Source organism: Aethalodelphis obliquidens, unplaced genomic scaffold, assembly GCF_003676395.1.
Source record: "Aethalodelphis obliquidens isolate GAN/ISIS:26980383/991018 unplaced genomic scaffold, ASM367639v1 scaffold16, whole genome shotgun sequence".
NCBI lineage: Eukaryota > Metazoa > Chordata > Mammalia > Artiodactyla > Delphinidae > Aethalodelphis > Aethalodelphis obliquidens.
In genome coordinates, this window is record NW_020837960.1 from 16,030,451 (window position 1) to 16,318,808 (window position 288,358).

The 288,358-nt window shown below is 38.5% G+C and overlaps 5 protein-coding genes and 1 pseudogene across 24 annotated transcripts in view; 4 read left to right on the plus strand and 2 right to left on the minus strand.

The window, feature by feature from the left end:
• Positions 1 to 12,499: 12,499 nt before the first annotated feature.
• On the plus strand, positions 12,500 to 168,516 carry FNDC3A (fibronectin type III domain containing 3A). Of its 4 annotated transcripts, XM_027116303.1 has the most exons (26): positions 12,500 to 12,763; positions 36,306 to 36,443; positions 73,705 to 73,780; positions 106,568 to 106,644; positions 116,959 to 117,196; positions 120,801 to 121,070; positions 122,231 to 122,289; positions 126,843 to 127,000; positions 128,938 to 128,997; positions 130,096 to 130,234; positions 131,934 to 131,987; positions 134,049 to 134,173; positions 134,544 to 134,718; positions 136,515 to 136,601; positions 144,326 to 144,464; positions 144,997 to 145,065; positions 145,883 to 146,001; positions 146,927 to 147,032; positions 147,120 to 147,295; positions 148,770 to 148,883; positions 149,606 to 149,755; positions 149,859 to 150,142; positions 150,247 to 150,459; positions 152,814 to 152,980; positions 154,382 to 154,509; positions 166,816 to 168,516. In XM_027116303.1, the coding sequence occupies exons 2-26, from the start codon at positions 36,345 to 36,347 to the stop codon at positions 167,128 to 167,130; spliced, it is 3,597 nt and encodes a 1,198-aa protein (XP_026972104.1). In that variant the 5' UTR covers positions 12,500 to 12,763; positions 36,306 to 36,344; the 3' UTR covers positions 167,131 to 168,516. The 4 variants fall into 4 exon arrangements, 3 of the variants coding, with proteins under 3 accessions (XP_026972104.1, XP_026972106.1, XP_026972105.1); XR_003434750.1 differs by lacking the exon at positions 152,814 to 152,980 and having other exon boundaries at positions 12,583 to 12,763; positions 166,816 to 166,927; XM_027116305.1 differs by lacking the exon at positions 36,306 to 36,443 and having other exon boundaries at positions 12,592 to 12,763.
• A 17,729-nt stretch (positions 168,517 to 186,245) lies between these two features.
• MLNR (motilin receptor) lies at positions 186,246 to 189,241 on the plus strand. Its single transcript, XM_027116330.1, is given in 5 exon segments — positions 186,246 to 186,848; positions 186,850 to 187,073; positions 187,076 to 187,390; positions 188,183 to 188,294; positions 188,296 to 189,241. Coding segments are annotated over 5 exon segments (1,254 nt in total). The 5' UTR covers positions 186,246 to 186,501; the 3' UTR covers positions 188,552 to 189,241.
• A 3,114-nt stretch (positions 189,242 to 192,355) lies between these two features.
• LOC113625548 (glycine cleavage system H protein, mitochondrial-like) lies at positions 192,356 to 194,857 on the plus strand (annotated as a pseudogene).
• Positions 194,858 to 195,838: 981 nt separating this feature from the next.
• On the minus strand, positions 195,839 to 269,268 carry LOC113625625 (uncharacterized). Of its 8 annotated transcripts, none has more exons than XR_003434752.1 (5): positions 268,305 to 269,268; positions 229,339 to 229,611; positions 203,232 to 203,431; positions 202,034 to 202,194; positions 195,839 to 199,598 (listed from the first exon to the last, which is right to left on the minus strand). XR_003434752.1 is itself a non-coding variant. In XM_027116328.1 (4 exons), exons 1-4 carry the CDS (start codon positions 213,791 to 213,793, stop codon positions 199,531 to 199,533), a joined length of 411 nt encoding a protein of 136 aa, XP_026972129.1. In that variant the 5' UTR covers positions 213,794 to 215,074; the 3' UTR covers positions 195,839 to 199,530. The 8 variants fall into 8 exon arrangements, 3 of the variants coding, with proteins under 3 accessions (XP_026972129.1, XP_026972128.1, XP_026972130.1); XR_003434751.1 differs by having other exon boundaries at positions 229,339 to 229,473; positions 268,305 to 269,245; XR_003434755.1 differs by lacking the exon at positions 229,339 to 229,611 and having other exon boundaries at positions 268,305 to 269,246.
• On the plus strand, positions 217,765 to 257,255 carry CDADC1 (cytidine and dCMP deaminase domain containing 1). Of its 3 annotated transcripts, XM_027116314.1 has the most exons (10): positions 217,765 to 217,968; positions 218,702 to 218,799; positions 225,187 to 225,261; positions 228,880 to 229,057; positions 234,422 to 234,991; positions 241,103 to 241,152; positions 244,375 to 244,544; positions 246,237 to 246,426; positions 250,575 to 250,635; positions 256,724 to 257,255. In XM_027116314.1, the coding sequence occupies exons 1-10, from the start codon at positions 217,887 to 217,889 to the stop codon at positions 256,795 to 256,797; spliced, it is 1,548 nt and encodes a 515-aa protein (XP_026972115.1). In that variant the 5' UTR covers positions 217,765 to 217,886; the 3' UTR covers positions 256,798 to 257,255. The 3 variants fall into 3 exon arrangements, with proteins under 3 accessions (XP_026972115.1, XP_026972117.1, XP_026972118.1); XM_027116316.1 differs by lacking the exon at positions 225,187 to 225,261; XM_027116317.1 differs by lacking the exons at positions 217,765 to 217,968; positions 218,702 to 218,799 and adding an exon at positions 226,385 to 226,481.
• A 9,737-nt stretch (positions 269,269 to 279,005) lies between the features above and the next one.
• The window catches only part of CAB39L (calcium binding protein 39 like), a 101,883-nt gene continuing 92,530 nt past the window's right edge, over positions 279,006 to 288,358 (minus strand). For 7 of the 8 annotated variants that reach the window (XM_027116318.1, XM_027116324.1, XM_027116325.1 and 4 more), the window contains one exon: positions 279,573 to 281,037. In XM_027116318.1, coding sequence (XP_026972119.1) covers positions 280,858 to 281,037 — 180 coding nt within the window. In that variant the 3' untranslated portion in view covers positions 279,573 to 280,857. Of the gene's footprint in view, positions 281,038 to 288,358 lie in introns of all 8 variants that reach the window. The other variant, XM_027116321.1, reaches the window with a different exon arrangement.

Below are 288,358 nucleotides of genomic sequence, written 5' to 3' on the forward strand. Positions count from 1 at the left end.
ATGAGTAATCACAATAAATATAAATAGATTATACTCACCTATAAAATGGTAGAGATAATCAGAATGTATAGAAGATACAGCCTCTGGATTCTTATACGAGACACATGTGAAATATGACTTCACAGAAAGATAAAGGGACAGAAAAATGATATATGCTAAATCAGAGAAATAGAAAAATATTTGATAGCAAAAATAAAATGAGCCAAAATAGAATTTAAGGCAAAAGGTATTAATAATATAAAGAGAGATATTGAATAATAAGAAGAAAGAATGATCCACCAAGAAAATGTAGCAATCAACATATATGTCCGTAAAAGCATAGCTCCAAAATATATAAAGCAATATCTTACTAAATTATTAGGAGACATGGACAAACTGACAATCTCCATGGGAGATTTTTAACTGAGAGCTGAAACTCAAAATGACTAATAAGAATATTCAAGAGTTGAACAACGAAACTAACAAGTTTGAGCCAGTTGATATGAATAGACTTTTGCATCAAATAGAAAATATACATTCTTTTCAAATGCACTTTTTTTTTTTTAATGACCACATATTACATCACCAAAGAGAGTTCAACAACTTCAAAGAACAGCTAATGTATAAAACATGTTCTCTGCCCAGGGTAAAAAAGATTAGAATTCCAGAATAAAATGTTTGGAAAGAACTAAAAAGTACTCCTGAATAACTCTGTGGATCATAGAGAAAATCATAATAGAAATTAAAACACTTGTAGAACTGAATGGCTATGAATGCACTACACAAAAGGTCCTCAGGAAGTACTTGTTGAAAGAGTAAACTAGCATCCAAAGTTTTTGACTCCCAGGCTGCTGGCTTTCAGGTGTCATTATGAAAAATACAAAATGAAGTATTTGAAAAGCAATAGGTAAAAATAAAGGACCAGGTAAACTCTAAATAAAGATAACAATTTTCAAACTGTCAGGCTAAGACTTCTAAAGATACTAGGGTATCTAATAGAAAAAAATGTTTCTAGGATCTCACTATAAATGGTATGATCCCTACCACCTATGTGATAAATAGACCAGGAAGAAGTCTGGTTTATAAAAGAAGCAAACAAACAAAAATTCCAAGGGTAAAATAACAAGTGAGCCATCATTAAGAATGCCAACATTCACTAGCTTACCTAACTGATGGAAAACCAGAACTTTTTGTCATATATAGAGTCCCAAACCTATCAGCTATGAATTTAATAAGCTTAAAGAAGTCTTCAATAAAGCACAAGTTGATAGAGAAATATTTCTTATTTTGCTGTATCTATTTCAATTATTCTCTTTCTAAAGAGGAAAAAAGAAATTACTTGAAAGAGTAAAATTAACTGGAAATCCAATCAAATGTTTTATATATGAACAACAAATATTTCATCCTCTTGAAAAGAAACAATTTTTAACACCAAGTTTCATTTATAGGTCTTTGTCTACATCTTTTTGCGTACTGTTCGATGGAAAATTACTGCAATAATCCTTACAAATCTAGTCTAGAAAATTTTCACCTACAGCTTACAAAGGTCATCATTAAGAATAGTTTAAGCAGGCATTTAAAGGTTAATGGAAGCAGTTCTTTTCTTTGAGTTACCTTTGCATTGTAGAGACAAACTGTATGAAAAAAGATAACAAATACTGTCTTCCATTATATAAATACTCAGGGTTTTTTTTTAATTCTTTACTCTTCTTATAGACAAAATGTTTGCTTCCATATAATCAGGCCATTAATGGGAAAAAGTCATTGGATTTGCCTTTCTTCACACCAGGTGGGTTGCTTTGTTAAATCTCCTTTTCCCAAATAAGGTACTGGATTTTGAAAGAAAGATGCTAATTTGAAATCCTCTGATATTCCATAGAGTTAAAGCCCTGTTATAATAGACAATCTACATTCAAAGCACAGGCAGTCCCTAAGTTGCAAGTGAGTTTTATTCCAAAAGTTAATTTGAAAGTCTGCTGTTTAGAACTTGCAAAGGCATTTTGCCATGGAAACCAAGTTATAAATGACAGTTGAATTTGCAGGCTAGCCCACAAAACTCTATCTAACCTATAATGTGTCTGAATCCAATTGCTTCAAGAAGAGGTTTGTAACAGAACATAATAGTCCACTGACAGGCTGATAGGTGGCCCACTTTATTGGTATCTCTCAATTTAGGGTTGTTGACCTGTCATTTTAATATTTTTTCATTTTATCCTCTAAAAATGTATTAGTCAAATAATAATACCTTTCTATAAAAAGTACTTAACATTTCTCATAGCCATGTAGATTAATTTAGGACTTTGATTTATCTCACAGCAAAGGATAAATAAGTATCAATACTCTTTTATTTTCCCTCTGATAAAAACCACGGTTTCTTTCTCTAAAAGCTTTTTTTTTTTTTGCTTGATGTTTGTTTTCTGCTAACCCTGAAATTCATGCAAAGTTAAAATTCCTTTTCTAATCACTTGTTTTGATGGTTAATCCATAAAGGTTTTTCTCGTTTTGTTTTTATTTGTTGGTTATTTTAAAAGCCTTCGATAACAACAGTGGCTTGACAGATATCAGTGATGAAGTCCATTAATCAACAATATCACATAGCTTTTCACTTTTGCCATTTCACTTCTCTGATCCCTGATTAAAAATATATGGTTTCTAAATTCCTCATGTGCCACCCAAGGTCCTTCTTAATCTGGCCCCAACCTACTTTCTCTGCTCAGTGTGATAGCTTCCATCACAAACTTTTACACAGGTTTATTTTTTACCCCCAGGCACACTTGGATTTTTCCAATCTCATGCTTTTGTTAGCTATCAGTCCCATTAAAGTCCCCTCTTCTGACCATTCTATTTGAAGCCTATTCTTCAAGATTCACTTCAAATTTCACCCCTTCTGAGCTAACATGGAATAATGGAAAGGATGCATTAGAGTTACACAGACCTACATATGAATTCCAGCTCTGCTACCTTCTTAGCTGTATGTATGTGAACATATGTTTAGCTTCTCGGAACCAATGTTTCTCATCTATAGAATGAGAACTAATAGTACTTTGATCACAATGTTGAAGATTAAATCCAAAAATTTAATTTAAAAACACGATGCCTGTGTTTGATCAACCCATAGTAAGTGATTGGTTGCCTTTTTGAACCCCAGGAGCAAATTTTATCAGAGCTGTTCATTTCAAATGTTATATTTCTGAATTTTTTCTGCATGAGTAAGTACTATCTCCTTAACCAGATATTTTAAGTCTACCTGGTTAAAATCTACCAGTCAAAGTCCAGGCAGGAAATCAGAAACCATGCTAGGTATTTCAGACAGAGGGATTGAATTCAAGGAATTAGTCACCTGGATATTGAAAAACTGAAAAGGCAACAGGGATGCTGAAGGAAATAGCTAACACCTGCTGGGCTGGGCTGGGGCAGGGCAGAGAACTAAATGATAAAACTTCATTGCTTAGAGGAAGAGTCCTCATATAATTAATGCCTAGATCTCTGAGGGAGGTGCTGTATGGCTGGTTTTTATGCTAATAAGGGAGTACCCATTGACTAGTCCTGGTAGCACTGGAGGGATGTGGCACAGCTGGTGCTAAATATGCCAAAAGACATTGAAGCTATTTTGGAGTTGTTATCTTTTGACAGGAATTGCAAATAGAAAGCAAGTCCAGTCTCTCCTTCGCCAGCCTTCCAATTTCTCTTTAATTACCACAGCCTCCATTGGCCAATCCTAAGAGGAAGGCACCTAGTAAATGAGTCTGGGAAATGTAGTTTCCAGACCTAGCCCCAGCATCCCAGAGCAGGACATAAAAGGGTGGGCTTGGAGATGAGAGCAAAATATAATCAGTACAAAAAGTAAATTTGTTAAGGTCAAGGCATTTGTTCTTTGTACAGAACCTTCAATATAAAAGGTATTCTTCTTCTTTTTTTTTTTTTTCGAATATTTATTTATTTATTTATTTGGTTGTACCAGGTCTTAGTTGCTAAAAGATATTCTTCTTGATTGGTTCTCTCCTTTATGATGGACCTCTCTCTGAAGCATATTTGGATTATCAATTTAAATTAGATTCTTACAAGAAAGGAGTTGCTCTTATTCAATGTTGAGTAAGATGCCTAGTGTAATATCAATGTTCAATAGAGACTGTTTTTAAGAAAACTAATATAGTAAATCATTTCATTAACATCAAAGTCTCTCATCAGAAGTACTTAATTATTTTTGTAGCTGGGGTCACAGCTTGAGTTAAACTGTTGTTTGGTCTAGGATTTGAGCATGTTTGGGCACATTTACAGAGCAGTAGAGCAGTCTATTTATGGAAGAAGGGGAAAAAAACCTCATCCTAACTGAAGAGAAGTACGAAAAGTTCGCTTCAAGGTCAATTGCCCAGTGTTAAGGAAAAGGCTTAGTAGAACATGTTGTCTATTCCATGCACTCATGCCTGAGTCCTAGAGCTACAAATAAATTATATAATTATATGCTTTGCTACGATGTACATGGGGGTTTTGGAGCTGAAGATGAGAGCAGCAGGAGATGGTGCCCATGGAAAACTGTATCTTGGTACAGACATGAGTGCCCTTCAAGTTAGGCGTTGGTAGTTTGGGCACAGATAGAAGTGCAGAGGGAGAGTTTTGTTGGCTTTGGAAACAACAGGAGAAAATACCTCAGTACACCAGGGGAGGGGAGGAGGAAGATGGTAAATGTCATCGAGTTTCTCAGAGGACTAATTCTTGGAGTGTACCTGTGCAAATCCCTGGGGATTCTTAGAATCATCTGAAAGAATTTGAGTGTGGATGGGGGAAGAGTGTGAGACTACTCTGTGAGTTCTACCACAACCCTATTTTTACTCTTAGTCTGATGTAACTTGGGAAAATGGGCTACATTCGAATTCCAATGTTTTAAGTCAGTAGCTTCTCTAATTTTAAGTTGAGTATTTATTTGGTAAAGTCATCTTTCATTATTTTTAAAATGAGTCTCTATTTTAGTAATGGTAATTACTACTACTAATTAATTTTAGCTTTTGTCTTTTCAGTAGGATGGTACTGGGTTTCTATCTTATAAGTACAGTGTAAAGGGAAAATAAGATCAAAGTTCAGTTGTGCCTTGATTTTTAAACATTTTATACATAAATATTGGAAATTAGAAATAAAATTAGTATTTTATTTACCTCATTAAAAGTATTCAATTTAGGGCTTCCCTGGTGGCGCAGTGGTTGAGAGTCCGCCTGCCGATGCAGGGGACACGGGTTCATGCCCCGGTCCGGGAAGATCCCACAAGCCGCGGAGCGGCTGGGCCTGTGAGCCATGGCCGCTGAGCCTGCGCGTCCGGAGCCTGTGCTCTGCAACGGGAGAGGCCACAACAGTGAGAGGCCCACATACCGCAAAAAAAAAAAAAGTATTCAATTTATAAACAATTTCCCTAGTTCTTCTCATTACTATACCTCATTATCCTTATTTAAAAGATGCCTGTTTCTTTGGATGTGTAAAAATTAAAGGCAACTTATTGTATGAAGATATTTGCTCTACTTGCCATGAATAGTCAATTTGCCTGGTAGTTTTAAAATGCAGTTTGGTTTAAATATTTACTTCTGAAATTTGTGGAAGAACTTTAAGTTTGGTGACAATTGCATTTAGATTTTCTGAATTTTCATTTCCTAACTCATTTAAATTTTGTTTTTATTTTTTCTAGATTAAAATCCCATTGTTATCTTGATAAAGTATTGCTCTGGTTTTGAAGTTTGATTTTTTGGAAAAAAAAAAAAGGCAGGTAGTTTGGAGATAGTTTTTTCAAATCCCAAGTCATCTTTGGCCTCATTGTCATTATAGATGCCTATCTCCTTCTTCTGTCTTTAAAATGGACTCATATGTCATCTGGTTATGCTGGATAATGATCGTGGTGTGTTCAACCCCAGGGCTGCTATCAGTGCCTCCTAAAGCTGTGCAAAACATCAAAGAGCTGTTGACAGTCTAAAAGACAGATATAGAAACCTTATTTTTTCAACCTAGAGAAAATCCTTGTAATCTGTCTATTATTGTATAGCCCCTTCAGGTCAGGAACCTATTTAATAAGTCCTGGCCAGTAACCAGATAAGACTTTCCCCTCTTTGGAAGTAAGACTGTCTCCAGTAGCACTGCTTTGAAACCGTATCATTAACACTGACAAATTTGGGCTATTAGGATATCATTTTGTGATTAAGGAATTCCTTAGTCTTTCCTAATTGGTTTCTCTATAAAGAAGAAACAACATAAAAGACTTGAACCATGGATGAGCAGTTTTCTTGAACAATTGAGTCAATCCTAGTTTAACTCCATGTCACAGAGAGAAAAACTATCTTATTTGTGAAAGTTGACCACTGTTTGAGCTGTTCTAAGATGTTCAAAGTATGGCCTATGGACTACCTTCATCAGAAACTCTTGGAGTGCTTATAAAATGCAGATTCCTGAATCCAAACCTTGTTGCGGAGGACACATGGTAGAACCACTATATCTTAAACAAGCACTCCAGGTGTTAAGATTTTTATTCATGCTGAAGTTTAAGAACTACTTTTCTAGGACAGAATTAACTCTTTATCAAAATTCACTGAATCACTGAATGGATCTCCTTGATTTTTGAAAAGAAAATAAGGCTTCCAAGGCTATTCTGGATAAAAATGAGGGCAGAAAACAAAAAGCAAAATTGCTCTGAGTAATAAATTAACAAGAATTTGGGAATTGTCCCAAGACAGATTTTGGGGGGGATCCCAGAAATTTAGAAAAATGTGGGGAAGGTTCTTAGTAGAGTGAGGGTCCAAAGCAACATAGTGGCAGGGTGGGGTCTGAGGAGAATGATGGCCAGTGACAAATTTCCTGTGGTGGGAATGGCCAAGGTTCAATGTCAAGTTGCTTTTTTTTTTTTTTTTGCGGTACACAGGCCTCTCACTGTTGTGGCCTCTCCCGTTGCGGAGCACAGGCTCCGGACGCGCAGGCTCAGCGGCCATGGCTCACTGGTCCAGCCGCTCCGCGGCATGTGGGATCCTCCCGGACCGGGGCACGAACCCGCGTCCCCTGCATCGGCAGGCGGACTCTCAACCACTGCGCCACCAGGGAAGCCCCAAGTTGCTTTTTATTTTATTCCTTGTTTGCTTTTAGGGAAGCAGCTGTTTCATCCATGGAGCAAAGCATGGCTGGGAAAGCATGATGAGTGATGGAGATTGCAACAGGATAAAGAATTTGGAGCAAAAGTTAACTCTGGCCAAGTCCCCTACTGAGTATCTTTGGAAATATTGAGGAAGGTTCTGAACTTTCCCAACCTCACCGGGTCACATTATCCAGGACATCCTAATTATATAGTTATTATTTATTTACTGAGCATCAGGCATGTACCAGGCATTTTCAAGCATTACGCCATTTAATCCTTCAAAGTAGGTATTTTATCTTTAGGAATTGAGGCTCAGGAGGATAACATGCCCAAGATCAATCAATCAGTCAGTAGTAGAGGTGAGATTGGAGCCCAGACTTACCTGACTCCAAAGCCTTTCTCTCCTCCCCCACATTATACCACACCCCTCAGAGACAAACAAAAAGCTTCTGGCTGCTTTAACCGGTGTACCTCCAGATAAACTGCTTTCACCTCCTCTCCTCTTCCAGACTTGCACCAGTTCCCCATCCAAAGAGACGAGCAATGGCAGTTAGTGTTCTCTCTGGTTCCGAGTTACGACCCCCCAGGATTGCTCAGAGGATTCGGCCAGCACAGCCCTCCCACCTCAATCTTCTGTCCCAGCTCTCTTCCTCACCAGACTTTTCCCCCAAACTTCCTAAAAGACAAGTCTCCATTGCCCTTTGACTTTTTCATCTCTTTCTTTCTCTTCAACCCATCGTATCTTGTTAAGAGATGTGAAGGGTCTGAGATTTTATGCTCCTTGCAAGCTAATAACTTAGCCTGCTACAGTTTCTTGGATGCTAGCAGAAGACCTGAGTCTGAACTTCCGTGGTGGTGCAATGGTTAAGAATCCGCCTGCCAATGCGGGGGACACGGGCTCTAGTCCTGGTCCAGGAAGATCCCACATACCACGGAGCAACTAAGCCCGTGCACCACAACTACTGAGCCCGTGTGCCACAATTACTGAAGGTCGCGCGCCTGGAGTCCATGCTCTGCAACAAGAGAAGCCACCACAATGAGAAGCCCATGCACCGCAACGAAGAGCAGCCCTCGCTCACGGCAACTAGAGAATGTGCAGCAACGAAGACCCAACGCAGCCAAAAATAAATAAATTTATTATTTTTTTTTTAAAAAGAGGAACTTTCCTCCAAAAAAAAAAAGGAGACCTGAGTTTTCTGGGTCAAAGGACTGTATTACACATGGCACAGCAAGCAGCACCAGCTTCCTGCTCACAGCAGTTCCTTTGCCTCGCGATCTCACCCAGGGTAACATGTAGTAACCCAGGTGATGCTGTGGGTTTGCATCAGAGCTGAGGAACCCCAAGCTTAGGAAACCTCCAATCTTTCACAATGGGCTATAAGCAAACCTGCTTAACCTTCGCTACAGAAGGAGACGTTATCATAATGCATGGTAAACAAGTGTTCCTTCTACTCCAATAGGAAACACTATCTCTGTATTCTGCCTGCTATACAAACATTTGGAAAAGAGTCTAGAGCAAAAGTTGCTGGTGCCTCTGCTTACTATATGTACTGAAATATGTCAGCTGCGTGAAGAATTGTCTCCCAATGTATTCCTCTATTTCCTCCCACTAACCATACAAAAGATTCCTCTCTCAAAAGTGATCAGTAATCTCCTAATTGTATGATTCAACAACTTTCTAGAATGCTGAAAGGGACCTCAAAGAACAACAGTCAATCATTTAAGAAATATTTATTGGGCAGCTACTAAATGCCAGGCACTGTGTTAGCAAAAATAGGCTCAGTCCTCCTCATGAAGGGGAGCAATAGACACATACCTAGTATTTACACATACCAAATGTTACAAGCTGTGATAAGTCATAGAGGGAAAGGTACATGGTGGTAGGAGGGCTGACATCAACAAATGGTCTTGAACTTGTCTGGGAAGTCAGAAATGTTTTTCCTTACTCAACGTAAAAGGGAAAAGAAGGTCACGTGCAGAGAGCCTATGGCTGTTGGGATTACAGCACGTTTGAGAAAATAAAAGGCAGCCAGGAAGCCTTCCACACAGGAAGCCCGGGGAGAGTGGTGTCAGATCAGACTAGAAAAGGCAAGACCTCACATGTTCTGGTAAGCCACCCTAAGAATGCTAGTCTTATCTTAGAGCAATGAGACCCTGTTTAAGGGTTTTATATGAAAAGTGGCATAATCTTATTTGCTTTTAGAAAAACTGTCTTGGCTGCAAAGTGGAGAATAAAGGCTCAGATTGTATGCAGTGAGACCAGATTAGATTGGTGGCAATCGGAAAGAAGTAGGCCAATTTTAAGATTTTGGAGGTGAAATTGCTAGGACTTGGTGCTGCAACAAATATGGTGAATGAGAGGGAGGGAGATGTCAGGGGAGACTACTGCTTGTTTGATTTGAACAACTGGATAGATGAGGGGAAAGGAAAACAAGAGTTTGTGAACTAAGTCGGACTAAACTTTGTAACTTTGAGACTTTAAGTGAACATGTCAGGGAAGCAGTTGGTATCAGATTTGGAATTTAGGGTAAGGGACTGGGACACTAGAGACACATACATGGAAATCATCAGCATATAGATGATAACTAAAGCCATTGGGGTGGATGATGAGGTTTAGGCCAAGAGATTATAATGAAAACAGAAAAGAACCTAGACTGAATTGTGAGGTACTCCTATATTTAATAGCTAGGGAGAGGAGAAGGAATCTGCAAGGGAATTAGAGAAGTGGTACCCAGAAATGTAGGGAAAAAGCCAAGAGAGTATAGTGCCAGAGGAAGAACTATTCAAGGAAATAAGTGGTCAAAGTGTTGGGTATTATTCAGAGCTCGAAAAAGATGAGGATTTTAAATAACCCTTATTTTATTGATAAGAAAAATGAAGCACTGAGAAGTGACTTGTTCAAAGTCAATGTAAACGCTTGTCCCTCTCTGGATTCCCAGAGAATTCATACTGGTGCCCATGCTAGGATTATTTATGTGTGTGATTCATTCTCTCCACAGAACATAAATTCCCCAGTCCTCGCTTGACTCAACCTTACAGCATTGTACACTGTTGACTAATCTATGTCTACTTCAGTGACATTCTTGAATTGTCTTAGTCTCCTTCAAAATAACTGTTCTTTCTTGTTGTGCCTATACAGGTAGGGATGCCCAAAATATAATTTTTTAAAAATTCCATTTCTCCCACCTCCACACCCAACCCCAAAGGAATCAAAATTTTGAGGGATGGATTACAAGATTCTGTCTTTTTAAAAAGTTTCCAAGTAGGGGGCTTCCCTGGTGGCGCAGTGGTTGAGAATCTGCCTGCTAATGCAGAGAACACGGGTTCGAACCCTGGTCTAGGAGGATCCCACATGCCGCGGAGCAATTAGGCCCGTGAGCCACAACTACTGAGCCTGCGCACGTCTTGGAGCCTGTGCTCCGCAACAAGAGAAGCCGTGATAGTGAGAGGCCCGCGCACCATGATGAAGAGTGGCCCCCGCTTGCCACAACTAGAGAAAGCCCTCGCACAGAAACAAAGACCCAACACAGCAAAAATTAATTAATAAACTCCTACCCCCAACATCTTCTTTAAAAAAAAAAAAGTTTCCAAGTAGGAAGCTTTGGAAATTACTAGCGTAGAGTCAGGTTTGGAAACCACTCCCTTAGTCTCAGACCAAACAGAGCTAGGGCAGCAATACAGAAAAGCCACCCAACTCACCCACGCTCTAATAAATCCTCTTTTTTTTTTTTGCGGTATGCGGGCCTCTCACTGTTTTGGCCTCTCCCATTGCGGAGCACAGGCTCCGGACGCGCAGGCTCAGCGGCCATGGCTCACGGGCCCAGCCGCTCCACGGCATGTGGGATCTTCCCGGACCGGGGCACGAACCCGTATCCCCTGCATCGGCAGGCGGACTCTCAACCACTGCGCCACCAGGGAAGCCCCAAATTCTCATATTTAAAAACGAAATACAGTTGTGCCTCAGTTATCCAGAGACCAGCTTTCCAGTAATTTTGTCTGGAAGAGGGCCAAATCTGCAAGTTAAGAAAAGGAAACCCCTCTGGCAGAAGAAGAAGTTTTTGAGAGTGAACAACAATGAAAATATCTCAGGATACCACTTGACATACAGTCACTGTCCTATTTACTGATGGGAAGAAGAGGAAGAAAAGAAATCTCTCATTGGCTGACTGTGGATATAAACATCTGATCAATCATCACCTGGAGCCACAGAGAAAAGCAGTCAAGAAAGAAAAGAGTAAAAAATAACCAGTAAAGTAGAAAGGATGAGAGGAAGGATCTGAGCGGATCAAGAGGCAGATGAGGAGATGAGAAGCAGTGACAGATATTAGAAAAGGTGATGAGAACATTCCAAAGAGAAAAAAAGAGATCACCTAAGTAGAGATCCTATATACCTCAGCAATCCCCTGGGACTAGCATATGGCCAAGTATGGCGTTTGATGGCTAGTCATCAACAAAGGATTTCATTAACCATTGTATTCCTTAAGCATGTAGGGAATAAGTACATTTTAAAAGGATTTCTGTAAAAAGGTGGGGAAAAAAGCACTGCTATTTTTTTAAGGCAGCACAATTCATAAGCTGAAATAAAGCCAGAACAAGGAGGCTGGGTACGTCGTCATTGTTTCTGAGGGCACAGTTCCTGGGGTTAGACTCCCCGTCCCAAGGACAACCCCCATCCCAAGTCCTCCCGTGGAAACCGCAAAAGGAAGCAGCCCTGACCGGCCCTCAGGCATTATTGCAGCGCCCCCAGTTGCTGGAGGTTCAAGGAAATCTCGGCCGCGTTCCCTTGTTAAGTCTTCGGGCTGTTGCACTAATTAAGGTAATGGGTTTCCACGCGTTTTGACTGGGGAAGAGACCAAGAAGCTAACTCTCACGTTTCCAACTAAAGTAAATATCTAAATATTTTTGTTTGCTTAAGAGCTCCTGGGGTGTAAGCGTTTGGGGTTGAAACCATCCAAGCCCACTTCGGTTGGCTCCCTATTCCTTGGGGGAGTGTCTTTAAAAGCACCTGCCGGCATTAAGTTTTGTGCTTCCTGAAAAAGGCCGACCCGGTGCGCCTCAGAGGGAGCCTTTTACAATCTGGACTGAGAAGTGTGTGAGTGGCCCCAGGAACGTCACCTGGCTCCTCATTTCCCTAGTATCGCTAGCAGCCTGGCCGCGGCGGCGGCTGCGACGACCCAGGCGTAGCCGGGCCTCAGGAGAGAGCCCGGAGCCCCGGGAGGGCGGTGGGCGCCCCGGGAGCGGCGACGGGGATTCTGACGCCCCGCACCGGCGGCTCCGCGGGCGCCTCGCGCTCCCGGTAAAGACCAGCGGGGCAGCCGGCCAGGGCGCGGGGCGGGGACGCGGGGCCCGGGCCGGCCGGGGGCGCCGTCGGCTGGGCTCGCGCAGCCGCACTCGGCGCGCCGACTCCCGGCTCCTCCTCCCGGCTCCGTAGTAAGCATGGCGGCGGCGGCGTTCGTGGTCCCTCGGGTGAAACAGAAAGCGGGAGCTACGCGGAGAGGGAGCGAAGAGCGGGGCTGAGGCGGCACCGTCACTGCCGGGAAACCACCCCAACAGTCAGTGCGCCGGCGGCCGCTGCGGCCCCGAGAGCTGGCTCTGCCGCTGAAGTGGAGCGAGAACGATCAGGAACCCGAAGAAGAGGCGCCGGGGTAGCCGCCTTCCTCCGCCTCAGAGCGGCGTGACTCGGAGGTGAGAGCGCGGGCGCTCCCTTCGGGAAAGGTGGGGGAGACCGAGGCGTCCGGGTACCGTTCCACCCTCCAGCCCCCGCCCCGGGGCAGGCGCCGGGGAAACCGTTAGGCTGGGTGTGAGGGGCCGGGGCGCTAAGCGGGGTTCGGGCCCGTCGAGGGGCCTGGCCCACCCGGTCTTGTGAGCGCGCGCTGGGCGGAGGGGAGTGGGCCGCGGGCGGGACCCGTCCACTCACGGGGCACCTGCTGGGCCCTAGTCTCGCCGGGAGGCGCTCGGCGGGGCGCGGCCGCGACCCCGCCACCAGCCCGCGGAGGCGGCGCGGCGGCGCGGGCGGCCCTCCCTCCGCCCCCCTGGCCCGCGGCCCGCGGTGAGCCGCGCCGCTGACGGCGGCGCTGGGGGGTGGGTTGCGGAGCCCTCCGGAGCGGATCGCCGAGCGGCCGCGGCGCCTTCGGTGTTGGCCGCCGGGCAGCCGCCAAACTTGAATGCTCCTCTGAAGAGAGTTTCCCCCGCTCCTGTTGGGGTTAAAACCTCGAAAACCCGCCCTTGTGTATTTGATCCTGTTTGGCTGGTGCCAGTACCTGGCCGTTCCTCCAGCCGGCGGAGTTAACCACCTGTTCAGTCGGGGGGTGGACTCCGGGCTGCAGTCCTCGCCCTGTTTAACAGCCTGGATCTTTGAACTTCTGACACGGCTGTGAAAGAACGTCATGCGTTAGGTAAAGAAAATGAACACGTAATTTAGCCATAAAATCGGGGACAGGACGGCGGCGGCTTTAATGAATGTAGTCGTTCTTTTATTAAACTGTTAACGTTAAAAGCCTTGGGATAGTTTTCTCTCGGGGGAAGGGGGGTAATGGATAGTGAGGTGCTAGGAATCATAAATACGGGATTTTCTTTTGTGAAATTTCATGTAAGTTCCTTTGGACACCTTCGTGTCTGACCATCTATTAACAAAGAATACCAGGCTGACAAGATTTTTTTTTTAACTGTATAATCCTCATGTATGTGTAGACTGTAGGCTCTTAAAACTGAGCGGCATAATTATTTTGCTTTTTCCCGTGGTCTGTGTTTTTAGCTCTTGGAAGCAAAATTGGTGTGTGTTTTTCTGTATTACAAGAATGAAATAACAAAAGTTGAACTGTTACTATAATGTTTTATCACAATGATAGTACCAGCACCAGTGCTAAACATATGCCACCCGGGAGTTGGAGCCATATGTTAGGCAGAAACTAATTGAGTTTTGTGGCTATGATCTTGTATTTGGGTAAATATTTAGTTTTTGTGTATTTGCTAAATCTGTAGTTCTTGCCATCGTGTAAGTTTTTAAATCACCTAAAAATAGTCCAGAGAAATGAGTCCCCTGCCTGTTTGATATTTTCTTGGTTGGTTTGACTTTTCTCAAGTAATGAGATAAAGTGCCCACTGAGACAGATGGTAGACTTAAAACAGTGATAAAAAGGATTTTACACATCTTTGATAACATAGAACCTAAAATTTTGCTTTCAGCTTCTTAGCCCGCTGATAATTGTTGCTATCACCACTTATACCAGTTATTGGGAAGAAGGGATGATGACTTGACAGGAAAAAGATTTTGTTAAGATTTCTATAAATAGTTTTATGTTTAAGAATTTTAGCACTATCACAAATTTTATGAAATTTTCTTCTTTCCCTTCATAGAACACCTCTCAGTTTTCTTGTGTAGGTTAACTGAAAATTTTTTATCTCAAGCTGGCTGCTTTTAACCACCTGTATGCTTCTGAATGAACTCCCCCTCTTTCCGTTTTGTCTGAACCCTCAAAACTCATTGACTGTTCAGGAAAAATAAACTTCTGGTTAACATTGGCTTCAATCAAACATAATTATAAGGGTAATTTGCTTCTCCCAAATTAATCATATGATTCAAAAAAACAGATTTGGTGTCATCTATGTCATCACTTTCCCCCTTTGTATGAGTAACTGAAAGCTGATTTATCATGCATTTAGTGATTACGTTTTAATTTTTAAAGTTCTACAGTATAATTTTGAGCATGTTTTATTACTAATTATGAAAAAATTTCTCCCTCTTCTCTGACCAGCCAGGCAGAGGTCAGGATTGAGAGGTTATAAAACCCAGAAAAAAGAGAAGCGATGCATGATTAATAATTTTCATCGTCTTTTGTAGCTTTACTTAGGTAAAGAGCATTTAATTTACAATTTGTTTTAGACTTATGAGTAATAATTATGCCTGTTGAAAAATATTTGTATTTTTTTAATGTGCATACATCCAAGGCTTGTGCATCTTCTATTTTGCCTATATTTTTAAGATACAATTTGATGAAGTAACCTAAAGGTTTTGTTTTCTTTCTCTTGTTCTTGGTACATTTTTCTATGAAAATGAGTCTAGGTGATATCTTTGAGCATGATGTAGCGATATGCATGTGATTTCTAATTTTATTAGCCAGGTAATCAAAAGATAAATAATTGGTTTTTTCCCCTAGCAGTCTCTAGCAGACTTCAAATTAATTCACAGTATTGTAAATCCAAAGGTTTAGAATACTGTGCATGCAATTCCATTGAGTCTTTTAGTGCTTCTTTTTATCACATTGCAAAAAGAAAAAGAAAAATGGCCCATATGGATATCAGTGTCGAGCTGCTTGCTAAAAAGAAATTAATGACCAGTAGTGTTGAAAGGCAACTTTTTTTTTTTTACCTGTATTGGGAGCTTTTATAATTTTCTTAATATTTTGGTCTCATTTTATTTCAGAGTGTTATGCTGTGGTCTCTTTAACCCTTGATCTTTATCTCTATCCTCCCACTATTGTAGTTTTGCTTATCTTTCACATACACTTTCTAAGTTTGCGTTGTAGCCTATGGTCTTCCATCAAGTTCCTTTGTAGGTGTCTTCCTTTGATATTGCCAATCACTTGTCACCCATTACCATTCCTCAGGCTGTTTTTTCTCCAAGGTAGAGAGATGTGCTTGGGAGATGACACGTGCTCAGAGGACGATGAGCTACTATTAGAGCGGGGATACAAAAGCAATAGGATGTGTTTCTTTCCTTCAAGTAGTTTACAGACTAGTTGGGGATACTAGACTAACACACAAGAAATCATTAGCAAAAATATGAGACGGCATTATTAAATTGTGTGGCAAGGACTGTAATTTGAAGGAAAGGGAGGCCATTGAGGGCTAGAATGATCCTGGAAGGCATTTAAAGGAAGTCAGACTTGAAGCTTAGGAAGGATTTAGATATCTAGCAAAAGGAAAGACTTTCCAAAAAAGATTGACAGCCAGAGCTGGAAGTAATAGTAAGGAGACCAGTCTGAGAGTGTATAAGGATAAGTATCAAGAGGAAGAAGGAAAGAAGGTTAAAGTCAAGATTTTGGCTAAGCCCTACAGCATGGTCAAGAGAGTAATAGGCAGGGCTGGACAAGTTTGGCTGTATCATAATGAACCCATCACTGAAAGAATGCTGCATCTACTAAGTTATTTATATTAATAACTTAAGCTTTATGTATGAGGAATAGCTTATATGTTTTATATGTGTGTGTTTATTACAGTTTAGATCAGGAATCAGCAGACTTTTTCTTTAGAGTGCCAGATAATATTTTAGGCCTTGTGGGCCACTTACTGTCTCTGTTGAATATCCTTTTTTGTTTGTTTTTTTACAATCGCAGGATTTGGCCAGCGAGCCTGGTTTGCTGACTCTTGGCTAATAATTGGCTAGGTAATTGTCCATATAGCACATAATGTGAGCTGCCTTCATCATTTGTTTACATGGTTGTTTTGTGTTTTGTTATGACTATCATTTATGTTTTTTTCCCTATATTATAGTAAGAATTAAGAGAACATGCAGAAATTAGTATTGTAATTGTTCTTTTGTGGCCAGACTTCTAGCAGCTGCCTAGACTGAGTCTCAGAACTCGGACATAAAAGAAGAAAAGCCTTTGAGCTAGGCCTTAGAGCAGTGAGAATAGCTACACCATGGAATTTATAATCTTGTATAAGGTTAAGTATATCAATTGCCTATTCAGGTTGTACGTATTTTAAACTTCAACTGGCATTTTAGAAGCCTTGGCTAGGATGCTGGTGGCCTATAAGTGACAACTGGGGAGCAGGCAGTAGGAGACCTTGTTTTTAAAAGTAGTCTAGGTTGAGTTAGTGAAGAGACAAACAGTTGGACATCCCTCAATAACTCCAAGAGTCACTGTGTTATAGAATAGTCTAATAATTGAGATTTACATTGATGAGTTTGAGTCATCAAGAAAAGATTGTATCATGTTTAGATTAAGGCAGAGAAAAAAGACCTAGAAATCTCTTTGAAAATATTTTCATTATGATTATTTAAAGATAAGTTACAGTGATGTAAAGGATAAGTATCAGTTATTTTGAAAATTCATTTACATGAAATATCTCTTTGAAGTTGCTAAATTTATAGGTGTGTATTTCTAAAGCAATTCTATTTCCTTCACATTGTGTTTCATGTACCATTACCAGGTAAATAGTGGTGCCTCAGGTTATGGTTGCATGAATAAATTCGCTAGGGTTACCCTATATATATATTTTTTTAATTTATTTTTGACTGTGTTGGGTCCTCGTTTCTGTGCGAGGGCTTTCTCTAGTTGCGGCAAGTGGGGGCCACTCCTCATCGCGGTGCGTGGGCCTCTCACTATCGCGGCCTCTCTTGTTGCGGAGCACAGGCTCCAGACGCGCAGGCTCAGTAATTGTGGCTCATGGGGCCAGCCGCTCCGCGGCATGTGGGATCTTCCCAGACCAGGGCTCGAACCCGTGTCCCCTGCATTGGCAGGCAGACTCTCAACCACTGCGCCACCAGGGAAGCCCGGGTTACTCTATATTTTGTATTATCAAGAAAGTAAGAATATAGCATAAGAGCATTCTTTGATTCAACAGGCATTAGTAAATACATTCTGTGTATCAGAGATAGTATTAGGTGCTGGGAAAAGTAAAGATGTATATGACGGAGAACTGTCTGGATAAAATCAGTGGTGTTTCTTTTTTTCCTCTTAAAAACATTAAAAGCAAACAAACCAACAAAACCCCAAAACTTAAGTTAACTGTTGTCCTTTTGCCTATACTAGCATTTTCCATACTTTTTAAATGTATGTACTGTCTTAAGTTTTAAGGCAGTACAGACCTTTTGAACTAAATTTTAGCCTTCATGGATTGCTACCCAATAAAAGTTTGGCTTTTTAAATTTTGCTTTAAGAAGAAATTAACAATTCACTCTCCCACCCCCCCTTTTGTCAGTACTTGTAACAGCTTCATTATTCCAGCTGTTTCCGTTTCCTAGATAGGAGATAAAGTACCTTGGATCTTAGTTCCAACTTCACCCTTGTTAGCCGTATGATCTCAGATTCGTTTCTTTCAATCTTAGGTTCCCAATTCTTAAAATGGAGAATAATGTCTATCCTGATTTCCCCACAGAAATATTGTGAGCAACCAAAGAGATGTTGGAAACCATGACAATATTAAAGTACCATATGTGTTTACATTAATGCTACTACATTGGAAGCAGTGCAGCCTTTTTTTAGTAAGACCAGAAATCATGAGTTCAAGTTTTATCCTCCAAACTTCTGTAAATATAGTATTCCAAAAAACATTTAGTTTACTCAAAAGTTTTAACTGCCTTCTTGGCAAAGAGAATGCACATTTTAAAAGCTTTCTTTCCATTCTTATTAATCTTTCAGTGTGGTCGGTATCCAGTGCCTCTGTTCTTCTTTGCAAGAGAATACTGATCTTCATTCCAAGGAAATTCAGCTAGTCTTTCCACAGTGGGATAAAAATATGCAGAAGTGAATTCCTTATAGTTTTCTTTTTTTCAAGTAGAAGACTGTTTATCTATAGTAATAAGATCCACTTGAACTCTCATTGGAAACTTGATTGTTTTTTTTTAAATGCCATATAGACTCGCCAGATATGTGGTGGTACTCTCATTTTACAGATGAAACTATTACTTCTGATTGACTTCCATCTCTCTTCCTCCCTCACTTCTTGAGATTGCTTATGTGCTAATTGTTAGAAAGACAGAGTAAGTATGATGTGTACTTTGACATAAACCTTAGTGTAAAGGTTATCTAAATTTGATAATTAGGTTGTGTTAATCAGCCTCTATCAGAAGTGTCTGAAAGTTACTGTTTTCTGTTTTCCTTCTTCAGAATCCACATTTTAATATATTTTTGAACAATAATTTAAACAATTTAAGTGATTTCTTAGTGAAATCCAATTCCCCAGTAAGGAGAAAAAAAATCTTCCTACTTCTCTGGGGGTTCTAAACAGATGTTTAAGTACATTTTAAAGCACAGTTAAGACTTTTCTTTAAAAAGTAATTATATGCTTTCTTTTGCAGAAATAGATGTCATATACAACAACTATGTACTTATGTTGAGGTCTAGCTTGAAGGAGTAGTCATTTCATTTGCTTCAAAATTAGTTTCTCTTAAGATTGGCTTAAATAAAAATAAAAGTGAAAACATAGTTTATAATTTCTGATTTCATTATGTTTACATTTTCTAGATTCTTTTGGTTTGCTTGTAACAGCCATTCTTTTTTGTTTTCCAAAGATGTTTTATTTTATTTTTTTTAACTTTTATTTTATATTGGAGTATAGTTGATTAACAATGTTGTATTAATTTCAGGTGTACAGCAGAGTGATTCAGTTATACATATACATGTATCTACTCTTTTTCAAATTCTTTTCCCATTTGGGTTATTACAGAGTATTGAGCAGAGTTCCCTGTGCTATACATTGGTCCTTGTTGGTTATCTGTTTTAAATACAGCAGTGTGTACATGTCAATCCCAAACTCCCAGTCTATCCCTCCCCCTGCCCTTGCCCCCGTGGTAACCCTAAGTTCATTCTCTAAGACTGTGAGTCTTTTTCCTGACAGCCATTCTCAGTTACAGTTTCATTCTTAAGACTTGATTTTTTTCTATGTAGTATTTTCATTTGCAGTATATACTTTTTCCTTACATTTTAGTTAATGAAATATACTTTTGTTTCTTCCATGTTAGGACTAGCTATTTCCAATACTTCAGATTAGTAGATAAATCATTATTCCTCAAATGCCATAGTATGCTAGCAATTTTATTTTTTTGTCGATTGCTTGAACCTGACCAAAACTGGTCTAATGTGTGTGATAGAGGAGACTTTGGATAAAATGTACAGGCAACTGTTCCTCTAGTTCATCTTCAGGCTGCCTCCAGACTAATATTTTAAAAATATGAATTTATTCAAATCATCGCTCAGTTTTAGAAGTTAAAACCACACTACAGTTCCTGCTGCATCAATTATAATATCTTCTATCTCTATTTTAGAGTTTATACTCTGTTGGTATCCTGTGACTATATCTATTTCCCACCACTTCCCAATTTTGTCGTACAAAGAGCATGTTTTACGTGAGGCAGATAAAGGTTTGTTTGTTGGCTTCTTCCCTTACTGGCTGTATATAAACTTGAGCACATTGCTTTTACCTCAAGGAGCCTTACTTTCTTCACTTTAAAGAGGGGTAATATAGGATCTATCTCCTAGAATTAGCTGCTATAGGAATTAAAAGAAAGAGCCCATTTAACATGGCAAGTAAAATACTTGCCATAGGATATTTATATGTAGAACTTTGAAAGACATTTCTAATCATTGTTACCCAGGTATCTAAATTCTTCCTTTCACCATTCATTTATTTATTCATCTATCATTTGTTAAAAACCTTAAATGTCGTAGATACTTAGAATATGAATGTCACAAAAATGAATGTCATATTCCTTTTCCTCTAGCAATTCACACAGTACGATGAGAGATAAAGACATGTAAACAAATACATATTTTAAAATAATTAAAAGTAAATGAAATACCTCGTCTTTCATCCCTTGTGTGAATCCTTCCTATAGTTTAGTACTGAACTGCCATAGGTTTCCATAATATGCTCATAATATGACTGTGTATATAACATACTGTAGCATATATATGTTTTTACTTGCCTGTCTCATCTATTAGACTGTGAACTCCTCGATTTTGAGCAATACTTCTCGGGTCGGCAGGGGTTTTTTTGGGGGGGTTTTTTTGTTTTTTTTTTTCTGTAAAGGAGCAGATAGCAAATATTTTAAGCTTTGTGGCCATATGGACTCTGTTGCAACTACTTAACTGTGGTGTAGGAGCATAAAAATAACCACAGATAATTATAAACATTGGGTATAACTGTGTTCCCATAAAACTTTATTTATAAAAGCAGGCAGGAGGCCAGATTCAGTGCACGGGTCTTAGTTTGCTGACTCCTGCAATGCCGCATACCTTATGGCTGGCAGATATGAGGCACTCAGTAAATGATAATAATTAACATATATTAAATGCTTTCTATGTTCTGTGTACTATTCTAAACAACTTTTCATGTATGAGTTTACTTAATCCTTAAAACAACTCTCTGAGGTAGCTATTATTGTCATCATTTTAAAGATTAGGAAACTGGAGCACAGAGAAGTTAAATAACACACCTAAAATCATACAACTAGTTAGTGAAAGATTTGGGATTTGAACCTAGGCTTTCTGACTCCAGAGCCTGGCTTTGAATTATTAAATCATACCAGTTCTGATACGTTGAATTCCAGGAGTATAATATTGATTCAGCATTAGGAAGCATATTAATGTAATTCACTATACTAATAGGTTAAAGGGGGAAAACTGTATGTTTATATCTCTTTGGTGCTAAAAACAAAAATCATTTTCTCAAATTCAGTTATCCCTGACAACTCTTCATCAACAAGAAATAATCTTATAAAGGGTCTCTACCAGAAACCTGTATTAAATGTCATAATGAAATGTTAGAGGTACTTTCATTAAAAGATAGGAACGTTGGTCAAAGTCTTAGCCAGTGTGTTAAGAAACAAGAAAAATAATTAACCTCGAAATAATGGGGATTGGAAGTGAGGTGGAATATATCACTGTTACTAGTTGCAGTTGATATGATTATCTACTTAGACAAGACAGGCAACAGAAAATGATTTGAGTCAAAAAGAGATTTCAGTAAACCCACTGGCTATGAGATAAATTTAGAAGATTCATTAGCTTTCTTATACACTAGCAATAACCAACTATGAAAAACAGTAAGAAAAGTAGAAGCCTAAATTATAAAATACTTGAGAAATTTTAAAAATATGCAGCACCATCTGAAGAAAACTACAAGAAATCTGAATGAATGGAGGAATAGTATATTCCTGAATGTGAGAACTTAATACTATAAAATTGGCAGTTCTCACCAAATTAATACAGTCAGTGTAATCCTAATTAGAAATCCAACAGGATTTTTAAAATGAAATTTGACAAATTGATGTTTCAAGTTTTGAGAAGGAAAAATGCACAAGAATGGCCAGATAAATTTCAAAAAGAAGCATAACAAAGGGGAACTTACCCATCAAAGATTAAAACATACTGTACAATTATAATTATTAAACTAATAAGAATTTGGAGTAGGAATGAGCATGTTGATCAAAGGAACAGAATAAGGAATTCAGGAGGAGCACCATGGTTACAGAAGAATTTATTGTATGATTAACAAGTGAGTAATGGAAGAGCTAGTCTATAAGTGATGGGGGACAATTGGCTGTCCAGTTGAGGTAAGGATAATTAGGTACTCACTTTGTGGCACTCTCAAAACTAAGTTCCAGTTGGACTAAATATAAGTAAAACAATAAAATGGCAAAAATTTTGGAAGAAGTGAATGTAAAAAAAGTGTCAGTGTAGTGATAGCCTTTTCAAATAAGACGTCAAACTTAGATGCCATTTAAAAAGGCAAGCAATAGATTGGGATAAAATATTTGACATATAGTAGACAAAGTTAATATTCAGAGTATATAAGGTGTGCCTACAAATTAACCAAGTCAACCTGGTAGAAAATGAGAAAGAATGTACAGAAATTCATAGAAGTAGAAATATAGCCTATAAAGTTTTGAAGAGATGCTCAAACACACCAGTAGTAAGAGATTGAAAACATCGAGATACGATTTTTTTTTTAATCTTTGCTAATAAAATTGGCAAAAATTGGAAAACCTTAGTAGGTGTCAAATTGGAAAGTAGGCACTCATAAACTATTGAACAGAGTATAAACAGCTTCTTCTTTTTAGGGTAAAAGTTTAGCTGTATCTGTCAAAATTTTTTTTAATTAATTTATTTTTGGCTGTGTTGGGTCTTTGCGGCTGCGCACGGGCTTTCTCTAGTTGCTGAGAGCGGGGGCTACTCTTGGTTGCAGTGCGTGGGCTTCTCATTGCGGTGGCTTCTCTTGTTGCAGAGCACCTCTAGGCGCGTGGGCTTCAGTAGCTGTGGCTCGCGGGCTCTAGAGCACAGGCTCAGTAGTTGTGGCACATGGCCTTAGTTGCTCCGTGGCATGTGGGATCTTCCTGGACCAGGGATCGAACCCATGTCCCCTGCATTGGCAGGCGGATTCTTAACCACTGTGCTACCAGAGAAGTCCCTGTTTCTGTCAATTTTGAAAATGCATACTTCTAAGCCAGAAGTTTCATTTCTGTGTATCTATAATACAGAAATACTATCATAGGGTCATAGAGAATATTACATGATTGTTCCTTGTGGAGGGAGAAATATATGAAGAAAAATGAAAGCATTTTGTGTTCATCATTAGAATAAATTATAGTATGCCCTCATAGTAGAGTATTAGACAGCCATGAAAAAGAATGAAGTAGCTACAGATGTACTTCTTTAGGAAACTCTTAAGATATTTTACAGGAAAAAACAAGACACTGACCAGTACACGCAATTTTATTTAAACCACTCCCCTAAACCTCATACATACATAAGTGCAGAGCAAATGTCTGAAAGGGTACATTCCACAGTGGTTGCTCTGGAAATGGGAGTTGGAATGGGGCAGGAGTTAAAAATAATGTCTGTACATATGTTTTTAAGTGTAAACATCCAACTTTCGTGATGTAACAAACAATAAAAGAAAAGATGGTTCGGATTTGGTGATTGTGACTAGTCCTTGTTAGAACCATACCTCCTAGTTGGTCGGCCTTGATTTATGTCTGTTTCCCTGTGTGATTTTTAACAGCACATCCTTTCACTCAAAACCTTCCCAGTTAGTGTCTGAAATCATTGGTGCTTTTAAAGAGAGCAATTTCAGTTTAGTGTTGGGTCTGAAGCTGTGTTACAGCATGTTAAAGAAGTGAGAATTGTAGGCTAGTGATTCTCAACCTTTATATAATCATATCTGCCAACCAGGACAATTTTAGTATACTTTATTTTATGAATTTCTATTATAAAAGCAATTTTCTTTTCCAAATATAAAATTGTAATTTTGATTATAGTTGTTTTCAAGTCTCATATGCCTGGATATTTTGATCTCCCCTTTTAATATTAGAACCTAATATTTTAGGAAAGTTGGTAGTAAATTTCAGGAGAGATGTTAGCTTAAACTGAAGACAAAGTAAAGAAAAGGAAGATTTTTTAAAGATAAGATGAGGAAAGATTAGCATATTTAGGCAATAATTTTTAGCTCAGCCATAGTTGTAGATTTATAAACAAAGAATATGGTTATCTCAGAAAGGACAACATTAAAATACTGGGTTCTACAGACAGATCTTACTTCTCATGGAAAATACAGAAATATTTCTTGATTTTCTTATTACATCTTATGATAAAATTCTCTATTGGGGAGAAACTAATGAAGGAAACGTTAAATATGGTGAAGTTAGTAATACAGCTTTTACAGAGGAATTCAAACCTTTTGGTTGTAAACCTAGATGCTAAGGTGTTACTTTGTTCAGAAAATATTCAGAGGCTGCTGTTTTTTGGTCTTAAACCCAAAGTGATTCTGATAGACATAACCAAGAATCTGAAACTCTGAAAAAGCAAAGTGAATAATCTAAATATATAAGCTAGTATTTTACAAAAGGGCAATAAAATATTTGTAGATGAAAAAAGAATTGTCCCAGATGTAATTACGTTGTGCTCTAAAGGTAACCCAAGTGCTCTGAAAATAGCACTAGACAGCTAGGAGCTGTAAGATGGGATTTAAGAAGTACAGTTGTCACTCAACATCTGCAGAGGATTGGTTCCAGGACCCCCGCAGATGCTCAGGTCTCTTATATTAAATGATGTAGTACAATAGAGTCGAATATCTGCACGATCCGCACCTACAGATACGGAGGGCTGACTGTACTTAAAAAAAAAAAATCTATTGGTCTTATTTATGTGCACATTATCTGTCTTTTAACAGATTGGGGTTGATTTCTTGGAAGAATTCCTGCTCTCTTTTCCCATAGTTTCCTGAGTGGAAGTATCTTTGTGATGTCTTTTTCATCAAGATTGTGTTTGAAGTCTTATTTTAATCAGGTTTCCATGTTAGTATTAAGGTGTGATTTCTTAGTGGGGGGGCTGGAGCTGTATCTCCTGACTGCTTATTAAATTAAGTTATATTTAGTATATCTGACTAAGGAGAATAATGGCAATGGCCCTCAAACTCCCAACCCTTATTTTACACCTCTGTTCAATTAAGAGGGTTAAAAGACTGAGGCCCACCCATCCTACCCACTTTCACCTTTCCTTTCCAGTGAACAAGGAATTGGAGAAGAGTAAGATAAATAAGTTATAGTGAATACGTTGCTGACAATCTATATAAATTGCCATTTACGGTTTAAGAAAATGAGTATATATATTTGATTTTATTAGATTAAACCATATGAAATTGTTATTTTAATGTTTCTGACCTTAAGTGGCAATTTCATGTGGTTCAACCTATTATATTACAGAACCATGCCCTATAATCACTGCTCTCTATATAAAAATATATTGTTGCACTTAGAAAATATGTTGTGGCTTCCCTGGTGGCGCAGTGGTTGAGAGTCCGCCTGCCGATGCAGGGGACACATGTTCGTGCCCCAGTCCGGGAAGATCCCACATGCCGCGGAGCAGCTGGGCCCGTGAGCCATGGCCGCTGAGCCTGCGTGTCCGGAGCCTATGCTCCGCAAAGGGAGAGGCCACAACAGTGAGAGGCCCGCGTACAGCAAAAAAAAAGAGAGAGAAAATATTTTGTAAGCTATTTAATATAAATTCATAAGCAGCACATTGCTTATGAAATGTCACCATATAAGCCAAATTGGCAAGTTTATGAATATACCTACTTTAGCAACAAGGATAAAGTGATAAGCCAAAAATATTGTTAACATATGCACCATTGGACTATAGGGTTAATCAATCAGCCATCTCTGAAAACTAAATTAAATATGAGAATGATAAGATAAACATGTAGTAATTGCTAAATAAAAGCTATTAGATTTAAAACCATGACCAGTTGAAGACACTGCAAAAGCCAGAACTAATTGAAGAGAGCACTGATAATAGATAAACAGATAACAAAGTATCCTTCCCCTAAATTGTGGTAATTCTGTCAGTTGCATGGCAGCCAAATGTCTTAGTAGAATCCTGAATCAGAGGCCCAACTAATCTCCAGAAACATATTAATTTTAGTTTATAGATAACACATTTTTTTAGTAAATAAGAACTCACTCTGTAAGTTGCTGGTAAGTAATACTTAGTCTTATGCAGAAATCTAAGAAAGTGCGTGTCATTTTCCCAAAATATCTGTAAAGAGAATACTGATTTTTCTTTCAATTAAGGGTATATCAAGAGCACGTTGGCTTCCATTGGTGAACCCAGACCATACTTTTTTAAAAAATCTTGCTTTTAAAGCATTGCCATTTGTGTTCTACTTGTGATAAAATTCATTTACCTTTCTACTGCCCATTGCGTACATTAAAAATTAAGAGTAGTGCATTCAGTTCCCTGTCAAGATGGAATAAAAGGGACTAAACTTACTCTTCTGTCTGAAACAACTAAAAAAAAAACCTAGAAAAAAAACCACATGAAACAGTAGCACTCAAGATGTTAGATATCATGCAGCGGAAGAGGGAAAACATGAGCCCTAAGATTGGCTCTGCTTATTGCCTGGAGGAAGTTCCCAGGGCACAGGGAGGGGTGTCCCAAGTAGGTCCCATCTCCCTGAGTTGAGATGAAGCTGGCAGTCCAAAGAGCATAATAGAGTGTACAGATCCAAGTACCAGAGAAGAGAGCACTAAACAAAAAGGACCTCAATGATCTGAAGAAGGTCCCCCTTGAGTATTTAGCACAGTACTGATAAGTGCATACCTGTGAGGAAACTACCCAGGGCTAGAGAAAGAGTCACCTAAAAGGATTATATATTAAATAAAACAGTGTCCAAGCTTATACAAGGCCAGAAATAGTGCCTGTTCCCACCAGCCAGAGTAGAAAGCCTCATAATTCTCAGGGCATTTGGTAGAGTACTCTGGAGGATCTTGGCTCAGTGGTGGGGAAAAATTAACCCTAGACTAAATGTAGCTGTGTTCCTGCCTAATGCAAGAATATAACTTTGTTCTTGCCTAAAGCAAGACCCCAAAGGATCAAACTGTTTCCAAGTCACTTAGCCACATCTCATAGCAAAGCTCAAGAAGAGTTATAGGAATACAGAAATATCCAGCAGCCAAGAAGGGAAAATTTACAGTGACTGACATTCAGTCAAAACTAGTAAGCTTGCAAAGAAGCAGAATAATACAAACCACAACGAGGAGAAAAATCAAGCTACTTGAAACTGGCCGCAAAATGACATTGATGATGAATTAATAGTCAGGAACATTAAAACAGTTACGTTTGTATTCAGTATGTTGGAGAAGCTAGAGGAAAGATTGAACATGTTATGTAGAAGTATCTTCTAGATTATAATTACAGTGTCAGAGACAAGATACATTGGATGGGATTAATGGCATGTTAGACATTGCCAAAGAAAAGATTATTGGATGTGAAGACATAGCAATAGAAACTGTCGAAAATGATACATACAGAGAAAAGAGAATTGTTTGAAAAGGTGAACTGAAAAAATATTTGAAGAAATAGTGGCCAAAATTTTTCTGAATTTGATAAAGACTATAAACTAAGAAGCATGATAAGCACAAGAAAGATAAATGTCTCCAAGGAACATCAATTAAATCACTTAAAACAATGATAAAGAGGAAAAAATCTAAAGCAGCCAACATTAATACAGGACAAAGATAAAAGTAATAGATCGCTCGTCAGGAGCAATGTAAATTAGAAGGTAATGTAGCAATATCTTTAAAACACTAAAAGAAAAACGTGTCAATGTAGGATTCTTTACCCAACAAAAATATCTTTCAAAAGCAAAGTAATGACTTTTCAAACATGCAACAGCTGAAATAGTTTTACCTTCAGTCCTGTACTAAATGACATGTTAAATGGAGTCCTTCAAGCAGAGGAAAATTAAACCATATGGATACCTGGGCCTGAGGAAATGATAACTACATGGGTAAATGTATAAGATTTTAAAACTTATTATTTAGGTAATTTCAAAGGACAGTTGACTGTTTAACATGATAATGATAATGACTGTGGAGTTTGTAACATATGTAAAAGTAAAATATATGATAATAATAGCACAAGGAAGGGGAGAAAGGGCAGATATATTGTTGTTAAGGTTCTGATACTTATACCTGAAGTAGTAAGTTAAACTGCGATAAGTTAGACTGTGAAACATTAGACTGTGATAAGTTAAAGTGCATATTATAAACCCTAAAGCAACCACTAAAGTAATAAAGGATTATAGTCTATAAAGCCAATGGGGATATAAAACGATATAATAAGAAATAATCGAAGACAAAGCAGATAAAGAGGAAAAGGGGAATGAAGAACACATGGGACAAATAGAAAACAAATAGCAAGATGGTAGATTTAAACCCAACTATATCAATACTCATAAACGATCTAAACACTATAATTAAAAGACAGAGATCACTGGATTCAATTTTTTAAAAGTCAATACCCAAGTATATGACACCCACAAGAAACCCACTTTAAATATAAAGACACACGTAAGTTAAAAATAAAAGGTTGGAACATATACCATGCTAACACTATCCAAAAGAAAGCTGGAATGACTGTATTAGATCAGAAGTTAGATTTCAGAGCAAAGATTACCAGGGACAGAAGGGTCATTTTGTAATAATAAAGGAATTAATTCATGAAGAAGACGCAATCCTAAATTTTTATACATGATAAAACTGCAAAGAGAAATATACAAATAAGAAATTTAGCAGAGGTTCTAATACCCCTCTCTCAACAATTGATAGAGCAGATAGAATGTAAAACCTAAAGCTTTAAAATTTCTTGAAGAAAACTTAGGAGAAAATCTTTGTGACCTTTGATTCGACAAGGATCTCACAGATAGAACTCCAAAAGCACCATCCATAAAATAACAAATTAATCTCTTGGATTTGTCATAATTAAAACTTCTCCTCAAAAGACATTGGTAGGAGAATGCAGAGACAAGCCATAGACTGGGAGAAAATATTTGCCAATCACTTAACTTGATAAAGGACTAGTAACCCAAGTATATTAAAGCGCTATCAAAACTGAGTAATAAGAAAAAAACAATGCAGTAACAAAATGAGCAAAAGTATTGACCAGATGCTTAACCAAAAAGCTATACAGAGGGCAAATAAGCACATGAAAACGTGTTGAACATCATTAGTCACTATGGAAATGCAAAGCCTGGGATTTTTAATAGATAGTAGGAAAATTTGGGAGGTGATGGGTAGGTTAATTATCTTGATCATAGTAGTGGTTTCATCAGTGTATTCATGTGTCAGAATTCATCACGTTGTATACTTTAAATGTGTTATTTAATATGTGTCAGTTGGGCTTCCCTGGTGGCACAGTGGTTGAGAGTCCGCCTGCCGATGCAGGGGACACGGGTTTGTGCCCTGGTCTGGGAAGATCCCACATGCTGCGGAGCGGCTAGGCTCGTGAGCCATGGCCGCTGAGCCTGTGTGTCCGGAGGCTGTGCTCTGCAACGGGAGAGGCCACAACAGTGAGAGGTCCGCATACAGGAAAAAAAAAAAAAAAAAAGTGTCAGTTATACCAAAATGAAGCTATTTTTTAAATCTATAGTAGTTAGCACATTATATGTGCTTGATGCCATTTCCTAGGAACATTTGAACGTGTGTGTGTGTGTGTGTGTGTGTGTATGTGTTTTAACCTGTAGGAAATAGCAGTTTCAGTCTGAGAGAAAAATTGATTTGGCTCATAGGCTATTGATTTGGCTGAAATATCCAAAGGCAACTTCAAAGGCCTCATTAAACTTGATTACTTACAAATACTTTCTTCTCTTTAAGGAAACTATTTTTATCTATTTCTAGTTGAAGAACAAGAATGTATTCACATCTGGGTTGGGCCCTTCAAGGATGAAGTATTCTTTACATTGTTATCACCCTGACTCCTTCATTATCAGTTAATACTTAGTGAAAATTAGTTTTACATCTGTAATCTGTATGGTCATGGGACTAGCAGCATCAGCTTAACCTGGGAACTTATTAGAAACGTGAATTGTTGGGCCCTATCCCGCACCTATTGAAACAGACTAGGTGTAGAGCCCAACAGTCTGTTTTAATAAACCCTGCAGGTGATTCTGATACATGCCAAAGTTTGAAAGCTATGGTCTTAGAGCAGCAGTGGGACTTCAGATACTTAGGTACTGATAGTAGTAGAATTCATTTCAAGAAATCTCACAGGCATACTTAAGATTTGTGTATTTCACCATATGTAAATTTTGCCTTCAAAAAAGAGTTAAATACTGAATAGTAGTTACTGAAACATGCCTGAGGTGTTTAGGGGTAAAGTATACTGATGTCTGCAACTTTGAAATGCATTTTTATTTTATTTTTTTATTTTTTTTAAATTTATTTATTTATTTTTGACTGCATTGGGTCTTTGTTGCTGTGCGTGGGCTTTCTCTAGTTGTGAGTGGGGGCTACACTTCCTTGTGCGCGGGCTTCTCGTGGTGGCTTCTCTTGTTGTGGAGCAGGGGCTCTAAGCGTGAGGGCTTCAGTAGTTGTGGCACATGGGCTCAGTAGTTGTGGCTCACGGGCTCTAGAGCACAGGCTCAGTAGTTGCGGCAAGCAGGCTTAGTTGCTCTGTGGCATGTGGGATCTTCCTGGATCAGGTCTCGAACCTGTGACCCCTGCGTTGACAGACAGATTCTTAACCACTGCGCCACCAGGGAAGTCCTATTTCATTTTATTTTTAATATTTATTTTGTTTATTTTTTAAATTTTTTTTGGCTGTGTGGGGTCTTCATTGCAGCACTCAGGGTCTTTGTTGTGGTGCCGGGCTTCTCTCTAGTTGTGGCTCGCGGGGTCCAGAGCACATGGGCTCTGTAGTTTGCGGCACTCGGGGGTCTCTCGTTGAGGCACAAGAGCTCAGTAGTTGTGGCACGCAGGCTTAATTGCCCCGCGGCATGTGGGATCTTAGTTACCCGACCAGGGATCGAATCCGTGTCCCCTGCATTGGAAGGCAGATTCTTTACCACTGGACCACCAGGGAAGTCCCAGATTCTATATGAATTTTAGAATGAATTTTTCTATTTCTAAAAAAAATGCCATTGAGATTTTGATAGGGATTGTATTCAATCTGTAGATTGCTTTGGGTATCATAGAATCATAACAATATTAAGTCTTCCAACTATGAACACAGGATGTCTTTCTATTTATTTGTGTCCTCTTTAATTTCTTTTAGCAATATTTCATGGATTTCAGTATACAAATCTTTGTTTTCTTTGGTTAGATTTATTCCTAAGTATTTTATTCTTTTTAATGCTATTGTAAATGGAACAGATTTCAGATCGTTTCAGTTGGTGTATAGAAATGCAACTGATTTTTGTGCATTGATTTTGTATCATGCATTTTTAGTGAATTTATTAGTTCTAATAGTTTTTTTAAAACCTTTAGGATTTCCTACATGTAAGATCCTGTCATCTGTGAACAAAGATAGTTTTACTTATTTATTCCCAGTTTGTATGCCTTTTATTTCTTTTTCATGCTTAATTGCTCTGCCTATGTCTAATGTCTAATATTGTGTCTATTACTATGTCTAGTACTGTGAATAGATGTGGTGAGAGTGGGCATTCTAGCCTTGTTCGCGATTAGAGGAAAAGCTTTCAGTCTTTCACCACTGAGTATGGTGTTAGCTGTGGGCTTTTCATATGTGGCATTTATTATGTTGAAGTAGTTTCCTTCTATTTCTAGTTTGTTAAGTGTTTTTATCATGAAAGGATGTTGAATCTTGTCAGATGCTGTTTCTGCATCAGTTGGGATGATCGTGTGTTTTTACCTTTAAAAAATTTTATTGAAGTATATGCAGAGAAGTACATACTTAGTGTACAGTTCAGTTTATAATACACTAGTAGTTACCATACAACAGCCTCCCAGGTCAAGACGTAGAACAGTGCCAGCACCCAAAAAATTACCTTCATGCCCCTCCCAGTCCCCATCCTTTCTTCCTTTCCAAAGGCAATCACTACATGATTTTTAATACCACAGACAAGTTTTATTGGTTTTTAAACTTTCTATAAATAAAATTGTGCAGTTTGTACTCTTCTGTGTGTTTTTCACTCACATTGTATTTGTGAAATTTATTTGTATTGTTCTCTATATTACTGCTTCATTAATTTTCATTGCTGTATAGTAGTCCATTGGGTGAATCAGATACAGTTTACCATTTACTGTTGAGGGACATTTAGCTTATTTACAATTGGGGGCTATTAAAGAATAATGCTGCTATACATTATAATAATGCTGCTATACATCCCTTCTTGTACTTATCTTTTGGTGTGCATGTGCATGCATTTCTTTTTGGTATATACCAGGAGTCTAATAGCTGGATCATAATGGGGTCATAGAATATTTATATGTTCAATTTTGGTAGGTAGTATCAAACTGGTTTCCAAAGTGATTTTATGAGTTTTCATTCACATTCCATATGAGTGTGCTAGTTGCTCTGTAGCCTCACTAATACTTGATATTGTCAGTCTTTTCCATTTTTACTATCCTAGTATATGGTGGTATTTCATTATGATTTTAATTAGCTTTTTCCTAATAAATAATGAACTTGAGAATCTTCTTATATGTTTATTGGTCTCTTGAATTTCTGCTTTTGTGAAGAGCACATTCAAGTCTCATCTCATTTTTCTATTTTTTAAAAACTCAATTTGTAGGAGGCCTGTATATATACGAAATATGTCCTCTTTTCCAGTTATATGTGTTGTAAATATTTTTCAGTCTGTGGCTTGCATTTTCATTCTCTTAAAATTTTTTAAATGAATCGTAGTTCTTAATTTTCATGAAGTTCAATATGTCATTCTTTTCCTTTATGATTTAAGAAACATTTATACCCTGTGTAAAAAATCTTGCTCTGTGTCAGTTATGAAGATATTCTTTTGTGTTATCTCTAGAAGCTTTTTTGTCTTACTTTTTGCATTCAGATATGCATACAGTCTACTTGGCATAATTTTTTTAACACTGTTTAATTTGACATTAGTTAGAATTCTGACTAATAGAAAATTTGCAAGAATAGTACAAAGATATCCAGCTATTCTTCACATGGACTCCCCAAATGTTAATATTTTATTGTATTATTACCACATAGATGGTCAAATATTGATATATAGATATAGGTATAAACAGATATGCTGGAGCCATCTTGTACTTGTATACAAAAGTTGATTGCTAAAAATTCAGGCATCTTCAGGTCGATTTTTGGTTTTTTTGGTTTTGTTTTGCGGTACGTGGGCCTCTCACTGTTGTGGCCTCTCCCGTTGCGGAGCACAGGCTCCGGACGCGCAGGCTCAGCGGCCATGGCTCACGGGCCCAGGCGCTCCGCAGCATGTGGGATCCTCCCGCACCGGGGCACGAACCCGCGTCCCCTGCATCGGCAGGCGGACTCTCAACCACTGCGCCACCAGGGAAGCCCTTCAGGTCGATTTGTAAACCATGATGGCTTGAAATGGGGCATGGAGGAATATGTATTCCATGGAAATTAGCAGATGGAACAAATCACTTCTCCCCTGTTTTGCACATATCAAATATTATATTATTAAAAACAAGCAAAAATAGATGCATAACTTAAAACAAGTGGGTATTTGTGGTCACAAGATAAGATGAGAACATAGGAACTTAGTAGTAACAAAATTAGAAGAAATTGATTGAAAGAAGAAGCTGACAGTGTTCTCTATGCAGGAATGAAAGGAATTTTTAGGTTTCTAAATGCAACATTTTAGTTGCATGACTGAAGTTTCCAATTTGCAAGCTGAAATAAAACCAGCTACTTTGCATGTAGTGTGATGAATATGGCCATAAAAGAAGGCAGTTCATAAATGAAACGATGTTATAGCTTTGAAGAGAGTAAAATCAGAGATAACACCTTAAATGGAATGATAATATTAAAACACAGCATATGGCTTCAGATTCATTGTATAATACCACTGGAATTAAAGGGAGATTCAGAAGAAATTTCTATTTTTATTTGTAAAGCTTCCAGTCCACCTCTTGAAACCAAATTATGGTTGTATCTTCAGCATTACATTCTAAAATTTTTGTAATAATGGTGGCTTGCAGTTTTAACTAAGCATATTAAATAAAATATTAGGATACAATGACAAAAGAAAAATTCTCAGTGGTGGTTATTTTTTTAATTTATTAATTTTAAAAGGTAAATTACTTATAAACTTTCTCTGGTTAATCCTGAGTTAGCTTCCTAAAATGTTTCTTCTTGAACTAAATCTTATGACATGCAAGAGGGAAAATACATTGACTCTTTCCCATCTTATATATAATTCTTTGTGTGTTCCACAGAGTGAAATTATTTGACATGATTTAAGGTACTCAGTGATTTTGTTGGACTTTAAGAAATATAGCAATACAGATTAAGCCAGAATTTAGATTTACTCCATTTATATATGTCTATAAAAATGTTTATATACTGTATATATAGAACATACATGTGTTTATATCATATGTATTTATTATATATTTATATATATGTTATGTTTAAATGGCATGCATTTTTATGAGATAGCTAAATAATATAAAATGTTTCATACTATAGTTTTACTTAATCTTGAAGTAGATACCTGTATTGAATATTTGTTTTAATCTTAAAACAGTGTTGGGCTTCCCTGGTGGCGCAGTGGTTGAGAGTCCACCTGCTGATGCAGGGGACACGGGTTCTTGCCCCAGTCCGGGAAGATCCCACATGCCGCGGAGTGGCTGGGCCCGTGAGCCATGGCCACTGAGCCTGCAGGTCCGGAGCCTGTGCTCCGCAACAGAAGAGGCCACAACAGTGAGAGGCCCGCGTACCGCAAAAAAAAAACAAAAAACAAAAAACAAACCCAGTGTTTATATATCTAAATAGAAAACTGTTTTTAGGTTAAATCAACTTATATGAAAGTTTTCTGCAAAGATTCAAGATTTTTAAATAAATAGCATGAATTTAATGTCTTATAAAAGTTAAACATTTTGACACTGCTGAATTGTAGAATGCGGCAAGCATCCAAAAATGTTTGTTATTTTGTCTTTCAGTATAGATTTGATAAAATTTATGATTGAGCTCAGTTGTACTCATTTTGACTTGTAATTTACTGATGTTTTAATGGTTGATGTTATATATGGTAGACTAATATTGCTTATATCAAATCTTTTACTTTTTATATAAGTGATAATGTATATACAGTTAAAGAGTTCTAAGTGTATGTGCTTGTATCACTGAAATGATTTGGCTTATTGTAAAGTATTTAGAAAAAAATAATAAAACCAGAATGACAGAAGACCAAAGCCAGAGCTTAACGCTTAAAACTTGAAGATTCTTTTTCTTATCCTGAGCAAATTTTTCAAATTTTGCTGTTTGAGGAATCAGTGAAAAATTATAATTCTTGTGAGTTCCTAGAGACTGATAGGGTGATGAGGGGAAACTGGGCCTTCACAAACACCTTCTCAGCGCAGATTAAAACATCAGTGATAGAGTTGCCTCATTCAATCATTGCATTTTAGTTCCTATTCCACTGTTTAGCTAAAGTAGTGGTGGTTAAATTAAATAAATATTATATGGAGGTGGAAGGGATAGAGAGACAGACAGATATGGAATTTATTTATTTTTATTTTTGGCTGTGTTGGGTCTTTGTGGCTGCGTACAGGCTTTCTCTAGTTGTGGCGAGCAGGGGCTACTCTTCGTTGTGGTGGGCGGGCTTCTCATTGCGGTGGCTTCTCTTGTTGCGGAGCACAGGCTCTAGGTATGTGGGCTTCAGTAGTTGTGGCTCGAGCTCTAGAGCTCAGGCTCAGTAGTTGTGGCGCATGGGCTCAATTGCTCTGCAGCACATGGGATCTTCCTGGACCACGGCTTGAACCTGTGTCCCCTGCATTGGCAGGCGGATTCTTAACCACTTGCCACCAGGGAAGTCCCCAGACATGGAATTTAAATAGAAGCTCCTGATGTGTATCTTGGTTTGCTGTCTACATTGACAGACAGCTGGTAAATAAGAAATATATTTCCTTAAATGATCCATTGACAGAAAAAAGCTGTCAATGGAGTATTGTAAAATTTCCTTTGACAAGAATATATCTTTATCTTGAATGTATTATATTTTAATATATTTTTAACGATGTACACACAAATGGCTATGTATTTTTGTTTTTCAGAGTTGGAGGGTTATCCGGTATATTAATGTCTTATTGATAATGGCAGAACATCCACCACTACTGGATACCACTCAGATTTTAAGTAGTGATATTTCTCTCCTATCTGCCCCTATTGTAAGTGCAGATGGAACACAACAGGTAAGGAAACTGAAATGTTTATTTTCTTACGTCTAGTACACATGTATTTCTTTCAGAAGAATGCAAAATTTAGAACAGAATGAGGCATCACAACAGTAGGTTCCTGTTAATTCATATTTTAAACTCCAGTTCAAAATGTTGTTTTGGTTTTATAGGACGACGAAATAATGAGACTTTGTGAAGTTGCTTCTAAAATGTCTCACTAATTAATGATTAAATTTCTTGTGTTTATATTTAGTTCCCACTGAAATTTTTTTTGTTTTACTTTAGACAGACAATGTACTAGTCCCTGAGTGTTTTTTAACTAAGTTTAACCTTGTACCTTAATGATTATTATAAATCATTATTTCAAATCATTATGAAGTCATGACTTCATTATGTGATTAAATGACGGCCTGCATTATATTATAATAAAATGTTATCTCTTTTTCTTCTTTTCTCCTCACCGGAATCCCCCCTCCCAAAAGCAAACACACAATTCGTGGTGTGTTTTTCTCCCAACCCAGGGCTTTATAAATAAAGTTATCTTATTTTGTTGAATTTTGCCTCATTCCCCCAATAATCCTAAAGGGATGGGAATGATGGACTTTCATAAGTACCTGTTATGTGCCAAGCAATGTACTTAATTCTCACAACTACCCTGTATGGTAGTGATTTTAATATTGTAAGTGAAGAAACAAAGATTAAGGACATAAGAAGAAGAAGAAGAAAGAACAATTTGAGTTCTCACTATATAAAAAACATGTGCTGAGAACTTTATGATCTTATTTAATTCTTTCAGCAATCCTGTCCCTATTGCAGATGAAACAAAATGAGTTTCAGAAAGGCTCAAGATCACACAAAGCTTTTTTGCTCCATTACTCATACTGTTTCCTTGGGACACTAAAATAATGCAGTCTTATTTTGTTACTTTACAAACTTCGTGTCTATAGTGGACAATTATTATTTGCTTACAAGATAAGGGGCTACTTTGTTAACTTGGCTATTGAAAAATCAAGTGATTAGCTTGTGTTCTAAAGTATATATTGGTTTTGATTTTCACATGTGCTCTGATAGCTTTTAGCAGCAACCTCTTTTCACTAAAGTTGCTTTTTATAGTCAAATTTAAGTCCGTTAAGATTTTTTTCTCCCTTAAAAATAATAGATGTGGCGGATATTCATTTACTTCGAGGCTCTGGGAGTGCTTTCAGTTATCATTGTTGCTTCAGGCAGATCACTGGCTTCAAGTTGTTTATAGTGTAATACAAGAAAGAATCTATTAAGCAGCCAATTACAGTACACTGATATAGTTGCTACAGTGTATAGTCTGTTAAAGGGAAGACAGTAGGCTGAAACAAGACCACAGTGCCCTCTCAAGACTTATTTCTCTCTTTTCCCCCAAAAGGAGGTTCTATTGGCAGAATTTTTCTTGAAATCTTGAGGGCACCATGGCTAGCATATAGTAGTAGTTGTGTAGATGGATATAGAGAAAGGAGCTGGGAATAGAAGAGCACACTAGAGCAAGATTTGAAGGATCAGGCAGAGTCACTAGGTCTAGAGGACCTAATTTTTTTTAGTTAGGGTTTGAAAAATCAGGTGTCAGGAGGTGGAATAAAGCCTTAAATTCTAACTAGCAAAGACAGTGCCTTGTAGTTTGATAGGGAGAGAGAAAAATGAGTGGAAAGAGCATAGGATTTGGTTGATAGACTTAGATTTGATTTGGGTGACTTAAGACAAAGTATTTAACTTCTCTGTGTATGTTTGCTTCTCTATAAGATAGAGGTAGTAATAGCTGCTTAGAGTAGCTGTAGCTTTGAGGGTGAAATGAGCTTGAAGGAGCTCAGTAAATATTTGCTAAATTTGAATTGAAGCACTTAATAAATGTTTAAAAGACTGAAGAAACTATATAGGTGTGTCAGTCAGGACTTAAGTCAACAGAGATAGTTATAGTAAGATAATAGATAATTATGATGGATCCAAACTAAAGTATAAGTATAAGAGAGTGGACCAATAGCTATGGTAGAATGTAAGGAACTGAAGAAAAGTAGATAACAGTAAGTAGATAACAACTGACAACATGCATCTCTTTGTCTTAACTCAGGAACTTACTGGTATGCCAAGCATGGCCAAGTTAGAGCTTGCCTCTGGTGATATGACACTACCCGGTTGGTGCCCAGAGTAAAGAAGCAAGCTAAAGACAGTTCCTGACAGGAGGAACTCTCGGGTACATGCATGATGTTAAAAATTTAGGAAAACAGATAGGTTGTCCCTTGTCTTTACTCTCTTGGAAATATTATTCTATTTCTTGGGAATATGAGATTTCTGTTCCATCCCTTGATATCAGATTAATTTTCTTATGGTTGGCCATCCAGATTATCTATCTCCTCATTAATATTTTCTAATTTTTTATAGCAAACATTTTATACAATGTCACATTATACATAGCGGGTCTTTTGGCTTATGAATTATACTAGAGGGAATCTCTCCTGATATCATTACTGCTAGTGTTGCTTTTAGCGAAGCTATAATAGACATTTATCATTCATTTTGATTGGCAGCACCTGACTATTTTTTGTGTTTGAAGAATTTCATTCCCCTTTTTCCTATTAATAAACTTTATTTTTAGAGCGTTTTAGGTTTACAGAAAAATTGAGCAGAGTGTTTTTCTCATATGCCTCTTTCACACAGTTTCCCCTATTATTAACATCTTAATAGGTACATTTGTTACAATTAATAAACCATTATCGATACATTATTATTAAGTTCCATGGTTTACATCAGGGTTCATTCTTGGTATTGTACAGTTCTATGGGTTTTGACAAATGTGTAATGCTGTATATCACTATTACAGTATTATACAGAACAGTTTAACTGCCTTAAAACTCCACTGTGCTCTATTATCCCTCCCTCACTCCCCACCCCTGAAACTTTGGCAACCACTGATATTTTTACTGTCCCTATAATTTTTGTCTTTTTCCAGAATATCTTATAATCTGATTCTTACAGTATGTAGCTTTTTTAGACCAACTTCTTTCACTTAGCGATATGGTCTGGAAAATTTCTTCTTGTGGCTATTTCAATAGCTCCTTTTTGCTATTGTATAATACTTCATTGTTTGAATGTCCTGGTTTATTCATTCACCTGTTAAAGGACAGCTTGATTGTTTCTAGTTTTTGGTGATTATAAATAAAGCTGCTCTAAACATTTATGTGTAGGTTTTTGGATAGACGTAAGTTTTCAACTCAATTGGAGAAATATCTAGGAACATCAGTGCTAGATTGTTTGGTAAGACTCTGTTTAGCTTTATAAGAAACTAACAAACTGTTTTCCAGAGTGGCTATACCATTTCGCATTCTCAAGCATGTCCTCGATTTGAGATTGTATCCTTTCCTGATAGAGCAGGTAAAGCGTTTATGAGTGCTTGTGCTGCCCTGTTAGAACCCCCAGATATGCTTTAGGGAATTTGAACTTTAAGCACAAGTGGAATGCTCCCAGCTGTATTCACTATTGCTACCATCAAAAGAAAAGTTCAGGTATTTTGGTTTCTTGTGTGGTTCAGTACTTTCCTAATTTAACTTTACCTTCTCTAATTTTTACTCATTTACCTTCCAAAAATATTGAATGCATTTAAACTTTTGGCTAAGATCTTTCAAAACTCAGTGCCTATCTAGCTTCTTTATCAGAATCTTCTCCATTTCATTAATTTTTTAATTATTATTTTGTAACTCTATAATTATTTTCTCACTTGTACCTGCTTGATTTTGATTTATGGAGGTGACTGAGTAATGACATAGACTAATGCCATTGAAGGCAAAAGTAATGACATAGAGAGACGAATGCCATTGAAGGCAAATTACTTACATTTCCTGAAAGAAGGGAGCACACCATGCCATGCTGGGCCACAAGGGAAACATCAGGTTTTGGTCAGGAGGCAGAAGCAGGAACAAGAGGAAAGCCTAGGCCAAAGCCATTAAATTGGTATTTTCTCAGGAAAGGCACAACAGTGTAGAGTAAGTAGCTTAGGATTGGCTATTTAATAATTGTGGCAGGCAAGAAATAACAAGTATTGACTAGGATATGGAGAAAAGGGAACCCTTGTATACTGTTGGTAGGAAGGTATGGATAAATTGGTGCAGGCACTATGGAAAACAGTATGGAGATTCCTCAAAAAATTAAAAATAGAACTACTATACGATCCTGCAGTTTTATTTCTTGGTATTTATCTGAAGGAAGTGAAATCACTGTCTGGAAAAAATGTATCTACATTTTTGTGTTGCAGCATTATTGTGTTGTGTTTGTTGCAGCATTAGTTACAGTAGTGAAGACATGGAAACAACCTATATATCCGTCAGTGGATGAAAAGATAAAGAAGTTGTGGTGTGTGTATATATGTATATGTATGTGTATATGTGTATGCATACACACGATGGAATATTATTCAGTCATGAAAAAGAAGAAAATCTTACCATTTGCCACAACGTGGATGTACCTTGAGGGCATTATGCTGAGTGAAATGTCAGACAGAGAAAGACAATTACTGTATGGTCTCATTTATGTATGGAATATTTTTTTAAATGAACTTATAGATACAGAGAACAAATTGGTAGTTGCCAGAGGTGGGTGGTTATGGGGGGGTGGGCAAAATGGGTGAAGATGGCCAAAAGGTACAAACATCCAGTTATAAGATAAATAAGTCCTAGGAATGTAATACACAGCAAGGTGACTATAGTTAACAACACTGTATTGTATTTGAAAGTTGCTGAGAGAGTGGATCTTAAAAGTTGTCATCACAAGAAAAAACTTGTAACTATGTGTGGTGGTAGGTGTTGACTAAACTTACTGTGGTAATTATTTTGTGATATATTCATATATCAAATCATTACGTTGTACACTTAAAACTAATATAATGTTCTATCAGTTATATCTCAATTTTAATAGTAATCTTTTTATTTATTTATTTTTATATTTATTTTTGGCTGTGTTGGGTCTTCATTTCTGTGCGAGGGCTTTCTCTAGTTGCGGCAAGCGGGGGCCACTCTTCATTGTGGTGCGCAGGCCTCTTCACTATCGCAGCCTCTTGTTGCAGAGCACAGGCTCAGTAGTTGTGGCTCACGGGCCTAGCTGCTCTGCGGCATGTGGGATCTTCCCAGACCAGGGCTCGAACCCGTGTTCCCTGCATTAGCAGGCAGATTCTCAACCACTGTGCCACCAGGGAAGCCCAATTATATCTCAATTTTAAGAAAATAAAAAAAAATAATTCTGGCAGATTTGGGGCTATACAGGTGGTCTTTAGTTTCCTGTTACTTGGCTGTGGGATGGTTTAGGGCAGCGGAAATATTGGCTTGGTGTGTAAGAGTTCAGTAAGGGGGTTAGTTGGAGCTGTAGACTTGAAATTGGTTGGTTTGCATATGAGAGGTGTGCTCCTGGCTGAGCTCTTTACTACCTCGAAGAATTGGTTAGCCCTGGAACAGGCAGTCTCTCCCCAGCCAGCTCAGCCATCAATGCCAAAGCATCAAGAACACAGAAAATAAGAAAATATGGTTAAAATAATTGGCCCTGTGTTGAAAAGATGCCAAATAGACAAATACAGAATGTAAGAAAACATGGAACATCTCCTCAGCTTACTGTTTTCAAAACCTGTTTAAATTGTAAGCTATAACCTGTATATATAGAAAAGTACATAAAACAAATATATAATATAGCACATGATTAAAGAGCATAAATCTTATAACTGCCAGCCAGACTAAGAGGTAGAATACTGCCAACACCCTAGAAATCCCCTGTGTGTTCCTTCTACATCACAATACCCTCTCTAGTTGGAGGTTACCACCATCCTTACTTCTATGGGAATTACTTCCAGACTTTTCTTTATAGTTTTATCTATGCATACATCACTAAGCAATAATTGTTTAGATTTGCCTATTCTTGATCTTTAACTAAAGTAATCTTTACTGTAACTGTTCTTTTGTGTCTTGCTGGGTTTGTACGACATTGTTTTTAAGATTCATTCTTATTGGATGTTGCTGAAATTTGTTCTTTTCATTGTTGTATAGGATTCCATGTATGGATATACAACAGTATATTCATTTATCTCTTCTATTCTTGGTGGACATTTGGACAGTTTCTAGTTTGATACTGTTTTCTCTTTTTGATTTGTCAAAACTCTTGATATATATTCTGGATATAAACCTTTTGTTAGTCACCAATGTGGTGAATGCTTTCTCTTATCCTTGTAACCACACTCTTTAGTGTCTTTTGATGAACAATTCTTAATTGTAATGTGGTCAAATTTATCAGTTCTTTTTATCTAGAGTTAGTGTATTATTTTTTGTTTAATTCTTTCCTACACTGAGGCAATGAAAATATTTTCCTATATTATCTTCTAAAAAGTATAGTTTTGCTTTGAACATTTTATTCAGAAATCCACTGGAGTTGATTTCTGTGAATTGTGTCAAGCATGGGTTCAATTTGATTATTTTTCCATACGTATATTGAATTATCTCACACCATTTATTGAAGTGACTATCATTTTCCTATCACTTTACAGTGATCTTTATGCCATAAGTTAAGTGACCATATATTTGTGGAATTGTTTCTGGATTATTAATTCTATTCCATTGATCTGTTTGATTATTCCTGTGCCAGGAATACACCAATACTTTAAATGGAGTCTTGGTATCTCGTAGGGCAAACCATCTCACTTTGTTGTTCTTTGAGAGTGTCTTGATATTCTTGGCCTTTGCATTTACATATAAATTTTAGAATTAGCTTATCAATATACACATACACAGCCTGCTGAGATTTGGATTTGGAGTACTTTGCATCTATAGATCAAGTTAGGAGAGAATTGACATCTTTATAATATTGAGTCTTTCAGTCCTTGAAGTTGAAGTTGGTATATCTAAGCTATTAGAAATTGTGTGCATGTGTGTGAAATTTCATGTCCTGTTGTTGGTAAATAGAAACACAGTTTATATTGCTTTAATATCTAGCAACCTTGCAGGATAATAATCTCTTATATTACTAGAGAGTGGTACCCCCTCCCATTTCCACCCCTTGATTCTTCGACCTGGACTCGCGAGTCCTGGCTATGAAAGAAACAGCACCATATACTGGATACCAATTTAGGGCATATGCCACCTCCTGGAAAACCTTTCTGCAGCCTTGCAAGGTATTGCCACCTAGCTGTTTCTATAACTTAAAACATTAAATATTTTACAGTATTTTAATGAAATACATATAAGTGTATATATATACACACACACTTAAACCTGTTGTGAAAGACAGAATCACCAGACTGTAAAGGGAACAACATCTTAAGGAAATGAAACATAATGGTCATGGAATTTTGATGGATCCTGGTCTAAAAATAATTGATTTTCTATTAAATTAACTTCTAGATATTCTACAGTTAGAATAATTCCTAATTCTCTAGTTAAGTGACTTTGTAGTTTGTCAAATCCTGTGCCCCAGAATCCTGTAGAAATTGTTGACTTATAAGAAATGTAATTTGGGCTGAAGTGAGGAGGAAATAAAGAATAACTTCGAAGCAGCACTGAATAAATAAGGAAATGCATTCAACTGAAAATTATCCATGGAATACTGAAAATTCTTTAAAGTGAATCTGATTATAAACTTCTGTAATAGGAGATACTAAATGAAAAGGAGGCTTCTTACAAAAATGATTTTTCCATGATCTTTTCTATGTTCTTACATTAGCTTAATACAAAGCAAGATTTTTTTTTGTCAAAAATTATGCAGATGTTTATAGAAATAGAAGTTGAATTCTGCTTTTTCAGCTCTCGTAACATTTCCCTTTCAGTAATAAACCATGGTCATTATATATTCAAAATACTGTTATATATCTTCTTACCACCAGATAGAATGCCCAGAATTCAAAGTCCTGAAATGCATTTGTGTGATTTTTCAGAAAAGAACATTTTGAAAATCAGACAAATATGCACATACATGTAAACACATGACAGAAAGTTATACAAGAAATTATAAGCAGGGACTGACCGCAGAAAAAGTTTACATTTTACTATACAACCTTTTGTACCGTATGAATATTTTTTAATCTTATGGATTTATTACTTTTTCAATTTAAAAACTAACAGTTGAAAAAAGAAAAAAAAAAACGCAGTTCCAAGTGTACATATACACATATATCACAGGAAGAAAAGCTCTGGACACATACATACGCATTTATTAACAGTGGTTCTTCTTTTCAGGAAAGAGAGATTTGTTGGCAAGAGGTGGAAATTTTGCTTTATCCAAACTGTTTTAAGATTTTAGAATGTCTTTATTTAAGCGAACATATGTCAGAAAAGTGCGCAAATCATTTCTGTGCAGCCCAATTAAAAAAATAAAGTGAACATAGCCCCTGTAACCACCCTCAGGTCAAGAAATAGAACTTTACCAGCACCTCCAAGGCACTTCTTGGGAAGGATTAGCCTTGCAACCCTTCCCAAGAAGTAACCCCTCTCTCCCAAACAGTATCCCTTTTTTCCTCCCCAAACCAAGGATAAGTTTTGCCTGATTTGAATTTTACATAAATAGAATTATACTGTATGTATTATTTTGCTCAATATTATATGCATGAGATTTATCCATGTTACCACCTGTAACATAGTATTTGCTGCATAATATTCCATTCTATGAATATACCTTAATCGCTTCAATTTACTTTTTTTTTTAAAAATCTTTATTGGGGTATAATTGCTTTACAATGGTGTGTTAGTTTCTGCTTTATAACAAAGTGAATCAGTTATACATATACATATGTTCCCATATCTCTTCCCTCTTGCGTCTTCCTCCCTCCCACCCTCCCTATCCCACCCCTCCAGGTGGTCACAAAGCACCGAGCTGATCTCCCTGTGCTATGCGGCTGCTTCCCACTAGCTATCTACCTTACGTTTGGTAGTGTATATATGTCCATGCCTCTCTCTCGGTTTGTCACAGCTCACCCTTCCCCCTCCCCATATCCTCCAGTTCGTTCTCTAGTACGTCTGTGTCTTTATTCCTGTCTTACCCCTAGGTTCTTCATGACATTTTTTTTCTTAAATTCCATATATATGTGTTAGCATACAGTATTTGTCTTTCTCTTTCTGACTTACTTCACTCTGTATGACAGACTCTAGGTCTATCCACCTCATTACAAATAGCTCAATTTCGTTTCTTTTTATGGCTGAGTAATATTCCATTGTATATATGTGCCACATCTTCTTTATCCATTCATCCGATGATGGGCACTTAGGTTGTTTCCATCTCCAGACTATTGTAAATAGAGCTGCAATGAACATTTTGGTACATGACTCTTTTTGAATTATGGTTTTCGCAGGGTATATGCCCAGTAGTGGGATTGCTGGGTCATATGGTAGTTCTATTTGTAGGTTTTTAAGGAACCTCCATACTGTTCTCCATAGTGGCTGTACCAATTCACATTCCCACCAGCAGTGCAAGACTGTTCCCTTTTCTCCAGCATTTGTTGTTTCTAGATTTTTTGATGATGGCCATTCTGACTGGTGTGAGATGATATCTCATTGTAGTTTTGATTTGCATTTCTCTAATGATTAATGATGTTGAGCATTCTTTCATGTGTTTGTTGGCAGTCTGTATGTCTTCTTTGGAGAAATGTCTATTTAGGTCTTCTGCCCATTTTTGGATTGGGTTGTTTGTTTTTTTGTTATTGAGCTGCATGAGCTGCTTGTAAAGTTTGGAAATTAATCCTTTGTCAGTTGCTTCATTTGCAAATATTTTCTCCCATTCTGAGGGTTGTCGTTTGGTCTTGTTTATGGTTTCCTTTGCTGTGCAAAAGCTTTGAAGTTTCATTAGGTCCCATTTGTTTATTTTTGTTTTTATTTCCATTTCTCTAGGAGGTGGGTCAAAAAGGATCTTGCTGTGATTTATATCATAGAGTGTTCTGCCTATGTTTTCCTCTAAGAGTTTGATAGTTTCTGGCCTTACATTTAGGTCTTTAATCCATTTTGAGCTTATTTTTGTGTATGGTGTTAGGGAGTGATCTAATCTCATACTTTTACATGTACCTGTCCAGTTTTCCCAGCACCACTTATTGAAGAGACTGTCCTTTCTCCACTGTACATTCCTGTCTCCTTTATCAAAGATAAGGTGACCATATGTGCGTGGGTTTATCTCTGGGCTTTCTATCCTGTTCCATTGATCTATCTTTGTTTTTGTGCCAGTACCATACTGTCTTGATTACTGTAGCTTTGTAGTATAGTCTGAAGTCAGGGAGCCTGATTCCTCCAGCTCCGTTTTTCGTTCTCAAGATTGCTTTGGCTATTCGGGGTCTTTTGTGTTTGCATACAAATTGTGATTTTTTTGTTCTAGTTCTGTGAAAAATGCCAGTGGTAGTTTGATAGGGATTGCATTGAATCTGTAGATTACTTTGGGTGTAGAGTCATTTTCACAATGTTGATTCTTCCAATCCAAGAACATGGTATATCTCTCCATCTATTTGTATCATCTTTAATTTCTTTCATCAGTGTCTTATAATTTTCTGCATACAGGTCTTTTGTCTCCTTAGGTAGGTTCAGTTTACTATTGATGGAAACTTGGGTTGTTTCCAGTTTTTGATTATCACAAGTAGTTCTTCAAAACATTCTTGCACACTACTTTTATACATGTGCATGCTTTTCTTTTGGGTATATACCTAATAGTAGAGTGCATGGATCATAGGGAATATATATGTTCAAATAGTAACTATTACTTTTTGTTGTTGTTTATCTCTACTTATACATCTCAGAATACCTCAAATACAATTGAACTCTCCTCCTATTCCCTCAAACACCAAACTTTTACTACTACTTCTGTCTTATTGTGGAGGGCTATTATTTTCCCCAAATAGCTGCTGCCTCCCTCTAGGGTAAGATTATTTTTTCCCACCCCACTGATGGCAAAGAAAAGGGTTTCCAAAGAGGCTGTACCAGTTTACACTTCCACAGGCAGTATATTGTTGGCAGTTGCTCTACAGTCAAATCATTTGGAATTGTCTGTTTCATTTTATCTATTATCATGATAGGTATGTATACTAGTTGAATTTTAGAGGAAATATCCACATACCTCCTGTGTGAACAAAAATAAATATACTTTCCTCTTGGGGAATATCTGAATAAAATGCCTATTATTTAATTAGTAAACATCAATTCCAGTGTCTTATATGTGTCTGTAAACATAATTGACCACCTAATGGTCTGTATACCTATGTAATATAGAAATTGGCATTTTAAAACTAAAACAGTTGGTAAACTTAACTGGCACATTAGTAAGTGCTTTTTTTTTTAACATCTTTATTGTAGTATAATTGCTTTACAATGGTGTGTTAGTTTCTGCTTTATAACAAAATGAGTCAGCTATACATATACATATATCCTCATAGCTCCTCCCTCTTGCATCTCCCTCCCACCCTCCCTATGCCACCCCTCTAGGTGGTCACAAAGCACCGAGCTGATCTCCCTGTGCTACGCGGCTGCTTCCCACTAGCTATTTTACATTTGGTAGTATATATAAGTCCATGCCACTCTGTCACTTTAGCATTTGTTGTAAAGCTGGTTTGGTGGTGCTGAATTCTCTTAACTTTTGCTTGTGTATAAAGGTTTTAATTTCTTCGTCAAATCTGAATGAGATCCTTGCTGTGTAAAGTAATCTTGGTTTTAGGTTTTGCCCTTTCATCACTTTAAATATGTCCTGCCACTCCCTTCTGGCTTGCAAAGTTTCTGCTGAAAGATCAGCTGTTAACCTTATGGGGATTCCTTTGTATGTTATTTGTTGTTTTTCTCTTGCTGCTTTTAATATTTTTTCTTTGTATTTAATTGTTGATAGTTTTATTAATATGGGTCTTGGCGTGTTTCTCCTTGGATTTATCCTGTATGGGACTCTCTGCACCTGCTGGACTTGATTAACTATTTCCTTTCCCATATTAGAGAACTTTTCAACTATAATCTCTTCAAATATTTTCTCAGTCCCTTTCTTTTTCTCTTCTTCTGGGACCCCCTATAATTCGAATGTTGGTGTGTTTTATGTTGTCCCAGAGGTCTCTGAGACTGTCCTCAATTCTTTTCATTCTTCTTTCTTTATTCTGCTCTGTGGTAGTTATTTCCACTATTTTATCTTCCAGGTCTCTTATCCGTTCTTCTGCCTCAGTTATTGTGCTGTTGAATCCTTCCAGAGAATTTTTGATTTCATTTATTGTGGTGTTCATCATTGCTTGTTTGCTCTTTAGTTCTTCTAGGTCCTTGTGAAACGTTTCTTGTATTTCTCCATTCTGTTTCCAAGATTTTGGATCATCTTTACTTTGGATCAAAATTTACTTTGGTGATGGTTGTACAAATCTGTGTGTATACTAGAAACCACTGAATTGTACTGTTTAAAGGGTAAATTTTATAGTGTATGGATTATATCTCATTAAAAAATATCTTAAAACCCATCTCCATATTTTAGATATGTTTATATATTATAAATGTGATTGCTGGTAATCTAGAAATAAATTATTGTTATAAGACTTGTCAGTCTTTGATAAATTGGCTAAATTTATAGAATCAATTTCAGAATTAAAACATTTCTAAATATATGATGATAAATTGTTTGCATAGTGACACTGTCTACTTCCTTGCATATTTATCTGCATATAGTATTTATAAGCTATAAATATACTGACATACTCCAAGATCAGAGAGCTAAAATAAATAAAATTACTAAAACTGTGGCTTTAAAATGAAATGTATTTGGAAGCAGCATACTATTAAAATTCCAACTTGTTGACTGACATTGTATGATCCAGAAGCAGTTGCTACCACAGCTCTTTGTTGATTTAGTTGTTACAGTGACCTGATAAATTCCTTTCAACAGGAAGCTTATTATTATACATTGGCTGATTTGATTGGAAACAAGGTTTGAGGTAGGTATTGATGAATATACTGATAATCGATAGTACCTTTAACGTCCCACCTCTATCTGTGTTTTCACCCAAGATAGCTATAAAACGCTCTAAGATTCTACTTTGAATGGAGTTTTAAAGGTTGACTTATTAAGCGAAGGACAGTCTGAGGGCCAGTTTGACAATAAAGATTCCCTCAGTATTTGGTGAATGCAACACATTGGAATACTTGGAGAAGAAACTGTTGACTCTTACAGCAGTCTTTGGTAGCTGTAGTAGCAGTAATTGAATGAGGAAATTAAAGAGGTTTCGAGAAAGAATAAGTGCTAAGAGTTTGGAAGTGGCTTTACTGATAAGCATGTTTATGACTGAACATATCACTTATATGTGGAATCTAAAATACAACACAAACGAACATATCTACAAAACAGAAACAGACTTACAGATACAGAGAACAGACTTGTGGTTGCCAAGGGGGAAAAAGAGTGGGGGAGGGAAGGATTGGGATTAGCTGACGCAAACTAGTATGTATAGGATGGAAAAACAACAAGGTCCTATAGTATAGCACAGGGAACTATATTTAATATCTTATGATAAACCATAATGGAAAAGAATATGGAAAAATATATATGTATAACTGAGTCATTTTGCTATACAGCAGAAATTAACACAACATTGTAAATCAACTATACTTCAATAAAATTAAAAAAACAAAAAAACTATTAGAACATCAATATTTTAAATGGGTAAATTATATATAAATGAAGCTATTTTAGCTTATTGCTTACATTTATTGCTAAGATGTGTATTTTAACATTTTACCAGGAAGTTAAAATTTATGGAGTTATTTTTTAATTTTTATTTATTTATTTTACTATTTTATTTTTATTTATTTATTTTTGTAACATCTTTATTGGAGTATAATTGCTTTACAATGGTGTGTTAGTTTCTGCTTTATAACAAAGTGAAGCAGCTATAGATATATATATATCCCCATATCTCTTCCGTCTTGCGTCTCCCTCCCTCCCACCCTCCCTATCCCACCCCTCTAGGTGGTCACAAACCACTGAGCTGATCTCCCTGTGCTATGTGGCTGCTTCCCACTAGCTTTCGATTTTACATTTGGTACTGTGTATATGTCCATGCCACTCTCTCACTTTGTCCCAGTTTAGCCTTCCCCCCACCGTGTCCTCAAGTCCATTCTCTAGTAAGTCTGCGTCTTTATTCCTGTCCTGCCCCTAGGTTCTTCATGACCTTCTTTTTTTTTCTTTTTTTTTTTTTTAGATTCCGTATATATGTGTTAGCATACGGTATTTGTTTTTCTCTCTCTAACTTATTTCACTCTGTATGACAGACACTAGCTCCATCCACCTCACTAAAAATAACTCAATTTTATTTCTTTTTATGGCTGAGTAATATTCCATTGTATACATGTGCCACATCTTCTTTATCCATTCACCTGTTGATGGACACTTAGGTTGTTTCCATGTCCTGGCTATTGTAAATAGAGCTGCAGTGAACATTGCGGTACACGACTCTTTTTGAATTATGGTTTTCTCAGGGTATATACCCAGTAGTGGGATTGCTGGGTCATATGGTAGTTCTGTTTTTAGTTTTTTAAGGAACCTCCATACTGTTCTCCATAGTGGCTGTATCAATTTATGTTCCCACCAACAGTGCAAGAGTGTTCCCTTTTCTCCACACCCTCTCCAGCATTTATTTCTAGATTTTTTGATGATGGCCATTCTGACTGGTGTGAGGTGATACCTCATTGTAGTTTTGATCTGCATTTCTCTAATGATTAATGATGTTGAGCATTCTTTCATGTGTTTGTTGGCAGTCTGTATGTCTTCTTTGGAGAAATGTCTATTTAGGTCTTCTGCCCATTTTTGGATTGGGTTGTTTGTTTTTTTGATATTGAGCTGCATGAGCTGCTTGTAAATTTTGGAGATTAATCCTGTGCCAGTTGCTTCATCTGCAAATATTTTCTCCCATTCTGAGGGTTGTCTTTTCGTCTTGTTTATGGTTTCCTTTGCTGTGCAAAAGCTTTGAAGTTTCATTAGGTCCCATTTGTTTATTTTTGTTTTTATTTCCATTTCTCTAGGACGTGAGTCAAAAAGGATCTTGCTGTGATTTATATCATAGAGTGTTCTGCCTATGTTTTCCTCTAAAAGTTTTACAGTGTCTGGCCTTATATTTAGGTCTTTAATCCATTTTAAGTTTATTTTTATGTATGGTTTTAGGGAGTGTTCTAATTTCATTCTTTTACATGTAGCTGTCCAGTTTTCCCAGCACCACTTATTGAAGAGGCTGTCTTTTCTACATTGTATATTCTTGCCTCCTTTATCAAAAATAAGGTAACCATATGTGCGTGGGTTTATCTCTGGGCTTTCTATCCTGTTCTATTGATCTATATTTCTGTTTTTGTGCCAGTACCATACTGTCTTCATTACTATAGCATTGTAGTATAGTCTGAAGTCAGGGAGCCTGATTCCTCCATCTCTGTTTTTCGTTCTCAAGATTGCTTTGGCTATTCGGGGTCTTTTGTGTTTCCATACATATTGTGAAATTTTTTGTTCTAGTTCTGTGAAAAATGCCATTGGTAGTTTGATAGGGATTGCATTGAATCTGTAGATTGCTTTGGGTAGTATAGTCATTTTCACAATGTTGATTCTTCCAGTCCAAGCGCATGGTATATCTCTCCATCTGTTTGTATCATCTTTAATTTCTTTCATCAGTGTCTTATAGTTTTCTGCATTCAGGTCTTTTGTCTCCTTAAGTAGGTTTATTCTTAGGTATTTTATTGTTTTTGTTGCAATGGAAAATGGAAGTGTTTCCGTAATTTCTCTTTCAGGTTTTTCATCATTAGTGTATAGGAATGCAAGAGATTTCTGTGCACTAATTTTGTATCCTGCTACTTTACCGAATTCATTGATTAGGTCTAGTAGTTTTCTGGTAGCATCTTTAGGATTCTCTATGTAAATTATCATGTTATCTGCAAACAATGACAGCTTTACTTCTTCTTTTCCGATTTTTATTCTTTTTATTTCTTTTTCTTCTCTGATTGCTGTGGCTAAAACTTCCAAAACAATGTTGAATAATAATGATGAGAGTGGGCAACCTAGTCTTGTTCCTGATCTTAGTGGAAATGGTTTCAGTTTTTCACCGTTGAGGACAATGTTGGCTGTGGGTTTGTGATATATGGCCATTATTATGTTGAGGTAAGTTCCCTCTATGCCTACTTTCTGCAGGGTTTTTATCATAAATGGGTGTTGAATTTTGTCAAAAGCTTTTTCTGTATCTGTTGAGATGATCATACGGTTTTTCTCCTTCAATTTGTTAATATGGTGTATCACACTGATTGATGTGCGTATTTTGAAGAATCCTTGCATTCCTGGGATAAACCCCACTTGATCATGGTGTATGATCCTTTTAATGTGCTGTTGGATTCTGTTTGCTAGTATTTTGTTGAGGATTTTTGCATCTATGTTCATCAGTGATATTGGCCTGTAGTTTTCTTTGTGACATCTTTGTCTGGTCTTGGTATCAGGGTGATGGTGGCCTCGTAGAATGAGTTTGGGAGTGTTCCTCCCTCTGCTATATTTTGGAAGAGTTTGAGAAGGATAGGCATTAGCTCCTCTCTAAATGTTTGATAAAATTCGCCCGTGTGGCCATCTGGTCCTGGGCTTTTGTTTGTTGGAAGATTTTTAATCACAGTCTGAATTTCAGTGCTTGTGATTGGTCTGTTTATATTTTCCATTTCTTCCTGGTTCAGTCTAGGAAGGTTGTGCTTTTCTAAGAATTTGTCCATTTCTTCCAGGTTATCCGTTTTATTGGCATAGTAGTTGCTTGTAGTAATCTCTCATGATCCTTTGTATTTCTGCAGTGTCCGTTGTTACTTCTCCTTTTTCATTTCTAATTTTGTTGATTTGCGTCTTCTCCCTTTTTTTCTTGATGAGTCTGGCTAATTATGGAGATTGTATAACTTCTTTTTTTTACTATCTAAAGTCTTTATAATTTGACTGTAGAATTTCAGAGATTATTTAAGAATGATCAGTCCTTTCTACCATTGTCAGTAAATATAAATGTGGAAATTTTAGAAGGTACATTAGGAAAAAGGAAAGCTATGACAGGCTATTGTAAGACACTGGAAAGAAAATAAGTCTTTTCAGGCACTAATTAGCATTCTTTTCTTTTTTTAAAAAAAATTATTATTTATTTTTGGCTGCATTGGATCTTTGTTGCTGCACTTGGGCTTTCTCTAGTTGTGGCGGAGGTGGGGGGCTACTCTTCATTGCGGTGTGCGGGCTTCTCATTGCGGTGGCTTCTCTAGTTGCAGAGCATGGGCTCTAGGCGCGCGGGCTTCAGTAGTTGGGGCACGTGGGCTCAGTTGCTCTGCGGCATGTGGGACCTTCCCAGACCAGGGCTTGAACCTGTGTCCTCTGCGTTGGCAGGAGGATTCTTAACCACTGCACACAGGGGAAGGCCCTAGCATTCATTTTTAAACAGTGTTCTCAGTATACATTTTAGTTAATTTGTTAATATATTTGAAATGATACTATTTCATACATAAACACTTATTATTAGAATAATTTATTGCAAAGTTTAAAATAACCTAATAGTATTTGTCATCCGTATGACTTTTTCGTCATAATACTTTTGAAACTTAGAATTATTTAAGCAACTCTTTTTTACTTGATCCTATCAGGTTGTAAGACATTTAGTCTGAGTATTTCTCATTACTTTAATTCTAAATCTCAATATAAAAACTTGTGTGTTTGAGTTTTAATGAGCATAATGAATTGATTTCAAAATACTGATGCAGTTTATGTAAGAAAACTTTTCTGTGAGGAGACTGTCGGCATATAAACTTTTTGTTTTGCTTTTGAAACATAAAGCAGTGTGGCTTCCCTGGTGGCGCAGTGGTTGAGAGTCCTCCTGCCGATGTAGGGGACGCGGGTTTGTGCCCCGGTCCGGAGGATCCCACATGCCGCGGAGCGGCTAGGCCCGTGAGCCATGGCCGCTGAGCCTGCGGGTCCGGAGCCTGTGCTCCACAACGGGAGAGGCCACAACAGTGAGAGGCCCGGTACCGCAAAAAACAACAACAACAACAAAAAACATAAAGCAGTAATTTTTATTAAAAAGATAAATTAGTTCATTTTCATACTGGGAGTGTTCATGTTCAGGTGGTATATGATATCATTTGAGTATAATCTATATGAACAGTGAATTCACATTTTTAACTCAATCCTAAGATCAACAAAATAAATAAGTGTGCAAATGCTTTGTTAACAGTAAAGTAAAAAACACAGCTTTTAGCTGGTGATGTTGTAATCATCCCCTTGACACACTGAATTTATTTTGAATGTCAGTTTTTAAAGAACAATGGAATGATTAAAAATATATGGACATGCAAACCCAAAAGAATAGAAATTTGAAGTGACAGTGATATGTTAATTATTGCGAAGTCTATATAATTTTCTTTAAACATAATTTCATTTTATTTAAAACAGAAAAATGTAAATATGACCTTTTAGCAGGACTGGCTTTAGAAACTAAAGATTTAATTGTTGCCAACCCTCACATAAATCTTCAATGGAATACAGGGCGCACTTGTGCAGGTATAACCCTTTTTAGTAGAATTCGTAAGAGAATGAAGGACAGATCTTTTCATAAGCCATTCCGAAGTAGGTGAAGATGCAAATCCTTAGTCACATATGTACACACAAAGGCATGGCGTGATGTGCACACAAACAACTGAATGTCACATGTGTACGTACATTGTCTATATATATTTTTGGTGGGGGGGGGGATATTATATCACTTTTCTACCATTGTCAGTAAATGAAGTATTCCACAGAATACATTATTAATTAGGATTCCCTTTTTACTGGATTTAAAGGAAATATTATTTTTGAGGGTCTACTGTATGTTAGGCACTGTGCTGGCATTTTATATATAGTGTTTCCCTTAATCCTTCAAAAACACTGTATTTTAGAAAAGACACTAAAGCTCATGGAGGTAAATTTGTCTAAAAATCACACATTTATTAAGCAATAGAGTAGAGTTTCAATATAGAATTGCCTGATTACAAATTCATATTTTTTCTGTTATAGTACTTTTATTTCTAAAAAGAAATTGTGAAGGCAAATGAGCCTAAAAGAAAAAAAAATTTTTTAAGTATTTTCTAGTTATCACAAATTATACCTTGTATTCTAGCTTAGCATTGTAATTGGCTGTAACTATCTCCCTTACTGATTCATCCTTACGTCCTCAACTCTGCAAAAAGTACCTAACATATAGTATTTGCTTATTAATTATTTGTCAAATAAATAAATGAGTAGATGGTTGACAGATCTCAATTGTTTGTATGCTGGTATCAAGCATGTATTCTTAGCTGAGTTTGAAAGTGATTTTCTTTCATAGGACTAAAAACTAAACTCAAATTCATTAGTTTGATAGTTGTCCTTTTATTTACAATTATTAATCTCTATTTAGACTTCAGCTGAAATATATTACATCAGCCAGCTCATCTACAGATTAACAGGATCTAGTGAAGTACGAAGCATGATTGAAAATTCTTATAGTGAAGTCAGTTTAATATCCCGTTGATGTTTAAATAATTCAGACTTGTTTATGAAATGAATTTCCCAGCTTAATTTCTTAGGAAAATCAGATAATGAGTTCAAATTTAGACATAATAAGGTTGGGCGCCTGCAGTTTATCAAGGTAAATAAATTCAGAAATTAGTTGGAAATATAATTTTGGAGCTTCGGGAATCTAGAGATATACCCTAATATGGTAGCCATTAACTACATGTGGCTATTTAAACTAATTAAATAAGATCAAAGAAGATTAAAGAAGATTAGTTCTTCATTCTTACTAGTCACATTCCAAATGCTCAGTAGCACTTGTGTACATATACAGACCATATATAGCCAAATATAGCTAGAGGCTCTTACCAGCACCAAGATAGAACACTTCCATCATCACAGAAAGTTCTGTCAGCTAGCCCTGTTCTCAGAGCCAGAGGAAAAGATTTAGGAGCTATTCAGAGACTGGACAGTAGTTAATTCAGCAAACATTTGTTTAACTTCTGTAGTCTCTGTAACTGCGTATTAAAATAAATAGACTGAAGTCAAGAAGGGCTCATGTAGTGGAGCTGACAACATGCAAACAAGTGAACACAATCATGTGCTAAATGTTATTATAGAACGATGTACAAAGTGCTGTGGGCTCTAATACAGGAATAATCTAACTCTGCTTTAGGGTGTCAGCATCTTGAAGGATGGGTAGTATTTCTTGAAGAAGGAAATTGTTCCTCATAGGAAAATGTCAGCAAAGTCAAGTGTGAATCAAATATCGTGCTAGAGAATAGGAAATAAATCACAGACCAGGAAATGAAGATGAAAGTATTGACTATGCAACACTAGATTGAAAGGAATAAAGCAGATGGATAGCTGGAAAGCTATAGGGTGGGCAGTACAGGAAAATATGGGAAGTAAGAGGCAGGCAGGTGTCCAGCACCAGTTCAGGAGAAATTTCATAAATATTGTGTCCTGTGTGTGTTCTCTCTGTTTTGTGTAAATTAGTCCATTTCTTCTAAGCTAGAGGGCAAATTCTTACAGCAGCAGATCTGCACTGATAAAAATAGTAATACTAAGAGCTACACATACAGTGCTTACAGTAACAACAGCTAATATACATAAATAGTGCTTACAACATGCCAGTTGCTGTCCTAAGCACTTGACATATGTTAACTCATTTAGTCATCACAGCAACCCCATGAGTATTGAGTTAATTTGAAGGCTTTCAGCCACAGATTGGGAAACTACATTGCTAAAGGTATGTTAACTATTATTTAAGGGTACCAGGCCCATAGGATTTTTCCTTTTATTATTACTCTAAACCTCTTTAAGTTGGTACCCTAGACCAAAAGCATGAAGAAGCAGTTGGATAAGGAAGAGGGAAAAGGATTAGACATTCCAGACAGTTTTGTTCAGGTGTTCTTATAATAAGAGGATTTTAGGACACAGACACACATAGAGGGAAGGACCATGTGAAAACACAGGAAAAATACAGCCATTTACACGCTTAGGAGAGGGGCCTCAGGAGGAAGCAATTTTGAACTTTTAACCTCCAGAACTATGAGAAAACAAATTTTTGTTCAAGTTCCCCAGACTTGGTACTGTGTTATGGCAGCCCTAGCAAACTAATACGATAGCCAAGATAATACATCTGTAAATACTGGAAAGCATGTATATATGTTTTTGATTTCTGGGTTGATTTCTTGTTCTGTCTGCTAAACCCTCTACTGAGTTTCAGAAATAGAGCTGTGAGGTACTTGCTTTGTTCTCCTCAGACCTAACTTAGTGTCAGTCTTAATGTACAGTGAGGAATGCAAGTTGTGTGTCCTTTGACGTACAGAGGAAAAAATTAAATTATATACACAAATTGATGCTGTCCGTAAACATTTTCCTCTTTATTTTTTTCAATGATTATATTTGGTTTTGTAGGTTATTTTTATAAAAATACAGGTGAACATTTTTAGAAATTAATACATCCTTAATGTTTCATAGGTATATATCCCTCAGAATAAACAATTTAAACTGTTAGAGTTTAACAGTAGAAACAAACTTTAAAATGATTTCCTAAATTCAAAAGTTAAATTTTTGTTACCTCCACAGAACAAATTACTTATAATAATTTGGCTTTTTTTTTCTGTTGTTTCCTTTAGAGATTATATATAGAATATTAACACTAACCTTATATCTTTTACTAAATCCTTCAGGATTTAAAGTAGTGGTACTTTCTGGAACAATAAATAATAGCATGGTTTTTCTGATGGCCATCTTAGGAATTTATGAGTAATTACATTAGAAAACTGATTATTTCCATGGGATTCAGGTTAGGGGAAAAACACCGGACTCCTTACCCCCTGGAAATAGACCTAAATATGTACATATTGTTTTGAAAATTTCAGAGTGATTCTAAGAAGTATTCCTTTTCATCTAGTGCACATTTTCTCATCTAATACACTTTATTGGTGCCATGGGTCATATGAAAGATTACTCTTTTTCCTATTCTCGTTTTACATGTAAAGAACTTTAACAACAATTCAGTAAAATTGAAGTACATGGCCAAGGAATTTTGTATTTTTGAAATGCAAAAGAATATTTTCAAAGTTATATTTAGCAATGATTAGTAGCGATTGAAAATTAAATGACAAGGTACAATTTATACCTAGGTGTTTATGTTTTTTAAAAATTGTTCACTCATTGTGTTTCCTTTATAATATACGCAAATATTATTAATAAACGATTATGCCCTGACATTTGAATAAAGTCAATTTTTTGTATAACAAAGTATAAATAAATTAATTTTGGCACTTCTATGTAGTACAGATTCTAAGGTGGTACCTAAGTCCTATATTTTTTATTGTAAATGCTCATTTGAATTTGCCTCATTTAAGTGGTTAGCTGATATAAATTAAGTTTTAAGTCCACTACACTGGGAGTTTTCCATAAGAGAACAGTTGTTTGAATGGTTTTGTAAAATGAAGTAACTTTTTCAATAACACCAATAATCTCTTATTTTACTTTTAAAAAAATAAATCTACATTGGACTAAATGATAGCTCAGGTTTCCTTAGCTCTAACTTTTCCCAGGCTGTATCCCCTGTTTGTTTAGAGGTGTTTATGTCAGGCTTGCTGATTTCTGATATCTGTCTATGCACCTTGGTCCTTCTCTTTCTTTCCTTACTCCAGAGACGTCTTTTTCTGCTATCTTGCTTTTTTTGAAAATTCTTTCTTTCTCTAAGGAAATAATTTTATATTTGAGCCTCTTAAATGTTGTCTGTCTTCTTCCATAACTTCTCCAAGCCACTGTATATTTTTAATTATTTATTAGGGAATACAGGGAGCATTAAATTTTAATTACGTTTTTCTAGATTTTTCTAGTCTTCATTAATGTATATACTAGGCATGGTTATAGCTTTAATCAGTGACATTTTCATTATAGTACTTTTCTGTGTTACTGTTTAATGTAACATTTTGTATAAATATTTCCACGTATCATCATAGCCTACTTGTAAGAATAATTTAAAAATCTACATGGTATGGCATTATTTACAGTCATTGTCAACTTTAATCTGCCGTTTGGTGGTAGCCAGCTTATCCAGGGCTTCCCTGGTGGCGCAGTGGTAGCCATCTTATCCAAAACATATGTTTCAAGCATATGTTTCTCTGTTATTCAAGAAGTAATGTAAATATTAGTAGTACTGAATATTTAAGTTCAGAATACACTTAAAATGTTCAATAGCTCTACGTATCTCTGTTCAGAATGCTAGAAGTTGAACAATTGGCACATATTCAGGCAATTGCTTTTATCAATTGTCTACTCACCCCCTGGTGACACTGTTAATTGAAACCAGGCATTAAAAGCATTTTCACTAAAGAATGACAAAAGAAAACTGCCTGGCTAATCTATCCTGAAAGCTGAGTGAGGTCTTGAGCATGGCACCGTGGATATGGGGATGTAAGAAATGAAAGAAACTGAGTGGAGAAGAGAACATATTTAGTGATTTTATGGAGTGTAATGAAACTGTCAGGTCTGAACTCTGAATTTTTAAAGGGGTTAGGAAATGGAAGATCAGCAGTGCATTTGAGATACATACAAGTATGATCATTTGTTTTTGTGAAATTTGAAGATGTTGAAGAATCTCATTTTCAAAAGTCCAATCAAGTACTTCATAATCATTTTATGATACTGTATTTGTGGAATGTGCTGTGTAATATTTCCCTATGCTAATAGAGACATCAATGATAAGAAACACAAAATGATGGATAATTTGCCAGGGTTCCTCACCTGTCACAATTCTGAGAGTTACTTTGTTTACAAGATTTCTGTGTTCACCAAATTAGATTATATATGTCAAGAAGCTGCACTAATTCATTTATGGCAGTGCTGGAAACAGTTTGGGGGCATATTTTATCTCAGGTAAAATAACTATCATATGTGGTTGTTGTCTTTCTCCTTATCGCATTGTACTATTGTTTATGATGAGATTATGGAAAATTCTACTGCATTTGTGCAGATGAATGTGAAATGGCATAGGAATCCAGATAATTTGAAGGTATGTGAATTCTGCATTTTGAAGCTAGACAAAAATCTCTGTTGATTATTTGCCAGAAACCTATGAGTAGGCTTAGAATTCAGTCAGGCGCCTTTATTACAAAGTAGCCCCAGTTTGATCTGTGATGTTGGCAACAATTAAGTGATTCTTAACCACACATACATACATACACACATACATACATACATACACACATACATACATATGTATGTTTAATTTCTTCTAATCGGTCTACATTTTCTTTAGACCTTTAAAAATAATTATCTCAGTTGGTATTACTCAGTGGCATAACTTGAATCCTATAACTTTCTTTTTCTGCCGTAACATGAAGGCAGATATTTTTGTTCTGTTTTGTTTACTACTGTAGCTCCATTACCTAGAACAGAGCCTTACACTGTAATAAGACCTCAAGAAATGTTTGTTGAATGAATTTCACATACTTCCCAGTCCTCACTGTTCAGCTGTTTATTCATTGAATAAAAGTTTCTTGAAAACCTATTATGAGCCAGGCTTTAGCATATGTTTATAAGAAAAGTCAAGGTAATTGCTTTCAGGGAGCTTTTGTTCTAGTGGAGTGGAAATGGCTCAGTAAACAACTAACCAAATAACTGCACAAAATAATTTCAGATAGTGATAAGTGCTAGCACTTAAAAAATAAAACAGATTGATTTGTTAGAAAATGTGTGAGGGTATATATACCCTAGAATTTGGTGGTCAAGGAAGATCTCTGAGGAGATGACATTTGAGGTACCTGAGTGATAATGAGCCAGCCTTGGAAAGATCTTGGGAGAAGAGCCATAATTTTACTATTCCCTTAAATAAAACCTGTGTAGAGAGGTAAGTTCCTAGAATTTAAAAATGCATTTTATAGTCATCTACTTGCATAAAATCTTCCAAGGTTTGAGAATCTCCTTGGGGGAAAAAAACATCCCCAAGGTGGAAAAGGTGACTATTTTTTCCTCTTGCAATTTTTGTCTTGGTTCACTCTGATTCCTGTTAGAGCTGTTTTCTCATCCTCCAGCATTTCTTTGTTTTCATTGTTTCTGCTCTTTCCTTCCTTTTATTTTCTTTGAATTAGCTCTACCTTTTCTCACTCAGTAGGACAGTTAATATATTAATTTTCAATCTTTTCTAAGTTTTTCTTTGATTTTTTTGAGATATTAATTTTTATTTAAACGTCTGGTTAGTGAAAATTACTCTGGTGAAGGTTAAAGACTACCAATGCAGAATTCTATCAGTATACATTAATTTGAATTTATAACTGCTTTCCTCCACACCTTCCAGAAACCCATATGATAATTTTAATGAAAGTCCCTAATGAAAGTGATGCCATTATATTTTACCTTGAAATTTATACCAAACAAATATTTCAGATTATCTTTAAGTAGAAACATAGCACTTTATGATACATTTCCTATAAAAAGAAAAAATAAGTACTGGTTCTACTGAAGTCAGAAGGTAAATTTTTTTAAATTAATTTATGTATTTATTTTTGGCTGCATTGAGTTTTCGTTGCTGCACACAGGCTTTTTCTAGTTGCGGTGAACAGGAACTACTCTTTGTTGTGCGCAGTCTTCTCATTGTGGTGACTTCTCTTGTTGCAGAGCATGGGCTCTAGGTGCGCGGCCTTCAGTAGTTGTGGCTCACAGGCTGTCAAGTGCAGGCATGGGCTTTGTGGTGCATGGGCTTAGTGGCTCCACAGCATGTTGGATCTTCCTGGAGCAGGGATGGAACCCATGTCCCCTGCATTGGCAGGCGGATTCTTAACCACTGCGCCACCAGGGAAGTACCAGAAAGTAAACTTTAATTCAAGGATTTTTCTTAACAATGAATGGAATTCTTTTTCCTTTTTTTTTGAATATTTATTTATTTATTTTGTCCACGATGGGTCTTAGTTACAGCATGCGGGATCTTCATTGCCGCGTGTAGGATCTGTGTGTGTGTGTGTGTGTATTTGTGTATGTATAACACAACTTCTTTATCCATTCTTATTCGTCAGTGGACACTTAGGCTGTTTCCATGTCTTGGCTATTGTACATAATGCTGCAGTGAAAATATGCAGATTTCTCTTTGACATAGTGTTTTCATTTCCTTCGGATATATACCCCCAAGTGGAATTACTGGATTATATGGTAGTTCTATTTAATTTTTTGAGGAATTTCCATACTGTTTCCCATAGTGGCTGCACTAATTTATATTTCCATCTATAGTGCACAGGGGTTCTCTACATCCTTCCCTGCATTTGTTGTCTCTTGTCTTTTCAATGATGGCCATGTTGACAGGTATGAGAGAATATCATTATGGTTTTGATTTGCATTTCCCTAATGATAAATGATGTTGAGCACCTTTTCATGTACCTGTTGACCATTTGTATATCTTTGGGAAAACGTCTATTCTGGTCCTTGGCTCATTTTTAATTGCATTATTTGTTTTTTGTCTTTTTTTAATAAATTTATTTACTTTTGGCTGCATTGGGTCTTCATTGCTGCACATGGGCATTCTTTAGTTGTAGTGAGTGGGGACTACCCTTCGTTGCGGTGTACAGCCTTCTCATTGCTGTGGCTTCTCTTGTTGCAGAGCTCGGGCTCTAGGCGCGCGGGCTTCAATAGTTGTGGCACGCGGGCTCAGTAGTTGTGGCTCGCAGGCTCTATAGTGCAGGCTCAGTAGTTGTAGTGCACGGGCATAGTTGCTCTGTGGCATGTGGGATCTTCCCGGACCAGGGCTCGAACCCGTGTTCCCTGCATTGGCAGGCGAGTTCTTAACCACTGCGCCACCAGGGAAGTCCCATTATTTGGTTTTTTGCTATTGAGCTGTAGGAGTTATTTATATATTTTGGATATTAACCCCTTATCAGATATATGATTTGCAAATATTTTTTTTCATTCTATCGGGTGTCTTTTAATTTTGTGGATCATTTCTGTTGCCATGTAGAAGCTTTGTAGTTTGATGTACTCCCACTAGTTGTTTTTTTGGTTTTTTTGGTTTTTTTGCGGTACGTGGGCCTCTCACTGTTGTGGCCTCTCCTGTTGCGGGGCACAGGCTCCGGACGCACAGGCTCAGCGGCCGTGGCTCACGGGCCCAACCGCTCCGCGGCATGTGGGATCTTCCCGGACCGGGGCACAAACCTGTGTCCCCTGCATCGGCAGGCGGATTCTCAACCACTGCGCCACCAGGGAAGCCCCACTTGTTTATTTTTGATTTTGTTGTTTGTGCTTTAGATGTCATATCCAAAAACTCATTGCTAAGACCCATGTCAAGGAGCTTTTTTCCTATGTATTCATCTAGGATTTTTATGGTTTCAGGTGTTACATTTAAGTCCTTAATCCATTTCGAGTTAATTTTTGTGAGTGGTGTAAGATAGAGGTCTTAGTTTCATTCTTTTACATGTGACTATCCAATTTTCCTAGCACCACTCATTGAAGAGACTGTGGGTTCTACATTGGGTATATGTGGCTCCCTTGTCAAATGTTAGTTGTCCAGATATGCATGGGTTTGTTTCTGGACTCTTGATTCTGTTCCATTGGTCTGTGTTTCTGTTTTTATGCCAGTACCATACTGTTTGTTACTATATCTTTACACTACAGCTTGAAATCAGGAAGTGTGATGGATCCCACTTCATTCCTCTTTCTCAGAATTGCTTTGGCTATTTGGGGTCTTTTGTGGTTCCATATAAATCTTAGGATTATTTTCTTCTACTATAAAAAAAATGCTATTGGAATCTTCATGGGGATTACAGTGAATCTATTGATAGCTTTGGGTAGCGTGTGCATTTTAACAATATTCTTCTAATCCATGAACACAGGTTACCTTTACATTTATTTGTGTCTTCTTTGATTTCTTTCATAAATGTTTTGTAGTTTTCAGCGTAGAGATCCTTCACCTCCCTGGTTAAGTTTATTCCTAAGTACTTTATTGTTTTTGATGCTATCGTAAATGGGATAGTTTTTTAAATTTTTTCAGATAGTTCACTGTTACTGTATAGAAATGATACTGTTTTTGCATGAGAATTTTGTATCCTGCAACTTCAGTGAGTTTGTTGATTAGACCTAACAGTTTTTTTGGTGGAGTCTTTTAAGATTTTCTGTGTATAAAATTATGTCATCTGCCAAAAGAGACAGTTTTACTTCTTCCTTTCCAATTTTGATGCCTTTTATTACCTTTTCTTTCCTGATTGCTCTGACTTGGACTTCTAGTACTGTGTTGAAAAGGAGTGGTAAACGTGGGCACCCTTGTTTTGTTCCTTATTTTAGAGAAAAAGCTTTCAACTTTTCACCATTGATTGCATGGGCTTGTCATATATGGCTTTTATTATGTTGAGATACTTTCCTTCTATACCTAATTTGTTCAGAGCTTTTATGATGAACAGATGTTGAATTCTGTCAAATGCTTTTTCCTCATCTATTGAGATGATCTTTTTAATTTCATTCTGTCAAGGCGATGTATCACGTGTGTTGATTTGTGTATGGTGAACCATCCTTGTGCCCAGGATCATGATGAATAGTCCTTTTAATGTGCTGCTGACTTTGATTTGTGGTTACCCTGTTTTTCAAGTATGTTAACCCCTTCCTCCATCTGCTTGCTTTAGACTGATAATCATATAGTCTCAAACGCATTCTTAAAAAGAAGAATCTACATTTTCTTACTCTCCTCCTCTATATTTTATGATTTTGATGTCCTCGTTTACATCTTCACGTTTACCCTTTTGCTGTTCCTTGTGTTTATCATTACTTTCACAAATAGATTTTTTTTTCTTTTTGATTTGTATACTGGCTTATTTAAGTGATTTACTTACCAATTGTGATTTCCTCTTTTCTGTATCTTCTTGCTTCTTTTATACTTAGAGAAGACCTTTCAATATTTATTTTAGGGTAGGTTTAGTATTACTGTATTCTTTTAGTTTTTGCTTGTCTGAGAAATTCTTTCTCTCTCCTTCTATTCTAAATGATAATTCTGCTGGGTTGAGTATTACAGGTTGCAGATTTTTCCCTTTCAAGACTTTGAATATATTTCACCACTCCCTTCTGGCCTGCAGCATTTCTGTAGAGGAATCACCTGATAGCCTTATGGGGGGTTCCCTTTTAATTAACTCTTTGTTTTTCTCTTGTTGCCTTTAGAATCCTCTTTTTTTTTAACTTTTGCCATTTTTATTATATGTCTTGGTATAGGTCTGTTTGGGTTCATCTTGTTTGGGACCCTCTGTGCTTCCTGTGTCTGAATATTTGTTTCTTTAAGTTTGGGAAGTTTTCAGCCATAATTTCTTCAAATATATTTTCAATATCCTTTTCTCTGTCTTCTCCTTCTGGAATTCCTATTAATGCATAGATTGGCATGCTTTATATTATCCCGTAGGTCTCTTATATTGCTTTTATTTTTTTTCTAATTTGGCTTTCTGTCTGCTGTTCTGATTGGATGATTTCCATTATTCTATCTTCCAGATCACTTATTCGTTTTTCTGCATTATTCATTCTGCTATTCATTGCCTTTAGCTCAGCTTTCGTCTCGCAAATGAATTTTCCAATGTGCTGCTGAATTTGGTTTGCTAGTATCTTGTGGAGAATTTTTACATCTATATTCATCAGGAATAATGGCCTGTAGTGTGCTTTTCTTGTAGTATCCTTTTCTGGCTTTGGTATCAGGGTAAAGCTGGTCTCATAAAATGAGTTTAGGAGTATTCCCTCCTCTTCAGTGTTTTGGAAGGGGTTGAAAAGGATTGCCATTAGTTCTTCTTAAAATGTTTGGTAAAATTCACCAGTGAAGCCATCTGCTCCTGGGCTTTTCTTCATTGAGAGATTTTTGATTAATGATTTAATCTCCTTACTGGTAACTGGTCTGCTCAGATTTTCTGTTTCTTCCTGACTCAGTCTTGGTAAGGTGTATGTTTCTAGGAATTTTTCTGTTTCTTCTTAGTTGTCCAGTTTGTTGGCATATAGTTGTTCATAGCCTCTTATGATCCTTTGTAATTCTGTGGTATCAGTTGAGTTGTAATGTTTCTTCTTTCATTTATAATTTTGATTTGGGTCCTATCTTTTCCTTGCTTAGTCTAACCAAAGGTCTGTCTGTTTGCAGATGGCATGATCCTTTATGTAGAAAATCCCAGGGGACTTCCCTGGTGGTCCAGTGGTTGAAACTTCACCTTCCAATGCAGGGGGTGCAGTTTCGATCCCTGGTCAGGGAGCTAAGATCCCACATGCCTTGCTGCCAAAAAAAACAAAACAGAAGCAGTATTGTAACAAATTCAATAAAGACTTTAAAAATGGTCCACCTCAAAAAAGAAAAAAAATTTTTTTGAAAAGAAAATCCCAAAGAATCCTTACAAAAATGACTAGAGCTAATAAACACATTCAGCAAAGTTGCAGGGTATAGGATCAACAAAAAAAATGCAGCTATGTTTCTACACATCAGCAGTGAAGAATCTGAAAACGAAGTTAAGAAAATAATTCCATTTACAGTAGCATCCAAGAGAATAAAATACATAGAAATAAATATTCCCAAGTTGGTGAAAGACTTGTATGTGGAAAGCTACAGAAATGTGCTGAAAGAAATTAAAGATGACTTAACTAATTAAAAAGACATCCCATGTTCATGGACTGGAAAACTTAATATTGTAAAGATGGTAACACTGACCAAAGGAAGGTACGGAGTCAATACAATCTTTATTAAAATTCCAGCAGCCTTTTTTGCAGAAATGAAGAAGCTGATCCTTAAATTCATATGGAATTGCAAGGGGCCCCAATAGCCAAAACAGTCTTGAAAAAGAATAACAAAGTTGTTGTTCAACAACTAACACTTCTTGATTTTAAACCTACTATAAAGCTACAGTAGTCAAAATAGTATGGTACTGGCATAAGAATAGATATATATAGGCCAATGGAATAGAATTGAGAGTCCACAAATAAACCCATATCTCTGTGGCCAATTTGTTTCAGACAAGGGTGCCAAAACTGTTCAGTGGGGAAAGAATAGTCTCTTCACAAAATGGTGCTGAGACAACTGGATATCTACACGCAAAAGAATGAAATTACACCACTACTTCACACCATATAGAAAAGGGAACTGAAATGAATCAACAACCTAAATAAGCTAAAACTATAAAACTCTTAGAAGAAAGGAAGAGTTCATCTTCATGACCTTGGACTCTAAGTGGAGTCTTAGATATGACACCAAACTTACAAGCAACAACAAGAGCAAAATGAAATTAGATAAATTGTACTTCATCAAAATTAAAAATGTTTGTACATAAAAGAACATTATGGGGCTTCCCTGGTGGCTTAGTGGTTGAGAATCCGCCTGCTGATGCAGGGGACACAGGTTTGTGCCCTGGTATGGGAAGATCCCACATGCCGTGGAGCGGCTGGGCCCGTGAGCCATGGCCACTGAGCCTGCACATCCGGAGCCTGTGCTCCGCAATTGGAGAGGCCACAATGGTGAGAGGCCCATGTACCCCCCCCCAAAAAAAAAAAGAAAAGAAAAGAACATTATGAAGGAAGTGAAAAGACAACTTCCAGAATGGGATAAAATATTTTCAAATCTTGTATCTGATAAGGGTCTAGTATCCACAGTATATGAAGAGCTTTTACAACTCAACAAAAACAGACAACACAATTTAAACTGGGCAAATGACTTGAATACACATTTCTTCCAAGAAGATATACAGATAGCCAAGAAACACATGATACAATGCTCGACATCATTTGTCAGGGATGTTAGGGAAATGCAAATCAGAATCACAATGAGATATTACTTTATATCCACTGGATATCTATAATCAAAATAACAAGCATTGGCAAGAGTCTAGAGAAATTGGAATCCTTGTATATTGTTACTGGGCGTGTGAAATGATGCAGCTGCATAAGGAGCATGTGGTGGTTCCTCAAACAGTTAAATGTAGCGTTACTATATTACCCAGCAGTTCTACTCCTGGGTACATACCCCCAAAATTGAAAAGAGGAACTCAAATATTTGTACATAAATGTTTACCATAGCACGATTCTCAATAACCAGAAGGTTGAAAACAGTCCAGTTGTTTATCAGGGTCTGAATGGATACATAAATTGTACTATATCCATACAGTAGAATGTTATTTAACCATAAGATGAAGTACTGATACATGCTACAGCCTGGATGAACCTTAAAAATGTTATGCTAAGTGAAAGAAACCAGTCATAAAAAATCACATATTGTATGATTCTATTTATATGATACATAGAAATGGGTAAATCCATAGAGACAGAAGGCAAATTGGTTGTTATCAGGGTCTTAAAGAGGGAAAAAGTAGAGTGATTCCTTAATGGAAGTGGTGTAGTAAAATGTTTTGGAACTAGAAGAGGTGGTGGTTGCACAACATTGTGAATGTACTAAATGCCTAGGATTGTACACTTTAATATTGATTTATAATTAATATGTGAATTTCACCTCACTGAAAATATTAATAGTGACACTAATGGATTATAATAACATTGATTTTTAAAAGAATCCATGAGCCCATACTAAGAAACATGTAAAGTTGGGGTGTAGGATAAGGGGAAGAATTCAGAAAAGAAGTCTCTTCTTAATAGAAGAATGCTAACTAGTAACTACAGAAAGAATGGGGTTTTTTTAATTGCCATTTTACAGCTACCACAATAATGTTTGGTAGTAATTGTTGAAACCATTGGGTGAAAGACTGTTAGGGAATAGAATATTCAGAGAGTCTCAAAGTATCACCAACCATATTGATTGTTTATTACTTTCAAAGGGAAATGGTATCTTTATAATAGAGACATCTAAGAGATAATCACCTAAAACCAAGTGATCAAACTTAACACCACTCAGGTATTCTAAAATGGTATATCAAAAAAAGAGTGACTGTGAGAGTGAGCAAATATGGCAACCCATTAACAATTGGTGAATCTAGGTGAGGGGTATATGGGCATTCGTTGAATCAGTCCTGCAGTTTTTCTGTACATTTGAAATATTACAGAATAAAAGTTGGGGTAAAGATGAAATTTGAATATGACCCTTCCCTGTTTAATAGCCTTGCCTAAAGGTTTAACTCCTTAGCTTTATATTTAAGGATCTTCATGATCTAGCCCCTGCTTATCCTCCCAATTTTATCTCTTTCCATTGCATTTCTCAAACTAGTTTAGACTTTAGCTATGCCATACTTCTTCCCATTTTCAAATTGTCCGTGATCAATTTACAGACCTTCTAGAGAATGGTCTTGAGGATACGGGGAGGGGGAAGGGTAAGCTGGGACAAAGTGGGAGAGTGGCATGGACATATATACAACTACCAAATGTAAAATAGATAGCTAGTGGGAAGCAGCCGCATAGCACAGGGAGATCAGCTTGGTGCTTTGTGACCACCTAGAGGGGTGGGATAGGGAGGGTGGGAGGGAGGGAGACGCAAGGGGGAAGAGATATGGGGACATATGTATAACTGATTCACTTTGTTATAAAGCAGAAACTAACACACCATTGTGAAGCAATTATACTCCAATAAAGATGTTTAAAAAAAATATATATCCGTGATCTCTTTCACCCCCATGACTTCATACATGCTATGTGTGCTCTCTTCTGGAATGTTCTCTCCCCATCTTTAGCTTGTTAATTCTTGGTTGTCCCTCTGAACATTATGTAGCTATCATCTCCTCCAGGAATCTTCCCTCATCATTGTGGGCTGAGTGGAACCTATAGTACATTGTTCATATCTCTGTTACACCTCTTATTACACTGTACAGTTAATTGACTGAGTACTTGCCTGTTTCCCTCACAAGACTGTGTATTCCTTGAGTCCTTGGACTGTGATTTATTTTTATTCTTGATGTCCATAGTGCATATAAGAGTAGGTGCCACACAGTGGGTGTTTAATAAATGATTTTTAGATAAATGAATAAATTTAACCTCCTACCATTTTCCTGAACGTCTTATTATAATTTAAAAGAGTTTATCCTTTTTTACTTAATATCAGGATATATCAGTTGTATGTGTACCATGTTTGGTTTTCTTAGTTTTATTTCTTTTTCCCAACTTTGTAGTGAATGAATTCATCACAGGAATTATTAGTATTTTATAGAATTCCATAGTACAACCAGTACTGATAGAGGATCATAATTAAAAGAGGTAACATACATGTAAAGCAGACAGCATAGTGTGACACAGTAAGCACTACTTTGGGTCTTGAACCGCATTAAGAATTTAGTGAAATCTAATGAAAATAGTGAACCCTTCCGTAGAAAATCGTAATACCTACAGAGAATTTCATATATAATTCTGTGTGGTTCACAAACCCTTTGAATAGATATCTATGGCCCCCAGGTTAAGAACTCCTGTGCTTTAACCCAGTGCTGGCCTCAGGTATCATCCTTTAGTAATTCACTACCTCTACTAAGTTCTAACACTAATAAGGAAAGGAGTGAAAGAAACATAATGGGTTAAAAAAATTTTTAAAGAACCATGGATTTGTTTGAGATTGATAAAAAAAATGTATTGGAAATAAAAACAAACTGAAAATCCTCCAGCCCACTTTCAAAATTGTAAGTTTTCTTTAAAACAACTGTTGGATCACAGAGGGAATGAAGAAGTAAATGGCAGAAAATCTAAAAAACAATAGTGAAAATATTCTCTATGGTTAAACTGAGTAAAATTCATGGTTTTAAGTGCATATATTACTAAAGAAAGAATAAAATAGAGTATTCAACTGAAAAAGTTAGAAAAACAACATGGTAAGCCTAAGGAAAACAGAAGAAAGGAAATAATAAAAGTTGAAAATAGAAATTAATGTATTAAAAGAAGCCTACTTAGATGACTGTTGTAACCTCCTGATGAAGAGTTCTTCCTATATCTGGTTGCTACACTGCAGCCAGGGCGATCCACCATAGTATTACCTGCTTACGTAACTCTTCCTTGCCCTTAGAATGGCTCACAAGACCCTTCTTAACCCAACTCCTGTCTACCTTTCGCCATATTTCTAACCTTTTTCCTCCATCATTTCCCCAACCCTTATCTCCGCCTGCCCCATTCTCCAACCATATAGAACTACAGAACTTCTTTTGGTTCATTGAATTTGATAAACTATTGATGACGTTTCCTTTCCTGGAGCTTTGCATTTGCTCTTCTCTATACCTTAAAGGCCTTCCCACTCTTCTTGCCTAGCTAGTTCCTTCTCAGTCTTCAGGACTCAGCTTAACTTTTACATTCTCTAGAAAGCCATTAAATACACAAACACACACACACGTGCATATACATGTATACACACACATGCTCAGGTAACAGACTAAGTACTTGGTCCTGTGTGCTCTGATAGTGCTTAACTTCTCCTATCGTAGCACTTATCACCAGTCAATGTCAAAGAAATGTTTGAAGAAGAGCAGTAATCGAGGTACACCATCAGAAAACATATTTCTAAGGTTACAGTGTTTAAAATGATTAAAATAAAAACATATTTCCTAAGCTACTTTTGCCAAAGTAGACAGTGTTATGGATGAGACAGGCCAGAAGAGTATATTGTGTGCTAAAGGAGCTATCTTAAATTTAGCAGATTGTATTGGTTAGCTCTCTAAGGAAAAAAAATACTTTTGGATCTTCTCCAGATAAATTTGAGGTGCATTAAAGAACTAAATATAAGCAATTATATAAAACTAGAAGAAAAGAAAAACTAGCATTTTTAATCAAACCTATAGGTCAGCGTTGTCCAATGGAAATATAATGCCAATCACATAAGTAATTTAAAAAATTTTAGTAGCCACATTAAAAAGTAAAAACAGGAAAAATTAATTGTAATAATTTTTATTAACCCAATAGGTCCAGAATATTATTTCAATATGTAATCAATATAAAAATTAACAAGATATTTTACATGGTTGGGTTCTTTTGTGCTAAATCTTTGAAATCCAGTGTGTATTTTACACCTATGGCACATCTCCATATAGACAAAGACAAGCCACATTTCAAGTGCTAGATAGCCAGCCACAAGTTAAATTTAGAAGCAATAGAAGGTGTCACAAAGGAAAAAATAGGTAACATTGGCTACAGGAAAATAAACAATTAAAAAATTTGAGAAGACAAAATGGGAAAATCTTTGCAGCATAATATAGTATATTATTATTATTACTACCATTATTATTCAGAGAATTCATATGAATTGCTAAGAACATTTAAGACCCCAAAAAATAAAGAAAGATGACAGACAACCAGTTTACAAAAGAGCCAGTAGCAAATGTAAAGATAGAATTTAACCTCGTTAATAATCAAAAAAGTGCAAATTAAACGATAGTAATATACTGTTTTCATCTATCAAGGTAGCAAAGATTTTAAAACTATAATTTTTAGGGGTGCAGAGAATGTGATTAAATGGTGTTCTCATAGACTGAGGAGGAATGTGAATTTGTAAAACCCTTTTAAAAAATAGTTTAGCAACAGATAAGGGAATTCTATTTCTGGGAGTATATCATAAGGAAACAATACTAATTATAGAGATGGGAAAACTACATACCAAAATGCTCACTACCTAAATTCTTTAATTAAGAGAATGGTTAAGTAGTTTATGGTATAAACATTCGATGACAGACTTTGAATAATAACATTGGAAAAGTCTTTTTTTAATATTAAACCAAAAAAAGACACAGAATTGGAGGTCTTATTTTTCCCCCTTATATTTAAGGGGGGAAATTAAGCCTATACATAGAGAACAAGACTAAAAAATTTATGAGAATGCTAACAATGTTTATTAGGATGGAGGGACTTCAGTTTTTTTCCAGTTTTTTGTTTTTCTGTTTTTCAGATGTCATAAGATTAGTGTGTATCACCTATAAAATAAAAATAAAACTACTCAAAATTATGGGATTAATTTAACATATTTTTAAATATATTGCTAATTTGAGATGTCATACTAATTCAGGGGTGCCATCTTATTCTCTACCTATCAATTTATACTTTATTTTTAGAAAAACACAATACTTTACAATTGGTGAAGTAGGCATAGATGATCCAAATATTCAGTAGTTTAACTCCATCTTTGTTTCAGAGTGAAATTTATTGACTTTCCAATAAAATTGTGCCACTGTCTTTTTTTATTCCCTTACTTTTGGCTTGAGTCTGACCTCCAGAAAAATGAAGTAATTAATACTTTTCAACAAATGTGTAATCCCCATTTTCCTTCCCAGTTCCATATGATTAAATAGCTCACATCTACTCTCTTACTAGCAACATTTAATATCTTGATATACTGATTTACTCTGTTGCCCCTTTGATTAATACTTCTTCCCCTCATTTTAAGGTTATCCTGGTACAAGTTAACCCAGGGGAAGCATTTACAATAAGAAGAGAAGATGGACAGTTTCAGTGCATTACAGGTAAGAATGGTTATTGTCATTTGAGACAAGACTAAAATTTATGATACATAAAAGTGTATGTGCTTGTAGTTTCTTCCTTTCTTTCTCACTACCACCACAAGGCACAAACTCTGAATACTTTATGGCTTAACTATTACAGTAGCATCTTAATTAGTCTCTTTGCCCTGGTTTCTTGATTAATCCTACTCTAATGTCACTCCCCTGCTCAGAAATCTTCAGTGAATCTAGTTCAGGTTCCTTAGTCTTTTTGAAAGATCATTTCATCTTTTGCTTGCTTCCCACTTTCCTTTCAATACTGTTTCCCTTCAATCTTGCTAAGTTGGTTTATTCACTGTCTCTGAACCTTTCTTGTACTTACTGTATTCTTCTTCTTATCTAGAATTTACCCATATCACCACTACCCCCAGCCTATCCAGATGTTTCCAGACTGAGCTCAGATCTTATCTTTAAAAGGTTTTTTATGAAGTCTTTAGTAAGCATCCCTTCCACACTACTTACTAGCCAACACCCCCCCCCACACACACACACACATTTGTGCCAAACAAAAATGTCTCCAGATATCACCAAATGTTCCCTGGGAGGCAAAATCACCCCTAGCTGAGAACCACCACTCTGTGTGAAGATGAGAGCAATAAAAAGGTCACTAGCTTTGGAATTAGAGAACCTGGTTTTAAACCCCAACTCTGCCACTTAACTGGCTGTATGAACTTTTGCATGTTATTTAACCTCTATCAGGTACGTTTCTCAGTAAAATTCCTATCCCTGTGCATAATAACACACCTCATAGGATAATTGTGAGGGTTGACTAATATGTTTATAAAGCACTCTAAACCAGACCTGGCACATATAAGGCACTGAGTAAGTGGTGATGGTGGGTACTGTAGCGGTGTTTAATAGAAAGTGACCCCATCTCCTGTGAAAGCCCAAAACACCAATTATTGTGCCATTCATTTAGCAAGAATGTACTTTTTTGTAACATTTCTTCCAGTTAGTATTTTGAAAAGCCATTTAAATTTGTGTGTTTAACTTGGAATGTGTATTCAGTCTCTCCGGCTAAGTTTTAATAAGGACTTTATGGGCAGATACCATTTCTTACATTCCTTTGTATTCCCTTCAGTTCTTGGCCTTCCACATATTGGGTACCTATCTAATAGTTACTACTTTCATTTGAAAAGAGCACGTTAGAAGTGGGGAGACCGTATGCTTTATCATCCAAAACAGGATACTTTAAGAGTGAAAGTGGACCCTAGCAATTACTCCACAACAATTAGTGTCAGCCAAGATTGTCCCAGGCAAACCAGGACTCATGATACCTCCCCCCCATTTAACCTGGGCTGTCAAGTCAATGCAAGCAAAGAAGAAATAGATCTAACTCTTTCTAGAGAAGCAGTTAGCTCAATAATTACAATTAAAACTTTTAACCTGCCATTTAAACCTTACATGTCTTAGAGTTAGCACTTTCTCTAAGTTAATTTAAATCCTTTGAGCGGCAGTTATTTGGTAACTTCACAAATAGGAATGGTCCGCATATTATGAGCTTAAAAGAAACCAGGTAGTAGAATTCATAAACAGTATAATAAACTTTGCCTATCTTTACTTGTCAATTAGGTTTTCATAAAAATAACTTCATTTTTATACTGGGTACCTCTTAGAATGTAAGTTTTTAGTAGAGCACACACCTTAGGTTTATTTGTACATCTCTTTTCATATTGTTTTCAATAAATATTGTTTATGATGGAAGCATTTTAACTAATATAACATTGGTCTTTTCAAACACATCTGCAAATGAGGATACTCATTACTGTTTTAGTGTGACTTAAAATGCAAAAACTGATCATTGCAATTGGATAACCAGACTTTGAATTTTAAATATCTTATATTTTAAAAGTCAATTTGTAAGTGTAATTTGTAAACCCCTTCCCTCATAAAATCAATTTAATTGATTTTTTATGTGGCACTTATCCCTTCAATCAGAACCAAAAAAGCGTATCTAGTTTATAATGTGCCTGTAGTGCTAACAGTATCGTAATAATAAGAATTGACTATCATGTGAAGGATTTTTAGGCAGGGACACATTTCTTTGCTTCAGGAGAAAACGGAGACTCTTCTCTCTATACATCAGATTATAAGAGTGGAGACTTTGTTTTAAAATTACTACTGGGCAGAGTTTTAAAAACACAGGAAACTTTAGCGGGAACCATACAGAAAGTAAAAGGCTCTCCTCTCTTTATGTTTTTGTTTGTCCAAAATTAAAAGATGGGATATAGATGAAAGGTAGTAGTGAACAAGAGACTGGGTTGAAGTCTTTGTGAAGACCAGCATGCCCTCAGTCCAAGCAAGAGAAGACAGGCCAAGAAAAGGCTAAGGACTGCTGGGGCTCATCCTCTCCTCCCTTTTTTTGCTCTTTGCCATCACTATTTCTATCACATGGCAGTCATCTTCTTGACCTAGTTCTTGAGCTAGGTAAAAAGTAAGAGTATAGGTAGAAGTGGATGCAATATATGAAAAAGAGAAAGTGTTAAGGGAGGAAAATCATGTGCCAATGAAACTGACAGAAAAATAGGGTGCCTAAGGCCATCAAGTTAGGAAAGCTTTTCTTTTCACAACCACTATACTAAGAAAACCTCTGTAGTAAAACCTAAAGAATTGAGATAGATCCAGTGTAAATTAATAAGCATTTGAATTAAAGGCTGTAAAACTAAGTTAAAGAATCACAGGGAATATTAGAGATCTAAATAATTCCCCTATTTTATTGGAGGTTCAGAATTTGTGAGATACAGCTAGTTATGGGCAGAGCTCAATATACTACCTTTTTCCTACTGTATAGCATACTGCTTAGATAGATAAAACTGCTAATATTTTTTTCATGAATTTACAAAGTCTCTGCTGAGGTATACTGTACCAGCTGCAAGGGATTCAGAGAAGACTATGACACAGTTCCTGCCATTCAGGAACACAGTGTAGTAGGGGAAAGGGGGGAAAATTAACAATTGTACAATATAAAAAGAATCATTAGAAACATGCATAGGGTATTGTGGGAGCATAGGAGGACTAATCACAGAGTGATTATGTCAGGGAAAAAACCCTTCAAAGAAAAAGTGACACGTCCTTGTCTTTCAGGAAAATACCAGTTGGCCAAATGGACAAAAGGGTCTCAAGAAAGTGTTTTAGGCAGAGAGAATAGCGTACAAAAGCAACAGAAGGAAAGAGCAACTTGATTTATTTGAATAACTGCAAAGAGATTGGAATAGCTAAAAACAAAACAAAACAAAAAGTTGTATAAAGGGGATATGGACAGAGATGAATCTGAAAATATAGTCACCTCTTGAAATGGCTTGACTACCATACTAAGAACTTTATTATAAAGGTGAGGAAGAGCCATTGAAGGAGATTATACAATAGAGTTAATATCCAGTTTACAGTTTGGAAGGATCAGTGAAGTCTTCGTTTTCTGTTACCATGTGCTCACCTGTTAATCTGAAAATCTCCCTACTTCAAACACCTAGAAATGTTCAATAAAATGTAACAAGTATTCTTTTAAATGCATTGCATAGCTTCTCTCTCTTGCCTTCACCCCGAAAAAAGAAGAAAGAAAAAAAAAGAAAAGAAAAGAAATTGTTATGGGCCAGAAACAAGGACTTTTCAATATTTGTTTTTTAAAATATGTTTCATATTTATGATGAAAATAATATACTTTGTTTATTTAATGTGATCATTTTTTATTGTTCCATATCATTCTTTCTGATTCTAATACAGGATCTGATGTCTGTCTTAACTTACCTTTTGCCTTATTTCATGTCCTTTTAGACAATGCACAACTCTTAAATATATAAAAGTGTAGCTCCCTGCCTTTTACTACCTTTCAGTTTGCCATTCTGCTCATTGGTTAGATTTATTTATACTACCTGATTCTAACCTATTCCTCATTTTTGCCATCTTAAGTCACTGTTAATGGGTTTTAGCACAAATACCTCATTACTTTTGAAATTGAAGTACTACCTTGAATCTCTTTTTTTTTTTCTATTAAAAGTTATTTTGAAACATCTAACAACTTGATGTTTTTTGGATTTTTTTAGTGATTGGATTGATAGCATGTCAACAAATTGTTTGTTTTATAATGATATTATGGAAATTCATTTTTGCTTGGTAATTGTGCATAGGAATGTAAAAATTTATTATGTGAATAAATCTTAAGGTTTAGTATTAATAGATCTTTGTAACAAGTGCTAAAGACTGCCCTTCTTAGTTTTGTTTTGTGGGGAGGTACACAGAATAGAGAATTAACCGAAGTTTCTGAATTTGGCTTACTGGTGATGTCCTAGAAGCACATTTTGTAGACAGTATGTGGTGAACTCTTAAGATCCCTGTTGTAGAGCTGGCTTTCCTGGCAGTAAATTGGTACCCATCCTTCAGACATTATCTGTTCTGTGAAGTGTTTGCAGACAAGATCTTTCTTCAGTTTCTCGCCTCTTCTGCCCCCGATACACATACAGAAATCATTGAGGGCAGAAATTGTTTGACGTGTTTGTTAATCTCCTGTCTTGCATAGCGCCCAGCACATAGAGAATGCTCAGTAAATGTTTAATTAAGTTGAATGAGAAAGAGAAAAAACTAACCTTTCTTGAGCATTTCCATGTGCCAAGCAAATGGAGTCTATATACACAAAAAATTTTATCTAAAAATCCTGCTTATTGAGAGGCAGGTATGGCTTTCTTTTTTTCCCCTTCTTCCATGACATCTCAAAATGAATAAATAGGACTAAATAATAAGAATTTATTAATTAAATATCTAGTGGTTTTGCATTGTTATGGGACTTCTACTGTGGTATGATTCCATGCTGTCCGTGCAAGATACAAAGTTATCTTTAAAAAAAAAAAAGAATATATAAACCAGCTATGATTGAATAGTTTTTATATGCCCTGGTCCCTTCGAATGATATACTTTAGGAGAGAAAGATATTGATGAATGTTCAATTTTGTTAATCTAATAAGGCAGTAGTTAAGCAAATGCTACCTGGGTTGAGTTTCAGCTCTGCTGCTTACTATTACATCAGTCAGATTACATTAAGCAATTTAGTGATTATTTTTACATCCTGTCTTATGCTTGTTTGTGTAAAGAGAGAGAGTGTGTGTGTGAAAGAGTCTATCCATCAGAGGATTTGGAATATAATTAGTCATAGAGATTATTATTACACCATATCTTTTTGACATATTGTTTATATCTGTGGAATCATAAAAGCCAAAAAGCTACATCAGATATATAAACCCTAATTATGTTGATCATGGATTAACCAGATCTACATTTTGATGATTTGTTTTGCAACGTTGCTTCCACAGTTACATTTCAGCACAAATGAGGACCTCATATTCTTCATCCATTCATTCAGTATTCAGTAAGAGACAAAAGTTGAATAAGCAAACACTCCTTATTTCCTCAAGATTATTTGACAGATTTTCTTATATATCTTTATGGGAAGATAAAACAGAATTTCGTCCCTGGCCCACTGCCAGTCTAAAGCTTTGTCTTATGTTATATTATCCAGGACTTTATTCTTTTTTTTTTTTAAATAGATCTTTATTGGAGTATAATTGCTTCACAATACTATGTTAGTTTCTGTTGTACACTAAAGTGAATCAGCCATATGCGTACATATGTCCCCATATCCCCTCCCCTCCCATCCTCCCTATCCCACCGCTCTAGGTCATTGCAAAGCACTGAGCTGATCTCCCTGTGCTGTGCGGCTGCATCCCACTAGCTATCTATTTTACATTTGGTAGTGTATATATGTCCATGCCACTCTCTCACTTCAGCCAGCTTACGGTTCCCCCTCCCCGTGTTCTCAAGTCCATTCTCTGTGTCTACATCTTTATTCCTGCCCTGCAACTACGTTCATCAGTACCATTTTTTTTTTAGATTCCATATCACTAATCATTAGAGAAATGCAAATCAAAAGTACAGTGAGGTATTACCTCACGCCTGTCAGAATGGACATTATCAAAAAATCTAGAAACAATAAATGCTGGAAAGGGTGTGGTGAAAATGGAACCCTCCTGCACTGTTGGTGGAAATGTGAATTGATACAGCCACTAGGGAAAACAGTATGGAGGTTCCTTAAAAAACTAAAAATAGAACTACCATACGACCCAGCAATCCCACTACTGGGCATATACCCTAAGAAAACCATAATTCAAAAGGAGTCCTGTACCACAATGTTCATTGCAGCATTATTTACAATAGCCAGGACATGGGACCAACCTAAATGTCCATCATCGGATGAATGGATAAAGAAGATGTGACACATATATACAATGGAATATTACTCAGCCATAAAAAGAAATGAAATTGAGTTATTTGTAGTGAGGTGAATGGACCTAGAGTCTGTCATACACAGTGAAGTAAGTCAGAAAGAGGACTTTGTTCTTTAGGGCTCTCTTTCTGTGCACTTTTAATCAATAGCTTTGACAAAAATAAATGACACATTTATAAAGTTACCAGGTATCAGACAGTTACCAAGGACAACTAATAACATTAAGTAAATGCCAAGCTCAAGAAGATCACAATATATTGAAATGATAGGTCAAAACCAATAGGATAAAATTTAATAGGAATAATACAAAGTTATACATTTTGATTTAAAAAATTAATTGCACTGGTACCATATAGATGATGTGTATCAGAGTTCCTTTCTGAAACTGACTCTTGTCAATTAAGCACAAAAGGAGTTTATTACTGTGATACTGAGATCCTCTCCTTTCTTCCCTTTCCTTCCTAGCACTTAAGTCCTAAAGTCATTAGATGGGGCAGAACTATGTAGACACTTGTCTTAGTCCATTAGGGCTGCCATAACAGAATACCATAGACTGGGTGGCTTATAAACAACAGAAATACATTTCTCACAGTTCTGGAGGCTGGCAGTCCAAGATCAGGGTGCCAGCATGGTCAGGTTCTGGTGAGAGCCCTCTTCCCAGTTGCAGACTGCTGACTTTGACTGTAATCTTACATGATAGAAGGGACAAAGGAGCTCTCTGTGTTCTCTTTTATAAGAGCACTAGTCCCATTCATGAGGGCTCCACCCTCATGTCCTCATCACCTCCCAAAAACCCCACCTCTTAATACCATCACACTGGGGTTAGGGTTTCAATAAAGGAATTTTGTGGGAGACACAGACATTCAATCTATGGCAGCACTGCACTGGTGGGAGTTGGGGAGGTGAGCTGCAGTGCCCCAGAGTAGGATGTCAGAGCGGGAGGAGTTCATCACATAGGACAACAGCCTAGTGTAGAGAGTCAGAGCCCAAACAGAGTAAGGAGGAAATTCACACAGCAAGGTGGCCTGCTGTATGGACTCAGAGCCTAAACCGGCTGAGAAGGGTGTCCTCAAGAAGGGGTGGCCTGGTGTGGATCGGAGCCCAAGCAGAGTAAGGAGGTAGTCCACATGGTGGGGTGAGGGGTAGAATGGCCTGGTGTGGGAAGTCAGAGCCCAGATGTGGTGAGAAGAGAATATACACAAAACTGGAGTGGGTAGCCCAGCACAGAGCCTTAGAGCTTGTGCGTGACCACACGGAGCCAAGGAAAGAACATTCACGTGGGAGTGGGGGTTAGGGGGCAGGAAGCTCAACATGGGAAGTCAGAGCCTGAGTGACTTTCTGGGATGACAATATTGAATATCCCTTCTTTCTGGGATAACATCTTGAACTTTCCTTGCCCCAGACCTAGAATCAAAATGTATGATTTTTCTAGTTCAATTGCCACAGGATTTATTCTAGTTTCCTCCCTTTCCACATCTGTAACTCCTTTTCCGCTGTATAAGTCTTATCCCAGAAAGAAAGAAGTGCTGAGAAACGGATGGAGACATGTCAAAAGGATGTAGTAGACAGCTTGAAGGAACTTCCATTAGCAAAATCAGGCACAGTTTGAGCATCAAAATAATGATAGATATGGATTAAAACCCACTGAATACAATAGGAAACAGTGAGTTCACACAAATATAAATGAATAAATTGCAAGTTGATGAAAAATGGACTGTTTACATAGTTTCAAACTATGTCCCCACAAAATACTTACTGATTAAAGGGAAAAAAAAAAAAAAGTAACTTTACAGTGGAGAAACCTGGCAGACACCATCTTGATCGGGTGATCAAATTGTATGTCATCAGTAATGTCAGAAATCAAAATTGTGTGCTACTTGATATGATGCATTAAGAGGAATATGGTGTCACTTCTGTGATATTTCTGCCAAAAATGCATGATCTGAATCTAAACTCAAGGAAATAGTAGACAAACTCAAATCTAGAGACATTCTACAAAATAACTAGCCTTTAATCTTCAAAAGTCAAGGAAAGACCGAGGAACTGTTCAGAATGATAGACTAAAGAGACATCCTAACTAGTTGCAATATGTGATTCTGAACTAGACCCTTTGTCTGGAAAGCACATTATTAGGACAATTGGTGAATCTTGGGTGGGGTTTGAAATTAGGTCGTTTATTAGTTCCTTAGGGCTTCCATAACAAAGCACCACAAACTGGGTGGCTTAAAACAACAGAAATTTAATCTCTCACGTTCTGGAGGCTGGAAGTCCAAGATCAACATGTCAGTAGGATTGGTTCCTTCTGAGGGAGACTTTATGTCTTTTTCCTAGCTGCTAGTGATGGCCAGCAATCCTTGGGGTTTCTTGGTTGTAGATGCATCACTCCAGTCTCTGCCTCCATCTTCACATGTGAATACCCTATGTCTCTGTGCCTTCACATGGCTCTCTTCTTAAAAGGATTCCATATTGGATTAGTACCACACTCTACTCCAGCATGGCCTCATCTTAACTAATTATATCTGCAGTGACCCTATTCCCAAATAAAGTCACACTCTGAAGTACTGGTTCTTAAACATATCTTTTTGTGGGGGGGACACAATTTTACCCATAACAGGTAGTAACAAGGTATCAATCTTAATTTCCTGGTTTTGATGGTTGTGTGGTTATATCGGAGAATACATACTAAATGCACACTAAAGTATTCCATGGGTGATGAGTCATCATGTCAGCATCTTACTTTCAAATGGTTTAGGGAAGAAAGTTCTTGGTGCCAGCTGGACATGCAGCTTTTTTTGTAAATTTGTGATTATTTCGAATTTTTAAAAAAATATTACTTTAAGAAAATGATATTGGATATCTTATAGAATCTTTGGGAGTATTAGAGAACCATACCCAAGGCTAAGCTTAAGGAACAATGCCCTAAAACCATGCTACAGTACTAGTTTGATTAGGAAACCATCATGAATGTCATGATTGTACCCATGCCCTTTCTCCACTAAGAATTCAAGGTCACTTGCTTCCAGCACAGATACCACTTCTGGAACAGGAATCTTGTAGCACCCACCACTGCTTCCTACGTTATCAGCACCTATAGGAGAAATGTTCTTCACCTCACACCAAGGTGACTCCTCCAACACACAAAAGGACTTTAGATCGTATGCATCAAAACGAATGACAGTGTCCACTATAGTGCAGGAGAGGAGAACTTAACTTTATGACTAGAACTTGCTTATTTTAGTAGAACTAGAGCTAAATGTGAGTCACTTATTGAATCTCACAAAAGTAAAAACAAAATCTTGAACTGCAAAAATAGAAATGTATGTTCAAAACAGACGGTGTAGTACTGTGGTTAGATGATATCCTTTTAACATGTTTGAAACAGGTGAGAGAGTCACAGGGAAACAAATTTTGACTCACAGGGAAAAACTGTCCAGCAGTTATGGCTGTATAAAAATGGAGTCATTGCTTGATTATACCAGACTCTCATCATTATGTATGCTTATGTACTGGTTAGATGATATTATAAAAAGTAATTCTTGCACAGTAAAAGAATTTTGGTTGTGCAAGTTCCAGTATTCATTCTATCTAAAGATTCTTTGATTCCAAAATAATCTTTTAATTAAACTGAGATCTCCTTATTTTTGGAAGTGAGTACTCTGAATGAGTCTTAAATTTAACAAGTATATCTGTGCACTGGCACACTTCAGAGAGTAATCGAGCTAGTGAATAGTTATTGCTCCTAATAGACCTATAAATAGCATGCCAACTAGCTAATTTACTAGTCTGAATTCCTAATGAAATAAACACTTGTGAGAGAAGCTTCCACTAAACTTCAAATCTTATAGGGACAGAAACAGTGATGCTGTCTTTAGCTTGGTACATAAAACCTTACTTGACGAAAATGGTCAAGGAATATTAGCTTTCTTCTATTTTGTTTCCTTAACAACAAAAATTGTCCTTTTTTTCTTTGATTCTCTGTGCTAAAATAATGCCTTTTGCTTAGTAGGCGTGCTGTCGATATTTATTAAAATTAACTGCTAAAATATCTTTAAATATATTGGTGTACTTGTTCGCCTTGGTAACTACTATATACTGAAAATATACTTTTATACTTAGGGGTATAATGGATTAAGTATATTAGGTATCCTTAAGTGTTTGATACATTCTGATATTTCACAGTAATTAATAGAAAAAGGTCTTTCCACTTTTGTTGTCATTGCATATGCACAATATTTTAACTACTTTTTAGACCAGGGGTCCCCAACCCCCGGGCTGCAGACTGGTACCAGTCCGCAGCCTGTTAGGAGCTGGGCCGCACAGCAGGAGGTGAGCAGCGGGCAAGCGAGTGAAGCTTCATCTGCCGCTCCGGATCGCTCGCATTACCGCCTGCACCATCCCCCCTCCCCCCATCTGTGGAAAAATTGTCTTTCACGAAACCGGTCCCTGGTGCCAAAAAGGTTGGGGACCGCTGTTTTAGACCATGTCAGTATTTATTTTGTGAGTTTTTATTTATAGCAGAGCCTTACTATCATTTATAAAGTTGAGTCAGGTAATACATTCTGGGTTCTAAATATCCATCTTGCCAATTCACTTTCTAGTAAATTGAGAACTGTCTATATGAAGCAACTTCTTCTTAAGTGAGGAAACCAAAGCTAACGATACTGTAATTTATCAAATCACTCTAACTAGCTATATAAATTGGGGAGGTTTCCACATTAGAGAGCTATACTTTCTAACTAGATTTGATTAAAACTTGTCACAGAAGTCCGTGTGAGCATGTATTACACCTAATTGAGTAGTTTTATGGCCTTTTAAGCAACATTAGTCCCACATTGACTGGGATTCAAATTTCTTTACAGAAGTCTGTCACTTTTCCATATTTATTTCTGTAACTACAAGATTGGCCTTCCTAAAACATGACTTTTTAGGAAGTCATGCTAAAAACTAACCAAAAAGCCTTGCCTTCTTTCATTTCATATAGCATATAACTCTTAGCCTAATTTTCTAGGCACTCCATCACCTCATTCCAATCTTTCTTTCTAGTTTTAATTTCAGGAAACTTCCACTCCAAATATTCCAGGATTAGTAGATACTCTAGTCTCTAAATATTTCTTACAGAGACCCCTCTCATATCTTTGTTCACATTGCTCCTTCACTGAAAAATCACACAAGAGTGTGCACACACATGTGCATGCACATGTGCACACACACGAGAGAGCTTTCTAAATTTTTGCAGTTCTTCAAAACCCAGTACTAATTAGTTCCACCTCTTGAGATTCTCTTTCTGACCACCCCAGGGTTAAAAAGTGTTCCTCAATTTCCTTTTGCACTCGTCTGGCCTATATCTCTAACTTGGCATACGTTATTTTTTGGTTTTTGTCTTTTTTTTTCTGTTTTAGAGTCCACCACTAATAATGTAATTGAGTGTTCATTATCTGCCAGGATCATGCTGTGTGCAGTTAATCTTATTTAAACCTTAAAAGAGTGAGAAACCTAAGGTTCATAAAAGTCTCAAAGCTAGCTATTGGAAGATCTGGGACTCAAATGAAGGTCTTTCTGACTGTAAAGATAATTTTTATCACTACACCAAGGGATTTCAGAATCAACTGGGAAGTTGAAACATGCAGGTGTCTGGACCCACATCAGCCTTTCTCAAGTGATGATGATACAAAACCATATTATATTCTTCTGTGCTAGATCTCCTTTCCCTCCCTATAGCACCTGGACCTTCCCCTTGCATTTATAGAAACTCTAAATGTTTATTGACTTATTTTAGGAATAAGCGATCGAATTGTCTTTATTTCAGCACTTACTCATTTCTAATTGCAATACCAATGCGTTATAGATTCTCAGGTAATGGGAAAAGGGGTAAAAAGTGACTCTAATTTAATTAGCATGTATGATACTGTCTAATGGTTATTGAATAATTACTGCACCAGTTAACTTCTGTAAACATTCTACATGTAATTAATCTATTTGATTCTCCCATCAATGCTGTGAGATAGCTATTACTATCTTCATTTTATGGACAAGGAAACTGAGACATAGGTTAATAACTTGCCCGGAGTTACCAGTTACTGAGTGGCTGAGCTGGGATCTGAGCTCTGGTAGTCTGGTTGCAGAGTCCACACTTCATAGCTACTTCTCAAACATAAAGTACCTAAGATGGCACGCTACTCATAGCTTAACAATAGTTCGTTCCTCTCAACCACATACTTTTTTCTGAAATATTTTCATATACTTACTGCAAGTCATTCAAAATTGTATTCTAGAAATGGGAGTGTCTTATTTCTAAAGATCTGAAACCAAATTACTGTAGACCAAGAACTTTACTTATAAATTCATCTCTGAACCCTAAGACCAACGCTATCAAAAAGTACCACTTAATAGGAACATATGTATATGTATAACTGATTCACTTTGTTATAAAGCAGAAACTAACACACCATTGTAAAACAATTATACGCCAATTAAAAATAAATAAATAAAAAAGACATATACCCCAAAAAGTACCACTTAGCCGTATATACGTTGTACTACATGATGCTAAGGCAAAAAAAAAAAAGTCTCTTTTGCTTTTAATCGCAAAACGTCATTTTTCCTCAGAGCACATCTCAAAGCATGTTTAATTTACTAATCCTCTTCTTTGAAGAGAGAGTCCACCATAAGAATTTTAAGGAGTAAACAATACCAGATTTTATATTAAAAACACTAAGTATTAGAATTTGAAAAGGTTCTTTCCCCATTTATACTTGAGAAAGATCTTAATTTTTATTACCCTAAAAAGATGGGGGAGGGTTAGTATCTTTTGATTCTGCCTTCTCATCTTTTGGGGAAGAAACCTTCATCAGTTGGCTTTAAGATATTTTTGCCAAAGATGATATTATTAGAGTTAATAACTATGGCATAAGGTGTATGCTTTAAACATTGACCTGGGGCAGTGTGTTTTTGTTAAAATACCTTTCTGATTAACTGAAAACCAGAAAAGCTTTTTCCAAATCATATTACTGAAAATGTTTACAAAATAAACACTTATATTTAGCCTTAGTAAACAGAATGTACTGAAAATAATTCAGAATCTGCCAGTGCCCTAAATCATTATAAGCATTAATACTGATTGTATGGTACTAGAGTGTAGATTATTTAGAAGATTGAGTTGAATAAATTGCTGAGTCTAGATTAGAATATTAGGTTTCTTTTAAAACCCATTCTTTTATTTAGCAAATTATTATGAACTTGATATGTGCAGTCGCTCTTCCAAAACTCTGGAGATTTAGTGATGAGTAAGGTAGACCCTATCCCTGCCCTCCACGAAGTTTACAATCTCATAGGGAAGACAGTCAAAAGTATTTAGTAAAGTGAGAAAAGGGCTGTGATTGAAGAGAACAGGAAGGGTGCTATAGAAGCTCTAGCACGAACATCCAAACCAGTCCAGGGACTAGGAGATACTTCCTAGAGGATACTCAAAGGATAAGCTCTATTTTTTACTTTTTACCTCCCCAAAATGGAAGATTAAAAAGATTATTAATTAGTAGTTTTATTTAATCAGGACTTGAATCTTGAAGGCTGTTTATGTGATTATACATTACTAAGGATATCAACAGAATTAGTTCTTTTGTAATAAGGAAAAATATTATTAATGAATATATATGCATCAAAAATAATTTGAGCACATTTCCTTCAAGTGCCTGCCCCTATTTGGTAGGATTACAGTAGTCTTTTTTCTTCTTTATATTTTCTGTATAATTTGATAATTTTGACAAATATTAATTGCTTAAATAACCATATAAATGTTTTAATTCCTTCTAAATTTAGTCCCAATTTTATTTTATAAAATTTATAGTTTTGTTTTTTAAAAGCTGAGACCCTGAGCTTATTAAGGAAAATGGTGGACCATACAATGTATTTTAGTGCAGATAAGTGGATTTTTTAACTAGTAAAAACTTTTAAAAAAAGGACATACCAAGCTTATAATAGTCTGACAATTTTTTAAATCAAGGGGGTGGAAAAAAAGAAATTTGTAAATTTGATACCATAATTTAGAAATGGCTTAAAGAATTCTGACATTCAAGAGGACAGGTAGAACCCAGGGCAATAAACCTTAGATGTTGAGGATTTTGTCGACCCCAAAAAAGTACCAGTATAAGCGAGGCTGTATTTTTGAAAGAAGATGTGTTTGTTTGGATCCTCTCTATTTAACCGAATCATTCTGTGAAGGGATGCTAGGAAAGGAACCAGTATTTACTACAAACCTGTTTTGTGCTTTGCATTCATTTTCTTAACTGTATGTAAGGGTATATAGAAACATCACTTTCCTTATTAAAAATAAAAACCACACTCTCTAAAGTTAGCTTCACTAGAAGGATCTCCTGGTGAGAAGAGCATCTGAATTACTGATACAGAGATTTACCTTATTTTAGCCTTGTAGTAACTGCAGCCACAATTTTAGACTCAGGGAAGTGCTAATTAAGCAGTCTAACCTAGGCATAAACCTTTCTGGTTTTTTCACAGAAGCATAGCTGGGATAAGGCAAGGCTAGGCTCTTCAGTGAGCATTTATATAAAGTCATAAAGAGACTACCATGAATTAATTACATAATCTGATTTACATACGCTTGTACCTATCTGCAGAGATTGTCCCAGGAAAAGAAAAGATCTTTTCTGTTTCCTTTCTTTATATGGCAACATGTTAAATGTGATTTTTAGTACCTACCTAGATATAAAGGGATGGAAAAATCATTCTTTCACAATTCTCATTTTCCTGTGTCACAGCAACTAACACTAGGCATAATTTCATATCTAATAAAGACCCTCCTTATAGTTATAAAAGTATGACTTTGCCCCTGACGGTGGTTATGGTATTATATTAAGGCACATCCAAACATGCTGCCATTAACCTTAAGAGTCAGGCAACAACATAATAAGGGTGGTGGTAGAAGATTTCCTTGCAAGTATGTACTAATTTCTCTAAGGCTCCAAAAGTTAAGTTACTCTCTGCCAGAGTCAATTTTAACATAGGATTCTGATCTCAAAATCTGTGCAATAACATTATTTGAGGATGTTGATTCACTTTTAGAGGGTAAACTTTAATCGAATCCTGTTTCCATTTTGTATGGATCAGCAAAGTTCTCTTGTCTTTGATATACTCTTCTGCTTCATTTTATTATATAATCCCTCAACGTTTTTGGAAAATCCCTTTATCATTACAATGAAAGATCATATTTCAATATTTTAACATTATTTTTAGCCTTAATATGGTGGAATTTCTCACCTTCTTGTACTCAATCTCCCATGCTCAGGGGCTTGCCAGAGCACAGAAAACACAGTAACTAAGTGCATGCATGCTCTTTTCCTGAAAGAGAATTTGCCCAAATCTCTTCTATTCTGAAGGACAGCTCATTCTTGACAGCCATTTAAAAGACTTAGACCCTGCCTCACAGCACAGTCAGGGAGACAGGCAAGTAAACCACAGTTAAAAAAGAAGAGGGTAATAGGTGCTATGATGGAATTAGGTATGCCCAGATATATGTGGGAGGCCAGAGGAGACATACCTTACCCAGCTTGGAATAGTTGTTGCACTGTGCAGGAAAAGGTGATGCTTAAAGAAATAGAAGTTAACTAAGAGGAAAAATAATTGAGAAAATATCTTAGAAGCAGAAGGAATAGCATGTACACAGAGAAGTTAGAGGAGACTGAAAAGGTATGATTAAAGAAATAGACTGGAGAACAGAATACATTGAGGAGTATCAGAAAATGAGACTAAAAATGGAAACATAGGCTGTGTTACAAATACCTTTATATTGCATGCTAAAGAGTTCAGGTGTTATCCTGAAAGGAACAGGGAGCCACTGAAGTATTGATTTTAAACAGGAAAATAAACCCCCCAGAAAAGTAGTAAGGATAAGACCTGGGGGCTCAATTCAGTGGGTAAGAGGAGACTAAGAATGATTTACAGATTTCACAAGTCAGTTGAACATAAAGATAAATGACAGTTTCTTTCTCTTTTCCTCAAAATATAGAAGAAGAAAAAAAAGAATTGGTTTGGGTAGAAGGATGGAAATGATTAATTTATTTCTGAGCACGTTAGGTTCAAAATGCGTTTTGGTTTTATAGCTCTTTCTCATAAGAAAGGCTTGGAATGTGTATTAGGGTTCTCCAGGAAGTCCCACAATTTGTTGACTACAAGCTGGAGAACTCAGAAAGTTGGTGTAATTGAGTTAGAATCCAAAGGCCAGTGGCAGAGAAGCCACCGCAATGAGAAGCCCACGCACTGCAACGAAGAGTAGCCCCTGCTCGCCGCAACTAGAGAAAGGCTGCGCACAGCAACAAAGACCCAATGCAGCCAAAAATAAAAATAAATTAATTAAAAAAAACAAGATTCTTCTTCCCAGTCTGGTAATGTTTGAACCTTTGAAGAGAAAGGGAGACAAGGTCTCTGTTCCTGTCTTTTGTGGAGTTTTTTCCTAACTCTTTGAAGTCTTTAGCATGCGATCAGCACAGTGAGTTTTTAATCTTCTCTTTTCCATTTAAGACTGTGTTAGCTGATACAGACTTGCCCTGAGAAGACTGAAATGAAATGATTAGAGTAAAATAGAAGCTAATAGCAGATGATCAAAATATATAAATCATGATAGAGAAAAATAAGACCTTACAGTTCAGTCTTCTCATGAAGACAGTTGATGTGCAGTGGGAAGTACAGAAGTATTTTCAACTGTGAAATAGCATTTGGTTTCTACTATGGAAAATCTAGATTTAAAGATTACCCCTCAAAAAGAACTATGAAGACAACTGTCTCAGTAATTTTTATGTTTTCAAAATATTTCTTTCAGATGATTAACAGTTAAAAAAAACTAACCAACCTTAGGATGAGGGAGAACCCTTACCTTTCCTTCTTTTTTTTTCAAGCTCTCATAAGAAACACCACTAGTTGAGGAAACAACATGAAAGCAGGTGCCTGAGAGCATGGGAAAGGCATGTTTTCATGTTAGCCTGATTATGTCAGAACATCATTGATAGAATGAAACACCTCCAGCTCTCATCTCCTTTCAGCTTTCCATTTCTCCTGGGAAGTGATAGTCGTTGAGGAGAACATAAGAAACTAGAAGGAAGGGTGATGCTTTAAGTGTAGAGACCCAGTTTCTTTTCAGAAGAAACTGCAACAGGATGTGAATGTTCTGTGGCAAGCCTCCTGTTACGGGAAAGGAAATCTCTAATTCCAGTGGGTACATGTAATTCTAGGAGAAGATATTTTGAAACATTATACATGGTTACTCATAATAAGCCATCTTTTCCAATATATCTGTAATGATAAAAAATTAATATTTTGATGCCAGTAAAACTAAAAACAGTGAAAGCTCAAAGAAGAAGGTGACAGTGGGAAGAAGACTCTGAGGTAGCAGTGAATTAATTGTGAGGCCACAGTGTAGTGCTCCATATCTAAATCTGAATGTTATTTGTCAAGCACAACATGTTATATAAAATGCTTCAAAAGATTTTGAAGGCATGTTCTTCAAAAGATTTGTCTATAAGAACCTGGCTACAGGGAATTCCCTGGTGGCGCAGTGGTTAAAAATCTGCCTGCCAGTGCAGGGGACATGGGTTTGTGCCCTGGTCCAGGAAGATCCCACATGCCGTAGAGCAACTAATCCCATGCGCCACAACTACTGAGCCTGCGCTCTAGAGCCCACGGGCCACAACTGCTGAGCCCGCGTGCCACAACTACTGAAGCCCGCATGCCTAGAGCCCGTGCTCCGCAACAAGAGAAGCCACCGCAATGAGAAGCCCGCGCACCGCAACAAAGAGTAGCTCCCGCTCGCCGCCACTAGAGAAAGCCGGCGTGCAGCAACGAAGGCCCAATGCAGCCTAAATAGATAGATAGATAGATCGATAGATACATAGATAGATACATAGATACATAGGTAGGTAGACACGTAGGTAGGTAGATAGATAGATAGACAGGTAGGTAGGTAGATAGATAGATAGATAGATAGATAGATTAGATAGATAGATAGCCTGGCTACAGAGGCTATTTTCCAAGATAACTTATGTGGCTGGTGGAGCCTTAAGACGTGTTTTAAAAGGTCCAGACCTTAAACCACAGAAGCTGTGAGGAAGCTTAAAGATAGAGTCTGTATGTGGGAAATCTATAATTTAAAAGTTTAGCTATTATATAAAAAGGACCTAACACAACCCTTTTCAACATCAGCACTACTGATTTAATGCAGTCTGTACATGTTGGATGACTGGTCTGCCCTGTCATGCAGGCAGTCTTTTTTTCAACTGCTGTGGCCTGAATGTTTGATCCTGACAGGATTTGCATCATTGATCCATATCACTGCCTGTGTGATGTCAGTGTGTGGGTGTACAGTTACTGAGACATAGTTAATGTGCTGCAGTAAATCCTAAGCACTGTTTCCTACTAGAATAACAAAGAATGATTCATCATTGTTCACATTAGACTGATACTAAAAATAGTAATGTTCACAACCTGCTGCATCCATGCACATTAATATCATAACCTTGTAGCTTTTTAAACAAGTACACTAAAAATAACTCTTGTTTAGAAGCAGGTGCTTGGTAAACACATCTCCTACTTTAAGTTTTCTATCAATATACAGTTTGATTTAGTGCTAGAGGTAGATTCTAACCATAATGTGATAGTCATTCTTCACCCTTTTTCTACTTAGTGTGCTTATCACTGATATATCTAAATGCTTACAAATCTAATTATAAAAATTTTCAATTACCTGTACACAGATAAATGAAGTTACCCATAATTCTGAATCATACTTAGGCCCCTGATTTAAAGTCTACTTTATCCAGCCTTAAAAATGAATAATAAGTTTTCAGGGAAAAGATAGGCCCCTAAAGCAGTGAATAATAATTACCTTGATCTTTTCTCTTTCTTCTGTAACTTCCTGCCTCATTCTATTCCCAAATTATGATCACCAGCTCGTTAAATACCTAGACTCAAGGCCTGTGCTAATTGCCAGCCTCATGTGAATAAATGTTGCCAGGTGTTTTGTAGCCTTAACAAATAAGCATCCCCTATTAACAGGGTGACCTTATATCCCATTTTGTCTAGGACAGTCCCAGTTTATGCCTGTCATCTTGGTATCTAACCGGTTTAACATTTGTTTCAGACGTTTCATTTTTTAACAGTATAATTAGTAGTTCCATTAAAATAAGCTCTAATGTATATGATCAGCCATCATTTTGTATTTCCAGCTTCTGCCATGATCGCATCTAAACAAGCAGTTTGTCCATCTCTTGTTTTTACTTTAACCTGTGATTAAACTTAAAGGCAACTGGAATAAACCATTTCTCTTTCCCTGACCCCTGGCAGAAGCAAGTCAAGGATAACAGTTAAGGTACTTAGCAGTAGAGCAAAGTACTTGTAGATAAAGGAGAGCTAGGGACAGCTAACTCCTTGCAGTCTCGGTGGTGGCGGCTGCAGAAGTATGTAATGCTAATGCCCCTGATGGCCACTTGGTGTCACCAGGCCACCACTTGGAGGGATCAGTGGGATGCATATAGGTTAGATGAATGACAAATAATATGTAGCACATAAAATCTAAATATCCCTGCCTCAGAATATATAAAACATAGTCTGAATAGTTTTGTCATTTATTATATAAACCTGTAACTATTTATTATTGGCAGTGCTTTTTTATTTTGCAATAAACGCTTTCAGCAAAAATAAGCTAAAAAAAAAAACCCCTAAATTTGGTGAAACATTCAAAAGAATCATAAATAAAGAGAACTCAGTGAATTTTGTTTGTAAAAATATTTGAAGGTATTGTAGTACCAGTGAAAATATTTGGACTGAAATATTTACAGAGTTCAATAAGAAAAAAAAACAGAACTGAGAATAACCTCCATTTAGCAGAATTTGTTCCCAGCTTACCAAACATCACCCTCAGAATCATAGTATTTTCTTAATATAAACATTATAGTCTTAAATATTATAGAAAAGAGTCAATTGAAGGTATCAATAGCTTCAAATTTATTAACCATAAAATACAACAGTTGCAGGCAGTTTTATGAAAAAATCAAAAATAAAACTACATTGAAAAAAGGAAAATTTTCAGTTAAATACCAGTGATATGGAATTAGAGACAGATATAGCTAACAAATTGATTAAAATACTTAGATATGTACTAAGAATAATTGTTCTTCTTATACTGCTCTTTAATATTCAGATGTTCAATTTAAAGAAACCTGTAAAATGCTCTTTAGTGTACTTGCATATGTGTTTTAATAAAGCATTTTATTTTTTAATATTTTTAATAGAACTCTTTTTCATGTTCCTCAATATAATAAAAGCAATTTGTCAATCAATAAAGAATAATTCCAAATTATATAATTTTAATGATTTTTTAAGCTACCTCTTTCACTTTCAGAAGTGTCCTAGATTGGATGATGATAATACGATTACCCTACCTCTGTTCTGTTTCCTCCCTCTTCCATCACCAGAGCTAGTCAGCCCTGAGGACAAATTCTTACCTTTGTTACTACTGAGAGTTATTCCGATATTCTTGTTCATAGATCTGGGGAAGTTTCATCAGTCTAGGAAATGCAGAAATAAGGATAATGTAGTAGTCATTAAGCTAAATTTATTTAACTTAAAGACTTTTTTAAATTCTGAAGTTAAATCCCTTCTACTGTTTTGAGCATCTTAATGAAATTATGTGATAATATAGGATAGACTTCCTTCCTTCTGTCCTTCCTTTCCACCTTTTTTCCTTTTAATGTCATTACTTGGTCTCATAAAAAGTTGGTTACCCTAATGAGTCCCCAGAATTGGTTTTGAAATTTTATTGGCATATAAATACAAATACTTGGGAAATACTACATTAGAACACAGACGTCTGAATTGACCATACCCTGACTAGTATCTAGGTTTCTAACCTCCGGCCACCTTCACACCCCAGTCATTTCAAACCGTATCTGGTCTTAGGATGATCCTCACATCTGCTTCCTATTGGCATGCATAATATAGAATAAAACTTTTGTCAAGTTGATTGATACTTTAGTTTAATACAAGTAAAGAGGGAAATTTTAGAGAAAGAAAATGCTGTTGTGTGGCTCAATCTGCAAGGTGACTAAGGCTCCTGAAAGGCGGAAGAGGAAAAACATGGGCAAGCAAATAGACTTAATATAAACAAGGTTTGATCTGTGTCCAAGATAAAGTTATAGATTCCAATCCTTTGCTCCCCTTATCTTCCTGAGGTTATTTGCCTATACTGCTGTCAGCCACTCCCCTGTAATGTACTCCCTCCCATAGAGCACTTGATTAGTTGCAGACTTCATTAACCTTTTCTTGGTCCCTTGACACTATGGACATGCATCAGTTATGGTCTAAGCTGCATAAGCTTAACACATGTTCTTTAGATGCTTTTTCAGAACCTGTACCTTAATACTGCCACAAGAATCAGCGCCACTGTCATCGTCAGAGTCAGTCTTTTGGAGGATTAGATATGTATTTGTAGAGGAGTAGAAGAGGGACATACTTCACATCCCCACTCTTTTTTTTTTTTTTTAAATAAATTTATTTATTTATTTTTCGCTGCATTGGGTCTTTGTTGCTGTGCACGGGCTGTCTCTAGTCGCGGTGAGCACGGGCTACTCTTCTTTGCGGTGCGCAGGCTTCTCATTGCGGTGGCTTCTCTTGTTGTGGAGCACCAGCTCTAGGTATGCGGGCTCAGTAGTTGTGGCTCACAGGCTCTAGAACGCAGGCTCAGTAGTTGTGGCACATGGGCTTAGTTGCTCCATGGCATGTGGGATCTTCCTGGACCAGGGCTCGAACCCGTGTCCCCTGCATTGGCAGGCGGATTCTTAACCACTGTGCCACCAGGGAAGTCCCCCCACTCTTTTAAATTTACATTTTATATGATTTGAAACCACTTTTTGCTAAGGTGAATGAGTCTGCCTCTTAAATTTTCTGACATGCAAATGACCCAGACTTACTATTACAGTCTAAGAGCAGCCTTAATAAACAACTAATCTTATTTATTGCCAGAAGGAATTTTATAAAATCATAGTCAACTCTTCCAGCTTCTCATTTGCTTCACAGATAATAATCCCTTTCTACAAGTCAGCTGATATAGCTGGCTTGCTATTTAGCTATTCATTTTGCAACTAGTAGTTATTTTTGAGGATACATTGCTTAAAAGTTTTACATTTATTGATGCTTTACTAAATTTCATTTATGACCAAAGTCAGCATTACTTTATACCTGCTCTCGTTTTTTTCAAGCCAAATCACTGGGGCCATGCAGTTTGAGATGTACTTGATCTGCAGAAAATGAGGACTAGCTTGACAGTGTGGTCCTTGATATCTCAATCACATTTCAGTTCATACAAACCAGAAAGGTTTTATGGCCCAACTCTAGAAAGGGTATACATAATACCAGCCTCGCTCCTTATTTATATTATTTTTTCTATCTTAATTTTCCCTATGTTAATTTTCCCTTTTCTTCAGTTTGTCATCTGTTTTGTTTTGAGATCTTTTTGTTTGTTTGGTTGGTCGGTTGGTTTTTTAGGGGGTTTTTTAGCTTTTGTTTTTGATGCTGTGTTTGTCTCTTAAATTCCCTTAAATTATCTTTTGGAACAGGTTTCGTTATTAAGTAATTCACTGACTATTTTCCATATGATATCCCTCACTTAGTAGAAATATTTAGGATCTTTCTTCTCAATTTCTTCTTAATTTCAGTGAGATACATTTAGGTACATTTTGCTTTGTTACCATTATATGTAACTAACAGATATTTGGGGTGTATTGTGTGGGATCTTCCATCCAAATGTTCATTGCTTTTCTGTTTGTGGTTTATCTTCAAGTGAATTTTGGTATTATGCTGCAATTTTTCTCATTCATTTTATAATTTGTAATATTTGTTATATCCTAAACAACCGAAGCAGAGTAATGTCATGTTGAAAAGCATGGGTTACAGAGCTAGACCACCTAATTCTATTGCTGGCTTACTAGCTGTGAGACTTTGCAAGTTACTTAACCTCTTTGTATCTTAGTTTCCTCACCTGTAATATGGAAATAATAGTCATACTACTTCACAGGGATATTATGCAGATTAGATGAGTTAATGTCTGTAAAGCACTTAGACCAGTGCCTGGTACCCAATAAGTCCTTATAAACAGTGTCACCCAAGTATAGTGCTACACTGACAAGCCTACCTGAAAATCATTATTTCAGGAATGGTAATAGTTAATGCATTAAAATGTTATCAAGAAATCCATACAATTGCTGACATGTCATACTCCTAATTTAAGAGAGCCTTCTGCAAAATATTTGAGACAGTGTTGAGGAAATAAAAAGCAGTAGCATTTTAAGTTTGTTAAAATTGTCATATAATCAGGTAGAAAGGGAAAATGAATACTCATCACTGCATAATGTTTTCCTGTAATTGTGATATTCTCAGTGCATCCTCTCACTTTATTTCTATGGGAAAAGTGTTTGATGCACATTCTTGAATTAACAAGGTCTTTAGGAAATATAAAATACATTTAACTTATATTTTTGTTATATAACTGAAAGGTCCTTGAAAGTATGGACCCTGTTGCTAATCCTGGGCAATAGAACTCTGTGGCAACTGTGGGGATAGTTGAGGATAGTAAGGGTATAGAGCTAAGTCTTGTTAAGAGGGTACTGACGACAGACCAATAAAGTAAAGACCCCAGTAAGAAATGAAGATCAGATCAAGAGTAGAAGTGGGGAGATAGCTTTGACCTAATGTGAAGGGACAGTGATTCTTCTGAAAATAGAAGAGGTGAGAAAAGTTTGTAAATAACATTAAAAGAGTTCAGTTTCGTGCTGAGATATATAGTTGAGGTCGGGTTGGGGAAGGTCCTTAGAAAGTGGTGAAGATCTCTGATAATCACTGTAGAAAACAGGATATAGGTTCTTAACCAAGGATAACTTCCTGAAAGGATTCCTGAGCAATGCTGATGGCTGAGTTAAGGTTGGATATAACTAAATTTATAAACATGCCAGTCTGAGTACCATTTGATTTCTACAGTTCAGGTCTGTGAGAAGATACTTATTTGATTGATTAAAATTGGGGAATTTTAGTGCAGGGGAAGTAAAAGGAAGATATGAATGGGAAAAAAGATCAGGCCATGAAGACAGTGGTGGATCAGGAGAAACGGGAAATCATTATGAGGAAGACCAGATGTTGTAGAAGAAAGAGAACTGGAGAGATGAAAGATAGATATAGTGGCCAGAGACGGAAACATGAAAGTTTAAGATTTCAAAGATGAAATAGTGGAATTCTAAGTGATAAGTTCCAAGATATGTCTTTGAACATGGGTTACTAAAAACAGAATGGAAGAGGAGAGTTCAGGAAAAGTTGAAGTTAGGTTTTCTTGGACATGAAAGTCATTGTGCTGATGGGCAAGAGCTGGGAAAAACACTGTGAACATGATGCCAAAGTTCTCAAGAAATGAGGACTGAGCATGACAGCAGTGAGAAGGGGTAGAGGGTGGTATGTTCCTATGGCATGATCTCAAGAAAGAAGAAACAGGAAGGACAGTGGTAATGGAAGCAGCCTTGTGGGGTCTGGAGACTGCCGCAGGGGAGAATGGGAAGCCTCTGCTCCCAGTGGCTGCTGGAAAAACTGTCCTGAGGAAGACCAGGTTTCATTTAAAGAAAGCACATGAACAGGTGTGCTGTGAAAAGGTTGAGGATATAGGGGAATTTATACTAGAGAAAAGGTTCTAGTGAGCACAGTGGAAAGAACTGAGACGGAGATCATCATTTAAAGAAAGAGTCAAGAAATGGAAACACAGCTGTGTGAGAACATGAGCCAAAATGAGGAAGTGGGCTGCCGGGGCTTGGTTTTTGTTTAGGGCCTGAAGATCAGAGGCATGATTGGATTTACTGGGAGCCCTGAATCCATCATTTATGAGGAGATACTGTTGAGACCAGGAGACTCTTCGCTATTAAGTCATGCTCTTCAGGGTAGCCTTGCCTTTTAGTAGGAACTTAGAAGGTAACAATTTCCCTTCCCCACTGGTGAGAATGATCCTTTAGTGCAGGGGACCCCAGCCCCAGCCCCACCCCCGCTGGGCTGCACAGCAGGAGGCGAGTGGCTGGCAAGAGCAAAGCTTCATCTGCCGCTCCCCATCACTCCCCATTGCTCACATTACCGCCTGAACCATCCCCTCCCCACCCTCCGCCCTGTCCGAGGAAGAATTGTCTTCCACGAAACCAGTCCCTGGTGCCAAAAAGGTTGGGGACCGCTGCCTTAGTCTCTTATCTCCTCTGGAGTGTCTGGCATGTATTGGGTTGGCCAAAAGTTCGTTCAGTTTTTTCCGTTAGGATGGCTGTAGTAGCACTTAGTTGTCTTTAATTTCATTCAAAACAAGTTTGTTAGATTGTATGTGACAGCTGTTATATCGGCATGCATTTTAAAAAAGGCTTATCAAGGGACTTCCCTGGTGGAGCAGTGGTTAAGAATCCACCTGCCAATGCAGGGGACACGGGTTCGAGCCCTGGTCCGGGAAGATCCCACATGTCTTGAAGCAACTAAGCCCGTGTGCCACAACTGCTGAGCCTGTGCTCTAGAGCCCACGAGCCACAACTACTGAGCCCACGTGCCACAACTACTGACGCCCACGTGCCTAGAGCCTATGTTCCGCAACAAGAGAAGCCACCGCAGTGAGAAGCCCGCGCACCACAACGAAGAGTAGCCCCCACTCGCCACAACTAGAGAAAGCCAGCATGCAGCAACGAAGACCCAACGCAGCCACAAAAAAAAAAAAAAAAAAAAAGCCTGTCAAAACTGGTGAGTTTTTGTGTACCCATTTCAATATTGAAGATGGAAGAAAAAAAGCAACATTTTTGGTATATTATGCTTTATTATTTCAAGAGAGGTAAAAACGCAACTGCAACGCAAGAAAAAGATTTGTGCGGTGTATGGAGAAGGTGCTGTAACTGATCAAACGTGTCAAAAGTAGTCTGAGAAGTTTCGTGCTGGAGATTTCTCGCTGGATGACGCTCCATGGTCGGGTAGACCAGTTGAAGTTGATAGCGATCAAATCGAGACATTCATTGAGAACAGTCAGCATTATACCACGCAAGAGATAGCAGTCATATTCAAAATATCCAAATCAAGCGTTGAAAATCATTTGCACCAACTTGGTTATGTTAATCGCCTTGATGTTTAGGTTCCATGTAAGTTAAGCGGAAAAAAACCTTCTTGATATTTCCGCATGCAATTCTCTATTTAAACATAATGAAAACGTTCTGTTTTTAAAACAAATTGTAACGGGTGATGGAAAGTGGATACTGTACAATAATGTGGAATGGAAGAGATCGTGGGGCAAGTGAAATGAACTACCTCCAACCACACCAGAGGCTGGTCTTCATCCAGAGAAGGTTATGTGTACGTGGTGGTATTGGAAGGGAGTCCTCTGAGTTTCTTCCAGAAAATCAAACGATTAATTCCAAGAAGTACTGCTCCCAGTTAGACCAACTGAAAGCGACACTTGACGAAAAGCCTCCAGAATTAGCCAACAGAAAACACATCATCTTCCATCAGGATAACCAAGGCTGCATGTTTCTTTGACAACCAGGCAAAAACCGTTACAGCTTGGCTGGGAAGTTCTGATTCGTCCACCGTATTCACCAGACATTGCACCTTCGGATTTCCATTTATTTCGGTCTTTACAAAATTCTCTTAATGGAAAAAATTTCAATTCCCTGGAAGACTGAGAAAGGCACCTGGAACAGTTCTTTGCTCAAAAAGAAAAAGTTTTGGGAAGATGGAATTATGAAGTTGCCTGAAAGTGGCAGAAGGTAGTGGAACAAAAGGGTGAATATGTTGTTCAATAAAGTTCGTGGTGAAAATGAAAAGTGTATCTTTTATTTTTACTTAAAAACCGAAGGCACATTTTGGCCAACCCAGTATTTATTGAAATCTATTGCTCCAGGTTATCCCTTGCCAGTTCTTTTCTACCTTTTTGGAAGACTGAGTCTTTCAACATCGTTTACATATTTTTAAAATATTGCCTTATTGTTAGAGTATCCTGGCTTTGCCTCATTGTGTGCCCTCGTCAAGTTACTCAGTTGCATTCTGCTTCAATTTCCTTAACCTATAAATGATGCCTACTTCAATTATTGTGAGGATTAAGTGAGTTAACACTTGTAAAACACTGGATAGTGCCCTGTATATACTCTGCACTATATCATTATTATTTTTAAAAACATATAGTGATACTTATAATAATAACTATATTTATTGAGTGCTGCCAATCGTATTTGGTACTTTAAATTTATCTAATTTGATTCTCTCAACAGTGCTATGAGGTTGATTATTTTAACCTTTTTACAGAAGGAAACAGACTCACAGAAGAGCAGTAAATTGCCTTGCTAATAAATATTGAAGCTGTTATTAAAACTTACATCTTTTGATACCAAAATCCATTTTCTTTCCACTGTGCAACTTGTTACAAATCACAATCATTATCATTACCTGTATATGCGTATTAGCTGTTAATAAATTTCCTTAACTGCATATCACCATAAAGTAATGAAAAGACCCCCAAAAGTTCTCACAGTCTTATTCCCCTCTTTTGTAACTGAACATCTGTAGTCTCTTTCCTGGTCTCCACACATGCTTGAATACAGTGCTCTAAGCCCCAATCATGACCTGTCTTTTCAGATTTCATGGATATGAGTGAGAATGCCATCCACCAAGTATCTGTATTAATGTCTGGGTTAAATCTTTAATAACAACAACAAAAAATCAGAAAAAAAGGAAGTAAAACCAGCAATAAAAGTGGTAGCCTTTATTAGCTTGAGAAGTTAAATGCCAGCCTGAAATAAAAACCCCATGTTTGAGGAACACGTTGATCAAGCCTGTGTTTTACAGACAATTCTTTTGTATACCGTGGGCATTCCTTATGGGTTGAGTATGGAGAGTGGGTCAATTTACACAAGGACATTTCAGAGCGAATCTTGTAAATTAGTTAAGTGTTATATGTATTCCAAAATTTATAAATGAAAAGCAGCCACCTGGGTAATAAAACGAATTAGTAGATAGTGCTCATTATATTATCAGAGGAAGGTAATAACAAAGAGACTTGTTTTACATCAAATATCTATTTCTCCATGTATATTTTGATGAGCTTTTGAGTTGGTTCATAAGGGAGTCCTAAAATGGTCAACTCGAAGGCAGAATCAGTAGAAATCATTTAATCATTTACTGTATCCCAAACACTGCCGGCAGGAACGCTTGGTTGTTTTTTTCCCCCCTTTCCGCGGGTCACTGCGGGTCACGTGATATGCATCACGTGACTCGGTCAAAGGATCTTTTCCTCTCACAGCTTCGCAAAAAAAAAAAAAAAAAAAAAAAACAGAAAGAAGCCGCGGCCGTTCTCCAATTAAAGCTGTTAACGTGTACTACGCTGTTTCCTTGTTGGATTTTCTTCTCTGCTGCTACTGTAAAAACAAAATGAGTGGTAAGATTTGCTGACTGATTTTAAACATTCTGCTTTTATTTTAAAATGTAGAAAGTATTGTATTAATCTGAAGTCATGCCATGTGTTTTTTCAATAGATGCCAGATCTACCGCTGTAAAAATATTTTAAATTGTGGCCATGTAGTTATAAAAAGATTAGACTTTACTTAGAGTTGAGCTGATTTTATATTCCACAGAATATATTTTATATTCCAGAGCCTTTTCTTTACTAGGCTTTTCTTTTTACAACTAAAATCTGTAAATTGGCATCAGATTATTTGGAAGCCATTGTGAAAGCTTGCTTAAAAAGGGAATGTGTGGCACGTCAGCAGCCCGTTGCATTTTAAGAATTTAAACCCAGACAAATTTCTAGTTTCGTTTTTTTTAAATGTTAATGTATACTAATAAAGAAAAAATAAAAAAGAGTTTAAATTATACTAGATGAAATATCGTCCTTATTAAATCATTGATGCCACTTTTTAAGAAATTGAGGCTTCTCAAATTTCTTAAGATAATTGGTGAATAGAGTTGTTTACTCTTATGCACGATTTTGGAAAAGGAAATATGCCCTTAAAAATCAATAGCTGTGTGATTTGGGGTAGATTTTGCTCAAATTATATAGATTATTAAGGAGTTACTAGGTGTATCTACAGTTATACAGATATAGCCACTCTCCTGCCAGATGTGCATTTAATGGTACAATCAGTAACAGATGTACCTTCTTCATTGGGACAAAATCTCCCTCACTGACCTTAATCGGGGTTTAGTAGTTACTAAATTAAAAAGTATTGTTGGAACTAAGGAGGTAATCAAACTTTTGCATCATTAAGTAAGCAAGATTTTAGAGTTTTGCTAGTATATACAGGAAGAGCAACAGAAGTGGTGCTGTAAATACTGTAGTTCTAAACATGAATACTTATATTTATTATGTTTATACAATGGGAGTTTTGTGTTCAGTGTTGCATGTTACTTCACACCAGTATTTTAGATATTAAATAATGATATACATGAATTGTCTTTTTTTTTTTAATCTAAACTTGTACCATTTCTGTCTCAGGTAAGAAAATTCACTTGCTAAAGTGAAATGATTACTTCATAGGGATATGAGTTAATCATTATTCCTGGACTGCAACTAGTAATGGATTTACTGCTGGTCTATTTTAGATTGGGTTTGTTTTGTTCTCTTTTCAGTATCACACTTAAATATAATTAAAGAATAAAGTAGAATTTTATACTACTAAGTTATAAAAGATTTTAGCAGCTTTCAAAGTATAAAATGGTTTGAATTATAACTACTTAGTATTTATGTATTCATATTTTTAGTAAAAGAAGAGCAACCCAAAGCAGTTCTGTAGTCTTACAACTTTAAATGTAATCAGTAATAACTTATTTTTTACCCTGAAGGCTAAAAATCAAACAAAAGCTTGTTCTGGTGACTTGAAGTAGGGATTAAATTTGACCACATACGCAAGCAACCACAGTCTCTGGCATATATAGTAGAAGCTCAACAGAATAATTTCCTTTATTAAGATTATAGATGTGATTTTCAGTGAATTCTCTTTCTGGTCCTCAGCTAAATTTCACATGTTCTGAATAATATCTAAGCCAGCTCTCAGGATTCAGAAAGCTAGTTTTATATAAATTAGCTAATAGAAGTAAACCAGCGTTACTTTAAAACTGCTGTCATTTTCTCTTGAGTCCAGTGTATAGAAATTAAAAGGTGAGTTTTGGATGAAGCCTTTCTTGCCTAGAGATATAGAGCACCTCACAAGTTTTATTTAGTGAATTTATAGGTAATGTTGCTTATATGTAAAAAAATTTTGTTCTTCCTTCTGTCTTGTTTTTCAAGGATATGATGATAAAGAAGGCCTTAATTTTCCTTAGAAGCATCAGAGCATAGTTCTTAAGGCTCAAATTGTATCAGTTGCCAAACTGCATATTTTAGTGTTTACTAAATACATAGTAGAGAGAGATCCTCAGAAATGAAACTCCTTGGTTTTGAATCCTAGTTCTACCACTAGGGCTGTATTAACCTTTCTGCTTCAATTTCTACATCTGGAAATAGGAGTAATAATATTTACCTAATAGAATGATTATGAGGAGAAAAAAAATACATAAAAGGCCTGGCACATAGTAAGTTAGTATTAGGTATTTTAAGATAATATTCTGAACAACTTCATGTATTTGGTGGGCTTGTTTTAGATAGGAAAAGTATTGTTGAAAAGTTATTTTATAGTCATATATAGTATAATTTGGTAGTCTGCTCACATACACATCACTCCTTACTTCCTCTTAACGACTAGAGTCTTTTCCCTACTTTCTTCCTTCTACTACCTGCCTCTTCTTTCTTTCCTTTCCTCCTCCCACATTCTTCCACCCCTTTCCTTCCCCTCCCCTTCACTCCCTCCCTTCCAGCCCTTTTCACTTTCCTCCTGTCTTCTCTTATCTTCCTATTACCTCTCCTCCTTTGCCTCGTCCTCCCTCCCCTCCTGCCTTTATCCTCTCCCCCTCCTCCCTCCCTTCTCCCTCTTCTCTCTTCACCCTTTCCTTACCATTTAGTACTTACCCACCTGCATCCTCCTTTTTCCTACATTCTCTTTTTTCTTTCCTTCCCCACCTCTCACCTTCCTTCCCCTACCTTCACCAGCCTTCACCACTACTTTGTTGTTTGGTCCTCACCCCTCCTCCTTCCGTAGACAGAGGAGAGTGGCTGTAATCTGATTTGCTGTAAACTCCATGCTCTTCATTCTGTTTTTCTGAAATATGTATAATGCTACCAGTGAAATTTCTTTCTTTTCTGTCCTGTGATTTAGCTTTTCCTCCTTGGTTTCTTTTATGAGTGGGATCCATTATATGTACTCTGCAGGTTGAAATCTACATATAAAAGGAACTCTTCCTTCATCAGACTCTTGGGTACCTTTATTTCCCTAGAAATGAGTAAAGCTCTCTGAGAAGGTTTCATTTCAACTTATTAAAAACTAGTGGGTGAGGGGACAGTGCAGTCTAAAGTTACAGGGGAAAAAAAGGATCTGAGGGTAAGATATTCTTTTTTAAAGTCATGTAAAGCAAGTAAGATTTTAGTTCCTAGAAAGAATAAAACACACCTTCCAAGAGTGCCTGGTTAGAGAAGGGAAATGAGATAATATTTTTGAAAGTTGTTTGGAAAGGATATCACTATAAAAACGAAAGGAAATGAAGAATAAGACAAGTTGAGTGTTTTTTAAAGAACTTTTCAGTGTAAGAAACAAAAAAATTTTCTTTGGGTAAATATGCATGTATAGCATTTCTCTAACTTTGTTCTCAAGCCCCCACAGACATGACTTAAATGTTCACAAGAGGTTTTTAACCCTAACAAAGCAAATCCCAAATTTCTAACTATTCTTCCTCTTATTGCTTTTGCCTCTTGACTTTTGATTTTTGCCTTTTGTATTTTTCATTGATTTTATATGCAAAGTTTAGTTTGAGTTTCCTGTAGGTCAGTGTTTCTTAACTTGCACAATTATAAGAATCACCTTGGATATTTGTAAAGTAAATATGCTGATTCAAGACCCCCATTTACTGTAAGCATACTAAACAGCGATCTGTAGGAGAACCTGGAAATCTGTGGGGGGTTTTTTTGTTTTTCGTTTTTTCGGGGTTTTTTGGCCATGCCGCACACAAGTGGGAACCTAGCTCCCTGATCAGGGATCAGACCCACGCCCCTGCAGTGGAAGCGTGAGTCCTAACCACTGGACTGCCAGGGAAGTCCCTGTGTGTTTTAAAAAGCTCCCCAGGTGACTGTTATGATCACTAGGCAAGTTTGAGAAACAACTATAGGTAAAGAGCAATCAGTGCACTTTATAAGTTAAACTTTTCTGTTTTTTAACATCTAAATTTCTTTTCATAGTAATACAGTCACTATTAGTTTGAGTGTTTAGATGAAGAATTCAAAACGTAATTCAGATTGTTTTCAATTTTAGCTTGCTAAGTAATCCTGGATTAATACATCATTTCTGTGACCCATGCAGGTCCTGCTCAGGTTCCAATGATGTCCCCAAATGGTTCTGTGCCTCCTATTTATGTGCCTCCTGGATATGCCCCACAGGTATGTTTTATGTAATTTTCCTTTTTATACCTATATAAAAGTGATCGTAATGTTACTGTTTAATTCAGACAAAAAGTACCATTTAAGTGCTGAAGCTTACCCAGTACAGTATATCTTTGGTAAATCTATTTCAAATATTTTAGTACATTTAGTATACTTGTAAAGGAGGAAAAATTAAGTTAGCAGCACTCATCATTTGTCTTTGGGTGTTGAATTATAATACAGAATTAATTTTAGAGTTTTATCTCCTTGGGTATGTGAGTAATATAAGTAATATCTTAAGATTTAAAGGTACCTAAACTAACTTTTTAAAATTAATCATTTGCTTAAAAGTAATCCAAGACGGTACTTCCAATTTTATTCTTACAGTCATTCACAGACACCCATAATAATTGTATGGCACATTGTGGTCAATAGACGAGAATTTAGACCTATAGACCTGCAGCCATAAGGGCTAAGGGGATCAATATCACCACACACCTGTAGCCCTTTCCTACATACCAGTTGGAAAGCTCTGACTTAAAGAAAAAAATGATAGCTAACTTATTTGCACAGGCAAACTTAATTAAACTGTAGTATCTGTAGGTGTTCAATATCTGCTACTGAGATTCTATGTAGTCGGCACTCATTGCTTCAAAACCTTTTTGGAAATAGCCAGTTTCTTACCTGGCACTGAATTTATACTTGAAATTTTCTTCAGACCCTCTCTTACTTCCTCTCTGATTATGCCAGAATATTGGTGGGATATTGTGGTGGACTCACTGCCCTCTCTGTGAAGCCTACCGCTATATGAATGAGAGCAAAAGAGGACCACGATGCTGGGGAGAATGGAAGCAGTATGAGAATTAGAGTCAAAAAGCTGGATCCATGTCATTTTTAAAACCCTCACTAGCTGCGTGGCCTGGGACAAATCAATTTACTTGAGCCTCAGTGTCCTTACTGTAAGATGAGATGATAACATATTAGAAAATGCTTCGTAAGCTTTTCAGAAGAGTAATCTGCTCACTTTCTACTTTTGTTTAGCACACTGACTCCTTAGCCTGCATTCTGCCTTTATTACCCTACTAAATCTATTCCCTGGTATATACCAAACCAAAGGCCTTTTTCCAGCCTGATCCTCTTTGATCTCTAAACATTTGAGCCTATTCATATGATTTATCCCAGATTATCCCCGATTTCCTTGAAGTAATGCTATCCTGATTCTTCCTACTTCTCTGGTTGTTCCTTCTCAGACCTTTCTCCACCTAAAGAGGATACCCGGTCTTTTCTCTCTAGCACAGTTCACTTTAACAAATGTGTTGAATGGTACCACGTGTCAAGCTCTGCATTGGGTGCCAGTGACATAAAGATGATTAAGACATTCTTTGAAGGCAATTATAGCACATCCTCTTTTCTCAGCTAACAGTATCTTTTATTTTTACGGCAAATTTCTACCCCTCTCCTTTCACTCAGTCATGACCTTCTAGAATTAGCTTTCCTTGAACCTTTTCAGGTGCGTCTCCTTTGGGGTTCTCATGGCACATTATGTATATCCTTCTTTTAATGAATTTTTCACACTGTTTAGTTAATAAATTCTCTTTCCTGAGAAGATTATGAATTTGTACAGTTCCTGTATTCAACAGTGTTCAACAGATATGTATTGAGTGCTCATATATGTCAGGTGCTCTTTTAGGTGCTTGAATAAAAAGAGGCAAGGACCTCCGTACTTCTGTAGTTTACATTCTTGTGGGGAAAAGGAAACAATAAGCATAATAAATGGATAAATTATATAATATATTAGGTGGTGAGTAATAGAAAGGAAATAGAGCTAGTTACATTTTAAAATAGGGTGATCAGACTAGGTATCATTGGAAAGGTGACTTTGAACCAGGTCTTGAAGGACAGTTGGGAGTTAGCAATGCATCTGTTCGTGGAAAGAGGATTCTGGGAACAGAAACAGCCAATGCAAATGGCCTAAGATGAGAACATGCCTGAACAACAAGGAGGCCATCGTGGCTGGACTGAGTCCCTTAAGGCAGAATAATAGTAAGCAATGAGGTCAGAGAGATAATGGGACTAGATCATATAGGATTCATATTCATTGTTATTTCCTCGATGCTGAGTACAATGCCTGTCCTATATTAAGGGCTCAATAAATATTAGTAAATCAATCAAATAATCATCCAAGTTGAGGTTCTATATCTTTTTTTTTTAAAGATTTTTTTTTTGATATGGACCGTTTTCAAAGTCTTTATTGAATTTGTTACAATATTGCTTCTATTTTATGCTTTGGTTTTTTGGCCCCGAGGCATGTGGGAACTTAGCTCCCCAACCAGGGATCGAACCTGCACGCCCTGCATTGAAAGGTGAAGTCTTAACCACTGGACCGCCAGGGAAGTCCCGAGGTTCTATATCTTTAGGCCAAGAGCTACTGAAATAATCTTCCTATATTACTTACTTGATTTTTTTCACTTCTGTGCTTATTATTTGGTTTGCCCACTCAATGAAGTCTGGATTTCTTGATATATAAGGCCTTAACACAGTTCTCTTCTAGTTTGTCTTCGTACCCTTCTCTTGATACATCTAATCACATAATCTGTTTTTGCAGCCAAACATGACTACTCACATGCTCACTTGATGTTTTTCTTTCTCCATGCTTTTGTTAATGCTGTTATTTGGGGAATGTTATTCATTCCCTCATTTCTGCCTTTTGAAATTCTACCCACCCTTGAGAACCTAGATCGAGTTATTTGTACCATTCTTTGGTTATATGTTATATACCACCTGGTATTATAATTGTGTATATATATATTCTTCTTATATGGGATTTTAAGTTTCTTGAGCATAGGGAGGTACCTTTTAATTATTATTTTTGTTCTGTGGTAACTCAAATATAGTAGGTGTTTCATAAATATTTGTCAAATAAGTGAATGAACTTTAACAATAACCTTACTGGAAGGATTATGTGAGGCTAATTATTAATTAACAATTAATCAACCTTCGTTTAAGATTATCTCTAGGAAATGTATCATTTTAAGCACACAGTGGTAATCCAAGGACAAAAATCTAGTTTCATCATTATTGAAATAATTTAAGTACCCACTATGGATTCTAACATTTTAACATCACTGTTGAAGTACATCCCCCATTGCCTGACATACGCAATTTCTGATGTTAGAAAATACTTATAAAGAGCCAAGTTTTAGGCACAACTAAGAGCTTGATAATTGTCCAAAACTTGGCACATAAGCAAACATAATTATATTAGCAAATATAGAAGCTGGGAGTTGAACCAAATGTTAAGACACAGAGATGGCTGTTGTTAAGTACAAGCTATATTTGGCTCAGCAGGAGCCAAGTAGCACACACACTAAATCCATGAATAGCTATCATCTATAGTCTCCTTTTAGACTTTCGTACACTGTTCTCCCCTCAGGGCAGCAGGTTTAATCACCTCCTTCCCAGCCTTAGGTGTATCTCTTATTGAAGGCCAGTGATCTAAGGAGGGTCAAGTAATGTTTTTGCTATATCATCATGTAATTCAATACATGCTAATAGGATTCAGCAAATGTATGTATCCTAAAACGTTTGGTCAGGCAAGCAAGGACTGCAAAAATTAAAATCCAGTGTTGGGACCGTTTAGCTCTACCACTGAGGAAGTAATGATGCTACATATCTAGGAGCATATTGAGGCTGAATAATGAAAGGTTCAAAAGATAGATCTTAATTTAAGATGAAGATTGACATTTAACAAAAATACTTATTAGTAGAAACAAGAAGAAATCATGATTTAGCCAGGATAAATCAACCTTCAAATTTTTGATGTTTTACCAGTGGCATGTCCCCATTAAGTTTGGAAGCACTTCAGGTGTGAACTCATCATTAACTCATATATTTTAACTTAATTTTTGAGAATAACAGACAGGGTATTATACACTGGGTAATTTGGGGATTAATTGGTTCTGTTTTTCTCATTTGTAATTTGCAAAACCCAAACTCGCCATTAAAATTGCCAGTTGTGTTATAGTTCCTTTGCATATCTATTCAAGAGCTCCACAATATTGTTTATTTTATAATATTTGTACCTTATTGCTCTGATACTTTAGCATTCTACTCAGCAGTAATGGGAATAGTCAGACTTAATTTTTCAGTTACATAACTTTTACTGTTGAATCAGAAAAATGGATCTTTTTTAAAAAAAATTTTTATTAACCATGACACTGTGTAAGATACCATCCAATATGATAGGGAAACCTAAAGTTAATTAAAATGATATGCATAAAGCAAAATGTAATTCACCGGAAGCTTAAATATAGTTCAAAATGTAGTTCACTGGAAGCTTAAGTATAAAGGAATATTAATTTTGCAAACAAGCCAATGGGAAATATATTTAGTGATAAAGAACAAATATAGTTGTATATTTTAAAAGTTGTATATTTTTCTGATCATTATTACGTAGAAAACTTAGAAAACATGTAAAAGGGTAGGGAAAAAAATTGCATCGAGTGTTATGATAACCTGGAGACATAACCTTCCCGAACTCTATTATTATAGTTTAACAAGTAAGAAAGGGAGGTTTACGAGAGACTTGACACACTGCATAGAGGCAGAAATATGTGCCAACTGAACTGAGACATCAAATGGAGAAACAAACAGCAACAGTAAAACTCAAAAAACAAAGCAAATGATGACACGGAAAGCAAAAGGTGACAAGTGTAGAAGGAACTTAATTTCCTGGCAAATAATAATAACTTATAGTCGCTAAGGGCATTGCAGCTCAGAACACTTGGTATTTTAAGGATGAAGTTAATGAATTATCAAGAAAATATTATAGATTTACCTGAATGGAACTCCTGAAAGGTAATAGCAAAAGTTCTCTCCTTCTGCCTTTCTTGTAATGAATGGCTCCCCTGTTTTTTATAGAATGCGGGTTGTTATGGTGATGAGAGGGCACCTAACAGGGAGGGGATTGTAGATCTCATAATGTGGGGAAAGGGCCTATGTCAGCTTCATGAAAAGTTTCAGATTACTCCTTTGAGCTGGACTTGGTATTTCACTGTGCCTTTATGTCAGCACGTAATGAGGTCAGTAAATTTTTCAAAGATTCTACAAACCAGTCTGATCTCAGTCTTCCCTGTCTCTCGTGGAGAGAACAGCCAAAAAAAAAAGGGCAGCAGTGTAAGAGACTGGAAGGGGACTTAGAGGATTAGATGAGGACGAAGAGTCACAGTAAGAGCTGAAGAGAAAGGCTGTAGTCGCTTAGTGACATTGATTAGATATATAAAATAAATATCTGTTGGATGAATGGCCAGAAATATCTTTATTATTGTTTAATAGCTTAAAGTTGGAGTAGTTCAGGGTTCAGGGTGAGGCAATAGAAGTAGGTTGCTAAAAGTAGTGAGGAAGCAGAGACTGTAGGCATTGAAGAAGTCACAAAACCCTAGTAGTTTGGTGTTGTTAAGGGGGGAGCAGGGGAGCATTCGAGTAGAACTAATAGAATTTATTTCTGGTCATATCATTCATTAAACAAAAAAATTTTTGAGCATCTGTCATATGCTAGGTGTATTATACCAGATATTGGGAAGAAAACAGTATACAGAACAGATCTGTCATGGAATGTATATTCTGGTGCACAATATAAAATGTCAGACGGTAAACACAACCTCCTTCCTCTGCAGTCCCTCTCAATTACGTCTGTGTTCAATAAAGAAAAGAAAACAGGGCTTTGTCTAATTAGAAATTGCATGGCATATGTGGTTAGGTGGTCAGACTATGCTGATAGTTCCATTTAATTTTATCTCATTGCCTTTAATTTTTTTTAACATAGACTAATTTGGATATTTTACCTTTTTTTTCCTTTTCATGACTTGATTTTATTTTAATCATCACCGTCAGTGTACCCTGTTGATATAAAATTCAATGTCCTGGCTATTTCTTGGCAGCTGGAGACTTAGCAGATAGTTTTGAGGTCTCTGGCCTTACCCTGAAGTTACTGGCTGCTCAGGTGGTTATTGGAAGTGGTGGAGTTCTCCACACACTCTTGGTCCTGCTCTGGCTCTTTTTTTTTTTTTAATCTCTGCATCTTAGCTTTTTTTTTTTTTTTTAAATTGTGGTAAAATACACACTAAAAACTTACCATCATAACTATTTTAAATGTACAGTTCAGTGGTATTAAGTACATTCACACTGTTGTACTACCATACATCCACAAGAACTCTTCACCTTGCAAAGCTGAACTCTGTACCTTATCAATCTTAAAAATAAAACACATAGTTGTTATAGCAGCGAAATGAGGTTATTCAGGAATAGCAGAGGAATTGCAGTTCAGGGCATGCAAACTATAGCAAACCACAAGCAAGTCCCCAAAACAAAGAAGAGGCCTATTCTTTTATAAAGAAAAGAGGGGGGTTGGGAAGGGGTGGTTTTTTGAGCAAAATCCATTGGAGGAAAGAGAGTTCAGGGTTATGGCTGCTTCTCATTAGGCTAGTTGTGGTGGCTTCTCATTGGCTGGGCTGTTGCTGGGCGAGGAGAAAAATCTTCCTTCCTCCAGCTGGGGTATGTAAAGTAAGCTTCTTTTGGATGGGGAATGCAAGGTATGCTTCTTGCTAGTGTCTCCAAGGGGCAGCAAGCAGTAGTAAGTGAGAAGCCTTCAGGGCTTCCCAACTCTTTTTTTAAATGAGGTTTTCTTTTATTCATTTTCACAACCTGTTAATAACTCCCCAATCTCTCTTCCCTCAGTTTATCTTTATATTTGAAATGTTCTTTTTCAGAAGAAAATAAAAACATTTCTTTTGAAATGTTTCTTTTCAAAAGAAAAGTTTTAATTTCAAAAGTAATTTAGCCATTTCTTTTTTAACCGATGAGATCTCACTTGTGTTTGTGAAATTTTTAAAGGCAGTAGAAGGCAGGTGTTTGTGGATTCTATGCCCACAAAATGAATAAGAACATAGAATTGAAGCCAGATTACCTGAGTTCAGTTACTAGCTCCTCCACTTACTACCTGTGTGACCTTGCAAGTTATTTGACATCTCTGTGCCTCAGTTTCCCCATCTGAAAAATGGAGATAATAATACTACCTATTTGTAGCATTGTGTTGAGGATTAAATAGTTAATACATGTCCCTTGAGAAACTTACAGTTAAATTATAGAGTAAGACATATGGATTTGGAAAATTAACAAATACTACAGTGTTATGGATACCAAACAAGTAATAGAGAATAAATGCAATGGAATTGTTAGGAAGCAGAGATCACTGAGATTGTGGTGTCTAGGAAAGGGTCACAGAGAATAATCAAAAGAAACTATCTACCGGCTCCTAACCCCACATCTTTACCAATATCTGGAGTTACATGCTCTACCTTCTCATCTCATCAGTCCATACTTCTTTTTCATCTAGAACAAAGATGCACTTTTCTGCTCCTGTCTAGATCCTGTGCCCCAGCTGGAGCCCTGAATCTCATCTCCTTTTGCCTGCTCAAGGACATTACTCTAGCATTCTCTCTCCTACGTCATCAGTTTCTTACTCTCTGATGGATTGTGCTGATTAGTATATCAGTATGTTGTAATTGCTCTCACTAAAAACAACAAATTTTTTAAGCTGCTTGACTCTACTACTGTCAGTCACCACCCTATTCCCATATTCCTCTCTGCAGGAAAACTTTCCAGAATTGTGCTGTTACCTCTCTAGTTCTCCTCCCCACTTTCTCTCTTAAACCCACTCCAATCAGGCTTTGCCCCTATGATCATACTAAAACTGCTCTCATCGAGGTCACTATGACTTACATATTGCTATATCCAGTGGTCAGTCCTTAGTCTTCATCTTATTGAACCTGTCAGCAGCATTTGACAGAACTGATCTTTCCTCCCTGACACACTTAATGAAACTTCCAGACTCCACATTCTTAAGTTTTCTTCCTGCCTTACCTGGTTGTCCTTTCCCAATCTTTCTGCAGCTGCAGACTACTATTATCTAACTGCCTACTCAACATTTACACTTAAATGTCTTACAGACTTACCAAACTGACATGCGCAAAACCTGAAACTCCAAATCTTCCCTGGCCCCCACCCCCCAAATGACTTGTTCTAACTGCAGCCTTCCCTTTCACTGTTGGTGAAATACCATCCTTCCAAAACTTCTTTTTCACACTTCTCCGTTGGAATTATCAGCTAATCTTGTTGTTCTACCTTTAAAGATACGCAGAATGTGGACCACTTCTTACCACCTCCACTGCTACCACCGTGGTCCAAGCCTCCACCATCTCTTGCCTAGATTTCTGCAGTAGCTTCCTGAATGATTTCACCTTTTTTGCCCTTGCCCTACAATCTGTTCTCAACTCAGGAGCCAGAATAATCCTGTAAGAGTATGTCAGGAGCTTCTCACCCTCAGCACTGTAGACATTTAGGCGTGGTGATCTTTTGTTGTAGGGTTGCCCTGTGTGTTGCAGGGCATTGAGGCAGCATCCCTGACCTCAGCTCGCTGGATGCGAAGTAGTGCTGCCAGCTCCAGGTGTGACAATCAGAAGTGACTCCACGTGTTACCACAGAATCACCCCTGGATGAGAATCACTTGTTTGTATCCCTCTTCTTCATGTTTGTCTGCCCCTGTTAGTGTATGTGCCCGCATAAACACATCACTCTGTATTTTCTTTCCTAAATTAACAATTTCTTTTTGTTCAAAAACAAATCTTTTGTTTTTTTAATGAATGGAGGAGGGTATTGCTAGATTTGGAAGGAGAGATGGGATTTGCATGGTTATGGATTAAGGGGAAGCAAAGTGAAGAGGGTAGATGGCATAAACCAAAGTACAAGATAAAGAAATATGTAGGTTAGGTATAAAGATAGTTTTTTTTAGTATACCAGCCTGGCTGGAATTAAGGGTTCAGGATTTGGTGTGGAAGAAGATACAGCAATAAAGATAGGTGGGAACCAGATGGGATGGTAGGTTTAAGAGTATGTACAGTACAATCCTATCAGAAATGGCGGGATCATTTAAGATTTGTGAGTCAGAGAGTTGAGAAAGATGAAAGTAGTATGTTAATGACAGACACCATGGTTTGGGTCACTCAGAATCCATTTCAGACTTCGTCTAATGTCCGTTCCTATAGGTTAGAGGCTGAAAAAACAACAGTTTCCAGATTATCTTCAGCAAGGCTTCCAGGTATGATTTAGTTTCCACCAGTCAGTCATAGGCACTTGTCTGAGGCTTGAATCCAGAACTGAGTTAAATAGGGAGAGAGGTGGGATATGAAGCATCCATTGTGCTAGAAGCCAGGCATTGTAGTTCTACAGCTAGTGTATAAAAACTGATTCATTTGCTCTTCTGGTCCCATATTACAGACAAGTCATCTCACACTCCAACAGGTAAGGTTAGTTTAATAGGCTATTTAGTAGCAACTATATTCTTTCTAAAGCAGTAATTTATTTGTAATCTAGGCTTACCTTTACCCAAATAAGTGTGTTTTCTAATATTCCTCCCAAGCACATATGTTTATAAACAAAAGTTGCAATTTGTTTAAGCATAGTAAAACGTGTACTTCCTGAAAATATCAGGATTTGCCTTTAAGTTAGCACTTTACATTTTAATCATTTTCTGTTGTTAGCCATTTGTTGTACTACAGTAGTAATCATTTAAGTCTAAAAGATTAAGGACCCTGTTTTAGTAGAAGGATTTCTAATTTTGAGGTTAAATCTTGTATCTTTTTAGGCCTTCCTGTATGTCCTTGTTGCCCAGTGAGGTTCAAAAGGAATAAATCTGGCGTTTTAAAAAATCCTTTGCTACAGTGTGACCCCTATTTAAAAACATGTAATTTCTACGACTCAGAGCCACAGATATTTTTCTTAACTGGGAGTTAATATATTAAGGTGTTTGCCTCCCTTGAAATGATCTTCAGTTATTAAAAGTGTTCTGGTCATGGTCCTAAGAGTTTTATACCTAAATTCAATATATGGTTGATCTTAGGAGTCTGGATCCAGCTTTTTTCCCATATTATGTTCAAACCAAAAGGTCCCTTGAGACTCCCTTCATTTTTACTGTATCACTAAACGCATGTATCACGTAAGATAAATACCAGATGTCATAACTCATTGTTTAAATTATTATTTAGCTTGTCTTCTCAGTGTTTTAAGATTTATACTGCATTGTATAACAAAAACTACTTCATGTTGTTCAGTGCTAATTCATATGTATGTAATGTACTTAATAAAATCTTTTCATGTTGGTTCTGTAAAATTTCTTAATTAACTCCTAATGGTGTAAAAATTCTTACTCTAACATATTTGAAAAAGATTGCTTAACATCCTATGGAAGAAACTTTTAATCTGTTGTTCATTTTGTAGGTTATTGAAGACAATGGCGTTCGAAGAGTTGTTGTGGTTCCTCAGGCACCAGAGTTTCATCCTGGTGGTCACACAGTCATCCATCGTTCTCCACATCCTCCTCTGCCTGGTTTCATTCCTGTACCAACCATGATGCCCCCTCCACCACGCCACATGTACTCACCAGTAACTGGAGCTGGAGACATGGCAACACAGTATATGACACAGTATCAGTCTTCACAAGTATATGGAGATGTAGGTAAGGATCTAAAAATATTCCTGTTTTATGGAGTTGGCTATTTTTTGCTTGGATATAATAGGTACTATTACTATATAAAAGAAACAAAAAATGGGAACAATATCACAATCATTTTCTGTTATTCAAACACTATGTTATGGGAACTCTATTCAATACTCTGTAATGACCTATATGGGAAAAGATTCTAAAAAAGAGTGGATACATGTATATGTATAACTGATTCACTTTGCTGTACACCTGAAACTAACACAACATTGTAAATCAGCTCTACTCCAGTAAAAATTAATTTAAAAACAAAACAAAAAAACACTATGTTAAATGTTTCATCCTCATAATCACCTTTCAAGGCAGATGAGTAAACAGAAAATCAAAGAGGGGAAGTAACTTCTGTCATGCAGCAGTATTTATTTGGGGACACATTCAAACAAGAGGTCTTCTTTGTCCTGCTGCTCTCTAGGCTCTGAGGAAATTTTTTAGCCAGGAATAATCATGCTGCTGTTAAAACCTGAAGCCTCTGATGCCACTAACCAAAGTTGCTAGGTTCTGTAAGATACGGAAAAAAACAGTAAGACATAACATCTGCCCTCAGGGAGTTTAAATTTTGGGAAGGACAGACAACCACACACACACAAAATAATAATCTTATTCTTTCCTATGGCTTTAAATACCGTCTATATACTGACAGTTCTTAAATTTGTATCTTCAGTCAAAACCTCTCCTCTGAGTCACAGACTTTTATTTCTAACTGCTTTTTTTTTCTTTTTTTTTTGACCATGCTATGTGGCTTACGAGATCTCAGTTCCCCAACCAGGGATTGAACCCTGGGCCACAGCAGCGAAAGCCCGGAATCCTAACCACTAGGCCACCAGGGAACTCCCGTAAATGCCTTCTTGATAACTCCACTTAAATTGTCTCATACATCTCAGTTATAGCATTTTAAAACATAAATCTCAATGATGGGACCTGCTTTTCTCTGCCATCTTCATCCCGATAGATGGTACCACTGTCCACTCAGTTTGCTCAAGGGAAAACCAGATGTGGCCACATTTGATTCCTCCTCTTTCAACCCCCACTTCAACTGGCATCTACTTTCAGAAGTTTCCCAAATGAATCTTTTTCTCCACTGCTCCTCAGTTCTAGTCCACCATCAGCTCTTGTCAGGACAGCTGCAACAACAGCCTTCCAGTTGGTTTTCTGCTGTCATTCTTGCCGCCCCCAACCATCCAGGCTCAGCCAGAGTAATCATTTTAAAATATAAATCAGACCATTCTTCTGTTTAATGGATTTCAGTGACTTTCCATTGCACTTAGAATAAAATCCTAAACCCTTCTCCTGGACCAGGATTTCTCAACCTCGGCACTCTAGACCTTTGAGGAAGGATGTCTTTATTGTGGAGGACAGAACTGTGCATTATAGGATATTTAGAAGAATCCCTGCCCTCTACCCACTAGATGCCAGTAGCACACACCTCCAGCCCTCACCCTGACTCGATTGTGACAACTAAAAATATCTCCAGACTTTCCAGATGACTCCTGGGGGCCAGGATTGACGCTGGTTGCAAATGGCTGCCCTGGACAAGATCCTGCCTTGTCCCACTTTTTCCCATGCATGTGCCCCACCTCCAGTTTTTCAGAACCAAGCTCTTTCTTGCCTCAATGCTTCTGCAAATGGTGTTCTCCCTACCAGAAGTGCTCTTCCCCCTTTTCCATGCAAGGCTTTTTTTTCTTTAGATTTCAGCTTTCAGAGAGATCTTCCCTAACCTATCCTTATCAGTCTCCAGCACTGAAACCTTTTGTTTCTTTCACAGAACTTAACACAATTTGATTTTTTTGTTCTTTTCTTGGATGTCTTTCTCCCTTATTTAACTGTAAACCACCTAAGAACTGAATCTGTTTTATTCATCACTGTTTTCCTTGCATTTAATCAGTACTTGTCATTTATGCTTAGTAAATCTGTAGAAGAAATAACTCTAAATACAAAATTTAAATTGTGTAGCACAACTTGTAAGTAGTAGATGTATTATATATATTATGTAATATATTACATTTTTTTCAAACTTATTTCTGTTGCCCAAGTAATGCATATTAATTCCATAGGTCTGAGTGTGGTTTGGTTTTCTGCATTTCTAACAAATTTCCAGGTGAGGCTCATGCAGTGGTCCAATGAACTTAATTTTATTTTATTTTATTTATTTATTTTTTTTTTGCGGTACGCGGGCCTCTCACTGTTGTGGCCTCTCCCGTTGCGGAGCACAGGCTCCGGATGCACAGGCTCAGCGGCCAAGGCTCACGGGCCCAGTCGCTCCGCGGCACGTGTGATCTTCCCGGACCGGGGCACGAACCCGTGTCCCCTGCATTGGCAGGCGGACTTTCAACCACTGCGCCACCAGGGAAGCCCCTTCACCTCTTTTTAATTGGGTTATTTATCTTTTTGTTGAGTTGTAAATGTTTTTATGTATTTTGGATACAAGTCTCTTATCAGATATATGATTTGCAGATATTTTCTCCCATGTTGTCTCTTTACTTTTTTGATGGTATCCTTTGATGCAGAAAAGTTTTTAATGAAGTCCACCTCATTTTCTCTTTGATTGCTTTGTATTTTTGGTGTCATATCTAAGAAATTATTATCAAATCCAAAGTTGTGCAGATATGTGCTTGTTTCCTTCCATAAGTTTTATAGTTTTAGCTCCTACATTTAGGTCTTTGATTCATTTTGAGTTAATTTTTGTGTATAATATGAAGTAAGGCTCTAAACTTACTCTTTTACTTGTATATATCCAAATTCCTGGGGTTTTATTTTAATATTGTGCATATCCTTACAGTATTCAAGAATATTATACTAATTTTCTTAAATCACTGATAAATTAAAACTTTACTGAGATTTTTGAGACTTTTCCTTTGAAAAATATTTTCCTCACTACAGATTTTAAATTTACAATGAAAATGAACTCTGAGGACAACTGATTTAACAATATTCATGAGGGTATTGATTTATATTATGTTGCTCTATGACTTATTAGAATGAATACATTCTAAGTCTCAGCCCTGAGTTTACAGTATCTGAAAATGTAATACTCTGTACCTAGATTCTGTTATTAGTTAACAGTCCCACTCACTTCTTTTTGCTGACTCTTAAAACCTTATTTTTTTAGTGATGATTTGCTTTTTTTGAGTCATAAGGGAATTTAGGTAGGTGGAGATTTTCTGTTTCCTAGTTGATATGTTTGAAGTTGAAAGAGATGCTAAAAGTAATGGCTACAAAAGAGTAAAAGAAGAACTGTACACAGCTCAGTTCAGCTCTTACTCCTCACCTGTAATAGTCACAGCATACCAGCAAGCTGTTTCTATGGAGATTAATAGTTGAGAAAGGAGGAAGGAAAGAAGTGTCTATAAGATTACAGTTATAATCAAGTCACAAAGCTTGGTTCTCTCAGTTGGTGGAGACACAGAAATAGCTTTGTTATGCAAGATTATTCTTTGAAATATTTTATAATACATAAGTTTTATATAATATAGATAGATTTATTTCCTGTTCTTTTCTCATGCCATAAATGGGTTTGGAGACAGTGACCTTTTTAAATGTCTTATTTTTTATTTCTTCTCAGATGCCCACTCTACACATGGAAGGTCCAACTTTAGAGATGAAAGATCTAGTAAGACATATGAACGTTTGCAGAAAAAATTAAAGGATCGCCAAGGAACACAGAAGGATAAAATGAACAGTCCACCATCATCACCCCAGAAATGCCCTTCTCCCATAAATGAACATAATGGGCTTATGAAAGGGCAGAATGCTAGTGGTGTAAACATAGGATCAGCAAAGAACAAGTCAGGAAGGGGGAAAGGTGGTGCACAAATTGATACAGAAATAGAAGGTAACTATTTAAAATACAATATATTCTAATTGTACTTTTTATCATCATTTAACCTACTAAAAGTATATTCTAACCTTTCAGTCATTTCATCATGCTTCACATAAACTGTCGATTAATAGCCTAACACTTCTTAAATGTGACAGGAAAGTTTTAGAACCTAAATTGTTACTAGGGTATTTCTTTTTACATTTTGGGAAAGCTCAATTAATAATTTCACCTATATCTAAACTTTACTAACCAAGAGAAATTTCTCTTTGATAGGAAAACTCAAAGTTCATCCAGATTCCTTTCCTTCTTCTTTCTTTCTTTCTGGACCTAGATAAGGCTATGCTGATTTTTATCAAAACTCTTTAATCCTCCCAGCTTCTTTATACACAAGTCCTTGATAGCAACTAGTTCTGTCATTCACCAATCTATTTATATACTCTGTAGTTAGGATAGAGTATTGTCCGTTTCTTTCTTCAAAAGTTCTTTTGTTTCAAAATCCCCATGTTTCCCTTGGATCCTTCCTTCAACCTGTGACTTTCACCATATGAACTCTGAGCATTACTTCCTTTTCTTTAAAATTTCCATTCCCCATCAACAAATTTAATGCTTTAACAGCCTCTTGGCTTGCCTATTAACGTTTATCAAAATGTTCTCCCATATTTTTGAGACCTTCTGATCATTCTTTTCAGCACTGATGTTTCAGAAGAGTTAAGCTAAAGTTTCAGATACATCAGTGGTGGCTATAAGTTATTGTCAAGTCAATTATAGTCCTATTTTGGGAACCACAGTTAAGGCATGTCATGAAACAAATACTTAGTTAACTTGTCATTAAGAGGTATGAGATTGGCAAATAAGAACTTTCCAGAGAGAGAATATTCTTTACTTTTTTTTTTTAAGTAAAGTATAAAAATATACTTTCCGTAAAACTTATTGACTAGTTCAGATGTATATAGTGGTATTATAATTAGTAATCATGGTTAAAGCAGACATAGAAACTGAGGCAGAAGAACTCTAAAGAGCCACAAGCTGCTGAATATGAACTAAGAGGTAAAAACCAGACAATAAAACTCAAATACCAACCACTTGGTATATGTTTTAGAAGACATATTGGGAAGGGAGTAGGATGATTGCATTTAGGTTCATTTTTTGTTTTGTTTTGTTTTGTTTTTAAGAAAAAGATGAAGAAACTAAAGCTTTTGAAGCACTTCTTTCCAACATTGTCAAACCAGTGGTAAGTATCTTATGTATTTTCTTGACATTTATATTTAGTATATTCATATAGGATTTTGGTATATTCAGGCCTTGTTTAAAACTTAACTATATGTAAGGAATGGGTCAGTAGTGGATCAGTACAGATCTGACATAAGGTGAGATAGGTTAATCAGTGCAGCAGAATACTCAACCAAGAATTTTTAAACAAGGTTTTAATATATGCTCAATGACATTGGAAATGACTGGACCAAGCAGAGATCTAATAAGGAGTGTAGGTACAACTGATTATCATTTTTTTAAAAACCCATTTATATTATTTCCAAATTAAATATATCCAATTAACTCCATATACAAAAAGAGTTAAAATCAAACCATAGAAGAAAGTTAATATTCCCCAGTCCTTTTTTTGTGTAGATGTAATAGAAGAAATCAGAAAATCAGAAAAAGGTATGACAGCAAAACTGGCTACATCTGCATATTTTTAGAATAGCCTAAATAAAGGCTATCATTCTAATAGAAAAAATATTTCCATCAGATAAGAAAAAGATTAAAGTGCTTGTACAAACGGAATTTTTTTTTAATAAATGTATTTATTTATTTTTGGCAGCGTTGGGTCTTCGTTGCTGCACGAGGGCTTTCTCTAGGTGCAGCGAGTGGGGGCTACTCTTTGTTGTGGCGTGCAGGCTTCTCGTTGCAGTGGCTTCTCTTGTTGCAGAGCACAGGCTCTAGGTGCGCAGGCTTCAGTAGTTGTGGCTCGTGGGCTCAGTAGTCATGGCGCACGAGCTCTAGAGTGCAGGCTCAGTAGTTGTGGCGCACAGGGCTTAGTTGCTCCACAGCATGTGGGATCTTCCCGGACCAGGGCTCGAACAGCTTTTTTTCAAGAATGGTTTTGATCACTACCCAACAAAGACCACAAGCTTCCTCAAAAGTTAAAATATACTGTACATAATTCAACCACTTCTATTTTCATGTTTGCCTACTACCATTTAGTCTTTGTCAGTACTCACACGTATTTTTACACGGTCATGTCTATTTTCAGCTACTGTCTAGAAGTGGATTCAGAATGGAAGGATTGTGGGAACTTCCCTGGCAGTCCAGTGGTTAAGACTCCACACTTGCACTGCAGGGAGTGTGCGTTCGATCCCTGGTTGGGGAACTAAAATCCTGCATGCCATGTGGCATGGCCAAAAGATAAAACAATTTTTTTTAATTTTTTAAAATAAAAAATGGAAGCATTGTGTAGCAAAAAAAAGAACTGAATTATTCAGGCCCTAGTCACTAGTTGAGTGACCTCAGACAAGTCACTTAACCTTTCTGAATGTGTTTCATCTATGAAATGAAGATAGTTATGTCTGTTTTGCCTGCTTTAGAGCATAATTATAAGGATCAAGTGAGGTGGATATAAAAGGAAATTTTACTTCTAAAGTAGCATACAAATAGAAGACATATTTCAGATGATTTCTGTATCTGTATTTTTAACCCTCATTATTCACCTCTTTCTCTAGAACCACATTTCCTGAAGCATCCTAAAGAATACCCAAGTTTGTATGTTTTGCCAACAACTAGAACTTCATCTAGAAAACCAAATTCTTCATCATTTTTCCTAAACTATTTTCTCTTCTCCATTGTTCCTCTAAAATAAAATTGGATTAGATCCCTTTAGTTTTCTAATTTCAGTATTTCCATCAATGAACACTTACTCATCCAGATTTCTCTGGCTCACAGTATCAGTATTATCTTAGATTTCTTCTTTACCTTTAATTTTCCCCATGCCAAACTGAATTGCAAGCTTTATCCTTTTTTTCGCTATAAATTTCTAGGATCTACTTTTTCCTGGACACACACACACACACACACACACACACACACACACTCGTCTTTACACAGGAATTTCACAGTACCTTAATGGCAGTCCACTTCTCTTTCTTCTTTACAACTGGTTACATCCTTCTGAAACCAGCACCAGAAAACAGCATTTTTAGGCATTTTTCAGACTACATTCATTCTCCTTGATCTCTCTCCAGTGTTTGACATTGCTGATCATTTCCTTGTTCTCCTATCATCCTTTTAATGGCCCACTATCTCTCTCTCTCTCTCTCTCCCCCTTAGTCTATGGTTTTCATGAACATGAAATTACTAGGTAACCTTTAAAAATACACACTCACACATGTTCCAGCAGCTTACCCATTTCTTTTCTACCGAAATTATATCCCATCCCAAATCCTTCAAAATTCTATTCAAAATTCACTTCTCATGAAGTTTTCCGCAGCAATCCTAGTGTAATATTTTGTGCCTTAACATTTATATGCAAGTAATAAAATATCTTTTTTAAAGAATGAGTTGGGACCAAGAGTTATTCTGTAAAAATAGATTGTCTAGCAGTGTGTCTAATTTTTTTTTTTTAAGCTATACTTGGTAAATTCAACATAGTATCCTGGAAAAGTCTATTTAGTTTAAATTTTAATTGATAGTATTCTACCAGTGTTAATTTCTTAGTTTTGACAGAAATACATCATTATATAAAATGTTAACATTAGAGGAAGCTGGGTAGAAAGTATACAGAACTCTGTATCTATACTATCTTCCCAACTTTTCTGTAAATCTAGATTTATTCCCCAAAAAAAGCCATTTTAAATATACTGTATTTGATTAATTAAGGTAAACAGATCATTTCACTCATTTGTATAGATGACACCTGGAACCTAAAAGGTTGAGAGTTTAGTATCACCAAGCAAATTAGTGACAAGTCTTCTGTCTCCCTGCTTAGTCTTTTCTCTATTGCCTATACTTTTGATGATGTAATCAGTACCCACAAAGCCTAATAAGCTTTATAATGTAGATGCCAGTTAATGCTATTAACTTACCTACCTTCAGAATACTGTTCACTTCCCTGTTCTCACAGTTTTAACACAGTTATGATCATCCCATAAAATCAAGAAACTCTAAAGGGTACAGATATATGTATGTTAACAGTATGTTTGTTTAAAAAGGAAAGAAAACCTTACACAGTTACAGATTAATAGCCAGATGGACACTGGTTAAAACAAGGAATCACTTTTAAGTCCATTGTAAATGCAACATAGTACTGTACTGAGACTTTTTAAAGACAGCATGACAGTAAATATTACATTTCCTGTGACTCAGCAGAAGCAAAATAAATACAGTAACAGTCTTCTAAACTTATTCAAGCTTTGAGAGCTTTGACAAGGAGAGAAAGTTATGCTTGTGTATAGACTGTTTATTCTGCCTAATTGAAGATAGGGGCTTCATCCTAGTAGTTAGTGGTTTTGTTTTGTTTCTGTTTGTTTTATTGTCTTTGACTAAGATAGTCATTAAATGTAGATAATTTTAAAGCAAGCTTTTACATTAATGTCTGGGTATTGATATAATCTGATACCTTTCTTACCAATCTTTAGTTTAAATCAAATCCCTAGACTTTTTTTTCCTCTTTATTAGACTTTTTTTATAAAAGTAATCCAAAATGTAAAAATGCTATTAAGACCTCCTGTTTTTCTCTCATATCTCTCTTCATCCCACCACACATACTCACAAAATCCCCAAAGGTAAGGATTAGTACATTTTTACAGTACATTTTCAGATATTTGTATGCATTTTTTAATTTCTTTAACACAGCTGAAATCATAGCATATATATTGCTTTGCAGCTTCCGTTTTTCCTCTATTACATAGCACCAGTATATTGAGGATCTCTTTAAATGTCAGCACGTACATGTCTACCTCATTATTTGAACACCTGCATAGTAATATGTTAAGAAGCTATACCAATTTCCAGTTTCTTGCCACTATTAAGAGTGCTGCGACGAGTATTCTTAAGGGTGTATATTTATGTACTTATGTAAGTTTACGGAATATTATCATGAAAAAAAATTCCTGGAAGTAGAATTCCTGAATCAAAAAGTAAACACACTTTAAATTTTTATAATGGTTCCCAAGTAGCTCTACATAGGGATTGTACCAATCTATACTCCTATCCTCATTTAAGAGACCACCCATTTCTCCAGACCCTCACCACACTAGATATTAATCCAGTATTTCATCCATTAATTAATTTTAATCTTCCCTAACCCAGTGGATGAAAAGTAATATCTTGTTTTAATTTACATTTATTTAATTATGAATGTAGTTAGATATATTTTATATCTTTTTATTTTAAATATTATTCAGTTATATTTCTTTGGACAGTCCATGTCCTTTGCTCATTTTTCTTTAGGCTTTGGCCTTTTTCTTATTGTTAGACACTTTCTAAAGTGAGGAAATGGAACCCTTTCAAGCATGTTACAAGTGGGTTTTTTCTGCCCTTCTTTTGACTGTATATGATGTTTACACTAATAGTTTTAGACAGCCCCAAATGGTCTTTAAACCTTTGTTGAACCTATCTGCCCTTGCACAGCAAATTGTATCTCATCTACAAAAGGACAGGTTTCTATTTGTGAGCCATTTTATGTAAGTAGATATATTTTATTTAAGCTTGAAACCCCATTAGATTTTTTTTACTGTTTGTTGTACACATTACAGTTGTTTCAGAGAGCTTTCAAATATTATGTTTTTGCAGGCCTCAGACATCCAGGCAAGGACAGTAGTACTTACCTGGTCACCTCCTTCCAGCCTCATTAATGGCGAAACAGATGAGACTACTGTACCAGAGCTCTATGGTTATGAAATTCTGGTCTCAAGTACTGGAAAAGATGGGAAATATAAAAGTGTATATGCGTAGGTATTTGTTACGTTTTACTCCCTGCCATTATATAAGTTAATGGTTTATCAAAAACAGCTTAAAACTAATTATGTGCTATTTTCCCTCTTCATGCTTTTATTTTGACTCTATAAGTTGACCAGTGGTAGTAATTTCAATGTAAATAGTCCAAATGCTGGCTGGTTCACATTTCTGTCTACACTCCCTTGGAATAATCACTTTCATTGCCCACATTCAGCTTTTTTATTTTTCAGTAGGCTCCCTAATAGATATTTCACTATTCACGTATTCCTGAGACATAAATATAAATTGTAGTATGTAGAAGCCAGGACCTGAAATGGAGAACTCTTACACTGTGAACTCATGCAATGTGATATTGCTCCTCTAGGGAGCTGGATTTAATTCTTATATGTACAAGCTCATATCCCATTGTAAAATGAATTTAGTGCCATTGTTCCTCATTTGTGTGTTGGTATGTTAATAATCATACTTTGAAAAAATCATAGTTCTCTTTTCTTGGTTCTAAAGCATATTATATACCAAGAAGCCTTAGGAAGTATCAGTGGCTAAAATTGTGACGTTTATGATTGATGGTTGTAAAATAAATTATTTTTCTCTTCTTATTCATATAGAAATTGCTTATTCTGATGAAAAAGAGTAAAGTCGATTACTAGTTAAAATTTCACCACCAGGAAGATTGTAAAGGATGTGGTTAGCCATTTGAATGATCATTATTAACACACAACACTGGATACATCAGCCTTCTTGGTATCTTTTTTCAAAAAAATAGCTAGTGTGGGGAAGAAAGGAAAGAGAAACTGCTCCAGTGACTGTCATCTAGCAACATAAGGTTATAAAAATGTCCTATCTCCTTCTCTCTTTTGAGACTTCCTTGTGTTTATTCTATTTCTTTTTCTTAAAAGAGACAAAACCTACCTAAGAGGTAAACAGAGGGTAAAGGAGCATCAACGTAAAGGTTTCTTTTTGTGTTAATGGCTGTTCTAGTTTGATATGGCTGCTTTCTAAGAGGAAGGATTTATCTCCATTTGCAGCCTGACCAGAGAGCACAAGAGGGACATTAGTCAACCTTAGTCACCTTTTTTACCCTGCACCAATTAAGGTCTCTTTCTGAGGCTGCTACTACAAGGTGTACTTCTATCAGTGAGACAGGTTTCCTTTCTCATACGATTCACTGGCTTTGATTTGAGAAACAGGATAGCTGTGGAAGGAAAGTGGGAGGGAGGTGGGAGGTTGGAGGAAGAAGTCCATAAAGTGGAAAGGAGAGAAACTTAACTGAAGGAAATGAAACAGAGAACAGTGATTTAAAAGAAAAGGAAGAGAAAACAGGCTAGTTTGTTGGCTACATACCCAAATAATAGTTGTATCAAATGATTATTTAAGAAAATATGTGCCATTATATTTGAAAATTTAATAGTGGCCATAAAAAATGCTTTACCTTAAATTATGATTCAGTTTTTTTTTATCTACTCATTAAACTGTAACATTTTAAATAAAGTTCCATGTTATATTTTAAATAAAATCCAGTAGTGGCAGACTCCTTGTAGAAATTTGGTAGGTTTGATTTCAGTAGTACATGTGTTATTTAGCATTCTAATTATATACCAGTGGATTTTTAAATAATTGAAAATGGTTCTGTTTCTTCAGTAAGCTAAGTATCTTCCCTAACTCCACAGGGGGGGGAAAAAAAAGTCTGGCTTACACAATTGATTTGCTTAGCATACCTTTTTGTTTTAAAGTGGTATTCAGGTACATGCTTAAGTTCGGCATATATCTTAATTACACAAATTGCATATTAGTGCAATCTGAATGTGGTTACAGTTGGAAAAGTAAGAAGCAGTATAATTTCATAAAGTACCACAAACTGTAGTGTACATAATACATATCCTCTGGAATGCTTTATCATACAACGAAATGTTGCCTTTTTTTCCCCCAGAGGAGAAGAAACCAGTGTCACTTTAAATGATCTCAAACCAGCTACAGATTACCATGCAAAGTAAGGAATTCCTATATGTTGCTTTTATATGATATAGCATAGGGTTTGTTTGTTTTTAATGATTTCCTTAAAAGTCTAGAATATAATTTAAATATTAATTTTGGATTAAAAACATGGGTTTTGTGGACTTTGATTTTTCTTGTGGTATAATCATCAACACTTTCCAAAAAAAACAAAAACATTTAACTCAAATGTTATAATGAAGTGGTAAATCACCCTGTTTGTAGGACCTAGGGATTAGAATGAATATACAGATAATATGTATAATATAGCTGTAATATCTAATTCAGCACTGGAAAATTGTCCCAGCTTTTGAAACTTTTACAAAACAGAATCATAAATAATATTTGCTACTTACGTATTTTTACTCCGTCCTATTTTGTACAAGTTTGGGATATTAAAACTCTGAGAATTTCATAACATTTAATTAGGATAACTTAGATACTACTGTTTTGTTCTGCACCGTTCTTCTTTTATAATTTACCGAAATTATTTTATAGACTCTAGGGTCTCCCCAGCTGGGACTCAGTATAACGATTTAGTCAGTCACCTCTTTTTAAAAATAACACTTGTAGTTGGGATTATTCCTATTAAACTATTAAATTAAGTCTTCAATTATACATCCTATGGATAAACCCAAAGTATCATCCAACCTAATATTTTTCAAACTGTGGATTGCAACCATTATTGAATCATAAAATTAATTTTGTGGGTTATATTCAGAATTTTTAAAGTTAAATATCAAATGGAATAGAAAGTATCAGTATATTACCCTAGTTAAGGATATTGTTTCAGGGTACTTGTGCATGCATGCGTGTGTGTGTGTGTGTGTGTGTGTGTATAAATGCATATCTCAGAGACACAGTCACAGTTTAAAATGTATTCTTACTTTCGGCAGTCAGAAAAATATGAAAGCCCCTGGCCTATTCTATTTTTCTTTCTTTTAAGGGTCACCCTTTATTTCTGATATGCATATTTTCTCAATAGAACATTTAGAGGGCATCTTACTGACTTGCCCGTACTTAAAGGTGATGCTATAGAATGGGAGGATACAGTGATTCTATCTGCAGGTTAAAACAATTTATTCTATCACCTTAGAGTCCAGGCAGAATACAATTCTATAAAGGGAACTCCTTCCGAAGCTGAAACCTTTACCACCTTGAGCTGTGAACCTGACATACCTAATCCACCAAGGATAGCCAATCGGACCAAAAATTCACTCACTTTGCAATGGAAGGTAAGAATATTTTCTAGAGTATTTCCAACTGGACATTTGTTTTCCTTTTTTTTCTTCTGTAGTATTAAACTTCATTTGTTTTTGGAGACAAAAAGGTTTAAGCTAAATTGCTCTTGCTCTTCACATGTATTAAATAGGCATTTGTTCCTTATAAAATAACACTCTTATTAGTGTTATTAACACTCATCAGTTTTTCTTACTGATGTATAGCAGAAAAGATTGATTTATAATTAGCAGCCCTTATACTGAATTTGTGATGACACTGCAATGTGTAATTCTCAGGCTCATTACTACTTTCTATAATACTCTGTAATGACACCTTTATATCCTGAATTTTATCCTAAAATGAGATTCATAATAACTAGACTCATAGTTTCTAAAATATTAATATGTCTTAAAGGAGGAATAAAATTATTTTTAATAGAATAATATATTTTTGATATATAAATATTTGTGCCCAGCTACACAAGAAGATGTAATGAGAATTGGTTATTCACACACCACAGACATCATTGTCATTGGTGACATGATTTTCTGAAATGATACCTAGGTCTTGGTAAATTTTTGAATAAAATTAAGTACAAGCTTTCCCAACTTGCATAGTAGTTGCATTTGGGGGAATACAGTAACTGTTAAAACTATACCACAAATACCTTGTAAAATGGAATTAGGGTCTAGGCAGTAATAATTATAAACAGATATTTCACCTGTATGGATGTCCAGAAGCACATTCAGAAGTCCTAGAGGAAAAGAACAATTCTTCATTGTACTGAAATGAAGGTGAAATTCTTTAGTTTTAGAGTGATTAAATACTGGGGAAAAAATGACCAAAAAAGCTGAAATTTTCACCACTGAAAATTAACAGATTGGTGAATTAGCAGTCTTAGGCGGTTGACACGTGGAGTCTAGAAGCAGAGATCCAGACAGTATGCCCTCTTGGAGTTCCTTTCAGAACACTAGTTCTTTCACTTTTTAGTGTATTACACAATATCACTTTCAGATTGTAAGTTGAGTTTTAATGAAAATGACAGGATCTATCCCAGGAGCTTAAAGCTGATAAAACCTTCTGATAAAAGGCAGTTTATTTATTTATTTTTTTAAAGGATTATAGGGCTTCCCTGCTGACTCAGTGGTTAAGGATCTGCCTGCCAATGCAGGGGACATGGGTTCGAGCCCTGGTCTGGGAAGATCCCACATGCCGCGGAGCAACTAAGCCCGTGCGCCGCAAGTACTGAGCCTGTGCTCTAGAGCTCACAAGCCGCAACTACTGAAGCCTGCACGCCTAGAGCCTGTGCTCTGCAACAAGAGAAGCCACCGCAGTGAGAAGTCCGTGCACGGCAACAAAGAGTAGACCCCGCTCGCCGCAGCTAGAGAAAGCCCACACAGCAACAAAGACCCAACACAGCCAAAAATGATAAATTTTTTTTTAAAAATTATAAAAGTTAAGAGATCTTGAGAAAAGAGATTGTTCAGTGTTCATAAAAATTTGAGTAGCATCTTGATTTGTTTTATTTTCTTGAAGTTAAAAGGATTATAGGATACGCATGTATTTCTGTATTCTCTGTGCACATTTTTCCAGGGCTAAATCCCAGAGAACATCTGCAACACACAATAGATGCCTTAGATTGGATCGTCACAATATCTTTTATAAAAGTACTAATTTGTACTCATTTTGTTTGTTTTTTGGTGTTTGTTTTAGGCACCTAGTGACAATGGTTCTAAAATCCAAAGTTTTATTTTAGAATGGGATGAGGTAAGTACATTTAAACTTTTTAAATTAGGCTAAAATGTATGCATATCCTCAGGCAGAAATACCTTTTTGTTTATGAGTCAGCTGATGGTGTTCTTAGAAACCATTACTGACCAGACTTCCCAGTGTTCTAATTGTTTTCAACTAAACCACCATCAAAGCTATCACTTGGTTAATTAACTTGATGGAATATTTTCTTTCACATCAGCCTTAAAGGCAAGCATGTTCATTTACTGTGACTGCTTTAACAAATTACCACAAACTGAGTGGCTTAAAACAACACTTTTATTCTCTTAATAATTCTCGAAACCAGAAATCCAAAATAGCTTTCACTGGGCCAAAATCAAGGTGTCACCACAGCTGTGCTTACTCCAGGGACTCTAGAGCAGAACGCATTTCCTTGCCTTTTCCAGCTCTGGAGGCTGTGCTCATTACTTGGTTCATGGCCACATCAGATTGCCTTTTCTCCCCCTGCTGCCATTATCACATGGCCTTCCTCTTCTGTCTTCAAGTCCTTCTCTGCTTCCCTCTTAAAAAGGACACTTGTAATTCCATTTAGGACCCACCCAGATAATCCAGGATAATCTCTCCACATCTCAAGAGCCTTACCTTAACCACATTTGTACAGTTCCTGCTACCATGTGAGGTAACATTCACAGGTTCCTGGGATTAGGATCTGGGTAACTTCGGGGGCTGTTATTCAGCCTACCACAGCAAACATACTGGGCTTTATTGTTTAGTACTTTGTTTTACTGTCATTTATATATATCATGTTCTCTTTTGCGCTGCTGCTTCACTGCAGCTAAGAGGAGGGGCCAGAGGGAGTAGAAGAAATTCCACTGATAATTTGGGAATTCAAATTGAGGCACAACCCAAGTAAGTTTTATTCCAGAAGGTCTAAGAGAATTCAGAATTAGGAAGTCTATTGCTGTATCATAGTAACTGAGAAGAAAAACCATATCATCTTAATAAATTATGACAGATATTTGATAAAATTTATCACCCATCTCATTTAAAACTCAAAACAAATTAGGAATAGAAAGGTAATTCCTTATTTGACAGTTTTGTATTAAGTGCAGTACTATCACTAAACAATAAAAGCGCTTCTAGTCAAAGCAAATACAAGTCAAAGTTGCCAGTTTTCCCCACCTTTATTTGACATTATTCAGGAAGTTACAGCTAATACAGTATGATTTGGAATCAAAACAAGAGGTAGAGCTATGGTGGCTGGGCTGGGGGAGCAAGATTATCATTTTTTAGAGATGACATGATTTTCTATTTAGATAACTTGATAGAATCAACTATAAACACGATTAAAACTAAAATTAGAGTTCAATAAAGCAACCAGATTCAGACTAAAGATATTCTTTGAAGCAAAGGTCACCCTAACCACCCTTTACCTCTACCACACAATAACGAGAAATGGGTAGAAAATAAAAAATGTGTTGATTTTATGTAGCATCTTAAATTTCTAAAACTCTTCAGTTGTCCTGAACTGCAGACTTTTCTCTCTCCCATCTTAATGTCTGTAATGGGATTTTTCTCTCTGTTTATACTCTTTCAGTATTAAATCTAAGCAGTAGTAGTGCCAAAATCTTTAAGGAAGTTTAGCAGCTATCTAGGTGGTTTGGGGATGGGTAGGGACCTTTTCTTGAAACTGTTTGCATAGAACTTTTCATAGGCTGAGGAAAGCTGCCAGTTATGCATATCAAAGATCAACCTATTTCCACCGCCGCCAGTCCCCCCATAGAGATTGTGGGATCCATACCTGGAAAGAGTTTCTTTTACTAAAAGCCAGAGGTTAAGCATCAGCTATGAAACAGGGTGCTTAGTTCAAGAAGCTATACAGAGATGCCTGCTCTTCAGTTTTTGAATTCTGCGTTAATGAACAGTGAGTATCATATAAAAGATGTGTTATCTTAGACTTCTCTTGAGATTCATGACATGCATGTAACAAAGATGATTTTTAATGTACACTAGCTAATATGTTACTATCAATTAGGAATTAATGTGGATTTCTTCTTACAGTAATGTACAATGATATATAATAACTGTTTCTTTTAGGGAAAAGGAAATGGAGAATTTTGTCAGTGTTACACGGGCTTACAGAAGCAATTTAAAATTACTAAACTGTCACCAGCAATGGGTTGTAAATTTAGACTATCAGCCAAAAATGACTATGGTCCAAGGTAAGATACATTTTAATGTAGATATTTTAGACTATTCATTTGTATAAATTATTCACAGTCCAAATTATCCACTAAAAATTCTGCCTTAGTTATCACTTCGTTGCTATAGTTAAGATGTGTTACTAACCTAGCAAAGCTATGAGAGAATTTGTTAATTACATAAACTGCAGTTTTAAAACAATACTAATTCACTTTTAGGTATCTGACCTGGTTACCATAAAGATATTACCAAATCCAAGATATATTACTGGATTATAATTAGTTATCAAAATTATCATTTGCCCCAAAAATGTCACTTATCAAAATGAGTTCTTTGGCTATAAAAAATAACTATTTTTCATTCCTTCTTAAAAACCATTTGCTTCAACAGTGGTTTTAGTGAAGAAGTCTTATATTACACCTCAGGCTGTGCCCCTTCTATGCCAGCAAGTCCTATATTAATTAAAGCTGGGGTTACTTGGTTATCCTTACAATGGAGTAAACCCTCAGGAACACCATCAGATGAAGGAATTTCTTATATTTTAGAGATGGAGGAAGAAACTTCAGTAAGTATGTATTTTAAATATGGTATTTAAAACATTTCAGTGTGACATTAATCCTGATACAGTAAATATTGCCACAATAGTTAGATCGTTTCCCAGATGCTTTGAAACCTTGGTTGGTTACTGTTTGGGAGGGACTGGAAGTGAGGGACAACTCAGCCTTTTGTTTTCTTGATGTGTTGGAGGGGGTTTTGGTTTTTATGTGTGTTTGGATACATTTTATGCCTGGGAACAACACAGACTACACTTTAAGTATATGTGTTTTGGGGAAAATAAAGAGAGGGAAGGATCACCACAACCTTAGACTAAGCAACTCTAAAAGATAAGAAAAGAGAATGTCTCCCTTCTCCAACTGTGTTCATGCATTGCTTCTCCAAGTGCCACAGAAACTTTGAAGAGCCTCACAGACTATATAGTGCAGCCTGAATCTAGTTACCAGTGTCTCATCTCCTGTAAGCTAGACCTGAGCTAAACAAGAGTTAGGCTGTCTTCTCCTAGTTATATATAGTTCCATAGCTTTTCAGAGTTACTTTGAAGCAATATGAGTCAAAACTGGCTTGGTCCATAGACAACTAATGAGAACATACTGTATAGCACAGGGAACTCCATTTAATGCACTGTGGTGACCTAAATGGGAAGGAAATCCAAAAAAGGGGATATATGTATATGTATAGCTGATTCATTTTGCTGTACAGTAGAAACTAACACAACGTTGTACAGCAACTATACTCCAATAAAAATTAATTAAAAAAATAGCTTGGTCCATTCTAGGTGTATACCCAGAAGAATTGAAAATACATGTTTGTACAAAACTTTGTACACCAATGTTCACAGCAGCATTAATCATAATAGCCAAAATGTGGGAATAACCGAAATGTCCCCATCAACTGATGAATGGATAAACAAAGTGTAATATATCCGTGCAGTAGAATACCATTCAGCCACATAAGGGAATGGAGTACTGACATATGCCACAACATGAATGAGCCTTGAAAACATTATGCTAAATAAAGAACCCAGTCACAGAAAACTGCATATCGTGTGATTCCATTTCTATGGGTATAGGCAAATCCATAGAGGTAGAAAGTATATTGGTGTATAAGAAAAGAGAGAAAGTGACTGCTAACCAGAAAGTAAAGTACAGGCTTTATTCTGGAACTAGGAATTAAACAATGGTTTCACAAGCTTGTGACTATACTATAAACCATTGAACTTTATACTTTAAAAATGGGAATTTTATGGTTTGGGAATTATATCTCAGTCTTTTTAAATTTTAAAAATAACATTGGGAAAGTATAAGCATTGTCCCTGGGGCTATAAATAATGCCAAACTAAATAATGCCAAACATAAGTGACATCACAACCTGCCAGCACAACCAACTATTCATCTATTCACCTAAATACAGTTATGTGTTCAGGGAAAGTTAAATATGTTAAATAGTTATGGTTTTGTTTAGCTCTTGCAACATCTGTCTGGGAAATTCCTGTTAGTTCTAGGGATAAGCTTACTGATGGTGATGTTACCATTGTCTCTCATTTTCCCTCAACACAAAGATCTTCTCTTGGCTACTGTATTTACTGAGAATAAGTGGTCTTCCCCATCCTCCTACAAATGTTCAGTAGCATTTCTGGATCTGTCTACTCAAGATAGAAGCATCAAGGTGAAGATTACCCTCACCCAAGCATTAATCACATTGCACATAACAGAAGATGAAGAGGACCTGAGTCTTTTCACATATTCCTTATTCCCCATATTTCTGCTGTTAGACCTCTAATGAAGACTTATTTTCCCTTTCCAGGGATATGGTTTTAAGCCTAAATATGATGGAGAAGACCTTGCTTACACAGTGAAAAATCTCAGACGTAGTACAAAGTATAAATTTAAGGTAAGCTTTGAAAGCCCTTGAAAGATTTGCTTGTTGTTCTTATTGTTCCTGTTTTAAAGGCAGGTACATGCCTCACTCCTGTGGGATTTTTTGGGTTTTTTTGCGGTACGTGGGCCTCTCACTGTCGTGGCCTCTCCCGTTGCGGTGCACAGGCCCCGGACGCGCAGGCTCAGCGGCCATGGCTCACGGGCCCAGCCGCTCCGCGGCATGTGGGATCTTCCCGGACCGGGGCACGAACCCGTGTCCCCTGCATTGGCAGGCGGACTCTCAACCACTGCGCCACCAGGGAAGCCCATTCCTGTGGATTTATTTATTTATTGATTGATTGATTGATTGATTGATTGATTGATTGATTGCGGTACGCGGGCCTCTCACCGTTGTGGCCTCTCCCGCCATGGAGCACAGGCTCCGGACGTGCAGGCTCAGCGGCCATGGCTCACGGGCCCAGCCGCTCCGCGGCATGTGGGATCCTCCCGGACTGGGGCACAAACCTGCGTCCCTTGCATCGGCAGGCGGACTCCCAACCACTGCGCCACCAGGGAAGCCCCCTGTGGTTTTAAATCTTAAATATTTTGGCCTTTTCAAATGAGCTTTAATAAGTTTTACTTTCTTACTATATAATAATGCTTCTCAAACTTTATTTAAATTCAAAACAGTCTCAATGTTTTACAGGAGGCTTATTTGCAAAACGTGAACAAAACATCTTTTAAAATGTGGATGTCAAAAAAAAATGTGGATATCATTGAACATAGTCAGAATATGCTTTTTTGGCAGGTATATCAGAAAAAAGTAATGATATTTTAATGCTCTATCTAGTGGTGCACAGTTTCAATTGTCCAGTCACTAGTAGTTACTTGATGAAGGTGATATCTACCATGTTTCTTCATTGTAAAGTTGTTCTTTTTCTCTTTGTAATAAGTATTTTGTGAATACTCTGTAGACATCTTGTTCCTCATCAAAGTTTCACCCACTAGTTTTAACACCCATTGATAATTCTTGCCTGAATCAGTTATTCAGTAATCATGATTAATGGTTGCCAAGTGGTGATTTTTTTAATTTTATCATTCCTTCTACATTTATTAATTTGCATTATACTATAAGGAAAAGCTTTCTTTTCTCATTTATATCAGTATGAACTCATGGATTCCTGTTTACTGAGTGGGTTATATTTTGTTGCTATGGCTATCAGTTATGAGGTTCAAATTGTCTTAGATTTGGGAGCTCTTGTCAGGCTGACTTCTGAATTTTTTTGACATGTCCCCACCCCATCATTCTTTGAGCCCACCCTTTCTGGAACATGGTATTTCATTCTCATCTTGTACTTTCTCTTCGTCAACCTTGATATTGGCCATTTCTCAAAGCACCTGGGTCCTTTAAGTGGACAATGGTATTTAGAAGTCAAGATCTGGGTAGTAAGTATACTTAATGCTATAAGGGTATTGGTACTCCTGGGCATCCTCTCAGTGGACAAGGCTAAGAACTAGATGTATGTGTGTTTGTCTTGTGTGTGTGTGTATACACACATACACAATTTACATGCACAAACACATTTATATTCTTATTTCTAGAATATCTATTTTTAAAAATCATGAGTTTGCACCAAAAACCTCCATTTAATCTAGTGCCATGGGTTAATTCTAATTTTCTCCCTTTCCTTATTTCTAACTCCCATCATCATCAGTGAGAAACTTTGCCCCACATATGTTCACAATATTTACTTATTGGATGAAACTCCTCCTCTTTCCTTTATATCCTTCCCTAGAGTCCTATTCAGGGTGCTCAAGTTTCTACTAGGCAGACGCTGCTGCTTCCACCCAACCTACCTCATGTCATTCTTGCTAGCTTGAGGCCTGGAGACTCTACATCTTGCTCACTTGAAGCAGTAGCAAGCTTTGAAAATTCTTCTCCTATGGAGACTCCTGAAAATTCTGTATCTTTCCTAGTATTTCATCCATTCTAGGATATATTTTAACTCTGACTTGGTTGGTGATATGCATTGCTATTTCTTGGTAGACAGTGCTTGAATTAGCTAATATACCAGTTAATATAAGCCAGCCTACATTTTTATGCAGAGGTTTTCCCCAGACTGTAACAGGATGCTTATTAGTTGATAAATTCAACATTTGAATTTTCCTACCATTGCTTGTTTAAACAACTTATTTCAAATAAATGATAAAAGCCATCGTAAATTGTTTTCACTATTAAAAAGCAAAAGATAACTTTTATTACTCCTTGAGAACCTATGAAAGAAAATTTTAATGATAATGGGAAATTCGATTATGCAGTGCATAATGATTATATTTGTCATGCTTTATTTTGTATATTAGCTTCATTTTTAAAACTTCTGATAACACTGGGTCATTTTAATTTTCAAATACAGTTTTTATTATTGACAAGATTTATAAAATACCTAAGAAGTATTATGTACATTTATTCTAGTTTTCCTCTTATGGTGTTGGATTGCATTTTTGCTTTAGGTAATGATTATCATACCAGCAGATCTTCAAAAGAGAAGTTGTTAATGTCTTTATAATCTGCTAAATTTATTTAAAAATTCTGGGGGTAAGGCCTAGCAATCTGTATTTTAGTAGGCTCTTCAAGTGATTCTGATGCTTGTGAAAATTTGAGAACCACTGATCTAGAGGAGGGAAAAAAATATTAGGAAATAGAAAATGGTGACTGTATGAAGTTTTCTAGAAGCTCAAACATTTATTTTGAATCTGCCATGCACTGGGTGCCAGCTGAGGTGGGGTTGAATCATTAAATCCTACTTCTATTGTTTGAGTCTTCCTTTCTAGCTTGACATTTGCAGTCTCCTCTTTCAAGCAAACATATCAAAATAAAATCTTAACACTCTAAAAGAAATCATAGAATACTAAGCAAAAGCAATAAAAATATTATAATGCAGGAAGTAGTGACTAAATAGTATATTATTGTTTGTAAAGAAACAATAAGGATACGATTAACATAAAATTCTAATTTGAGCAAGTTTACCAAATGCCAGAGTTCTAGGTTGTACAGTAAGGACAATCCTAGGACACTCAAAATACTATAACAAAATTAGAACAAAAAAATTTAAAGGACAAAAGAAAAATGAAAATAAAACTTTAAAGCATAAGAGAGCAATGAGAATTCTTAAAATCATTTCAAATTCAGAGTGATAAACAACTGAACAATGCTAATTCCATCCAGTGGTTCACTTGGAAGCTGGGCTAGGACCTAGTGTCCAGATTTTCAAGAAAGAGTTAAAACCGTCAGAGACTAGTGGCCAGTCCCTATGACTCTGGGCCACTAGAAAACTAATGCCTTATTTCCTGAAGTTCCTGAAAAAATATGTTTTCAAGTAGCAAGGCTTCTAAAAGTCAGGGTCTGAGTACCTTGAGCTGAGAACCCTTAGATACCTTTACTTCAGCTTGTTACTTGTTTTTGAGGCCTTCTCACAGGTGAAGAGAAATCAAAACAGTATCTGGGTCCATCAATTTCACTTATCTTCCATCCTTGAAATTTGCTCATACATCAGCATCTATGACAGTACAGAGTCACGTTCCCTCTTCTTTCTCATCTTGTCTGTTGTCATTTTATGATGTCTCCCTTTCTCCTCTGCCCTATCTAAGTGTGGCCCAAGTTTAGTCCTTAGTTCTACCTGGAATATCCCTTTCTGCCTTGGATATATCATCTCTTTGCCTTATGCGAGCTGTCATTTCTGTCCTAAAGAGTACTAAATCTCCAAACCTGTTCTGTATCACTTTCAAGCTAATTGCTCACCTTCTAATCCAAGTTATATTTTATACCTAATCTGTCTGAAACACAGCTTTGCCTCAAAAATATAATTTCCTTAATTTGCTATAAGGTTCTTTATATTCCAACCCATTCAGTTTTTTAACTGCACTGCCTTTCACTTCTTACTTGAACTGGCTCCCTCACCACACTGAATACTCATCCTTCCCTGAGCAGAGCTCACTATTTATTATTCCCTTCTGCTCCTGTACTCACATCTTTCTATTCTCTCTTACCCAATCTTCCCCTTTTCACTGCTGTTGTCTGTGAAAACCCAGTTATCACTTCCATTTGCTTTTTCAGAGCCTTTCTGGACCATTTTAGGCCATAGTAATCTTTCTTCTGTTGCCTAATTCTTTTGATATGCATATTGCCTGTCTGCATAGAATCTGCACAAAGATTCTAAACTCTGAAGGTAAAAAGTGCACCACACCTAGAGTTACAGTGCTCCCTCTGTGGTGGACAATAAATGAATGCTTTGATTATTCGTAAAATTTGGGGGAAAATACGGTTTTATACCTTACTGGCTAACTGAAGTAAAAGGCAGTGCTGACATATATAGCTTTAAAAACATAATTAGTGGACCTTATGGTTTTTATGGAGTCTGCTTTTACTTTAAAAGCTTCCTCAGACTTCCCTGGCGGCTGGGGGGCGCGGGTTTGATCCCTGGTCGGGGAACTAAGAGCCCGCATGCGGCACGGTGCAGCCAAAGATTTTATTAAGTATATAATTTAAAAATAAGAGCTTCCTCTGGAGGGGGCACTGTAGGGGTAGGGGACTAAGAGGTACAAACTACTAGGTATAAAAAAATAAGTATAAAGACATACTGTACAACGCTGCCATATTTAAAATGGATAACCAACAAGGACCTACTGTATAGCACAGGGAACTCTGCTCAATGTTATGTGGCAGACTGGATAGGAGGGGAGTTTGGGGGAGAATGGATACATGTATGTATATATATATGGCTGAGTCGCTTTGCTGTGCACCTGAAACTATCATAACATTGTTAATTGGCTAAACTCCAATATAAAATTAAAAGTTTTTAAAAAAAAGACATTGGGACTTCCCTGGTGGTGCAGCGGTTAAGAATCCACCTGCCAATGCAGAGGACACGGATTCGAGCCCTGGTCCAGGAAGATCCCACATGCCGCAGAGCAACTAAGCCCGTGCGCCGTAACTACTGAGCCTGTGCTCTATAGGCCGTGAGCCACAACTACTGAAGCCTGCACACCTAGAGCCTGTGCTCCGCAACAAAGAAAAGCCACCACAATGAGAAGCCCGTGCACCGCAAGAAAGAGTAGCCCCCATTCGCCACAACTAGAGAAAGCCCGTGCGCAGCAACAAGGACCCAACACAGCCATAAATAAATAAATAAATTTCTTTTTTTAAAAAGACATTGTACAATACAGGGAATATAGAAAATATTTTATAATAACTATAAATGGAGTATAACCTTAAAAAATTGTGAATCACTATACTGTACACCCTGTAACTTATACATCAACTATACTTCAGTTTTTTAAAAAAATCTTCCTCTAGTTGTGAGGTTTAAGTAAACACTGTACTATGTTGAAAGTGTTTTGACCCCCTTTGAAGTCTAATTTGTAAAGCAGCAGAGTGAGAAAACATCCTGAAATTCTATCTGAATATGTGGGAGGACTGATGAGGAAGCCTGAGCAAAACTGAACAACTGCACTAAATTTTACTGAGTTCTCATGGGTTGCATGAGTTATTTGGGGTAATAGATTTTATTTAGATCCTCGTCTGTAGTGTCACGTCATAGTGGTCCCCACCTATGGCTCATTCATTCTGCCAGTAATTATTGAGCATCTGCTCTATGATAAGCACTCTTCTAAACAGTAAGAATTCAACAGTGATCAAAACAGCTAATATCCTAGTGGAAGGAATAGACGACAAACAAGCAAACAAACATTAGATAGTGATAAGTGCTATGCAAGTTAACTAAAATAGGGTGAGTTGACAGAATGACTGGGTAGTCGAGGAAGTTCTGGAAATGACAGTTAAACAGATCTGAATAACAAGAAGGAGGTGGCATGTCAAGATTAAAAAGAACATTCCAGGCAAAGGAAATAACTGCTAACGTAAAAGACTCGAACCTTTCGAGTGGAGGTAGTCAGGGGTGGAATCACATAGGGCTTTGTAGATAAGAATTTAGATTTTATTCTGGTAAAATGAGAAGCCGTGAAGCTGAGAAGTGATAAAGTCCCTCTGGCTGCCATGTAGAGAATAGATGAGGTTAAGGAAAGGAATGGAAGCTGAGAAACTAATTAGTAGTATGTTACAGTCATTCAGCAAACATCAAATAAAGGAGGCTTTAACTAAGGTTGTGGTAGGTATAGAAAACAGAGAAGTGGAGGTAGAGTACAGGATTTACTAATAGATTTGACAAATAAGTTTAGAGAAAGGATCAAAGATCCTTCTAGATTTTTGGCTTGAGTAACTAGGTAAATGGTAGTAGTGCTTATTACTGATGGGGAAGAACAGAGATGGAGCAGGTTTGGAGAAAAAATCATATCAAGTTTGATACTGGACTTGAGGAACTTTAAGTTCAGTAGAAGAGACAGGTAAAAATATAAACATAGGGCTTTCCTGGTGGCTCAGTGGTTAAGAATCCGCCTGCCAATGCAGGGGACATGGGTTCGAGCCCTGCTCTGGGAAGATCCCACATGCCGCGGAGAAGCTAAGTCCATGTGCCACAACTACTGAGCCTGCGCTCTAGAGCCCGTGAGCCACAGCTACTGAGCCCCATGTGCTCTGAGCCCGTGCTCTTCAACTAGAGAAGCCACTGCAATGAGAAGCCTGCGCACCTCAACGAAGTGTAGCCCCCGCTTGCCGCAACTAGAGAAAGCCCATGCGCAGCAACCAAGACCCAATGCGATCAAAAATAAGTAAAATAAATAAGAATTTTAAAATATATATGTAATTAAATTTCTGAAGTGAAAAATATAATTATATTGAATAAGTATAAATTATTATAAATATGAATTATATTTATCTATTGTTGCACAACTTAGCTTGAAAAAATGAACATTTATTTAGCTCACAGTTTCTGTGGGTCAGGAATTCAGGACAAGCCTGGCTGGATGGTTCTGATGCAGGGTTTGTATGAGGTTGCAGTCAAGATGTCATGTGGGGCTACAGTCCTCTGAAGGCTTGACTATGGCTGGAGGATGTGCTTTCAAGTTCACTCAAGTGAACTTTTTGCCAGGAGTCCTCAGCTCCTTGCTGTCTCTTGGTCAGAGGTTTTAGTTCCTCACCACATGGGCTTCTCCATAGGGAAGCTACACATACCATCATTTCTTCTACATTGTTTGTCAGAAGCAAGTCATTAAGTACAGTTCAAGGGAAGAGGAATTAACCTTTATCTTTAAAGAGAGGAAATTCAGAGAATTTGTGGGCATTTTTTTAAACCCCTGAAGAATAATAAAAGAATAAGTTAAAGCAAGCCTAAAGCCCATCAAGTATCACCAGATTATAGCTTGTTCCAGTGATGACTCTTGTTTAGTATCAAAATGTTAGACTTATACTTATATTTTCAAGACTGATTCTAAAAGGGGATTATTTTATACCTGAATTTTCTTCATATATGCTAAGTCCCTTTTTTTTGTTTTTGTTTTTATTTATTTTTTAAATTGGGGTATAGTTGTTTTACAATATTGTGTTAGTTTCTACTGTACAGCAAATTGGTGTTCCCTGTGCTATACAGCAGGTTCTCATTAGTTATCTATTTTATACATATTAGTGTATATAGAGACGTAGATGGATCCCTTTTTGTTTTTAATGCTGAGTCCCTTTTGAAGACAAGCAATTCTCACATAAATCATTTGACTGAGCCTAGTTGTCTCTCATCACTTTTGGTCGTTAAGCCAATATCATTAGGTATCAAACATTAATTATTTTATGTCTTTGTGTTCTCATCATAGGTTATTGCTTATAACTCAGAAGGTAAAAGTAATCCAAGTGAAGTAGTTGAATTTACTACATGCCCTGATAAACCGGGAGTACCTGTAAAGCCCTCAGTTAAAGGAAAGATACATTCACATAGTTTTAAAATAACTTGGGGTAAGATATTATGCATACTTGTATATCATTACCTTTATATTTGATTAAAATGATTTGAATATTTAGATCATTTTTAAGATACTTGAATAAATTTGTTAGCTCAAGTAAGTTCAGTAAGAAATGTGAGACTCATTTACTGTTTTGAGGATGGCTTTGTAGTCACACATACTAAGTTCAGATTTGATGGAGGAAGAACTTGGGGTCCACTGTAGAACTTTGAGCAGGGGCAGCAATGTGTGAAATGAAAGATTACTGAACTTGTAGCTACAGTTTCTTGTCATCCTGGTTTTCACGAGAAATTAAAATCACTTATTCATTTAAAACAAAAATTAATTGAGCACCTGCTTATGTACTACCTTATGCAAAAATGAGAGTAAATGAGATGCTGGAGTTAACTTTTTAAAAAATCATTGCAGGTGATTCTTCTTTCTTTTAGAGCAATCCTGAGTTTGGTATTCTGTCTATTATGAGTTTATGTGATTTTTTTAATTGTGTATACTCTGCCTAATAACACTTTTGCTTCTTTGGATAGACCCACCAAAAGACAATGGAGGGGCAGCCATCAATAAATATGTAGTAGAGATGGCAGAAGGTTCTAATGGTAAGAAAATCTATTAAAAATTGATATTTATACCAGTCTACCTTTACTCTTCATGATTTTAAATTTTGTATAATCTCTTTTTTTTCTCTTGATTTTTTCCTTTGTTTGTAGCATTTAAGATTTTGTCTATTATGACCCACTTTAAGTTGTAATCTCCAGAAATACAGTGACTCAAATGCAAGGCTGCTGTATAGCTATATTATTTTCTTATTTTTTTCCCTCCTTTGTTTGCACTACTCAGTTCCAGTATACCTAAAGTCTTCTGAAGGTTAGCTTACTCAGTTAGATTTATACCCAGATGTATCAGAAAAACCATCTTCTAAAACTTAACTTACATTATACTAGTTTTAGTAATAAATTCTTTGCCTAGTAAAATTTATTCTTGAATCACACATTTAACAATCTTTATTTCTATCAAATGGCCTATTTCCTTGCAAAAAATAAGGATGTCTTTTAATTAAGACTAAACTTCCTATGGTATTGGTTCTTTCTATTCTTTGTGTGTTATAATGTTATTACCGGCCCAGTAAACACATTTAAAATGTTTAATTAAAAGTAAATTATCAATCTAAGCCAAAGTCTGTACAGAGTTACAGAGATATTTCACTTCAACAAAGCCATACAAATTTGTCTAGGAAGCTGCACACATAAAGAAAATTAGATCATTTCCAGGAAACTCAAAACAGGCTTAAATTGTTTCTGACAAATTACATAAACACTTACCTAGTGAATGAAGCTAGGATACCTGCTGTGTCTATGATACCAAAATGTTAAACATTACCTGGTACCTGATTGAACATAATTCTTCACCTTACAGGAAACAAGTGGGATATGATATACAGTGGAGCTACTAGGGAACATCTTTGCGATCGACTGAATCCAGGCTGTTTCTATCGTTTTCGAGTTTACTGCATCAGTGATGGAGGACAGAGTGCGGTAATACTTACATGCAGATTTTTTTTTCCAAGTTTGGTCAAATGAGATGAGATCATCAGATGCCACCTCAATTATTGAAATAAATCATAAATGTATAACGTAGGTGGTTAAATTTATAGTGACCACACTATTCTAATACATATAGTACTTAGCTTATGGTCAAAATTCAGTGAATATCTATTGTCTGGTTGCTGTTTAGCTTTGGGAGAATAAATATATGAAAACATTGCAGACAATTTTATAAAGATAAATTTTAAGATGATGCTCAATAATAACCCTACCTAACAAAAATAGAAACAAAATAATCGTAGGCTTATTTAGTGTACCGTAAGTTATGTGTATCAGGACAAACCATAAAATACCATTTACTGTTTAAATACAAATTCTAAATATCCACTTATTTCAGAAAAGTTTCACAATTATTTCACTTATTAGAGACCCCAAAACCAAAATGGACTTATATGTGCCATTGATTATATATGAGACATTTGTAATGTTCTGGAGAAGTATGTTTTTTAATAGAAGTGATTTTTTTGTTTTTTAATGAATTCAACCAAGAATGTTTCTTGGAGCATTCATAATTGTTATTATTTTTCAAATGGGATTTAATGCAATGAAAGTAGGGTTTTTTAATGAATTATAAGCATTTTGTTGAAAATGAGAGTACTGTGAAACTGAGTTGCAAGTCCTGCCCAACAGGCTTTGGATCCAATTGCTTCATTTTCTTTAATAAGAAAATCTTCCTAGGTTTAAAATAAATGCAAACCCCCACTCCCCTCCCCCTTATTCCTTTTCTGTTGATAGTCAAGTACAGTTTCAAATTATTGGTGCAATCTTTGTGTTTGTCTTATTTTCCTCTAACAAAAGCAGTCTGATTATTTGGCTTGGGGCATTTTCGTTTTGTTTTTGCCTTTTGTTTTGGCAGGTATCTGAATCTTTACTTGTGCAGACTCCAGCTGTGCCTCCTGGCCCATGCCTCCCTCCCAGATTACAGGGTAGACCCAAAGCAAAAGAAATACAGTTACGATGGGGTAATTTTCACTTTGGTAATAAATTATAATTAAGTTAGTATTAAATATATTCCTCTTGCTAAATTGCATGAATCTTTCCACCTTTAGGACCCCCTTTGGTCAATGGTGGATCACCCATTTCTTGCTATGGTGTGGAAATGTCTCCTGTAGAAAGAGATGAACCCAGAGAAGTTTACCAAGGTTCTGAAGTGGAATGTACAGTGAGCAGCCTTCTTCCTGGAAAGACTTACAGCTTCAGACTGCGTGCAGCTAACAAAATGGGGGTACGAAGACGGAGCTGACTGAATTATAATCACAGTGGTATTTCATATGACATACGTCATTGTACCCATTATTTGACCATTTTGCTTTCAACATGCAACTCCAAATTTTACAATTTTTAATAAGCCTCTGTTGATAAATAAGAGAGAAGTCAGTGTATACCATAACTTAATTGTTATAGAATCTCACTCAGTATTTTCAAACCCCACTTACACTATGTGACACTTTGGACTTCAGCTAAGCTAAAGCTTGCCTTTCAGGCAGTGCTAATAGGGTTTACTTTGTGAAAAGAGTAGAAACATGATCATAAGATGAAATACTTAGAGTTATTAAGTGTTTTGAGGCTGGTTAAATGCAGCATTTACTTTCAGTTTGCAACTAGTTGTGATTCATTTTTTGCCTAAAGGAGAAAACTTACATTCTAAGCATTCTGGTTTTGTGTGGGTTTTTTTAAAAAAAATATTATGTATGTACAACTCCATAAAATGGACAAAACAGGTGATGTCTCCATTTTACTGCTGAGGAAGCTGGGGCTCAGAAAAGCTAATAGCTGCCCCAGCAGTCACACAGACGAAGAAGTGGTGGAGGCCAGCCACTTCCTCAGACCCCAGAGCCAGCGCCCTTTCCACCCAACTGTGACACCTACCGTCCCTCTGAATTAAAACTTCTCTAAGGACAAAGCAGTGATTTCTTACTTTAACTGAGTTAGCACTGTGTTTCTTTAAACTACAGTATAAAATTTCATAAAGTTAAACTGACAAGTCTCTCCCCATTATTTCAGATTTTAGTAAACTGTGCTGTTTTATGTCTCATTCTCCAACTGAGTTCATTATATCTGTAAACTTAGTTACTTTTAAATTTCTTACATGCCAGTTTTATACACTTGGTTGGTATTCCTTACGTACGTCATTCCTTCCTTTCTGAAGTCATGATCTTGTCAGCCCCTCAAGGCTGCAGTACACTGGGATTAACATCTTTAGTGCTAGTGTCTTTAACCTATATTTTCAGGTTTGTGATAACCTGTCAAAATCATCTTAAGTAAATATTTGTTCTCTGTATTTCCAGAGAATTTAATTTTTACACCCTACTAAAGCTATTCTAAATTTTAAGGTATAATTTATGCCCATCACCTCTCATGCCTTTAATTGGTATCCATTTCTTCACCCTTCACAGAATTTTTTCTTATTTATTTGACCAACCCAATTGCTGAACGCCCCGCCCTTTTTACAAAAACCAATTCATGAAGTAATAGGGGCAAGTGAAGAAACTATAGTAAATGAAACTTTAAAACACCCCACATATTTACTTCCATGATCATTAATTAAATCTTTACTTTCTGTGATTTCTTTTAGAATTTTATGTCCAATTAGTCTTAAAGGAAAGGGATGATGAATTTGATTTTTTGTGAATATTTATGCAGAGCTGTGCAGTTGGTAGGTGAAAAATGAAAACACTAGTCAATATTTGTTTTTCTAGTTTGGACCATTTTCAGAAAAATGTGATATTACTACAGCCCCTGGACCACCAGATCAGTGCAAGCCCCCTCAAGTTACATGGAGATCTGCAACTTGTGCACAAGTGAATTGGGAGGTATTGTAATTTCCTTGACTTATATTTAAGTAATTGAAACAGTTTATATAAAAGAATAAAGACACTGTGCATTCATCTCCATAAATTATACAAAGAGTAAGTCCTAGTTAAATTCACTTGGTAAAAAGTGAATTCTTTTTTCTCTTTGAAGCATTTAAATAAGGTATATTTACATTACAAGTATTTAGATTCTTGTTTGTGATGTGCTTTGTATTTTATCAAAGGCTTTGTCTCGGTACTGAGATATTTAGCCACGGTGAGCTTAATGTTCAGAGCAAACATTCATAGGAATTACTATAATACTATTTCTCTTATGTTTATTATCTCTAGTATATTTATTGCATATAGTAATAATCAATAATGATAATTACATTTTCATTTTCCTTTGAAATTTAACAAAGAAAATGTCCTTGTACGATTTAACATTTATATTACTTAATAGAGTTGTTTTAAAGTATACTTACATTAAAGTACTCTTTCTAAAGTGTTTCAGTGATATTTCTACTTCTAATTGAAAACAAAGTTATACTTTTGACAAATCTTAAATTCAGGTGGCCTTAATGAATAAAAATGTAATATTAAACAGTTTAAATTCTGTTAAACATTTTTTAAAAATCCAAAAACAATTCAGTTTTTTATATGCTCAGGTAAAGAACATTTTTGCCCAAAAGCTATTTAATCATGTCAGGACTTAAGACCTTTATCCTCTTCTTAATTTAAAGGTCCCTTTGAGTAATGGAACTGATGTCACTGAATATCGATTGGAGTGGGGAGGAGTTGAAGGAAGTATGCAGATATGTTACTGTGGGCCCGGTCTCAGTTATGAATTAAAAGGACTTTCACCAGCAACTACCTATTATTGCAGAGTCCAGGTAAAGGCGGTCAGGGCCTTGTCACTTACTCTATCCAGAGTTTTGCGTCTTGTGAGCATTTTCATGATCGCGTCTTTACCTTTTGGGCTCTGTTAATTTGTAGGCTCTGAGTATTGTGGGTGCAGGCCCTTTCAGTGAAGTAGTAGCCTGTGTGACTCCACCATCAGTTCCTGGTATTGTGACTTGTCTTCAAGAAGTAAGTGATGATGATATAGAAAATCCCAATTATTCACCGTCTACATGCCTTGCAGTAAGCTGGGAAAAGCCTTGTGATCATGGTTCAGAAATCCTTGCCTACAGCATAGACTTTGGAGATAAACAGCCCTTGACTGTGGGAAAGGTTACAAGCTACATTCTAGACAATTTGCAACCAGATACAACATACAGGTACACAGTAAAAACTATGTTAATTTTTGCCTAGACCAGAGGGACACTTTAAATAGAATAATCATAAACTAAACTTTTTCTTTTTTTTTTAATATGGCACTTAGAATACGAATTCAAGCCTTGAATAGCCTTGGAGCTGGTCCTTTCAGCCACATGATAAAATTAAAAACTAAACCCCTCCCTCCTGATCCACCTCGTCTGGAATGTGTTGCCTTCAGCCACCAGAACCTTAAACTGAAGTGGGGAGAAGGAACCCCAAAGACATTGTCAACAGATTCTGTTCAGTACCACCTTCAGATGGAGGATAAGAATGGAAGGTAGGTGTTTCTAATTGCTTCTTTATATAGTTTCTCAGGTCTTAAGTACATAAATTTTTTTAACAATAGAAATAAGTTTTAAAAAACAGAGTTAGAAGTCTCATAAATAATTTTTAAGTATGCCATTTTTGAAACATCAGAAGACATAATGAAGATTTTCTGTTTATAATTGGGAGGGTGATGCAAGAGAGAAAAAATTAGGGGAACTACTATTTGGCTCTCATCTCTAACCCATTTCCTCTCTTCAAGCTAGTAAAAGAAACGTAATCTGTGCTGGAAAATAATCTCTTCAGTGCTTATTTCCAGCAAGAGGCAGTTTTTACAGTAAATCATTGATTGGCTTAAGGCCTTTGAGATCCTTGAAGGCAGGGATTATATCTCACCCTCCTCCACACCCTCACAGGGCCTGCACACTAAGTGAATGCAGTAGTTTACTTCCTCACCATCAGATCTTAGACTCTCTGAATAAATAGTCCAGTCCCCTGGCTACTCAGGTTCTTCTCTGTGCTACCATCCTTTACAGTCTCGTTACATCCATGCCATATTTTACCCCACTAAATCATGCATTTGAATTATAGTGTTACTCAAAATACGTGTGGTGTAAATTATTCAAATTCCAGTCTGGGTAATTTATTGATATTATATCCAAAATAAACAATGCCATATATCTTTCACAGCCGTTACTCTAATCTTTTAAGAATCTGGTGGGTTTTTTTGTTGGTTTTTCTTTTTTATTTGTTTGCTTTTTCACTCAGTTTATTAGAAATAATTTGTATGTCTGATAGATTCAGAGTACCAGGGACAGTATTTCCCAAGATTACTTTGTTTTTTGTGTTGGGTTTGTATCTTAGCCAAGTATTCAATAATGGAATATTCAAGGTACTTGTATATAGTACTCTCTATCAGAAGTACATACACATTTAAAATAGCATACAGAATTAAACATACTGTATCAACAGTAAGAGCATTACACAGAGCAAATAGTATTGATCATTTCCTGAAATCTGTGCCTCTATGAATGTTCGCCTTTGTTCTTGGCAGAATTTTATGTACTGTTTGTAGCCTTATCTCTGGAAGGAAATTCTTTGCCTTGCCACAGGTTTTTGGTATAGCCATTTATCTTTAATATATGTTGTTACTGTTAGGTTAATTAATTCTTTATTTTTATCCCCTTTCTAGCATCTACATTTGGGGTAGTGCAAGAAGGTTTACTGGAAACAGGTTTAATTGGTGTTTGGTTGAAAGATAATAGAACAAAGATTCTATTAAGTATAGATTATATTAGTTTATATTCTTATTTTAGCCGTAATTAATATTTAGCTAGCATCTAGAGAATTGTTGTAGGGTATGGGGTATGGTCTTTGGCTGTGGAAAATAAATAAATTAAAACGTTTTATGATACTGTAAATTTACCATATAAACTTAATGCACTAAATCAATTTAATATCTTTAGTTACTTTCTTTTGACTTTTCACAACTCTTTACACTTGCTGTGGGATCATGTCAGAATGCTACCTCAGCTGTTCCCTGACCACAGGTTTTATCATCGTTCACCTTTTTTCGACAGTGGTTTTGCCACTGGTTGTTTTCCTATCATTAAAAAAAAAAAAAAAAAAAAAAAAATTGGAGATTCAAAAGGCAAGGCTTATCTAATTACTGCTTCTTGGAAATACTCTTACTAAAGATTATTAAATATTTCTTCATTTTTAATCTAACTACAGTTTTCAGACTGTTAGAACTATATGAGTATTCATTATTCATTCCTCAGTTTCCAAAAATTTTTTAAATAGCCAATCAAAAATTTGGGGAACATTCAGCATACGGATAACATATATGATGTTAAACTTTCCATTGAACAGTTCAAGTGGATAATTTATGGGAAATTATATATTATCTCATACTGTTATGTAAATCTTAAGAAAACCTCACCAAATCAATTAAAATTATGCCTGGGAAAGGGAATTCTCTTTTTTATGTGACAAATTGTATGCCTATGACTCTAGTTAGAAATAATTTATATTGAAAATTGTGATGTACTGAGTATCCTTTAAAATGTAAACATTAAAAAACAGCAGTCAGAAACAAAGCTTATACCAGAAGCCTGAAGAGAAAAATTTAGCAATAAATTTTCAGGAAACCATGTCAAATTGGGAAATTTACTAATTCTGTGATTTTCATCATCTGCCGAAAAAACACAGATTTATTGTGTGACAAACCATTCCTGGCATTAAATTCTAGGAGTAACTTATTACTCCTAAATAATGTCTGAACTGTATTTTTTTTTTTAGTGGTTTTTAAACGTTTTTCATAAGGTAGTCAAGGTTTATTTTTCATAGGAGTCATTTCCATTTTAGGTTTATATCCCTGTACAGAGGTCCATGCCATACATACAAAGTACAAAGACTTAATGAGTCAACATCTTATAAATTCTGTATTCAAGCTTGTAATGAAGCAGGGGAAGGTCCTCTTTCCCAAGAATATATTTTCACTACTCCAAAATCTGTCCCAGCTGCCCTGAAAGGTAAGTTATACATCCTCAAGTTATTTTCTTTAATAATAAATTAAATGCACTTTTCATAAAGTACTTTTGTACTATTAAAATTATCATCCAGGGGGCTTCCCTGGTGGCGCAGTGGTTGAGAGTCCACCTGCTGATGCAGGGGACACAGGTTCGTGCCCCGGTCCAGGAAGGTCCCACATGCCGCGGAGCGGCTGGGCCTGTGAGCCATGGCTGCTGAGCCTGCGTGTCTGGAGCCTGTGCTCCACAACAGGAGAGGCCACAACAGTGAGAGGCCCGTGTACCGCAAAAAAAAAAAAAAAGAAAATTATCATCCAGGATGTGTCCAACATTTAAATTATAAAAAGGAAATTAGACAAGCCTACCTACTGGGACTTTCACTTAATAATAAAAGCTATTTTATCTGGCATATTGATAATCAGACAAGTGCTGGTTTTTGTCACTGATCTTTTTAATAAACATAAAAGTACTAAACTGAATAGGTAGGCTCGTTTTCTAATAGGGTTGTTTGCTATTTCCACTATTGTTACTTAAAGAAAAAAAATCACAATTCTGGTTGTTTTGAGTCATTGCTGTTTTCATTCGGATTTCAGGGAGAGAGCCAGGTCATCTGTTTAGCAAAACATAAATAAATACTTAGTTAACTTGAATTTTTAAATCAAATTTACATACATACACACATTTGTGTATATATTATATATTTAAAATTAATTTCAGCAGGGTTCTTACTTTAAAATGACCCTGGAAAGTAAAAAATACTAAAATTCCTCACCCTCTGAGGACAAATTACAAAGATTTCTGGTACAGTGTCCTGGATCATATACTTGAATGTATCATTTGTTAAGCAGATCCATAGTTAGCAAGACTGTTCTTTGAATAGTCTTTCTAATAATGCTGATGGATTTCACTGAGTTATTTTTCTGTTCCCTCATCTGGTTTAGTGTCTCTTTACCTTAAGAAGATTGCTGATTTTAACACCTTTGTACCCCACTATTGAGTGAGGCAGTCATATATGTGGTCAGGCAGCTAGGTGTATTTTTCAACTCATTCTCTTAGAAGATTTCTTAAATTATAAAATTTCATGTTCTAGTTATGCTCTTTGAAGTACCATAAAAGATGTTGTAGAACTGCCATTGGCTTTTTTTAGCTCAGGGAAAATAGTACTTATCTTTACAGATCTTTTAATCAGTCTGGCCATTGGAGTGCTTGTAGATTGTATGGCCTGGAGATGATAAGAGTTAGCCATTGACCGTTTCTCTGAAAATTTCAAAAATTCACTAATATTTATTTCAAGTTTGTAACTATGTTTTAAAGTCTGTTGATTTTGATTGAAACAAGTGTCTGTGTGATGTGCCACGTTAAAAATCAAGGAGAGCAGATGTTATTTATATTTGTTCTCTACAGCCCCCAAAATAGAGAAGGTAAATGATCACGTTTGTGAAATTACATGGGAGTGTTTACAGCCAATGAAAGGTGATCCAGTTATTTACAGTCTTCAAGTTATGGTGGGAAAAGATTCAGAATTCAAACAGGTATGTGCCAAAATATAATTCTATAGATACACACTTTCACCTTTTTCATTTTTATGTATTTTCAATGCAGGATTTGACTACCTTTATCTTCCTAATTCAAAAACATTTGTTCAGTGCTTACTATGTGCCAAAAAATAGTAACTACACAGTATATCAGGATTCAAAATCTTTGGGGTGTGAACTGCACTTAAACAGAGTATTCGTTCATTTGACAGGTATTTATTGAACTCTGTGCCAGGCACTCAGGATACAAGTGAACAAAAAGTCCTTGCCTCCGTGCAGCTTACATTCTAGTAGAAAAAGAGATTCTAAAAGCAGATAAACACATCAGTATATCATATGTTAGATAGTAATAAGCACAATAGAGAAAAAATAAAACTGGATAAAAGGATTAGGGAGTACTAGGGCGAGGGACAGCTAGTGCTATTTTATATAGGGCCGTCAGGTGACATTTGAACAGAGACCCCAAGGAAGTGAATATGGGGAGAAGAGTGTTTCAAGAAGCAGAAACAGTAGGTGCAAAGGCCCTGAGGCAGGAGCATGCTTGTTAAATTTACTGTACAAGACGAAGGCCACTATGGCTGGGGCGGCATGAGCAAAGGGAGGAATAATAAATGAAGTCAGGGCTTTAATGGTAGGGGGTCTGTGAGCGGGCATGGAGATCGTGTAGGGCATTATAGGTCATACTCTGACTTTTACTCCATGTAAAATGAGAAGCCAGTGGAGGATTTTGACCAGAGTAGGCACATGATCAGACACAAGATTATTGTGACCAGAGTAGGATGAGGACAGATGCAGAGACAACATTGAAGAGGCTTTTACAATGTTAGTAATAGTCATAGTTATAATGCAGTGTTGTAAATATGACAATTGACACAGTTATTATGGAAGCCTAGAGGAAGTGTCACCTTCCTGGTAAAATTTCAAAGATAGGTTCCTGGTAAACAGTGAATAGCCGATGAAGTGGGCAGCTGTCAGTGTCATTATGACTTTTATAAAGAAGTTTTTATGCAACTCAAAAGCCTTATTTCTGTAAGCATTTCATCTGCTTCTTCCTTTTTGCTGTTACTCTTCTTGATTTTGAGAGCTTTTAAGCTGGGTTGTTTTCATTTTAGTTTCTTATTTTATATTTTCTTTTCTCACTATTAAAAAATCATTCATCTGTTTTATTTCACTCTTCTGCTATTATAACTATTAATAATAGACTACCTTTCAATAAGGTATAATTTTTTCCTTTCAATTTTGCTAAATATGGAAGCATAATTTCTTAACCAAAATTACAAAAGGCCCCAAAGAGCTGGATTAAATTTGGCATGTGATTGTTTTTCTTTATTAAGCCATCTGCAAATTGACATGATAATTAGACTTGAATATGATTTATAGATAAGTAGGTTTCCTTCCAAGGAGGAAACAAAATTAATATTAAAGAAAATGTAATTTCATTACATATTTAAAGGAAATAGGGACCCCACATTTGAGTAGTGTATGAATTTTAATAAACATATCACTACATGAAACAGCAGTGCTAATTCTAATTTAACTTAAAAGCTAAATTAACCCTATCATCAATTTTACTTTAGATTGTAAGCATACTGTAAAACTTAAAATACTGATTTCCTTAGTTTCCTTAGAACTTCATCATATATATGCTCATCTAAATCTCTTAAATGTTTATAAAATTTTATGATTTATTGGCAAGTTGTATTCCAGAAGTTTAAAGGTCATTTTTTAAGAGTTCAATCTCATTCATGGGATTTTAATATTTTACTTAAAATTGACTTGCTATTCAACACACATGTATTAAATACTACATATGAAGAATTTGAGGGGGCTACATTATTAATAAGTTACTGTTCTGATTTCAAGAAAGTTGTTTATTAGACGTTAGCAAGCAAGCAGAAATTTCATAATCATGACATTCTGTGTAAGCAAATAAAAGATCATGATAAAGATAAAACATACTTTGTTAAAAGGAATGATTTTTTTTTCCAGCTGGACTTTGGAATGTTTTCCAAAAGGATTATCATTAAAGGGAGTCTATTTGGGGAGTTGATGAGCTTAGGAGGAACCATGAACTCTCAAGTATGACTTGAGTAAGGCTCAAGAATGGAGTGTGTACAGTGGGGGAAAGCAGGGGGTATGCTTGTGGGATGAACTGGGAGATTGGGATTGACATATATACACTAATATATATAAAATAGATTACTAATAAAAAATAAAACTAAAAAAAAAAAGATTGGTGTAGTGGAGGAGGCCAAGTCTTAGTGGGTCTTCATTCTACAGCAGTAGGAACTGTTGATGTTTTTAAGAAGAGGATTATTATTTATAAGTTGGTGGTTGAGTTTCTAGGCTAGCCTATTTAAAAACTGTTTAACCTGTAGTGTTGCTGGGTTTGGGGACCTGGAAGCAAATTAGCCTAGCAGCAGCCAGTACTTACGACCCTGGGCCAAACTTAGAAACATATTGATTTCTTTACATTCTTCCCTTGCTTCATCCCTCTTTGATCAGTCAGTGGCTTTCACCAAACTCTTGCTGCCTTCTTGCTGCTCTGTGCCCTGCTCTGCAGCACCTCCCCGAGGCTTGGCCCCGTTCTCTAAAATTACACTCTTCCTCTGACTCTTGCCTCCCTCTCTCACATACATCATAATTCTCATATACACAGTATAACTGACCTTATTGCCATTAGGAAAAAGACTCTTTCCTTGGGAAAATTCATGTCAAAAGTCGAGTGTCTGCTGGCTCTTTAATCTTCCCAGAAGTGTATACATTTTTTAAAGCAAGCACTTTTAAACCAAAAGCAGCATTTCAAGTGGTATAACAGGGTGAAGTGAAAATATTGGGGGACAGTAGAACCACTGTCAAAGCAGATAAGCAACATCTGGGAGTCTGTACCTAAGAGAGTTCTTGTGTCCAAGCTCATTAATGTTACAAATACCAGAAAAATTAATACAAATTGGCTTATAGGAGCTTCCCTGGTGGCCACTAGTTAAGAATCCGCCTGCCAATGCACGGGACACAGGTTCGAGCCCTGGTCCGGGAAGATCCCACATGCCGCAGAGCAACTAAGCCTGTGCGCCACAACTACTGAGCCTGTGCTCTAGAGTCCGTGAGCCACAACTACTGAGCCCACGTGCCACAACTAATGAAGCCCACGCGCCTAGAGCCCATGCTCCGCAACAAGAGAAGCCACCACAATGAGAGGCCTGCGCACTGCAAGGAAGAGTAGCCCCCACTCGCCACAACTAGAAAAAAGAAAGCCTGCATGCAGCAACAAAGACCCAATGCAGCCAAAAATAACTTAAAAAATAAATTAATTTAAAAAAATTTCAAATTGGCTTATAAAGTATAAATCCTCTTAGGGAGAAGCCTGTAGGTAGGTAGGTTGATTGAGGAGCTTAATGAAGTCATCAGGGACATAGTTTCTCTCAGTGTTCAGTGCCTGCCATGGGGAACTTACACTTCCTTATTCACATTCAGGGAAAAGATAGCACTTGGGTTACAAAGTCATCCCTGAAGCAGTGACTGTGCCAGGGCTTAAGCCAGCCAGGGCCCACCTCTGGACTTAAGCCTCGCCAGCTTCTCCTAGTACAGGGGCTGTACTTTGGATACCTCATCCAAAATTAGGGTATTGTTGGCAATGTAGGAGAACGGTTGCTGGGACAGTGGCCTGTTGGATTCTATACAATTTCTTCCATTCTTAAACTTCTGAACTTGAGATTCTCAAAAACAGTTGTTCCTCAGAGTGGCCTGCAGACCAAATAAATCTGAATGTCTAGGAGTGGAACCCACAATTCTGTTTTTCTTTTGCTGGTTTTGTTTCTTTGTTCTTAAGTTCCAAGTGGTGCTTAAGCACCGTAAATTTCAGAATTGCTCTAGAGATAGCCTCATCCACCAGAGGACACACAGCAGAAACAAGAAGAACTACAGTACTGCAGAGCCTATGGAAAAAAAACCACATTCACAGAAAGACAGATGAGATGAAAAGGCAGAGTGGTACATACCACATGAAGGAACATGATAAAACCCCAGTAAAACAACTAAATGAAGTGGAGAGAGGCAACCTTCCAGAAAAAGAATTCAGAATAATGATAGTGAAGATGATCCAGGACCTCGGAAAAAAAATGGAGGCAAAGGTCGAGAAGATGCAAGAAATGTTTAACACAGATCTAGAAGAATTAAAGAACAAACAAAGAGGTAGGTGAACAACACAATAACTGAAATGAAAACTACACTAGAAGGAATCAATAGCAGAATAACTGAGGCAGAAGAACGGATAAGTGACCTGGAAGACCAAATGGTGGATTCACTGCCATGGAACAGAATAAAGAAAAAAGAATGAAAAGAAATGAAGACAGCCTGAGAGACCTCTGGGACAACATTAAACACAACAACATTCGCATTATAGGGGTCCCAGAAGAAGAAGAGAGAGATAAAGGACCAGAGAAAATATTTGAAGACATTATAGTCGAAAACTTCCCTAACATGGGAAAGGAAATAGCCACCCAAGTCCAGGAAGCGCAGCAAGTCCCATACAGGATAAGCAGCAGCAAGGGAAAAATGACAAATAACATACAAGGGAACTCCCATAAGGTTAACAGCTGATTTCTCAGCAGAAACTCTACAAGCCAGAAGGGAGTGGCATGATATACTTAAAGTGATGAAAGAAAGGGAAGAACCTACAACCAAGATTACTCTACCGGGCAAGGATCTCATTCAGATTCGATGGAGAAATCAAAAGCTTTACAGACAAGCAAAAGCTAAGAGAATTCAGCACCACCAAACCAGCTCTACAACGAATGCTAAAGGAACTTCTCTAAGTGGGAAACACAAAAGAAGAAAAGGACCTACAAAAACAAACCCAAAACAATTAAGAAAATGGTAATAGGAACATACATATCAGTAATCACCTTAAACGTGAATGGATTAAATGCTCCAACCAGAGGACACAGGCTTGCTGAATGGATATAAAAACAAGACCCATATATATGCTGTCTACAAGAGACCCACTTCAGACCTAGGGACATATTCACACTGAAAGTGAGGGGATGGAAAAAGATATTCCATGCAAATGGAAATCAAAAGAAAGCTGGAGTAGCAATACTCATATCAGATAAAATAGATTTTAAAATAAAGAATGACACTACATAATGATCAAGGGATCAATCCAAGGAGAAGATATAACAATTATAAATATATATGCGCCCAACATAGGATCACCTGAATACATAAGGCAACTGCTAACAGCCGTAAAAGAGGAAATCGACAGTAACACAATAATAGTGGGGGACTTTAACACCTCACTTATACCAATGGACAGATCATCCAAACAGAAAATAAATAAGGAAACACAAGCTGTAAATGACACGACAGACCAGATAGATTTAATTGATATTTATAGGACATTCCATCCAAAAACAGCAGATTACACTTTCTTCTCAAGTGTGCACGGAACATTCTCCAGGATAGGTCACATCTTGGGTCACAGGTCAAGCCTCAGTAAATTTAAGAAAATTGAAATCATGTCAAGCATCTTTTCTGACCACAACACTATGAGATTAGAAATCAATTACAGGGGGAAAAAACGTAAAACACACACACACATATGGAGGCTAAACAGTACGTTACTAAATGACCAAGAGATCACTGAAGAAATCACAGAGAAAATCAAAAAATACCTAGAGACAAATGACAAAACACATGATCCAAAACCTATGGGATGCAGCAAAAGAAGTTCGAAGAGGGAAATTTATAGCTATACAAGCCTACCTCAAGAAACAAGAAACATCTCAAATAAACAACCTAACCTTACATCTAAAGGAACTAGAGAAAGAAGAACAAACAAAACCCAAAGTTAGCAGAAGGAAGGAAATCATCAGAGCAGAAAATAAATGAAATAGAAACAAAGAAAACAATAGCAAAGATCAATAAAATTAAAAGCTGTTTCTTTGAGAAGATAAACAGAATTGATAAACCATTAACCAGACTCATCAAGAAAAAGAGGGAGAGGACTCAAATCAATAAAATTAGAAATGGAAAATGAGAAGTTACAACAAACACCGCAGAAATACAAAGCATCCTGAGAGACTACTACAAACAACTCTATGCCAATAAAATGGACAACCTGGAAGAAATGGACAAATTCTTAGAAAGGTATAACCTTCCAAGACTGAACCAGGAAGAAATAGAAAATGAACAGACCAGTCACAAGTAATGAATTGAAACTGTGATTAAAATCTTCCAACAAACAAAAATCCAGGCCCAGATGGCTTCACAGGTGAATTCTATCAAACATTCAGAGAAGGGCTAACACCCATCCTTCTCAAACTCTTCCAAAAAATTGCAGAGGAGGGAACACTCCCAGATGCATTCTGTGAGGCCACCGTCACCCTGATACCAAAAGCAGACAAAGATACTACAAAAAAAGAAAATTACAGACCAATATCGCTCATGAATATACACGCAAAATCCTCAACAAACTGCTAGCAAACAGAATCCAACAACACATTAAAAGGATCATACAGCATGATCAAGTGGGATTTATCCCAGGGATGCAAGGATTCTTCAATATACGCAAATCAATCAATGTGATACACCATATTAATAGATGCAGAAAAAGCTTTTGACAGAATTCAATACCCATTCATGATAAAAACTCTCCAGAAGGTGGGCATAGAGGGAACCTATCTCAACATAGTAAAGGCCATATATGACAAACCCACAGCAAACATCATTCTCAATGGTGAAAAACTGAAAGCATTTCCTCTAAGATCAGGAACAAGACAAGGATGTCCACTCTCACCACTGTCATTCAACATAGTTTTGGAAGTCCTAGCCATGGCAATCAGAGAAGAAAAAGAAATAACAGGAATACAAATTGGAAAAGAAGAAGTAAAACTGTCACTGTTTGCAGATGACATGATACTATACATAGAGAATCCTAAAGATGCCACCAGAAAACTACTAGAGCTAATCAATGAATTTGGTAAAGTTGCAGGATACAAAATTAATGCAAAGAAATCTCTTGCATTCCTATACACTGATGATGAAAAATCTGAAAGAGAAATTAAGGAAGCACTCCCATTTACCACTGCAACAAAAAGAATAAAATACCTAGGAATAAACCTACCTAGGGAGGCAAAAGACCTGTATTCAGAAAACTATAAGACACTGTTGAAAGAAATTAAAGATGATACCAGCAGATGGAGAGATATACCATGTTCTTGGATTGGAAGAATCAATATCGTGAAAAAGACTATATTACCCAAAGCAATGTACAGATTCAATGCAATCCCTATCAAATTACCAATGGCACTTTTTACAGAACTAGAACAAAAAATCTTAAAATTTGTATAGAGACACAAAAGACCCCGAATCGCCAAAGCAGTCTTGAGGGAAAAAAATGGAGCTGGAGGAATCAGACTCCCTGACTTCAGACTATACTATGAAGCTGCAGTAATCAAGACAATATTGGTACTGGCACAAAAACAGAAATATAGATCAATGGAACAAGATAGCAAGCCCAGAGATAAACCCACGCACCTATGGTCAACTAATCTATGACTAAGGAGGCAAGGATATACAATGGAGGCAAGGATATACAATGGAGAAAAGACAGTCTCTTCAATAAGTGGTGCTGGGAAAACTGGACAGCTACATGTAAAAGAATGAAATTAGAGCACTCCCTCACACCATACACAGACGTAAACTCAAAATGGATTCGAGACCTGAATGTAAGAATGGACACTATAAAACTCTTAGAGGAAAACATAGGAAGAACACTCTTTGACATAAATCATAGCAAGATATTTTTTGATACACCTCCTAGAGTAATGGAAATTTAAAAATAAACAAATGGGACCTAATGAAACTTCAAAGCTTTTGCACAGCAAAGAAAACCATAAACAAGACGAAAAGACAACCCTCAGAATGGGAGAAATGTTTGCAAATGAATCTTAGGACCAAGGATTAATCTCCAAAATATATAAACAGCTCATGCAGCTCAATATTAAAAAAACAACCCAATCCTAATATGGGCAGAAGACCTAAATGGACGCCTCTCCAAAGAAGGCATACAGATGGCCAAGAAGCACATGAAAAGGTGCTCAACATCACTAATTATTAGAGAAATGCAAATCAAAACTACAATGAGGTATCACCTCACACTGATTAGAATGGGCATCATCAGAAAACCTACAAAGCAAGAAATGCTGGAGAGGGTATGGAGAAAAGGGAACCCTCTTGCACTGTTGGTGGGAATGTAAACTGATACAGCCACTATGGAGAACAGTATGGAGGTTCCTTAAAAAACTAAAAACAGAACTACCATATGACCCAGCAATCCCACTACTGGGCGTATACCCAGAGAAAACCATAGTTCAAAAAGACACATGCACCCCAATGTTCATTGCAGCACTATTTACAATAGCCAGGTCATGGGAGCAACCTAAATGCCCATCGACAGACGAATGGATAAAGATTTGGTACATATATGCAATGGAATATTACTCAGCCATAAAAAGGAACGAAACTGGGTCATTTGTAGAGATGTGGATGAATCTAGAGACTGTCATACAGAATGAAGTAAGTCAGAAAGAGAAAAACAAATATCGTATATTAACGCATATATGTGGAACCTAGAAAAATGGTACAGGTGAACCGGTTTGCAGGGCAGAAGTTGAGACATAGATGTAGAGAACAAACGTATGGACACCAAGGGGGGAAAGCAGTGGCGGGTGGGGATGGTGGTGTTCTGAATTGGGCGATTGGGATTGATATGTATACACTGATGTGTATAAAATTGATGACTAATAAGAACCTGCTGTATAAAAAAAAAATTAAATTCAAAAAAAAGATTGCTCTAAAAGCTCCAAGTTCACTTACAACTCCCTGGACAATAATAGAGGGGAAGAATGGTAGAGACGAATTACGTGGTTATTTGTCCATATTCAGTTGTTTTTGAGGGTTTTTACTGTTCCCTTCATTTATTGATCACTAGGAAATAATTATTTGCAATAATACATTCATAAGTTACAGAAGGATCACATTATGTGACCATATGTGCCAAATTATATGACAACATATGCCTTATTATTTGTCTTAATGAATACAGTTGACCCTTGAACACCACAAGGGTTAGGAGCACTGGTTTTTCCCCAGTGCAGTGGAAAAACTACATAGAACTTTACGGTCAGCCCTCCGTGTTCGCTGTTCCACATTCATGGATTTGGCCAGCCTCTGGTTGTGTAGTACTGTAGATTGTACTTATTGAAAAAAATCTGTGTATAAGTGGACGCTTACAGTTCAAACCCGTGTTGTCCAAGGGTCAACTGTAATTACTTTTAAATGCAGTCAAATCTATAATAAATCTTAGGGAAGTTTTGAGTAAGTCTGCATTCAGTCTAATAGTAATGTATTGCTGAAATCATTGTCTTAACACTAATTTCTATAAATAATACAGACTGTATTATGACTCATTATAAGATAAGACTGTGGATATGTAATGTACACAGAAAGTAGAAATAAACAGAATTTGTTCCTCTATAATGACGCTTCAAAAGTGGTTGTCTTTGGTAGTAAACATGTATACTTGTCCTTAAAAGGTAACAACAAGGACTGTCTTGAATTTTAGTATGGGTACTTGGTAAATTAATCTCACCAACCAAATAGATTTTTAGAATGTAGATATAGAGGTAGATATAAATAGGTAAAATAGTGATTTCAGTCTTATTGGCCCCAATTCCACAGTTGTTATTTTCTCCATGCTGTAAATATATTCACAAAGCTAAAGTAAGGATAAATACCAATTTATGAAACTCGATAAGCTTTCTATAAAGGTTTCCTGTAAATTCTGTTGCAGGTGGTGTACTGTTTCAAAGTTCTTGGCCAGCTAGATATGCACAGACTTTCCAAGCTTAAGTTTTAGTCTGCATTTCTCAGTTAAAATGCAAAGAAAGTGAAAACATTAATGTCTTACCTGCCATCCTCTTAACTACAAATCTGCATTAATTTATATTTGCCACATTCTGCCTAAGTAAATGGATAGTTATTGATAGCAAATATAAAGGGGATATTTTAGTTTTTCTTCTGTTTTAATTGTATGTAATACTATCTGTGAGCAATAGCTATGGACCAAAACATTATGAATTTATTAGAGTTTTTACTTGCCCTCTTGTTTATTAGGGTCACAGAATTTATCTTGTCAATATGAAAGGGGGTGGTGGAAATGGTGTTACTCATTTTAATTCTTATTTCTCATTCTAAGGCCTAACCCAGCTATCTTGAGCTTGAGACTCTTTTTGAATAGCTTCACTTAGATCTATAAAACTTTTAAAATCAGCTCTAGCAGATGTATCTGTTTTCCTCAGTCCTGAGTCTACAGTTACCTATAGGATGTCTCCCTGTTTAGATATCTTCCCAACATCTAAAACAAAATTGAAAATTTGATCTCATCGTCTTCCTTCCCAGTCTCTCCTCTCCAACTTCTTCCTCATTCGTCAGGATCATAAACACTAACATCATTTTGGTCCCCAAGCTTTAAACTCTTGGAAGATTTTTTTTTTGCCTGCCAACTTTTATTAAAATAAAAAATCACTTTTTAAGTGATCCATGAAAATTATACCAGGGCCTCATAATTCAGCAAGAGCCCTTGTCCTGCCCAACTCCCTCAATCCCTCTCAGCCTTATGATCAGGATTCCTTAAACAGTTTAAATATCACACACTACAGTGGCCCCTGTAGAATTAAACTTAAATTTCCAACTAGTGTATTAACATATTCTTCCTTTCAATGTCAAATCTCTTCACCTATCACCCTCATGCCATTTGTTGAGTTTTTTTTCCTGATCACATTACCACGCTCATTTGGAGACAAATGGAAAGTAAAGAAAATTTTAAAGACAAAAATAAGTATCACCCATTATACCCATAAGACAAATACATATTTTTTATTTTTACTAAATTGACTTCATTGTATGTATACTGTTTCACACTGCTTTCTAATACAGTCTTCTGATATACTTAAGTTCATCCTTTTACTGTCGCTGAGACATAAATCATTTCTACATTCTCACTTCCTGAAATGCTCATATGCATCTTCAGAACTAACTCATATTCCGCATTTTTTTAAGATTTGTCTTAAAGCTTACTTTTTCAGTAAAGGTTCATTTATATATCTTCTCAGTATCTTCTGATATACATTTTGATGTATACACAGTACTAATTTAGTGGCCTTTCATTAAGTACCTATTATATGCTATATTCTGGAGACACAAAAATGAGGGAAAGATCTTACCTTTCTCCTTTGGAAGCAAACCAGTATGTAAAAATGTAGATTTACAACACAGATACAACTGAGGCTACTAAAATTGCTTGAGGGAATGCTAGCCCACAGGTTTTGGTTGATCTCTTAATATAACCCACCAACTAGCTGGGGAAACTCAACTGGGAAATCACTGAGTCTTGGTCTTTTCATTTAGAGAATGAGTGAAGGGGTGCAGTAGTGGAAGTGATAGCTTCCATATATTGAGCACTCACTATATGCTGGGCACTGTGCTAAGAAGTGCTTTAACAAGTATTAGTCTATTTCATTCTCATAATTACCATACAAGATAACTATTATGCCCTGGAGGAGTGTGCAGTGGTAGAGCAGAGCTTGGACCCCAGTTCCAGTACATATCCTCTCAATCACTAGCACACTCTCCTGAAAAATCTATGGAATTCCATTCTTGTTATTTCCCTTCTAAGGGATGAGCCAGAGGAGCTGGGTTTTAAAATCCCATTCTTTGATTCTAAGGGATCTCTCCTTTTAAAGTTTATAAAATGATTTGCCATAGACACCTACAGAGACCTCTCCTTTTTCACTTATTGTTTCATTTAGCAGATCTGTTTGAAACTACAGAAACCAGTTATACAAAGATATCATGGGAGAGCAAGGTTAGACACTGTTCCTCCTTTCATGGAAGGATTTCACAGAAGTCTGACTTCTTACATTTGCTGAAACCAGAGAAATGCCCGTGGGCTGATTTTGCTTGTTCTCTAGCTGTTCTGGGGACACATCTTCACTCTTCAGCTGGTCTGTAAGCTCTGTGAGGGTAGATATCACATCCTTACTTATCAGATTTCTCCAGCCATTATACAGCAAACAGTTGAGTTCTTTAATGGATAGGTATTTTTAAAATGTCATTTAAAAGATACAAGCAGTGGCACTCACTAGCTTCCATGTCAAAAATAATTCTAAAACTAGCCAGTTTTAACATAGATTTTCTACCCAGCCTTCCCATATAATTCTTTTTCTAATGTCTTACTATCAGATTTACAAAGGGCCTGACTCTTCATTCCGGTATTCAAGCCTTCAGCTGAACTGTGAATATCGTTTCCGTGTGTGTGCCATTCGCCAGTGCCAAGACCCTGTGGGGCATCAGGACCTCGTAGGCCCCTACAGCACAACAGTGCTCTTCATCTCTCAGAGGACTGAACCACCAGCCAGCACCAACAGAGACACTGTGGAAACCACGAGGACCCGGCGGGCACTCAGTGACGAGCAGTGTGCAGCCGTCATCCTTGTGCTGTTTGCTTTCTTTTCCATTTTGATTGCCTTTATCATTCAGTACTTTGTAATCAAGTGAAAATATAACTTTATTTTTAATATTGTATTACATTTTATTTTGTCATGTACTAAAATTATTTCTGTATTGCTTTTACAAAATCAGTGACATTTAGCACTGGCATTGAGACTATAGTACATCATTTTTGCCATTTTTAATGCTTATATTGTTAGGTAGAGGCTGGCACCTTATTAGAATGCAAGCCACAGAAATAGCACGTTTCGGTTTTTTGTTCGGTTGGGGCTCTTTTTCTTTTTCTTTTCTTTTTTTCTTTTTTTCTTTTTTTGACATGCCTTCTTGTGAAACAAGAATATATATCAATATATAATTGATACTTTGACCAGTCAGCATGAGTGTAACAGTGACAACCTGATCTGTTTGTTTTAATTATTACCTAGTGAAAAATTCAGAATGATTAAAATTTACACTAACATGCTATATAAAAATGTTAAAGTATGATGCTGTGAAAGCAATCTAGTGCTATATTTCTACCTCCTCATTTGTCTTAATTTGGTAAGTGGGATTATGATGAATAACTGGAGGGGCTTAGCAGACAAAAACTGGATGAAAGAATATGCATGGGAAAAAGAAGCTTCTTGTTTGATAAATGTGGAGTTCTTCATTATAAGTATATATTCATGAATTCACAGGTAAGTCACTTGAAAGCACATACAGTTTACTTGGCCTAAAAGTATTTTAATGTTTACTCAAAAACCCATCTTCAGGTCTTGAGAACATGGAAAAGAACAGAGGGCTTTTACATACTTTTTAAAAGTAATCATAATTCTGAACTTCAAACCTATTTAATTTGGTTTTGTGAGCCTTTGAACTATATGTGTGTGTATAAGGACATGCACGTACATATATGGCTTTATATATACCAAGTGTAGAAATATACACACACACACACACACTCACTCACTCTCACTCCATCTATCTGGTACAGGCTAATTTTGAAGAACTCCCATAAGTTTTGCTGCTTCTCCCATAACTACTGCCATCACCATCAGAATTCATAATCAAACCTAACCTTTTGTTTGGGGCACCAAATCCGAAGACAAAATTAATTTGCACCAGTAAACTTCAAGCTGCTTTCTTTCTTGAAAAACTAATGTTTAATGTAATGTCTGTTTGGATACTGTTCCAGTTGTTGATTGCATGTGGTTAATGTTGCATTAGAGCACTTTGCAGTTACATAATTCGTTAATGTTTTGTGAGCTTGCATTTGTGAGTTATTGGGTGATCAGATTGAATTTTGTCAAGTATCACATTGTACATCTTGCATAGATGTCCATGACTGCCAGTAATAATAGTTTGTAATGAAACTATCTAAAATTCTTGTTTTATCACATCTGTTATCTGTGAAACACTTGTAACTAGACTTTTTAATTTATTATTTGAATTTTAGGATAGCGAGTCACTAATTTTTAGTTGCTGAGGTTAGCAGTTTAGTGATTACTAAGCACTTCTGTCAGTCTTTGAAAAAAAGGACGTATGTTTTGTGCTTTGAAGATCTCTGAAGAATTTCTTATATTAGAATGAGCATGTATTGTAATTGTTTTATGTCAAATGATCTGTGCTGTAGAAAAAACATTAACCTTTGTTCAAAAAAGAAATGGATAAACTTGGCCTTCCCAAGTGGTAAGAATGATCTGTCACTATAAAATACTGTATGTTTACATTTTATTTAAATTTAATCTCTTACGTGTAGGCTAACTTCCCCCAAAACAGTGATTGAGATTGTTTTCTAGAAACTTCTTAAAAGTGCCACATTTGGCAGTACAAATGAGTTTGAGTGTAATAGCCCAGAGATTTCTATATAGTTGAATGTCTAAAATTGTAAAATGTGCCACTGTGGCAGTTGCAGTGGCTTATGTTTTTCATAGTAACTCAAATGAACTCCTATTTTTGATAGTAAATGTCATTTAATAGTGTACTTGCCATTTGAGCCTCACTGCAAAATTAGTGCAGAGGAGAAACAATTTTTAATGTAATCTTGATTTTACCTCATATACTGTACATTCCAAAAACTCTAAAAACTTTTTAAAGATTATAGATACACTACCAAACGTATCACCTTGAAATTGTATAAGGTTGAACTTCATACAAATGAAAAAATATAATCTCATAAAAATACATAAACTATGTAGCAAAAGTATCTTTAAATCCATGGAAAATAAAAGTTGTATCATTCTTTTTTGAGATGTGTTTATTGTATTCATAAACATTATTTGCTGCCTCTTTTGGAAAATGAAATGTTAAGGTCTCCCCTCTTGCAGTTGGCTTACAACAGTTTTCTCAAAATATTTAAATCGTCAACATGAGAGGATCCATATTCAAGAAGGTCAAGTTTTATCCTAGTGACCTGATTCTGTTGCACATTATATGTATTCTTTTATATATGTGTGTGTGTGTGTGTGTATATATATATATATATATATATATATATATATATATATATATAAAGGAAACAATATATCTAATGAATAAGGATGGGTCTGAGGTAAACTTCCCATTGGAAAGAAAATCGGACCATGCCTCACCTATCCTGCATTCTTTACCTACTTCTTAGTACCTTCTCTTTCCCACCTACAGGGGCCCAGAACCTTCCTATTACTGGCACTGCAATCTGCCCCCAGGTCTGCTCTCCACCAGAAAGTTCAACGTTCCCATCTACTTAATACCACACCAGAAAGTTCTCACATGCACCAAGACATTCAACATTCCTCCTCAATCTCTTTAAAATTTCCATCCCACAGACCTCATCCAGGGATACACTGCTTTTTAAAATCCAAGTGGGGCTTCCCTGGTGGCACAGTGGTTAAGAATCTGCCTGCCAATGCAGGGGACACAGGTTCGAGCCCTGGTCCGGGAAGATCCCACATGCCACGGAGCAACTGAGCCCGTGCACCACAACTACTGAGCCTGCGCTCTAGAGCCCATGAGCCACAACTACTGAGCCTGTGCTCTAGAGCCCATGCTCTGCAACAAGAGAAGCCCACGCACCACAACGAAGAGTTGCCCCCACTCGCCGCAACTAGGGAAAGCCCACACGCAGCAACGAAGACCCAAAGCAGCCAAAAATGAAAATAAAATTAATTAAACAAAAAAAAATCCAAGTGGATCTCTAATTGCCACAATTGCAGGCACCACAGTAAAGTTTACAGTGTTAGGCTGGGGAAGAGGAGATAAACTTTGGATGTAGGAGCATCACTCCATGGAAGCAACTGAGTTGGAATCCAGCCTTGAGAACAATATGATACTGACTTACCTATCACCTCTTTTCTGTAGATTGGAAATAGGAGTATTACACGTTGTACTTGAGCATTTTGTGGGTTGGTTTCCAACGCAAGTACCTTACCATCATCATCATGAACAGATTCTCTGCAGGAGGATCCCTTGTGTATGGTGGCTCAATTAGGCAAACAGACTGCCAGAGGAAATGGGCCCCCAAATCTAACACCAGTCTTCCTACAATCTAATCACCTACCATCAACATAGGTGATGATAGTGCCTTGTATTTTTTAAACGCTTTTTAAATATACAGTTTTAGGATAATCTATATGCCCTCAAGAGTATCCCTTTATTCATTTGTTATTTTCTCCCTTACATTCTTAAAGGGGAAGTTGAGAGAACAACTAAGATTTTAATAGTTGGGGTCAGCAAACCTACAGTGTATGGAGTGGTGCCTTCAAATGTTTAGATGCTATAAGGACTATTTTTCATCTTATGTGACAGGATGCTATGGGAAATTTGCCAAGAGAAAAGTTTCAAAACTGGATAGATTTTAAAGCCGCATGACCATTCAAATCCTAATAGCGTCTATTGGCCACTCAATGTGTGCTAGGTGTTGTGTTCAGGGCTTTACCTTAGTTATTTCATAATCCTCTTAATTGCTCCATTAAGTATAAACTGAAACATGGAGCAACAAGCATCTGCCAAAGATCACATGGCTAATAGGTGACAGAGCTGAGATTGAGGTTTGAATCCATGTGATTGGTCTAGTGCTCCCACACTTGACCACTACCCTCTACTGTCTCCCAGAATTCTAAGAAGGAAATCAAAATAATAGTTGACTTTAATATTGCATTTATGATAGCATTTACTGAGAGCTTCCTGTATGCCAGGCATTGTGCTGAACACTTCCCCACATCCAAAACAGCCCACAGCCCACTAAGTATTGAACAGAAAGAAAACAGGCTAGGAGACTGGTACAGGCGTATCAGACAGATTAAACACGAAGCTCTAATTTCTTTTCTCTAGAATTTCATCCTTTGCTACGCTGATTCCCATTTTGAGCCTCCACCCTGCCGTAGGAATAACCCATTCTCTTAAATACTCATTCATCCACAAATGAGAGAAGCTAACTTGTCCAAAAAGGGAATATAGCTACAATGTGGATGAAGCTCAAAAACATGCTAAGTGAACAAAACTAGACACAGCCAGTCACATATTGTGTGACTGCATTCATAGGCAATATCAAGACTAAGTAAATCCATAAAGATAGGTTAGTAGTTGCCAAGAGCTGGAAGGAGGGAGAAATGGGGAAAAACTGCGTAATGGGTATGGAGTTGTATTTGGGAAATGTTTTGGAACTTGACAGAAGTAGGTGGGTGTTGCACAACGTTGTGAATGTACTAAAAGCCACTGAAATGCTCACTTTAAGATGGCTGGTTTTCTGTGAATTTTTCACCTCAGTTTTTAGAAGGGATTATAAGACATTCCTAAAGACTGATATACAGAAAGCACACGACTAGAGACTCCTGGACATTGAGTCAATAAAATAAATTCACTTACGTCCATGTTTCTAAGGACACAGACCAACTTCTCACCTCCTTTTCAGACTTCCCAGACCTCCTTGGGCGTTCCTACTCCTTTGAGTCGGTGCGTTGTGCATGGTACAACTGAATCTTTATGGATGTCATTGATAGCTATTAAATGATTTGGCCTGCCCAAGCCTAAGTTATCAGCTCTCTCTGACTTTTCTTTTTTTAATTTTATTTATTTATTTATTTATTATCTTCCGCTGCGCTGGGTCTTTGTTGCTGCGCATGGGGTTTCTCTACTTGCAGTGAGTCGGGGGTTGCAGTGCGCGGGCTTCTCATTGTGGTGGCTTCTCTTGTTGCGGGGCACGGGCTCTAGGTGCGTGGGCTTCATTAGTTGCGACACGCGGGCTCAGCAGTTGTGGCTCACGGGCTCTAGAGCACAGGCTCAGTAGTTGGGGCGCACGGGCTTAGTTGCTCCGCGGCATGTGGGATCTTCCTGGACCAGGGATCGAACCCATGTCCCCTGCATTGGCAGGTGGATTCCTAACCACTGCGCCACCAGGGAAGCCCCTCTCTGACTCTTAATGTTTCTAGGATGACCCGGTGGTCTTGGAGAGGAAATTACGTTTTACAGTTTCAGTTTACCAACAACAGCAGCTGTGTAGTAAGAAATGTTCATATACAGTAATATAAGACCTTTTTCCTCACAGCCTATATTCTGAAAAGCAACCTAAAAAACATTTGAGGAAAATTCATGTATTAATGCTCAAGTAGTAATACTAACAGAATTAATTTGTGATTCTCTAAATTTTGATTCAGACCATTAAAACCAGCATGAAGTCTAGTATCCAGTCATGCTATGAAAAACTTGGAATCTATTCACTGTAAATCTGGCTCAAAATGACCTCAGAGGGGTGAGGAGTGTAAAACTACAAAGGGTCCAGAGAGTACACATTATTCTAGAAAGAGCACACGCAGTTTATAATAATATCATTAATTTTTTTTAACAGGACACCAAATTTTAAAAGATACTATAAATCCACTGTAAATAAATGAGTATAACACTGCCATTCATTGGGGAAAATAAAAATAGACCCTGAAAAAGAGCAATGAGAGGGGATTAGCTGCACTAAATTATAAAGATTTCATAACTGATAATACCAGTACAAAAAAATTAAAGGACAGAATAGAAAGCCGTAGTCCCAAGTACATAGAAGAATTTAATACTTGATAAAGCTGACACCTCAAGTCAATGGAGTAAAAATGATCAAGTCAATAAATGATATTGGTACAACTGGGTAGCAACCTAAAAATTAAAGTTGGATCCGTATCTCACACCTTACACCAGGATGAATGCCAAATGAATTTAAATGTAAACAATGAAACCAAATAAATGAGAAGATGTGGGAATACTCCTTTATAATCCTGGAGTGGTGGTGACCTTTTGTGCCTCAAGATACAAAAGTCACAAAAAGGCTGATCATTTAAATGCCATAAAAATAAAGACTTCTGGGCTTCCCTGGTGGCTCAGTGGTTGAGAGTCCGCCTGCCGATGCAGGGGACACAGGTTCGTGCCCCGGTCCGGGAAGATCCCACATGCCGCGGAGCGGCTGGGCCCGTGAGCCATGGCCGCTGGGCCTGTGCGTCTGGAGCCTGTGCTCCGCAATGGGAGAGGCCACAACAGTGAGAGGCCCGCGTACCGCAAAAAAAAAAAAATAATAAAAAAAAAATAATAAAGACTTCTGCATATGAAAAAAAAAAGTTAAAGCAAATAGCAAACCAGGAAAAAATACTTGCGCACATATCCCAGAAAAGGGCTAATCTAGTCTCTCTAACATAGGAAAATGTAGTAAGTTCTGAAATATGGAGATGAAAGGATTAATAACCCAATATAAAAACAGGCAGTTCACATAAAAGGAAATACAAAGAACTCAATCTCACACACAAAAGGAACACAAACTAAAAACACAGAAAAACCATTTTCACTCTCATTGGCAAAAATGCAAAACTTGAATTACACACTATATTGGTAAGTATAGAAAAACAAGACATCGCCGGTGTAGCTTAAGCTGTACAGTCCCTATGAAGGGAAATTACATATTGTTTATACTCTGAGGAGGCGAATTCACTGACAAATATTCATCTACACCCACATGTGACACATTAGACACCACTATTCATTGCAGACGTGTTTGTAACAGCAAAAGACTGGAAATGACCTAAATGAGCAAAAATGGGAGACTGGTTAAATAAACTGTACATCCAATACAACTGAATACTATGCAGCTATAGCAAAAAGATTACAGTAGCCTTCTATTTACCAATCTGGAAAGAAAGCCAAGATGTATCATTAAATGACAAAGTGCAGAAGGCTGCAGCCTCCTGGGGCAGGTGCCCTAGTCCTCACATCTCCTGGGCCCAGGCCAGCGAGTGAATGAGCTTTCAGATGACGCCAGCCCCCAACTGTCTCCCAGCCTTTGGGGCTTTACAGCTGAGGCCCCAGTCATCATGGGGTAGAGATAAGCCATCCCTCAATTCCTGATCTGCAGAACTGGCACAATAAAATGGTTGTCTGAAGCCACAAAGGAGTCGGAAAATTTTTTACACAGCAATAGTTACTGGAACACATAATTCAAATTCTAAAACACATGGTTCTTGACCAAATATTGATTCTCCTTCAATCAATATCAGGGCACTCCCCACACACCCGCCCCCATAACACTGAAGTTGGGACTGGCCAGGTGACTTTCAGCCAGTGAAGTGTGAGCAGAAAAGACATTCACCCCTGTACTCGTTAGGGTTCAATCAGGAAAACAGATGCCACACTAGGTATTTAACACGGATCATTTAACATTGGGCATTTGGTTAACAAGTGTTAGAAGACTGAAAAAGCAAGCAGGTGGCACTGAGGTAATAGCCGTATTTAAAATCTGCCACTTTGGGGGTTGGGAGCAAAGGAAAGATGTTAAGGGTTTCACGCTTAACAAGTTGGAGGAGGAGCCCCGGGCACCAGGACTGAGACTCCTGAAAGTGGCTGCTGCCTGCTGCTGATGGTAGGGCTTCTGTTTGTGCCCAGAGAAGCTGCAGACTGGAGCCCATGCTGCCGGGAGGGCACGGGGCCGTCGTGGGATGAGCAGACAGGAAGGAGCCAGTGCCTTTTCCCCTCCCCTACCCGCTAGCAGCCCCACTGACAAGCCCAACGATGGGCAAAAGCGGTTCGCAGAATCCAAGAAGGGAGAGTTTGGAGCCCAGAGACAGCAGCTTAAAGCTTCTACTTTCCATTTTATCTCTTCCCCTGCCTCAGAGATTATGGGAGCATCTGCTCTTTACAGAGAGGCCGTGTGATCAAAGCAGCCTTTGAACTGGTGGAACAGTGAGCCATCAAAGAGAGAAGACTGCTCTGGACCGTCCCCCAGATGCGAGGCAGACTCTTGGGAAGCAAGAAACAGATGCGTGGCGTGTTAGGCTGTTGGCTCTGTTACAGAGTCCAAGCTTGTAGTGCTCGCTGCACGACAGGCCAATAAATCAAGAGTTGTTGGGACAAGGAAGAGCGACTTTAGCTGGAAAGCCAGCAGGCCACAAAGATGGTGGACTTGGGCCCCAAAGAACCATCTTGCCTGTGTTAGGATTAAGGTTTATCTTATACTAAAAGGGGAGTAAAGTGAAACATTTCCTGGTTCCAGTCAGCCTCCGGAGAGGATGTGTTCATTTCTTCCTTCCGGTAGTCTTCACAGGTGGGCCAGGTCTGGATGTTTCCTGTGAGCTAAACAAAGGCCTTTACGTTTAATGCTCACTACCTGGGAGTCAGGGCTCCCAGAGATGGGCCATTATGAATAATTTAAACTTACAGGCAACATCCCTTTAGTGATTAACTTGTAATTGAATACAAAGTTTCTTCCCTATTACAATTCCCCACTATCAATGTCCATTCCAGAATCTTGTGGGAAAAGGGATATAAACGGCTCTGGCTACTTCTTGCTGAACAGAGGCAACAAATATTCCTTAGAATCTCTAGTCAATCCTTTTTTTATGTACAACTCTTTGAAGCTGATGAAACCCCGCTTCTTCACAAAATAGCTATAAAGTCATTCAAAAGCCACCGTAAAATAAATAGCAATTGATCATTTCTAACCATTAAAAGGATGCCTTTTTACTTCAGCATCAACCAACAGGGATCACAATGCAGTTGAAAAGAAACTTGGTTACTGCTGTGATACACAACGATTTAAGGTAATTACTAAAATTATGACTGATTACCATTTACCAGGATATACCAGAATTTTAGGAATTTCATGTAATTTCTAAAATGTGTATATTAATAACATTTACCCATATGATACAATCTAAGAAGTTTTATCACCACTTATTTGACCATGCTTCCCATGTAGTTCAACATACTAAATAAGCCTAATTAGTTTGATATTCCTCTCTCTGAGATGGAAAAAATAATTTGAGGTGTTCCAGGGACCCTTTGGAAAACCTCAAAGTTAGCTAGAGGTCAAATGAACTTCATTTAGAATTTGATCTTTGGGAATTTTGTCAAAAATATCAAAAAATTTTAACCAGTAATAAAAGATCTCAATGGTAAGTACAGATCACTTAAAGAAACTCACACTGGTATTTTAAGAAACCTTTGTCCTCTTAGAGAGCCAAATTCAGGTTTAGTACCACTTTACCTTTAAAATTCATTTTCTTAATTAAGTTCAATCGTATCTTAGCCAATCCTGACCATGCACAAAACTCTTTCGCTGTTCCTCCTCCACAATCCTTCCACAATTTTTCTGTACCCATATTAATCTGTCTCTCACTTTCTTTTCCATTCATAAACAACCAGCTCTAGGACAAAACCACCTTCTTCCTTTAATAAAATGCATTTTCATCCCTCATACCTTCTTTGCTGAAAACACACATCCTACATCTTTGTATATTGAAATTTTACCTTATAATTCTTAACCTTAAAACCTTCACCTCTAGTAAAAAAACAAGAAGTAATTGTAAACTGTGTGTCATAACAGCATTTCCTGACTGACAAACTTACATTCTAGTCTTCCTTTCCTAAGAAGGCGAAGGTAGGTAAACTTAGACCTGCCCAGCAATTAATGCTCTAATATTTTATCCTATTTGAAATGACCCAGATATTCAATGAATTCTCTTCGTTTAACTTAGTTTAGTTTCAAGTTACAGAACTCTGGAGAGACTATTTTAGATAGACATTCCCCAAATACAATTATTCCTATCGAGTTTACCTAAAACTCTTACCTCATTTATCTCTATCTTATTTACTTAAAAGCTCTGTCATATGGTTATTTTTCTTGCTGACAAACTTGGTAATAGAAATAACGTCATTTGATTTCTAGTAAACCTAGGTACAATAAAAGTATTATACTTAATGTTGATGACTCTAAAAACATGCCTATATTAATCAAACCAACAAGCTTAAGCCAACTTTAATACCAGATATTAATTCAATACTGAATATTTCCCAGGTCATGTGAACGCAAAATTCATTCTGGCCAGTTTTTTACATCTGAGTATTTATTTAAATGCTTCATCTCCTTTAAGCCAATTAAATAGACCTCTTTTACAAATTCATTTTGACAATGCCGTACATCTCTAACATGTACAAACACACAAACACAGGGACCTCAGAGTTCCCATTCCAAAATTTCAGCCATGAATCAGGTACAATGATCTGATCGGGTAAAACCCCTCAGTTACAAAAGAGGTTCAATTCCAATTGGGTTTCTGGCAGATGGGACCAATCAAGGTCATCTGTCTAGATGGCTAAACCCTTTTTTACTAATATTTATGGAAAAGACACTTCTATTTCTATTCGTAGCTTTTGGTGACTTCAGGAACCAAGTAGAATCTTTCTCTTCTTCCTGGGAATGTCCCCCTCTTGGACAAGAACAGACAGGTTTTGTTTTGTTTCTGTTCCTTTCCTCTATTTGACATTAGTAAAAAAGTTTTAAATATCACAAAACTGATTTGACTGTAAATGGAGAAAGAGTATCAAACAAAATGAAACAAAAAACCCAAAGGACAAACAGAAAATCCTAAACAAACCCTCAAGTTTGGTCTTGGGGTTTTACATATACCAATGACACAGGAGACCCTAAATTACATAATTAACACAACAAGGATCGCAGTACATGGTGCACAGGGCCCCAAGATAACCCTGCCTAAACCCCTTGTGGAGAACCTAACAGGTACTGTGGCTACACATTGTTTCAATATCATCTTCCTTTCACCCAGGGGCTCACAGCTGTAATCAGATCCCTTATCCAAAATGCACCTCAGAGGACTTTCTTTTGCGATAGTTGAAACATTTCCCATTTTTGAAGACAGAAATTCAAGACAAACAAAACAAACTGCACACACAAATGATGGCATCCAAAGAAACAAATGAACCGGTTCACAAATCAGGTAAAGGTCCAACAACTCTTTCCTCTCTCCAGCACGTTACTGTAAGGCCAGCAGGTCCGGGGAAGGGCCCAGGGAGCCAGACGGAACCCCCGCCAAAGTGGCTGATGCAACCGACACCTGACATTGCCACACCACTCGGCCCCGGTCTTCCCGCTCCCCGAGGGGCGGAACCAACGGCTCTGAGGCTGATGCAACCGACACCTGACATTGCCACACCACTCGGCCCTGGTCTTCCCGCTCCCCGAGGGGCCGAACCAACGGCTCTGAGGCTGATGCAACCGACACCTGACATTGACACAACACCCGACAGATTACCAAAAAAGTGCTGCTTCACACAGCAAGCACCTCCCCTGCGTCCACCCCTATAAATTTTGTTCGCGCCCACACCCGGGCGCGACTTCTCTGGCCCCTTTCTCTCGGACCAGTGAACCTCGCCCGGGAGCGTTCCCAGATAAAGCTTGTTTAAGCTCTCCTCCATCTTTGGTGCCGTTCCTTACAGTTACCCCACTCAAATACAAAACAAATTGGCTAATTCTGGAGAAAATGCCCCAAACGGAGCGGAAATAAAGTTCCCGGCTGTACACACCGGAGCGACTTACCCTACTGTAGCCCGTCAGCTCCCAAACGTCGATTCCTTGCTCCAGCTGCCAACCACGGGGGGCAGCCAGGGCCGTTTTGCGGAATTCTGAAGGGAAGACCCTCCAGACAAGTGGTCCCGGCAGCTGCCAGGGCCTTACCCGGAAATTCCCCAAAGCGGACCGGGAGCCACGAGCAGCAAGGCTCCCGGCCGGCTGCACCACAATTCGTCACCAAGTCCAAGCTGGTACTGCTCGCCACACAAAAGGCCAATAGATTGAGCAACTTTATTCAGAACGCCAGCAGAGCAAGATGGTGAACCGTCTTGCCTGAGTTAGAATTCAAGCTTCCTTTTTACTAAAAGGGGAGGGAGTAAAGTCAAACACTTCCGGGTCCCGAGTCAGCCTCCTGAGGGGTCGTGTTCATTTCTTCCTCCCTGCAGTCATTCACAGGTGGACCTGGTTAGGATGTTTCCCGGGAGCTCAGCAAAGGTGTTTTAGCTCAATGCTCATTACCTGGGAGGCAGGGGTCCCAGAGATGGGCCATTATGTATAATTTAAGCTTATAGGCAAGGTCTCTTTAGTGATTACCTTGTAATAGAATACAAAGGTTCTTCCCTATTACAGTTGGGCCGAAGAAGCTCTCCTCTCCTCCAGGCTGATCCTGCACTCCACCTGAGGACCAGGTGGTACTGTGGACCGCCCCCAGGCACCTGTGCAGGTGCAAGAGGCTGCAGCCTAGGGGCAGCTCCCTAGGGAGGTGAAGGTGAGCGGCAAGGGTCTGCTCAGTGATGCCTCAACCCTACATGTCAGGGGTGTCAGGAGGTAACAAGGGCTCCAGGAGCATCAGAGAAGACACTTGCATCCAGATGAGGAGGTGGGGAAACTTGACCTGGAAAGGGTGACATTTTCGGTGCCCTTAAAGGGCAATCGGGATGGGCTCTTGAGAGAGAGAGATGGCGCAAAGGCAGGAGTGAAGACGTAGGGACCAGAAAGCACAAGATTTGGCCAGAGAAAGAACTAGATGGGGGCTAGTTTGGACCCAAGGACAGCCTCATTCTTTTGTTATTATTATGATTAATAAGAACTAATAGTTATAGAGAGCTCACTATGTGCCGGTCGCCGAGCTAAGGACTTTATGTTTTCTTGCTGGTACAATCCAGTGAGGTGGGTCCTGGTATTAGCACCTCTATTTACAGATGAGGAGTAGAGACATTAAGTAACTTGCCCAAGTTCACATACTAAGCGGTAGACCGTGCCCCCTGGGAGCACTTCGGCATCCACACTCTTCATCTCTCCGTTCAGAGTTCCCTGAGGAAAATCCCCACATTGACCCCTGCACGGAAGATTCAGGGATTCCCCAAGGACAAACTTCCTTCAATCTCCATTCCATTCCCCAGAAATGCAGTGAGAACACTCATATTCCTAGTTCCTGAGACAGAAAGTTACACCTATGGGGCCCCCTTAGGAGGTAAAAAAATAATCAACGATAAAAACTCTGTCCACCTAGGAGATGAATATTGGGGTGAGGGTTGCCCAGAAAACTCTCCTTGTTACTTTACGCAACTATTCCTTACTATATGTCCACGGCCACTGTGGTGCTCCGATGGGGCTCTACTGAGCTCTGAAGGGCAGATGGTGTTTTTTTAAACTCGAAAGGAGGGAGGTGGGAGCAGATGACTCAGGGGGAGTACTTGGAGGTGTTTCCAGATGTGCACTTCAAGTCAGTTGCATCATAAACAATGGTTTGAGTGTTCCTTATTTTTATTTTCATCTTTCTGAACATGTTGGGATCTCTGCTACTACAGAGCAGTGAGACTTGTGGCTTCCATCTCCCCGTCTCCTTAATTTGGAGGGCAGCACCACACTTCTAGCAGTGGCGGCTCCACAGCTGTGAGACAGCTGTGTCCCGTGGCTGATGGCTGTGGAAGTCAGTGGAAGATGCCACTGACTCCATCACGGCAGAGAGGGCATGTGAGGGGAGCCTAAGCTGGGCCCAGGTGAGCTGCTGTATTGTGGGAGGAGGATGGTCATTCTTGACCACAGACTGGGTCTTTGCACGTCCTATACCCTCTTCCCATCCACCCCTCACAGGGACTTGCTCCCTCTCTCCCACCCACCTTGATCATCGTGGCCGTGGTGAGCCTGTCTCCCTCTTAGGAGAAATGGAGACCAAGAGGAAACTGCTAAAGCAACAGCTGCAGAGCAATAGGCCCCCAAAGTCTTGCCTTGAATTTGCCCTGCCGTGTCCCTGCTGTGCAAAGAGAAACCTGGGAAAGCCTGAGGCCCCAGCTCCATGCATTCGTCAGGTCCTGGAGGTGAGGTCTGGCCACAGCTGGCCCCTGGTCTTCTCTGTCAGAGGCTCCCCCACCAAGGCCAGCTTTGCCATCTCAGCACTGGATTAAATAAGATGCCGCTTGCTAGCACCTGGAGTCTAGAGGTGTCAGCAGGTCATGCCAAGGAAGCAGGGGCTGGGCGTGAAGCCCACACCACCTCTGTGCAAGCGAGGAGGGCTGCAGGGGGCAGGCACAAGGTGGCCTGTCCACGGGGACAGCTGCCACTCAGCCTGGATTCCATGGCATGTGGGCAGTGTGGGAGCAGAGCAGACCTTCCCCTTTTGCAAGACAAGCTGGAAATCTGGAACTCCACATGAAGTTTCCCAACTCTAGGAGGTTGGCTCAGAGTGTTATGAGATGTGGGTCAACCGCTGTACAAACTCACTTTTCAACCTCTGCCTCATATCCTGCTCTTCTATGGAGAAAAGAGTATAAAACCTATGGAGTTTTTGCAAGTTTCAACAGGTACACTGAAATTTATGGACGTAATGCAATTCCTAACGCCCCTTCAAACCTTCCATATCTTTTCAAATTATGGTTTTCTCTGGATATATACCCAGGAGTGGGATTGCAGGATCAAATGATAGCTGTATTTTTAGTTTTTTAAGGAACCTCCATACTGTTTTCCATAGTGGCTGCACAAATTTACATTCCCACTAACAGTGTAGAAGGGTTCCTTTTTTTCTCCACATTCCACTCCTGGGCATATATCTGAAGAAAACCATACTTCAAAAAGATACATGCACCCCAGTGTTCATGGCAGCACTATGTACAATAGCCAAGACATGGAAGCAACCTAAATGTCCATCGACAGAGGAATGGATAAAGAAGATGTGGTACATATATACAATGGAATACTACTCAGCCATAAACAAAGAATGAAATGTTGCCATTTGCAGCAACATGGATGGACCTACAGATTATCATACTAAAGTAAGCCAGACAAAGACAAATGATATGCTTATATGTGGAATCTAAAAAATAATGATACAGATGAACTTATATACAAAACAGAAATAGACCCGCAGAGATAGAAAACAAACTTATGGTTACCAGAGGGAAAGCAGGGGGAGGGAAAAATTAGGAGTTTGGGATTAACATATACACACTACTATATATAAAATAGATAACCAACAAGGACCTACTTGTATATATATATATATATATATAACTGAATCACTTTGCTATACACCTGAAACTAACACAACATGGTAAATCAACTATATTTCAAATCAAAAAAAAGAAACCAAACTTCCGTTTCCTTCCATGTGTCCACAAAATCTGGTTTCTGGAATCCGAGCTGAAAAACACTTTTCTAGCAGAAGCCGATCACACCAACCACTCCTGAGGTTAGTTGTGCTATGGTCTACATAGCAAGAGGTCCTGGGCCCATGGCCTCATGAAGCAGACAGTACTCCCATTTATTGGCTGCATGACCTAAGGCAGCTTCTCTGTGCCTTGGTCTTCTCATCTATAAAATGGACGTACCAAAAGCACCCACTCAAAAGGCTGTTGTTAAAGACTCAACGAGTTACCATATGCAGGTACTTGAAACAGTGCCTTGCTCACAGCATGTGTTAGATTTATTTTTCTCCAGAACATTCCAACCTGTGAGGTCTCCAGCCAGGGGCCAAGTGCCTATTGAGGACACCAACCCTTTGCTTCCAGGTTAACAGGGGACAGCAAGGCCAGACCTAGACTCAGTTTTGCCCCGCACGATCACCAAGTGTGGAGGTAGAGGAGAAAGGTATCCACACACCTTGGACTACTGAGAACTTCCTCTTCCTCTCCTCAGACGAAGTATGAAGTCATGAGCTGGTGGATGACTTAGAAATACAAAGTACAAAAGACTTTAGTCATTCTTCAGATGTCTGATCCCGTTTTTTCCTAAAACATGGAAGGCCAAGCCGTTATAATAGGGTTCAGATCTGCTCTAGGGGGCAAGTCATGCTTGAGCCAAAACATAACAAAAAGCCAGCCATCAATCTAATTCTCCATATCAGTATTCTATTTCCAACCAGATTATCAAGGAACACTTGCTGAGCACCTGCTATAATCAGAGTACTGTTCTCAGCTGCTGGGAATTGTAAAGAAAATAATGGTACCTGGTTCTGCAGAAGCTTATTCATTCCCGGAGTTAACAAATATTTGTTAAATTCTCACTTAGTACCAGGCACTAGGGAAAGATTAAAGCCTGCCTCCTGGAGCATGTGATGTCGGGAGATGGAGCGGGGCAGATAACAAACAAAGAGCTACGTAAATTCAATAGTAGGTCAGTTGGTAATAAGCTATACAGAGAAAAAACAGCAGAACAGGGGAGTGTTTGAATGGAGGGTGTGTAGTACAGAACAGTCAGAGAGGGTAGAGTTGGCATTCGTGAGCCTGATGGTGCAGACACTGTCTGAGCCCCAGTTAGCCTTTCTCAGAGCTGCTGTGGTGGTGGAGAGGGGTGAGGGAGCCTTCAGCAGAGGTGGGCAGGCCACCAGGCCATGGAGCAGAATGGATAAAAGGAAAGAGACTCAGGGGGCTGCAGCCTGTGAGAGCCAATGGGAAGGTACCAGGTGCTCCCAGGAGCATCACTTGAGTCAAAGAAAGAGACCACAAATTCATTGGCCACAGACCTCTGCCTTTGGGTTAGCAAAGCACCTGGTGGCCAAGCGGGAAGGGGACACTGAACTGGAGTCTAGCAAATGCCAGCCCGGTCCCCCCAGGAACTGGTACAAAGCTAGGTACCCCTCTCCCTCCTAGTTTCCTAAGGGCCTTTAAGCCACCTGACCTTCTCTCCCCATCCGCCTGGGCCCCCTTAGGGAAAGACAGGGCAGGGGGAGGAAGCCACTGGAGAGGAGAGGATGTTATTATCCAAGAGGACTGAACACTACCCAGAGGAGCTGTTTAATTCATCCAACTGGACAGTGCTTTACTCAGGCTGGATAATTGCTTCTTGCTACCCAGTAGGTGAGAGTCCAAGGCAAGTTAAGATCAACTAGAGATGGAGAAATTACATTTCCGCTGCTTAGGAGGAGGAGGGAAGGAGGGAGGGAGGAAAAGTGGAGAGAGTGAATGCAGAAACTCTTTTGAGTTTTGCTGAAAACATGGAAATGATCCAGAAGAGGGAGAAAACTTGATGATGCAAGAGAGAGAGAGACTTTCTAAAGTGATTTCTAGAATTTCGAGGAGGCGAATGAAGTGCTGACGGGCAGAGTTCACTTCAGGCACAAGTACCATCCACTCATTCATCTGTCCAGGGGGTGGACGAGGGGGGTGGTGGTGATGGGAGCATGTAGTCCTCTTCCAGCTGTTTCTATTCTTTCCAGGAATTGGAATGCAAGATCATCACCTGAGAGCGAGGATGGGGACGAGGTCTTGGGGATTAAGGAGAGAGGAGGATGTACAAAAGAGTGGTTTGGAGGGCGAGAGAGCGAATTAAATAGGATAGGTATGAGGATGGTGGGAGAAAACTAAGCATCCAGCTAGAGGTTGTGAATTTCAAGTGAAACAACTCTAGGTGCTTGAGAGACTGCACAGAGTAAGCAGAGGGTTCCACTTAACCAGGGTTATGGTTGTGCTCTCGTAAGGAGACAAGTATGACAACAGAGAAAAGAGCACGGGAATTGAGGGTGTTTTCCTTGGGGCGATTAGTATTGCTCTCGGAGTTTAAATCCATTCAAGTGGGGAAGCGTGGACTTGAGGCAGGTGAGGGACAAGGAAAAGGTAGGAGGAGAAGCCGAATGGAGGTCCCAGCGCGGTTGAAGGATTGTAGGAGTTGAGGTATTAGAGAAAGTGAGCTAGAAAGACAGAGGGTGAAGGTCAGAATCTGGGAGGGCTGAAATTGAGATGAAGGCGAGCTCCCAGGTACTGGTAATGATAAGGTGTAAGGGATGTACACAGGAACCGCTGCCTGAGATGGGGGGGAGGACAAGACCATTGATAGAAAGGAGAGGCAGAGGAATTGTGCAGGGGTGTGAATTTTAGGAGGAGTGCTTGAGAGAGTGAAGGTAAGGCACCCAAATTCTCAAGAATGAGGGTGAGCGGTGGGGGAGGGGGCTGCAGAGGGCAGAGTGTGAGGAAGTTAGATTCAAAGGTAGGTTTTAGGATGGCTGGGAAGAGCAATGATGAGGAAGGTGACAGGTACCCCTCCTCGCAGCCCATGGCTCTGCTTGTGAAAGAGGACCACGGGGAACGGGGCGGGGATGCGAGGCACTAGAGCAAAGCCTGGTTTCAGTTCCAGAAAGAGGAAGGGAACCTTGGGAAAAGAAGTTGAGGATTTAAACCACAGTCGGATGGATGGAAAAACCACTAGAGGAGCGACTATCCATGAAGAGATTTTAAAAAAACCTCTGTTCTAAGGACTTGAAGATTAAATGGAAAGCACAGCACCAAATACATCCTGAGCTCTCAGTGTCAGCTATTGTCATTAGGACCACAATGAATTGACTCATAAACCAGTTTTTAGTCTTTTCCCCAGAATTTTAGTTCTTTCTGGTGTTGGCCAATACTCTGCTTTATTACATTTATAGCATATTTTGTACACAGGAACAAAACAGCACACGTTTAAGTACGCAGAGGTAAACGTAAATACTTAAGCCTTGTTCTTTAAAATGAATAGACGTGGTCATATCCATAGATTTCAGAGTCATAGACATCGTTGAAATTACTCGGTCAACTCCATCACCGCTTGAAAATTTACAGAAGAGGAGAACTGGCTGGGCAAGCAAGGCTGGGACTGATCCGAGATGATTCGGTTGTTGAGCCGCGACCAGAACCCGGGAGGGGCTCTAGATTCTGGTCTAGGCTCCTCTCCTATTATTGGTATTGCGGCACCTTCCCGAACCGTCAAGACGGAGCCACCAGCCGAGGTCCCTCAGAAGGTTCCCCTCTGAACCCAACCTACAAAAGAGCCCACGCTCCGCTGGGTCCAGTAACCAACCTCGCTGGGGTTCAGGAATCGCTTCCCGCGTCTGGGTGGGGCTCGTCCGCGGCGACCGCCTCCCGCGTTCAGTTGGTGGGGAGGGAAGCGCCTGGAATACGTGGAATACCACGGGCCTGGGAGCGGAAGCGGGGCCGAGGCAGGCTGGGCGGTGACTGGGGGTGGGGACTGCGCTTCGCCCGGTTGGCAGCCCTCAAGGCGGACCCTGCGGAGCCACGTTCCCGCGCGCGGTGCCGCTGGACTCGGGCTGTGCAAGCGGCAGGGGTTTGGCGCGCCCAGCGCGCACCGGCCGCCAAAGGAAGCGCTTTTGCCTTGGGACCAGGCGCTAGGCTCCTGGCCCGGCCCGGGGGCGCGGCGCGCCCATGGGCAGCGCCGAGAACTGCAGCGACGGCTCGGAGGACGCGGGGGAGCCGCCGTGGGCAGAGGTGCTGCCTTGCGACGAGCGCCGTTGCTCGCCCTTCCCCCTGGGGGCGCTGGTGCCAGTGACCGCCGTGTGCCTGGGCCTGGTCGCCGTCGGGGTGAGCGGCAACGTGATGACGGTGCTGCTGATCGGGCGCTACCGGGACATGCGGACCACCACCAGCTTGTACCTGGGCAGCATGGCCGTGTCTGACCTGCTCATCCTGCTCGGGCTCCCCTTCGACCTGTACCGCCTCTGGCGCTCCCGGCCCTGGGTGTTCGGTACGCTGCTCTGCCGCCTCTCGCTCTACGTGCACCTACGCCACGCTGCTGCACATGACGGCGCTCAGCCTCGAGCGCTACCTCGCCATCTGTCGCCCGCTCCGGGCCCGCGTCCTCGTCACCCGCCGCCGCGTCCTTATGGTCATCGCCGCGCTCTGGGCCGTGGCGCTGCTCTCCGCCGGGCCCTTCTTCTTTCTGGTGGGCGTCGAGCAGGACCCCGGCCGCTACGCGGTCCAGGACCTTAACGGCACCGCTTAGCTCACCCCCTCGCCCCGCCGCCACCGCCACTCCTCGGGTCCTCGCGGGCGCCACCGCTGTCCCCGCCGTCGGGGCCCGAGGCGGCGGCGGCCGCGGCGCTGTTCAGCCAGGAGTGCCGGCCGAGCCCGGCGCAGCGGGGCGCGCTGTGCGTCATGCTGTGGGTCACCACCGCCTACTTCTTCCTGCCCTTCCTGTGCCTCAGCGTCCTCTACGGGCTCATCGGGCGGGAGCTGTGGAGGAGCCGCGGGCCGCTGCGAGGCCCGGCCACCTCCGCTCGGGAGAAGGGACACCAGCAGATGGTCCGCGTCCTGCGTGAGTGGCGCCGCCTCTGTTCCAAACACCCCAACCCACGGTCCAGGCTGTGTCGCCTTCCCCTGGTCTCCCAGCCCTCGGCGCCTCTTCTGGCCACATTTCATTCTGTCGTTCTACCCCAGCCTCCACCTGCTTCTCCTTCTAGTCTCCAGAGAAAACCATCTCCCGTCCTCCAAGGGCTCTGGGTCACCCCAGGCGTCCCCTGAGAGTGGGATATCCGGGTCCTGTAAACAGCAATTATTTCCCAAAGCCTCTGTGATCAGCGAGCTGGGCTGATCCAAGATGGATAATTGCAGGCTCTTAAGCCAACTGCCTGTCTCTGTTTGATGCTGCAGTTATGGAATTACAGAACCCTGGAGAAGACGGGATAGCTCACGTTAAGATAAAGTTTCTTTACTTAATGTTATGTTATCCTGAAGACTAAAGTGAATCATGCCCATATCAAAAAAATAAAGATTGTGCAGACTTGTTGCAGAGTTCTTTTCAACCGAAAACAGAGAACATGTCAACGAAGTGGGTTTGTGGAAGGAAGCCTGCCAGAACAGCTTGTTAGTAGAAATCACTCCTTCTGGTTTATGTCAGGCCTTGATAGTAAATGTATGAGCCGAATACTCAGCTTTAAAGCTAATATCGATGCTGTCTGCAACCTGGTAGTTTTTCTGGGGTGGGGATTTGGCTAGGCAAGAGTTTTATTTATTTTGCTTTTACTTATTATTTCAGATGGTTTCCTGGGGATGCTTATTTGTTTTCGGATGCTTTGGCTAATTCTGGCGCCTATGTCTTGTTTTGCAGTGGTGGTGGTTCTGGCGTTTATAGTTTGCTGGCAGCCTTTCCACGTTGGCAGAATCATTTACATAAATACCAAAGATTCCGGGATGATGTACTTCTATAGTACTTTAACACTGTGCCCTGCAACTTTTCTATCTGAGCGCATCCATCAACCCCATCCTCTACAACCTCATTTCAAAGAAGTATAGAGCAGCGGCCTGGAAACTGCTGCTAGCCAGGCGGTCCAGACAGAGAGGTTTCTGCAGAAGCAGGGAGGCTGGAGGGGACCCTGGAGGAGACATGGCTGGCTGCACCGAGACCAGCGCTAATGTACAGACACCAGCAACCAGCATGGCCAAACACAGCGCCTCATCCCACAGCTCTGGGACTTAAGGGAAAACAGGTCTGCAGGAAGAAAAGAACTGCGAGGGGGGAACCGAAGCTGTTAGGGAGAATTAGAAAGAGTGGTTGACATTTTGCAAGTTGGTCAGCAACTTAGCATGATTTTTTTTTTTAAACAAAGGTATGAAATGTAACTGTACCAGTCTCTCTGGTTTTCCTTTCATGTACCCCCTTGGGGACGTTCATTTTATCCTCCTGATATCCCACATCACAAAATGTTCTCTGGGGAGGCTTTGTAAGTCCTCATTCTTCTACTCTGGGGAAATATGACCACTCATTTTCCAGTTAACAAGTGATCCAGAGAGATGCTCCCGTAAAAACTGTCACCTGTGAGGTCAGAGGTGTATTTTGTTTTATGTTTTGGATATAAATGTGATGGTGCATCTACAAGGAATCCAGGATGATGAGAGTTTTAATCCAAGAAATTACTTAATGCTTATATATGACAGCAAAAAATGTTTAGAAACAAGTGAAAGGAATTCTGGGTAGAGTGCAGTGTTCAGGGGTCCCGCCTCTCTCAGGCTCAGAGCAAATCGTTAAGTTTAGGCACAGTACCCTCTTTCAGAACCTGGGTAACGAAGTCTGAGGGCAGGGAGGTGCAGCAGGATGTAGCTTCCACAAAGCGACTGTTGATCACATTGATAAGAGCTTTAATACGCCTTATTCGCCTCAGCTTGGTGGGATAAGCAATGATGGAACCAAGTCTGGGGTCTGAGTCTGAAAACTTAAGAGCCTTACCCACTCCCACCCCGAGAAGCTGCACTAACAGAAAAAATGAGAGTCAATGGATGTACTCAAGGGCGAGAGAGACTGTGCTGGACATTCTGGACAACAACTCTGTAACTCTGTTTTAGTTTTTACAGTTTAAAACATAAACCTGTTTTTGGAGGGCTCCTACTGCCTCGCTGGACTCCAAAGGGCCTCAGTCAACCCAGGGTCTTATGAATGGCGCCCCCTGGAGGTAGGCAGGATACAACTAGGTCAGCTGTAAACTACAAATGGTGACTCCATAAACAAGGGTCCGCTCCACACCTGACAAGGTCCTTTGCTTTTTCATGTGATTGACTATGTACAGTGATGCCTTCAAGTCCCCTTGAAGTGTCCTAACACCCTGGCCCTGCCCTCAACTGGTGTGGCAGTGAAGAAGTCCCCCGTCTACACTGTTTCTTCCAACTTGGGGCAGTGGTCCCTAAACTGTGTTCTGCAGATTTTCAGGGAGTATTTGAAAAAAGGATTCTGTGGTCAAATATGGCAGAAGAACAGTACATACTGTACCCACCTTCCCAAGAGTCACAACACAAAATATCCCATCAGAGGCTCTGAGAAGTTGTTGCTGGGGACACTGATGGAGGGTCTCATGGTGCAGGTGCCAGCCTTGTGCCACAGCCACTCCCCTGCTTGGTGGCACTAAGTGGGGACGTCCTGGAGATGCAACCACACAGTCTTTCTTCTCTCGGGAGTTCCTCTCTGGGACAGTCAGAAGCGGCTTCTTCCCTGTAGAAAATCATGGCTAAGAAACTTACTGATATGTTATATGTAGTATAATATTTTAGATATAGAAGCAAAGACCTCTCCTTTGAGTTTTCTTGTTCAGATTCTAGAAAAGAGGGATTTGCATCACCCTTTCCTGTGACCTAGGTGTGTTCCCAGGTGTGGGCAGAGAAGGATCATCCTTTCTTGCCACTGGGTCCCTGAGATGGAGTATCTGAATTCCATCCCTCCTGTGGATTGCTGTGCACCTGTTTTCAAAATGCCGACCTTACCCATTAGTGGATTGTGAGATGAGTGGAGTGTGTCACATGTTTCTTTATTGGATTGCAAATAGAATAGAGAATCAGTGCATCATGTGTAGTAAGGCTAACTGTTGTGTTGTGAAACTTTTGTTTCAATTATATATTGGTTGGTATCTTTCATGGTTCGTAAAATAAAATATATTCTCATTGTGGGTCATGGTCAAAAATATTTGAAAAGCTGTTCTAAGGTCTAAAATTGTTCTCTACCACAGAAGAAAGTGTCCTCTGGTGTTGACAACTGGCTATAAAGGGGAGGGGCATCCTGGGAAGACTCGGGGTGGCCAAGTCAGGGATCACTGGAGAGGGATGGCTGGGCTGTGGGCCTCCCTCCACCCTGGGGATGGTATCCTGGATGCTGTGTCTGGGACCTCTCTCTGCCCTCGGACGAAGATGTGTGCTGGGTCCCTGCAGGGCTCTTTCTGTAGGCCAAGTCGCTTTTTTTAGGTGAGGCACCAACCTTGGGGAAGGGTTTGTGTTTCATTCATTCACTCCACAAATATTCACCAAGCAACTGCTAAGTGCTAGACGTGTATGTCAAAATACTCTAGAAACATTAGTACATGTCATGGTGTTGAAATCAACCAAATTTTTAATGGTCTTTTTTGCCTTGAAATGTGTGATTGTTCATCTAGACTAACCTCAGATTCAGCTCACAGGCCAATAAAAGCACTCACATCGGACGGACCTGCAGAATTTCAGGTTAGTGTCATCTACACGACTTCCCTCCACCTTTCTATAGGAGACTTTCCCACTTCTGAAGCAATTGCACAGCACCTCCGAGGACCCAGGAGTCCAGGGGACATGAGAGCAATGTGTTGATGATGTTTGAAAGTCTGAACATGGCCTCTCCTACAATTTCTACCCAAGTAACAGTAACATTTGCTAGTATGTGGAACCATTCACATATAAGTATTAGTGATTGTACAAGTGTTTTAAGTGGAGCTTTAATAAAAGGCTTTTCATAAATGTGGGGCCATTTTCTATTGTGAGCCAACTTTCTAAAGATTCAGAACTCTAAATATTACAAAGAACCTAGTCAGCTCTGAGCAGCCATCCAAAATCAGCATCCCTGCTCCTAGGAGCACAGGAACCTTTGTCATTGAGAGGCGTGTGCTCTGTGGGTGGCATGCTTTGTGGCAGTCACTCAGCATGTCCCTCACTCTGTGTAAGCTACAAGGAGGTGACAGAGGTAGACTCTACTGGCCACAAGGAGGTGACAGAGGTAGACTCTACTGACCACCTTCTTAGGAAAACAACACACGCACTTTCGAAAGATTAGCAGATGCTTGTGTCATAAGGGGCCAAAAAGTGCCATCCGGACCAGGAGAGCTGAGTGTGGGCAGTCAGGCAATGCTCTACGTGAATCTTTTTCACGGCACTTGGTCCGTCACGTCTTGGGGACTGGTTCCCAGAGTTTGTAACTTGCTCCCTAAGGACAGACTGTGCTTTATTCCCCTTGGCATCTCTTGCCCACAGGTAGATATGTGTTGAACTCAAGTGGACAGGAATCTTCACCCCAGTGGGTGGACAGAGATGGAGGCTGAGTAAGCAGATGACTGGGACCTCCATTCTGAGCCATCGGTCAGCCAGAGGGAGAGCACAGGACGGGGCGAAAATGGCACACAGGGGACGTGGGTGCTGAAGGGAGGAGAGGACAGGGCTCTGAGGAAGAGAGGAGAGAGGCAAGGGCACTGGTGTAATCAGGAGTTGGAGCCTCCAAAGCAAATGAAGCAGGGTCTGGGAAGGCTGAGCCTGGGAGGCCAGCTGGGACCAGTTAGGTACTGTAATCCAGGCACAGGGCACTCGTGGGGTAGAGTGGTGACACTGGATCAGTAACACAACCAGGTTCAGCACCTCCCATCACCAAGACGCCGGCAACCTCGTGGCCTCAGAACAGGGAGCATCCCTTTCCCCATCCTCAATCCCCAGTGCCAGGCATCCCCACCTTATTTTCCTGCATCTGTGCCTTTGCGCCCCACCCCAGCTCAGGCAGGCCCACAGCATGACGGGTCCAGTAATGACATCTCCTTTCCCTCATCTTTGCAGTGAGTGTGCAAGTCTCGAAAATGTTCCAATAATTCCTATGACTTATGATGATACAGAGATAAAAAAAAACTTAAAAAAAATTTTTTTTGAAAACCTGCAGTTTTCAAAGTCGTGGTGTCTTAATTTTACTGTAATGGTTATATCTGTTCATAACTGGAACATACATAGGGCTCCACGTGATCTCTCTTTCTGTCTTACTTCCGCAATAATTCATTACTTTGTCATTACAGTGATTATTAGCGCCCTTCCCTCAGGCTTTTTATTCCCCTCTGTAATTCTCTACAGCAGTGGCTCCCAAACTTTGGCACGCGTGAGAATCACCTGGAGGGAGAGTTAAAACACAGCTTGCTGGGCCTCATCCCCAGAATTCCAGATTCCGCGGGTCTGGGCTGGGACCCGAGAACGTGCCTTTCTCTCAAGTTCCCGGGTGATGCTGATTCTGATGGTCTGAGGACCACCCTCTGGGAGCCTCTACGTAGATGGCTGCTACAGAAAATGTGAGCCACAGAGCAGTGGCATGCGCGTTACCTGGCGCCTTGTTAACATGCAGACTTTCAGGCCCCACCCCGGAGCCTTCTGAGTCAGAACCTGAATTTTAACAAGAGCCCCAGGCGCCTCCGACGCACATTAAAGTTTGAGAAGCACCAGTCGAGAGGCTAGACCGACGGCATCAGAATCTCTGGGGGTTGAACCCAGACGTGGTTTTTACAGCTCCTCAGGCGATTCCAATGTGCAGACAAGACTGCGAACCATCAGTAGGCTCTCCCTCATCGAAATCTCTTCCATTCTCGCTCCACCCTCTTCCCCCGCCCCACCCCTTTCCTCCCTTTCCCCGTATTTACCTCAGGATAAAGGAAAAGATACGAAGCCAGTAAACAAAGATACTGCAGGTGGCTTTGGGCGGTGGATCCATGGGAAAGTCATTTATATTCCAGCAGAAACTGTGGAATGACTGTGGTCCGGCGATGGGTCCCTGACTCCTCAGCACCCCCGGTCCCCTTAACGTCTCCCGCCCACGCCGAGGTCCTTCCACGCACGGGCCAGGCTGCGCCCACGCCTCCTCGACTGCTCCCTTCTGTCACCAGGCCTCCACCCCGTTTCCTGCTCTTCTAGACATCTTCTATTCTTCCTTTCCCTCAAGTCCTGACTGGCTCCTTGCGCTCTTCCTCCATTCCTCCAGAAAAGGCCTTCTCAGCTCTTCCTGGGGCCTTCTCGGAGGTGAGACCCCATGTCACCTGTGGCCCTGGGGGGCAGCCCCAGGACTTGTGCCTGGTGCTGGTTACTGAGGTCAGCCGGGCGGACGGGCCGGGCTGCGGGTCCCAGGGAGCGGGCCTTGACTCTGCGAAGTCTCAACAAGAGCTTTGCTTCACGCTCCAAAGTCACGTCAGGTCTCCAACCTTTCAACGTTATCGTAACTGAGTCCCTAAAACTCAGAGGCTGACTGCATAGGGAGAAGAGGAAGTCAGAACTCCAACATTTGAGGTCTGTTTGAAAGGAAAGGGAGGCCAGAAGCCCGGGTGCTTGGCGCAACGAGCGGCGCGGGGCGTGCGCGCCGAGGTCTGCCGTCTGCGCCTGCGCGCGCAATCTCTGCGGCGGCCCGGGCCTTGGGGACGCTGGCCCTGCGGGGAGCCGCGCCCAGTCCCAGCTCCGCTCTCCGCGCGTCAATTCACAGGCGGACGTGGACAGATCACAACAGAAAACGGTGTTGCAGCAGCGGGAATCAGCAATTTTGCACAGGGAGCTTTGAGAGATGTTGCATACTGTAATCTGCCTGAAGTTGGGACAAAATTGAACAAACGAGGAGTTTGGTGCTTTAGAAAGTTTGAAAGCTGCTTGTCTGCTCTTCTTCCTCCATCAGAAGTAACTGAAATTAATGAAGCTCTGGCAGAAAATCCAGGACGTGTCCAAAAAATCTTGTTATGAAGATGATTGGCGGATCAATGTGACACTCAGTAACCCTTCAGAACTAGATGAACTAATGAGTGAAGAAGCGTATGAGAAACACATAAAATCTATTGAGTGAAAATGGAACCCCTAAATAAACTAGTATGAAACAATCTAGCATAGTTGTCTTAAATTAGTTGTGGATAGATTTTTTAAAAAGCAACTTGTAGCAAAGGAAACTACTTGCAACATGTTACCAGAATACCCCCTAACTTCCTAATGACTGCAGATAAACACTATGCATCTTTTCCACAGCACCCTATGATTTTTAGGCTAGGCTCCAGTTTACAATACTCAGAATTCCTGAAATTATCTGTAGTAAAACTAGTTATAAAAATTATGTAATTCAAAGATAACATTGTTATATTAAGCCTTATAACAGTTTACAGTCATCCCTGGATTGGGTCAAAATACTTGATGAGGGCTTCCCTGGTGGCGCAGTGGTTGAAAGTCCGCCTGCCGATGCAGGGCACACGGGTTCGTGACCCGGTTCCGGAAGATCCCACATGCCGCGGAGCAGCTGGGCCCGTGAGCCATGGCCGCTGAGCCTGCGCTTCCGGAGCCTGTGCTCCTTAACGGGAGAGGCCGCAGCGGTGAGAGGCCCGCGTACTGCAAAAAAAAAAACCAAAAAAACCCCCCAAAACTTACTGATCTTCCCATTGGAAATAACTGGAGGTGGAGAAAAGTTTTTGTTAGTTGTACAGTGTCAGATGAAGAACAATACTATCTTAATTTTGCAACATACTGTGTTTGCTGGTGCTATTTTTATACAGTGAAGCTACAGCCTTGCAGGAAAATAAGAAAGTTTAATAATAAAATATTCAACTTAAAAAAATTAAAAAGAAATAGGCTGTAGAGGTGGTTTAGCAGGGGACAATAATGAATTCCTTTTTTTTTTTTTAAATTGAAGTATAGTTGATTTACAATATTGTTAGTTTGAATTCCATTTCAATGCATCTCTTTTCCAGTGACGCCGTCCTGTTGTTGCATCCTCCCACAACCACTGGGAAATAGGTCCCAATAGTCAAATCTTAAGAAATGCTGCAATACCATGGAAACTGGTTTTTTTTTGGGGGGGGGGGGAGGGCAGGGAATTCCCCCATGGAAATTCTTTTTGACCATAGAGCTATGTTTTTTTTTCCTCCCATTTTGTAACATTCCACAAAACACTCCAGTTTGAAATACCAGAGGGAAGTGTGGGTATAAAATCAGGGCTAATGATAAAGATTGGGGAGTCAACAGCTTAAAAGTGATCATTTAAACAAGTGGTTCTCAAACTTTAGCGTGCATCAGAACAACTGAGGGGCTTCTTAAAACACAGATTGCTGGGCCCCACCCCAGAAGACCTGATTCTGTATGCCTGGGTCCGGGCCTGAGAATGTGCATTTCTGTCTGGTTTCCAGGTGATACTGCAGCTGCTAGTCCAGGACCACACTTGGAGAGCCACTGATGTAAGTGACAGGAATAGATGACCTCTCCAAGGAGAAAGCTGAGAGAGAGAAAAGAAGAGGCTTAGGGTTACATGCTGATGTTACAGCACAGGCTGGAGAACTCAACTGAACCAGGCAGGAGGAGCAGAAAAAGGGAAAGTGATGAATTGATACTACCCAAAGGAAGAGAGTTTCAGGGATCAAGTACCCAGAGGATACAAAGAGAATGAAGTAGGGTTATTAGATAAAATACAAGATTACTAGTTCAATTTGGATGAACAACAAATGATTTTTTTAGTATAAGTTTAATAAGTATACAAATGATGTACTTAATCCCAATTTACATGACTCGACTTATGATTTTTCGACTTAATGATGGTGTGAAAGTGGTACATGTTGTATAGAAACCATACTTTGAATTTTGAATTTGATCTCTTCCCGGGCTACCTATGTGCAGTATGATCCTCCCTCGTGATGCTGGACAGCAAGCCATAGCTCCCAGTCAGACCGTGATCACGACAGTAAACAATCTGTACACTTACAACAATTCTGTACCCAGACAGCTATTGTTTTTCCCTTTCAGTACAGTATTCAATAAATTACGCGAGATATTCAATAACTTATTATAAGATTGCCTTTGTGTTAGATGATTTTGCCCAACTATAGGCTAATATAAGTGTTCTGAGCACATTTAAGGTAGGCTAGGCCGGGCCATGATGTTCAGTAGGTTAGGTGTGTTAAATGCATTTTTGACTTATGATGTTTTAAATTTATGATGGGTTTATCAGGACGTAACCCCATCACAAGTCAGGGAAGATCTGTCCTAAAAATATCATTCGTTATTTATCTGAAATTCAAATTTAACTGGACATTGTATTTTTATTTGTTAAATCTGGTATCCCTAAAGGAAGGGTAATGGAAAGGCCCCAGGATTTGGCAAAAGGAAGGAACTTGGAGAACCTTTCAATGGAGTGTTGAGGGCAGGAGCCAGAAGCTGCTAAGTTACAGAGGAAATGGCTGTGGAACAGGGCTGAGGTGGTCCTGCCTTGGGGCTTCCATGAAAAGGGATCCCAGCAGCTGAGTAAAGGGCTTTGCTGCTGGTTCTGCCCTAACTGTACCCCAGGCCAAGAGCCAGTCTCTCTTGCTGTGGCTTGTGCCCAAGCTCCTGGGAGCACGGGGCACTTGTGTGCTGAGTATTTGCAACTCGCACTGATGTTCTTAAATCACAAAACTGAAGAAATGTGTCTGATTCAGAACCACCTGAAACAGAGTATGTAATCAAAATGTGTTGAACTGAACGCATTTAATTTATATATAATCCATTCCTGGCAACTTTGAAAGGCCTTATTTAGTTTTCTTTCTGCAAAGGTGTGGAGTAAAATAAAATTTTGTTAAGTGACCGATTAATTCACAAGGTTGAAGGGGGGGATTCTCATTCTGGAAAAATGTATCTCTGTGTGACAACTGAGACCACAGATAATGAAGTAATATTTAACTGTATGTATAGAATCTGGCACCATGCCCAGCACGTAGTAAGGACTTAATAAAAGTACTTGTATGTGTATAGAAGATACTACACATTTTGAGCAGGGAGAAAGACTGATTTCTTAAAAAGTTAGTGCATTGCAATATGATAATTGAATGTTTAATTACATAATTATTGCAATGTATTTATAATAATAAAATGTACTTGGCACACCGTTCAGCATGTGGTAATCCTCAGTGTGAGCTAGCATTATTGTCCTCAGTTCATATGCTACTAACTTTCCCTCGTTAGAAAGAATCACTCTTTCTCCCTGTCAAGAATGTCCTCCATACACACAGTGGAGCCTGATCGTGGAGTAGTGATGTGGTCAGGTATATATTGTGTCCAGTGAACTGCTTTCCAAAATGAAAGTCCTGCCCACTCAGCTTTTACAGAAATATTCCCAGGGTATCTATACACTCTGCTCTTCATGGAAAGTCAGGGCTTGTTATTGTTATTGCATTAAGAACACCTGAGGAAGGCCGTTCTCTTTTTCAACAGTCGCTGCAGCTGCTTATAGGATTTGACAATGTAATAGCTGCCATTTTTAGAGCGTGGAAAAAGGTATACTAACTGAAGGAAATGGGACTTCTTCAATAGGCAGGAGGATATTGTGCTTTTGAAATGTAAGTGGAGCTCTTGTAAGCCTTTGTTTTATATAAAGACAGTATAAAGAATGACACAGGCTGGAGGGAATAGCTTTATAGCTGGTCAAGCATTTGTGCTCTGTAGTATGTTAACAGATTTCTATTTCATTGGTTTCATTTGTCCTTCTTAAAAATGTCCCATCTTAACAAGAGCTGTTGGGGAAAAAAAATCCAGCGACAAACTTCTGGCATCTTCTTGGCAGCCAGCTGCTCGACTACTGTGTCACATTCAAAAATGAAGTGATGGAAAACAGGGAGTTTTATTATGATTTCTGGTTTGAGGAAGCCACAGATTTGGTCACTAAACACGATATTCAAATGAAACTTTGTGGGAAGTTCTGCAGGGCTTGCCAAGGTAACCTAGAATCTCAACTAACCTTTGAGGTTATTATAAACAATGTTCCAACAGTGGAGGACATTATTCAGCAAGTTGGAGAAAGATTCCCAGATCAGCACCTCAAAGCCCTCACATTAAGACACGGATCATCTCCAGCTCAACATGTCAGAGGAGCACTGTGCCAACACGTATAGAGTGACTTACCAATCCTGACACTCTGTGGAGATTCATTCCCAGAGGCTCAAGTGGAAAAAGAGGAAAAGATAAAGTGCTTCTGTCCACAATTTATGATGCTCTACAGCTGCCTGATATTTATGTATTTTTCCTAATGCTTCCGTATTGCTTAAGGTCCTGTGGATTCTTCCCAGGATGAAGATGGAGAGGAAGCACGAATGCAAGCATCACAAAACACACTCCCAAACACTGACTCAACAGAGGTCAAGTCACGGGGCTTTGTGAACGTAACTCTTAATACAAAACATGATCTGGATTTCATGAGACACACACAGAAAACTCTACACAATGTGTCAGAGCTTCCTAAAGTAATTCAGAAATCACTGAAAATATCCAAGAGAATTTTTAAAGGTGCCTTTTATTGGTTTATTAGGAGGCAAAGTTGTAAGGTACATGCAGGCCACTTAGTCATTGAAGGTAAATTTGCCAACAGGCCTCTCACCAAATCCATCAGCCACTGACCACTCACCTGTTGAACAGCCACAATCTGAACTTGCAGACTTTGAAGACTTCTGTGTTCTCCCAGAAGACGGTATGGAAAGTGCTGCTTTGAGATTCCCCCCTGGTGGCATAATGGCAGGGCTGAAGTCATTTGGGACATGATGTTTATTATCATTGATCTAATGACCAGGATTTGAGTTATCAGTTCTTTGAAGAAATAAATGTTGAGGAGGTAGGGAGTGAAAAGGGAGGAGAACACATTTATAAAGCGCAATGGTGCTTCTGACTTAAGTACATTATGTTTGGAGTATGTTGTTAAAAATCTGTAATGGCTGGTTGTGGAAGTTACCAGAAAGTGACAGAAGCCATGTGCTCACCTGAAGAGGATTTCAGTGTAGGCTTTGTCCTCAAGGGAATGTAAGTCCACCGAACTGGACATCAGCTTTTTAGCAGATGTACCATGAACACTGTTTCACAGGCAAGACAGAATCTGAGTTCGGAGACATTGATGACTGATTTGTCTGGTTTTGCCTGTTTTCCTTTGGGTGTTTTTCCATGAACATATCTGCTTCCTCATCTTGATTTATATGCATAACCAGGAAAACTGGTCTTCTTGCAAAAACAGGAGTTTTGTGGTTTACCTAGGAAGAATACAGAAAATATTGCTTTCTTATTGGTGAAGATGAACAATTTTGCGGTTTATTTCAATCTAATAAAATGTGGATTTTGTTTCAAAAACAAAACAAAAAAGTAGCACTGTAGAGTAACTGTCTAGAGTTCTTAGGCGGGATGAGGTGAGATAGGTGGGATGCACATGTCAGCCAAGAACATTCACCTTTGGTCATACAAGTGACCATCTAAATGTGAGTACCTTATGTTTAAGTTGGTGTGTTAAGATATCACGTGTTGTTTTCTAAATATGCAGATACCAGCTTCACTTCCCCTTCATCCTCAAGGCACATTGAACTAAAGAATCCTCAAATTTCAACATTCTCTTTTTTCTTTTTTAGTGAATTAATTAATTTATTTATTTTTGGCTGCATTGGGTCTTCGTTGCTGCACACGGGCTTTCTCTAGTTGCGGCGAGCGGGGGCTGCTCTTCGTCGCGGTGCGCGGGCTTCTCATTGCGGTGGCTTCTCTTGTTGCAGAGCACAGGCTCTAGGTGCATGGGCTTCATTAGTTGTGGCACATGGGCTCAGTAGTTGTGGCTCATGGGCTCATTAGTTGCGGCTCACAGGCCCTAGAGCACAGGTTCAGTAGTTGTGGCACGTGGGCTCAGTAGTGTGGCAAACGGGCTTAGTTGCTCCGTGGCATGTGGGATCTTCCCAGACCAGGAATCGAACCTGTGTCCCTGCATCGGCAGGTGGATTCTTAACCACTGCGCCACCAGGGAAGTCCTGAACATTCTTTTTGATTTAAATGAATTTGTATTCCAAAAAGGACAGGAGACAATTTACAAAAATGCCCCCAAATAAGACAAACATTAAGGAAATGGAGAAAGTAGAAACTAAGTAAAAACTAGTGTAGGTAACATAAGATTATAACACCAGAGAGAAAGTGAGGACACGAAACTCATGCCTTGGTGTCTGGTTAGGAAGGTCACATGATTCACAGGAGACAGGAGAGTTTATCCTGTGGGGACTCCAAGATGACATCCTATAAGCTAGAAAACCGTAATAATCTTTACAGCATAATAATAACCAACAGTAATCCTTACAGCAATCAGCACTGAGTACCATGGGGCTTTTTCTCATCAGGCCAATGAGAAAAGTTATCCCACACTTGGAAAATGATAGAAGGTGATTACTTGATTTTTTTAAATGCCTTTTCTGTTATTAGAAAATAATATGGCTGCTTGAGTAAAAGCAGGACCTTGTCAAATGGAACTCTCACTTGATATTCTCGGGGAAGGCAAATTTGTTGGCACGCCTTTTTTTTTTAAATTAATAACACAAATGATAAAAAACAGTGACAATTTATAGCCTGTGAGATGAGAGGTTTGCAGAAACTGATAAAGTATTAGGATTTTATAGCCTGGTAGAAAAGTTACCCCAAAGGTGTTATGGTTTAATCAGCCTGAAGAAAGTTAACTAGGCATATGGTATGGAGGGGGTTCAGAACAGGCTGCCCTAAAAAGTACCACTTTCACATGTGGATTATTTTGAACTGAAAGCAGTCAAGGCCCAGCAGACTCAGAAAAAGCTTTTTACCTCCCTCTTAACTGCCTAAAAGAAATTAGAAAGGGGCCCTGTATGAGGAAGAGAGCTATTACCCAATATCACTTTTTCTTCTGAGAGACTTATCTGCACCTCCGGCAAACATCTGTTCACCAAACATCTGCTCTTCTCCTCTTCCCATGAATGACCCTCCTCCATTTGAAGGCCCAGACCCTTGTCCCTTTTCTCAGCTCAGGGTGGTATATAAGCCTCAGTTGCCTGGCTGCCTTTTGAGTCTCCTATCTTTGCGGCTCTCCCTTACATAGTAATTAAAATGGTTTTTCTTTTGTTAATCTGTATTTTGCTACAAGGGCGTCTCAGCCAAGAACCTAGAAGAGTAGAGGGGAAACTGTTTTTCCTCCCCTACAGTATGAGCTATTTTACTTAGTCCTCTCCTTTCCAAATGTTAAGATCCCCATTCTTCAAATCCGCTCTGCACTAGGGCATGCTGCCATCACCAGAGGCTCCCTTGGTTCTGAGTTAAAGGAGGGGGAGTTGATTGAGTTTTACTGGAAAACAAACACACTGATTTGTTTACGTACTGACCATGGCTGCTTCTGTGACATGACAGAGACCCAGTGGCCCACACAGAGTAAAATATCTACAGTTTGGGCCTTTACAGAAAAAGTCTGTCAACCCCTGAATTAAAATGAAACTTTGACTCCTGTTCCTAAACTGGTATGAAAATTTTGCTTTTCAATATCAGCTAATGTTGGTAGATGATGTGATGCCAAAAACAACTTATGGAAGCAACTCTACAGAGGGCCAAAATACTGCTGCTAAATACCAGGGACTCAGCATCTCCAAGGGTGGGTGGGGCCCAGGAATCCAGGTTTTAACACGGTCTCTGGGCGACTCACATGCACGTGCAAGTTTGGGACTCGCTGGGCCCTCTGGTCTAGACCGGTGGTTCTGTCCAGATTCTGCCTCAGTAGGTTTGAAGTGGGGCCAAAGATTTTGCATTTCTAACAAGCTCCTGAGTGATGCTGATGTTGCTGGTCCAAGGGCCTTAGTTTCTTGCCTGTAAATTGGAGATGATGAAAATCTATATCATCGGGTTGTTGTGAGTATTAAATGAAGTGATGAACATATATATCCTGCTCCCACCCCTCTCAAGCTGTGTCTGCTTGATCAAGGTACTCAGTGTCTTGGTTCTTATAAGCAGGGATAATAATAAAAATACCCACTTCATAATAAGGTTGCGGAAAGGAGTAAATGAGATAATATATGTAAAGTAGCTAGAACGGAGCCTGGAACATAGTAAATGCTGAGTAATATAAGATACCATTATTATTACTATCATCATTGTTACATAAGCTGACTGATGCAAGCAGCTATTCCATCAGCATTAGTTTCCTCTCTATTTCCTCTTACCTGTCCTCTCATCCCTACCCCTCCCTCCAAATTCTGTTGATTTCTGACATGTCTAATTAGAGAACCTCTTCAGGCTGCTGATTCAGAAATGCCCAAACCCAGTCCAGAGCATGCCACATTAATGGGGACCCTGACCCCATTTGGACCGTGGTATCAGGCCCAGTGCCTGCCCACTCCCAGGCTGCCTATGGTAGAGTGACCCAGGGTAACATAGGAAGTGGGCTTGCCTGTCCTTCCCATCTCATGGGGCACAGACGTTCTCAGGGTTCCTGGACAGTCTTACTTTGTAGCACATTAATCTATGTGGCACCAAGTTTACTTTTCTGGGGACACCATTAGGGACAATATATGGAAAACCCGAGAAGTCATTTCTCTTTGGCAGCACTGCCCTCCATAACAAAGCAAACGTTCCATGAAGGGTATCTGGATTTTGTTTTGGCTTCTCTTTGCTTCTTTGGGGTTTTAGCGCTGCCAGGAACTGCCTTCCAAGAACTGCTTGGGAAACCTTAATTTCTGGATTCAGGGTGGTGTTTATAGTTACATCTTTGCCTGAAATGACCAAATTAGGGCCAATCCTTTGTACAAGGGTGCACTGGCCACCAGGAGTCCCTATTGGTCCTGTGGCCGCCTTATCTCCAGGCATGCAGAAGACATGGTCACCGGTCATGTGTGCCTTCCACGTACGAGAGCAAGACCGAGTGTGAGGTACATTTTCTTCTACAAGCCAGGTATTCAGTCTCTGCCAAACATCACCAGTATCAACAAATCCAGTATAGATTCTATGTATGGATGATGAGTTCCATGGGACCTCAGCTTGTTTTGCTGTGAAAGGATTCTGTCCAAATAAACACACTGCTAAGACCAAGATTCCCAACCAACAGGACCTAGAATAAAAGGAAAAGATCTGGGTTATCTATAGAGAATAAGCAAATGAAACACAAAGTGGGGAGGGATACTAATTAATGATGCTGAGCACCTATTCTTTGCAGGAGCTGTGCTACTTGGAATCATTTAGTTTTCAAGAAAATTTGTGATAAACATATATCCCTCCCTCCCTTCCTCCATCCCCTCTATCCGTCCCTCCTTCCTTCTTTTCTCCCTCTCTGAATAATTCAGTCAAAAAACCATTTGACAGGACTTCCCTGGTGGTCCAGTGGTTAAGACTCTGCACTTCCACTGCAGGGGGTGTGGGTTCAATCCCTGTTAGGGAAGTTCCACATGCTGCACAGTGTGGCCAAAAAAAAAAAAAAACAAAGCCATTTGACAACCTCTCCGCCCCTCCTTTTCCCCTCCCTTCCCTTCCCTTGAAGGCAGAAGGGGCTGTAGAGGCAGCAGCACAGGGGCTGGGAAGCCAAGGAGGTAGCCACTGTGCTAGGGAGATTGGTCACATAGTGGGAATTGAGTGGGGGAAAAAAAAACTATATTGAGAATAATGGGAGCCAGGTTTCCTGCTGTTTGGAGAAGAGATTTGCAAGTATGGCAAGGGGGAAGGCTAGAAAAAACCCTGGTGTGCTAGACTGGAATTGAAGGTATTGGTGTGAACTCTTTTAGACAGTTAGCTAGCTAGCTATTGAGCGAGATCCAGTTATATGAGTGTGTGTACATGTATTTATACACACATATATAGATATAAATGTTTTGTAGATCTAGTCTCTCAGAGGGTCTAGTGGTAATGACATACCAGTAGCAATGAGCACACTTACTGCCTAGATCTTAAGTTTTTAAACACTAAGGAGCGGGGGATTGGAAACAAGATGGTGGAGTAGAAGGCCCTTGAGCTCACCTCAAGGTCTCATGACAACATCAAGAACACAACTAACTGCTGAACAGCCATCAATAAAAGAGACTGGAACCTACTAAAAAAAATATTCTACATCCAAAGACATAAAAAAGAAACCAAATGAGACAGTAGGAGGGGCGCACATGTGATCTAATCAAATGCTATACCTTCCGGATGAGCAACCTACAAACTGAAGAATAATTATATCACAGAAGTCTTCCCACAAGAGGAAGAGTTCTGAGCCCCATGTCAGGCTCCCCAGCCTGAGGGCCTGGCATGGGGAGGATGAACCCCCGGAGCATTTGGCTTTGAAGGTCAGTGGGGCTTGATCACAGGAGCTCCACAGGACTGGGGGAAACAGAGACTCTACTCTTGGAGGGTGCACACAAGGTCTCATATACACTGTGACCCAGGGCAAAAGCAGTGACTTCATAGGAGTCTGGGCCAGACCTACATGCTGGTCTCAGAGGGGGTTGGGGGGAGGGTGGCCATGGCTCTCTCTGGAGTCATAAAAGCCAGTGGCAGAAATATCAGAGAGTGTTCATCTACTTGAACTCTTGTTGGAGGCAAACATCTTGCTTGGGTAATTAGCACCAAGATCTGGCTCCATCCAGAGCCTGTAGGCTCCAGTGCCTCAGGCCAAACAACCAACAGGGCGGGAACACAACCTATCCATCAGCAGACAGTCTCCCTAAAGACTTCCTGAGCCCACAGCCACATTTAGACATGCCCTGAGACATGGCCATGCCCATCGGAAAGCCAAGAACCAGCTCCATCCACCAGTGGGCAGGCACTGACCCCTCCCACCAGGAAGCCTGCACAAGCCTCTAGACCAGCCTCAACCACCAGAGGGCAGACACCAGAAGCAAGAAAACTACAATCCAGCAGCCTGTGGAACTGAGTCTGCAAAGGCAAGTCAGAACCTACCCTGGGACCAGCTGGTCATTGGCCCTTAGATGACAAGAGGGGAGTGCACTGCTGGGACATATAGGACATCCCCTACAGACGGCCACTTTTCCAAGGTCGAAAAACATAACATTCCACATACATAAAAATACAAATAGAAATTGAGACAAAATGACATGGCAGAGGAATATGTTTCAGATGAAGGAACAAGATAAAACCCCAGAAGAACAACTAAGTGACATGGAGCTAGACAATCTACCCAAGAAAGAGTTCAGAGTAATGACTGTGAAGATGATTCAAGAACTTGGGAAAAGAATGGATGCACAGAGGGAGAAGTTACAAGAAGTTTTGAACAAAGAGTTAGAAAATATAGAGAGCAACCAAACCGAGTTGAAGAATACAATAACTGAAATGAAAAATACACTAGAAGGAATCAATAGCAGAATAAATGAGGCGGAAGAATGGGTAAGTCATCTGGAAGACAGAGTGGTGGAAATCAGCCATGGAACAGAATAAAGAAAAAAGAATGAAAAGAAATGAGGACAATCTAAGAGACCTCTGGGACAATGACAAACACACCAACATTCACATTATAGGGGTCTCAGACGCAGAAGAGAGAAAGAAAGAGCCTGAGAAAATGCTGGAAGAGATAATAGCTGAAAACTTCCCTAACATGGGAAAGGAAACAGTCACCCAAGTCCAGGAAGCACAGAGAGTCCCAGGCAGGATAAACTCAAGGAGCAATACAGTGAGACACAGTAATCAAATTGAAAAAAAATTAAAGATAAAGAGAAAACATTAAAGGCAACAAGGAAAAGCAACAAATAACATACAAGGGAAACCCATAAGGTTACCAGCTGATTTTTCAGCAGAAAGTCTGCAGGCCAGAAGGGAGTGACATCATATATTTAAAGTGATGAAAGGGGAAAACCTATAACTAAGAGTACTCTACCCAAGTAAGACTATCATTCAGATTTGATGGAGAAATCAAAAGTTTTACAGACAAGCTAAAGCTAAAAGAATTCAGCACCACCAAACCAGCTTTACAACAAATGCTAAAGGAACTTCTCTAGGTGGAAAAGGCTGCAACTAGAAACAAGAAAACTATGAGAAGACCTAAATAGACACTTCTCCAAAGTAGACATAAAGATTGCCAACAAACACATGAAAAGATGCTCAACATCACTAATCCTTAGAGAAATGCAAATCAAAACCATAATGAGGTATCACCTCACACCAGTCAGAATGGCCATCATCAAACTCTAGAAACAATAAATGCTGGAGAGGGTGTGGAGAAAAGGGAACCCTCTTGCACTGTTGATGGGAATGCAAATTGATAAAGCCACTATGGAGAACAGTATGGAGGTTCCTTAAAAAACTAAAAATAGAATTACCATATGACCCAGCAATCCCACTACTGGGCATATACCCTGAGAAACCATAATTCAAAAAGATACCACAATGTTCATTGCAGCACTATTTACAATAGCCGGGACACTGAAGCAACCTAAATGTCCATCGACAGATGAATGGCTAAAGAAGATGTGGCACATATATACAATGGAATATTACTCAGCCATAAAAACGAACGAAATTGAGTTATTTGTAATGAGGTGGATGGACCTAGAGTCTGTGATACAGAGTGAAGTAAGTCAGAAAGAGAAGAACAAATACTGTATGCTAACGCACATATATGGAAACTAAAAAAAAACGGTACTGATGAACCTAGTGGCAGGGCAGGAATAAAGATGCAGACGTAGAGAACAGACTTGAGGACAGCAGGGGAAGGGGAAACTGGGATGAAGTGAGAAAGTAGCATTGATATACATACACTACCAAATGTGAAATGGATGGCTAGTGGGAAGCTGCTGCATAGCACAGGGAGATCAGCTCAATGCTTTGTGACGACCTAGAGAGGTGGGAGGGAGGCTCAAGACAGAGGGGATATGAGGATATATGTATACATATAGCTGATTCACTTTGCTGCACAACAGAAACTAACACAACATTGTAAAGCAATTATACTCCAATAAAGATATAATAAAATAAAAAAAGAGAAAACTATTAAATGGGAAAACTACCAGTAAAGGCAAACATACAGTAAAGGTAGGAAATCATCCACACACAAAAGTGATATATAAACCAGTAATCCTGAGAGAAGAAAAGTACAAATGCAGGATATCTGAAATGCATTTGAAATTGAGAGATCAGCAACTTAAAACAATTATGTATATATAAACTGCTATATCAAAACCTCATGGTAGCCACAAACCAAAAGGCTATAATAGATATACATATAAAAAAGAAAAAGGAACCTAAACACAGCACTAAAGATAGACATCGAATCACAAGAGAAGAGAACAAAAGAGGAAAGGAAGAAAAAAGACTTACAAAAACAAATCCAAAACAATTAACAAAATGGCAATAAGAACATACATATTGATAATTACCTTAAATGTAGACAGATTAAATGCTCTATTTCCAAAAGACATAGACTGGATGAATGGATACAAGAACAAGACCTGTATATATGCTCTCTACAAGAGACCTGCTTCAGATCTAGAGACCCACAGAAACTGAAAGTGAGGGTATGGGAAAAGGTATTCCATGCAAATGGAAATCAAAAGAAAGCTGGAGTAGCAATACTCATATCAGACAAAATAGACTTTAAAATAAAAACTATTACAAGAGTCAAAGAAGGACACTGCATAATGATAAAGGGGGATCAAATCAAGAAGATTTGATTTGGGGATCAAAGGGGGATCAAATCAAGAAGAAGATAACAACAATTGGAAATATATGTGCACCCAACATAGGAGCACCTCAATATATAAGGCAAATGTTAACAGACATAAAAGGAGAAATTGACAGTAACACAATAACAGTGGGGAATTTAACACCCCACTTACATCAGTGGACATATTATCCAGACAGAAAATCAATAAGGAAACACAGGCCTTAGATGACACATTAGACCAGATGGACTTAATTGATAGTTATAGAGCACTCCATCCAACAGCAGCAGAATACACATTCTTTTCAAGTGCACATGGAACATTCTCCAGTATAGATCACATGCTGCGCCACAAAGCAAGCATTGGTAAATTTAAGAAAACTGAAATCAAGCATCTCTTCCAAATACAACATTATGAGATTAGAAATCAACTACAAGGGACTTCCCTGGTGGCGCAGTGGATAGAACTCCACACTCCAGGGGGAGGCTGGGTTTGATCCCTGGTCAGGGAACTAGATCCCACATGCATGCCGCAACTCAGAGTTCACATGCCGCAACTAAGGAGCCCGTGAGCTGCAACTATGAATCCTGTGAGCCGCAACTAAGACCTAGTGCAACCAAATAAATAAATATTTTTTAAAAAATCAACTACAGAGGGGCTTCTCTGGTGGCGCAGTGGTTGAGAGTCTGCCTGCTGATGCAGGGGACATGGGTTCGTGCCCCGGTCCGGGAAGATCCTACATGCCGCAGAGCGGCTAGGCCCGTGAGCCATGGCCGCTGAGCCTGCACGTCTGGAGCCTGTGCTCTGCAACGGAGAGGCCACAACAGTGAGAGGCCTGCGTACCACACACACACACACACACAAATCAACTACAGAAAAAAACTGCAAAAAACACCAACACGTGGAGGCTAAACAACATGCTACTAAACAACCAATGGATCGCTGAAGAAGTCAAAGGAGAAACAGAAAAATATCTAGAGACAAATAAAAATGAAAACATGACAATCCAAAACCTATGGGATGCAGCAAAAGCAGTTCCACAAGGGAAGTTTATAGCGACAAAAACTTACCTCAGGAAACAAGAAAAATCTCAAATAAACAACCTAACCTTAAACCTAAAGCAACTAGATAAAGAGGAACAAACAAAACCTAAAGTTAATAGAAGGAAGGAAATCATAAAGATCAGAGCAGAAATAAATGAAATAGAAATGAAGAAAACAATAGCAAAGATCAATGAAACTAAAAGCTGTAGTGAGGTGGATGGACCTAGAGACTGTCAAACAGAGTGAAGTAAGTCAGAAAGAGAAGAATAAATACCATATGCTAACACATATATATGGAATCTAAAAAAATGGTCATGGAGAACCTAGGGGCAAGATGGGAATAAAGACACAGACCTACTAGAGAATGGACTTGAGGATACGGGGAGGGGGAAGGGTAAGCTGGGACAAAGTAAGAGAGTGGCATGGACATATATACACTACCAAACGTAAAATAGCTAGCTAGTGGGAAGCAGCCGCATAGCAGAGGGAGATCAGCTCGGTGCTTTGTGACCACCTAGAGGGGTGGGATAGGGAGGGTGGGAGGGAGGGAGACGCAAGAGGGAAGAGATATGGGGACATATGTATATGTATAACTGATTCACCTTGTTATAAAGCAGAAACTAACACACCATTGTAAAGCAATTATACTCCAATAAAGATGTTAAAAAAAAGAAACTAAAAGCTGATTCTTCGATAAGATAAACAAAATTCATAAACTTTTAGTCAGACTAATCAAGAAAAAAAAGGGAGGGGGGCCCAAATCAATAAAACTAGAAATGAAAAAGGAGAAGTTACAACCAACACCACAGAAATAAAAAGGACCATAAGAGATTACTACAGGCAACTATATGCCAAGAAAATGGATAACCTGGAGAAATGGACAAATTCTTAGAAACGTACAATCACCCAAGACTGAACCAGGAAGAAAGAGAAAATATGAACAGACCAATTACAAGTACTAAAATTGAATCTGTGATTGAAAAACTCTCAACAAACGAAAGTCCAAGGCCAGATGGCTTCACAGGCGAATTCTATCAAACATTTAGAGAAGAGTTAACACCCATCCTTCTGAAAGTATTTCAAAAAATTGCAGAGGAAGGAACACTTCTAAACTCACTCTATGAGGCCACGATCACCCTTATACCAAAGCCAGACAAAGATACCACAAAAAAAGAAAATTACAGGCCAATATCACTGATGAACATAGACACAAAAAACCTCAACAAAATACTACCAAACCAAATCCAATGATACATTGAAAGGATCGTATACCATGATCAAGTGGCATTTATCCCAGGGATGCAAAGATTTTTCAATATCTGCAAATCAATCAGTGTGATATATCACATTAACAAATTGAAGAATAAAAGTCATATGATCATCTTAATAGATGCAGAAAAAGCTTCTTATAAAGTTCAATATCCATTTATGATAAAAACTCTCCAGGAAGTGGGCAAAGATGGAACCTACCTCAACACAATAAAGGCCATATATGACAAACTCACAGCTAACATCATACTCAATGGTGAAAAGCTGAAACCATTCTCTCAAAAATCAGAAACAAGACAAGGATGTCCACTCTTGCCACTTTTATTTAACATAGTTTTGGAAGTCCTAGCCACAGCAATCAGAGAAGAAAAAGAAATAAGAGGAATCCAGATTGGAAAAGAAGAAGTAAAACTGTCACAGTTTGCAGATGACATGATACTACACATAGAAAACCTAAACACATTACTAGAAAACTAGAGCTCAACAATGAATTCGATAAAGTTGCAAGATACAAGATTAATATACAAATCTGTTGCATTTCAATACATTAGCAACAACAGATTGGAAAGAGAAATTAACAAAACAATCCCATGTACCACTGCATCAAAAAGAACAAAATACCTAGGAATAAACCTATTTAAGGAGGCAAAAGACCTGTACTCCAAAAACTATAAAATGCTGATGAAAGAAATTGAAGATGACACAAACGGAAAGATATACCATGTTCTTGGATTGGAAAAATCAATATTGTCAAAATGACTATACTACCCAAGGCAATCTGCAGATTCAGTGCAATCCTTATCAAATTACCAATGGCACTTTTCATAGAACTAGAACAAAAAAATTTTTTAAATTTGTATGGAAACACAAAAGACCCTGAATAGCCACAGCAATCTTGAGAGAGAAAAATGGAGCTGGAGGAATCAGGTTCCCTGACTTCACACTATATTACAAAGCTATGATAATCAAAACAGTATGGTACTGGCACAAAAACAGGAATATAGATCAATGGTACAGGATAGAAAGCCCAGAAATAAACCCACACATCTATGGTCAACGAATCTACAACAAACGGGACAAGAATATACAATGGAGAAAAGACAGTCTCTTCAGTAAGTGGTAATGGGAAAACTGGACAGCTACATGTAAAAGAATGAAATTAGAACATTCTCCAATACCATACACAAAAACAAACTCAAAATGGATTAAAGACCTGACTGTAAAACAAGATATTATAAAACTCCTAGAAGAGGGGCTTCCCTGGTGGTGCAGTGGTTAAGAATTCGCCTGCCAATGCAGGGAACATGGGTTCGATCCCTGGCTCGGGAGGATCCCACATGCCACGGAGCAACTAAGCCCGTGCGCCACAACTACTGAGCCTGCGCTCTAGAGCCCATGAGCCACAACTACTGAGTCTGCATGTCACAACTACTGAAGCCCACGTACCTATAGCGTATGCTATGCAACAAGAGAAGCCATGACAATGAGAAGCCTGCACACTGCAATGAAGAGTAGCCCCTGCTTGCCACAAATAGAGAAAACCTGCACACAGCAATGAAGACCCAACACAGCCAAAAATAAAAACAAATAAAGTAATTAATTAAAAAAAAAACTCCTAGAAGAAAACATAGGCAGAACACTCTTTGACATAAATCACAGCAATATCTTTTTGGATCCATCTCCTGGAGTAATGGAAATAAGAACAAAAATAAACCAATAGGACCTAATTAAACTTAAAAGCTTTTGCATAGCAAAGGAAACCATAAACAAAACAAAAAGACAACCTACAGAATGGGAGAAAATATTTGGAAACGATGCAACCAACAAGGGATTAATCTCCAAAATATACAAACAGCTCATACAGATCAATATCAAAAACAAACAAGCAAACAACCCAATCAAAAAATGGGCAGAAGATCTAAATAGACAGCTCCAAAAAAGACATACAGATGGCCAAAAGGCACATGAAAAGATGTTCAACATCGCTAACTATTAGAGAAATGAAAATCAAAACTACAATTAGGTATCACCGGGCAGAATGGCCATTTTCAAAAAGTCTACAGATAATAAATGCTGGAGAGGGTGTGGAGAAAAAGGAACTCTCCTACACTGTTGGTGGGAATGTAAATTGGTACAGCCACTATGGAGAGCAGTATGGATGTTCTTCAAAAAACTAAAAATAGAGCTACCACATGATCCTGCAATCCCACTCCTGGGCATATACTCGGAGAAAACCATAATTTGAAAAGATATTTGCACCCCAGTGTTCACAGCAGCACTGTTTACAAGACATGGAAGCAACCTAAATGTCCATCGACAGATGAATGAATAAAGAAGGTGTGGTGTGTGTGTGTATATATATATATATATATATATATATATAAAATGGAATATTACTCAGCCATAGAAAAAAGAATGAAATAATGTCATTTGCTGCAACATGTATGGACCTAGAGATTCACTCCATACTAAATGAGTAAGCCGGACAGAGAAAAACAAATATCATATGATATGGCTTATATGTGGAACCTAAAAAAAAATGATACAAATGAATTTATATACAAAACAGAAACAGACCCACAGACATAGAAAACAAACTTTTGGTTACCAAAGGGGAAAGAGGAGGGGGAGGGATAAATTAGGAGTTTGGGATTAACATATACATACTACTATAAATGAAATAGATAACCAACAAGGACCTACTGTTTAGCACAGGGAACTATACTCGATATCTTGTAAAAACCTATAATGGAAGAGAATGTTAAAAAAAAACAGAAGAATATATAACTGAATCACTTTACTGTACACCTGAAACTAACACAACATTGCAAATCAACTATATTTCAATAAAAATTAAAAAAAAAAACACTAAGAGGAACCAGGGCTACTTGGGGGAATGGTTGATTCCAGGTCTGGGGCAGGGAAGGAACGTGATGAGCCTGGAGCATCTTCTTACACCAGAATGTAAGAAAATGCTCAAAGAATGATAGGGTCACATCAAAAGAGTAAAGGAGTCAACTTGTAGGGGATTTTATCAGCCAAATGTGGGACAATTTGAGGATTAAAATAAATAACAGATTACAAGCCACTGAATGAAATAGGAATTCACAAATCCATACTGACATACATGAATAAACGAATGAATGAGGAGGAGGGAAAAGCTCTTCCTTATAGTAGAATGACAACTACTACATGTAGAAGAAATGATGGAAACAGAAAATCACAATCAGACAACCGTCACAATGGTAGTTAATTCATGTGGGAGTCACCAATAGATGTAAAAGTTGGTGCATGTGGGTTTAACATATAGGGTATTGGTATAGTTTTGGGAGTATCTCCCCACAAAATACTTATAAATTACAAAGCGAAAAATAATGACTTTATGGTGTAGAAAACTGACAGGCACTAACTTGCCAAATGATTGAGGTTGGCATCACCAGGGGTAGGATGAGTTAACACAGAGTTGCTTCCTGAAGTCATCCATGGAAAACAGCACAGCATCTTCTGCAGCATTCCCACCTGCGTCTGGTTGTGAGGAAACCTCAGAATGACCCTCGTTGACAGAAATATTACAGAATGAAAAGCTTGTACCCTTTAAAACTGTTAATGTTGTGAAACAGAGGGGAAGACTGAGGAAAATGTTCCAGGTTGAAGGAAACTAACAAGATGCAAAACTCAGTGATTCTGGATGGGATGCTGAACCAGAAAGGAAAATGACACGTTGAAACACTTTTTGAAATTTGAAAGGGCCTGTGGGTTGAACAGTAGTGTCCAATCCATGGTGATTTCTTGTTTTGGATGGATGAATTAGCATGAGTTAGAGTCCTTATTTGGGGGCAGGGTGGAATTGAGTATACTGTCTTTAACCTGCTCTCAAATGATTCATAAAAAAGAATGAGGGGGAGTGGTGTGCAAAGGTAAGAGAGAGAGAAAGGATTACAAAAGATAGTATAAATGTGGTAAAATGTTGAAAACTGAAAATTTGAGGGGGGAGAAGATATGGGAGCTCTTTGTACTGACAAGAGGTGAAGTAACAGGCAAAGGAGCCATGATTGGTGGGTAATTTAGTAATATGTACGAATTTTGAGAAAAATATAACGTACCAAAAACTGACCAAGAAGAAATAGACAGTCTGAGTAGTCCTTTAACCAATAAATAAATTGAATTAGTAGTGAAATATTTTTCCATTTAGAAGACACTAGGCTCAAATGGCTTTTCCAAGAGAATTTTAATAAACGTTCAAGGAACAAATAATTCCAATCTTACACAACTTCTTCCTGAGAAAAGAAAAATAGGAAACACTACCCAACTCATTTAAGAGGTTGCCCTAATCAAGATAACAAAACCAGAGACCATGGTAAATTACACACTAAGCTCACTCATGAACACAGATTCAAAAATCTTAATAGGATATTAGAAATTTTAATCCAGCAATGAATAAAATAATAACCTATAATGACCAGGATGGGTCTACCAAAGGAACACAAGGCTGGTTTAACATTAAGCAATCTTTTAGTATAATTCACCACATCAATTGATTAAGGGAGAAAAAGTATAGGATCATATTATTAGATGCAGAGAATGCATTTGATAAAACTCAACATCCATTCATGATAATAATTCTCAGCAAGACAGTAGAGAAAGGACCTTTCTTAAGCTGATTAGAGGCATCTACCATGAGCATTTAATAAAGTTCAACATCTGATTAAAAAAAAAAAATAGAAGTGAATTTGCATAATATGATAAAGGACAGCTATCAAAAGCCTACAGCAAAAACCATACTTTAAAGTTTAACATTAAAATAGTTTCCTCTAAAATCAGGAACAAGAAAAGATGCCTGTGCCTTTATCTCTACTCAACACTTCCCTAGCGATTCTAAAGTGCAGTAAGACAAGAAAATGATATAAAAGGTTTGAAGATTCGAAAGATACAAATAAAATTTTCATTATTTATAGATAATATAGGTTCAGTCTAGAAAACAAAAGAAACTAAAAATAAATAGTATTAGAATTAATAAAATTTAGCAAGATTGCTTAATATAAGATTAATATATAAAAATCACTTGCATTTCTATATATTAGGCACAAATACATACAAATACAACTTTTAAAAAGATGTTATTTATAATAGCAACAAAACATAAGATTAAATCATAAAATATATGCAGAATCTTTGTGGAGAAAAATTTTAAAACCTTTTGAAAAACCCAATATACAAAGTTAACACAGATACACCATGTTCAGGGATGGGAAGCCTCTATATCTCAAACTGATCTATAAATTCAATGCCCTTCCAATCAACATGTCAGGGGAACTTTTTGAGGAATGTGACACTATGATTCTAAAACTTACATGGCAGATTAAAGGGTCAAGAATAACCAAGAGGGACTTCCCTGGTGGTCCAGTGGTTAAGACTCCACACTCCCAATGCAGGGGGCCTGGGTTTAATCCCTGGTTGGGGAACTAGATCCTGCATGCATGCTGCAACTAAGAGTCCACACACCACAGCTAAGAAGTCCACATGCCGCAACTAAGAAGCCCACATGCCGCAACTAAGAAGCCTGCATGCCACAACTAAAGATCTCACATGCTGTAACGAAGATCCTGCACGCCGCAACTAAGACCCGGCACAGCCTAAATAAATAAATAAATATTTTTTAAAACATTAAAAAAAAGAGAAAGAATAACCAAGATATTCCTGAAGAAAATAAGGTGTTTGGGGCGGGTGGTAAGGGGGCAGAGGTGTAATCAACCAATGATATACAATATAGAACCCAGAAACAGACTCATGTGTATATGGATATCTGATACATGACAGAGGTGACACTGTCGATCAATGAGAAAATAGTGCTGGGATAACTGATTATCCACGTGGAAAAAAAACTGGATCCCTACCTTACATCATACACAAAAATAAATGCTAGATGAATGAGGATACAAATATAAAAGGAAAAATGTATGGCTTTTAGAGGAAATATAAAAGTTATTTTTAAAAAATGGAGGTATAACTGACATAGAAAAATTAAAAAAAATTTATAACCTTGGGTAGAAAATGCTTTTTAAAAAGATACAAAACCCATTTAAGAAAATTATTTGTTTATTTAGCACATTAAAGAACTATGCACTGAAAAACATCATTAAGTGAAAAAGCAAGTGACAAATGGGGAGAAGATATTTACCGTACACATACCCAACTGAGAATGAATATCCAGGATGTATAAAAAATGCTTACAAATGAATAAGAAATAACTACCAAATAGAAAATGGTTAACAGGTATTTCATAGAGAGGACACATGTATAGCCAATCTATCTAAGTAGAAATCAGGGGGAATCACAACCACAAGATATCATTTTATGCCAACCAGATTGGTAAACATTAAAAGTTTGACAATACCAAGAATTAGTGGGGATATACAGCTATGTAAATTGGCCCAATCTCTCTGGGAAAATTTTCAGCATTATCGGGGAAACTTGACAACAACAACTCAAGAATTCTACTCCTAAGTGTAGTCCCTAAAGAAACTCTTCCATATGAACATAAGGAACATATATAAAAATGTTTAAAGCAGCATTGCTTGCAATAGCAAAAAGCTGGAGATAGTGCAAATGTCTTTTGGCTCAAATACGGATAAATAAATTGTGGTATATGGCTACAATGAAATACTATACAGCAGTGACAATTAATGAACCACAGTCATACCCATCAACACTGAAAATTCTCTCTTTAATCCTTTACAAAATAATGTACTTTCATAATGTTGGCTTTTGCTTTCAGAGTCTCGGATAAGTTTTTGTGTCTCACTATTTTTAAGTATTTCAAGTTGTGATAGCGCAAGTTGGTGATGGAAAACAGGCTCTGAGTCACTGGTGGAGGGAGTGGTTTCATTTTGAGTCATGCCTAGGACACTTATAAAATAATAAATTGCACTGGGCACAAGTCCACAATGCCAGGTACTTCTCAGATTTTCCAGGGGCCACTTCCTCCTATCTTCAATTTTCCCACAACTACAGTTCTACCTCTTAATGTCTTCACGTGTTTAATAAGAAGCAGAACGTTCCTGTGGTGGTCCCTGGCACTAAGTTCCCCAGGACTGGCCAATCTTTGAGGATAATAACAATCTGGACCGCCCAGCTCCCACCCCGTTTGTCTCCCAAATTCTCCAAGACCTTGACCACGACAGATTGGGCAGGTTTCCATTTCAATTCTCCTTCGCTCTCTGACCAAAACTCTCACGTATGCGAAACCCTCATCACCCTCTGAGAGTCTGCGCAACTTGGGACTACGAGCCAAGACATCCTCAAGCGACCAGATTTCAGCAAAACCTACGAACAGAGTCAAATAAAAGTGTCAAATGATTTATTGTGTTGTGTTTCCTACCCACACGGCCGCCGCCGGAGGAGCAGCCTTGCGTCCCCTCATCCACGCCTCGCCGTGACGTCACACAGGGCGCCGGGAAATGGCCGCCGGGCTCCTACGTCATTCGGTCGCGCAGAGTTGGCTGTTGCTATACAGTTGCTGGGAGGAGGCGACAAGTAGGGTAGCAGGGGCAAAGATCATGCAGGACAGCGAGAGGTTTCCTGGGCAGCAGAGGCCGCTGGGCTGGCGATGAAAGAAGCAGGGCAGATGCAAAATCTGGAGAGCGAGGGGGCCGGACGGTCAGTCAGCACCCAGACTGGCAGCATGACCGGTGAGTGCCCCGAATCCTCCCGCCGCTCGCCTTTCGCTCTCCTCTGTGTGTCTCCCGCCGTTTCACTCTGGGTTCCCTGCCTGGCCGTCTTCGCCTGCGTTTCTGCTCCTGGGTGTCCCATCCCCGCCCTGGGCGCGTCCCCACCTCGGTCACTGGAATCCCTTGGCCCGGCTGCACTGGCTTTTGAAGTTGCGCTCACTACTCCCCTTTACTTTTCCTCCCAGGACCTGGAGCTGGGATCGACGAGCCTGAAAATTACCCAAACTGTGTTTTTTATTAGATTTCAAAATTAACCGCACGCGACGCTTTCCTATATTTCAACTGCTTTTCCTTCTAAGGTCACCGTATTTTTAGGTCTGGGTCCTAACCACTGCCCTTGTTGCAACGCTTCATCACAGTCCAAAGTAAAGGTTGCTCCACGATGATCTCAGATGCAAGGACTTTTCATAACTTTTTTTGGAGTGTTCCCATAGCTACGTGTATCAGCTGTACTATTTTTTTCTGCTGGGTGAAAGAGGGCCCAACTTTGGAAAGTGCTGGAAGACGTTGCCGGCAAGGAGGTTGAAATCAGTCTCCTGAAAAGAAAGTGCTTTGATTCTCTTGCACACGAATCCTTTTTCTCTGCCTCCTGCTAAAACAGCTGAGCTAAGGCTGCAGCACCCAAGTGGCATTGATCTTAGTTCTTATTTTCATCATTAGTAAAATGTTAAAGTGTTTGCCCTCTCTTTTGCAGGTGAAATACCAAGGCTTTCTAAAGTCAACCTTTTCACTCTGCTCAGTCTCTGGATGGAGCTCTTCCCATCAGTCAAAAGTCAAAGACAAAAGTCTCAGGTATAATTTGTTTCCTTGGACAGTTTTTCCCCTTAGACAAGCGGTGGTCTAAAATTTGATTTTATTGCTCTAGTTTCGGTCACACTTAAACTCAACAAGGCTTCAAATTTGCAAAATACCTTCATGGTTTAGTGTGATACTTGTAATTCATAGCTGTGATAGTTTCTTTTTCCAGTCTAAAAGTAGAATATGTAGTTACCCTCTCAGACTGCCATCTGTATTTTCTTTGGTCAGGTGTCTGTTAAGGTCTTTGGCCCATTTTTTAATCAGGTTGTTTGTTTTCTTACTGTTGAGTTTTAAGAGTTCTTTATATATTTTGGAGAACAGTCTTTTATCAGATGTGTCTTTTATGATATTTTCTCCTAGTCTGTGACTTGTCTTCTCATTCTCCTGACATTGTCCTTTTCAGAGAAGTTTTTAATTTTAATGAAGTCCAGCTTATCATTGATTTCTTTCATGCATCATGCCTTTGGTGTTGTAATTAAAAAGTCATCGCCATACTCAAGATCACCTAGGTTTTCTCCTATGGTTATCTTCTAGGAGTGTTATAGTTTTGTATTTTACATTTAGGTCTATGACGCATTTTGAGTTAGTTTTTGTGAAGGGTGTAAGGTCTGTGTGTAGATAAGGAATTCACTTTTCATGATACAATGATATCTCTTGGAGTAGTTTTCTCCCAATACCTATGTAAAATGTTTTATAAATAATAAAACATTATTTAAAATGTTATGCATTTTTATTCCCTATTTTTCAACCACTCCCTTAAGCCCCACCCTGGCTCCACATATTATTAATGGCTTTGAGAAAGTTCTTCATTTTCTTCATGGATTTTGAAGTCGTTTATTCTTCCTAGTTATTAACAGCTTAGTATTATTTTATGAAAGTAGAAGACTTCTAAGCTGTTGGGTTTCTTTTTTTTGGTTTGTTTTGGTTTTTGCTGATGAAATTTCTCTTGAAGAGACAGATTAGAAGCAAATGTTTAGAGATTTAAGCCTTTTAAAAGTGCATTTAAAAAGCTGGGCTTTGCAATGGAGTGTTATTCAACCACGGGAAGGAAAGACATCCTGCCATTTGCAGCACTGTAAATGGACCTTGAGCACATTATGCCAAATGAGATAAGTCAGACAGAGAAAGACAAGTACTGTATGATCTCACTTATATGTAGAATCTAGAAAAGCCAAACTCAGAGAGAGTAAAATGGTGGTTACCATGAGCTGGGGCGGGGGGACAGATGTTGTTTAAGGGTACAAACTTATGAGTAATAAGTAAGCCCTGGAGATCTAATGCACAGTGCAGTGAATGTAGAAAACAATATTGTATTATAATCATCAAATATGCTAAGAGATAGAGGTGCTAATTATTATTATTGTTATTATTTTATTTTTTTTGCTGCACTGGATCTTAGTTGCGGCATGTGGACTTGCTGGTTGTGGCATGCAAGCTCCTAGTTGCGGCATGTGGGATCTAGTTCCCTGACCAGGGATTGAGCCTGGGTCCCCTGCATTGAGAGCGTGGAGTCTTACCCACTGGACCACCAGCGAAGTCCCTAGAGGTGCTAATTATTGCTACAATGGCAATCATATTACAATATATAAATGTATCAAATTAATGTATTATACACCTTAATTTTGCACAATGTTATATGTCAAGTATATTTCAGTTAAAAATAAATTAATTAGGGCTTCCCTGGTGGCACAGTGGTTGAGAGTCCGCCTGCCGATGCAGGGGACACGGGTTCGTGCCCCGGTTCAGGAAGATCCCACATGCCGCGGAGCGGCTAGGCCCGTGAGCCGTGGCCGCTGAGCCTGTGCATCCGGAGCCTGTGCTCCGCAACGGGAGAGGCCACAACAGTGAGAGGCCCGCGTACAGCAAAAATAAATAAATAAATTAATTAAAAGCTGGGCTTTTTACAAATTGAGTAATAATTTTGAAGAACCTTTTTTAGTATTAAGATTTGGTCTCATTTTAATTCATTCACACACCACACACACACACACACACACACACACACACACACACACACACACACACACACACACACACACACACACACACACACACACACACCAAGAATACATCCTGTTCTTTTTCAGCAGAGGCACATTAAATTTAATAAATAAGTCCACTATTAATTGCACATGATGTTCATAAAGTTGATTAAGATCTTTTTCCTATTAAGAGAAGAAAAATGTTCTTTAAGCTAAAGTAATAAATTTGTTTCACTTAAATTATTTATCCTGCTTTTGCTATACAAATTAAGTCACAGAAACTCTAGGATGCAATTTCACAAGTACTTGTATTGGAAACATTGCTTCTGACACTTTACAAACTTTTGTCTTTTTAAAAATAAAATATTTTTATGTGTTATGAAAGTAATACATGTTTATTATTATTATTATTATTTTTTGCGGTATGTGGGCCTTTCATTGTTGTGGCCTCTCCTGTTGCGGAGCACAGGCTCCAGATGCGCAGACTCAGTGGCCATGGTTCACGGGCCCGGCCGCTCCACGGCATGTGGGATCTTCCCGGACCGGGGCACGAACCCGTGTCCCCTGCATCGGCAGGCGGACTCTCAACCACTGCGCCACCAGGGAAGCCCCATGTTTATTACTTATAAAATTGACAGAAGAAAAAAAAATCCCTCATAATTCCACCACCTAGAGACTACTAACATTTTTGTGTTGTTTCTCAATCTTTTTTCTCTATTTTCTTTACTCATTTGATATCATTCAATTCTGGATCCTGCCCTTTTCACTTAACATAGGAAAATCCTCATGCTGTAATACTGTCATAAACACTGGAGTGGCAACTTAGTCTAATGCTTTGGGAGTAGCCAGTGGTTTCGCAATTAGCTTGCCTGGGTTCAAATCCTGGCTCCATCTCTTACTAGTTGTGTAACCTTGCGTGAATTACTTTACCTTTTTCTGTGTCATCTTCCTCATCTGTAAAATGGAGTGTTACTGGTACATACTACATGGAACTTCTATTGAAAAATGAATGACTTGATATTTGTAAAGGTCTTAGATAGTGCTTGGCATATACTATGTACTTTATGTACTTGTTATTTTTATTTTTAAATTCAGTTTATTTAAACTAAATTTTTTTTTAAAGTTCACCAATTTCTCCCACCCCCACCCTTATCTTTGTCAACCACCATTCTGTTCTCTGTGTCTGTGAACTTGGGGGTTTTTGTTTGTTTGTTTTTAGATCCCACATATAAGAGAGATCATATGGTATTTGTCTTTCTCTGACTTACTTCACTTAGCATAATGCTCTTGAGATCCCTGTGTGTTGTTCCAGATGGCAAGATTTCATTGTTTTATGGCTAGATAATATTCCACTGTGTGTGTATGTATATATATGCCACAATTTCTTTATCCATCCATCTGTTGATGAACACTTAGGTTGTTTTCATATTTTGGCTTTTGTAAGTAAATGATGCTTCAGTGAACATTGGGAGTGCATATATCTCTTCAAGTCAGTGTTTTCATCTTCTTTGGATAAATACCCAGAAGTGAAATTGCTGGATCATATTGTAGTTCTATTTTTAATTTTTAGAGGACCCTCCATACTGTTCTCCATAGTGGCTGCACCAACTTACACTCTCACCAACAGTGCCTGACAGCTCCCTTTTCAGCACACCCTAACCCCAACACTTTTCTAGTCTTTTTGATAATAGACATTCTGACAGGTGTGAGGTGGTATCTCACTGTGGTTCTGATTTGCATTTCCCTGATGATTAATGATGTAGAGTATCCTTTTGTGTACCTGTTGGCCATCTGTATATCTTCTTTGGAAAAATGTGTATTCAGATCTTCTGCCCGTTTTGTAATTGGATTTGTTGGGTTTTTGCTATCGAGTTGTATGAGTTCTTTATATATTTGGGATATTAGCCTTTTGTCAGATATGTGATTTGCAAATATTTTCTCCCATTCAGTAGGTTGCCTTTTCGTTTTCTTGATGGCTTCTTTTGCTGTGCAGAAGCTTTTTAGTTTGTTGTATTCCCAGTTGTTTATTTTTGCTTTTGTTGCTTTTGCTCTTGGTGTCAGATTCAAAAAATTGCCAAAATCTATGTCAAGGAGCTTACCACCTGTTTTCTTCTAGGAATTGTATGGTTTTTATTATCATTTTATTGTCCTCTTAATGATTGCATAACAGTCCATTGTAGCAATGTAACATGTTTATTCCCTTATTATTGAACATTTAAATTGTCTGTCATTTTTACCAGTCTTATGGAATTATTAACTTCAACCACTTCAGAATATAACTACTATCTGAGTTTTCTATGTTGTCAAATATTCACAGTGTATGAGTGTGCCTTGAGGATTGTTCAGCAAGTTATATATTGAGTATAAAGAAAAAGAATTTTTAATAATCCAGTCTAAAACTAGATAAATGAGTAGGAGAGAAACTATTTATGAGACTTCTGAGTACTTACTTTTAAGTAAGTACTTAAAAGTTTTGAAGTACAAATCGAGTACTGTTGAACATGGCTGTCATTTAAAAATAGTTCTCTCTCCTACTGGTTTATAGTTTTAAATTTCAGTTAAGTAAGACTTACCTAAATTGCCTGAATGTTACTTTAGTAAGAATTAGAATAACTGCATTGTTCCCTCATATTTCTCTGCACATCACATATTTGTCTTTCTCTCCCTGCTCTTCCCATTGTGTCCTCTGGTGTTGTACCTTATCTTTATGCTGAAAGACCTCACATACTTTTCCAGAACAGAAGTAATATAGGATAACAGTGAAGACAATGGATTTGGGGCTCAGATCCTTGCTTACCCATTTATTAGTTATGTAACCATGTTTGAGATATTGAATCTCTATCCACAGTTTCTTCATCTGCAAAATGGGAATAATCATAGCTACTTTTGTAAAGATTACATGAGGTAATTTAGGGCCTGATACATGGCCAACACTCAGTAAATGTTAGGTATTATTATTATTATCATACATATAATCAGCATCACCACTACTACCATCCACACCCCCATAATTACGTTACCAACATAATTACTTCCTCCACCTCCTGTTCTACTTGAACAGAAACCTCATTCCCAGGACATGGCTTTTCTTGTAAATTTCTTAGAGGTTACTCCTTTTCTAGCATCCAGCCCTTGTTTCAGAAAACCAAGAGTCAGCATACACCGAGTTTGTCATTCCCACTTTCAAACTTTCTTCAATTTATTGCATATCACACCTACTTTGGGGCTCACAGGATTCTGCTATTTCATTCTGTCATCTACTTACCTCATAATCACTTTCCTGTGTTCTTAAATCATAAGCTCTGTAAGAGCTGCATCCTGAGCAACTGGCTTTATGGCTGGCACATAGAAAGGGTTCAATAAATATTTGTTGAATTAATAAATGAAAAATAAATCTGCTAAGAAAATTTGTGTTCAAAAACTGGTTGCATGGATGGATGGATGGATGAACAAAATTATCCCCTGGTTCAAAACTTTCTACTTCAAGTTTTACTTTTAGAGGAGACTTATGGACATTCCTATATTAGTGTCAACAAAGCTCATGGCTTAAAACAACACAAATGTATATTTTTACAGTTCTATAGATCAGAAGTCCAAAATGGGTCTCACTAGACTAAAATCAAAATGTTGCCAGGGCTGCATTCCTTCTATAGACTCTCAGGGAGAATCTGTTTCCTTGCCTTTTCCTGCTTCTAGAAGCTGCCCACATTCCTTAGCTTGTGAACCTCTTCTTCCACCTTCAATGCCAGCGATGGCGGGATGAGGCTTTTTCATGTTGCATCCCTCTAGCACTGACTCTCCTGCCTCCCTCTTTCACTTTTAGGACCCTTGTGATTACATTGGTAATGTGATTACATTGCCCAGATAATCCAGGACAACCTCCCCATCTCAAGATGATTCGCAACTTTAATTCCGTATGCAACCTTGCCATGTAATATAACATAGCCACAGGCTCCAGGGATTGGGACTGGGAGGTCTTTGGGGGACCGTTATTCTGCCTACCACAATCCATAGTTCATATCCTTGGTACATAGTTCTTCACCTTCCCAGTGCCAGGTAATTTACCTCTATTCCCCTTTTGTCCTTCTTAGCCATGGCCACATTAGGACTTTTCCATTGCTCAAAACTGCCCCAACTCTGAAACCTTAAACTACAGAATTTTATTTTCAGTTCTTCTGTATTTTGGAAAAGTATTCAGGGGTCAGATTATAAAAGCCTTATTTACTAGGTTGAGTAGCCTGAACTTGAACCTGAACAAAGCTGGAAGTCAATACAGAGTTTCATCGAGGAAAAAAATAAATGGCCACACCAAAGAAACCAGTTTTTAAATAGGAAATATTGAATTAATCACATCTTATGTACTAATCTTTTTTCCCCCCCTTAATCTGCGTTTAATTAGGAAAGGGAGGAAGGAAAGCATGGACCCTTAGGAGATAATGAAGAGATGGCCAGAGTATCTACTGACAAAAAACAGGTGAATTTTTATGATTTAAAAAAAAAGCATAGGCTCATAATAACAAAGCAAAAGGAATGGTATAAAGTAGAATAAAAGTCTCTTTTATACTCAAGTTCCCCATTCCCACTTCCAAGAGAGTTTTTGTATCCTCTTCTAAAAATCATACATTTACAAGACTATACATGTCTCTCCAAAGGTTGGGGGTGGTGAGGGAGAACAGATGGGATTATGTATTCTGTAATATGTTCCTACATCTTGCTCTTTCTTAAAATTTTTCAAATTTAACTCTTCTCACCTTCCCATATTAGTTTACATAGATGTGTTGAGAAACACTCTTCATGTTCTTTCAAACTCCAACACATCCTGCTGGTCTTGCCAAGAATGCAAGGCCCTAACTGTTCTTTACCTAGGCCATTTCTCAAGAGTTGTGTTTGCCGCAAGCAACCTTGAGGGTTGAGATAATGTCTCCCTCTGGGACATAGAGCAGGTTTGCTCACTATTTGCAATAAAACATAACAGATTCCCGAGCTCAGTGTTCCTCTCCTGTAACACAACCCGCTTCATGTCCAGGAATCCATATGGACCCATCTGCATGACCCCTTGTGGGACTTGGGGGCAAGGGAACCATCACAAACATGATGTCACATGGCTTGCTGTGCTGTGAACCATAAAGTCCTTTGTTTCTGACCCAGGAGTTTCATGTCTTCTGCTAGCATCCATGAAACAGTAACAGGCTAACTTACTAGCTTGTAAGTACGGTAAAATCAAAGCCTAAACCTGGCAAGATGAGCCTTGTTCTTTTTAATATTGCATAGTATTTCCTTGCTATTTTAATCTTTTGAGTTTTCCAGACAGATTCTGATTCATTGGGTGTGAAGTGGAGACATGTATATTTTGAAAAAAGTTACCTTGATGATTCTGATGTACATTCCTGGAGATTTCCTGACTATTTCTGAGAGTGAGTCTCTCAAATGCCCAAAAGAATATAGAAATAATTTATTTTAGAGTAGTTAGATGTTTTTAATTATAAGAAAGGCAAAAGGGAAGAGTCGTGAATTGTCATTTAAGTAAATGTACTACTTCATGTACAAACCAGACTGTCCTCTCTTGCCTATGTTTTAATGTAAAACTCTGTGACTAGGATTACATAGACACTTGCCAAGATGTTAGTGAAGTGAAGCAAAATCAGGATCCAGAACAGTGATTCACTGCGAAGATTCAGTCTTCTGGGAGTTGGAGTAAGTGGAAGTATCGAAATGGAATGCAACTTAGGCTTTTATTGGTTTTGTTTTGTTTTCAGTTTGGGATGGAAAAATCTTGGTCTCAAACTTGGTATTTTGGCCTTAACTAGAAACAAAATGGAAAAAAAAAAAGATATTTTCTGAAGTGAAAAGGACTCTAGACAAAAAAATGATAAACTTGGCAAAGATTGTTCCAATAAAAAAATAAATTGTTGAGTATGTTTCCCATTTTTTAGGAATAATTTTTTTTAAAGTCTTTTGTGGTCAGGGTTTCTGGCTTTATTTCTGTCTGCATAACTACTTAGAAAATCTAAAGCTAGAATCATTTAATTGCAGCCATTTCCATTGGTCACAATTGGTTTAAATAAAAGGAGCTCTAGTCTACTGAGATCTTTTGATAAGGCCTCATCAGTGGCAATTTTTTTAAAAGCTTGCTGGAAGTATTTAGAAGTAGATACTAACATATACTTTATGTTTGAGGAACATAAAGCTCTTAAGAAATTTTGGGATAGGGAGGGGAAAGGAGTCAAGGTAAATTTAAGGCTTATTTTAAAAGCCAGTATAGGCAGGTCTTTCATATTTAATCTATGTTTTTGGACATATATTTTGTAAGGGAAGGATTTTTATATTCCTTTTAAATGTCCAGAATGTTTAGGAGATGGTTGATTACCTCTGAAAGGGAATTCTATGAAACCTTCTCTGTTCCTTCACATTTCACAAAGTATCATTCTCCATAGTTTCAAAAATTTATACTCATAATTGAAACCGAAACTTGACTATTTTAGTAAATACAGCTTTGGTCTGATCTTTAAAGTGATTTCAAATGTGTCCTATTGGGAATAACTGTAGAGTAGAATTCCTTTGAAAGGGAGTAGGGAATAATGGACACTGTTCTCAGCCCAAGTTCCCCTCATATTGTAAAATCCCTTATGAACCCAAGGATTAGGTTTACATTCCTTACTTCAGGATCTTTTGCTGTGAAAACAGTGTAGACTGTTTTGTGGCTTATGTAGAACTGATTTTTTTTTTTTTTTTTGCGGTACGCGGGCCTCTCACCGCTGCGGCCTCTCCCGTTGCGGAGCACAGGCTCCGGACGCGCAGGCCCAGCGGCCATGGCTCACGGGCCCAGCTGCTCCGCGGCATGTGGGATCTTCCCGGACCGGAGCACGAACCCGTGTCCCCTGCATCGGCAGGCGGACTCTCAACCACTGCGCCACCAGGGAAGCCCTGTAGAACTGATTTTTAACCTTAGTCTATTCTATCTGATATTAATATTGTCATAGCAGCTTATTTGATTAGTATCTGTGTAAGTTAGGACACTTTAGGTTTAAAGTAACCACTCTTCAGAACTCCAGCCAGTGCTCAGCCTCTGGGGCTTAAAGCAAAGTCGGCCCAGTCCCTTACTGTGGGTGGGAAACTGCTGAGATAGCTGCACTTTACTGCTTATGCTTTGAGTTCTGTCTTCCTTTCTAACACCTGAGGGTTATGTCTTCCTTTCTTTTGAGCTTGACTATGCATTTTAAAACATTTTTAAAACTATAAATAATCTATATATTTGTAGGAGGTGGGTCCTACCACATTAGGCTAGACTGCCATAGTCCTAAAGATTGTTAGAGTCAATTTTTAGAAAGAAGTTGAGAATTATCTTTATTTTAGTCAGTATTTAAAATAGTTAAAAATTTAGTAGATGTAAGCTATCGTATATAGGATGGATAAACAACAAGGTCCCTGTATAGCACAGAGAACTATATTCAATATCCTATCATAAACCATAATGGAAAAGAATATTTAAAAAAAAGAATGTATATATATGTATAGCTGAATCACTTTGCTTTACAGCAGTAATTAACACAACATTGTAAATCAACTATACTTCAATAAAAAAAATTTTTTTGAAAAATTAATATGACCTCTGATTTAGTTCTGCCTTTTACCATCTATGGGTCTTTCAGAAAATCATGTAAACTCTGGGCTTCACTTATTCATGTGTAAAATCACAGGGTTTTCCAAGTTTTTCCTTATTATCTAGAAGCTTAATACTAAGTAGTCTTAGACTAGATTAAGAAACAAGTCAAATCGACTTCATTATTGCTCTTTACTAGGTTAAAATGTATTCATTTTTTACTAGGGTAAATTTATGATAATTAAATGCATAATTGTTTGGTTAATAAAGCCTAGATTTAGAAAATTTCTGGTAGAAAGTCAACATTAAACTTTCAGAAAAATTTTTGGACCTAATGAGAAATGTGCTTTTGTTCAAACTGTGTTCAGATGAAGAATTAAACAAAACCTTCATTTTATTAATAAATCAAGTATAATTCATGATACGATCATTAGATATTACAACTAATCACATAAATTATAAAATAAATTATTATTTTGTATCTTAATGTAGGTGAAGAGAACTGGTCTTGTGGTGGTGAAAAACATGAAAATTGTTGGTCTCCACTGTTCAAGTGAAGATTTACATGCTGGGAAAATCGCTCTGATAAAACATGGGTCAAGGTTGAAAAACTGTGATCTTTATTTTTCCAGAAAACCATGTTCTGCTTGTTTGAAAATGATTGTAAATGGTAAGTGCAGATAAGGCTTTGTTGGAGATTAATAGCATTTATCTGAGAACAAATCAAGTGGGAACAAATTGCCTAAATACCACAGAGATAATTTTAAAATATAAATATATATCTGAAGACAGTTTGATGTACTGTAAGAAGAAGAGTCGGAAAACATGGATTCTGGTCTCAGCTCTGTCACTAACTAGTTAGATGACCCTCAGTGTATTGGTAGATTTAATACTAGCTGCTATAACAAATAAACATCAACATTTCAGTGGCTTAATACACTAGATACTTACCACCCATGTAATAGTCCAGTGCAAGTGTTGCTCAACAGCAGACAGCTCCATGTGGTTGATCCACATGTGGTTGATCCGTGGGCCTAGGCATCTTCTGTCTTGTTGCTACTGTCATCCTTCTGGCCTCCTCTGCATCTAGAGACAGAGAGTAGAGAAGGCATACCTGCTTCTTAAAAACCCTGGCCTGGAAGTCACAGACATCATTTCTGTTCACATCCATTGTGGGAACTGTAGTTTCTGGCTGGGCAGCTGCCTCCCAATGACTACTTTACCCTTTGGAAGGAGGAGAACAAAGTATTAACATATAGCTATCTATCTCTGCCACTCTGGGCTACTCACTAATCCTCTTTGTGCTTATGATTCTATTTTGCACCCAGGTAAGTATTCAGACCACTTTCCTATTTAAAAAATAGTATATCTTTTACATAGGCACTGTGATGATTGTGATTTATAATATGAATTATATACTTAGTCTTCATTCCATTCTGGACACAGAGCAACTAAAATCTTTTGAATTTCCTGAGTGTTAATAATGAGAAAGGTGTCTTTTGTTATTCATAACAAGTCCCTTTCCACCATTACTGAGTTTATGTTAATGAAGTAACTTTTGGGAATCCCCTATGGATGGGGCCTGGTTGCCAGGGGAACCAGCCAGGTGACTAGAGTATTGGAACTTGCAGCCTAACCCCCACCAGACCTCTGGGGAGGAGAGCCAGGCTATAGTTTGAGTTCAAACACCAATGGCCAGTGATCTAATCAATCATGCCTATGTAATGAAGCTTCCTTAAAACCCAAAAGGACACGGTTCAGAGAGCTTCTGGGGAAAAAAAGGCTAATGTAGTTCCTAATCCTTTCCCTCAAGCTGTTATTTGGGGGCAAAAAGGGGCAAAAACCAATTTAATATAATACATCATGTAATACCAAATGAGTAATAACAGCTGTAAATGATACATGAGCTCAGAGGAGAGACAAGTGATCCCTGCAGCCTGGCATGTTATAAATAGCTGGGGCTTAAGCTGGACCTTCATGGGTCAGATGTAGAGGAGGAGGAACACATTCCTAGTCAGGAGGACCATGCATGCGGGGTCATCAAGTTGTGAGAAGCAGGGTTCTGGGGGTCAGTGTTCGGGGTGGAAAATTATTCTTGAAGAGAATAGTGGCAGAAGGATTATAATGATAGGTTGGGGCCTTAATGGAGAACTTTGAAAAACTGTCTGGCCTTTGGGCTTTATCTTATAGAACAGAGTTGCTAAATTTGCTTTGAGGAAGAGCTGTTTTTGTTTATATCAAAGTCTTAAGAGTAATGATCAGATCGGTGATCAGGGCAGTTCCCTTAAGCTACAAGTGGAAGCACTTCCAGAAGAAATGGTCATGTGGCTAGAGTCTCCTGGCCTGCATCGAGTATTTCAAGCTGGTAAGTAGGTACCTATGATAAGTTATTAGATTCTGTAGTCTTTCCCCTGCAATTACAAATAGAGAAGGTAAGTGTGATAGTGGTGGTGGCATTTTTTTCTCCTTTTCCCATTGAAGAGTTTTGAGCAGGATGTAACATGATTAAGATGATTATTTGTTGTTGTTATTGAATTAGAACATGGAAAGATAAAGAGCTTGAGAGCTTGGTTAGTAGACTTGCATTAGTTAAGGTGTAAAATAGGGTTAAGGTGGCGGCATTGATCTAGAAAGGAAAGAATGTGAAAGAACCAGACATTTGTGGACTGATCTCTTCTAGAGTCGAGAGAGAAGAATGAATAAAAAGTCGTGTTTTGCGCTGAGTTGACTACACTTAAAGCACTCTTAATAGCCTCAGAAGCCAAGAACTAGAAAAATGGAGGAGTACGAGTAATTCACCATTGCTTGTGTCTTTGAGTTCAAACACTTAAACCTTGCAAGAGAGATAATGAAATGTGGAAAATAAGGAAGGACATGCAATGGAAATGCTTTTATGCTGGTATTAGAGCCATATATAAATAAAATTGCTGTTTGATTAGGCTTATACGTTATTTACTTATCTTGGAAAGGGGCATGGTTTAACCCCATGCTCTAGCTAACTTATTTCAGTTATAATTACTGTTACCTCAGTTACAAAGCAAACATTTCTAAAGCATAGTTGTTCTCAAAGTGTGGTCTGTGACCTCCTCATGGTCCACAAGGTCAAAACTATTTTCATAATAGTACTACATTTATGCTAATAGTACTACAAAAATGTTGAGTAAGCCTACTGTTGCAGTTGTATGAATCAAGGCAATAGTAGTAGTCATTGTACTCTTACATAGCCACCTATTTGGAGTTAAAAAAAAAGGTGGAGGGTGTGGAGTTTCATGTAAGAATGTCATTGATGAAACAGTAAAAAAAAAAAAAAAATCAATTTTATTAAACCCAACCCTTAGTACGCATCTTTTTAAGATTCTGTATGAGAAAATAGGAGGTGGACATAAAGCACTTTTGCTATAAACCTAAGTATGAAGTTTGCCTTAAGGAAAACCGCTTATGCAATTGTTTGAGTCACAAACTGAATTATCCAATTTTTTTCATGGAACACCATGAACTAACAAACCATAGTTACTCAGACTTGGCTATTTGGCAGACATTTTCTCAAAACTGAATGAAGTGAAACCGTCACTTCCAGGAAAACAACTGACAGCATTTATTGCCACTGATAAAATTTGAGCCTTCAAGTGAAAATTAGAATTGAAAAACTCCTGTCTGCCATCATCATAAGCTTACAGCTTCCCACTGCTTAAAGACTCTTCTGATGAGATTGGTGGTTATATTAATGAATTTTTTTTTTTTAAGTATTGTGAAATCAGTAACTCTTGTTTTCCAAATGACCAGTGCATGACGCTAGAAAATCATGCGTGAGTGAAAGAGCCATTCTAAGTGTAAGATAGACCAGAGGACTTTAACAGTACAAAAAGTTTGTTGTGTGACTTCAGATTCCAGACTGTTACTCACCTCTAAGAAACTATCCCTTCTCAAAATTTTATGTAGTGTGAAGAATATTCATAATTATTTGAAATGGCTGTTAAAATACTCCTTTTTAAACTGCGTATCATGTGAGGCCGGACACTTTTTATATATACTTCAATGAAAAGCTAAGGCAAGAGGTTGAAAGCAGAAGCAGACTTGAGAACCCAACTATCTTCTATTCAGCCGGATAATAAAGAGATTTGTATAAACTTTAATGCCATTCTTCTCAACTGGTGTCTGTTTTGGAAAATTGTTATTTTTTATTGAACTATGTTATTTATATTAATTTATGATGGTTCTTACTGCTATTTTTAATGAATTAATTAATATTTTAAAATTTTGTTTAAATTTTCTAATGCAGTAAATATCAGTAGATATAGTCCACATAAACAAAAACTCTTTGGGGTCCTCAGCGATTTTTAAGAGTGTAACAGAGTCTGAGACCAAAAATTTGAGAACCTTTGCTGTAGCTTCTGCTACTAGTACATGAAAATATGTTTAAACATTGGTCATCCCCTCTTCTTGAATCAAGATTACTAGGAGCAACCAGAATGCTTAGATGAAAGATTGATCATTACTGCTGGTTAGGAAATGAATTATGAGAACTCCAACAGAGGGAAAAAGAAACAGCCAGAGGAAACATTCTGATAGCTTTGAGGCCTTCAAGATTACTTTACAGCCCAAGGCACAGTAAGGGTCAGTAGTAGGAGGGAGTAGATAGAAATGTGTGTTTGTTTAACTCGAATTTTTTAGTTCATCTATATCTTTGAATGAAGAGAACGTGTGGGCCATCTGCCTGTTCACTTCTGGGCACAATTATCAAAAACATAAATGCCTCTCCTAGCAGAAGTTACATGAGACACCAGCAAAGGCGTTTCTTTGTTGTAAAATAGTAACTAATTGATAAACATTTATGTGCTTAGTTTTGTATAAGGCATCTCATCGTTCATTCTCAAACACAAATTGAAAACTTTTTTCATATTTGTTACCCAGTTTTGTTTTCTCTTTTGTAAATTGTTCATATATTTTGCCTCTCTTGGAGGCTTTATTCTTGTCAATTCATATGTGCTCTTAGTGGATTAAAATCTCTGTACATCAAAGATTACTAACCTTTTCTCTGTTACATTTATTGAAAAATGTTCCTTCTAGTTTGTTGTTTTGTCTTCAATTTTGTGGACTTAAAAACAATTAATATTGCTTCCTCTCCCCCCGCTTCCCTGCTGCCCTCACATTACAAATTCTTTGTGGACGTTTTGGATAACTGCATATTTTATTATGAGGAAAACTGTAATGTGTTAAACCATTCCTCTATTTTGGCCATTTAGATTTTTTCTATGTTTTTACTGTTTTAAACAATGCTGCACTAAACATATGCATGCATGAATTTTCTTTTGTCTTTATTTCAAATATTTTCTTAGAAGAGCTTCCCAGAGGAAGAGTTTAGAGTACAGGTACATTTTTCATGTGTGGATGAATTTGTTTGTTTCAGGTACAAAACTCTAGCCAGTATCAGTTATGTTATGGTATTTCTAAAAGCTGCCATTTGATTACTTGGAGGACTCTGGTATATAGTCCTATCTCTGGGCTTTGGGACCACACTTAGCAGAGGTAGTGATTCCACAGATACCTTCCATGGGTTTTGTTGTCGGCAAACTTTTCCTATAAAGGGCCAGATAGTAAGTATTTTAGGCTTTGCAAGCCGTAGGGTATCCATACAGCCATTCAGCTCTCAACTCACCTACTCCATTGTAGTACAGAAACAGCCAGAGACAATGTCAAAGATTAGGTTTGTCTGTGTTTCCACAAATCTTTATAGGCACTGAAATTTGGGTTTTATATGATTTTCATGTCACAAAATAGTTTTCTTTTGATTTTCCAACTATTTAAAACTGCGAAATCCATTGTTGACCTGCAAGCTGTATAAAAATAGGCAACAGGACAGATTTGGCCTGTGGCCGTAGTTTGCCAGCACTTGGGCTCTATTATTGGTGACTTGGTAATAGACTTTTATTATATTGGGGCCTTTGGACCTACTGCAGTGATATGGTGGATTTATCAAGAAAACCCTTAATTTCAGCATGCATCTGATAACTACCGTTCATATTTTGTGTTTCAGCTGGAGTTAACCGAATTTCCTATTGGCCTGCTGATCCAGAAATAAGCTTGCTTACTGAGGCTTCTAGTTCTGAAGATGCAAAGTTAGATGCCAAAGCAGTGGAAAGATTGAAGTCAAACAGTCGGGCCCATGTGTGTGTCTTACTTCAGCCTTTGGTGTGTTACATGGTGCAGTTTGTAGAGGAGACCTCTTACAAATGTGACTTTATTCAAAAAATTTCAAAAACATTGCCGGACACTACCATTGACTTTTATTCTGAATGTAAACAAGAAAGAATAAAAGAATATGAAATGATATTTTTGGTTTCCGGAGAAGAAATGCATAAGCAAATACTGATGACTATAGGTTTGGAGAACCTGTGTGAAAATCCGTACTTTAGCAATCTAAGACAGAACATGAAAGACCTTATCCTACTTTTGGCCACAGTAGCTTCCAGTGTGCCCAACTTTAAACACTACGGATTTTATTGTAGCAATACCGAACAGATTAACGAAATTCACAATCAGAGTTTGCCGCAAGAAATTGCAAGGCACTGCATGGTTCAGGCAAGGTTATTGGCATATCGAACTGGTGAGTTTATACACTTAGTTCATAAATCGGGGCTGCTTGGGTTGTATTTGTCTCAGAAGTAAAGTATTCATTTCATCTATGGTAGCGTTTATTGACTCTTAGATACTAAGGTTTTGTTGGTCATACAAATAAAGAGAAGTTAGTGAGACCCTTGAGTAGACAACTCTTAGAGTAGTTTTAGGATTTCTTGTGGCCTATATCGGGTGCTACATTTATAAATCAGGATCTGATTAGGCCCTTTCTGCTTCTTGCTTTTATCATTTCACAGTTGAATGAGCCCTCCGCTAGATAGGACAAAAGGAGAGGGGAGAGAGAACCAGAATTATTCTTTTTTTTCTTAACTCTTCAATATTCTGTAGGTATTCAATATTTAGTAAAAACTTAAAAAATCTTTAAACTAAAAATATGAATTCAAAATAACAAATAGAATCAAAGTAAAGGAGAATTTTTTCATATTCTTCCAATTTCTGGTATGTCTTCAATCAGCAAGTGGAGAAATCAGACATTTTTACTTTATTAAGTTGTACCTGAGTAAGTATGTGAAAAAGGAAACTATTACTTGGGAATTTTCTCTATCATGATAAAAGGCGGTATCTGTATTTCCAATTATAGAACAGTGTTTTTACATCTCAGCAGACATAACATTTTTCAAAGTAGAATCATGATCACTTTTTTTTTACATCTTTATTGGAGTATAATTGCTTTACAATGGTGTGTTTCTGCTTTATAACAAAGTGAATCAGTTATACATATGTTCCATATCTCTTCCCTCTTGTGTCTCCCTCCCTCTCACCCTCCCTATCCCACCCCTCCAGGCGGTCACAAAGCACCGAGCTATGCGGCTGCTTCCCACTAGCTATCTACCTTATGTTTTGTAGTGTATATATGTCCGTGCCTCTCGCTCGCTTTGTCACAGCTTACCCTTCCCCCTCCCCACATGATCACTTTTTAAAATGCAACTTTGAAATAAGGAAAAGAAAATGCAGGCAGGAGGAACAGTAGAGTAAGATTTGGTGAGTAGGCTATAGTAGGAATTTTTAAACTTATCCCAAGAAAGAAGAGAGAAAATCTTCAGAAAAAGTCCATACAAATGCCACTGGTCTGCAGTATATGCTCAACAAAGACCACAGGTTGAAGTAATTTCAGTAAAATGGAGGTTTCAAATGGCAGCATGTTAGAATCACCCTAGAAACTTTTATTAAAAGTAAGAATGCTCAAATTCTAACCCAGACCTACTAAACCTGGTCCCTAAGGGTATGTCCTAGGTCTGTGAATTTTTAACTTTCTGTAAGGGATTCCAACATTCAGCAGGGTTAATAATCACTTGATTCTTATTAAAGAATTTGATTCTACTATAGGCACAAACTACATGATGCCAAACAACTGTATTCTGTAAAGGTCTGACTTAATGTAAGTGTCTTGTATCGTGGGCTCTATGTTAGTCTCTGCCAACTCCAGCTTTATAAAGAATTTTTCTCCCAACCATTCTGGAAGGACAGAAACATAAATGGAAACAGCTGTTACAGCTATACTTCACTAATTCTCATTTGCTAATTAGAATTCAGCAGATTCCAGAGTGAGCGTAAGATGGGAGGTGTGAGTCTGTTTTTTTACTTAATCTCAGGAGCTCCTCTCCTAATACCTAACAATACCGTGTATGGCTTCACTATGCAGTAATGTATAGATATAAATTTGCATATATATTCTTTATTAGATACTCTACTAGTATAGTTATAGTATTGTAAATTTATCTGCTGTTACTATGCAGAGTTTTGTACTTATGCGCTTGATGGGTGATTTAGGTTTTTCAAGGTTAATTTTTTGTCTATGTATGACTTTCTTGCCTGGAACCCAAATCCTGAATAGAATGCGACTCTTATGTCATGTGCTCCTTTCCACTGTGAGCTCTTCCAGGGGAGAGACCATGTCCTCATCATTGTTTTTTCCTTAGCACAAAAGAAATATTTTTATATACAAAGATAAATGGTCCACAGTCCCCTACCCAAAGCTCTTGAAGCCAGATGAAAAGGAATTCAGAATTTTTCAGATTTTAGAAAAATAATAGGTACATGCTATATGTATGTGTGTCAAGGTGTTTTAAAAAAACTTGATATAAGGGATTGCAGATAAGGAATTCTGGACTGATACTCCTCATTGATGATAATAAAAAATTTATTGAGCACCTACTGTGTGTCAGGCACAGAGCTAGGTGATTTATATATGTACCTCACTTAACATTGAGGACAATCCAGCAAGGTAGATATCCCCTTGACTTAGTGTGTTTCTAATAACTCTAAATTTTATGCTGTTCAGCTCACATAACTTTATTTCACTCTAATAGGTGAAGAAATCATTACGTTAAAAATATACATATGATTAAAAAGAATGCCAAAACTTCTAACAGAGTTCTGAAACTAATTGAAAGTAGGTAATTAATAATTGATTTTTGAATGATGAGTAAATAGGATCCACAGAGGTGTCATTAAAAATATGTTTCTAGGGCTTCCCTGGTGGCGCAGTGGTTGGGAGTCTGCCTGCCGATGCAGGGGACACGGGTTCGTGCCCCGGTCTGGGAAGATTCCACATGCCGCGGAGCGGGTGGGCCCGTGAGCCATGGCCGCTGAGCCTGCGCGTCCAGAGCCTGTGCTCCGCAGCGGGAGAGGCCAAAACAGTGAGGGGCCCGGCAAGGGAAAAAAAAAAAAAAAAAAAAAATGTTTCTAAGCTACTTTGAGGGTAGCAAAAAAGTGACAAAATTTGTTTAGACTCTAGGGGAAAAAAACAGAGATAGGAGGGCATCACATCTTACCTACCTGGTTTAAGTGTGAGTTTTGATTTCTTTTTATGTCCTGTTTCCCATTAGACTAGGCGTTTTCCAAAGCTGACGATTATGCCTTCCTTCTGAACCACAACGCTAATGATGAAAGTAGGTTGGAGTAGCCAAGAAAGTTAACTGTTTCAAATCATAACTCAGCGGTTCTCAACTTTTAGTTGCCTACGAATCAGAGGTGATGCTCATGAGAAGTACAGATTCCTGAGTCTGCCGCCTCCCTTGGAGAGGTTGATTCATGGAATTTCCATGGGAGCCAGGAGTCTGCCTTTGTAACAAGTGTCCAGTCATTCGGATGCAGTTGGTTTGTGAACCACACTTGGACATACCCTGACATGACCACAGTATTGGGAGCTAAAATAACCATGCCTGTGTTCCAGAACCATAGGATAAAGAGTCCTCTGACTTTCAGTGACCGAAGAGTCTCAGGAATTTGGCTCAGTGATTTTAAGTTGACCTTTCCTTCAAGGGTATACAGAGAAAATCCTGTGAATGACCAGATCCTGGGGAGCAATTTACAGACATGAAAGCTTTTTGAGAAACTTTACATAAAAATTACTGATGTGAAAAGATTTTTGAGAAATTACCTCATCTGTCATCCAACCTTGGGGGCTGGGTGAAATCTACTCATCGTATATGGATGAAATTTTATTCTGATTTCAAAAGACATGTAGTAAAGAATATTTTCTTGGTGAAACTAGCCTTAGCTAAGCAGTAGAGCTTTATTTTTGGCTGCGTTGGGTCTTTGTTGTTGCGCGCAGGCTTTCTCTAGTTGCGGTGAGTGGGGTTACTCTTCGTTGCGGTGCGCGGGCTTCTCGTGGCCGTGGCTTCTCTTGTTGCGGAGCACGGGCTCTAGGTGCGTGGGCTTCAGTAGTTGTGGCATGAGGGCTCAGTAGTTGTGGCGCACGGGTTTAGTTGCTCTGCGCCATGTGGGATCTTCCCAGACCAGGGCTCAAACCCCTATCCCCTGCATTGGTAGGTAGATTCTTAACCACTGTGCCACCAAGGAAGTCCCTGAGCTTAGTTTAAAAAATCACAGTTTTTTTCCTCCTGACAAGATTTAGGCTGTCCCTAGACTGAAACAGAAAAAGTGGCTCCTGGACTAAAAAATAATAATATGAAAAATACTTCGTATCAATGGTAGGAAAAGTAGACTCTTGATATGAAGAGTTTCTATTTGAGTTTTTCATTTTCTGTTTCAGATTTATACATGTATTAAGTACAATTTTACTTAAAGGTTTTCATTTATAATATAAATGAAATATAATCTTAGGTTTTTAACTTCTATACTGCTTACCTTAGAAAGGAGCATAAAGCCATAATTATATTCTTTTCCCTTCATGTTGTATTCTGACAATCTTGGAAGGAACAAAACTTTTACCCCCAAATTCCTTTCCTGACAGTCTCCACTCTATAAAGTATGTTTCTCCCATACAGTGTTCCTCAGTATCCTGCTCCTTTCCTTCATAGCCCAGCACAGCACCTAGGTTCTTAGATGTTTCCTTGTTACCATCTTCCTTCTCCATTGGACCATACGCTTCATGAGTATAGGCACTCAGGTATTCAGTAAAGGGGAACCTTTGTTACAAAATTCTTCACATCGGAGGGAGGCAAGCCGGTTGGGTGTGGAGGGCTAAATTTTAGTCAATTTCTTTGCCTGTTTTCTCATCTAGAAAAGGAAATTTTGTCTGCTTTACCTTTAGGATAAAAATGAGATAATGGATAACAAGTGCTTAAAATAAATTATAAAAATGCTTTGTGGTATAATTTTGAAAACCCAAGCTTGCTTGACCTGAAGATGGGGAATTTCATTATAGTATCATAACTTTCTTTAAAAATTAACTGTATCAGGCATCCTAGTTTTTCATGCATAGGTAGAATAATGTTTCTTTGTACATTTACTAGAAAAGTATTTAAATATGTTATTATTGGAAGGATTATCTTTTAGGAAATTGTGGGGTGAAGCCACAGTTTTGTTTAATCCTCATCAATATGAAAATGCCTGAGGGCAAGTTCACAGATAATTTTCACTTTCTCTGTGTAAATGTACCTACTTAACTATATTGGTCTCTTATTAAGATTTTGATAAATACTATGGTTTTTATAATTTGTGTACAATCGTCCTAGAAATTTTTTTTTTTTTTTTTTTTTTTGCGGTATGCGGGCCTCTCACTGTTGTGGCCTCTCCCGCCGCGGAGCACAGGCTCCGGACGCGCAGGCTCAGCGGCCATGGCTCACGGGCCCAGCCGCTCCGCGGCATGTGGGATCTTCCCAAACTGGGGCACGAACCCACATCCCCTGCATTGGCAGGCGGACTCTCAACCACTGCGCCACCAGGGAAGCCCCGTCCTAGAAATTTTTAACTCACCCTTAGTAGTAGTAGAAAGAAAAAGTCAGTTCTTAATATTTAGAATTTCTATTTTGGTTTTGTATTTTCTGTTGAAGGTTAATAGTTTGAAGAAATACAGCCTTTCTTGTTGCAAAGTAAATAGGTTGGTTCTGCAGGGAAATTATAATGTTATATTTGTGACTTCTGCCACTTGATTTAGAAATGGGCATCATGTCACTAACTTGGCATTCTTTTCCCCTCAAGGTAAACTGTGAAGGTCAGGGAAAGGACATCATTTTATTTAAATCAAAATTCCTTTCATGTACCTTCCAGCAAAAAAAAAATATGTGTGTGTGTGTGTGTGTGTGTGTATATATATATATATATATATATATATATGAAAGCCCATAAAGATTTATGTTTGTATTATGAGTTTGAACTTTTTTCATAGCAAGAACACTTTCATGAAATGTATTTTCCATGATTAGAGTGCAAAAAATGCTAGAAAACAGATTTGATTGTTGTGAATGGTTATTACACTAAATCCATTAGTTCAGAAACTTCTTTCTTAATTGATTTCATCGTCTATTAGAAATAGTCATTTAAAAACTGACTTGTTGGTGGAGATTCAATAAAGTTACCCTCAGTTCTGGTTACAGCTTTGAAGTCACCTGAGTGCGGGCACTGCCACTGTGTTATCTCTGCACATAGATCACGTGAGATTGGGTTGGTAGTGATACTGTCTATAGTTAGTTCGTACCTAGCTCCCATATAGTCTATGCTTGACAATATTTATTTTCATACTTTTTCCGTAATTAGTGAGGTTGTCAAGGATTGCTGCTACCTTTATGAAGTATATTTCAATAAATACATGTTTATTATTTTTGGAAAAAATGTATTTCTGAAACTAACAAATCATTGATTTTTACTGAGTTACACGCCATGTATCTTTCAGAGGATCATAAAACAGGAGTTGGAGCAGTCATCTGGGCAGAAGGAAAATCTGTGAGTATGAAAATAATTCTTTATAAACATTTAAACTTGATTTTGTTTAAACATATTTCCATGTTAAGTACATGACATTTTGTTGACCCCTGGGGATTAATATTTCTTATTGGTGTATTTATTAAGTTTTATAAACATTTGCATATTCTCTCAACAGTTTTTTTATATAGATTTATTCATTTAGTGAACATTTATTAAACACCTGCCACAGGGTTGGCTCTGTGCCACAGTGAACAATGGGGAGTTAAGGATCACATAGTCCACCCTTCATAGCCTTATATAGTCTAGTGATGGAGACAGAGGTGAAAAAGAGACTGGTATATAACTGTAATTATAACCTGATACCGTGAGAGCACAGAGGAGGCACCTTTACTCTGCTTGGAGAAATGAGTAAAATACTATTAGGGGAGGTCAGGTGCTATTAGTCTTGAAGAATGAGTAGGAGTTCATCAGGCAGAGCAAGTTAGTGGGACTAGAAGGGTAACATGCAGAGGTAGGGCGTGAGAATGTGGGGAAATGCAAGTAATTTGGCACATTGAAGTCCAGGGTCCTGTGTCTAGCAGAGTAGCAAAAAATTGGGCTGCACCATAAAGAACTCTGTATACCACATAGAGAGTTTAGACTTTATCCATCAGACAGTGGGATACACTAGCACAGTACTAACCAACAGAAATAAAAGGCAAGCCACATACGTGATTTAAATTTTTTTAGGAGCCACATTAAAAAAATAAAAAGAGGGCTTCCCTGGTGGCGCAGTGGTTGAGAGTCCGCCTGCCGATGCAGGGGACACGGGTTCGTGCCCCGGTCCGGGAAGATCCCACATGTCGCGGAGCACCTGGGCCCGTGAGCCATGGCCGCTGAGCCTGCGCGTCTGGAGCCTGTGCTCCGCAGCGGGAGAGGCCACAACAGTGAGGGGACCGTGTACCGCAAAAAATAAATAAATAAATAAAATAAAAAGAAACAGGTGAATTAATTTTAAGAATATATTTTACTTGGGACTTCCCTGGCGGTCCAGTGGTGAAGACACCGCGTTTCAACTGTAGGGGGCACGGGTTCGATCCCTGGTTGGGGAACTAAGGTCCCACGTGTCACGCAGTGTGGCCAAAAAATATATATGTATGTATTTTACTTAATCGTCTGTCCAGAAATATTATCATTTCAACATGTAACCAATATAAAAATATTTGTTAATGTTTTTAATAAAATATTTTGCATTTGGGGGGAGTACTGATTCTTCACAATCCTGTATGTATTTTATACTTATAGCACCTCTCAGTTTGCACTGACCACATGGTGCTATTGGCTACTATACTGGACAGAGCAATCCAAGAATATTTTAAGTGGGAAAATGATCTGATTAGATTTGCATGTAAAAAATGAAGTGGGGCTAGACAGGAACTAGGGAGGTTAATAAAAAGAGATGATGAGGACTTGGAATTCTGTGGATGGGTTGGGAGGGCATGGAACCAAGAGATACTTCGTAACTATGAGGATGACTAAAAGATGAGTAGGGGGGCCTAAGTGTCCTTCAACAGACTTTATAGCAAGTAATTTTACTATTTGGCTGGATATGTCATGAGCCCCTCAAGTTCAACCTAGCCAATACATTCAGTATCTTCCTGGCTAACCTATTCCTTCACTAGTGGTCACCATCCCATTCCCCATTCCACTTAAACAATCGATCACCAAATGCTGTGAATTCCACCTTCAGACTATCTCTTGACTCTTATTTCTTCCCAAATTGTTAGCACCTATTAGAATAGGTTCCTCTGCCAGAAACTCGCATAGTATTCTGTACAACTCCGTGGTGACGCTCATCACAGTTAAATTTACATGTCCAGTTTCTTATCGTCTCCAGATCAGAAGGTTCATGAGGGCTGGGATTCTCTGTCACATTTACCAATGTATTCCCAGAACCTAGCACAGGGCCTGGCCTATGGTTGGAACTCTCCCTTGGATTTATATAAATGCTCAGCAGCCTTTTGGCTTAACACCTGGTTCTCAACTACTTTTTGGAGAATTTAGGTTTCCAGTTATATTATCTAGAGTGTAGGCAGCATGGTAAAGTGGAAGGACATGGGTTTGGAGTCAAGCAACCCATCCTTGAATTCTGGCTATGTTGCTTACCAGCTTTGTGACTTTGGACAAGTTATTTAATCTCTTTTGCCTCAGTTTCCTTATCTATACAATGGGAATAGTAATAGTACTACTGTCTAGGATGTTGTGAGGATTAATTAAATGAAGTAACGCATATAAAAGTGAGCATGATGTTTAACCTTTAGTGAATGCTCAAGGATAATTTATTATCAATGAGATAACATATTATTTGTAAGCTTCTGTCGGCTCATCATAACAATGATTTTTACCAAGCTGCTATAGTACTGAGTCTGTTGAAACTATCACATGAGTAACTATGTATAATATATTGAAATTTAGTGAGGTTTATGGCATATTCCAAACTATTATAAACAGTTCTGATTTATAAAATATTTTACTTTTATAGTTGATAAAACATTCATATTGACACCTAATATGCCACTGACCAGGAGAAATAAAAAAACCACTTAAAAAAAAAAAAAACAACTTAAGTAGGAAGTTCTATGACATACACACACACACACACATACACACACACACACAAAAACACAGTAGAGGCTCAGTAAACATGAAAATTAAAGGAAAGTGCATTATTTATTTTCCAACTATATACACTAGCACATTTTTAGCCCAAAACAGAAATTGTCTGTTCAAAATATTTTTAGGATTTCTGACTTGCTAACCAGTAGCACAACACAGAGCATATAAGGAATTAACAATAATTTATTGTGTACCTGCTGTGTATGGAACACTGTAATAGGTCTACTTTAAGTGGCAGAAAGGAGGTATAAAACATGGTTTCTGTTCTCTAGGATCTTATAACCTATTCAGGGAGAGGTGTCTGAATCAAGTGAAACAGTTTGTGAATTAAGCTACTATTTAATTAACTGCTAAAACAAAGGACTGCCTTGAGATTATATACTAGAGATGATCAGGCTGCCTGAAATTTAACTTTGACAAGACCACACTGTGGCAGGAAAATCTAATATTGTATTTTTCTGATGGCTCAGTTAATCATGGAAAAGTGAATTCATTATAAGTATGATACTAGGCTTTAAAGATACAATGTAAGATGCCTTTTCAGAATGTTGAAAACAGCTTTGTTGGTTTGCTTACTTTTCATAGAGAAATTGTGATGGAACAGGAGCAATGTACTTCATAGGATGTGGTTATAATGCTTTTCCTGTTGGATCTGAGTATGCTGACTTCCCACACATGGACGACAAACAGAAAGACAGAGAAATAAGGAAATTCAGATACATTGTACACGCAGAACAGAATGCCTTGACATTTAGGTATGAAATTTGTTCGCATGTATTTTCTATAAAATGTAGCAAGGATTAGTTAAAATTAGTTTTCTTTTAGCTGTAATTTATTGCCTTTTTAAAAAATTCCAAGAAATATTCTTTTCAGAAGTATAACTTTGGTCCTACTTGGTCTTTGCTACCTGACCTGAAGCCATTGTCAGGGATCCTGCAGGCTTTCAAATTTATTGAGCAAGTCTTTTTTCCTTTCTTCCTTCTCTGTCCAGTATAAAACTGCTTGAAGTTTGTCCTTAGGGTCTTGCATATTTCTGCATTATATAATCAGTTTTGTTTTCTAAATGTAGAGCCCATATATTTATATTTATGAATATATAGATTTTATTATGAATCAAATTGCTTTAACATAGTTTTTGTTAGAGATTATAACTGGCATTACCTCCTTCTAATGTTAATTTAGATCATTTCCACAAACATTTCTCAGCATTTACCATTAAGTGGGTGATCTTAGGGGATTTAAATCTGCATAAGTCATGGTTTCTGTCCTTGAGGAGCTTATAACACAGTATGGGATATAAGACTGTATTCAACCTAACATGGTCAGTTGTGTGGGAAAGGCCAACACAAAGTGGGTGGAAATTCAGGGGCTGCTACGGATGGAGGGGGAGTGAGAGGGAAAAGCTTTATGGAGAAACTGGCATTTGAGCTGTGCTTTAAAGGTTTGGTAGGATTATGCCATTGGAGATACTTACTTGAAGGGAAACCATTCTTGCTTCAGACATAGCAGTGGGCTAGAAGTAGGAAAATGCTTGTGTGTTTAGGAACACAGATGTTCCACTTAGGCTGCACCATGGAGCACATGGGATCGGTTGGGACTGACAAGAGAGGACTTTGAGTTTAGACTTCATTTGGTAGGTAGTGGAGAAATTGAATGACATTGACAGAGCCACACTAATGATTACTTAGGTTGCAGGCATATTGTTTGAACAGACTAGATGCATACAATTCTGCTGCCCTAGTACAGGGGAACAGAATGAGAATCTGAACTAAGGACATGGGTGCAGAAGGCTGGTGGTGGGGAATGTAAGACTGAGAGCAGTGTAAACCATAGAACCTAGAAGTACAACTCCTGTATCCTCAGATGAAGCATTCCTTAGTCCTAAACTACCCCCGGCATGTAAAATTTCACCAAACTCCTCTGTTTTTTTTCCTTGTGCTCTTCATTACAGATTACTTGCTTCGTTTTGTCAAATCCAAATGCTTGTTAAATAAAATTATCCTGTGTTAGGGAAGGGAGTAAGGGAACTGTAACTCAAAACAGAACTCTAATATTAATTTATCAATTTAGTAAGCATTATTAAATATCTGTTAGTTACCAGATAAGAGGTAGACCTTTTGGCTACCATGATGACTTAATGTCTAATCACACATGGTACATTCTTAGGGAGGGTGTTAGTTCTAGCCCCTAATTCTGGCATTATAAAGAGTTACTTACTTAGAAAGCATTGTTTTCTCTCTCTCTTTCTATTTTCATTTCCTTTGTAATGTAATACTGAAAATCTTGCCATTGACTAATTCAGCAAGAATAAGGCTTGATCATTATTGTGTATAATGTTGTAAATCTGTTCCTAAAGCAGCTCAATTTTAATGTTTAAAGATTTTTCTAAAACATAACTTACCCTTTTAGAAACTATCTTCCTGATATTTTATATATATTTTTTGTAGGTGTCAAGAGATAAAACCAGAAGAAAGAAGTATGATTTTTGTGACAAAGTGCCCATGTGATGAATGTGTACCTTTAATTAAAGGTGCGGGCATAAAACAAATCTATGCAGGGGATGTAGATGTTGGAAAAAAGAAGGCAGACATCTCTTACATGAGATTTGGGGAACTTGAAGGCGTTAGCAAATTTACAGTAAGTAGATACACATTTTTTCAAATATACTTTTTATTATATTGTTAGGTACTCTGCTGCATATTTTAAATTAGCGATTCTTACCCTTTTAAAGAGTTATCATTGAGTTTATGTTTATGTGCAAGCACTTGCTTAACTACAAATGTTCAGCTTAGGATCTGCCTTATGAATATAGATCTCTATCAAGAGTTGTGCATTGACCTTACAGATCTTGAATTAGTTAGTCCTTTGGTGCCATCTGGTGGCTAACAAAAGAAAATCCTTGACCCACCTCTTCCCTCACCTTTCTGGATTGAAGTTGTAGACAGAGGTGAAAGTAGTTTAAGATTACCCAAAAGAAGGGGACACACACACACACACACACACACACACGTGTGCATTTCTCATGAGAAAAACCAGGAAAAAATAAGAAGAATTTAATATTTGACATTTCCAAAAAAGTGCTGGGGTGGTTTGTGGAAAACTCAGAACTTTAATTCTTTGTGCTTTTTTACTACTTTGGTTTCTAAAAAACTTTTTGTTTTTAGAAATAATCTCAAGCATATAGAAAAGTTACAAAGAATGGTTTATAAAAAACTTTTTCTTGGGCTTCCCTGGTGGCGCAGTGGTTGGGAGTCCACCTGCTGATGCAGGGGACATCGGTTGGTGCCCCGGTCTGGGAAGATCCCACATGCCGTGGAGCCTGTGCTCTGCAATGGGAGAGGCCACAACAGCGAGAGGCCCGCGTACCGGAAAAAAAAACAAAAAAACCTTTTTCTTTTTAGAAATAATCTCAAGCATACAGAAGTTACAAAAATACTACAAATAATTTTTTTTTCCAGAACATTTGAGAGTTAAGTTGTTGCTATGATGCCAGATCACTCTCAGATACTTTCTTGTATATTTCCTCAAACAGTATATTATCCTACATAACCACCACAAAACTCAGGAAATTATCATTGATATGTTGCTACCATTTAATCCAGAGTCCAGTCAGGGTTTACCAGTTGTCCCAACAAAGTTCTATACAGCAAAAGGATCCTGTCCAGAATCATATGTTGCTTTGATAATTCTGGCTTTTTTTTTTTTTAATATTTATTTATTTGGTTGCACCGGGTCTTAGTTGCAGCCCGCTGGCTCCTTAGTTGCAGCACATGGGCTCCTTAGTTATGGCAGGTGGGCTCCTTAGTTGCAGCTTGACAGCTCCTTAGTTGTGGCATGTGAACTCAGTTGTGGCATGCATGCGGAATCTAGTTCCCTGACCAGGGATCGAACCTGGACCCCCGGCATTAGGAGCACAGAGTCTTATCCACTGCGCCACCAGGGAAGTCCCATAATTCTGGCATTTAATATAACATTTATATACTGTAGTTTGCAGTGGGTACAAAAGGCATATGATAGAACTGTTTACAAATTTCAACTTTACTTTTCTGTTTGAATCCAGGGTGTCTGGAACATACAAGGCACCTAAAAATTACTTACTAAACCATATATATATTTAAAAATTTATTTAAAAATTAATATAGCAACACATTATTTAGTTTTCTAGTTTGTGTGTGAAGAATCATATATTTTTATCCTTTTTATTTTTGTCATATATTTTTGTTTTTTATTTCCAGTTGTCTTATTTAAAAGACATGATTTTAAAAAGAAAAGGGGGGCACTGAAAGAAGGGAGAGATGGGACAGATGCCTCTTTTGTAAAACTAAACAAGTTTGTATCCATCTAATCAAAAGGGAAATCACCAGTTCTGTATTTTTGTTTTCTGTTCCTTCATTCCTCCTGAAGATTGGGAGGAAATAATTCTCTTTATAAAGTGTAAGTGACCTAGCTCTTCAGGACTGTGAGTGCTGGGTTAAGTGAATTCTGAAATATCTTGCTTACTGGTGGATTTTAGTAGCTTTTCCACCGTAAAGAGAATGAAGAGATTAGAAGAATGTAAGACAGGGCAAGAGAAGCAGGAAGAGACAGGAAGACAAAGGGAGTGAAGGCCCCTCGGGCAGAGATGGGATTCAGAAATACCTGTTGGGCCAAGACCCACCCAGGAGTGCCCTCATTCAGGTACACCTGGTCTCTCTGTACTCCTTCCAGTGAAGATTAGCTCTCCACCCTCTCATCCTTTCCCTCATCTGGCCTGGCTTGCAATATTATGTCAATGATTTAAACTACTTGGTTATAGCTAAATGCCTAGTTTTGTAAATACCAGTAACTAACACGAACTAGTATTTGTTCCACATTGGAATTTTTATAATGATTATATTGCTTTTAGACTGTCAAAAGTAGCATGAGTACCAGTAAATTTCATTTTTTTAAACATTAAACCAATTGAAATTAATTTTGTTTGAAAATTTTTTTCTTTTCTCTTTGAGGTGTTACCATATGCCTTGAGATGAGAGGTTCTGTTCTGTGGGGTTGTTGCAGACTAGGCTAGGGCTGGGCAACAGTATTTCCAAGAATATATTTTACCTGTGTAAACCCAAGTCCATTTACTGAGAAACTATTTTTTTTTCTGTTTAATACATGTAAATTTTTCTTTTTTAGGTTATATTACTTTTTTTTAAATTGTGAAAGTAATGTATGCTCATTATAGAGGAAATAGAAAAAAGAACAGATATATAGATGAAAATAAAAAAAGAACAGATATTATCCCACAGTTCATAGATACCACTGTTAACATGTTGCTGTATTTTCTGTGTCATTGAAAATTCTTCAGAAATAATTTTTAATGATTACACAGTATTGCAACCTATGGACATAACTTATTTAACCATTCCCTTTTTGTTGGACACCTAGATTGCTTCTAAGTTTTCACAGTTAGACATAGTCTTTTTATGATGATCTTTAAATGTAAATTCAAGGTTATTAGTTTTTACTTTGCCCAAAGTAATAGATTTTAATGGTTTGACATGTTTTGAACATGACTTTTTTTTTTTTTTTAATTTCACATATATCTTCCCATTGCTTGGAAATCCTCCTTTTTCCTGGTGCTAATCCTAACCATCCCATTTCTATAGGTGACCAACCAGTTCTAGATGTCTTCCCCTTCCAAGGACTTTTTTATACATGGTAAAATGTCTGTCTTATATCTCATTCTCCCTCAAGGCCCATGATATTAATGACTTCATCTGATGAACTAACTGATGCTTCTGGAAGAGGCCCCCAGGAACTATCCACTTAATTGTGTCTTTCTGGAGAGAGTGCCCTAGTGGGGCTTTTTTGGTTAAGTCATTAGTGTTTCTGATGATGGGGATTTCTAGGCAAATAAGAAAGGAAGGGTGTGCTTTGAGATATTGATTACACTCAGTTTTTCTTATCTGCTGCTCCAGTCTTCACTGTAATATCTGAGAATCTTCATGCTTCTGTATTTCTTTCTGAATGATTGAGATGGAAAACTATAATCAGAGGAGATGTGATATGATATGATATGGTACAATAAATGGTATGCTATGATAAAAATAATAGTATATATTATATTACTATATTAAAAGGCAAGATAGTCTTTGTCTTATTTTCATTCTTTCTATCTAGGCCTTCTCTAGCTATTATAAGGTTCTGTAGGACCTGGAGCTAGAATATGAAGTGGTGGAAATTCTATAGTATTGGGCATGGGCAGACCCAGGTTCTGGTGCTACTGCTGTCTTTAGTCAGTATGTAACCTTGGGCAAGTCACTATGCTTCTCTGGTCTTCCACTTCCTTACCTGTAAAACGAAGGTAAAGGAGGATTTTTATACTTCCTTCTCTAAGAATATTGATTCTCATTCCAGAAGTCATATCATTCAGGGTCATTCAGAGTCATTATTAGGGCTTGGTTGGTACGACACACTAACTCTTTTTTCTTACATTGTTTTAAGCTGTTTTGATATTTGAAAGCACAGTGCTGAAATGCTACTTTTTTTTTTTTTTTTTTTTTTCTGTACGTGGGCCTCTCACTGTTGTGGCCTCTCCCATTGCGGAGCACAGGCTCCGGACGCACAGGCTCCGGACGCACAGGCTCAGCGGCCATGGCTCATGGGCCTAGCCACTCTGCGGCATGTGGGATCTTCCCAGACCGGGGCACGAACCTGTGTCCCCTGCATTGGCAGGCAGACTTTCAACCACTGCACCACCAGGGAAGCCCTGAAATGCTATTTATTAAACATATAAATAAAATGTTTGTGTCCTTTTACAGTGGCAAATGAATCCATCAAGAACTTGTGTTCTTGAGCAAAATGAGCCTGAAAGCAGAGAAAGTAAGTATTTACAAGTCCTTTACTGAGGTTAACTTTGCTGCTAAGAAGAAAAGAAACATAGTGAATTAGAATGATCAGGTTTTGGAAATTGATGTGGTTGGAGATGGAGTATATTCTTTTTGCAGGTTACATTTTTGCCATTCAATTTGTTCACAGACGTTTGTGTATCTACTATTTGCTAGGTGTCATGGAAACTGCTGATTAATGACTAGTCCTATGGGCTCTGCAGTTTAATACAAATAATCATGAACAAATTGAATTTATAAATTAAATTTACATGAGAAAGTAGACGACAGTGCTCTTCTATACCAAAACAAAAGCCTCTTGGGCAGTTAGAAAGGAAAAATACATGTAATTAATACAGATGGATCTAGGGCCAAATTATGAGGATATGTACATTCTTATTAGAGTAAAGCCACATTAGCTCAGATTGGTCAGAGAGTGGAAATATTCTGGTTATTTGAATAATCTAATTAAGAGTCATCACAGTTACCATAAATGAATTAGTAATCTTCAGAGCTTTATTATTTGCATATTAACCAGATATTTTTAATGTAATACAATCTTTGGGATATCTTGCAATTCCTCAGGCACATAATTTGGAACATTAATTATTATTAACTGTACAATATTATGTTAAAATGTTATCTTTCTGTTTGAATTCAATTCAAGGTAAGTAGAAGTTTAGTATAATAAGTAAAATTTTCTTGATAATAACAATGATTTGACTACTCTGAAAAATCAGGAAATATAAGCCTTTATGGGCAGAAGCAAGAAGAACAATCCTGTGGAACAAAAACCACATTCACAGAAAGACAGACAAGATGAAAAGGCAGAGGGCTATGTACCAGATGAAGGAACAAGATAAAACCCCAGAAAAACAACTAAATGAAGTGGAGATAGGCAATCTCCCAGAAAAAGAATTCAGAATAATGACAGTGAAAATGATCCAGGACCTGGGAAAAATAATGGAGGCAAAGATCGAGAAGATGCAAGAAATGTTTAACAAAGATCTAGAAGAATTAAAGAACAAAAAACAGAGATGAACAATACAATAACTAAAATGAAAAATACACTGGAAGGAATCAATAGCAGAATAACTGAGGCAGAAGAACTGATAAGTGACCTGCAAGACAGAGTGCTGGAATTCACTGCCATGGAACAGAATAAAGAAAAAAGAATGAAAAGAAATGAAGACAGCCTAAGAGACCTCTGGGACAACATTAAATGCAACAACATTCACATTATAGGGGTCCCAGAAGGAGAAGAGAGAGAGAAAGGACCCGAGAAAATATTTGAAGAGATTATAGTCGAAAACTTCCCTAACATGGGAAAGGAAATAGCCACCCAAGTCCAGGAAGCACAGAGAGTCCCATACAGGATAAACCCAAGGAGAAACACGCCGAGACACATAGTAATCAAACTGGCAAAAATTAAACACAAAGGAAAAATTACTGAAAGCAGCAAGGGAAAAATGACAAATAACATACAAGGGAACTCCCATAAGGTTAACAGCTGATTTCTCAGCAGAAACTCTACAAGCCAGAAGGGAGTGGCATGATATACTTAAAGTGATGAAAGGGAAGAACCTACAACCAAGATTACTCTACCAGGCAAGGATCTCTTTCAGATTTGATGGAGAAATCAAAAGCTTTACAGACAAGCAAAAGCTAAGAGAATTCAGCACCACCAAACCAACTCTACAGCGAATGCTAAAGGAACTTCTCTAAGTGGGAAACACAAGAGAAGAAAAGGACCTACAAAACCAAACCCAAAACAATTAAGAAAATGGTAATAGGAACATACATATCGATAATTACCTTAAATGTGAATGGATTAAATGCTCTAACTAAAAGACACAGGCTTGCTGAATGGATACAAAAACAAGACCCATATATATGTTGTCTACAAGAGACCCACTTCAGACCTAGGGACACATACAGACCTAAAGTGAGGGGATGGAAAAAGATATTCCATGCAAATGGAAATCAAAAGAAAGCTGGAGTAGCAATACTCATATCAGATAAAATAGACTTTAAAATAAAGAATGTTACAAGAGACAAGGAAGGACACTACATAATGATCAAGGGATCAATCCAAGAAGAAGATATAACAATTAAAAATATATATGCACCCAACATAGGAGCACCTCAATACATAAGGCAACTGCTAACAGCTATGAAAGAGGAAATCAACAGTAACACAACAATAGTGGGGGACTTTTAACACCTCACTTAACACCAATCGACAGATCATCCAAACAGAAAATTAATAGGGAAACACAAGCTGTAAATGACACAATAGACCAGATAGATTTAATTGATATTTATAGGACATTCCATCCAAAAACAGCAGATTACACTCTCTTCTCAAGTGCGCACAGAACATTCTCCAGGATAGATCATACCTTGGGTCACAAATTAAGCCTCAGTAAATTTAAGAAAATTGAAATAATATGAAGCATCTTTTCTGACCACAAGGCTATGAGATTAGAAATCAATTACAGGGAAAAAAACGTAAAAAACAAACACATGGAGGCTAAAGAGTACATTACTAAATAACCAAGAGATCACTGAAGAAATCAAAGAGGAAATCAAAAAATACCTAGAGAAAAATGATAATGAAAACACGACGATTCAAAACCTATGGGATGCAGCAAAAGCCGTTCTAAGAGGGAAGTTTATAGCTATACAAGCCTACCTCAAGAAACAAGAAAAATCTCAAAGAAACAACCTAACCTTACACCTAAGGGAACTAGAGAAAGAAGAACAAACAAAACCAAAGTTAGCAAAAGGAAAGAAATCATAAAAATCAGAGCAGAAATAAATGAAATAGAAACAAAGAAAGCAATAACAAAGATCAATAAAGCTAAAAGCTGGTTCTTTGAGAAGATAAACAAAATTGATAAACCATTAGCCAGACTCATCAAGAAAAAGAGGGAGAGGACTCAAATCAATAAAATTAGAAATGAAAAAGGAGAAGTTACAACAGACACTGCAGAAATACAAAGCATCCTAAGAGACTACTAGAAGCAACTCTATGCCAATAAAATGGACAACCTGAAAGAAATGGACAAATTCTTAGAAAAGTATAACCTTCCAAGACTGAACCAGGAAGAAGTAGAAAATATGAACAGACCAATGACAAGTAATGAAATTGAAACTGTGATTAAAAATCTTCCAACAAACAAAAGTTCAGGACCAGATGGCTTCTCAAGTGAATTCTATCAAACATTTAGAGAAGAGCTAACACCCATCTTTCTCAAACTCTTCCAAAAAAATTGCAGAGGATGGAACACTCCCAAACTCATTCTATGAGGCCACCATCACCCTGATACCAAAACCAGCCAAAGATACTACAAAAAAAGAAAATTACAGACCAGTATCACTGATGAATATAGATGCAAAAATCCTCAAAAAACTACTAGCAAACAGAATCCAACAACACATTAAAAGGATCATACACCGGGCTTCCCTGGTGGAGCAGTGGTTGAGAGTCCACCTGCCAATACAGGGGACACGGGTTTGTGCCCCAGTCCAGGAAGATCCCACATGCTGCGGAGTGGCTGGGCCCGTGAGCCATGGCTGCTGAGCCTGTGCGTCCAGAGCCTGTGCTCTGCAATGGGAGAGGCCACAACAGTGAGAGGCCCGCGTACCGCAAAAAAAAAAAAAAAAAAAAAGGATCATACACCATGATCAAGTGGGATTTATCCCAGGGATGCAAGGATTCTTCAATATACACAAATCAATCAGTGTGCTACACCATATTAATAAATTGTAGAATAAAAACTATATAATCATCTCAATAGATACAGAAAAAGCTTTTGACAGAATTCAATTCCCATTCATGATAAAAACTCTCCAGAAGGTGGGCAGAGAGGGAACCTATCTCAACATAGTAAAGGCCATATACTACAAACCCACAGCAAATACTATTCTCAATGATGAAAAACTGAAAGCATTTCCTCTAAGATCAGGAACAAGACAGGATGTCCACTCTCACCACTGTTATTCAACATAGTTTTGGAAGTCCTAGCTGTAGCAATCAGAGAAGAAAAAGAAAAGGAACACAAATTGGAAAAGAAGAAGTAAAACTGTCACTGTTTGCAGATGACATGATACTATACATAGAGAATCCTAAAGATGCCACCAGAAAACTACTAGAGCTAATCAATGAATTTGGTAAAGTTGCAGGATACAAAATTAATGCACAGAAATCTCTTGCATTCCTATACACTAATGATGAAAAATCTGAAAGAGAAATTAAGGAAACACTCCCATTTACCACTGCAATAAAAAGAATAAAATACCTAGGAATAAATCTACCTAGGGAGGCAAAAGACCTGTATGCATAAAACTATAAGACACTGTTGAAAGAAATTAAAGATGATACCAACAGATAGAGAGATATACCATGTTCTTGGATTGGAAGAATCAATATTGTGAAAATGACTATACTACCCAAAGCAATGTACAGATTCAATGCAATCCCTATCAAATTACCAATGTCACTTTGTACAGAACTAGAAAAAAAAAATCTTAAAATTTGTATGGAGACACAAAAGACCCCGAATCGCCAAAGCAGTCTTGAGGGAAAAAAACGGAGCTGGAGGAATCAGACTTCCTGACTTCAGGCTATACTACAAAGCTCCAATAATCAAGGCAATATTGGTACTGGCACAAAAACAGAAATATAGATCAATGGGACAGGATAGAAAGCCCAGAGATAAACCCACACACCTATGGTCAACTAATCTATGACTAAGGAGGCAAGGAGATACAATGGAGAAAAGACAGTCTCTTCAGTAAGTGGTGCTGGGAAAACTGGACAGCTACCTGTAAAAGAATGAAATTAGAACACTCCCTAACACCATACACAAAAATAAACTCAAAATGGATTCGAGACCTAAATGTAAGAATGGACATTCTAAAACCCTTAGAGGAAAACAAGAAGAACAATCTTTGACATAAATCATAGCAAGATATTTTTTGATCCACCTCCTAGGGTAATGGAAATAAAAACAAAAATAAACAAATGGGACCTAATGAAACTTCAAAGCTTTTGCACAGCAAAGGAAACCATAAACAAGACGAAAAGACAACCCTCAGAATGGGAGAAAATGTTTGCAAACGAATCTTAGGACCAAGGATTAATCTCCAAAATATATAAACAGCTCATGCAGCTCAATATTAAAAAAACAAACAACCCAATCCTAATATGGGCAGAAGACCTAAATGGACATCTCTCCAAAGAAGGCATACAGATGGCCAAGAAGCACATGAAAAGATGCTCAACATCACTAATTATTAGAGAAATGCAAATCAAAACTACAATGAGGTATCACCTCACACTGGTTAGAATGGGCATCATCAGAAAACCTACAAACCAAGAGATGCTGGAGAGGGTGTGGAGAAAAGGGAACCCTCTTGCACTGTTGGTGGGAATGTAAACTGATACAGCCACTATGGAGAACAGTATGGAGGTTCCTTAAAAAACTAAAAATAGAATTACCATATGACGCAGCAATCCCACTACTGGGCATATACCCAGAGAAAACCATAATTCAAAAAGACACATGCACCCCAATGTTCATTGCAGCACTATTTACAATAGCCAGGTCATAGAAGCAACTAAATGCCCATCGACAGATGAATGGATAAAGAAGATGTGGTACATATGTACAATGGAATATTACTCAGCCATAAAAAGGAACGAAATTGGGTCATTTGTAGAGACGTGGATGCATCTAGAGACTGTCATCCAGAGTGAAGTATGTCAGAAGGAGAGAAACAAGTAGGTACTTTTTGTTTCCTCCAGCCTAATAAGAATAACTGTCCCCCCAAAACAGTTTTATGAATTGTTGGCTATACACTGTTGAATGAATCCAGTTTTTAAAAGGTCAGATATTGTGTTACCTGAGTGAGTTATCTAGAATCTGTTCTTCAACAGTTGAGAATTATTTTAAGATAAGATCAGTATTCCTTTTTAACTTAAGCATTATTTTGATCTTACAATCTCTGTGACTTTAACAAATAGTCATTTATTTGAAGTGACATTTTTCTGACGTTACGTTATTCTTGAACGCTAGATGGTGTGTTGGGACCCATACCCCGGGATGAAGAACAGCACCAAAACAAGAAGCTGCGTCTTGCAAACCACTAAGAAGTCTTGTGTAAACTAGGGTGAAGGCCTCAAGAATTTTTATTGCACTTTTAAAATCCAGCCTTCTTAACTCAGAAAATAAGAATGGATTTTGGATATAATTGAAAAAAATTTTTAAAGAAAGCTAATTTATTACTAGCATATGAATGATATTAATGAGAATATTTTTATTTTAGATTTGTGTGTTTTCCAGAGTATAGTGGTGTGTTTTTTTATTACACTGAATGAGGTATCAATAATTTAATGAGACCCAGTTCAATCGGCCATACAGATTGATTTCTCCTTGTCTTAGCTTTACATTAAGCAGTTTGAAAGGGGCTGGTTTATTGGATCACACATCTCAGCAAAGAATTACATACCTTTTCAGAAACATTAATTTTTTAAAATAAATTTATTTATTATTTTTGGCTGCATTCGGTCTTCGTTGCTGCACGTGGGATCTCTCTAGTTGCGGCGAGCGGGGGCTACTTTTCGTTGCGGTGCGCGGGCTTCTCATTGCGGTGGCTTCTCTTGTTGTGGAGCAGGGGCTCTAGGCACGCGGGCTTCGGTACTTGTGGCTCGCAGGCTCTAGAGCGAAGGCTCAGTAGTTGTGGCACACGGGCTTAGTTGCTCCGCGGCATGTGGGATCTTCCCCAACCAGGGCTTGAACCCATGTCCCCTGCATTGGCAGGCGGATTCTTAACCACTGCACTACTAGGGAAGCCCAGAAATATTAATTCTTTTGGATTATGAAGGTGATAATTAGTAAACTACTCCAGGAAAATAAACGGCAACCTGGCCATTTTTAAGTCAGTGTGTGGCTCACAAAAAGTTCCCATTTATACTCAAAGCTTTCTAATAATCAGAATTTACTTAATTAGGATTGAGTCATAAAAATAAAGTTGGTGGACCTGGTCTCCATTATAAAAGTACATTCCTAACAAGGTTATTAATTTTTCTTCAGTCTTTCGATATGTAGAAATCACGATCATTTGTTGGACTAGGGTGTTTTTATATCACTGATTTTGGGTAGCAAAAGGAAGAGAATATAATTCTGAGACAGTATTACTATTTGATATCACTGACTCTTTAAACCACTAACAACAAACTTCAAATTTGGTTATGATGTTAACAGAGAAGAAATATTTTAGTCTGGAATACTGAAACTAGCCTTTTTCAAGTTCCATTCATAAATGCTGCCCATTATTCCCTCCATATAATTAGCACAGAATGTCTCATGGCTTTGAATGGAAAGCCTTATAAAAACACTTGCAAACCTTAAGAATACTGAAAGTCTTGAAAGTAAACATTATGGTCAGTTCAGTTATTTTCCAAATTGCTCTTCGTGAGTCCTCTCATTTTTATTTGCTGAGAAACTTGCAGAAAATTAGCCCGAGTCAGAGAGGGATTTGCATGGCCTGTGGCCTGCAGGCCTGCGGTGTGACATGCTGAGGAATGACTGCCCTGGTTATATGTGGGGAATCAGGTTCGCCTCTGCTGTTGCCCCCTTTCCAGGTCATCACATATCATCACAAGGCCTCCTATCAGTTTCTCAGAATTTTACACAGGACAGTCCACATGTTGACCGATGTCCCTGCTTGGACAGCAGCGTGCTTAGGCCCTCCGGGGGTTTAGTCATCATACCTGGCAGTTGAGAACTGCTGTAAACATTTCACCACAGATGTAGGACATGGAATAGAGAGGGATGGGAGGAAAGATGCCTTTAGAGGTAACTAAGGCTAATTTGAAAACCAGTGGTTAAGCTATTCTTTAACATTTATCGATATTAAATATTGAAATTTGCTTACATTATGCTTAAGTTCATCTTATATGATGTGTTGTTTTCAACTGATGTCAGCTACATCAACTATTTTGTAAATCAATGAGCAAATGTTTTGCCGGTTTTGTGGATTTATGTGTTGGACATAGTGGGGAATATCAGAAGGGAGAAATATACAAATGGGAAGAGCTATGATTAGGAAATGGAAAACTGGTTATTTCTGTAGCACTATTAAAATGGTCATGATAATGCCATATTTTCTTCTGTACAACTGGCCGGATTTCAACATTTATTGAGAGTTTACCATGTAGTACCAGAAGGAAAGCTCTTTGAGTGTAGGGATGTGTGTACGTGTGTGTGTGTGTGTGTGTGTGTGCGCGTGCGCACGTGTGTATTTAAACTGCTGAATCCAGTACCTACAACAGTGTCTGGCACATAACAGGCATTCAATAAATATTTGTTGATTGACTGAATGACTGCTAGACTCTGGCTAGACCCTGTAGATGAGATGTGTAAGAAATGCGTCCTGACCTCAGGAAGCTCACAGTCTAGCAGAAGTTGCAGGCATGAAATCAAGCAATAGAGTGATTCTCAGAAGGGGGTCCCTGGACCAGCAGCATTAGCCTCGCCTGGGGACTCGTTAGAAGTGCAAGTTCTCAGGCCCACCCAAATCTACTGAGTCAGAAACTCTGGGGGCGGGGCCCAGCATTCCCTCCAGGTGATTCTGATGACCCTCAAGGTTGAGAACCGCCCTGTGGATGTAACTGTAGGAACAGTGGTGGCACAAAAGAGGACAAGCATACACTCTGGTGAGTCATGGAGAAAGGGTCTTGTAGAAGTGGAGGTCCTGAAGGGGCTACAGGGTGTTGCCAGGCAAACAGTGGGGGTGAGATGAACTTCTGGGAGAAAGTAATGGAGATAGATGGTCACACTGGGAAGCAGGAAAGGGAAGTGTCAGGGACTCGCACAAAGATTGCTGAGCTGTACCAAGAGCGCCCTGGGGTAGCCCCCTGCCTAAAATCTAGGAATTCACAGTCAAGAGGGTTCATCCCTTAGCGTGAGAAATCAAAATTTGCACTTAAAAATACATCATCCTTAATTTCAAAGATGGGGAGGATAATAGTGAATTCATAATTTGAAAAAAAGAGCTCTGCATTTGTTTACTGCCAAGTGACAATATAATATGCCACCTGGAGGCGGGGTGAGTGTGGGCCTGGCTCGCCACCCAGCTGTCAGGTAGAGTGCGTGCAGGTTTACATGTACTGTTTCATTGCATCCCTGCCAAAGCTTTTTCTTTTATTCAGCTTTTCTATGGGTTTCTCTTCCTCAGTTACTTATTGAGTTTGAGAATATACCTTCTCTCATAAATCTTCCTCGTTTTATGCGTGAACAGTTCAGCTTTAAGATCTGCCACAACAATCTGCTTTTGACCCACTTTAGAGCAATTTTTTGAAGTTCTGGTATTGCCAATAGTGGCCACTTGGCATTTAGCTGAGGCTATTACTGTTGCTTTTTAGGATTAAGCAACAGTTTAGAACCTTCATTTCATGTATAATATTCTTCAGGGTTTTTTTTTTTTTGCTATCATTTAAAATTATAACATTTCTGATATACAAGAAAAGTTAAAAGCCCCATTAATCAGTATCAGTTGAAAATGAGACCCATTTAAAATGGAATACCCTTTAGAACCTTGTCCATAAAAATGTATTTACTCTATTCAATGAATTGCATTCAAATAGAGTCAGATTTCAAAGGAACTCAGATCTCATCTGTTTAGAATACTCCTTTATAGTTCTGGAAACAGAAGCATCCAGAAGGTGAATGATTTCTTCAGGTCTAGTTCAGAATGTCACAAGGGCCTAAATCAGTATCAGGGTTTTTTTTGTCCATTTTCAGTTTTGCTTTTAATGTAAGTGCACATTTGTCCTGTACATGTTGACATGTTGGCTGATTTTAACATGTATATGACAGTAATAAAAGACTTCCATTACTATAAATTATTTTTTAGTAAAATTACACCTACACATTTTAAATGAGCAAATAGTCCTATAAACCTTATTTTGAAACAGTAAGTCTCACGCTGTCCTCTGTATCACCCCACCCCAGAGGCCACCAGGCTCAATTATTTTAGCTGAATTATTTTGTATTTATTTCCAAATCTCCAAATCACATGTTCCTTACTAGTGTTTCAGTTTTAGGTATTTTCTTTTGAATTACCATTATGAAAGAGCTTTCTTTCACCTCACTCTCTCCACCCACTTCCATCTTTCCATCCTCCCCACATTCTTTTATTTTGGTGGCATCAATATTCATTGTCTGGTATTATGACTATGTAAATGCTACTCACAGGTTTGTCATGTTGTGTACTGTGATTACTTTCCCTTTCCTTATAAAATTTATTTTTCTGAATTTAAAATTTGACTTTTTTTGAAGGGGGGGAGCTTGGTTTTCTGTATTTTATTGCTAACCTGTAGCCAAACTCTTCTCCCAGTTGTGTGACCAACTCTTCTCCCAGTTGTGTGACCAACTCTTCTCCCAGTTGTGTGACCTTCTCTCAGTATGTTGAAGCACATTGAGTGTCCTAAAAAGCTCTTCTTATTGAAGAAATCCCTCCTAGAGCCTCTGACCACCTCTAGCCTGGGCTAATTGGTCACTAGACCTTCTGCACTGCTGGCTTCCCGGGGTCTTCCTCCACAGGTCTGCTGGAGGGAGTTGGGGGGCATTCTTCACCCTCTCCTTGAATTGGAACACCTGTTTCCTGGGATCCAGTCTTTTTCTCAGTTTGGTGGGCATATCTTTCAGAAGGGCTCTGAGAAAAGGGTACATGATGGTGGGATGACTGTCAGACAAGACTACTGTTGGGGAACATTTTCGATGCTATGAGTATCTGCAGATGTCTTTATTCTACCCTCAATTTATTTGATAGTTTGTTGGGTGTAGAATTCTAGATTGGGAATAACTTCCCCTCAGAATTTTGAAGGCATTGTTTCATGATCCTAGTTACACTACTAGAATAAGTTTCAAGGTTTGGGTTGTCAATCAGACTCACAGGAATCAATGAAGGGGGACTTCCCTCGTGGCGCAGTGGTTAAGAATCTGCCTGCCAATGCAGGGGACAGTTCGAGCCCTGGTCCGGGAAGATCCCACATTCTGCGGAGCAACTAAGCCCATGCCACAACTACTGAGCCTGCGCTCTAGAGCCCGCGAGCCACAACTACTGAAGCCCGTGCGCCTAGAGCCCGTGCTCCACAATAAGAGAAGCCACCGCAATGAGAAGCCTGCGCACCGCAACAGAGAGTAGCCCCCGCTCGCTGCAACTAGAGAAAACCCTGCGTGCAGCAACAAAGACCCAATGCAGCCAAAAATAAAAATAAATAAATTTATAAAAAAAGAATCAACAAGGGTTACTTGGCAGCAGATGCTTAGAACAATGTAGAACACAGCACAGCCTCACGCACCACAGCAGCCTCCCGAGACCTCACATTCACAGGCACGGCTTCCAAAATGTCACCATTGAGTCCCTTTTCTCTTTGTCCTATAAGTTTATGTTTAAAACACAACTCCTTTACTTTCATTTTATGATTTTGGGGGAGAAAAAAGAGGTAAATTAATGTTTGTTCACTTCCATTTTTGTATTTTCTGTAATGTTTTGGCTTTAAGCATGAAATTCCTTTCCCACAGTCATTTTAAACATTTTTATTAATATATTTAGTATAAATAGCCGCCCCCTAATATCATTATGTATCTTTTCCTTGGGGATAAGCCCCAAAGATATTGTGTCAGAGGAGCATGTGTTCTGCTTAGGGCTATTTTTAAGACTTGATGCAGATGAGGAATACCTGAAAACTACGGATTTTCTAAGACACAACCTTTGGGGATAAAGAATTAAATCTTGTTCAACATCATAGCATTTGGGTGTCTTTCTATTTGTTATTTCTGATTGTATATTTTAAAAGGCTTGAAAATAGAAACACTTTACCAGGCTAACCATGTATTTTGGTTCTTGTTTAACTCTCATCTCTGCTGGAATTGGTCCACTAGGTGGCTTCAGGCTCAAGTTTATTTGCAAACCATATATCTGATAAAGAATTAATACCCAAAATATACAAAGAACTCATAAAAATCAACATTAATAGAACAAAGCACCCAGTTAAAAAAAATGGGCAGACATCTGAATAGACAATTTTCCAAAGAAAACATACAGATGACCAACAGGTACATGAAAAGATGCTCAGCACCACCAATCATCAGGGAAACCCCAATGAGAACCACGATGAGATATTATCTCACAGCTGTCAGAATATTCTGTTATCACAAAGACAGCAACGAATGTTGACAACGATGTATAGAAAAGGTAACCATTGTGCACTGTTGGTGGGAAGTAAATTGGTGCAGCCACTATGGAAAAAAAGTATGGCTATTTCTCAAAAAAAATTAAAAATAGATCTACCATATGTTCCAGCAATTCCAATTCTGGGTATTAAGCAAAAACACTAATTGGAAAATATATATGCACCACTACATTCACTGCAGCATTATTTATAATAGCCAACCCAATTGCCCATCAATTAATGGATAAAGAAGTTACACACACACACACACACAATAACTGTATGATTTCAATTATTTGTGTAATCTAAAAAACGAAGCAAATGAACATATAACAAAACAGAAACAGATTTGTAAATACAGAGGAAAAAACAGGTGGTTGCCAGAGGAGAGGGGGGGTGGGAGGAGGAAAGAAATAGGGGAAGGAGATCAAGAGGTACAAACTTCCAGATGCAAATAAGAAACAGTCTTGGGTATGAGATTTGGGAAATACAGTCAGTAACTATGTAATGTCTTTGTATGGTGACATATCATAAACAGACTTACTGTGTTGATCATTTTGAAATGTATAGAAATATCAAATCACTATGTTGGGCAACTGGAACTACCAGTGTTGTAGGTCAATTATAGTTCAAAACCAAACTCACAGGAAAAGAGATTTGTCCTTACCAGAGGCAGTGTGCGCGTGGAGAAGGAATTGGACGAAGGCAGCCAAAAGTTACAAACTTCCAGTTACAAGATAAATAAGTACTAGGGATGTAATGTACAACATGATAAATTTAATTAACACTGCTGTATGTTATATATGAAAGTTGTTAAGAGAGTACATCCTAAGAGTTATCACAAACTTTTTTGCTATTTCTTTAATTTTGTATCTATATGAGATGAATGTTCACTAAACTGATTGTGATAATCATTTCATGATGTCTGTATGTCAAATCATTATGCTGTATACCTTAAACTTGGGTACAGTGCTGTATGTCGATTATATCTCAATAAAACTTAAATAAATGAATAACACATTAATAAACCTAACTTAGGAAAAAACTTTATAGCAAGATTAAGTGAATCCTATGCCAGGACTCCAATGTTTTGGTTGTTAGGAAGTATATTAATATAACTAATCAGCTTACAAATTCAGGAAAGGCATGTGACCAACTTGATAGATGCAAATAAAGTAGCATGGTAGAATATTACAGGTAAAAATTATAGAAATAAAGAAGATATTAATGCATATGTACTCAAAGAAATGTCACATACCCACAACACTAGTTCACCTATAGAGAAATAATAGATTAATTTCCTCTAATTGTGAGATCACTAGGAGACATGAACACCTAACTTACTTAACACTTTGAGGTATTAGTAAAAAAAAAAAATACCACTGGAAAAGAAGGATTAAAATTATCTCCATTTGCAGAGCATATGGATATATATCTAGTAAGCCCAAAGAACAACTGGAAATTTGTTACAGAAAATAAGACAATAAAATATTTTAAAAACTATAACATAAGCATGTAGTACGCAGTTCATATAGACACATCGCAAGCAGTTACCAGGTATGTTAAAAGGGAGGCTGCAATTTTTAAAGTATAAAATAAAAATAAGAACACGTGAAAAGCCTACATGAATAAAATTATCATGAACTCCTTATATAGATAATACAGATTCGAAGAAAAGGAAAAATCGATTTCCTTAAATATAATAAGAAATCATACATAGAGAAAAATATACCAATATGCATATGTGTATGTATATATTTGTGTGTATATGTGTATGTGTATACATATATATACACACACACAAGTGTTTTTCTGGGGATAGATAATTTATTTACATAAAATGAGAATATAAAATGTACATAAAATAGAGTTATTTTATGAAATAAAAGATTAGTTATTAACTTAAATATATTTTACATGCAAGATACTTTATATATGTTTCATGGAAACTACAAAGAAAAAAATCTATTGTAGTTACACAAAAGATTAATCCTTTTTCTTTAAAAAGAATTAATTCATATCACATCAAAAAAAATACAAAGAAACTACAACAACAACAATAACAGAAAATAATGAAAGTCCTTATCAACAATTAAACATTAACAGATGAAATTCTCCAATTAAATGACACAAAGTGGTTGAATTAATTTAAAAAAAGAACCTACAGGGAATTCCCTGGTGGTCTAGTGGTTTCACTGCCGGGGACCTGGGTTCAATCCCTGGTCGGGGAACAGGGATCCTGCAGGCAGCATGGCGTGGCCAAAATAAAAAATAATTTTAAAAAGAACCTACAATATGCTCTCTACAAGAGATTCAATTTAACTTTAAGGACGTATATAGGTTAAAGTGAGAGGATGTAAAAATATATTCCATGCAAATGGCAACCCCAAAGAGAGCAGGAGTACCTATACTTAGATAATACATATTTTCAATCAAAATCAGTCACGAGACAATGTTACTATACAGTGATAAAGGAGTCAAATTATCAAGAGAATATTACAAGTATAAATATGCACCCAACACTGGAACATGTAGACATTTAAAGCAAATATTAACAAAACTACATACAGAAAAAGCAATAAAGTAACAGGGTACTTCAATATCCCATTTGTAAATGTGGATAGATCATCCAGGCAGAAAATTCATGAGAAAACATTGACTTGCACAACACTTTAGAAAAGTAAACCTAACGGAAATATACAGAACATGCCATCCAAGGGCACCAGAAAACACAGTCTTTTCAAGGGCACATAAAACATTCCCAGGGATATGTCATTCCTGGGCCAAAAAGCCAACTTTAACACATTTAAGACTAAAATCTTATCTCAAAGCTTTCCAACCACAATGATATGGAGCTAGAAATCAATAGGAGAAAAGTCTGGAAATTTTACAAATACATGGAAATTAAACAACACATTCCTGAATAACCAGTGGGTCAAAGTAGAAATCGAAAGAGAAATTAGACAGTATCTTGAAAAAATATAAATACAAAATATCACAATTTAGGGAATACATCAACAGTAGTTCTTATGTGCCTACATTTTAAAAAATGAAAGTTTTCAAAAACAACCTAACTTTGCACATCAAGAAAGTAGGAAAATAAAGAATTAAGCACAAGATTAGAAGAAAGGAAAGAGCAAAGATTAGAGGATAAACAATGGATAAAGAGACTAGAAAAAAAAATCAAGCTACGAGTTGGTTTTAAAAAATAAAGCAAACTGACAAACTTTTAGCTAGACTAACCAAGGAAAAAAGAGAAGTCAAAAAATCTGATAAATGGAAGAGGAGACATCAAAGAAATACAAAGGACCATAAGAGTATATTATTAACAATTACATACCAACAAATTAGATAAATTATAATAAATTCCCAAAGCATGAATCTACCAAGACTGAATCATGAAGAGAAAGTCTGAACAGACCAATAATAAATGAGGACATTGAAACAACAAACATAAACCTCCCGACAAAGAAAAGCCCAAGACCAGATGGTTTCACTGGTGAATTCTACCAAACATTAAAAAACTGGACTTCTCCAGTGGCGTAGTGGTTAAGAGTCCGCCTGCCAATGCAGGGGACACGGGTTCAAGCCGTGGTCCAGGAAGATCCCACAAGCCGTGGAGCAACTAAGCCCATGCACCACAACTACTGAGCCTGAACTCTAGAGCCGGAGAGCCACAACTACTGAAGCCCGCGCACCTAGAGCCTGTGCTCCACAACAAGAGAAGCCACCGCAGTGAGAAGCCCACGCACCACAACAACGAGTAGCCCCCGTTCGCTGCAACTGGAGAAAGCCTGCGTGCAGCAACGAAGACCCAATGCAACTAAAAATAAATTTAAAAAAATAAAATAAAAAATTTAAATTTATAAAAAAAATCATTCTCAATGATTTCTCAATTTCATTCTCAAAATCATTCTCAATTCACCAATCATTCTCAAACTCTTCCAAAAAAAATTGAGGGAAGACTCCCAAGCTCATTTTATGAGTTCAGCATTACTCTGACACCAAAGCCAGATAAGGAACACTACAAGAAAATAAATCTAGGGGCTTCCCTGGTGGCACAGTGGTTGAGAGTCCGCCTGCCGATGCAGGGGACACGGGTTCGTGCCCTGGTCCGGGAAGATCCCACATGCCGCGGAGCGGCTAGGCCCGTGAGCTATGGCCGCTGAGCCTGCGCGTCTGGAGCCTGTGCTCCGCAACGGGAGAGGTCACAACAGAGAGAGGCCCGCGTACCGCAAAATAAATAAATAAATCTATAGGCTGATATTCCTGATGAACATAAATGCAAAAATTCTCAGCAAAAGTCTAAATAAATCAATAAGGGTGATACACATTGCTAAAAGAATGAATATATGATCCTTTCAATAGATGCAGAAAAAGCAATTGACAAAATTCAAAACATTTTTATGACAAAAGCTCTCAAAAAATTGGGAACAGAAGAAGCATGCCTCAAAATAAGACCATATAATACACATCCACAACTAACCTTGTACTGTACCTTGTAACCCTGAATGGTGAAAAATTCAAAGCTTTTCCTTTTTAATCAGGAACAAGATAAAGGGTATCCACCCTCACTACTCTTATTAAAGACAGTACTGAAGTCCTAAGCAGAGCAATATGACACAAAAATAAGAAATAAAAAGGCATTCAAAATGGATAGGGAAAAGTAAAGCTTCCTCTGTTTTCAGAAAGCATGATCTTATATACGACCTCTCCTCTCCCCCAATATGGTGAAAATAAATTCAATAAAGTTGCAGGACATAGAACCAACATACAAAAGCCAGTTGCATTATATGCAACAGTAACAAAATATTTGAAAGAAATAAAATAATTCCATTTACAAGTAATTGTTGTCCTCGACCACCCTAAGGGTCCCCGGGCGTCTGTGACAGCACGGGTCCGACCTCTTTAGTCGGCTGAGGCACCCATCCCCCGTCCCCTCCCCCCGGTACTTTATCTAATAGCGGAAGGAGCGCAGAGGCACGTGGCTAAATCAGGAAACCTGCGAGCGTGTGGATGAGTTTTACGCCCGAGAGCTCGAGAGGCAATTAAACATTATTGGAACCCACTGTAAGCGCCGGGAGGGGAGGTTAGGAGGCGGAGTCCCGCCGCAGCGGGTCCCGCCCCAGGACCCCGCACAGACACGCCCCCGCCCCTTCCCCGCCGTCAGGAGGAGGGCCTCTGCACCTCCCCTCCCCGATTCCCCTCAGGACGCTCAGGTTTCCACCCCCACCCCGGGGCCCAAGCAAGCCGGGCGGAGGTCTGGGGCGAGATGAGGGACTCAAATTCCTCTGGACTAAGGAGGCAGCTCTTCCTAAAGAGCAGTCGCAGCTCCGAGCGAATCCCTGCGGCTCGAAAGTTGGCCTCGCGACCCCCCGCCCGCCCCCGCAGGAGGTGCAGGGTGCGGGCCAGCTTACCTGGCCCGAGGCCCCAGGGGCGGCCGGGGCCTCAGCGGGCGCGGTCCGTCTTAGCGCAGCGGCCGAGCGGCCGTGGACTGGGTCCGCGTCGCGCCGCCCTCCCCTCCGGCTCCCGGGCAACTCAGCTAGGGCGGATGGACGCCAAGAGAGGCCGTGCAGGGAGTTCGGGCTCCATTCCGGGCGGCGGGGCACTGGGCCCTCAGTCACTTGCAGGGCCTTTTATCCGTTCCCTTCCTCGCCCCACCCCGGGCGCTAAACGTCAGGTGCCCCGGATTTAGGGCAGGTGGCGGGCTTCTAGTCATGTGACCCGGCTCCACTCACTCTGCCTCCCGAGCCTGAAACTTCAAAAGTCGGAAACTTCTCCTTGATCCCAGCACCTAACATAACTTTTGACGTAAAGGCTGGGATCAATGACTGTACAACAGATGGATAAGCGAGAACCTTCTGCTGAGGGAAGGGGTGTGGGGACAGGAGGGGGAGGCTCAGATGGAAAGGGAAGAAGGAAGTTGGGGGAAAACTCTCAGAGAGGAAGGGCACAGGTATGAGCACAGCCCACCCACCAAAATACCACCGCTTTTACAGGCTCCACGTTTTACAGGACCACCAGCCCCGTTTCCCAGATGCCAACACCCACGCAGGCTTACAGCTTGCAAACTGCAAGCCCAAGAGTCAAGCCGGGTATTTCTGGGTCCAGAGTCTTGCTTCTGGAGAAGCAAAGGGCAGTCACACCGCAGACAGCCTGTGAGGCTGTCCAGCCACTGGGCCACCTGACCAGGCTGGAAGTGCCCCGTCGGATGCTGAAGGGGCAGACCTCTGTCCTCTGTGTGATGCGAGGCAATTTGGGCCAGAAAGTCAGAAACGCCCGGTTACCAACCCCTCCTCTCTGGGCACGTCCTTGGGGTTCCTCCATCCCCGTCTCCCAGCCTGGCTGTCTGGGCGGGAGCCACAGGTGGGATCCGCCGGTGCTCTGGCGCCCTCTAGTGGCCGTTCGCTCTAAGGCCAACTCTTAGCCCTTCCTCCTGCCTCCCTCCCCAGCACTGGGGGCTGCACTGGCCTTGGGCACCTGCCAGCCTGATTTTGTTCCTCCTTTCCCTTTAAGCACAATGAAGTGCCCTACAGAGGTTTAGAATCTCTTGAAGAAAGAAGCTCTTTTAGTCAATACACCTTGACCCTGAGAAGGTGGTTTCTAGAATGAACCTGAAATACTGTATTTTTCTCCATGTGTTTCCAAGAAGAGAGAGCTCTAGTTTTCTAAGTCAAAAGAAATACAAAGTTATAAATACGATGTTGTGAGCCAGATGGAAAATCAACATTTTAGAAAGTTTATTCTTTTTGAATGGACCTTTCATTGAAGACAGAATAAAGGATTCCCCTGCAGATTCCTTGAACTGTAAACACATAAAATCCCTCTGGACTTGATTGATTCAGTTGTGACATTTAAAAGAGAAAGCTAAAACTGTGCATGAGCAATTCTTCTTGACAAAACCGTTCGATCAGTCAGCCCCCTTAAATCCCGTGACCCCTGTAGATCAAACAGGCCCCTTAAATCCTGAGACCCCCTTTGATTTATCAGCCCCCTTAAATCGAGTGATCCTTGTTGATTCATTAAGTTCCCTTATATCATGACCCTTTTTGATTAAAATAGCCCCCTTAAATCCTGTGACCCCTGTGTGATCAAGCAGCCTCCTAAAATCCCGTGACCACCGTTAGACCTATCAGCGGCCTTAAATCCCATGACCTTCTTTGATTCAATTAGTACCCTTAAATCCTGTGACCCCTGTTCGTTCAGTCAGCAAGATAGCGGTTCTGGTTTCACAGGGAAATATCAGGAAGTGTTATCTATCAACAGCACAGTCCTATTTAGGCAAGTTCAGGCAAAAAACAAACAAACAAAGCAAACTTTTGAGTTCTGTATACATATCCTACTATTTAAGACTTGCAGACCATTTATCTCTTTTTCCTTAACTTTAGAATTTCCATTCAGCTAAAAACACATTTGAATCTTTTATTCTGGTTGCTTTGCACCTAATGAGGCTTAAATTATGGCTTTAGCATTTTTAGCAAAGTTCTTCTGAATGATAAACGATTTACGATTTTCTTTTGTCCTCAGTTGCTTTACCTGCCTTTCAGGAACTGCTCTCATTTTCAAGAACTTGAGAGTGAGACTTTGTGATTTGAGGAATTCCAGAAGAGGATGCATCCTTATAAGGTTAAAAAGAAAAAATAGTGTCATTTAGTAGTGTACAGAAGTGTGAGGGCCAAGATAAAGGATGAAGTTCCAGCTTCTTAAAAGTGTGGAGGAAGGGGTCTGCTGGTGGCGATAAAGACATGGGTTAGAATGTTTCATGAGGGTCACTCATCACCACCTGGTCCCCCTCCCTCTTCTGGGACCACAAGCCAGTAAAGAAGCTGGTCCCTTTCAAATTGTACACCCGTGTCCCTGAAAGGAACCAGGTGAATGTGCGTGGCTGGATCAGAGTAAAACGCACATCTAAAAGGGTCTGCGTTAATGAGGCTGAAGGGCTGGGACTACTGCCTTCGTATACAAAGGACAGTCCTTTTTATTTTATGTTATCTCTTGTCTATTTGATGACAGCCATCCTGACAGGTGTGAGGTATCTCATTGTGGTTTTGATTTGCATTTCCCTGATGATGGGTGATGTTGAGCATCTTTTCATGTACCTGTTGACCATCTGTATGTCTTCTTGGGAAAAATGTCTATTCCGTTCCTTTGCCTGTTTTTCAATTGGATTACTTGATTTTTTTGCTGTTGAGTTGTAGGAGTTCCTTATACGTTTTGGGTGTTAACCCCTTATCAGATATATGATCTACAAGTTTGTTGCCCTGACTTCTGCTTTCTGGGTGACGGGGGTCCAGGCACTCGGGATCCTCTGTTTCTCACACATGTGGTTACAGTAGTGGCCGGGGCTGTGTTCTGATAAAACTGCACATGGCCGGGGATCACTAACCCCTCTTCTAGGAGGCGGCATGCGGAGTGCAGCGGTGGGCGGGCACAATTCCCCTGAAGTCATCAGTCAGATGGTCATGCGCTGTGGAGTTCACATCTCCCAGCCCCAAAGTGATGGGGCAACTTCTAAAGGGAGGACCTTGCAGCTGAAACACTGAGCAGGTGCTCTTGTTCCTTGTTGGAACGATCTGGAAACCAAGTTGTGTGGAACAGGGAACTCCCCCAAGTCACAGAAGCTCAGTTCAGACTTCCTGGGACGCCAGACCTGCTCCGAGTCACCCTCACTGAGGAGCGAAAGCCCTCAGGCAGGGACGGGAGGAGCTGCTGGATTGCCCTTGCCCTGCTGGCCAAGGAGCAGCTCTGCGATGAGTGGCACATGCCTTTTGCTTTGGGCATGTAAGAGGAGTGGTTCTTTGGGGAGACTGGCTTTCTCCTCTGGTCGAGGGCCTCCTGTGTGCCAAGCACAGCAATCCTCTGTCACGGTTGGAAAGCTAGACACAGAGAGGTCAGGGAATGTTTCCAGGTCACACAGCTGGTAGGGGCAGCGCTGGGGTCTGATGCAGACCAGATGCCCAGCCCTCACTCTCTCCACTTTCCCAGGAGCCGTCGTGATCCCACATGTCAGCGTCCCTCAGAGAGGCCCAGGCATCGGCGCTGGGAGCCTTCCCTGCCTAACAAGGCAGGACGCCGTAAGAGGGAGGACAGGATGCCCAGAGACTGCTCTCAGCGAGGGACCCAGCACACACTGGGCTGTTTCTCCTTGGAAACACATGGAGAAAAATACAGTATTTCAGGTTTATTCTAGAAACAACGTTCTCAGGGTTAAAGTGTATTGACTAAAAGACCTTCTTCGAGAGATCCTAAACCTCTGTACGGCATTTCATTGCACTTAGAGGGAGAGGAGGAATGGAATCAGGCTGGCAGGTGCCGAAGGCCAGGGCAGCCCCGGCGCGCTGGGGAGAGAGGCAGGAGGAAGGGCTGAGAGTTGGCTTTAGAGCCTATGGCCGCTAGAGGGCACCAGAGCACCGGAGGATTTCCCCCCCCCGCTGCGGCTCCCCGGCCCGACCTCCAAGGCTGGGAGATGGGGTTGGAGATGGGGTTGGCGGAACCCCAAAAAGGTGCCCAGAGAGGCGAAGCTGGTTACAGGGCACTTCTGACTCTCTGGCCCAAATTGCCTCGTCTTCCTGTTTAGGAAGAGCTGCGCAGCATCCTAGTCTGGGGAATTTAGTCCTTCATCTCGCCCCTGCCCTCCCACCGTCTCGCTAGGCCCAGCGTGGGTGGGGAGGGGCCCCCCCGCCCTGCGCGTCCCGGGGGAATCGTGGAGGGGGAGGCCCAGAGTCCCGCTGGAGTCGCAGCGCCCCTCCTCCCGACGGCGGGGAAGCGAGGGGGGTTGGGAGGGCTGTGCGGGGGGCGGGGTGTCCCCGGGCTGGACCTGCGGCGCTGGGACTCAGCCTTTCAACCTCCTAACCCCCCTCCCCCACCCCGCCTCCCTTTCAGTACGTTCCAGTAATATTTAACACAGATCCGTGCGCGCCACCTCCAGAGTTTCTGATTCGGTGGGTCTAGTATTAGAGCCCAATAATTTGTCTCTCTGACAGTTTCTCAGGTGATGCTAATGCTGCTGGTTTGGGAACCACACGCTGAGAACCGGCGACTTAGCGATTCACTTAGACAAACTGTGCATTTTCTCTCCTGGAGGGTACAGTGGAGAACAGCACTGGTGGTGAGGAAGCGATCTGCCATCTACTGAGCACCTGTGACATCTGCCGTGTGCCAGGCACCTCAGCAGCACTTTACGCGTATTATCCTACTTAATCCTCTCACCCGGCCTGCCAATCAATTCGTAATTATTTATTGAGACCCCGTCGTGTATCATGCCATGTGCTGTGCTAGGCTCTGAGGATGTGAAACCAACCCCACAGACATAATCAGGGACACATTCTTGAGCAGATAATTATAAGGGCAATTAGCCTAATCCATAGAAAGTGGAAGACCAGAGAGTTGAAATAACTTGGCTTGGGTTACACAGCTAGTGGGTGACAGAGGAGACAAAACAAAAACCACTTCATTCCAAAATGTACAGTCCTTCCGCTAAACCAGAGGTTCTCTGGTTTTTGGTCTCAGGGACTCTTTACACTCTCAAAAATTATTAAAGACCCAAAAGATCTGTTTGAGTTAAATCTATCAACATTTACTGTACTGTATTAGAAATTAAAACAAAATGGTTCACACTTTGAGAACCACTGCACTAAACCAGGCTGCAAATAGTAACATCTTTCTTAGGTTCTGAATCCTGACTTGTTTTTTGTTTTTTTGATTTTGGCTGCGTTGGGTCTTCGTTGCTGCGCGCAGGCTTTCTCTAGTTGTGGTGAGCAGGGGCTACTCTTCGTTGCGGAGCGTGGGCTTCTCATTGCTCTAAGATGTGCACAGATCCTCTCAGCTGACACAACCGGGCATGCTATCCCCTGGCTCCCAGGACTGCACTCAACCCTGACCAGCTACTGTGCAGAGGGGGAGTTCCTGCCACTGTTCAGGGCAGCTCATTGCTGACAGAGGTTGGAGGCGGTGTGGGAAGGGAACATCACCCCTTTTCCTGGTCCCTGTTTGGTCTCTGCCAACATGCCATGGCTCCTGTCCTGGGCAGAAATCCCTAGGCTCTCATGGCCTCAGTAAGGGTACTGAAGTGGGTTTGGTACTAAGTAGGATAAAGCTATTCTTATCCTTTGAACAACCAGGTCAATAAGGACTCTTTTTTTTTTTTTTTTTTTTTTTAATTTTGGGGAGGTTTAAGAAATGGCTGGGTGTCTACGGTCCAAAAAAAAAAGGTGTTCCTCTGCACCAGCAAAGTTCACAGTGATAGGAAAATTCCTTGTGGGTGGGAAGGGCATTGAAGGAAGAAGGAGGAACAGGATGGAAGGAAGAAGTGAGGGGAGGAGGGGAAAGTCCCCAGTTACAAGGTTTTAAATAGTTGCTTTGCTTGTCCTATGTGTTTCCCAGCAGCACTAATGGGGGAGAGTATTCAAGGAAGGGACAGAAAAGAGCAGGCAAAGAGGAGGGGACTCCTCTAACAGCCCAATACTTTATATTCTGTGGCCGGAGGCCCATTTGCCTCTGTAAACGAGAGGTGCAGGGAAGGTGGCAGGGAGGGCTGAGGGTTGCTGGGTCTAGTGATGAAGATCAGAGACGACAAGGAGAATGGCAGCAGAGTCCTGTTTGGATCCTCACATACCATTTCCTATATACGAGTCCCAATAACATGCACAGCATGCAGGAGGCGGCTGCGTACCAAGGGGACGCTTTTAAAAGTAAACCTTAATTAGTCCCTGGGACTCACTGAAACTAATTTTTAGAAGCAAATCACCTACTCTGATTCTAATCTTGCCAGACACCTTTATATCTGGCTTTGTCTCCCAGAAACTGCTGGCTGCATCTGTAGGAGTTAACAGTAAAGAGGTAGGAGTGTGTTTCTGAATCAGAGTGGAAGTGTCTTAAGAGGGCCCCCACTGGTGGTCCCTGAGCTGCCTCCCTTCCACGAGTGGGAAGAGCGAAGCCCATGCAGAACTGAGATGAAGCAGGGGTGGGGTTCAGCCGGGCAAGAGCTGTGCTGTCTGTGGCAGGGAGCCCCACAAGTCAGAAGAGAAGAACTAATCATTTGTTGCAAGAAAACTTGCTGAGTACTGGGGGCAAAAGTGAGAGGGGCCACTAAAGGAAGGTGGAAGTTCTTTGATGGAGAGCGGAGAAGCCTAGGCACAGTGGCCCTGAGTCCACACTCGCCCTGATCTTTTAAAAGTGATGTGTCCCGGCTATTGTAACTAGTGCTGCAATGAACATTGGGGTGCATGTATTGTGGAACTAAGCCCAGTCAGTGTTAAGTCCTAAGTATCTCACAGGTTCTAAAGCTCCTGCCTCTGAGCCCTAGGTTTGAATCCTGCCCCACCATGGGCTCAGTGGACAATCAGGCCGGTGACCCTCTCTGCGCCTCGGTTTCCACACTTGTAAAGTTAGGATAATAAGAGCACGTGCCTCACAGGTGGTTCTAAGGTTTGAGTTTAGTATTTGTGAAGCACCTAGAACAGGGCCTTCTCAGAGCAGGCACCAGCTCGGCCACAGATGTTCTTAGGGGGTCCTCACTGTCTTGCATCCCCTCACTCAGTGCTCCCCATGCCAGGCCACTCTCCTCCTGACCGACCGTGCTCTGACAGGCAGGATGCATGTCACTTCCTGCTGAAAGGCCAGCTGCCTCCATGATGGCCCGAGACCCTTTGGGTGGCATTGAAGGCTCTCCTCCCGGTTCCCTCCACGTGTCCACACGCCCAACACTCAGGGCACACACCTGTCTCTGGCCACACGTGCTTCATGCCCATGGCCCCTTTCGCCCAGATCCCACACTGGAGTGGAATTCCCTCTCCCACTGGCTGTGAGCCCCGCAGGGTAGCTGAGGGAGTTCAACATGGGAGCATCCCCCGGGCCGGCACATCACAGACTTTACCTCATTGATTCCCTGTGAGGCAGCTCCTCTTTTTGCCTCATTTTACAGGTAGGAAACTGAAGGTCAGTGATTCTCAAGATCAAACACTTGTAGTGGAGCTGGGATTGAGTCCAGGCGTGGCTGTCCCCAATGTCTACATGGGTCCATCGACACCGCACAAACCTCTCATGTCACTTAAGAGGAAAAAACGGCCAGAGGTCTTCAAGGGGGGAAAGACATTAAGAGGATGTGGAAACACCTCCTCCAGTGCAACACATAAGTGGTGGGCTTGGGATGTGTCCGTTTAGCTGGAACACGTTCCCAGTCTCCTCTCCTGCATGGTGATGAATTAGGGCTGGGGTCAAGAAAAAGCTGGCAGCTGCAAGTGGAAATGAGGTGGCAGCCACACTTTCCCCGGGAAGGTCGGGCCATCACAGCTCAGGACGTTGCCGCAGGCCTGCTGGCTCACCCTGCCGCTGGGGCCCCAGCCTCCCTGCCCCTCCTCCGTCAGCTGCTCCAAATCTGGGCTCAGCTGGGGGAGCTGTACAGTGAGTTGTGCGGTCTTACAGTCAGCCACGGCGTCGGAGGTGGAGGCTGGGAGGCCGGGAAGGCAGTGTGGGTTCCAGATCATATCCATGGATTCCAGCTGTCCTCATGGGTGCCCACTTCAATCTATCTTCCCTTCCCTGCTGACTCAGGCCCAGTGCCAGACGCAGGGGACAGGCTTACGAAGGCCACGTACCCAGCCCCCACAGCACATAGGTCTGACCCCTACAGTAACCCCCTACAGTAACTCTGTGGATCAACCCCTGACGGGCACAGAGAGTGAGTTCAATGAATGCTGGTTGAATAAATATTTTGGTTGCTTTATCTAGACTTTAAATTTCAGAACTAAAATGAGGGGAACTCATTTTTTCAACCTTCGCTAATGGATAAATTATTAATGTATATTACAACAACATGTTCTTCCAAAAGGCCCCTGTGATCACAGCTTTCACGTAACATAGATGGCTCACAGGGCAGTGATTAAATTACAATTGATATTGAGTTAATTGATGGTAAAGGGACTGGGACTTTTTGTATGGTTCTGTGACTTTCAGGGTATTGGTAATTGTACACCTTCCTCCTGGGAGGGAGTGATGAGGGACTTGGTGATCTCAACAGGATCGTTTGTACATGCATCAGAACGTCTGCCTTGTGGTAGCCCCGTGGTGCTGGGCCGCTGAGGAATCTGAAATGGAGGCACGGCTGGCTGGGCAGCAACCAATCTATCAGGAATCTAAGCTGATATTATGTCCAACTGCAGAAGTAAGTCAGGAAAACAGAAGCAGATGCAGAAGAGTGGTTTGGAATTAACACCTGTGTAGAGTCAAGAGATTGCTCAAAATGATACAGAAATTCAAGATTGAATCCCTTATCCCATGCAGAGGTCTAATTTGATCTTCCAACACCAGACAACCACATGAAGCAAAGTTACCCCCTGAAATGAAACTAGCTTTTGAAATCTTTCTATTGAGTTATCCTTTAGGTGGAATGCAATATTTCCTCCTTTCCTTGGGGGCCATGATGAACGAAGTGTCTGCCCCTGGGGTGGAGTCAAAGAGCAGGCCTGGCGGGAGGCGGCCCAGACATGCAGCCTAGTTTCTGAAGACATGGACTCAGACTGGCCCTCAATCCTGGCTCTGCTGCCAGCTGTTTGACCTGGATAAGTTACTCACCCTTTCTGCGATCCAGTGCTCTCCTCCATAAAGTGAAGAGTGATACGACAGGGTCTCTGAAGAGGCTTAGTGCTGGCCAGGCTGATCATTTTGTCATACTTTGCTTTAATTACGGTAGTCACATAACAGCACTTTCTGTATGTCAAAAACAAAATCACATCCTTGTTCACAGCCATCTTCTGTCTTTTCAATCTTCTTAGAAAGACTAAGTCTAGCTTTTCCAGGTCTCTTTTTGTTTCCAGCCTTTATCTAACTATGGGCCCTCATTAAAATAGCCAAAACCTTCCTGAAAAAACACGCAGGAAAAGATGTACGTGCCATATGTACAATATTCTTTTGGATAAAACAGAAAAAAAGTAAAAGATATAAATCTTAATTTCCTCTAGTATAGTAGACTAGAAAGATCTGTAAACCTATTTTGAAACAACTATCTTTTCATATTTAAAAAAAAAATCCTAGTGATTTTTGAATTTCATTTTCCTTCACTTTATTACAATCACTTTCAAGTCCTGTGTAGTTTCCAGACAGCACTATGGCTCAGAGCAGCTGCGTCTCACACAGACCAACCAGTGTGGCTGGCAACAGAGGCTTTGGAAAGCTTGCTGCCCTTCCTCAGCATATACTGCTCCCCAGAGCCCTCCAGGACGAGAACCCACAGGGCTGGCAGTTAGAACGCTTGCTCAAAGGCTGAGTGCCCCTCGGCCTTTTCTCCCAGGGTAATAATCCTAACATTTGGGCAGATGCCTGGCTTTACCCAGAGCCTCGTCCAAGAACATTATGATTTCAATCCATCCTGGCTTCATTCTAGGACCTTCACCCCCGGGAGCCTTCCAGGCAGCAGTGGGGGAGGGCACGACATAATTCCCCACTCCCAGGACCTCCCCTCGTTCACAGCCTTGAGGATGAAAAAATGAATAAGAGCAGGAGTTTGGCCTCCGGCCACCGTGGCTTTGTACCCCAAGTCTAGTCCACATTGTCTGAGATAAACTGCTCAGAGCTTCAGTTTCTTCAAATATAAAATGGGAATGACTCTGGCTGTGGTGAAGCATCAATCAATAGCGTGAGGTGTTTCTATACTGCCTGACAGGCGGCCCTTGGTCAATGGCAGTGAGCCTCACTGGGAGGATGGGACAGCCAAGGACAGGGGAAGTGGGCGTGGGGCCTCTGGGCAGCCTGGGGTGCCCTCCGCCTGGGGCTTTCCCTGTTTGGAGCGGTGACAAGAACAGAGAGGCGGGACATGCAGAGGAATGAAACCGACCAAGGAATATGTGGCACCTTTTCATTTAGTCAGTCTTTATTTAAATGTGTGCTTTTGAAATAGCTTATTAAATATGACCTTTTCAAAACCCAATTCTCACAATATTTACAGTGACTTTTATGCAAACATATTTTAACTGTGAGCTTCTTGCTCCCTCTTTCATGTTAATAATCTACAAATTTGTATCACAGCAAAATCCCAGCTACTTCATTTATTGCCTTTTAGACTAGTTTTGTTTGTGAGGTACTAAGCTAGGATAAGGGATTGCTAGGAACGAGCTGATTCAAGCTCAGAGGAAATAAAATATGTTTTATTTATCAAAAAAGAATTATAACAAGACCTTGCTTTCCAACTGAAAACATGTGTCCCATGATGTGTGGAACAGTATTTAAGCAATGAAATACATTTCCAATGGTCATTATTGCGCCGCCTTCTTTTTTTAAAGAAATATTTACACTCATCTCTCTTAAACAAATAAAATCAGAAAAGTCAAATTTGAAGAGATTATGGACTGTCAGGGAATGTTATAAAAATAATCTGACCTCAGTGACTGAAGAATGAAGGTCATCAGACGGCCCGGCACTGACCAGAGCTGCTGCAAGAAGGTCCCGCAGGCCTTGCAGCATCTGCCTCAGGATCTGACGCTGGACACGGAAAGACACAGCCAAGAAGGATGAGACCGCACCAGGTGATTCTTCAGATGCTACATCTACAAGGGCACTGATCCTGGAGAGGGATCTTTCCCTCTCTGGGTGGAGAAATGTCTGGTTGAAGAACACAGTACCCAATGTTGTAAAAAGTGAAGATTCCTATGGAAGCCATAACTCATGATTTGGAAACAGAATTATGAAAAAAATACAGATTAACAATTGTACCTTTAATGTCTTGTAAATAGCGCTTAAAATTCCGTTTTATACACTTGATGTCTGAAAACAAACCATGGCCTTTTTAAAAAAACACAAATTAATTCCTTAACCATCCTAGTATGCAAGAGAATATTTGAGACCAACATTTTTATAAGTTTTCTACCTTTTCACTGAGGAATTTGATGTGAAATTAGAACGACAGCTTATTAGAAAATAAAGTGGAAGAAATTTTTAGTCCTTTGAGGATTTTTTTCATGCATTTAATCATTTGCGCTTCCAACGGCAACATTCCCTTATTTATAAAGGCCTGTGCAACCCTCTGGACCCATGGTTTTGCACACGCTAGGCATCTCAATGCAATGATTCCTACTCTAAAAGACACTTTCACCACAAAACTTTTTTCCCGTAATGAGAAGTATGAATGAAATATTCCAAACATTCACTAACCCGACAGAAGTCTGTGAGAAACAGCAGTGACTTTCGCTAGAGCTGTGGTTCTTACCCATCTGTTCCAAGTTCTCACGTAAGCAGGTCCTACCCTGTGGGTGCTCTACGCCCATGACTCTTGTTAGTCCATCCTGTTTGGACTTAGTTGGTCCCATGCTAACCTGGTCAGAGTGGAGGAGTGTGTGTATCTGTGTGTGTAGCATGAGTTGGTCATGCTGAGGAGATCCATTGGGGTGGAATGTGGGGCAGTAAGCAGAAAGGTGGGCATCAATTCCCTAGGAAGTTAGGAATGAATGATTACAGTTAAAAGATATAGGCAGGGAACAGAATACGTAATGACTGAAAACATGGATCTTATTTTCTTGGTACCTTGAGAAATTTGTTTGTTCAAGTACAGATGGGCAAAACAGTTTTGTGCGTCTTGTCCCCATGCCCAGTTCTCTAAGAATTTAATCCTCTTCGAGGACTCAGTGACGCCCATTCTTTGGGCTCCTACTACTTGGTGGCTCGTGGTGACTGAGGACTCAGGTCTGCAAGCCCACAGCCTTGTTGCCCTTCATCAAGAAAGGGTTAAAATTGCTTCTATGAATGTCTAAAACAATGGCTCTGATTTCACATAAATAATCACAGACTCGATTCAGATGAATATATTATTCTAAATTAATTTTTTTCTTTCAGACATTTATATTCCATCTACCCTGAACAATGAATTGAGAAAAAAATAGCCACCTCCAAAGCCTTCCCAAGAATGACTACTTTTTGAAATGACACTTTTTGTACAAACTGAACAAATGAGACAGTGACGGTGGCAGGAAACTGGGTGAGACTTCAAGGCGCCGTTTTCTTCAAGTCTCGAATCTGTTTAATCAAGTAGTTCTTCTCATCGGTGAACTGCTCATCGTCCGTCCTTTCTTTTTGGAAGCTGCTCAGAAACTCGATGAGTTTGGGTTGGTTTTTTAGTAGAATCTCCACAATAGGCTGTGCTTTGTGAGGACTGGCCACAAACACCTGAAACATGAGAAACAAATACCTAGGACAAGGAATGCACATCAGGGAAAACACGGATCCCACCTGTGTCTCATTTGTTACATGTGTTAGTAAAATACAGAAAGCCCCAGATTATACTTCCTTATTGAGGAAAATGAGTGATTCCCCATTCATATCCATTTTCTACAGAGAATATACAAATATATTCAATATATTTAAATTATATATGTAATCATATATTTAAAATTACCATTATAACTAAATATGTGATTAAAAAAATAAATAAATACATATAATTCTATATAATGAAATAGATAATATATAAATATAAAACCATATATATATAAATATTCAATATATATAATATATTGAATATACTTAATATATTCATCTGGCTCAAAATTCAAAAAGGACAAATGTGAAAAGTCCCCCTCTCACCTCCTCTCCCTGGAGTTCACCAATGTTATTATTTTCTTATGTATGTGGAGCTTTAAAATTTATAACTGCCTAGGTCCCACCTCCCAGAGACTCTAGTTCAGTAGATCTAGAGGGGAGGTCTGTCTCTCTGTATTTTTATAAAGTTCCACAAAGATTCTTATGTGTACTCCTAGTTGAAACCATGATCCTGGGCTAATAACTCAGCTGTACTATAAAAGACAGTGACAACTGTAATAACAGGACACAATAACTCAAAACTATAATGCTGGGACTTCCCTGGAGGTCCAGTGGTTAAGACCCTGTGCTTTCACTGCAGGGGGCGTGGGTTCCATCCCTGGTTGGGGAACTAAGATCCCACATGCCGTGAGGTGTGGCCAGAAAAAAAAAAAGAAAGAAAAAACCAAGCATATTAAAAAAAAGAAAAACTATAATGCTGACTGGTACAGTATTTTGCAAAGGACACACTTCCTAGTTAGATGCTATATATATAATGACATGACCAGAATATCCATAAAACTGTTGACTGCTATATAGCTCTCTGGTTTCATGTTCTGGGCTCCCCACTCCTCAGAAGGGCTGAGTGCTTCACCACCAGCCCCTCTGCACACTGCCCCCTCTGCACACCGCCTCCTCTTCCTGAACCTCCAACAGTGCACAACTGTGGCCAGTGATCAGTTATGGAGACAGTGGGAGCTACAAGGTTGAACCCTCAAGCTTCCTCCAATCCAGCAAGCATGAGGAAGGAAAAACTACACCAGGATGTAAAGGACCTATGAGAGGGAAATGAAAAGCTGTGGAGGTTCAAAGGAGGTGGAGATAACATTAGATTTCTGAGTTTGGAACAGGAAGGGCTCATGGTGTAGGTGAAATGAGAGTTCATGAATCAGATTTTCTCTCTTTTTTTTTAATATCAGTTTGGTAGTTTGTGCATTTCTAGGGATTTGTCCATTTCATCTAGGTTATCTAATTTATTGATGTACAGTTATTTGTAGTATTCTCTTATAATCTTTTTTATTTCTACAAGGAGGTTGAATCAGTAACCAAAAATCTCTCAACAAAAGCCCAGGACCAGATGATTTCATTGGTAAATTCTACAAACTTTTAAAGAAAAATTAACACCAATCCATTTCAAATTCATCCAAAAAATAAAAGACAAGGGAATACTTCCTAACTCATTCTATGAAGTCAGCATTACCCTGATACCAAAACCAGACAAAGCTATCACAAGAAAACTACAGATCACTGTCCTTTATGAATAAAGATGCAAAAATCCTCAACAAAATACAAGCAAACGAAGTCCAGAATAATATTAAAAGGATTACCTGCCATGACTAAATGGGACTTACTCCAGAAATACAAGCATGGCTCAACATAATAAAATCAATCGATGTAATACACCACATGTACTAGACTGAACTGCATCCTCTAAAAAGATGAATGTTCAAGTCCTAACCCTTGGTACCTGTGAACATGACCTTATTTGGAAATAGGATGTAATCAAATTAAGATCAGTTCATACTGAGTTAGCTTGGGCCTGAATCCAATTACTAGTATCTTTAGAGGAAGAGGGAATTTTGGACACAGAAACACACAGAGATACGCAGAGGAAAATGCCATGTGAAGATGGACACAGAGCTTGGAGTTATGCATCTATAAGGCAAGGAATGCCAAGGATTGCTGGCAACCACCAGAAGCTAGGAGAGAGGCATAGATTTTCCCTGAAAGCTCCAAGAGGAACCAACCCTGTTGACACCTTGATCTTTGCGGCGAGCCGCCTCCGACCAGCAGAATGACGAGTCGCCACACGCAAGATTCTTCTCGTATCACACTTTATTGGAGCACAGCTTGGTCAAAGAAAAGATGGAAGGAAGACACCGCAATCCTATAGCAGTCTGCTTATATAGGGATTAAGAACATGTGTCGCTCTGTGATTGGCTTTCGCCGATGGTGCGACTTGTGAGCCAGCATCGGATAGGTCGCTACTTTAAAACCTCATTAGTATACTTAGCGCAAGCGCAGTGGCCACAGGAAGGATGATTCAGCTTACTTCAGCTTCCTGCTGCGTGGCAGTTAGCTGACCGCGCCCTACAGATCTTGGACTTCTAGTTGCCAGAACTCTGAGACAGTGACTTTCTGTAGTTTTAGGACACTTAGTCTTCGGTACTTTGTTATAGCAGCTCTAAGAAACTAAGATGACATATTAGTACATTGAAAGAAAACCATATGATCATTTCAGAAAAAGTATTTGACAAAATCCAACACCTTTTCATAATAATAATAATAAACACTCAACATGGGACAACTAGATATCCACATGCAAAAAAATAAAGTTGGACCCTTACCTTGCACCATAAACAAAAATTAACTCAAAATTGATCAAAAAACTAAATATAAGAGCTAATAGGGCTTCCCTGGTGGCGCAGTGGTTGAGAGTCCACCTGCCAATGCAGGGGACACGGGTTCGTGCCCCGGTCCAGGAAGATCCCACATGCCGCGGAGCGGCTGGGCCCGTGAGCCATGGCCGCTGAGCCTGCACATCCGGAGCCTGTGCTCCGCAACGAGAGAGGCCACAACAGTGAGAGGCCTGCGTACCACAAAAAAAAAAAAAAAAAAAAGAGCTAATAAAACTTTTAGAGGAAAATATAGGGGTACATCCTCATGACCTTGTATCTGGCAATGGTTTCTTAGCTACAACATCAAAAGCATGAGCAACAACAAAAAAAATGGATAAACTGAACTTCATCAAAATTTAAAAATTGTGTGTATCACAGGACACTATCAAGAACGTGAAAAGACAATATACAGAATGTAAGAAAATATTTGCAAATCATATATATGATCAGCATCTAGTATCCAGAATATATAAAGAACTCATACAACACAACAACAAAAAGACAAACAACCTTTTTTAAAAAGGGGCAAAGGGGGACTTCCTCGGTTGTCCAGTGGGTAAGTCTCCGCGCTCCCAATGCAGGGGGCCTGGGTTCGATCCCTGGTTGGGGAACTAGATCCCGCATGCATGCTGCAACTAAGAGTTTGCATGCCACAACTAAGAAGTTCACAGGCCGCAACTAAAGATCCTGTATGCCACAACGAAGATTCCCGTGTGCTGCAACTAAGACCTGGCACAGCCAAAACAAACAAATAAATATTAAAAAATAAAATAAAAAGGGGCAAAAGACCTGACATTTCTCCAAAGAAGATATACAAATGGCTAATAAGCATGTGAAAAAATCCTCAACATCATTAGATCATTAGGGAAACACAAATCAAAACCACAATGAGACTAGGCCAGCTACAATTAAAAAAAAAAACAACTAACAATAACAAGTGAGGAATGGAGAAATTGGAACCCTGTACACTGCTGGTGGGAATGTAAAATGGAGCAGCCACTATGGAAAACAGTTTGGTAGTACCTCAGTAAGTTACACACTGGATTACCATAAGACTGAGCAATTCTGTTCCTAGGTATATACCAAAAGAATTGAAAACATTTGTTCAAACAAAAACTTGTACATGAATATTCATAGCAGCACTATTCACAATAGCCAGAAGTCCATCAGCTGATGAATGGATAAGCAAATTGTGATATATCCTTAAAATGGAATATTATTCAGCCATAAAAATGAATGAAGTACTACTGATCATGCTACAACATGGATGAACTTTAAAAACATTATGCTAATAGAAGAAACTGGACACAAAAGGCCACACATTATATCATTTCATTTATATCACATATCCAGAACAGGTGAATCCATAAAGACTGAAAGCAGGTTAGTGATTGCCAGGGGCTGTGGGTAAGAGAAAGCGAGGAGTAGTTGCTGAATGGGTGTAGGGTTTCCTTTTGGGGGGATGAAAATGTTCTGGAACTAGAGAGTAGTAACAGTTGTATAACACTGTAAATACAAAATGCCACTGAACTGTACACTTTAAAATGGTCAAAATGGTGAATTTTTATGTTATATGAACTTTACTACCATAAATTAAAATTGTTACTTATTAAAAAAAAGTACCCCAGGCTCGTTTACATTGTTACACAAAATGCCTGATGTTTACAGAACACCTAGTATGTTAGGAAATCACATACTGGAGCCAAACGTGTGGCTCCTCTGGCTACCATTAGTTTACAAGTGAGCTGCTGGGAAGTTTTAGCTAGGAACTGTCTGGCATTTGTGGTAACGACAGCAATAACTCATAACAGTCTTTATTCCCAAAAAATTTTTTTAGAAGATTAAATATATAGAACAAACTAAGCTTCTCTGTTTGAATCCAAAATAAATGTGAAACGTAGTGGAATTTGCAGACAAGGCATCACTGGATCAACTCTACTGAATCCGTACACTGTACAACAGACCTAAAAAAATGTTCAATTTGTTTTCAAGTTTAAATTTTTTCCTTATTTTTATTTTTTTATGGCTTCTGAACTCTGCTGCCTCTAAAGGTAGTTGCTGATTAGTGGTGACTAATGCTCTAATGTACAATTCCTTTGGGGCATCCGGGACACTGAAATCAAAGCTTGAGATGAACCTTTCATGAGGACAACCATTCTTGTTCTGTATACTTTTTCAGGTGAATTGTCAAGCTGGCCTTTGGATTTTGGAATAAGCTAGGGTGGAGCTTCTTGTTTTCATGGAAATGGCTTATTGTGGCCAACTGCTAGGATCTGAGCAACAGAGCAGTACACTCAGACCCATTTTCGGCAATGGCCATGCCTGAGTTCCAGCAGCTCTGAGAGGTGAGCCAAAAGGCACTGGCCATCCCCACCCTCTAGGTTCGAAAGACAGTGGCAACATGGTCCTTTGTTATTAAGGATGTTAACAGGGAAAGGAAAGAAAGATCAGCTCATAGCTGATCCCTAAATTCACGTTAGCCATATCTCTGGAAGAGGCAGGATCACAGAGACAAAGGTCTCCTGAACCTAGTATCTTAGAATTAGACTTTTGATTTTAATTTAACATTTTGCAAGTGAGGAAGCAGATCCAGATGGATTTGCCCAAAGTCACTGGTGGCAACCGAGCCACAACAAAGACCCAGGTCTCTTGACTTCCATGACTTCCATCTAGTCCTTTCCCATCATACCATCCTGTTCGCCAATAGCAGAGAAAACATGAAATGGCAACTCATTCAAGTCCTTGAACTTTTCAAGCAAGCTAATGAAAATTGGCCACTAATAATCTGGCAAAGACATTTTTAGTCATGTGTTCCACATTTTCTGTACTTTATGAAAGGTACCTGGGGAAAAAGACTATTAATAAAGAACTGTGAGAAAACTCTAGGACTCAGCTGTTACTTTTTCTAAATAACAAAATATTTTTGGCAAGTAAACAATTCAGTTTGCCCTTCAGTGCAACGAACATAGTTAGGGTCCAGAGTAAGTCCAGTTTATACACATACAAGTAAACAAGTGGTCAACTATTTTTAAATGCACCTATTCTGTCCAATAATGAGATGATCCAAATTCTGATCTCAGAGGATGGAAGTAGGTTATTTCTATTTTGCCACCCACTGAATACTTCCATAATACTGCATTTTGGAACCAAGTTATATGAAGCATGTTCTCATCTAGGATGATATATTAAAATTCTGTGGGAGCTGGAAAGACAAGACACACAGCCTTCTATAATTTCCTCAGTCAAAAGGCAAGGGTCTTAAGAGGGCCTATCATTTTATACTCTGCAGGCATTTTCCTGTCCTACAAGAGCCTATTTTTGTCTCATCCAATTTGTGTTTATTCTTTATTAAATAATTCTAACACAGAGAAGAGCACAGCAATAACATATGAGATTTCAAGTTCCCACCATAGAGCTCTATCATTTTTGCCAAACTTGCCTTCAGAATTTTAATAAAATAAAACATTACAGATATAATTAAAGGCTATTAGACATTTCTTCATGATATCATTCTCTTTCCTACCCCTCCCCTGAAGTGACTGCTATCCTGAATTTGGTATTTATCATTCCCATGCAGGTTTTTAGACTATAACTGTATATGTCTGAATCCATACATAGCGTTGTTTTGCATGTTTTTAAACTTTAAATAAATAACATCCTTTTAACATTTGCTTATCCCACTCAGTGTTTCTGATACTTATCTACACTGATTCATATGACTCTATTAATTTTAACCCATTACTATATGCTATTGTATGAATACATCACAATTTATTTTCCCAGTCTCCTGTAGATACCCATTTTTTTTTCCATTTTACAACATGCGAAACAATGTTGCAATAAACATTTTGGTACAGGATTCCTTATGCATGTGAGCAAGATTGTCCCTAGGAAATTGCCAGAAAATGAGATTTCAGGACTGAAGAGTATGGACACTTTCAGTACTTTATTTTGCTAAATTGCTCTCCCAAGTGCTTGTACCAATTTACAGTGTATGACCTACTGCCCTCCAACCTTACCAAAATTTGATGTTGTCAGACTTAAACATTTTTGTCAATATGAAAAATGTAAAGTGATATCTCGTTGATATTTTAATGGCCATTTCCACAATTACTACTAAGATGAGCATCTTCACCTATTTGTTGACCAATCAGGTTTCCTCATCTGTAAATTACCAACTTGTATGCTTTGCCTATTTTTCTATTGAATTGTTTGTCTTTTTCTAAATGATATGTCAGTTACATGTGTCACATTCTGTCCTGTTTTTCATTTTGTTTATGATGTCTTTTCAAAAAGAAGTGTTAAATTTTAATGTAGTCAAACTTATTTTCTATTATGTTTTGTGATTTTTAATTCTTTTTAAAAATTCTTCCTTCCCCAACATCATAAAAAGTCTCCTATTTTCTCTTTTAAAAGTTAAAAAATTTTGCTTGTCAAGTGTAGATCTTTACCAGAATTTATTCTGAATATAGCGGAGAGTAGGGTTTTCTATATGAATAATCTATTACCCT

Bases quoted from the DNA above. Each gene is read 5' to 3' on its own strand.
- FNDC3A (XM_027116303.1), top strand. From the start codon at position 36,345: ATGGCAGAACATCCACCACTACTGGATACCACTCAGATTTTAAGTAGT. The intron at 148,884-149,605 runs GTATTGTAATTT...CTTAATTTAAAG, and splicing joins GTGCACAAGTGAATTGGGAG to GTCCCTTTGAGTAATGGAAC. The intron at 154,510-166,815 runs GTATGTGCCAAA...TCTTACTATCAG, and splicing joins AAGATTCAGAATTCAAACAG to ATTTACAAAGGGCCTGACTC.
- LOC113625625 (XM_027116327.1), bottom strand. From the start codon at position 213,793: ATGCTGCAGAAGATGCTGTGCTGTTTTCCATGGATGACTTCAGGAAGC. The intron at 213,024-213,690 runs GTTAGTGCCTGT...CTTCCATTATAG, and splicing joins CAACCTCAATCATTTGGCAA to GTTTTTACAAGATATCGAGT. The intron at 203,432-212,983 runs GTAGGTCCTTGT...CTTTTATTCTAG, and splicing joins ATAGTTCCCTGTGCTAAACA to GTCCTGTTGGTTGGGAATCT.
- CDADC1 (XM_027116314.1), top strand. From the start codon at position 217,887: ATGAAAGAAGCAGGGCAGATGCAAAATCTGGAGAGCGAGGGGGCCGGA. The intron at 225,262-228,879 runs GTGAATTTTTAT...ATCTTAATGTAG, and splicing joins TATCTACTGACAAAAAACAG to GTGAAGAGAACTGGTCTTGT. The intron at 250,636-256,723 runs GTAAGTATTTAC...CTTGAACGCTAG, and splicing joins TGAGCCTGAAAGCAGAGAAA to ATGGTGTGTTGGGACCCATA.